The sequence below is a fragment of the Lithobates pipiens genome, unplaced genomic scaffold (genome assembly GCF_037356315.1).
Source record: "Lithobates pipiens isolate NorthernLeopardFrog02 unplaced genomic scaffold, aLitPip1_a1.2 Scaffold_10, whole genome shotgun sequence".
Lineage (NCBI taxonomy): Eukaryota > Metazoa > Chordata > Amphibia > Anura > Ranidae > Lithobates > Lithobates pipiens.
This window is the reverse complement of record NW_027507686.1, coordinates 32,000,817-32,289,174: the sequence shown is the minus strand read 5'-3', so window position 1 is coordinate 32,289,174 and position 288,358 is coordinate 32,000,817. Positions and strand designations below refer to the sequence as shown.

At 45.8% G+C, this 288,358-nt stretch overlaps 5 protein-coding genes across 7 annotated transcripts in view; 1 reads left to right on the top strand and 4 right to left on the bottom strand.

The window, feature by feature from the left end:
- Positions 1 to 9,410: 9,410 nt before the first annotated feature.
- Positions 9,411 to 48,300, bottom strand: LOC143929104 (fatty acyl-CoA hydrolase precursor, medium chain-like). 2 transcript variants are annotated; one of them, XM_077453393.1, is made up of 13 exons: positions 48,138 to 48,300; positions 44,229 to 44,427; positions 43,261 to 43,399; positions 42,986 to 43,119; positions 24,791 to 24,947; positions 15,295 to 15,408; positions 14,522 to 14,617; positions 14,147 to 14,287; positions 13,291 to 13,365; positions 11,330 to 11,477; positions 10,714 to 10,866; positions 10,568 to 10,640; positions 9,411 to 9,690 (listed from the first exon to the last, which is right to left on the bottom strand). In XM_077453393.1, exons 1-13 carry the CDS (start codon positions 48,196 to 48,198, stop codon positions 9,504 to 9,506), a joined length of 1,677 nt encoding a protein of 558 aa, XP_077309519.1. In that variant the 5' UTR covers positions 48,199 to 48,300; the 3' UTR covers positions 9,411 to 9,503. The 2 variants fall into 2 exon arrangements, with proteins under 2 accessions (XP_077309519.1, XP_077309518.1); XM_077453392.1 differs by having other exon boundaries at positions 44,229 to 44,430; positions 48,138 to 48,299.
- A 10,929-nt stretch (positions 48,301 to 59,229) lies between these two features.
- Positions 59,230 to 149,994, bottom strand: LOC143941452 (uncharacterized). The gene is made up of 26 exons (XM_077463338.1): positions 149,883 to 149,994; positions 146,928 to 147,129; positions 145,112 to 145,250; positions 144,644 to 144,777; positions 137,364 to 137,520; positions 134,528 to 134,641; positions 130,806 to 130,901; positions 130,482 to 130,622; positions 126,409 to 126,483; positions 123,008 to 123,155; positions 122,660 to 122,812; positions 121,374 to 121,446; positions 120,376 to 120,558; positions 110,057 to 110,190; positions 89,261 to 89,459; positions 85,896 to 86,034; positions 84,461 to 84,594; positions 83,996 to 84,161; positions 81,696 to 81,809; positions 81,146 to 81,241; positions 80,819 to 80,959; positions 77,110 to 77,184; positions 74,491 to 74,638; positions 72,597 to 72,749; positions 69,795 to 69,867; positions 59,230 to 59,657 (listed from the first exon to the last, which is right to left on the bottom strand). Exons 1-26 carry the CDS (start codon positions 149,941 to 149,943, stop codon positions 59,471 to 59,473), a joined length of 3,435 nt encoding a protein of 1,144 aa, XP_077319464.1. The 5' UTR covers positions 149,944 to 149,994; the 3' UTR covers positions 59,230 to 59,470.
- An 8,161-nt stretch (positions 149,995 to 158,155) lies between these two features.
- LOC143929061 (uncharacterized) lies at positions 158,156 to 229,379 on the bottom strand. Of its 2 annotated transcripts, none has more exons than XM_077453389.1 (25): positions 229,221 to 229,379; positions 221,271 to 221,478; positions 214,021 to 214,159; positions 212,820 to 212,953; positions 210,495 to 210,648; positions 209,866 to 209,979; positions 206,865 to 206,960; positions 202,401 to 202,541; positions 200,114 to 200,191; positions 198,755 to 198,902; positions 193,468 to 193,617; positions 193,220 to 193,292; positions 191,319 to 191,500; positions 186,544 to 186,748; positions 173,804 to 173,942; positions 173,532 to 173,665; positions 172,274 to 172,427; positions 171,707 to 171,820; positions 171,089 to 171,184; positions 168,127 to 168,267; positions 163,836 to 163,913; positions 162,764 to 162,911; positions 161,289 to 161,438; positions 161,064 to 161,136; positions 158,156 to 158,820 (listed from the first exon to the last, which is right to left on the bottom strand). In XM_077453389.1, the coding sequence occupies exons 1-25, from the start codon at positions 229,273 to 229,275 to the stop codon at positions 158,628 to 158,630; spliced, it is 3,297 nt and encodes a 1,098-aa protein (XP_077309515.1). In that variant the 5' UTR covers positions 229,276 to 229,379; the 3' UTR covers positions 158,156 to 158,627. The 2 variants fall into 2 exon arrangements, with proteins under 2 accessions (XP_077309515.1, XP_077309516.1); XM_077453390.1 differs by having other exon boundaries at positions 221,271 to 221,475; positions 229,221 to 229,363.
- An 8,067-nt stretch (positions 229,380 to 237,446) lies between these two features.
- LOC143929088 (cocaine esterase-like) lies at positions 237,447 to 279,622 on the bottom strand. Its single transcript, XM_077453391.1, has 13 exons — positions 279,471 to 279,622; positions 276,763 to 276,967; positions 270,012 to 270,150; positions 266,422 to 266,555; positions 255,662 to 255,815; positions 254,814 to 254,927; positions 245,179 to 245,274; positions 244,401 to 244,541; positions 243,395 to 243,472; positions 240,722 to 240,869; positions 240,042 to 240,191; positions 238,682 to 238,754; positions 237,447 to 238,116 (listed from the first exon to the last, which is right to left on the bottom strand). Exons 1-13 carry the CDS (start codon positions 279,523 to 279,525, stop codon positions 237,924 to 237,926), a joined length of 1,680 nt encoding a protein of 559 aa, XP_077309517.1. The 5' UTR covers positions 279,526 to 279,622; the 3' UTR covers positions 237,447 to 237,923.
- Positions 279,623 to 286,602: 6,980 nt separating this feature from the next.
- The window catches only part of UBA2 (ubiquitin like modifier activating enzyme 2), a 17,963-nt gene continuing 16,207 nt past the window's right edge, over positions 286,603 to 288,358 (top strand). The window contains exon 1 of the mRNA XM_077453388.1: positions 286,603 to 286,769. Coding sequence (XP_077309514.1) covers positions 286,632 to 286,769 — 138 coding nt within the window. The 5' untranslated portion in view covers positions 286,603 to 286,631. The remainder of the gene's footprint in view (positions 286,770 to 288,358) is intronic.

Here is a 288,358-nt window from a genome sequence, read left to right as displayed (position 1 = left end):
TGTAGTTACAGCCATGAGTAATCCATCTTTCGTGTAACTCATAAGGACGTTTTTGTGCTTATGTCACGTACCTGGGGATTGAGCCCACTTATGCAGGGAGCAGCTTCTCGTATTCCTCTGGCTCAAGAACACCTGATAGAGCAGACAGGGGCTCAGGAGTGCAAAGGGGCACAAGATGAAAGGGCTGGTCCGGACTCCAGGGAGCTGAAGGAGACCCAGATGCGGACTGGAACTGGAACAAGCGGAGAGCAGGAACACTCAGACCAGATCAGAGAGGGAGGTGCACCTTAGTCCAGGAGTGGAAGCTGGAAGCCGAAGACTGCAGACAGCAGGATGGTGTGGCCGTGTAGCAGGAACAACAGGAACAACCAGACTGGAAGTTGGAGGCAGAGGCAGTGGGAAGGTGTCTTGTAGATCAGGACACAAGCGGATCTCTGGCAGGCCGGGTCGAACACTGGCCGGCAGGAACAGTACCAAGGTGGCAGGCAAGGTGTAGTCGAGAAGTAAGCCAGGTCATACACAGGCGGGCAGGTTCGGTACCAAAGCAGCAGGCAGGAGAATCGTCAAGACAAGCCAGGGTCGGAGGCAGGCAGCAAACAGAGAAGGGTCAGAGACAGGCCGGGTAACAGGTATCAGATCAACAGATAAAGTAACAGCAGGAGAACTCAGGAACGCTGTAGACCGGACAGCAGGGAGGCAAGGTGACAGGTTCCTTTAAATAGCCCCTTTGGCGCTAAGTTCAGTCACACTGCACGTTCGTTAGTGTTACCGCACACCCGCTAGTGCCCTCGCGCACCTGCATGCGCCCGTTAGTGCCCTCGCGCACGCCCGTTAGCGCGCACCTGCGTGCGCCCGTTAGTGAGCACCCGCATGCGCCCGTTTGTGCCCTCGTGCACCCGTTTACAATAACCCGCACCTATGTGCACCGGCTGGCTCCTCTGCTAGGGATTCTGCAGGTAGGTCTTCCAGAAACAGCTGGGGGGCCAGAATGTCCTTCTTGACAGCTAAGGAGTTAATACCTCTAGCAGAGTCAAGATAAGAAAGGCCAGGTAAGTCTCCTTCTGCTTTAGAAACTTGTAACTCCATATACAGGTCACTGAATTCTCTGTGTCTTTGGTAACCTTTGCTAGGTATTTTTGGGAAGTGTTCTATCCTTTTAAACAGTGTACGCTCTATAGCCTCTGGTGAGCCATTACATCTATCCAGCCTGTTCCAGATGTTTGCAAGGCCTATCTCAGGGTGGTTTATATTAATGTCTCTGATCCTTTTGGCATGTTCAACAGAATTATTGCCAAGCCACTTTACGAGGAGGTCTATCTGGTCCCTGCAGGATAGATCTAGACCATGAATGACACTCTGGAAAGAGGATCGCCACGCTCTGTAATGTTGGGAGCGATCACTGAATTTGACAAGTCCTTGGATAACTCACTCTCTTTTGGCCAGGAGCTTGGCAAAGTCTACAGTAGCTTGATTGGCATTGGGGTAGGCTGCTGGTGTATTGTGGTGCGGTGTAAAGGCATACCTGGTACAAGTCTCTTCTTTAGGTGCGCTGGGTTCAGTAGACAGCTGCTTCTAAAGCTTCTGCTTCAGCAATGGCGGCGGCAGCGTCTCCGTCCATTGCTAGTTTCTCCATGTTAGCTTCTAAGATAGCTTGCCGCAATTTCAGAGATGCCTCCTGCTGAGCTAGCTTGACCTCCAGGCGTATTCTTTGTTGTTCTCTTTCTTGTTCCATGAGTACTCTTTCTTGCTCTCTCTCTTGTTCCATGCGTACTTTTTCTTGCTCTCTTTCTTGTTCCATGGGTACTCTCTTTCTATGCGTACTCTTTCTTTCTCTCTCTTTTGTTCCATGCGTACTCTTTTTTTCTCTCTCTCTTGTTCCACGCGTACTCTTTCATTCTCTCTATCTTGTTCCATGCGTACTCTTTCTTTCTCTCTCTTGTTCCACGCGTACTCTTTCTTTCTCTCTCTCTTGTTCCACGCGTACTCTTTCTTTCTCTCTCTCTTGTTCCATGCGTACTCTTTCTTTCTCTCTCTCTTGTTCCATGCGTACTCTTTCTTTCTCTCTCTCTTGTTCTATGCGTACCTTTTCTGCTTCAAGGTGGGCCTTTTCTTTTTTCATCTGCAGTTCTTGGTCTGCGAATGCTGCCCTGGCTCTTGCTGCTTAAGCTTTTGAACGGGCGATAGCTGCTGCATTTGCGACAGATTAGATAGATGAGCTTGCTCGAGATCGTGTTTTGTAAGATGTGCCACTGTGAGACATGGCTGCGGGGAAGAAGCTGTCTTGCTGTATAGAGACCGCTCAGTGTCGATGCTGCTTGACAGAGCGCGTCTCTTTGTAACGTGGCTGCTTGCTCCGCCTGCTGCAGGCCTGTAACTTTAAGGCTTCTGACTTTATGGATACTGCGCTCGGGCTATACAGACTTCCGAAGTCAGCTTATCTTCCTGCAGAGGTCAGCTTAAAAATGTCACTGTTCTGTCTCAAGGACATATAGCTAACCTTCTTGTCCCAATAACTTCAGATACCATATTTCTTTGGTTTATTCGAACAAGCCAGGTGAAACTACAAAATAACAGAAATAGACCTCAATAAGTACAATATTGCATACAATACAGCATACATTGCAGAAACAACGATATACAATATAGGATCAGATAGTAAAAACATACTTTTTAAGTTCTCTAAGGGGAGATGGTGAAGGATTGAGAAAGACATATTTTCCTTCCTGCAATGTCTTGTAAAAAGTGCGCATGCGCGGGATTGACGTCATCACTGCTCCGGCCGGAGCAGCGATACCCGGAAGAAGATGGACACTTCGTGCTACAGGGGACAGCGGTGACATCGCTGGCTCCTGTGTCAGATAAGTGACACATAACGGGCTACTATTCGATGCATAGTAGCCCATTATGCTTTACCTTTGCAGGGAGACAAAGAGGAAGTAAACCCATCCGGGTTTACTTCCTCTTTACAGAACAACTGCAGCAATACCAAAAAGGAAAGCTAGATGGAGCCTGCACACCACTTAATGTCCCATGCAAATTACACGCTATTCATGTCAACTTAGCACAGGTTCAAATAGTCAGTGTAGCACTTACCCCCGAACGAATGGATGGTTTTGTTGGGCTTAACGTTTACCATATGCACCTCTTTTTTGTCTAGGGGTTCCCGAGGTTGATGGCCCAATAACTGCAGAGACTGACACTTGAATCCCTTTTTGAGGAATTTTTATTTGCATAAACCGTTGAACAAAACAGTCTCTCAGTTGGGAATAGAGGGTATGGGTAGTAAACCTCGGGTACTTTTGGAAACTGCTGACACTTGAAATGTCTCAGTCTAGATAATCCAGGGAATAGCCATTCGCAACTGGATACTTCAACTACTGGATAAATCCCTGTTTGTGGATTTAGCAGCCGACAGGTGATTTAAGCTTAACAAAGCCTCTGCCACAGACTTGATTGTAGAACTTTAAGTTAGCACAGAAACCTAAGTGTAACCAAAGGATGAAATTATGAACTTTCTTACAGTACCAATATCTTGCAGCCGGTCCAGCAATACCGTAAGAATGTGGATTTACTTGGTGTCTTTTCAGCTCAGCTTCCAGGCTCTTACCGAGCAACCAGCCCTGTGCGTGGCCCTCTTCTGAAGAGTCCTCCCCCGGTTGCGTTTTGAGTTGCTGGGCCTCTCCAAACCCGAGACGGCACCGGACCACCTTGAAATCCTCCTTCCAAGTACTGCGCCTCGGACTAGCCAGTCCCGAGACTTGGAAATGGATGGATCTGCACCCCAGGCCATGAGGGCCTCTGGGGGCTGGTCAGGAGGACCAGAACCCTGGAGTCAGAACATACTTCTGGGCTGGAACCCAGAACCAAGTGACCTCAGCACCTTAAGTACCCTCTCCTGGAATACACAGCGAGACAACGCACTCAATGATTGGCTCCGAGAGAGAGATTGGTACATGCACTTATGACCAGGCAGAACATAATACAGTCCAGCCAAACTGATGCCAGAATCACAATTTACATCATTTTAACCCTAAGACCCAACTATGGTCTTAGAAAAACTAAATTTACAAAACAGGACCCCGGCGCTACACAAGTATAAACCTCTGATGGACAGAACACACATAGATTGGACTTGATGGACTTGTGTCTTTTTTCAACCTAGCCTACTATGTAACTATTTGTACCGCAATCTACATTTTCATGTGTAGGCGCCCCAAAACGCATATATGTGGGGGCCTCAAGATTTTTTTTGGGGGGGGGGGTTATGTGCTTTGGTGTAACTTTTTTTTTTACAATTACAATTTGTTTGTATTCACTTAACTTTTTGTTTCATCACATAGGGGACAAAAAGTCATCATGTGATGATATTTTTATGACAGGTTCTCTTTAATGAGACATGCAGACAGGTCTAAAAGTCCCTGCATGTCTCCCCTGTGCCCTGCAGAATGTAATGCAATGCACATCGCACTACATTACATTCTTTGCCGGTGTTCTGCCTAATAGAGTCCGCCCATCAAATGGTGTCCGCTCCGTACTGCACATGCGCAGCACGGAGCAGACGAAGCTTCGGAAAATCTCCGAAGCTGAACGGCGCCTGCGCCGTGAGTGGAGGTGGTAGTCCCACCATCCAAGCGGACATAAGGTTAAGAATTTTAGAGGGCCCCTCGCGGGCGAGCTTCGCTCGCCACGCTTCGGGCTCGGCCTCGCTCCGCTCGGCTCTTTTTTATTCTAACTCTATGTCCACTTGGATAGTGGGGATAGAACCTGGACTCACGGCGCAGGCGCCGTTCATCCTCAGCAATTTTCGGAATCTGTGTTCCTGTGTACTGCACATGCGCAGTACGCAGGGGACACTATCTGATGGAGGACGCTATTTGACAAGACACCGGCCGGGGAAACTGTCAACAGGGACACAGACGTGACGTCATACACATCGCTTCCAGGTCAGGAGCAAGATGGGGAGGAGAGCGAGCATGTCCTCTCCTCCCTCCTCTCTATCCTAGCTAGTGGGGGGCACATGGGGGGGCACTTTACCCGCATGTTTTCTGTTAACTTTTTTGTCTGAGTAATGTATAAAAACATAAATATATTATATAAAGAAAGAGATACATATAAAATATATAAGAAACATAAGGTACCTTATTTAAGAAAGAAATATATAAGAAATGTAATATAAAACAAACATAAATATATAAAGAAATCAATATATAGGAAATATAATATAAAATAAACATAAATATACAAAGAAAAAATATTTATATATACAGTATATAATAAATCAAAGAAGACATCATAGACTGCTGACATGTATCAGCAAAAATGAAAGAAGAACAAATATAAAACCGAATGCACTCCATTTTTCAAAATGACCACACTCGCCATTTCCCTGGAAGTTTCACCTAGATTGAGGAAGGAAATCTGATTTCACAAAAAAAGGTTATCACTTCCTTATTCTTTCCCACGCAACAAACCATTGTCTGAGGGAAACTGTCCTTTTGCTTTGCCAGAAGTCATCTGTTTACGTTGTATAGCGTTGGCAAAGATAAGAACCCCCCGTTTTTTTATCTTAATACATTTCTATATTTTTATTGAAGATTTGAAACATTGGGGCAGAGCGGAACAGAACCATGATGCAAAATTCACAGCCTCTGACACTGAGAATTGTGACAGTCACAGAACCCCCTTTTTTTTCATTTGTCCAATGGGGTCGATTTACTAAAAAAAAATTGCATTTTGCAAGAGGTTTTTTTCTCAGATCTTATCTTAGTGAATGAGGTGAAATTTCACTTCGCAAAGAATGCCCAATAGTGAGCAAAAAAAATTAAAATCTGTTCTTGCTTGCACATGATTGGATGATGGAAGTAAGCAGAGTGTCTAAGCCAGGGGTCCTCAAACGACGGCCCATAGGCCACATGCGGCCCACCGAGGACATTTATCCGGCCCACCCTACCCAGGGCCGGATTCCCGACAGGCCAGGCCTCTGAGCTAGGGTGACCTGACATCCCACTGTCTCCGGACCAAGTCTGTCCCTGGTTTTGTCCCCGGATTGGATTTGAACAGGGGCTGGGGCAATTTCAAAGACAGTCAGTGCATAATAAAAAATAAAAAATCTGAATTACACACCTCCGCTCTGCCACTCCTACTAGCTTAGGGGGGTGTACTTTTTTCCATTATCTGTGCCCCTTTCTGATGATCATGTGCTGGTCGGAGTGGAGGGAATATGTCTTCAGTTTCTGGCGCATGCCCATTCAGCTCCGCTCGCATGTTGTTCTGTCTTGGCTCAAGTCTCTGCCAGCTGCCTGCCTGCTTATCTCCTTGCCTTAACTGGCGGAGTGATCTTCCTCTGCTCCCCACCCAGTAGTAGCCGGGGCCTGGAGAGTAAGACTTCATAGGCTGTGAGGCGGGCGGCGATGGGCAGAGAGTCACCGATTGGCGCCATTACCAGTAAAAAAAAAAAAATGTCCCCGGATTTCATTTTAAAAATCTGGTCACCTTACTCTGGGCGGGCCGGTAGTAACACAGTGGGAGACTGCTGTGTCACGGAACTCACTGTTAAAACTTTGGGCGCGCTGTGATAAAAGTTCCGCCCTCCTCCTAGACCAGCTCGTGTGATAGAGGCAGTGTTCTGTCTATCACACAAGCTGGTCTCGGAGGAGGGCGGGACTTTTATCACAGGGCGCCCAAACTTTTCACAGTGAGCCGCGACACAGCAGCAGGAGATGCCCAATGTGCACACACACTGACTGGTGAGACATTGTTTGGCACAGTAAGGCTGTGAGGGGGGCTTGCAATGATGGTGAGGGGGGGGCTTGCAATGATGGTGAGGGGAGGCTTGCAATGATGGTGAGGGGGGGGCTTGCAATGATGGTGAGGGGGGGCTTGCAATGATGGTGAGGGGGGCTTGCAATGATGGTGAGGCGGGCACTGATTGGGCTGCGACATTGACCATCTCATTAGCCAAAAGCAGGCCCATAGTTCCCATTGAAATACTGGTAAGTTTGTTCATTTAACTTCACTTGTTCTTCATTTTAAATATTGTATTTGTTCCCGAGAGAACAGCCTGTAGTAAATTACCCCATAACGGATCTCATCTTGGATTTCTCATCACTTTCTGTCTGTGTGTGTGATTTCTGGTAACATGCGCATTTTTAGGATTCTCAGAAAAAAAAAAGAATGTCTCAGTTGCATTATGAGTAGGCATGTCATCAACCATCTATCTTTGATCATGTCATTTAAGGTCATTGTCAAGTTTCATCCAATATCATTGTCAGGTATCATCCAATATCATCATCAGGTGTCATCCCATATCATCATCAGATGTCATCCAATATCATCATCAGATGACATCCAATATCATTGTCAGACATTATCCAATATAATTTTCAGGTGTCATCTAATACCATTGTCAGATGTCATCTGATAATATCACCATCAGGTGTCATCTGATATCATCATCAGGTGTCATCTGATATCATCATCAGGTGTCATCTGATATCATTGTCAGGTCTCATCCAGTATCCTTATCAGGTGTCATCCCATATCATTGTTAGGTGTTATACCATGTGATAGTCAGGTGTTATCCCATATCATTATCAGGTGTCATCCTATGTCATCATCAGGCGTCATCCAGTATCATTGTCAGGTGTCATCTGATATCATTGTCAGGTGTCATCCAATATCCTCATCAGTTGTCATCCAATATCGTTGTCAGGTGTCTTCCCATATAATCGTCAGGTGTCATCTGATATCATCATCAATTCCCCCCCTAAACTTTTCCTCTTTTCCTCTCCTACCTTAAATTAATGTTTGGATTTTCAGACCCGGAAGAATTCTCCTCTCATACAAGTATTTTTTCTGGTAGAGCGGCAATGGGGTTGAATTACTAAAGGCAAATATGCTGCTCACTATGCAAGGGAAGTTGCACACTGCAAGGGAATTTTCCAAAGGGCTTGATGACTTCCATCATCAAATCACATGCAAGCAAAAAATGATGTTTTTTTTTTATTTTCCTTGCACGTGATTGGGTATTCTTTCCAAAGTGAAAATTCAACACATTGGCTAAGCTCTGGGGAAAATTCCCCAGCAAAGTGCAACTTTCCTTGCAAAGTGAACAGGATAGTGGCCTACTACTGATCTCTGAACTCTTACTCTGAACATTATTTTCTACTGACCCCTAAATGCTATGTCACTTACTGACCTCTGAGCTCTGTGTTACTCACTACTTATCCCTGCACTCTGCATTACTTACTTCTGACCCCGGAATTCTGCATTAATTGATATTGAAATCTACACTGTGTTACTTACTCCTGATCCCTGCACTCTGTGTTACCTACTATTGACTCCTACACTCTGTAAAACTCCTGGCCTGTGAACTTTAGATTACATACTACAAACTTCTGAATTCTGCATTACTTACTGCTGACTTTTGAACTCTTCAAGCTTTTCCTACTTTTTAATATGGCCTTGCTAAGCTACTGCCTGCACCCTGGTGATTTTTGATTGCTTCCATGTTGTTCAGGTAGGTCTCCACCTCTTCAGAATTGCCTATCCCTGATATAATCCAACCTTATAGAACAGATTAGAGCAACTGTTGGATTATTAGGGTGGGAGTTAGTGCTTCGGCTTTGCAGCAGTGTTTCTCAGTTCAAATCCTGGCAAGACACTGTCTGCAAGGAGCTTGCATGTTCTCTTTGGGCTTGCATGGGGTTTCTCCCACACGCCAAAGACAGTGGTATGGTAATTGGCTCCTTCCCAAACTGGTCCTAGTATATGCATGTAAGATAGGACCTTAGATTGCACATCTTTTGGACCAGGATGACAAATGTTCAAGTAAAGGCTTTCTCTTTCAGGACTCTTCCTTCTCCTAACCTCTCTTGGGAACCTTGCCTGGTAACAGGCTTGTGTCAGCATGAGCTTCCATGGGACTTGTTATTTGGCCTGTAGTGGGTGGGGAATGACACCTGGAGAATACTGGGTAGCCAGGCTGGGTGTCTCTAAATGGATGAGCTCATGTGGAGGGGTCAGCTTTAAGAGCCACCAGAGTTCCTGGATACACTGAGGAGCCCCATGGCTAAAGTGTGTGCTTAGGGGGACCTATTTCCAGGCATGAATCGGGTAAAGAGTACAAGTGATGACCGAGCAGCTCAGCAGGTCACACCCTCACACTTGCACCACACTAGTATAAATCCAGCCATGGCCTGAAGGTAGCCAGTAAACCCAGTGCATGTAAGTAGCCATGTTGGTCATGGAAGACTCAAGACTGTTGGGCACTTTGTAATGCTGCTGTTGGGGCAGAAGGCAGTTTCTTGGCCTGATGCCCTCTCCTATTGACCTGTGCCCCATGACTTGAAATTTGGCTACATGGGTCGTTATACCTACACAGGACATCACATAGAAGAAGCACAAATAAATAATTGACACATTCTGCATATTTTATTGTTCTTCACACACAGCAAATGTCTGACTGCACCCTTAGCGCTCCTCCACATGATCTTCCGAGGACTCTACAGCTCGATGTGCTCTTTGGCCTCCTCCGACATCTTCCGGATCTTGTCAGGGAGAACTTTGGTCCAGAAGTTGAATTCTCCATCTTTCAGTCTCCGAGCAACTTTCTGCTGTAAATCAATCTGCAGATAGTTTTCATCCTGGTCGTATTGCAGCCACCGAGCCAGGCCAGGTCCATTTGGGTCACTGCGGAGAAATCAAATATTTATTAAAGTAGATGGAATCCCAATCACTGAATCTCATTAAAGTTTTATCATGTTAATGTAATTTACAACATTTTCAGAGAGTACTAAAGACTCTTTTTTTTTATCATTAGACAGATATTTCCAGAAATGTCCCAAAGCACGTACAATAGGATCATTGTTCAGCTGCAGCCTCCAGCTACCTCTGCCCCACTTCCCCGAACTTCCGGCCAGGGAGTGCGCACTCAGATCATCTTCCAAAATCACCTGATCCCCCACCTTAGGACAATATACTCTATCATGCCAAGCACCATTGTTCTTGTGTGCCCTACCGCCAATATATTCTTTTCCTGTGAGGGTAAATAGAACAGTGGCTTTGGTAACCTGCATAAAACCCTACTAGGCATCGTAGCCACCTGAAAACCAGATAGCCTGGCAGCCATTATTGGGCAAGCTGTACTGTCAAGAAATTAAATGTTTTAAAATTAAAGAAGCAGCAGGCAAGGTAAGGCTATATATACACTTGCAGTTAAGGGGGTGGTAAAAGCACATAGGTAAACTGTGCAATGGCAGAGGATGGGAGGTACACTTTGCATCACAGAGTGGCAAAAATGATCCCCCCGTTGAGTTCAGTGGGCAGTACCACCCACCAACCCAACCCACTTAACTGAATGTAACTGTGTCCAACCAACCCACACCCATGTGAAACACTTTTGTTTTAATTTTGGATGGAATAGGGAAGGGTTAGATCTATATTGGGATTTTATTGCTGTCTTCCCATAGAGAAGGTTTTCTGCTACTTCCTATCTTGGTGAGATAAAAATTATCTGTGTTAGTAAAGCTGAACCAATCACATTTTGGGGAGAGTCACCGTGCCTTACCCTGTTCGAGCAAAGTTGGCCCAGTATCTCATGACAGTTTTGCTGAGTGTCTTCTCCTCCTCTGGGTAATTGTCTGGAAATTAAAAGGGAACATATTAATTCTGTTTGCTGCAAAATACGAACTTACAGCCCCACCGCCTGCATACATGATTTATAGAAAGCGCCATCTCTCAGGAAAGGACCTCCGAACACGAACACCAGATCATCACCGTGATCGACCTTCACCCACTGCGGTCTACTGTGCTGAAACAAGGATGGACGGTGCTGGAATTCATAAAAGTAGACGGGGGATCCAGAATCTGAAGAGAAACAAGACAATGGGAACAAACATTCCTCAGAAATTGAACTTTAGTTAAAGGTCCACCCCGATCTGATATTTTAGTCTATTTCACCTCCCAGGAATTTATTTGTGAGACTTCTGCACTGGGGTCTGGCTTTGTACACTTCCTGAGCCCATTACGAGAGGTTCCCACCATCCCTTTGCTGAGTTCCGGGGGCTGAACACCTGCTATGCCCATTATGAGTAGTTCCAACATGCAGGAAAAGTGGAAACACCTCAAGGTGGATGGGAACACTCAAACCACAAGGGATAGGGAACAGAGATAGGAGCAATGATAAGGGAATATCATTGAGATAGAAGACACCAAACCATGACACCGTTCAGCAGGCTCCACCTGTAACTGACACTTTAGGTGTAAACAGTGCTCAGCTGAGTCTTTCCTTAACAATTTGACTGAAGACGAGGTATCTGATGTCTCACACCTCTGTGAAGCTTTGCTATCTTTAGTGCTGGCACGACAAACATGAAATCGCCCTGCAGGTCTAGAAAGTGATCTCGGTTTTCCAGAGGGTCATCCGTGTTTCCAATGTATTTGTCCAGCAATGTGTAATCCAGACTGGAGACTGCACCCTGCACACACAACAAAGACCATATTAATAATTTATCAATTTCAAAGGTCCCCCAAGAGAGGAGCTATACCAAAAAAGTCCTAGCATTCTCTGCTTTCCTTGCATGTGTGCTTTAAAGATGACCTGTCAGAATCTGTCACTTGTCTGAACTGAGGTCGCTATTGCCCCTAGAGCATCGGACAAATGCCTGAACATTTACGCATTTGACTGGAGCCAAATGGCATGTATCATAGCAATAGTATTACTTCTGCATTTCTACATAGCAGTTTCTTGCTGCCAATGGTTGTTAAGGATGTTGGCAGGTGCAGGCATTGCGGAGTCCTTAAAGTGGTTGTAAACCCTCCCTAGTGACTTTTACGTATAGGTAAGCCTAGAACAAGGCTTACCTATAGGTAGTGGAAATATTTGCTAAGTGTTGTAGTGATGTAATTGGCGCATGCGATGTGAAGAAACGGACCTCTGTGCCATTTCTTCCCCAGCATGTGCCGTTACTGATGGCTTCCATGCGTATGTGCGGGAGTGACGTCACGCGGATCCGGCCAGTCACAGAGCCGGAGTCCGCAGCCCCCAAGAAGGAAGAGGGGCGAAGATGGACGCAGCCTGCACAGGGGACAGCGATGGATTAGTTTGTAGGCAAGTGTCACATAATAGGCATAGTATGAGATGGATACTAGCCTATTAATTTGCAGGCTTTGCAGGGAGCAAAAGAGGAAGTAAAACCCATCAGGCTTTACTTCTTCTTTAACAACCAATGATGTTACCAACCCCATTCATCTACATGGCTGGAAATCCCTGGACATCCCTGGACATTAAAGCAATTGAGGTGGAATAGTTAAAAAAAAATGTGGGGGTTCCCCCCAAAGTCCATACCAGACTCTTCACACCAGGCCATATGCCCTCGATATGGGGGGGGGGGGGATACCTCACCAGAGAGGACCCCTTTGGCAAAGCACCCTTTTCCCATGTTAATGAGGACAAGGGCCTCCTCCCCACAACCCTGGCCCAGTGTTGTAGAGGTCTGCGGATTGGGGGCTTATTGAAATCTGGAAGCCACCTTTAACAAAAGGAAAGCCCCTAAATACTGACTTTATTTGTGAGTGAGTAAGGGGTACATAGTACCTCTACTCATTTACAAAAAAAATGTATACAGTAAAAAAAGTCCTTTTTTCAAAGTAAAATAAACAAAAAATGTCCCAAAATGTACATCCCCTGTCATTACATTGACCAGCACTGTATATCCACGTCATAAAGCCCCAACGCCATGCTAACACCCATCCGCTTCTGTCGCTTTACTCCTATTGAATGCTCCATATAGTGAATGAGCTGATATATACAAAGGGGCGGGGATCTCCCAGGTGAGATCATTGAACATATATGGACATAACCATTTATGGTCAATGATGTTACTTGAATCCCAACACTAACCTTAAAAAGTATTCTTTTACAGAAGAGTAGTGGGTGGTTGGAGCAGACTTCCAGCAGAGGTAGTGAGTCAAAACAACAGTAAGTGATGCTTCATGTTTGGGACAAGCATACTGTAGATATACAGTATAATCAGACAAAAAATGTTGAAGAAAAGGGGAGGGGGGCAGACTGGATTTAGCACTTTGTCCTTTTTATTGGCACTCTACTTTGTTTTTGTTTGAACCCATCTCCCACCTTTCTTGCAATATCAGGCTGTCACCAATGCTATTTGGGTCTATGAAAGTATGAATGCTGGAGGGACACAAGACTCCATGATTGTGTGCCTGGTGGGGACATATTCATAGACTCTGAAACAGGTAAGATCTAATGTGAGTCGGGTGAACTCTTACCATGAACATGGAATGGCCCAGCTCTGATTGAATGGATTCCTTTGGCAGCCCGTCCATGTACTTCAAGTCAAAACTCTGTCCACAAACACAAACATATCCACCATTACCACCACCACAAAACACCCCACAGAGACTCTTCTGTTCCTCACCGTCCCTCCTTGCGGTGAGCAAAATCCACACCTCTGACCCCTCATAATGATAGGCCATCTTACTTATGTTCACATTTTTAATTTCTTCCCTTGTAAATGAAGACAGAAATGAAGCAAAGGCTGTTTGCATAGATATATTTTATAAAAGCAGGCTTTTCATTTATGCTGGATATCCTCTACTAATGTCAGTTTATATTTTAGATCAGTGGTCTTCAAACCTCGACCACGGGCCAGGTGCCCCCCTTTGCTTTATCTGACGCTTGGCTTCACCTGGCCCTTGGGACTCTATTCCTGCCATTGATACAAGACACTATATCTCCCACTGAAACCAACAATGAGGCATAATTCATAACACGGACACCAATAATGGGGCACTAATTCTCCCCCTAATATCTGTTTACTCCCATTGACACCAGGACAATTTTTACCCCCCACTGGCCACAGTCTGCCCCCCCTACAATCTGAAGGACAGTAAGCTGGCCCTTTGTTTATAAAGTTTGGAGACCCCTGCTCTAGATGCTGGGGCAGATCTGCAGACTCAGAAAACAGAGTCTTGGTCTACACAGTGAAAGGTCGCCCTAATCATGAAGAATGGAGGCAGGAATTGGCTTCAGAAGAAGGAAAGAGATTTTAAATGACAGCCATTCGATGCAGGTTATCATGCTGTGGTAGAATTTGACATTAAAATCTTTTGGGAGATTTCTTACCTTTGGGATGAGCCAACCAAATTCCTGTACGTTAACGCCGATGATAAATGGCACTTTGTTGTTTTCTTTGGCGTTCAATATCTCCTCTGCGGGTTTTGGCAGGAAAACTCCATCCACACAGACTGGTATCGGTAAGAATGCCTGCAGAGGTGCAATAAAGGTGAGCATGAATGAGAACCTGTCATATAAAAACCAAGCTCCGCATTGCATGCCTGGTGTCCTCTGAAGTCCACATGGGGCAGGCTGGGAAGAAGCCCCCTAATTGCGGGCCATAAATTCAGGCATAATATTATAAAAAGTGGAGAAGTTTGATTTAAAAAAAAATACCGAGGTGGAAATGGTGGAGGGGATCAAGTTTAATGTAAAAATACATACTGAGGTGGAGATGATGGAGGAGATCTCTTGCTCAGACTTCATCCGTAGACAGTCCACCAAAGAGGATGGCTCACATCCCGACTCCTTAGCCACAAACTAGAAAGGAAACCAGGAGAAATCATTACTCATCCATCCTTCATCTTTTATTATATCTGCTGCCTCTTTATCCTGGTTCTCCTAAATATAAAACAGTACCCAAAGTTGTCTGCACAGGATAAGACTTATGACCTGTACACGCAGTCGGACAATCCATCAGATTTTTTCAGACAGATTTTGGGCCCAAACTTGTCTTGCATACACACTGTCGCACAAAGTTGTCCAGTCATTCAGAATGAGGTAACGTACAACACGTACGACAGGACTATAAAGAGGCCAGTAGCCAATAGCGTTCATCACATAATTTATTCTGAGCATGCGTGGCACTTTGTCCATCGGATGTGTCTTCACACAATCGGAATTTTAGATCCAGCTCTCAAACTTTGTGTTGAAAATTCCAACGGAAAAAGTCAGACGGAGCCCATACATGATCGGATTTTCCGACAACATGATCCGATCGCACATTTTCCGTTGGGAAATCCGACAGGGTGTACAGGGCATTAAGGACAAGGATTAGCATGGCAACATTTTAGCAATGTGACTTTTCACATCGATCTTTAATAAATACAAGAAAATCTGTGGAAATGTTACAGGAACAAGTGCAGAGACATTGAAGCAGTCATTTTGTCCCCCTTATTGATGGTAGTGGTGATTTAGTCAGGAAAAAATTCACTTACATCCCTGTAAAAAATGAGCTCCTCTGTTGAGCTGACCATGAACCCCGGCATTATGGCCACTCCACTCTGTGCGATGGCGCGATGGAACAAACCTTTGCCCAGTGGGGAGAGAACCTGAAATTATACAAACAGATGTTCATTTATGTAGTTCTATGTTTTGAGTGTTTTCAATCCATACCCACATTCACTGATTGTACCATAACCAGGCCTGGACAGCCTTCAGCCTAAACAAACCATCCAGTCCTACCAGTCAGGACTTCCTCAAAAAATGTGATTGGTAGTGATGGAGAAATGACAATAGTGATAGTGAGGTCCCCAAAGTGTGTGGGGAAAATGGAGGAAAATGGAGGCTTCATATTGACCATTATTGTCTCCACAATTTACAGGTTGGTAACAAAAATGGTCAGATATAAATCTAATCTCTGTGCTAGGCATTTATGAGAGGTTACACCCTTGGTTGAACACAGTCCAGCTTAAAGTGTTACTAAAACCACAACAGTAAAATCTGTCTGTATATGCAAAATAGCATTCTTGTTATACTCACTGTGGAACTAAGGGGCTCCCCCTCCCGCAGGGTCTCTCTTGGCAAGGCCAGATTAGACACAGTCAGAGTAGTAAAGCTGCACATGCTCAATTTGGTTTCCTTTTTTAGCTGAGCTTTTCACGTCACATAATATTGACATCACACTTTTGGGCATGTATACAGATCCTAAATGACAGCCCAGTCCATCCCTCCTCCTCCAGAAACTAAAAAACAACACAGTGGGTGGGATGTCACATCTTCATTATTAGGTGATCCACCTCCCTTAACAGCATGAGGACACAGGCTATAGTGGAAATCTCCTCCTACCTGAACACTCAGCACAAAAATATGTAGAAAAGGGAAGAACTCTGGGCATCCTGAACAAAAAAGAGTCTAGGTACTTGGTACAGAAGGCAGCTAAAACACCTATTATGTATTATGTCCCCAAAATTCACAAGAACCAAAGTAATCCACCAGGGCGACCAATTATAAGTGGGATCGATTCCTTGTTCTCCAGACTAGGGGCCTATATTGATGGTTTTCTACAAACATTGGTAACTAAAGGTAAATCTTATTTACGTGATAGCAAACAATTGATGGGAGAATTAGGAGGATTGACCATTGAAGAGAGTGACATATTGGTCACTATTGACGTGGAATCATTGTATACCAATATTGAACAAGAAGATGGGCTCAGCAGCGTTGAGTGGGCATTGCAACGGCAATCTGACCTGAAACAAGAACAGATAAAATACCTAATGGAAGGTCTAAAAATGGCAATGAACCATAACTACTTTTGGTACAAAGGGACATACTATAACCAGACCAAAGGCGTAGCCATGGGGGCAAAATATGCCCCAAGTGTAGCAAATCTGTTTCTCAACAGGTGGGAAGATGTGCAAATATATGGAGTATATAGGAAGAACCTCAAACTGTACCGCCGATATATAGATGACATCGTTATCGTGTGGGGGGGCACAGTGGAACAGCTACAAGGCTTCTTCAATGAAATTAACAGTAATATTTACAACACAAAATTTACTGGCAATTACAATAACCATAGTGTGAACTATTTGGATCTACAGATCTATAAAGAAGAGATCAGGCTGGGTACACGTACCTTTTTCAAGCCCACTGATCGCAATGGCTACATCCCCACAAACAGCTGCCACCATCCGAAGTGGCTGGGGAACATACCAAAGGGCCAACTGATGCGATTATACAGAAATTGCAGCAAAAGCATAGATTATGAACAACAGGCGGAAACAATCATAGAGAGATTTAAAAATAAGGGATATGAAGAAAAAGGTCTACACAAGTTGAAAAATTAAGTAAAACAAATGGAACAGAACAAACTATTAGAAGACAAAAAACGAGAGAAAAAAGCTAACAACTTACAAATTGCCTTCCTCACTGGTTATAACAGACAACACAGAGATGTAGAATCCATCATCAAAAAACACTGGCCTATCTTGAAAGCGGACAGTTTACTCAAGGATATCCTTCCAAAAAAACCTCTGTTCATTTACAGAAGGGCACCCACACTGAGGAACAAATTGGTTAAAAATACAGTCGACCCACCAAAGCAAATAAAAATTGCGGGAAATTTAAAAGGCTTTCACAAATGCGGTAAATGCCTCCCCTGTAGAAACAGCAAAAAAACAGAAAAAAGGAGAACCACCTTCAAGTCAACCTCAAACGAAAGAGAATATAAAATAAATGAGCTCATCACTTGTAACAGCACTTACGTCACCTAAATTATTGAGTGTCCTTGCTCCAAGCAATATGTAGGGAGAACCACAAGAGAACTTCAAACCAGAATAGGGGAACATATCAGGAATATCAAAAAAGGGTACCCTAAACACAGTGTCTCTAGACACTTCAGAGACTTCCATAATCGTGACCCAGGGCAAATGGTGTTTTATGGAATTGATAAAATAAGAGTCCACTGGAGAGGGGAGGATAAAACAATTAAAATATCCAAAAATGAGACCAAATGGATATATAACTTAGATACCCTCCAGCCACGGGGAATGAATGTGGACTTGGACCTCAACTGTTTTCTAACTAATTTTCGAGAACTTATTTTTAATAACTCCAATTTCCCTCTTCTATACTGAAGGCTGTTCACCTGTTATAAGATTCAGGATCGAATGTAATGTAGAGCTTGTACCTATAAAATGAATGAGACTATATTTAGTGCAACATTCGACTCAGGGGTTACGTGAACACGATTCTGGTTTTCACGAATGAATTAAACCAGCCTTCCCACTTGGCTGGATCGAATGTTGCATCAGAAAAAAGTAAGAAATAATATCAATCACCATCCAATTCTCTATTTTTACAGGGGCAATATAAAGGTTGGGCCTTAAAGCGGAGGTCCACCCTAAAGTGGACCTCCGCTCATCGGAACCCCCCCCCCCCCTCCGGCGCCACAATTGGCACCTTTCAGGGGGGAGGGGGGTGCATGTACCTGTACAGTACAGGTATCTGCACCCACTTCCGGGATAGCTCTCTGCAGAAAGGGGCATCGATTACGCCCCTTACCGAAAGTCCCCCGCTGCCTGCTGGGAAACACACAGATCCCAGAGGCAGCGGGGACCGTCCTTATTGCGCAGCGCGACTCGCGCATGCGCAGTAGGGAACCGTGAAATGAAGCCGAAAGGCTCCACTTCCTGATTCCCATACCCAAGATGGCGGCAGCAGCACCCGAGAGACGATCGAGAGATCAGCTTCGGGTGCCGACATCGCGGGCGCGCTGGACAGGTAAGTGTCACTATTTTAAAAGTCAGCAGCTGCAGTATTTGTAGCTGCTGGCTTTAAAAAAAAAAAAAAAAAACGCGGAATCCCGGCGGACTCCCGCTTTAACTGAAAATGTATACCCTGCACATGGGTTTTACAAGAGCAAATGAAATGAAAACTTTCGGCCTGACCCCGCAAAACTATAGGAAAGATTTCTCATGTTATTAGATCTAAAAAGGACTAAATAGTAAGACTCCTCTTCCCCCTATTTCCAATAAGTATACCATTCTCCCCATTCTAACTATTATGTAATTTCAATCTTAATATTATATTGTATTATTTTATATAACATTTCTTATTTTTAGATTTAATTTCATTTTTATTTTTATTTTATTTCATTTTATTTTTATTTATTTCAGTAGATTAAACAGTTGTATCCATTCTCATTAAATTTTCTTCATCAAATTCATTTATGTTACTTTTTAATCCCCCTTTCCAAGTGCCCATCTCTATGGGAGGGCATACCATTTACAGTAGTATTAAGGGTATTTTATATAAGATCACCTATGGAGACCATTAAGGAGTAAATTTTGCATTTAATTTTGTATTATAAAGTATTTAATTTTGTATTATAAAGTATTTGAATATTTCCAGACTATATATATATATAAAAAAACTTTTACAGTTTATTATATTTTTTAATACTGTTTGCTTGGTTCTAAACATTTGTAAAAACAGTAGGCTGCAGAGCTCCACAGTAGCAGGACTTAAAACAAGGGATGTGCTGATGAGGAAATAACATAAAAATACGGAACTCCTCAGCAGAAATGACATGTGCCCTTGGTGCATGTATAGCATTATACGGAATTCAAGCGCGGTCATAGTTAGGTCAGGCAATTCCCCTATGTGGAAGCGGTGCTTGTGACCTGCGCCCGTGCAGAGTGTATGCCGCACGTAACCAACATAACATCGCTGTACATAAGCCAGGGCATTCCCACATCTAAAATGGCGCGGATTCGTTGCGCAAGTGCAGTGGAGCGCTGCACCCTACATAAGCGTCAAGGTGCAACAACATGGCCGCTCCAGGTGACGTCGCTCTGACAAAACGCGTAGGGCGTGGCCAAATACATGCACCTTCATACTGTTAACAACAGCAGCGGCCAGCGAAGCTGTCAAACACGCGATTTGTTTTTAAAGACTTTGTGAGTAATTTTCTTCTATATTAAATAAAAAGGTTAAAATACAGTTTTGCACTATGGATATACTTTTGTTTCCTCCTCCATGCATTTAATAATGGAACACACGTGGAAGTAAAGGGTGAATACTCCCCCAGTACAACAGGAGCAGAGTCTAAAAAAGCAGCACAGTGGCTTATACTGTGAAGGCTCGGCTAACCCTTCTGAGGGTACTTTCTCTGGTGAGCGCAATTATATCTCTTCAACACTGAGTGGCGCACCGGAGAGGAATGTCCCTAATCTTCCTGCACTAGTCACCTTACCTTACTATTTGCTTTAAAGACTTAGCAGCATGCGATTTTTTTAGCAATTTACAGATGCGATTTTGGAAATTTTCTTGGATATTGAAGGACTTTTTTCTTGTCATTTGCATGATAGTTTTTGCACCATCACTTTCTGAACTAGTAGTTGCAGAATACTGGGTTTAGATCACCAACCAGCAATTTTTTGCACATTGTAAAATAATTTTTGTTGTTTACTTTCATTTTTTTGGTTGTTCACTTTGGGTAATTTATTAATGAATATATACAAATTATCACGGAGTTGTATACACGGCAAATCAGTACTCATACTGATATTTGGCAAATATTTTTCACATTGGATATAGAAGCAACACCTTTTCTTTTTTTCTTTTTTTTACACACGCACATAAACAATACGCAATAAGCTAATTAACAGCAACACTGAATAGAATTGACTAACAACACATAGATATTTTTTAAAATACACCCATTTCTTTGCACTCAGATGCACGATAATAAGGGTTTTAGCGCCAAAGCTTAATCTTAACTCTATATTTCTGGCCCACTCCTTTATGTAAAGGAGGAGGATCTAGGCACCAGTGGCGTAACTAGAACCTTCAGGGCCCCGATGCAAGAAACCATGAAGGGCCCCCCTGAACCCCAGCCAGGGCCCTTCCCTCTGAGTCTGGCGGTGGAACTCCAGGGCGTGGTCACAGGTATGACCTTTGTGAGCCCTGTAGTTCCACCACTGGCATCAGTAGTTTTTTTTTATTATTTTATTTTTAGGTGCCCCATTGGGGGACTGTCCCTAGGCAGAATGGGGTCCCTGTCCCCAGAAGAGATGAGGCCCTTTTCTCCAGGGCAGATGAAGTTACTGCCCCCAGGTGAGAAGGGGTCCCTGTCCCCACGGGAGAAGGGGCCCCTGTCCCCAGGGGAGATGGAGGGGGTAAGTAATGGTGTGTGGGGGATGGGGTCCTCTCACTCACCATGACCAAGCTGCAGGTCGCGCACTCATCCATGTTGGCCTGGGTTCCATCCAGTGTGCTAGACGGGTGATCAGCATATCTCCCAGAAAGACCTTTCATCATCTGTGTATGATGGGGGAGGAGGGGGGCTGGCAGACAAGCCTGCAGTGTCCTCCGGGGAGCCGGCTCTCATAGGGCTGCACTACATCTGTGTGCTTAAAGTTTGTTTACCCGGGAGAAGTATGCAGTGCAGTGTGGGCCGAACTGGGGGGGGGGGGGGTGGGACTCTGGCTGGGGAGAACAGACATCGGACTGAGCGGCAATGCATGGAGCAGGAGAGGGGTACTCTGAGGAGCCAGCCGAGGACACGGGTCATGTGGGGAATGCACAACTAAAGAGCAGCCAGTGCGATAGTTAGCTCTGCTAGTCACCCTCCACCTCCAGCCACCCGTGTGCATGGTGCACTGGTACCCCTAGCTGCCTATGCTGCTGCCAGCCATATGTAGAGGGGGCTGCATGGGCCCCCTGTAGCACAGGGCCCAGTTGCGGTCGTGACTGCTGCACCCCCTATAGTTACGCCCCTGCTAGGCACAGGCAGCTTTAACCCCTTGAGACTTAGTTAGACTTTTCTTCTTTATCTTTTCAGTTTGTAATTCTTATAGAATCTGTCCTTAGCGCAATCTTAACGACTTATCCTGGTTCTGGAGACTTTGGAAGAAACAAATGTTTTGAGTTGAACCATGAAGAATCCATCTTGATTCTAACTCCATCATAGGAAGTAAAATAACTGTTTAGTTTACTTATTGCATACATATTACATACATACATAGACATATTTTGCAACTATGAATTGTGTTTTGTTCAGTTGTATGTGTGGCTTTTCTGTTTAGCAAAAGCATAATAATATACCACAGAGGTCTAAGCTTTCTTGGCTATTAATGCAAGAACCTTAAATAGATACCAAGCAAAACAAGTGTAAACTCTGTTACATTCCCGTCTGGGTGTAACGTTAAGTTATACAGACATTTTCTTTAAAGGTGAGAATTACAACAGTGCATGCTGTGAGGTGTGTTTTTTTCTGTTAAAACACATTTGTGGCCACCCTGTGCAGGTGTAAAGGGTTATTTTCTCAACTTTCCCCAGTGACGATCACTGTCATTCTGCTAGTGCTTATATTGTTGGCTCAGAGCTGGAAAGTCTTTGCACAGGGTGAAGCTGAGTGTGTAACAAATCACATTATTGTGGTGGGATCTGAGAGTGTAATTGTCACAGTGCTTCGCTGCCTAAATGCATAGTCCGCCTTCTGCTTCTTATGACATTAGACATAATGACAAAACACGTAGGGTGGGGCTTTCGATAGACGTCACTTTTGCTTGTTGGAATGCACGTGGAACACATATCAGCGTTCTTAGTTAATACTATCTGCCTTATATCTACTATGTACCATATAAGTGCAGTTTTAGCTTCTGGGTCAACAAATAAATAATACTATACTATGAGGGGCTTCACTGTCTTTTTATTAATTTATTAATGGATTGCCATGGAGGTTCTTAAGGCACATAGGCACTTTAAAGGCATAGAGGCAATATCTGTAACAGGACCCACATACTATGCAAGGAGAAGAGGCTAACCATTGTGTTAAGCGTTTTTTGACTTCTTGTAACCAAGAAGTCAACAATTTCTGGTGAGTGCACTATTGGTAAGGAGGAGGATCCCTTACCGTCTTTGTTGTCACTTCACAAGACCGCATGTGGATTTAATTGCATTCCAAAGTGATTGTAAAGGATCGTTTTTTTGTTTTTTTAAAATAGCAAACATATCACACAGGATTCATTAACCACTTAGGCCCCTTTCACATGGATGATCCGTTCAGGTTCGCCTGTCAGTTTTTCAGGCGGACCTGAACGGATGCTCCATAGAGCTCTATGGAGCGTCGGATGTCAGCGGTGACATGTCCGCTGACATCCGAGCCGCTCCGATCCGAAAAAGTGCGACGGAGGAAAAAGCTATTTTTCCATTCGTCATCAGATTGGATCGGGTGACGACAGACACTGCGGTCCGACATCACCTGATCTCCCATAGGGAAGAGCAGCGCTGTGTGCAGAGACCGACCTGTCATCTTCCTGCTCACCGGAGATCGCTCCGGCGATCCCTGCTGAGCAAGCGGATATCCACGGGGCGGATCAGCACTGATCCCCCCCGTGTCAAAGGACCCTTAAGGACCGGGCCTCTTTCTGAGATTTGTTGTTTACAAGTTAAAAACAGGTTTTCTGCTAGAAAATTACTTAGAACCCCCAAACATTATACATTTTTTTTTCTAACACCCTAGAGAATAAAATTCTGGTCGATGCAATATTTTCTGTCACACCGTATTTGAGCAGCGGCCTTACAAGCGCACCTTTTTTGGAAAAAATACACTTTTTTTAATTAAAAAACAAGACAACAGTAAAGTTAGTCCAATTTTTTCATACTGTGAAAGATAATGTTACGCCGAGAAAATTGATACCCAACATGTCACGCTTCAAAATTGCGCCTGCTTGTGGAATAGCGACAAACTTTCACCCTTAAAAATCTCCATAGGTGACGTTTAAAAAATTGTACAGGATGCATGTTTTAAGCTACAGAGGAGGAGAGGTCTAGGGCTGGAATTATTGCTCTTGCTCTACCGATTGTAGCGATACCTCACATGTGTGGTTTGAACACAGTTTTCATACGCCGGCGCTACTCGCGTATGCCTTCGCTTCTGCACGCGAGCTTGTTGCGTTAAAAAAAAATCTTATTTATTTACCTTTTATTTTTTCATTGTTTTTAAAAAAAATATTTTAATGTAAACATCCCTTGTAATAGAAAAAAAGAATGACAGGACCTCTTAAATATGAGATGTCAAAAAGACCTCAGATCTCATATATAGACTAAAATGCAATAGAAAAATTTTTTTTGTCATTTAAAATGTTTTTTTTTTTTTAAATGGCTCTTTAAGAGCTGTGGGTGTAAGTGACGTTTTGATGTCGCTTCCGCCTAGCAATTGTATGGAGACGGGTGGGGGCCATCTTCCCCTCACTCATCTCCATACTGAGCCAGCAAGAGGACGAGATCGCCTCGGCCGCTGCTGGTGGCTCTGGTAAGCGAATCCGCTGCAGAGACCACTTTTATCTTGTAGCGGACTGCCCACTGAAAAGGAGGATACCAGGGTTATGGCAGCTAGCCATAACAACGATATCCTTAGTTCAAACAGCTGATGTAAAACTGCAGCGGGCGGTCCGTAAGTGGTTAAAGGCCACTTCGTCCCAAAGAAAAAGAACTTGGACCTGCAGCAGTTCAATAATTCCATATTGTAACATATTTTCATCAAATTTAATGCTATAATGTTATACTATTCTATGTGAAAGTATTACAAAACAACCTTTTCAAGTAATCAAACTCCAAATTTGCAAAACATACCGGTAACCATTATCATAGTTTTAAACTATTCTGGACTTTACTCAAATGAAGGATTTTTTTTTCTATTTGAATAGTTTAAATATGTATTTTTATAATATGAAATGAGGCAATGCTTATTTCCCACCAGCAGGTGGCGAGCCCCATCAGAAAAGCCTGTGCAGGCATGAATATGGTTCCAATCTCCATCCCAGCTCTCAGCGCCAACTGATTACACACGGCTCTATAATGAGCGGTATTAGCATCCAGAAACGATATTTAGGAAAAGTCAGGAGGGGTCAGTTTTTAAGGGTTGAGGCTGAGCTTCTAATTAATGCTTGCTTTATTTCAGTAGCTGATGGGAAAACTTACCAGTGCAGAGACGCTGACACCACCTGCTGACTCTCCAAATATAGTGACAGATCCGGGGTCACCTCCAAAATCCTGAATGTTCTCCTGAATCCACCGCAAAGCCGCCACTTGGTCCAAAAGGCCGTAGTTTCCGGAGGCCGCCTGCCCATCTCCGGTGCTGGGATACAGATTGGGATTTTTTTACAGAAAATAAAAAAAACAACATGGATTCAATACTTTCAAAATCAAAGAGAGTTGTAACTACAAGGAGGGGGGAGGGGTTCAAAGAAATAACAAATAACTGATTTTTAATATATACAATTTGGCTTAAGAATCCAGAAAATCGACAAGGAGCACTAGCCAAATGAAGAAACAGAAAAAACTCTGGATAGCCGCACTGAATGTTGACGCGTTTCACGCTGAAATTAGTGAAACGCGTCAGAAATTCCCTGTTCTACATTCCCTCTGCTGCTGTGATTCGTATGATGTGAAAGTTTTTATTTTTTTGGTGGAAACAATAAAGGCACAACTTATTTTACCTGATCTGGAGTGCGGCTATCCAGAGTTTTTTCGGTTTCTTCATAAAATTTGGCTTCACGGCAGTGATGTTGGGGGGGGGGAAGGAGCTGGAGCCCTGAGTGGGCCCCCATAAAGCCCTGGGTCTCAGCCATTCATAACAGCATTATTAGCCCCGAGCCCGGAATGGCTGCATACAAAGAGAGTGCGGCCTGAGCGGGGATCAATCCGAGCACAAAGTCCGGTGGGCGGTGCCCAGGGCAGGACTTACCATTGGGCTTGACTGGGCTCAAGCCCATGGGCCCGCCCAATAGGGGGCCCCGCCGAGATACATAGCTGAGTGTACTCTGCTCAGCTCCGCTCACAGTCACACCCAGTCTCGACCTATGATGGACATAACACAGGGACTGGGAGCGACTGTGAGCCGAGCCGAGTACACTACTTTCGGCTCCTCTCGGGACTGTGAGAGGACCCGAGAGCCGCTGAGAGGACCCGAGAGCTGACGAGAGGACCCGAGACCCGTCGAGATACACATGACTCTGTATCTCGGCGGCGCCATTTTTAAACTTCAAGACTGCAATGACAAGGCTGCAAATGACACTGGGGCAAGGCTGTAAATGACAAGGCTACACTGACAAGGCTGAAAATGACACTGCCAGGCTGCATTGATGGGCATTTAAATGTAAGTTTTTTTCCTTAAAACTCCCTCCTAAACTTGGGGTGCGTGTTATATACCGGCGCAAGTTATATGTCGATAAATACGATAATGTATAGAAGGTAGGGCCCGAAAGTGACTCAAGCCCAGGGGCCCCCACCACCCTAAGTCCTGCCCTGGGTGCGTGTTATATACCGGTGCGAGTTATATGTCGATAAATACGATAATGTATAGAAGGTAGGGCCCGAAAGTGACTCAAGCCCAGGGGCCCCCACCACCCTAAGTCCTGCCCTGGCGGTGCCTATAGGTCTACTGGACGTCACTCATCCCACAGTCCCAGCATTGGACCAGTGTGATGTCCGTCATAGGCGCTGCCATGTCCAGGAGGTGCCAGTCCATAAGGCGGGAGTGGCTCTGTGGTCTTGTCAGGTGGAAAAGCCACCCAAGCACTTGAGGACCAGTCCAGAAGGTGAGAATGGCACTGCGGTCTTGTCGGGTGGAAAAGCCACCCAAGCACTTGAGGACCAGTCCAGAAGGTGAGAATGGCACTGCGGTCTTGTCGGGTGGAAAAGCCACCCACACACTAGAGGACCAGTCCAGAAGGCGGGAGTGGCACTGCGGCTTTGTCGGGTGGAAAAGCCGCCCATGCAGTTGAGGTGAGGACCAGAAGGCGGGAGTGGCACTGCAGCCTTGTCGGATGGAAAAGCCAGGCACTTGATCTGTGTAGGTGACGGCGGGCATACTGGCTCGGGCTCTCATATCCTGTGGCTACCTGTCTGGTCACTGCTTGCTGGTCATGCTGCATGAGATGGGCGCACTGCAGGTAACTATGATGCACGTAGTTGGGGAAATGCACAATTCAGGTATTATTAATTATTGCCTTTTCATGCAATCACTAATTGATCACATTTATAGCCTAAATTTTAATCCCAGACTGTTTATAGCAAGAATTGATTGAAATTGAATTGTTTGTTTGCTTGCAATATCCTGCCATGTGTTCTCATCTGGTCACATGGGATCGGGAGCAGCAGCCAGATGGCCATTAAAGGGGCTGTATGGGTTTGTTTTTTAAATAACAAACATGTTATACTTACTTCTACTGTGCAGTTCATTTTGCACAGTGGCCCCGATCCTCCTGTTCTTGCAGGCACACTCCCTGTCATACACGCAGTGTCCATAGACACAGCGTGTATGACTCGGTCCCGCCCCCGGCGGGCAGCGTCATTGGATGTGATTGACAGCAGAGCGAGCCAATGTCTGCGCTGCTATCAATCTCTCCTATCTATCCAATCAATGGCCAGACTCCGTGGAGAAGAGGATGCCGGGCTACGCACACAGCAGGTAAAGTAAATGGGGGGCTGGGGGGTCCATAGGATGCATTAAGGTGAAAAAACACGAAACTTTACAACCCCTTTAACCTATCTTAATCCTTCTCATTCACCAGATTGGACACTTCCCATGTGCTTTTGTTGGTGTTTTTAGCGTGTTCACGCTATGTCTGGTGGAAACCCAACACATCACATCACCCAAAGAACACCATCCCCACTGTGAAACATGGTGGTGGCATCATCATGCTGTGGGGATGTTTTTTAGCAGTCGGGACTGGGAAACTGGTCAGAGTTGAGGAAAAGATGGATGGTGCTAAATACAGGGATATTCTTGAGCAAAACCTGAACTACTCTGTGTGTGATTTGAGGCTAGGACGGAGGTTCACCTTCCAGCAGGACAATGACCCCAAACACACTGCTAAAGCAGCACTTGAGTGGTTTAAGGGGAAACCTGTAAATGTGTTGAAATGGACTAGTCAAAGCCTAGACCTCAATCCAATAGAAAATCTGTGGCCAGACTTAAAGATTGCTGTTCACAAGCGCAAACCATCCAACTTGAAGGAGTTGGAGTGGTTTTGTAAGGAGGAATGGGTAAAAATCCCAGTGGTAAGATGTGAAAAGCTCATAGAGACTTATCCAAAGTGACTTAGAGCTGTGATAGCCACAAAAGGTGGCTCTAAAAAGTATTGATTTAAGGGGGTGAATAGTTTTGCACATTGACTTTTTCTGTTATTTTGTCCTATTTGTTGTTTGCTTCACAATAAATAAAATAAAATAAATGTGAAAGTTGTGGGCATGTGTAAATTAAATGATCCAAATCCTCAAACAATCCATGTTAATTCCAGGTTGTGAGGCAACAAAACATGGAAAATGCCAAGGGGGGTGAATACTTTTGCAAGGCACTGTATACAATCTGGAAAGGTATACTGTAGGCACCAAAATAACTTTAGCTTATGAAGCAGTTTTGGTGTATTAATCACGCTCTGCAGTCTCATTGCTCAATTCTCTGCCATTTAGCAGTTAAATCACTGTGTTTTGGGGGGTTTTTTTTGTTGTTTTTCTCAGCCTAGTCATGCCCCTGCCTTGTGACTCTCACAGCCTTCCCAAACATTTGCTGTCAAGAGACATTTCATGCCGCGTACGCACGACTGGACTTTCTGGCAGAAAAGGTGCGAAAGAATCATTCCGTCGGATATTCCGATCGTTTGTGGGCTTCATCTGACTTTTTTCAAAAAAAATTCAGATGGACCTAGAAATAGAACATGTTTCAAATCTTTCAGACGGAATCAATTCATATTGGGAAAACCGTTCGTCTGTATGGTGTGATCGTGTGTGGGCAAGTCCGTTTGGTCGGAAGTCCGTCAGAGCTCCGTCGGGAAGACTGTCGGACCTTTTCTGCCGGAAAGTCCGGTCGTGTGTATGCGGCATAATGCTTAGACTTCCTTTATTGCACATTGAGGATGATTTACTAAAACTGGAGATGACAACATCTGGTGCAGCTCTGCATAGAAACCAATCAGCTTCCAGGTATTATTGTCAAAGCTTAATTGAACAAGCTGAAGTTAGAAGCTGATTGGCTACCATGCACAGCTGCGCCAAATTTTGCACTCTACTGTTTTTCGTAAATTAACTCCATTGTCTTTACAATTTCTCTGATGCACATAAACACACAGAGCCACGTCCTGTCAGGGGAGAGGAGACAGATCGTGTGCTCCCAGTACAGAGGAACAACGGACGTTCTCCTCCCCTTGTGAGTCCCCTCCAGTGATGTAAGTAACTGAGTTAAAGTAAACGGCGTTACTTAACGTCCTTACTTTAGAGGGTAACGAGTAATCAAACTGATTCGTTGGGCGGCGTTACCGCAATTACATCTACCGCCACTAGATGGCAGTAGTGTAATTCCGGCTGACGTCACTGATTCCACACACTACTAGTATCTCCGGGCAGCACGGCGGCTGCACGCTGTGACGCCTGCCCTCCTCTCCTCTCCAGACTTCAGCTGGCGCCCCAATTTGGGAGAGGTGCAGGGGAGGTGTCCTGGTGTCCACCGCCGGCCTGTGCCCAGGGTGAGGTGTGTGTGGGGGGAGTATGTTGCCATGGTACCCACACGCCACCAAAGAGCTGGTGTGGGAGGACTCTGTGTATGGCGCCCTGGCTGACCTGTGCTGTGCAAGCATGATAAGGAAGGGGGGGGTGGTGCAAGGTGGTCTGCTATACACAGCTATAGAATATATATATATATATATCAGACAGATTATATTAGCTGACTGAGCCACCCCCACCCTGAGCTGGTCTGATGATGATGATGATAGGGGGGGGGGGTTGCTGCTGGAGGACGCAGATATATTATATTACAGTGGTCATCAGGGCCCACTAACAGGCCAGGTTTTATGTATTACCTTGGGGAGATGCAGACTAGAATACGGCAATCACTGAGCAGCAAATGATATCACCTGTGATGTATTTCAGTTACCTTGCAAACCTGGCCTGTTAGTGGGCCCTGAGGACAGGGTTGATGACCACTGTTATATTAGATATAATAGGCACAGTAGCTGAGGGACACACCCACCCAACCTGAGCGAGCTGGTCTCATGGGGGGGGGGGGGGGTGCTGTGTTCACAGTCACCAGGTAGCTGAGCCCAGCGCCACCAGAAAGAGAACCACGCTGCCCAGTGCCACCAGAGAGAGCGCCACACTGCCCAGCTCCACCAGAAAGAGAACCACACTGCCCAGCGCCACCAGAGAGAACTCCACGCTGCCCAGCGCCACCAGAGAGAACTCCACGCTGCCCAGCACCACCGGAGAGAACTCCACACTGCCCAGCGCCACCAGAGAGAACTCCACCCTGCCCAGCACCACCAGAGAAAGTGCCACACTGCCCAGCACCACCAGAGAAAGCTCCACACTGCCCAGCACCACCAGAGAGAACTCCACGCTGCCCGGCGCCACCAGAGAGAGAACCACAATGCCACACGCCACCAGAAAGAGAACCACACTGCCACGTGCCACCAGAAAGAGAATCATGCTGCCAAGTGCCACAAGAGAGAGCGCCATACTGCCCAGCGCCACCATAAAAAGAACCACCCTGCCCAGCACCACCAGAGAAAGCACCACACTGCCCAGCGCCACCAGAGAAAGCGCCACACTGCTCAGCACCACCAGAAAGAGAACCACGCTGCCCAGCACCACCAGGGAGAGAACCACCCTGCCCAGCGCCACCAGAGAGGGAAAGACTAAGCCAGGGTACAGACGTGCTACACTTCTGACCAGATTCGCCCTGGGCAATCCAGAGAGAGCAATTGTTCAGCCGGAGGGATCACTGCGCTGTTTCGCTGGTAAGTGGGCCTGTCGGCCATTATCCATTACTGATCCTAGTGACTGAGTCATTAGGAACTGCCTAACCTGCTATCCTCTAGCCCTAATACTGCCTGTAGGCCTTATTGACCGATCCAATGCGCACCAATGATCTCCAACGCTGGGCTGCCAGCTCGAAAAATAGGGGGGGTATGGGGGTGTGACACCATGTTTTACCGCACCAGGTGACACCAACTCTAGTGACGCCACTGCTCCTGCCCAAGTGGGCATGTTGTGTGAGAAAGGTAAGAGCAGGTGCCAGGTATATCTGCTGCCGTTTATATTAGGAGAATGCAATAATGATTGGATAAGGTTTTCTCACTTGTTTTATTCCTATGTCATTTACAGTATTTTGAGTATTGTTTGCTGTGGTCAGCATGTCTGCTGCTCTGGAACCAGAGGACCGAGGGGACAAATGCGCCCTGTTCAATAGAACCGGTGCCAACATCAACAATGCACATACTAGGTCCATACATCAGTGTGCAGCCACTGTACAAAGCACCAATGTAGCTATTTACATGACATCTAAATCCGCCATGTGCAAAACTAAAGCAGAAAGCAGCCACAGCCTGAGCAGAAAAACCGTAATTGCATTATAGAATATAAAAAAAAGTCAGTTACTTTGCAGAGTAACTAATTACTTTTCCAATGTAGTAACTGAGTTACTAACGCAATTACATTTTGGGAGAAGTAATTTGTAACTTAACTAATTACTTTTTTAACCACTTCCCAACCGGCGCACGGCGATGTACGTCGGCAGAATGGCACGGGCAGGCATATTTGCGTACAGGTACGTCCATCTTTATATGCCGCCCTGCCATCGCGTGCGCGCTGCCGGCGGCTCGCTCGCGTGCCAGTCGGGACCCCCGTGAGTCCGGTTGCGGGTCCCGTGGACTCGATCGCCGCGGGGATATCTGCGATCGTCTCACGGGGCGGCTGAATGGGGAGATGCCGTTGTAAACAACATCTCCCCGTTCTGCCTAGCAACAAGTGACGCTGATCTCTGCTCCATGTGATTGGGGCAGAGATCAGTGTTCACTAACAAAAAGCCTAGCCCCCCACAGTTAGTAACACGCCCCTAGGAACCCCTGCACTACCACCCCCTTGGTTAACCCCTTCACTGCCAGTGTCATTTACACAGGAATCAATGCATTTGTATAGCATTGATTGCTTTATAAATGACAATGGTAGGAAAAATGTGTCAAAAATGTCCGATGTGTCCGTAATCCGATCGCTTATTGCAATTTTTTTACCAAAAATATGTAGAATACATATCGGCCTAAACTGAGGGAAAAAAAATTTTTAGTATATATTTTTGGGGGATATTTACTATAACAAAAAGTAAAAAATAATGTGTTTTTTTTTCAAAATTGTCGTTCCATTTTTGTTTATAGCGCAAAAAATAAAAACCGCACCAAAAGAAAGCTCTATTTGTGAGAAAAAAAGGACGTCAATTTTGTTTGGGAGCCACGTCGCAGGACTGTGCAATTGTCAGTTAAAGTGACGCAGTGCCGAATAGCAAATAGTGGTCTGGTGTTAAGCCAGTAAAATGGTCCGGTCTGAAAGTGGTTAAAGTAAGATGACCAACACTGATCCCCTCCCCCTACGGTTAGAATCACTCCCTAGGTAACACAGTTAACCCCTTGATCAACCCTTGATTGTGAATGGTCCCAAAATAGTGTCAAACGTGTCCGATATGTCCGCTGCAATGTCACAGTCATGATAAAAATCGCAGATCGCTGCCATTACTAGTAAAAAAAATTTTTTATAAAAATGACATAAATCTATCCCCTATTTTGGAGACGTTATAACTTTTGTGCAAACCAATCAACATACGCTTATTGCAATTTTTAAAAAAAAATATGTAGAAGAATATCTGCCTAAACTGAGGAAAAATGTATTTCTTTTTTTTAAATTGGGATATTTATTATAGCAAAAAGTAAGAAATATTGTGTTTTTTCAAACTTGTCACTCTTTTGTTTATAGTACAAGAAATAAAAACCGCAGATGTGATCAAATACCACCAAAAGAAAGCTCTATTTGTGGGGGAAAAATGATAAAAATGTCATATGTGTACAGTGTTGTATGACCGCGCAATTGTCATTCAAAGTGCGACAGTGCTGAAAACTGAAAATGAGCCTGTGTTGAAGTGGTTCATTTGCTTTAGTTTGATGTTTATTGAATAAACCTCTGTTATGTGTTAAACAAGTGTTATAACAAGTGTCTTAAATATTGCCTAAAGAAACCCATGTTTAGGGTATTCTCTCCTTCCAGTTTTCCTCTATGACCCTAATGCCCCGTACACACGATCGGATTGTTGGCCTACAAAACCGTGGACTTTTGTCCGAAGGGTGTTGGCTCAAACTTTTCTTGCATACACACGGTCACACAAATGTTGGCCAACAATTACGAACGTAGTGACGTACTACGTTTTTCAGCTCTTTAGCGCCACCCTTTGGGCTCCTTCTGCTAATTTCCTGTTAGTAAAAGTTTGGTGAGTGTTGATTCTCGCTTTTCTTTTCACGTTTTTCATTTAGTGCTTTTCAGTTCATTTCTGAACGGCCGTTCGTCAACCAGACATATTTCGGAATCGGAGGAGATAACGTGTTATTTAATATTGGCCTTGGAGTTATTGCTTTGACATTTTTTGGGTTGAATAATGATTTGATATGGTATATTTTCTATATTTTTGGATGCATAGAATGTACTTTTTGGTTAAGTTCTATTAGCAGATGTCTAATTTTTTTCTTTTTTTATGCACAATAAAAAAAATTGTGTAGAATAATACTTGGCTATGTGTTTTACTTCAAATGACAGTTTGGTAGTAGGCAGTTACATTTTATAAAATACAATGTAAAATTAACAAGGGACACCAACATATTTGTATCTTTGATCTTAAAAACTACGGGATAATGGTGTTGTGGTAATTTGCCAATTTAAAAAAAAAAAAAAAAAGAATAATATTATTCTTGATATCACTAGAAAAAAAAAAGCCTTTGAAACTTTGTTTGCAATAACTCCATCAGTATCACCAGCAAAGCAGCTTCATTATTATCCCATTAAAGAAGAAGAGGATTTCGAGATTTCATAATTTGCCAAGTCATGAATGTTAATTCTCCATTACGAATGCTAGTTTACAAGACCGACCGCTTCTGCTTCCGAGCATACAGTGCCTTGCGAAAGTATTCGGCCCCCTTGAACTTTTCAACCTTTTGCCACATTTCAGGCTTTAAACATAAAGATATAAAATTTTAATTTTTTGTGAAGAATCACCAACAAGTGGGACACAATTGTGAAGTGGAACGAAATCTATTGGATATTTTAAACTTTTTTAGCAAATAAAAAACTGAAAAGTGGTGCGTGCAAAATTATTCGGCCCCTTTACTTTCAGTGCAGCAAATTCACTCCAGAAGTTCAGCGAGGATCTCTGAATGATCCAATGTTGTCCTAAATGACTGATGGTGATAAATAGAATCCACCTGTGTGTAATCAAGTCTCTGAATAAATGCACCTGCTCTGTGATAGTCTCAGGGTTCTGTTGAAAGCGCAGAGAGCATCATGAAGACCAAGGAACACACCAGGCAGGTCCGTAATACTGTTGTGGAGAAGTTTAAAGCCGGATTTGGATACAAAAAGATTTCCCAAGCTTTAAACATCCCAAGGAGCACTGTGCAAGCGATCATTTTGAAATGGAAGGAGTATCAGACCACTGCAAATCTACCAAGACCTGGCCGTCCCTCTAAACTTTCAGCTCAGACAAGGAGAAGACTGATCAGAGATGCAGCCAAGAGGCCCATGATCACTCTGGATGAACTGCAGAGAACTACAGCTGAGGTGGGAGAGTCTGTCCATAGGACAACAATCAGTCGTACACTGCACAAATCTGGCCTTTATGGAAGAGTGGGAAGAAGAAAGCCATTTCTCAAAGATATCCATAAAAAGTCTTGTCTAAAGTTTGCCACAAGCCACCTGGGAGACACACCAAACATGTGGAAGAAGGTGCTCTGGTCAGATGAAACCAAAATCAAACTTTTTGCCCACAATGCAAAACGATATGTTTGGCGTAAAAGCAACACAGCTCATCACCCTCAACACACCATCCCCACTGTCAAACATGGTGGTGGCAGCATCATGGTTTGGGCCTGCTTTTCTTCAGCAGGGACAGGGAAGGTGGTTAAAATTGAGGGGAAGATGGATGCAGCCAAATACAGGACCATTCTGGATGAAAACCTGTTGGAGTCTGCAAAAGACCTGAAACTGGGACGGAGATTTATCTTCCAACAAGACAATGATCCCAAACATACAGCAAAATCTACAAAGGAATGGTTCACAAATAAACGTATCCAGGTGTTAGAATGGCCAAGTCAAAGTCCAGACCTGAATCCAATCGAGAATCTGTGGAAAGAGCTGAAAACTGCTGTTCACAAATGCTCTCCATCCAACCTCACTGAGCTCGAGCTGTTTTGCAAGGAAGAATGGACAAGAATTTCAGTCTCTCGATGTGCAAAACTGATAGAGACATACCCCAAGCGACTTGCAGCTGTAATCGCAGCAAAAGGTGGCTCTACAAAGTATTAACGCAAGGGGGCCGAATAATTTTACACGCCCCACTTTTCATTTTTTTATTAGTTAAAAAAGTTTCAAAAATCCAATAGATTTCGTTCCACTTCACAATTGTGTCCCACTTGTTGGTGATTCTTCACAAAAATAAACATTTTATATCTTTATGTTTGAAGCCTGAAATGTGGCAAAAGGTTGAAAAGTTCAAGGGGGGCGAATACTTTCGCAAGGCACTGTATGTGTTGGTACTTTGGACTTTTGTGCAACGGACTTGTGTACACACTATCGGACAATCCGACAACACACATTTGTTGGCGGAAAATATGAGAACATGCTAACCAACATTTGTTGGCAGAAAGTCTGACAACAAATGTCCGATGGAGCGTACACACAGTCGGACTTTCCGCCAACAAACTCACATCCAACATTTCCCATCGGAGAGTTAAGTGTGACTTCCTGAAAATAGTTATGCAATCTTTAAAAGTATACTGTAGGCACCAACATAACTTTAGCTTATGAAGCAGTTTTGGTGTATTAATCACGCTCTGCAGTCTCATTGCTCAATTCTCTGCCATTTAGCAGTTAAATCACTTTTTTTTCAGCCTAGCCATGCCCCTGCCTTGTGACTCACACAGCCTTCCTAAACATTTATAATATAAAAAATATAAAAAAAGTATGTAGTGCTACCTTTTTAAAATAAAATGCCTAACAAGTGACATAAATGACTAACTATAATCAATACATAAATAAATATGCAAATAACAAAATACTGTGCTTCCATACACATGCAAAACACAATTGTGTATAATATCTGAGAAGTGCAAAATCACCTATATCCAAAGTGATACATAAAAATCGCACAGAATGTGCAAAAATCGCAAAATACTGTGTGACTAAATCACAATAAAAAATATCTAAAAATTATCTAAAAAAGAAGAAACCAACTAAAACAAAGAAAAAAATGTCCATATACAAATATAGATATATGTATGGAAGCACAGTATTTTGTTATTTGCACATTTATTTATGTATTGATTATAGTTAGTCATTTATGTCAATTGTTAGGCATTTTATTTTAAAAAGGTAGCGCTACATACTTTTTTTATATTTGATTTGATAGTGTGGAGAGCATTATTTATGTTAGCAGCTTCCTTTAATATTGATTATTAGAGTAGGTAGTTTTAGGATTTATTTTGGGGTTGTGCGCATTAGTACCTTATTTGTGTTATACTGCCTAAACATTTGCTGTCAAGAGACATCTAATGCAGGGCCAGGGCTAGACTATTTTGTGCCCATTCAAAACCAGCTACTTGTGCCCCCCCCCCAAAAAAAAACAGTGTTCCTCCATGTCATGCTGTCATTCCCAATGTTCCTTGTCACACCAGGTGACCCTGCTGTTCCTCCATGTCACACCAGGTGACCCTGCTGTTCCTCCATGTCACATCAGGTGACCCTGCTGTTCCTCCATGTCACACCAGTTGGCCCTGCTGTTCCTCCATGTCACACCAGGTGACCCTGCTGTTCCTCCATGTCACACCAGGGGGCCCTGCTGTTCCTCCATGTCACACCAGGTGGCCCTGCTGTTCCTCCATGTCACACCAGGTGGCCCTGCTGTTCCTCCATGTCACACCAGGTGGCCCTGCTGTTCCTCCATGTCACACCAGGTGACCTTGCTGTTCCTCCATGTCACACCAGGGGGCCCTGCTGTTCCTCCATGTCACACCAGGTGGCCCTGCTGTTCCTCCATGTCACACCAGTTGGCCCTGCTGTTCCTCCATGTCACACCAGGTGACCCTGCTGTTCCTCCATGTCACACCAAGGGGCCCTGCTGTTCCTCCATGTCACACCAGGGGGCCCTGCTATTCCTCCATGTCACACCAGTTGGCCCTGCTGTTCCTCCATGTCACACCAGGTGGCCCTGCTGTTCCTCCATGTCACACCAGGTGACCCTGCTGTTCCTCCATGTCACACCAGGTGACCCTGCTGTTCCTCCATATCACACCAGGTGACCCAGATTCCCTTTCACACCAGGGATCCTCCATGTCACAACCATGGAACCTGATCCCCTGTTCTGGGGACATTCACTGGACAGTGTGAAGAGTGGGCCACTCTCTTCCCTCCTCCATGATCCTGCTGATTCCTTCTCTCAGCCAGGCCGCTCCTCTCCCAGACCACAGTGCTTAGCATGGCTCCGGGTGGCTCCTGGTGGAGGGAGAAGTGGCAGTCGGAGAGCTCTGCATGTCCTTCATCACCATCCTCCTCTGACCATTCAGGGTCCTCCTTGCTTCTGCTTCAGTAAAGGTACCACCCTCCGGTGCCGAGTTCTGGCTCAGGTTCAGCTTGCTGCTTGATGCTCACCCAGGAAATGAACGGCTGCTTACCAGCTCAGTGCAGAGAGTCACTTCCTGCCAGGGGATCAGGCTGCTCAGCTCCAATCAAAGAGGATCACATGCAGGCAGTGCTCCAATGGGCTCCCTTCCTGCCTCTTGGGGGGGGCAACAGTGGCGGAACGCCAGGGCCTGCTAGTTCTGCCACAGACACCTGGCATCTTCCTCTGTCCCTTCTTCCTCAGCTCACAAGGGTCTTTCATCACTGAGTGCTGGCCCCTAGGTGGCAGTGCGCCCTAGGCAGCTGCCTACTTTGCCTAGTGGAAGCACCCACCTTGATCTAATGTTTAGACTTCTTTATTGTGCATTGGGGTTGATTTACTAAAACTGGAGAGTGCAAAATCTGGTACATCTGTGCAGGGGCGGACTGACAACTCATGGGGCCCCCGGGCAATAGACGATCATGGGGCCCCCTTGGTCTCCACACTCAAGCCAAGCCTGCACAGGGAGACACTGGAGAGAGAGAACATACACACAGGGGGACACACACGGGGGGGGGACACTGGAGGGAGAACACACACACACGGGGGGGGACACTGGAGGGAGTACACACACACACGGGGGGGGGACACTGGAGGGAGTACACACACACACGGGGGGGGGGGACACTGGAGGGAGAACACACACACACAGGGGGGACACTGGAGGGAGAACGCGCGCACACACACAGGGGGGGGGGACACTGGAGGGAGAACACACACACACGGGGGGGGACACTGGAGGGAGAACACACACACACACAGGGGGGACACTGGAGGGAGAACGCGCGCACACACACAGGGGGGGGACACTGGAGGGTGAACGCGCACACCCACGGGGGGGACACTGGAGGGAGAACGCACACACACACACACACACACACATGGGGACACTGGAGGGAGAAGGCACACACACAGGGGGATACTGGAGGGAGAAGGCACACACACAGGGGGACACTGGAGGGAGAATGCGCACACAGGAGGACACGCACACAGGGGGACATGCACACAGGACACACACTTACACAGCACAGGACATGCACACAGGACACTTCCACAGCACACAGGGGGACACTAACACAGCACAGGAGGACACGCACATGGGAGGACATGCACACGGGAGGACATGCACACAGGACACATACTTACACAGCACAGGACATGCACACAGGACACTTACACAGCACACAGGGGGACATGCACACGGGAGGACATGCACACGGGAGGACATGCACACGGGGGGACATGCACACGGGGGGACATGCACACGGGGGGACATGCACACAGGACACATACTTACACAGCACATGACATGCACACAGGACACTTACACAGCACACCGGGGGACATGCACACAGGGGGACATGCACACGGGACATGCACACAGGACATGCACACAGCACAGGGAGACATGCACACAGGAGGACATGCACACAGGGGGACATGCACACAGGGGGACATGCACACAGGACACACACTTACACAGCACAGGACATGCACACAGGACACTTACACAGCACACCGGGGGACATGCACACAGCACACAGGGGGACATGCACACAGGAGGACATGCACACAGGGGGACATGCACACAGGACACACACTTACACAGCACAGGACATGCACACAGGACACTTACACAGCACACAGGGGGACACGCACACAGCACGGGAGGACACGCACACGGGAGGACACGCACATGGGAGGACATGTACACAGGACAAATACTTACACAGCACAGGACATGCACACAGGACATGCACACAGCACAGGGGGACATGCACATAGGACACACACTTGCACAGGACATGCACACAGGACACTTACACAGCACACAGGGGGACACGCACACAGCACACGAGGACATGCACACGGGAGAACATGCACACGGGAGAACATGCACACAGGGGGACATACTTACACAGCACAGGACATGCACACAGGACACTTACACAGCACACAGGGGGACACTTACACAGGGCGACATGCACACGGGACATGCACACAGCACAGGGGGACATGCACACAGCACAGGGGGACATGCACACAGGGGGACATGCACACAGCACAGGGGGACATGCACACAGGGGGACATGCACACAGCACACAGAGGGACATGCACACAGGACATGCACACAGCAGGACATGCACATAGGACACTTACACAGCACACAGGGGGACACGCACACAGCACACGAGGACATGCACACGGGAGAACATACTTACACAGCACACAGAGGGACATGCACACAGGACATACACACAGCACACAGGGGGACATGCACACAGGACATACACACAGCACAGGAGGACACTGTGGGATGGAGGGACCCGGGGCCCATGCATCTGCCTGTACTGCGCCGCCCCCCCCCCCCATCGCGTGTGGCGGCCCTGGTGTCTCGGCTTCACTCACCGAGTCACTGGATGCTGAGCCTGAGACACTTCTAACAGCGCGCTGCTCCCCGCCGGCCCCTCCACTCTTCTCGTCTGTCCCAGGTCAGGTGATGTCACGATGCATACAGTACAAGCACCTGGCCTGGGATGGACAGGGGAAGGAGGGGCCGGCGGGGAGCAGCGCACAGTTAACAGTGTTATTATCTGCATCGCGGGCGCGGCATGTAATTCAGCCGCTGCAAGTGGCCTCTCATATGGCCGAGTCCGGGCCCCTAACGTCCGCGGGCCCTCGGGCGGCGCCCGAGTGACCGACTGGTCAGTCCGCCCCTGCATCTGTGCATAGTTACCAATCAGCTTCCAGGTATTCTTGTCAAAGCTTGATTGAACAAGCTGAAGTTAGAAGCTGATTGGCTACCATGCACAGCTGCAGCAGATTTTGCAACTCCATTGTGTCTATAATTTAGAATCTCCTGCACTAATTAGTAATTAGCCTGCAGTAGCCTTCTGTATGTGATTAAGTTTCAATTTACAGAGGAGATAAACAAAACTCTACAGTGAGCAAAATCTGAAAACCGAAAATTAAACCCTTTTTCATGATAGCTGTCAGTCACATCCAGGGGAGGTGTAACTAGGGCTGCATGGACAAACAAAAGTGATTCAAAGTCTAAATGGCAGAGAAACTAAAGGTTTATACACAAACTGATCAAGCTACAGTTGTTTTGTTGCCTATTACCTGCTGTAGTATCCCTTTTAGTAATGAATTGATCTGTGTAAGCTGCATCTTATGGGTAGATTTGGCATTTAATATTTTAATCACTTCAGCCCTGGAAAATTTGGCCGCTCAATGACCATTTTTTGCAATACGGCACTGCATCGCTTTAACTTACAATTGCGTGATTATGCAAACAAACAAAATTGATGTCCTTTTTTTCCCCACAAATAGAGCTTTCTTTTGGTGGTATTTGATCATCTCTGCAGCTTTTATGTTTTGCGCCATAAACAAAAAAACATTTTTTTTTATACTAGTAATGGTGGCAATCTGAGATTTTTATCAGGACTGCGACATTATGGCGGACACATCAGACACTTTTACACATTTTTGAGACGATTGACAATTATACAGCGATCAGTGCTATTAAAATGCACTGATTACTATATAAATGTCACTGTCAGGGAAGGGGTTAACATTAGGGGGTGATCAAGGGGTTAACTGTGTTCCCTAGTGCCAGTCATCGCGACTGCCGGCCACAAGCATCAACACCCCTGCTGGCAGCGGGGGGGGGGGGGGGGGGGGGTGCACCTGCTATCCCGCTTAAAGGAGCGTACAGCTACGACGGCTCCCGGGATCGTGCTGACCTGTTGCTGTATAATGACGGAGGCTGGTCGGCAAACGGTTAAACTGTGTATTTCACATCAGTGAGTACCTTGCACTTTTAAGTAGTGAATTGATGTGTGTAAGCTGCATCTGTTTGTATTGGCTGTTGATTACTTTGCCTTAAGTATAATAAACATCAACTGTTTAAAAATTTGTGTATGCATATTTTTTTTGAGTATGACTTTTCTCTTCTGCCAATGTGTTTTGATGTGTGCACAAAGGGGTGTGTGTGCAAGTATATATTCTATTTTGCTCCCTGCATGAGATTACTACTGTCTTAACCTCCGTGACGGTATGATTATTTCATATTTTTGGTGCTAAAAGCGGTACAATTATTTTGCATGGTAATTTGGCGTTTTATATTGTAGGCCTGTAATTCTTAGGAATAACTCAGTTAAATCTGCCAAAACCAGTAGCAGGTATGATAAAGTTTGAAAAATGAATCATAAATTATAATATAATAAATAACTATAAATAATAATATAATAATAATAAAAATTATTCAATAATGTAATCAAATCAAAAACACTGAAATTTGCTGAGTTGCAGAATTGTCACTGTCATTAGATTTAGTGTTTGATGACGAATTTCCCCACAAATCTCTATCGCTCAATTCTGCAAGTGATTCTAATTTATTATCGCTGTTTTCTAGCTGGTCTAAAGCCACTTTTGGCATAAAGGGACACTTTTTGGTTGCTATGAACAATCTCCGAATTCCATGCAGAAAAAACAGTATTTATAATATAAAAGTGCATGCAGGACACTGGACAGACCACTAGGGACAAAGGGGATGTGTAATTTTTTTATACAGTACTGTAATCTGTTAGATTACAGTGTACTCTATATGTTCTGTGTTTTTACTTTTTTGAATTTGGCGCTGTTCTCCGTCCCCAGGCGTCGCAACGCTCGCAGGGAATGGAGCTCGGCGGAACTCGGCACTGTGTGAATCGAGCGAGGATACGGCTCGCACACACAGCAGGGAGACATCGCAGGATCCAGGGGACAAGGTAAGTAATTTTCCCTGTATCCTGCAATGCGATCCCGAGTCTGGCTCGGGGTTACCGCTAATGGTACTGAAATTCCACCCCAAGCCAGACTCATACCGCCAGGGAGGTTAAATATAGGTTTATCAAATACTCAATTGCCAATTAACAACCATTCCAAGATTTGGTGTCATAATGGGTTCATTTTATGGTGGGGCATTCGGCAAGGGTGAGGGCACATTAGGTGGACCTTGGGCTGGACGTACTTTAAAATGTGGGAGGGGTTATAAAATTTACCCTCGGGCTGAAGCCCCTGGTCTTTTTCACACCTAGCAACACCCCTGCTTTACGGCCTACTTTACTGCCTGCAATGATATAATTTAACAGGAGGAAGAAGGGAGGAGGGGCAACAGCTCAGTACTAGCAGTGACAGATCGGTCAGCCAATAGTGTGAGGGGGAGGTGAAGTTTTTATTCTCAGGTTTCATGCTCTTTGTTCATTCTGTGTTTGGCTCTCCTAGATTCATATCAGTGACATTCTGATTATAGAAGTAATAAAAATGTAAATAAGTCCAAAGTTATTTGGAATCTGCAACTCCTACATATGCTAGCTGAATTTTACAAGTTGTTGTTTTAGTAAAGGACTGTCACTTCATGGAAAGTGACATCAGACCTACTGAGACCTACCTCAGGAATCCCAGAATTCCCAGTCTGTACTGGATCGCCACGTACACCAAGTTTTCATGGGCACTCAGTGCAGAGCCATCATACAGGGAGGCGGACTCCAATGCCAGCCCCCCGCCGTGTATGTACACCATGACCTGGGGGAAGGAGAGAGCAGATTATTGGGGGCCCGTGTCTGAGATGAGAGCATTAGAGTCTTATTGTTTGCAGTTAACCCAGTATGCCAGTATAAGAGCGCTCAGCATTTGGGGGCACACAGGGAACACCAGGGCACTTACCGGTAACCTATCGTTGTCCCCTCGGTCAGATGGAGTGAAGATGTTTAGGTACAGACAGTCTTCAGACACCGGAGGATAAGTGACCTCTACTTCTATTATCTTCATAATTTTTTTGGTCATTTCTATTGGCTGGAGACACCTGGAAAAAGAGATAGTGATTAATGTATATCTGAAGGGTTGCAGAGTGTGTGACTGTGTTTGGGCCCATCAGGTTAGGGGGCCCTTTATACGTCTCTGATACCCTTGGAGGAGTGAGAGTGCCACATTGGAGGAATGAAAGGGCCACTTTAGGGGATAAGAAGGACCACACTGGTGGAGTGAGAGGGTCATACTGAAGAAGTGGGAGGACTACTTTGCAGCAGTGGAAGGACCACATTGGAGAAGTAAAAGGGCTATTTCAAGGGATTAAGAGAACCACACTGGAGGAATGAAAGGGTCACACTGGAGGATTGGGAGGATCACATTGCAGCAGTTGAAGGACCTCATTGGAGAAGCGAAAGGGCCATTTGGGAGGACCACACTGGAGTACTGAGAAGACATCATTGGAGTAGTAAGAAGGCCACACTGGAAGAGTGAGAGGACCACACTGGAAGAGTGAGAGGACCACACTGGAAGAATAAGGGGGCTACACTGGAAGAGTAAGAGCACTACACTAGTGGACCACATTGCAGGAGTAGAAGACCCAATTACAGAAGTGAGATGACCACTTTAACAAATTGAGATGGCCACTTAACAAATTGAGAGGACAACATTGGAGGAGTGAGATGGACACTTTGGAAGATTGAGAAGACCATACTAGAGGAGTGAGAGGGCCACACTAAAGGAGTGGGAAGGACACATGTGGCCAAAGAAACAGTAGTGTGATGTGCTTCTTCTAGAAGGGTTCTGGTTTGACTATGGTAACTCTCCATCTGGAATATTCTATTGAACCAATAAGATGTCAGGTCAGTTCACATCCCAGTGCTTACATGGGTGGATATTCTGAAGCTTCTCTAACTGACTTCCAGGGTTCAGGTGGTTCTGGTGCTGCAAATCGTAGTGGCCCCACTGGCGGTTTGGCGAAGGGAATTCCATAGAAAGCGTGCACAGTTCTGTCCACCTCTTTTACGGTTAGCGTTGTTCCTCTGATGTTTCCATAAGTTGTTTCCACCAGGGGTGTACCACCATCTGCTTGGTAATAAGAAGGACATGGAATTATCATTTCAGGAAATTATGTGATGTATTATAATGTAGATAGTCCCAGCAATGTGTTCTCATTGTCCAAAAACCTCTGCTGTTGTGTGTAATGTGGAAGTTATGTTTCCTTAATTTGTACTTTTACATACCTTGGGGAGTCCGTGGTGACAAAGGTGACACCTTCAGCCCAGGCACCGCTGAGTACTAGGACACACTTGCAGTGGAGTGGTACAAACATTTGTGATGTGTCATACTTGCCAGAGTCAGCAACAGACAGGACGGTACCAAATCAGCCATAGATGAAGTGCCATAGATGATCCAGAGCTGGTCAAAGTGGACAATGTAGTGCAAAGCAGTAACATAGTGAAAGGACTGGGGTGGGGTCAGAAACAGAGCAGAAATACAGACCAAGCCAGGAGTGGGAAATCTAAGGGAAGGTCATACATCAAGTCATGGGAGACAGGATCAGGTAACAGGAAGGGGGTCATAGAGCTCAAGTCAGACAAAGCTTAGTTTAAATGTCTTGTTTGGCACCAACACTAGCTCCAGGCATACAACTGTTATTGTACTCACAGAATCCCTCCCAGGACTTATAGAACTCAAAGTCTCAGATTCCCTGCCAGGACTTCCAGAACGCCTACTCTATGAATCTAGAGCCCTTACTCTCTGAATCCCTGCCAGGTCTTCCAGTGGCACTCACAGAATTCATGCCTTCCAATGGTACTCTAGCAGGTCTTGACTGGCCATAGGGCTCACCAAGCATTTGCCCGGTGGGCCGGGGCCACCGGGCCACATGACCAGGCAGGAGTTGCCTGTTGGTGACCGGGCTGCATGGCAGGAGTTGGATGGTGGAAATTGTCCAGATGGCGCTGACGTGGGCCACGTTTGACGCTGTGCACCCATGCCTGTGTCTGCTCTCCCAGCTCTCACACCCCAATGGTGGTGTCATCCTGTCATCATGGCGAGGGGGTGGGAGGATCTGTAGGTCTGCATGGAAAACGGGACACGCAGGCTGCCTTGCCAGAGGGAGTCTGCGGGGGGCACTATGGTGGGAAACTGTGATTGCTGGGGGTGGTGTATTTTGGGGGGCACTGTGTGGGAATCTGTGATTTCTGGGGGTGGAGTGGTGTGGGGGGCACTGTGGTGGGAAGTTGTGATTGCTGCGGGTGTTGTGGTGTGGGGAACACTGTGGTGGGAAGCTGTAATTGCTGGGGGTGGTGTGGTGTGGGGGGCACTGTGATGCAAAGCTGGTGGTGATGTGGTGTGGGGGGCATTGTGGGGGAAAGCTGTGATTGCTGGGGGTGGTGTGGTGTAGCGGGCACTGTGAAGGGAAGCTGGGGGTGGTGTGGTGTGGGGGCACTGTGGTGGAAAGCTGTGATTGCTGGGGGTGGTGTGGTGTGGGGGGCACTGTGGCATAGGGGGGCTGCATTGTGGGGGGGCACTTTAATCATTGTGGTGCCCCTTTGGAATGTTGTCCCCTTTATGTCACAGTGCCCCTTTGCGTTGCAGTGCGGGGGACCAGCTCCGTTGGTGTCTCATCACCAGCTGCTCCCCCTCCCCCCAGTCCCTGGAGGAATTTGCTGCTTGGTCTGGAATGCCCGGGTCTGTTTTTTGTCCCAGTCCAGGCCTATACAGCAGTGACTGGTACTGTGTCTTTTGCCAGTAATCGTTTGTTCAAGCGCTAATATAGCTCCTGATTGCCTTGTTTGTTGTTGACCTAGATTGACCTGAATACTCTTGCATGCCTCCTGCCCACAAACTTTGCCCAGACCTCATTTGTTTTCTGCCTTGCATTTCATTTACAGTCTCCATGCCATAGCCGTATTGTTCCAGCTACCACCTTGTTGGGGCAATTCTAAAAGACGTGACCTGGTGACAGGATGCATCTATAAAGACCAGGACCACTAGGCTTTCAGTTCATCTCCACCATCAGGAGCTCTGGTGAAGACAAACTGTCAGTTAGACTAGTATGCACCTTGGGTGTGCCCGCATCACCTGCAAGAGGGCACCATATTAATAATGCCCCTCCCCCATGCGCACATGCTGTGATTGTATAGGCAGTCACACGACCAGCAATGGTTCGGTTGTCTAGTTCAGGGTTTGTTTACCAGGGTTCCATGGAACTCTAGGGTTCCTCCAGAGATTGCTGAGGGTTCCTTGAGCAAGGAGCAATTTCTGCCTCTCAGATAAGTTCCCACTGATACCATTGATCTTTTAAGCTATCTGTAAGGGGGTAATTCTTCCCATTGATGACAAGGCCGCTCTTGGTAGCAACTTATGTTGTGCACATTCAGTGGCATGTGATTCTATACCAATGATGGAGAACCTTGGCACCCCAGATGTTTTGGACCTACATTTCCTATGATGCTCAGTTACACTGCAGAGTGCATGAGCATCATAGGAAATGTAGTTACAAAACATCTGGGATGCCAAGGTTCATCATCACTGTTCTATACAGAGGAAACTACAAAATTAACCAATCACAGAAATGTAGTAGAACAAGTGCATAAAATGATAAAAATCATATCCAAATTTACTTTTGGGCAAATGTGAAGAGGAACTTAATTTGTGTTTAAAAAATGAAAAGTGAGCAGCTACACATGTTGTAAAGAAACAGATACTTACCAATCAATGGAGCCCAGGACTGGGTCTCCAGTGCCGCCATTTGGGAGCTGGCGGTGACTACTTGATGTCTCACAGCCGTCTCTCGCCATACTGCACATATGCAAGACATGGCTATACAGGGGCAGCCCAAGTGCTCTTCATTCTCACCTAGGCAAGAATTGAGGAAACAGGGGCAGATGCCTATATAATAAAAGGCCCCATTCCCACCAAAAAATTGCAAATGTGTTAGGGGCTGGGAGGGGGGGGGGGGAGAGTAATGGCAACTTTCCATTTTGGGTGAAGGTCTGCTTCAAAAGGGTGTTTAAGAAAAAAAAAAACAGAGCTATCCGTCCTGTGAAACTCTATTGTTCTCTGTGAAGAGTAGTTCAGGAAAATATCCCATTATTGCCACCAGATGGAGCTGACAAACATAATAAATAACTATTTATTTCTTATGAGCGTCAGCAGGGATCCAGTGATATTAATTGGGTGTTTACTATTCTGTATGAATCATTAAAATTCGACCTGGAGAGGAAATAGCCTAGTAACATTATATTTTTGCCCCCAATCGCACAGAGTTTATCTATGTTGCAGTCTCACAGTATAAATAGCTCTGCATTTAAAAATAAAAAAAAATACACCAAAGTGTATCTAAAGCCAGGACACAAACTCTACAAGGAATGCAGTGTATTTTGTGACTATTATGGTGATGAGTGGCACCAAAAACGTTCCACATTTTCACTATATAAAAGATATATATATATACAAATTAACCGCACGGTCCTACAATTACAAATCAGGGTAATAAAGTAAAGTGACAGTCCAGAAAGAAGTCTGGCGTAGGTTTTGCTTGCAGTCTGCAGTAGTGAGATCTCTAAATAGTTCTAGGATTTGATCCCAGACAACGCGTTCCTGTTACACTGTGTATATTTGTATTCATAATGTAAATAACAAAAAGTACGGTAATCATGATGGGGGCAATGAAGGTGAAGAGCCGAGAACTCGGCACAGGGATCTCACTAATACAGACAAAAAAGACAGTCAGATGATTTAATAAAACCGTCACTTCTTGGTGGAATGGCCCTGTGTGGTCTCACCTGTCCCATGACTCCCCTGGACGGCACAGCACACAAGAAGGATCCGCAGGAGCGCTCCCATGTTTGTCTATCTTTTTGGATTCCAATAATGTTTAATCTGCCAGAGATCTGACGAATCCGAATCATGCGCTCCCTCCCGTGGATGCGAAAGGACACAGATCTAATTGTTGTCACTAGGAATAGCAAAGTACAGATTAATGATTGCCAAGAATCTGGCTGTCTACTTCTTGGCTCTTTCTACCCGACAACAGCTTTATATAATAAAACTATTGAACAGTTGCTATTAAATTAGTTGAGTAAATATTAACCACTTGCCTGCCGGAAGTTTACCCCCCTTCCTTACCAGGCCATTTTTTTCGATACGGATCTGCATTACTTTAACTGACAATTGCGCGGTTGTGCGACACTGTAACAGATAAAACGTATGTCCCTTTTTCCCTACAAATAGAGCTTTCTTTTGGTGATATTTAATCACCTCTGCCATTTTTATTGTTTTGCACTATAAACAAAAAAAGACCGACAATTTTGAAAAGGAAAACAATATTTTTTTTTACTTTCTGGTTCAGGAGCGCCCCCCTCCTGAGCCATACCAGGCCACATGCCCTCAACTTGGGGGGGAGGTCCCCATGTTTATGGGGTCAAGGGCCTCTTCCCTACAACCTTGGCTGGTGGTTGTGGGGGTCTGTGGGCAGGGGGCTTATCAGAATACCAGATCCTGCCATATCCACCCCGTACATTGTACCCCTACTCATTCACCAAAAAAAAGTAGTGTAGTGTGTCAAAAGACAAGAGACAGTTTTTGACAAGTTTTTGACTTAATTAAAAATGCCTTTTTCCTCTGTCTTCTTCTTCTTCCTCCTCCACTTCTCCCTCCGGTATTCTTCTTCTTCTTCCTCTGGTGTTCTTCTTTTTCTGCTTCTTCCTCCAGTGTTATTCTCCCTCTGGTGTTATTTTTCTTCCTCCGGTGTTCTTCCCCTTCCTTCGGTGTTCTTCGTTCTCGCGCTGCCGACCAACTGAAAATAAAAACAGCGATCCTCCTCTAACGTTGTGTCCCGCCCATCTGTCCACTCCGATGTCGGACATTTTTTATATAACTATGGGGTGTGGCCATTGGATGGCGTCATCCAGAGACCACGCCCCCTTGTGTCATCATGCCCTGGGCAGTGACGTCACAAGGGGACAGAATCTTGGGATGACTCCACCCGATGGCCACAGCCTATAGTTATATAAGAATTGCCTGACATTGGAGATCGGCGAGACCCAGCATGATCGCTTTTTTTTCTTTTCAGTGGGTCGGCGGCAGCACCAGAGAAAGAACACCGGGGGAAGAAGAAGACCAGAGGCAGAAAAACACCTGAGGAAGAAGAATACGGAGGAAGAAGAAATTTTTAATAAAGGACTCGTCAAAAACTCTCTTGTCTTTTGTCACACTACACTCATTTTTTTGGTGAATGGGTAGGGGTACTATGTACCCCATACTCATTCACATGGGGGGCAGAATCTGTCTTTCCGGCCTGCTATTTAGCAACCAGCTATATACAGTAAATGTAAAGGAACAAAACAAAAAAACATGCAAAATGCAATTTGCTGCAGAAATGCAGTAAAAAAACACAGAAAGCACAACAAAAAGCACTGCAGAAACACTCAAAATAAGCATGCATAGATGTGAATCGAGCCTTCAGCCAATATATATTATGCTACATGTTTTTGGTAAAAAAAATCCCAATAAGCGTATATTGATTGGTTTGCACAAAAGTTATAGTGTCTACAAACTATGGGTTATTTTTATTTACTTAATAGTAATGATGGCAATCGCCAACTTTTGACACTTCTGACACTTTTTGGGGATCAGTGACATTAGTACAATGATCAGTGCTAAAAAAACATGCACGGTCACTGTACTAATGGCACTGGCTGGGAAGGGGTTAAAGGGATTGTAAAGTAAAAATTTTAATTTTTTTAAAATAACAAACATGTTATACTTACCTCCACTGTGCAGCTCGTTTTGCACAGAGTGGCCCCGAACCTGCTCTTCTGGGATCCCTCGGCGGCTGTCTCTGCTTCCTCCCGCAGGTACTTCTCACGTTCATGCGAGCTCCCTCGCATGGTGAGAAGCATCTGCGGGCGCGCTCCCGTGATACAGCCGGCGGCTATAGCCGCTCGCTGTATCACACGGCCCCGCCCCCCGGCGCTCCGCATCAGTGGATGTGATTGACAGCAGCGCGAGCCAATGGCTGCGCTGATTTCCATCCATCCACTCCAGCCAATCAGCGGCCAGGCTGAGTGGTGAAGAAGAATGCGGGATTGCGGGATTTTCGAGGGGTCAGGTAAGTAAAACGGGGGGGCTCGGGGCGCAGACACTGTCAGATGTTTTTTCACCTTAATGCATAGAATGCATTAAGGTGAAAAAACATTTAACTTTACAACCCCTTTAACATCAGGGGTTAACTGTGTTTCTAGCTGGTGTTTTCTTACTGTGTGGGAGGTGCTTGTACTAGTGGAAGGCATGGATCAGTGTTTCTGCTTTACAGGAACACAGGATCCATGCCTTCTGTACTGACAGAAAGGCAATCTGCCTTGTTTACAGCTGATCAGCTCCCACTGTGTATAATCGCCGCGGCGACGGGCTGGCGGCACACATGTGTGCCCCACACCCAGAAGTGTCGGATCACATACTAGGACTGGTGCATGCTGGGTCGGTGATGTCACAAGGGGCAAGGCTCCAAACCACCCCATGTTAAGGGCATGTGGCCTGGCATGGTTCAGGAGGGGGGGCTTGCTCACCTACCCTTTTCCTGACCTGCCAGGCTGCAGACTCGGATAAGAGTCTGGTATGGATTTTGGGGGGGATCCCATGCCATTTTTTAAAAAAAATTGCGTGTGATTCACCTTAAAATCAATACCGGACCTGAAGGGCCTGGTATGCACTGGGGGGCTGTTTTTTTTTCTTTATTTTTAATTGTCTGCTTTTATTTTTTTACATTCAGCTGTCAACGGGCCCTCTATATGGTGAGATCTGGGGTCAAAAAGACCCCCAAATTTCTTCTTTACCTTTAAAAAAAAAGATTAAAAAAAAAACGATTTGTTTCCAGTCTGGACTGAAAGTGATGTCATAATATCGCTCCAGTCCTCCAAGGCCATAGAGGCAATCAAAGATTATCTACTCTTTAATTGCCTGTAGGAGAAGCCGGATGCACCAATGGATCATTTCTTGGGTGAACCGGCAGAAACAGTAAGCCCAAAAAACACTGGGCTTATTCATGAGCCGCTGGAACACTTTCTGAAGCAGCGGGAGGGGATGTCCCCTCCCCCAGTGTTTTTTGGGCTTACTATTTCTGCCGGTTCACCCAAGAAATGATCCATTGGTTCATCCGGCTTCTCCTACAGGCAATCAAAGAGTAGATACTCTTTGATTGCCTCTATGGCCTTGGAGGACTGAAGCGATATTATGACATCACTTTCAGTCCAGACTGGAAGCAAATCGTTTTTTTTTTTTTTAATCTTTTTTTTTTAAAGGTAAAGAAGAAATTTGGGGGTCTTTTTGACCCCAGATCACACCATATAGAGGACTCGTCATCCTTATTTTTATTATATATTATATTATATATTATATTATTATATTATAGGATATTTATATTCCTTGTAATAGGAATAAAAGTGAAAAAATAAAGGGACAGTGTAAAAATAAAAAGTAAAATAAATAAGAAAAAAAAATGAAAGTGCACAGTCCCTCCATGCTCACAGGCAGAAGCGAACGCATACTTAAGTGCCGTGTGTACATGTAATCGGTATTCGCACCACACATGTGAGGTATCGCCGCAAACGTTAGAATGAGATGAATAATTCTAGCCATAGACCTCCTCTGTAACTCTAAGCAGGTAAACTGTAAAAGCATTTAAGTTGTCACCTATGGAGATTTTTATGTTCCGTTTGTCACCATTCCAGGAGCGTGCGCAATTTTAAAGCGAGACATGTTAGGTATCTGTTTACTCGGCTTAACATAATCTTTCACATTATACAAAAAAAATTTATTCCCTAGGATCTCTGCTAAAAAATGAATGATATTTGGGGGGGGGGGGGGGGAGAATTTTCTAGCAAAAATACTGATTTAAACTTGTAAACTAAAAGTGCCAGACAAAAGCCTAGCCTTCAAATAGTTTTAAAGTGACTGTAAAGGCTGAACGTTTTTTATTCTACGCATTAAGGTAAAAAACCTTCTGTGTTCTCACCTGAGCCCCCGCTCGATCCAGCGATGTGCACGAGAGCCTCGGCTGCCCCGGGACTCCCTCTCCTCATTGGCTGAGGGGGGTGGGGCCAACCTATGGCTTTATGTGTCTTACTGGCTCATCGAGCGAGGCTCGGGAGTAAACATGCACCAGGGCCCCCATAGCAAGTGGCTTGCTATTGGGGGCACTGCTCAAGGGGAACGAGCCAGCAGGGGCTAATCGGGGCTGCTCTGTGTAAAACCACTGCAGAGATTATAACGTGTTCGTTTTTTTTGTCTTTTTTTTTTTATTTTATTGAACCTTTTAATACCACTTTAAAGCTACAATTTTTGGGGTAGAGTGAATGACTGCGTGTTAGGCGGAAAGTTAATGTAAAACTCCAACCAAACATTTCTACCGTTGTTTAAAATAGAGAAAGATCAGAACATCTGTCAGGTTCGTAGGTGTGCACAGCCTATTGCATTAGGTGTGCACCCCAAAGATACCCCAAAGACCAGACACACATGCCTTTCTCTGCAGCCTCAGCTGTACTGGACAGTGAATGAAGGGGAAGTGCTGAGCGGCTTTCTGTTCATTCACAAAATGATATGGAGGCATCATGAGTGATGCTGGCTTATGTTGGGGAAATGTTAACCTTCTTTATATATATATTTTTTGTTGTAATCTCATTAAATGCCTTTTTCTAAGGCATGTGTTTGTCTACAGTTAGCTATTTGTAGGGATAGGTAATGGGTATTAATGGATCCCTGTACTCATACCTCTGGTTGAGGGCAGATAGTGGGGGTCCCCATATAATAAAGGGGGCTTCCATATTCCACTATACAGTCTGTCCCTTATATCCCTCACCTCCTTCATGGGGCAAACAGGAAGAAGTTCTTCTCTCTCAAAATTGGCTAAAGGGCCAAATATTGGGAGTGGTTTGAACCCCTTGAAATTTCATTATCGGGAGTTCATAATGTATCTCCGGTTACTCTACAGAATGTGATAGAGGACTTTAGTGCGGTTTTTGAAGAAGGCCTTGGCATGTATAAAAGCCCTCCTGTTTCTTTCAAATTAGACCCTACAATAACCCCAATTTGTATGAAACCGTGCAAAGTTACATTAGCTCCCAGACCAAAAATTGATGCTGAGATGACACGTTTTGTGGAGCAAGGTATATCTGAACCTGTAACACACCCGAAGTGGTGTACCCCAATAGTTCCAGTATTGAAGCCAAATGGTGACTTTAGAATTTGTACCGACTATAAATGTACAATCAACAAAGCACTGCAGGAACATCCATATCAAATTCCAGCTGTACATAAAATTCTGATTAGCAAAAGGAAAGGTATTTACCAAACTGGAAATGACACAAGCTTACCAACAATTACCTGTGGATGACGACGCTGCAGATGCACAAACAATAATAACACACAAAGGAGCTTTCCGAGCAAAATGTTTGCAGTTTGGCGTTTCCACTGCTCCTGGCATATTCCAGAAATAAGTAGAAGACCTCTTATCTGATCTTCCAGGTGTAGTACCTTATTTTGATGATGTTCTTATTGGAGCCGATTGCATTCAGTCTTTGGCTTCATAACTACAACTTGGTTTGAAACGTTTTCTTGATACTGGTCTCACACTTAAAAAAGAAAAGTGTGTTTTTGGGGTAAACAGCGTGGATTTCCTTGGACACAGAATTGATGAACATGGAATCCATCCAACTAATTCTAAGATTGAAGTTATCCGGTGGTGGCTGGTGGGCTTTTCTTCTGGAGGGAGACAAACAACAAGCACTAACCCCCCGGGCTGTGCGGGGTGGTTGTGCAACACTGATGCACCCCTCCCAGCACCAGGGGTGGCCACAGGACTCGCGGCACTGTCTGTGTCTAGCTGTGGCTGTGTCCCCTGAACAGTGGCGGGTCTGGCTCCAGTGTCTCCTCTTCTACAATGCTAGGCATCCAATAGGATCGCCTGGTAATTTGGAAAATCGGGAAACAGGTCTCACTAACCTGCCTCCTGATCGGCAGGGAGGCACTGTAGTGTGAAAACAGCAAAAATGTATTTGCTTTGGTCACACAATTGGGTAGGATTGGGGCGCACTCTCTGTGCCCTAAACCCACACTATTTTGAAGCTTATTAGAGCCTCTGGCTCTAATCGGGTGCTTCAAAAAACACTCCCCCACCCACCTCCATCATAGGAATCCATGTGTCCGGCATCCACAATGCACGGGCCACCGCTGAAGCTATCCATAAAGCTCCAGTCCCAACAAACAAACAAGAGCTGTAAGCTTTTCTAGGGTTACTTAATTCTTACCATTCTTTTCCGCCTGACAAAGCCACTGTTGCGAAACTTCTGCATTGTTTACTAAATAAAGATGTTCCATGGAAGTGGACTGATGTTCATTCCACAGCTTTCATTGCTGCAAAAAATCTGTTATCTTCTGACAGTGTACTTGTACACCATGATTTTAAAAAAGCCACTCACTTTTACCTGCGATGCTTCTCCATATGGCATTGGAGCTGTATTGAGTCGTGTTTTTTTTAGAAACTGGTGTTGAGGCTCCTATTTATTCAAGGACCTTGTCTATGACAGAGAGGAATTATGCTAAAATTGGCAATGAGGCTTTAGCTATTGTGTACGGGATAAATAAAAAGTTTCATGAATATTTGTATGGGCGGAGGTTTACCATTGTAACAGACCATAAGCCTTTGCTGGGGTCAGGGGCGTAACTATAGGGGGTGCAGCAGTCGCGACCGCAACTGGGCCCTGTGATGCAGGGGGCCCATGCAGCCCCCTCTACATATGGCCGGCAGCATCATAGGCAGCTAGGGGTGCCAGTGCACCATGCACACCTGTGTCCTCGGCCGGCTCCTCAGAGTACCCCTCTCCTGCTCCATGCATTGCCACTCAGTCCGATGTCTGTTCTCCCCAACCAGAGTCCCACGCCCCCCCCCCCCCCCGAGTCCGGCCCACACTGCACTGCATACTTCTCCCGGGTAAACAAACTTTAAGCACACAGATGCAGTGCAGCCCTATGAGAGCCCCCCGGAGGACATTGCAGGCTTGTCTGCCAGCCCCCCTCCTCCCCCATCATACATAGATGATGAAAGGTCTTTCTGGGAGATATGCTGATCGCCCGTCCAGCACACTGAATGGAGCCTACAGCTTGGTCAGGGTGAGTGAGAGGACCCGATCCCCCACACACCATTACATATCGCCTCCATCTCCCCCTGGGGACAGGGACCCCTTCTCACATGGGGACCCCATCTCCCCTGGGGACAGGGACCCCTTCTCACCTGGGGGCAGTAACTTCAGCTGCCCTGGAGAAAAGGACCTCATCTCTTCTGGGGACGGGGACCTCATACTGCCTAAGGACAGTCCCCCAATGGGGCACCTAAAAATAAAAAATAAAAATAATTAAAAAAAACTACTGATACCAGTGGTGGAACTACAGGGCTCACAAAGGTCATACCTGTGACCATGCCCTGGAGTTCCACCGCTGAACTCTGAGGGAAGAGCCCTGGCTGGGGTTCAGGGGGCCCTTCATGGTTTCTTGCATCGGGGCCCTGAAGGTTTTAGTTACGCCACTGGCTGGGGTTGTTCACCAGAAGTACTCTCACTCCTCAAATTATTTACCCACAAATGCTCAGATAGTCACTCATGCTGAATGCCTATGACTGTGATTTTGAATATCGTCCTGCCAAGAATATTAACTCATGCTGATGGTTTGAGCCGGTTGCCTTTGTTTTCTCCTGATTTCCTTGTCCCTCCTGTGACTGAGGTTCTTGTGTTGGAAACCATTCCAAACCCTCCATTACATGCTAGAAACATTGCTAATATGACTGCTAAAGATCCCTTGCTGGCCCGTGTGCTCAATTGGGTGTGGAGAGGATGGCCCAAAAGTTGAAGACATATTCAAACCATGTTTAGTGCACCAACATTTGCTGTGTGCCTATGAAGGTTGCCTATTATGGGGGAACAGAGTGGTAATTCCAAAGGCAGGACAAGCTCAAGTACTGCATGCTCTCCACAAAGGACATCCTGGAATAGTCCACATGAAAGCGTTAGCCAGAAGTTATGTTTGGTGGCCTATAATGGATGTTTTTGAGAAGTAGATAAATAACTGTGTACCATGTCAATCCACCCGTCATGCTCCACCTAAAGCCTCATTCCATCCCGGGAAGTCACTAGGTCACCTTGGTCACAGTTGCATATAGATTTTGTGGCGTCTTTTCAAGGACAGATGTTTTTTTTAGTTGTTGATTCCTTCTCAAAATGACTGAATTTCACTGAAAGTTGTTCCAGTTACATCCCCCACCTCAGCCACTGTCATAAGAGTTTTAAAGGAGGCGGTTTGTGACACATGGGTTGCCAAATACAATCGTGTCTCATAATGGAACGCAATTTACCTCTTCTGAATTCAAAACCTTTATGGCACACAATCTTATTTGACAGGTTACGATTGCACCATTTTACCGTCATCAAATGGTCAAGCTTCAGACCACCAAAGACTCAATGAAGAGAATTTTTCAAAGAGATTGGAATCAGAGACTTGCAAATTTCCTTCTGCAACAACATGTGACGCCATGCTCAAGCATTGGTTGTAGCCCAGCAGAGCTCCTAATGAACCGTCGTCCAAAAACATGTTTGGATCGTTTACACCCCGATCTGACATCAGAGTTACAAGAAAAGCAAGAACTGCATTGTAAAAAGGATGCTAATGTTTCTGCGAGGGTGTTTGAGCCTGACAGTGCTGTCTATGTCAGAAACTATGCTGCTGGACCTCGTTGGATACCGGCAAAGGTGCTTGTTGCTATAGGACTTTTGTCATACAAAGTACAAATTACTGATGGTTGAATATTATGATGGCACTTTGATCAAATCTGAGACAGCAGTGATGAAATTGTACCTGCTGCTGGTTCTAGTGGTACTATGATTCCAGTGATGCCAGATCATGGTGAACCATTGGTTGATGCAGGTGCTATTTCACCAGGAAATGTTGTTGCAGAGCCTGTTTATCTCAGCACCTCTGACACAGCACAAGAAGAAGAATTGAACCCAATAGAGTGTATCAGTGAACTGTCTCAAACAGTGGTCCTTAAGCATCTAAGGAGAAATATTCACCCTCCCAGTTATCGCAAAGACTCTACGTCTAGAGGGAAGGAGTGTTACGTATTAATGTGTTATACTGCTCTCCATCCAGTAGGGGGAAGCATTGTAAATATGTTCACTTGTTTATTGTTCTGGTAGAGCTATGTATCTTTAGCATCTATGGTTCCTGTATGCTGTGTTGGATATAAGTAAAAGAAATCCTGTTGAATGTCTGTCCATGTCGATAGTTCAAATACATTTTAAAATATACAACATCCCAGTTCTCCAGGGATCTCAGATGGCAGAGCCGGGCGTAATATCCCTGCTCTATCCCTTCTCAACCGGAACCTCTCCAAAGCGCTAAATGCACTATTCATAGCCAGTGAGGATCCTGTCCCTACACAATCCACTTTGCAAATGCACGCCAACTGAAGAGGGCATTGCTATTGATAAGCATTGTCCTAGCTAAAAATAGCCACAGAGGTCATTCAGTGCAGCAGCATCCAATTGGATTGCTGCTCCCCTGATGACACCTAGGAAGGCCTCAGAAGAAAAATCATTCTGGGGTCATTACCTAGCAGATATATAATAAACAAGAGATTGGTAAGTTCATTGCACTCACTGCCTTATCAACTAAGTGTCTGCCAACAATAAACATCTGGCAAGGTTATCAGTTTCCACTGGGGGAATTGGGATTGACTCCTCTAAAACTATAATCCCTTGTACACACGGTCGGAGATTCCGACAACCAAATCCGGCGGATTTTGTCCGACGGATTTTGTCCGAAACTGTTGCATACACACGGTCGGACAAAGTTGTCGGAAAATCCGACGTGATTACGTTATTTCATTACGACGGGACTATGTTCACGCTAGTAGCCAATAGCTTTGGTGTAGGAATTTGATCTTAGCATGCGTGGCACTTTGTCCGATCGGAATTCTCTACACATGATCGGAGTATATCCGATCGGAGCATTTTGTCGGAAAATATTTCCGGCAAGTTGGAAAAGTTGGTCCGATGGATATTCTGACGGAAACAGTCCGATGCAGACCACACACAGTCGGAATATTCGACAAAACGCTCCGATCGGACACATTCCGTCGGAATCTCCGACCGTGTGTACAAGGGCTAACACAATCTTTAAATTTTGTCACACATGGCTTGCAGGGTAATAAAACCCATTAGGCGTACACAGTGCCACAAAATGTCTTACCCAGGGATAAGTGATTTCGTAAATGCAATGAGGCCTGATCTTTGGCTAATGCGCATTCCTGTCTGGCTTTTTATTAGCAAAGAACCCAAAAGTATATTTCATAACATTTGTAATAATAATAGTAGTTAATTAGTAGCATATTGATCATAAAACCTGCTGTCCTAGGAAGTACCGGGAGAGGAATCGGTTCAATTCCTCACCTACATGGAGCAGACATCCGACATTTCTCATATTTATATTCATTCAAAAGGTAGTTTCATGCTGAACAATAATAGGCAAGTTAACAGACTGTAACCTGTAGGTATCCCTGCATGCAAGGGTGCCTCCATAGGATGTTGCAAGAGAAAGAATTCATCCTGAAACAGAAAACCTGGGGCAGTGATCATGGCACCAGCTTAAACTGAAACATAGGCAAGGATTAAAAGATAAAGATGCTGCATACTCAATATGTGATTAAATCAGCTGCTGAAAGTTCTGAAAAAAATAAATGAAGATGAGGGTGTAATACAATGTTTTCAGATGAGAAAACCCGAAATTTTGCAACCTCTAGAATTGGGAGCTTTAATTATTGATCTAAGAGTCTTACAGAGTTGAGAGAATATTTTATTTGACATTTGTAATGTGTGAAATCATCACAGCTGCGATCATCATTAAAGAGAAAAAAATTGAACATTTGTCAACCTTCCATCCTCCACCCAGAACTCAATTATCAGTCTTTAGTGTCATTAAAATTAAAGTTATTTCCTGTGAAAGCTTTGGGAATGGTGATTTCTGTTTTCCTATGATGATACGGAAGGTTATACAGCTTAGTGTGCCCTCATGCCTACTCTGATGTCTTCTGTGTCTTCTCTGGAAGTATCTTCTGGATCTTCTCGGGAAGAACTTTAGTCAAGAAGACAAATTTTTTGTCTTTCAGTTTCTGAGAAGCTTTCTGCTGAATATCAATCTGCAGATAATTTTCATCTTTATCATACTGTGGCCACTGAGTCATGTCGGGTCCATTTGGGTCACTGTGGAGACAAAGAGGAAATTAAATTTTTACTAAGAATTAGAAACATAGAAGCATGGGTGTCGGGAGGGGGTGGCTAGGGGGGGCTGAATGCAGCTAGGGGGGGCAGCATGCAGCTCTCCATTGTTAGGCCCGAGTGCCGCGGCGAGCGCCGGGACCGATCTGGTCCCGAGTGCCGCAGAGTGTGGCCGAGCACTGAGGACTGACTGACTGCCTGGCTGTGGTGACACCGCACATCATGGCTGAGCTGAGGTAGGTCAGACAGTGTATGTAAATATCAGTGTATGTGGGTCAGGCAGATCAGTGTAGGTAGGTCAGTTTAGGTAGGTCACTACCGTCAGTGTATGTAGGTCAGTGTATGTAAATGTCAGTGTATGTAGATCAGTCAGGGTATGTAGATCACTACCGTCAGTGTATGTAGATCAGTGTAGGTAGGTCAGTGTATGTAGGTCACTACCGTCAGTGTATGTAGGTCAGGTAGGTTAGTGTATGTAGGTAGGTCATTACCGCCAGTGTAGGTAGGTAGGTCAGTGTAGGTAGGTCACTACGTCAGTGTATGTAGGGCAGGTAGGTTAGTGTATGTAGGTCAGGTAGGTCACAGCCCAGCTAAAAAAAAAGCCTGCGTCACGTACTGATTAGCAGAAAAAAGTGAATGATCACTGATATAGATAATGTATCTGAGTAATAGAACTTAATTTTGTATTTTTTTATTATAAAAGTAAAAGCGAGCAATATAAAACTAGTGCAATATTTCATACTGATTTGATGAACTAACGCATCAATATCTGGTACGATGGATGTGGTAACAATTGTCAATGAATTCTCAAGGTGCTCATTAGTAGTGATGGACGAACTTCCGACGGGACGTTTCGCGAACGCGAAATGCGAACGGACCCAAACGTTCGCGAAACCGACCGTTCGCCGCGGGCCCCATTGACTTCAATGGGAGGCGAACTTTGCAAACCTTCATGTCGAATTTGCGGCCACGTGGTAATTATTAGGGGGTAAAACGTAGTCCCACCATCTGGACAATGACATAATACATGTATGAGGTGAATTTGGGATCGATAACTACAAGCATTTTTATTTTATTTGGGAAATTGTTCTAACAATTCAGGACTATGGAGCTAATGAAGGCAATGGAGGAGAGGGAAGGTCAGGGACCAGGGTAGGCAAAGAAGAGGGTGCAGGAGATGATCACCAGCAGCGTGACATACCGGAATGACACATGCACCGTGATAGAGGCATCTGACAGCAGCACCGTAATACAGAGCACTGACAGCAGCACCGTGACATACAGCGCTGACAGCAGCACCGTGACATACAGCGCTGACAGCAGCACCGTGACATACAGCGCTGACAGCAGCACCGTGACATACAGCGCTGACAGCAGCACCGTGACATACAGCGCTGACAGCAGCACCGTGACATACAGCGCTGACAGCAGCACCGTGACATACAGCGCTGACAGCAGCACCGTGACATACAGCGCTGACAGCAGCACCGTGACATACAGCGCTGACAGCAGCACCGTGACATACAGCGCTGACAGCAGCACCGTGACATACAGCGCTGACAGCAGCACCGTGACATACAGCACTGACAGCAGCACCGTAAGCAGCCCCAGGAGGAAGTCAGCACAGCACAGGGATGGTGTGATCCCCTCATAATAAGAACCCCCAGGAGGAAGTCAGCACAGCACAGGGATAGTGTGATCCCTTCATAATAAGAACCCCCAGGAGGAAGTCAGCACAGCACAGGGATATCATAAGCAGCCCCAGTAGAAATATGACACCGCTCAACCTCTTCAAAGAGGAGGGTAGGGGCATATAGTACGGTGTGCTTTTTTGGGTCAAGGAAGTGAGCCAAATGAATTAAGAAGGTCTGTGTGCTTGATTAAAAAAATAGTTTATAGACATATACATGGTCTACTGGTCACATGTGTTGAATTCCTCCGAGATCCATGCCTCATTCATTTTTAGAAATGTGAGGTAGTTAACACTGTGGTGAGCTAGGCGAGTACGCTTATCGGTCACAATCCCCCCTGCTGCGCTGAACGTCCTTTCGGACAGGACACTGGATGAGGGGCAAGCCAACAGTTCGATTGCAAATTGGGCAAGCTCTGGCCAGAGGTCAAGCCTGCCCACCCAGTAGTCTAGGGGTTCATCACTCCTCAGAGCGTCCACATCGGCCGTTAACCCAATGTAGTCGGACACCTGACGGTCTAGGCGTTCCCTGATGCTGGATCCGGATGACACCTGTCGATGGGTCGGCTGAAAGAATGACCTCATATCCGAAGTCACCAACACATCTTCAAACCGGCCTCTTCTTGCAGGCGCTGTTGGATTGGTACCCGCAAATCCTTCTCTGGGAGTGGGAATTGCTCCTCTGCCAGCGCACGCAAAAGCAGAATGCAGCATTTCTCGAAGCAAGGCCTGGAAGTGCTGCATTCTGACAGCCCTCTGCGACGGCGGTAACATTTCCGCCATTTTGTGTTTGTACCGGGGGTCTAAGTACGTTGCCACCCAGTACTGGTCCTTGACCCTCATGCTTTTTATACGGGGGTCCCTATTAAAACACTGGAGCATGAAGGCCCCCATTTGCACTAAAGTGGAAGCGGTGTGGTGGCCTGGCTCCTGCTCATCATCCAGGATAATGTCGTCCTCTTCATTCTCCTCTCCCCATCCTCGCACAACAGGGATCCCAGAAAGGTTTAAAGCATGCTCTTCTTGCTCCTGCTCATCCGCCCCGGCACCATCCTCCTCTGACTCCTCATCAGACTCCTGTTGTTGACTTGTCTCAGATAGAGTAGCCCCCCCTGGGAATTCATCCAGCATTGCGACTTCCTCATCTTCCCGCTCCTGCTCCTCCACAGCCTGATCAATGACACGACGCAATGCACGCTCCAGAAAGAAGGCATAAGGTACCATGTCACTGATGGCGCCATGGCTGCGACTGACCAGTTTGGTGATCTCCTCAAATGGCCGCAGAAGTCTGCATGTGTCGCGCATGAGCAGCCACTGGCGCGGTGAAAAAAAACCCAGCTCCCCAGAACCGTTTCTTTCGCAGAGTTCATACAGGTAGACGTTAACTGCACGTTTCTGCTGGAGCAGCCTATCAAGCATATAGAAGGTTGAGTTCCATCGCGTCGGGCAATCGCAAATAAGACGTCTGACCGGCAGATGGTGTCGCCGCTGAATGTCAGCAAGGCGAGCCATGGCCGTGTAAGATCTTCTGAAATGGGCCGAGATTTTCCTTGCCTGCCGCAAGATGTCCTGGACCCCAGGGTATTTGACAAGGAATCGCTGCACGACCAAGTTTAAGACGTGTGCCATGCACGGCACGTGCGTGATTTTGCCCTGTTTCAATGCGCTAAGCAGATTGGCACCGTTGTCACACACCACTTTACCAACTGTCAAATTGAGCGGTGTTAGCCACTCATCTGCCTGTGAACGCAAAGCTGAAAGGAGTGCCGGGCCAGTGTGGCTCTTTGCTTCCAGGCACAACAGACGCAGCACGGCATGGCAACGTCTCACCTGGCATGTGGAATAGGTTCTGGGGAGCTTGGGCGGTGCAGTGGAAGAGACGCTAGCAGCGGAAAAGGAGGAGGCAGCTGAGGAGGAGAGGGAGGAGGATGGAGTAGGAGGAGGAGAAGAAGAGTCAGGCCTGCATGCAATCCGTGGCGGTAAAACCAAATCTACACGGGTGCCACGGGTTACATGCTTGACGGCCGTCAGAAGGTTCACCCAGTGGGCAGTAAAACTGATATACCTTCCCTGCCCGTGTTTGCTAGACCACGTGTCTGTGGTCAGATGTATCTTGGCACCGACACTGTGTGCCAGAGATACATTCACTTGCCGCTGAACATGGCCATATAGCTCTGGGATGCCCTTCTCTGAGAAATACTTCCTTCCTGGGACCTTCCATTGTGGTGTTCCAATGGCCACAAATTTGCGAAAGGCCTCCGAGTCCACCAGTTTATATGGCAGTAGTTGGCGGGCTATGAGTTCTGACAAGCCAGCCGCCAACCGTTGGGCAAGAGGGTTATCCGGCATCATCATTTTTTTACGCTCAAACATTAGGCCCACGGAAGCCTGCCTTTTTGCAGAAAAATGTGAGCTTGGCGTGATGGAAGGTGGAGTGGAGGACAATTGTGAGGAGAGAGGAGAAGGAGAAGTAGAAGACGAGGCTGGACGGTGAGAGCCTGCAGTGTGGCTTTGTGTGTTCCGTTGCTCCCACTGGGCTCGGTGATGGCTGCTCATGTGCCTTCTTAAGGCGGTCGTCCCTAGGTGAGTATTGGGCTTACCGCGACTAACGCGTTGACTGCAAAGATTGCAGATGGCAACGCTATTGTCAGCAGCGGACACGTTAAAAAAAGCCCACACTGCGGAGCCATGTGCCGGTGTCCTGGGAGCGCCAGATGTGACCGTACATGGTCGATGACTCGCTCCTGATACATTTGCAGTCTGCTTTGTCCCTGCTGTGCAATGTAAGTCATTGCTGCTTCTCCTCCCTATCTGCTGGTCCATATCTCCCTCTGAACTCCCCTCCTCTTCCTCTCTTGTGGGCACCCACGTGACATCACTAGACACGTCATCATCAACGTCACCTTCCCCACCGCTATAAGTAGAGATCTCGGAGTAGGCAGCAACACCGGGGACCAACCTCCTCCTTGGGCTGATCTGGGTACTGGCGTCAGACTGCTGAGTAGCGCTTGTTGCTACCTCCTCTTCCTGATCCAATACCAAGAGTGGCTGCGCATCAGAAATGTCCTCTTGATATGGATCGGAAAATAATTCCAGTGACTCAAGCGGAAGGTATGTGGTGGTGGTGGTGGTGGTCGTGTTGTTGGTGGTAGTGTCTTTGGGGGTGCACATAGCAGAGAGTGAAGAAGAGGGTGCAGATCGAGAGGATGAGGAGGGTGCAGAAGAGTAAGGCTGAGCGAGCCACTCAACCAAGTCTGGTGCATCCTTTAAAGTAATTGAACGCACCTTCTGCAACTTCCCACTTTGGCTCAAGCCTGTTGCTCCTGCCCTACCCCTACCACCCCTGCGGAAGGGCCTGCCTCTTCCTCTGCATGTCATTTTTTAAATGACCCTGTGACAAAACTCTTAGTCCCTATACCGCTGAAGGACTGCTGCAGTATAGGTGAGCGGTCAGCAGTGGTGCACGTCAACCCTATCTATTGTGGACCTATAGCGGTCCTTACAGAACAGCAGACTGTACCGCACTCAAGCCTATGTACCGTAGCACCCTATACCAAGTTACCAGTCCTTATAAGAACTTTTGTGGACCAAGCAGGTTGTGTATTAGTGTTTAGCAGACTGTACGTCAGTCCCTATACCGCTGAAGGACTGCTGCAGTATAGGGCAGCGGTCAGCAGTGGTGCACGTCAACCCTATCTATTGTGGACCGATAGCGGTCCTTACAGAACAGCAGACTGTACCGCACTCAAGCCTATGTACCGTAGCACCCTATACCAAGTTACCAGTCCTTATAAGAACTTTTGTGGACCAAGCAGGTTGTGTATTAGTGTTTAGCAGACTGTACGTCAGTCCCTATACCGCTGAAGGACTGCTGCAGTATAGGGCAGCGGTCAGCAGTGGTGCACGTCAACCCTATCTATTGTGGACCGATAGCGGTCCTTACAGAACAGCAGACTGTACCGCACTCAAGCCTATGTACCGTAGCACCCTATACCAAGTTACCAGTCCTTATAAGAACTTTTGTGGACCAAGCAGGTTGTGTATTAGTGTTTAGCAGACTGTACGTCAGTCCCTATACCGCTGAAGGACTGCTGCAGTATAGGGCAGCGGTCAGCAGTGGTGCACGTCAACCCTATCTATTGTGGACCGATAGCGGTCCTTACAGAACAGCAGACTGTACCGCACTCAAGCCTATGTACCGTAGCACCCTATACCAAGTTACCAGTCCTTATAAGAACTTTTGTGGAACAAGCAGGTTGTGTGTTAGTGATTAGCAGACTGTACGTCAGTCCCTATACCGCTGAAGGACTGCTGCAGTATAGGTGAGCGGTCAGCAGTGGTGCACGTCAACCCTATCTATTGTGGACCGATAGCGGTCCTTACAGAACAGCAGACTGTACCGCACTCAAGCCTATGTACCGTAGCACCCTATACCAAGTTACCAGTCCTTATAAGAACTTTTGTGGACCAAGCAGGTTGTGTATTAGTGTTTAGCAGACTGTACGTCAGTCCCTATACCGCTGAAGGACTGCTGCAGTATAGGGCAGCGGTCAGCAGTGGTGCACGTCAACCCTATCTATTGTGGACCGATAGCGGTCCTTACAGAACAGCAGACTGTACCGCACTCAAGCCTATGTACCGTAGCACCCTATACCAAGTTACCAGTCCTTATAAGAACTTTTGTGGAACAAGCAGGTTGTGTATTAGTGTTTAGCAGACTGTACGTCAGTCCCTATACCGCTGAAGGACTGCTGCAGTATAGGTGAGCGGTCAGCAGTGGTGCACGTCAACCCTATCTATTGTGGACCGATAGCGGTCCTTACAGAACAGCAGACTGTACCGCACTCAAGCCTATGTACCGTAGCACCCTATACCAAGTTACCAGTCCTTATAAGAACTTTTGTGGAACAAGCAGGTTGTGTGTTAGTGATTAGCAGACTGTACGTCAGTCCCTATACCGCTGAAGGACTGCTGCAGTATAGGTGAGCGGTCAGCAGTGGTGCACGTCAACCCTATCTATTGTGGACCGATAGCGGTCCTTACAGAACAGCAGACTGTACCGCACTCAAGCCTATGTACCGTAGCACCCTATACCAAGTTACCAGTCCTTATAAGAACTTTTGTGGAACAAGCAGGTTGTGTATTAGTGTTTAGCAGACTGTACGTCAGTCCCTATACCGCTGAAGGACTGCTGCAGTATAGGTGAGCGGTCAGCAGTGGTGCACGTCAACCCTATCTATTGTGGACCGATAGCGGTCCTTACAGAACAGCAGACTGTACCGCACTCAAGCCTATGTACCGTAGCACCCTATACCAAGTTACCAGTCCTTATAAGAACTTTTGTGGAACAAGCAGGTTGTGTGTTAGTGATTAGCAGACTGTACGTCAGTCCCTATACCGCTGAAGGACTGCTGCAGTATAGGTGAGCGGTCAGCAGTGGTGCACGTCAACCCTATCTATTGTGGACCGATAGCGGTCCTTACAGAACAGCAGACTGTACCGCACTCAAGCCTATGTACCGTAGCACCCTATACCAAGTTACCAGTCCTTATAAGAACTTTTGTGGAACAAGCAGGTTGTGTATTAGTGTTTAGCAGACTGTACGTCAGTCCCTATACCGCTGAAGGACTGCTGCAGTATAGGTGAGCGGTCAGCAGTGGTGCACGTCAACCCTATCTATTGTGGACCGATAGCGGTCCTTACAGAACAGCAGACTGTACCGCACTCAAGCCTATGTACCGTAGCACCCTATACCAAGTTACCAGTCCTTATAAGAACTTTTGTGGACCAAGCAGGTTGTGTATTAGTTTTTAGCAGACTGTACGTCAGTCCCTATACCGCTGAAGGACTGCTGCAGTATAGGTGAGCGGTCAGCAGTGGTGCACGTCAACCCTATCTATTGTGGACCGATAGCGGTCCTTACAGAACAGCAGACTGTACCGCACTCAAGCCTATGTACCGTAGCACCCTATACCAAGTTACCAGTCCTTATAAGAACTTTTGTGGAACAAGCAGGTTGTGTATTAGTGTTTAGCAGACTGTACGTCAGTCCCTATACCGCTGAAGGACTGCTGCAGTATAGGTGAGCGGTCAGCAGTGGTGCACGTCAACCCTATCTATTGTGGACCGATAGCGGTCCTTACAGAACAGCAGACTGTACCGCACTCAAGCCTATGTACCGTAGCACCCTATACCAAGTTACCAGTCCTTATAAGAACTTTTGTGGAACAAGCAGGTTGTGTGTTAGTGATTAGCAGACTGTACGTCAGTCCCTATACCGCTGAAGGACTGCTGCAGTATAGGTGAGCGGTCAGCAGTGGTGCACGTCAACCCTATCTATTGTGGACCGATAGCGGTCCTTACAGAACAGCAGACTGTACCGCACTCAAGCCTATGTACCGTAGCACCCTATACCAAGTTACCAGTCCTTATAAGAACTTTTGTGGAACAAGCAGGTTGTGTATTAGTGTTTAGCAGACTGTACGTCAGTCCCTATACCGCTGAAGGACTGCTGCAGTATAGGTGAGCGGTCAGCAGTGGTGCACGTCAACCCTATCTATTGTGGACCGATAGCGGTCCTTACAGAACAGCAGACTGTACCGCACTCAAGCCTATGTACCGTAGCACCCTATACCAAGTTACCAGTCCTTATAAGAACTTTTGTGGACCAAGCAGGTTGTGTATTAGTTTTTAGCAGACTGTACGTCAGTCCCTATACCGCTGAAGGACTGCTGCAGTATAGGGCAGCGGTCAGCAGTGGTGCACGTCAACCCTATCTATTGTGGACCGATAGCGGTCCTTACAGAACAGCAGACTGTACCGCACTCAAGCCTATGTACCGTAGCACCCTATACCAAGTTACCAGTCCTTATAAGAACTTTTGTGGAACAAGCAGGTTGTGTGTTAGTGATTAGCAGACTGTACGTCAGTCCCTATACCGCTGAAGGACTGCTGCAGTATAGGGCAGCGGTCAGCAGTGGTGCACGTCAACCCTATCTATTGTGGACCGATAGCGGTCCTTACAGAACAGCAGACTGTACCGCACTCAAGCCTATGTACCGTAGCACCCTATACCAAGTTACCAGTCCTTATAAGAACTTTTGTGGAACAAGTGAGTTGTGAATGTTTAGCAGACTGCAGCAGAAGGGCAGCAGTCAAGTATAATATCCTTTCTATATTTGGAAGAAAGAATATTATACATGTACAAGCCTATTACTGTACCACTGATACCAGTCCTGAAAAGAACCTTTGTGGAACTAATAATAACAGCAAGTCTTTAAAATTACCCTCACTGCCTGACAACACTGCTTCCTTCCTGTCCCTATACAAATTGGCAAAAAAAGAGAACGATTAGTGGTTACTGGAACAGCTCTTTTGTGGACCTTGATAGTAACAGCTAATGATGATGATGATGATGATGATGATGAAAGACTAATCTGGCTGTCCCTGTAGCATACACCGTCCTTTCCCTTTCTCTAAACTAACAAAAGACACTCAGGCTGCTGCAAGAATCAGCAGCACAGCAAACCTATCAACACCTAACACCTATACCAGTCCTGAAAAGAACTTTTGTGTACCAAATAGCTAGTGGTTTATCTCTCCCTACTCCACACAGGAACCTGTCCCTATCTTAACAGAAGAAAGAATGTAAAATGGCCACCGGATCGGGTGTATTTATAGGTTAGGGGGAATGTACAAGTGTCCATGTGCTGTCATGTCTCAATTGGCTGTCCTGTATCACATGATAAACGTGTCACCAAAGGTTAAAGTTCTTGTATACATTAAACACGTAAGTCCGCCGCGGCGAACGACGGAAAAAGGCGTTCGAACGTGCGGACCGCGAATGTCGGAAATTCGCCGCGAAACGACCGCCGGGCGAACCGTTCGGCCATCACTACTCATTAGATATTTTGGTTCTAATTTTGCCCTTCCTGTGCTTCGTCATTGAAAATAATTGCTCACAAATATAGGCGCTGCTGAAAACTGTTGACATGAATAAGGCGTGATTGTAAAGAGTGGGAGATTTTTCTTTGGGACGATAAAAACGCATAAAAGTCCAATAAAAAGACGTTGTAAATTTTTGCTTTGGCCGCATGTGATTTAAGTGTAAATGCATTTTTACAAAAAAATCCAAAAAACCCCAAGATTTTTTAAGTACATTTATGATTTTGTGTCGGGCCGCAGTCGTAGCCATCTTGGGCCACATGCAGCCTATGGGCCACGAGTTAGACACTCCAGGTATAGAGCAATTAAAACCTCCATCCCCTTGCTGGTGATCCCACTAGAGATAACATTGAAGCTCAGCTTCAGACAAACTTTAATTTTGCATGGAGTAGCGTAGGGTTGGATCCTCTGTTGGAATTGTATTGTTGAATTCACATTGGGCAGATTTCACTTCTTGTCACATGGGGAGAGGAGTCACCATGGCTTACCCTGTTCTAGCAAAGTTGGCCCAGTATTTCATCATGGTTTTGCTGAGTTTCTTCTCTCCCTCTGAATATTTATCTGGAAAAGAAAAGAGAACAATTTTATTTAATTTCAGCAAGAACAAGCTGGCTCTCCATCAGTCGTTCACATGCTTGTCAAATGTCATGGATTTGCCAGTACTGTCCAAGATCTTGGTCCTCTGTCCCACCAATGATATTACAAATACAGATGTCACAAATGCGACCAAATTCAAGGTCATATCTCAGAGGTATATGGTATTTTAATTCAGTGGCGGCTGGAGGTCAAAATTTCAGGGGGCGGCACAAACTAACATGCCCAACCCCCCCACCTCCACTGCAGAGACAAATGGCAGCTATCACCCGCCACCCTCCACTGTGGGAAATAAATGAACAGCAGTGATCACTCGGCACCCGCCCCCCCCCCCGCAGGACATTATTCCTACCGGCCACACAGGTACAGGAAGTGTGTCCTGAGACGCGATTGGCCAGGGAGTTTTTAGACTCTCTGGCCAATAGGGGCTTTCTGATTGGCTGGGAGGAGGATCAGTGTGGTAATAGTGAATATTTATTCGCTATTGTCACACAAGTGTGTGTGCTCCAAAAAAAAAAAAAGACCACCCTTTTTGAAGCCTATTAGAGCCTCTGGCTCTAATCATGTGCTTAAAAAAAATACCCCTTCCATTGGAATCCATGCATCTGGTGCCCTGCATGTAGATTAGGGGGCCAGACGCATGAATGGGGGGGGGGGGCAATGCCTCTGCGCCCCTTGGAGCGGCTGTTTTAATTTATACTAAATTAGGGTACATGAAAAATGGGAGTAGGATCTCAACAAGACCCTTGAACTTGATGAATGGCATTTGTTGGCTCAAGTAGCTTCAAAGTCTCTCGTTAACACTTACATTATTAAGGCAAACAACAAAGTGTTACTACGATTGTACATGGTATCGGTTAGGCTGGGCACCGGCCCTGGTCGGCAGCCATATCTTTTTGATCAACTCAAACACAAGCTCTCTTGGATTATCATAAATGAATGTTCATCAGCAATAATAAATTATATAATTAAGGTGTTTGAGAAGGTGTGGAACCCATGGATCAAATATTTGACTACTGACCCCAAGACTCTGCCCGCTTAGATAGTTTCATAATCAGTGAAGGTTGGGGCTCAGAGTCTCCCATCCCTCCTTCCCCCTTCTCCTCCTTATCCCCCTTTCTTCTCTTCTATTTTGGCCTTCTGGCATCTCTTCTTCTTTTGTAACTATGCATTCTTCTATTGACAACTCAGGGGACAGGCTTGTTGCAGGGGTTCATTTAATGTGATTTTCTCCCCATGAAGCATATTAAATATTATGAAGTGTACTCCATGGTTGAATCAGAGAACACATTTTCTACTACATTTATCCATGATCTTGTGTAACATATTGGGGGGTGACTGCCTTCAGTCTGGGAACAGAATGCAATATGGTACAACAAATATGAAAACATATAATACCTTATGCCTAATCGAAATATTGGCACTCTCATCTTGCTTTTGGAATTACCAGTACTTAGGTACTATTCTCTATGTTTTAAATTTTATCCCATGTGTTCTCCCTATGCATACACGTTTTCCAATAGAGATTTCGCTTACATGTTAATCCTTCTGTCTTCAGATAACAGTTTGTGACATGTTTACTACCTTTTTGTCAAAATCTTTAATAAAAAGATTGAAACAGTAAGGAGGTTCTGTAACCATCAAGAGCCATTTGAAGCCAATTAAAAAAACAAAACTCCAAAAATGACTTTCCTTTTAAATTCTACATTGACTCCAACGCATTTCTGTTCAAAGACAGAGCTACAGAAATGTAGTGTACGGTGACAAAATGTGTCAGATATTTGATATTTTGTAGCTACGTTTAATACAAAGTATCTGCTTCTCACATTCTCTCTACTGCTTAAAACGGAATTGATAAATCATTGCCAGAAGGGAGGAATTTTTGGCACAAGGGACAATGGTGTCGTCTGCAAAAAAATCCTCCTCCTCATTCCTCTGGCAGTTTCCTACTTGCTGTGTACATTGTGCGGCATTCGCACCCTGCACTGCACACTCTGGGCTCATAAGACAAGGGAACCCCTGTAGGCATGCACAGGACTTACGTTATCATCAGCCATCCAATGGTTGAAGATCATCACTGCGTAACCTGGAATATTTGGCAGTGGTGGTTGTTGAAGGCTGGGAATGTGGTGTAACAGAAGGAGGTAGGTGTGCATGCTGTGCATACTTATAGATCAGCCTTTCTCAACCTTTTTAACCCCAGGGGAACCCTTAAAATAATTTTCAGGTGTCGGGGAACCCCCGATAAAACCCATTCATTGGGGGTCATTGGGAACAATGCCCCTTACTTTGGTGTTCAGTGAGAAGAATGCCCTTTTTTACAGTGGTGGTAAGAATAGCCCCCTTACCGAGAGTTATAAAGATCAGTGACTGGCTCCTCCAAGTGACATTTGCTCAGATCTATGTAGGCACCATCAAACAGGAGGTAAATCAGCCACAGCAAGGAACCCCTAGCCACCTCTGAACCCTGGTTGAGAATGGCTGTTATAGATTATGGCAAAATTTGCCTGCCCCCAACCAACCAATAAACACATTTATAAAAGTCTGCCAGGTTGTCTCTCTATAGTATTATCAGACAGGAAGTTAGCTGTGCGTTGAAGTTTGTTTCCCCCTCCAAGCCAACCTAAATAAAGCCAAAGTCCGAAGGTCCTGATGGGGGACCACTGAAACAAAAAATCATTTCCAGCCCGACGTACGTGATATATTTAGCTCGCCATATGTCATGAAGGGAACTCCGAACACAAACAACATCTCATCACCGTGATCGGCCTTCACCCACTTTGGTCTACTGTTCTCAAAAAAGGACGGACGATGCCGAAATTCATAGAAGAAGACGGGGGATCCGGAATCTGCCAAGGAACAAGAAATGTGTTTTGTATAAATCTCAGCTATGGGTAACAGGTTAAATATTATATACATACCTCCCAACCATCCCAGATTCTGCAGGGCAATTCCAAGAGTTCAACTAAATCCTGGCATCCCACAAGTCTGAGCTGGAATCCCAGGACTGGACTAATGTAGCTGGCAGGGGAATGCTAATGCTGGACACCCAAGGCACCTGCCTCACATCTCCTGCCCTGGGAGCCAGATGCAGTGATCGCCCACTCTATTACTGTGACAGGCAGCCGGTGGGGAAGAAATTCTGGCTGCTCGTCTCAATAATACACTTCAGAGCCAAGGGAAGCTTCCCCTAGGCTCCTCTTCTGCTTTGACACAAATCATGACACAACAGAAGGAGCCTATGAGGAGGGATGCCCCCCTGGAGTGAGCCATGCTTATCTGAGATCTGAAGGTTGCACTGGTGGAAGGGGGGTTGGGGGGGGGGGCAAGGACATTTTTTTGCTGGAAGGGAGAATTTAGGGGGGAATTGTGCAGGAAATGGATGAAGATTTATGCTGGGGGTATTTAGTCACCTCTAAACACAGCAAAATGTTCACAGATATACACCTTTTTGAATGGAGCCTTAAACTATTTATCACTCTCCGCTATCTCTCCATAACTGTATTGATGAGATCCCTTCACTGAAACCCAGAGTCCAATTTGAGGGGTTGCCACCAAATGCACCGAATTCCTAAGTCTGCACACCTGCTGTGCCATTATGAGGAGTTCCCACCAACCCTGTGCTTTTTTCCTGGATTTGCTATGCCCATATTATGCCCCCTTAAGCTTCCAGCTGTCAGTCATAAACACTTTGCTTGGTGGTTGGCGAACTACATGGAAAGTTGTTTCCTAACTCTTCTGTTACTGAGGATCTGGGTGGACATTCCACCGCTATCCATAGTGGAATGCATACAGTGGGTGATGACATGGCCACCTGCAGAATGTGAACAATTCTGAATATTTTAGGGACTCTGTTGCTGACAGAGCTAATCCATCACAGCTTACTCAGGGTAGGACAGAGGACACCCTAAGCCCTTGTACACACGGTCGGAGATTCCGTCGGAATGTGTCAGATCGGAGCATTTTGTCAGATAATCCGACTGTGTGTGGTCTGCATCGGACTGTTTCCGTCGGAATATCCGTCGGACCAACTTTTCCAACTTGCCGGAAATATTTTCCGACAAAATGCTCCGATCGGACATGCTCCGATCATGTGTAGAGAATTCCGATCGGACAAAGTGCCACGCATGCTCAGATCAAATTCCTACACCAAAGCTATTGGCTACTAGCGTGAACATAGTCCCGTCGTAACGAAATAACGTCATCATGTCAGATTTTCCGACAACTTTGTCCGACCGTGTGTATACAACAGTTTCGGACAAAATCCGCCAGACAAAATCCAACGGACAAAATCCGACGGATTTGGTTGTTGGAATCTCCGACCGTGTGTACAAGGGCTAAGAGCTCAGCGTTTTTTACCTGGTTCTAACCAACACACCTATGGAATACTGAAGGGGAGTGGCTACATACAGGTCCCAATATTTTGACTTTTTCATACGTGCCTGACCGTTAGAGAAATGGGAACAGGATGGCTGATTTTCTGAAACATCACTGGATTGATATCACATGAACTGATTAAAACAATGCTCAGGTGAGTTCTTCCATAACAATTGAAATGAGGGCAATGAAGGGGCATCTGGAGCCACACACCTCTGTGAAGTTTTGCCATCTTTAGTGATGGAACGACAAACATGACATCGCCCTGCAGGTCTAGAAAATGATCTCGGTTTTCTAGAGGGTCATCCGCGTTCCCGAAGTATTCGTCCAGCAATGTGTAATTCAGACTGGAGATCACACCCTGCACACACAGCAAACACCAAGTCATATTCAGATTTGCAAATTCCACCCTCCCTGGCTCCCAACTACATGGCTAATGCTCATCCTACACATTATAATCTGACGTTGCAATGAGGGTGATTTACTAAAACTAGTGCACACCCGAACTGGTGGAGATGTGCATAATAACCAATCAGCTTTTAAGTTCAGCTTGATAAGTTAAGCATTGACAATAAAACCTGGAAGCTGATTGGTTACTTTGCACGGCTGCACCAGATTTTGTGTGCAAATGTTTTAGCAAGTCTCCCCCAATCTCTATACCATCTTTTTAGATCTGTGAAGGTTCTTATTTATCCAGATCATAGTGTAGCTTGAATTAGCGTCTCCAAAACACCTCTTCCACTCTAATGAGTATCAGAAAGATAACACAATGGTTATATCCACATGGGAAGTGCCGACACCTTCATCCAACCACCATAGAATGTGTCAAGAACATGAGGTGGTCTGTGAAAGTTGTGGATCCTGTCCTGTTCTAGTTTAATCATCCCTTGGGCTGGATTCACACCTATGCAGTTTTAGTGCATTTTTCAGATTTGTACTACAGTCCATTTAACATTGTTTTCTATGGAACACGTTCTGTAGTGCAAATCTGCAAAATGCAAAAAGCACTAAAAATGCATAGGTGTGAATCCAGCCTTAGTGTCAGTGAGACTGCATGGGTGTTAATCTTTTAATTAACATGGCTGAAGATGCCAACTGTTGTCTGAATGCCAGGGAGGAGATGTTATGCATGGAAGACAGATGATGTAGATTAGGGGTTCTCAACCTTTTTGAGAACAGGACCCAAGAAATCCTTCCAAAACCTTCCATGCACAACATTAAATAATACATTCTTTAACCACACAATAAATCTATGACAATGCAAAACATATATATATTGAAAAGCATGAAGGCTCTGAATTGTGGAGTGTGTTAGGGGTCTCAGTAGCTAACTGGAGGTTGAGGGGCACTGTGGGACACTTTTGGAGGTGGGGGACACTATAGAGGGGGAAGCTCTGCAGCAGGCGGAGGACACTTTTGGAGGCTGGGTGGCACTGTTGTGGCTGATGGCTCTAAGGAGGGCTGGGGGCACTGTGGGTCACTAAGAGAGATTGGTAGGCACTATGGTATTTGAGAGGTAATGTGGGGGGGGGGGGTGGTTGAGAGCCACTGGTGTAGAAGCCCCCCCCCCATTCAGGGATAGTTTTTCTAGTTTGCTTTCTTCCATGCCTCTTGCAAACCACCCCTCTCTGTTAAAAAATCGTTGGCGCCTCACTGTCCACAAAAGAATGTCCCCTTTCCCTAAGATGTAGGAAAACTGTTCAGCCCTAAACCGTAGGATTTGCCCACCTATCATGGGTTATTGGTCTGTGAAAAGGTTATTTCATTACCCCAATGGACATGTCTTAGCAATTAGTCACTACACAGCACCAAATATACCAAGTTACTATCCTTGTGTTTGGGTGTTGGGTATTTAGGATGCCCAAGCTTCTGTATTGCAGGGTTTGAAGGACACAAGGATGAGTTTTTCCAACACTCCAGCTACATTCATAATTACTTTATTTCTCTGTGTCTTCTTCTTCTCCCCTTTGTTTGATGGTCTTCTGTTTTTGCCTGATGTTGTTGATATTTTAAAGTAGAACTCCATTTAATTTTTTTCTTTCTATTGGTCCCGGGTCCAAAAAAAATATTACAAAAGTTTAGTCCCCAACTTCCTCTTTGGTCCAGTGCAAAATGATTAGCGAGTCAATTCTGGAGTTCCACTTTAATAGAAGTCCAGTCTGGAGATCCACAAACCTCACCAAACACCCTCAAGATGTAGGTGTTCTTTGTCTTTAGACTCTGGGCTTGTCATTACCATCTCAGTCTGATGACCCCCAGTTTGTACTCCAGAGGGTGGTGAGAGTAAAAAAGTATATACTGGTCTGTGTGGATATAAATACTGGGGTATGTTCCTGACACTCATTAGAGTGGCTTGGTAAGTTATGAAAGGTCTTAGTAAGCTACAAAACATTCCAGAACAAGTTGAATGTTACCAACTACTACCAACCAATTTTCTTTAATTTACCAAAATTATATAATATGAGGACCACCATGAATGATCCAATTTTACTACACTATTGTATACTTGCATCATTATGGCCCCGGATCATGGGACACTACATTCCATCCACTTTTTGGGTGGACGCACTCAAATCATGGCCACTTTGGGGGCTGGTCCTGCTCAGATCTTCTAAATATGTTGGAATTGCCTACTCGTGGCCAGGGCTCAAGTCCTGCGGGAACGCATGGGAACGGAGGTCCTGTACTTTTCTTTTTCCACAACAGGAACTCAGTTCCCATTAGCAGCCACGTCCTGCAAGACTTTGAAGTATGCGAGCTGTGTGGCGGGGGGGGCAATCCTTCAGTACTCTGTTAACATCCAGCAGACTTCCAAAGTCCCAGAGGCCTTACCAGAATCGGAGAACGTCTCAGCTCTGTTTGGATTGACTCCTTCGGCAGTCCGTCCAAATAAGTTGCTCCCAGACTCTGTCCAAAAAACACATAGATTACCAAAGATGCTCTTCACCTCAGAAAGTCTCTTCTGCTCCTCTCCAGTCGCCCAAATAACTGCCACCCTCATAAGGAGCAAACTACATAATTCTGAATTCTACTGACAATGCCCCTCATATGGTTCCATCATCTTACGTCTTGTTTCTTATCTCTAGGGCCCTGTGCACTTCAGTATACAAGCAACCTGACAACCTTCCTCATCAATACCTCTCACATCTCAGACTTTCAGTAAACAGTTTGTGCTGCACCTGTAAGCACAGTCTAAATTGTGTTAAATAATAGTTGAACAGGAACCATCCTAAAAGGGAGAGGGGGGTATAAGGGGGAAAAAAACAGGAGATAATGAGGGCAAGGAGTGAGGTTGTTATGTTATGTTTACAAGCCCCTTCCTAAATGAACACAGGGAGTGATTGGTAATGATCACTCTGGTGTTAATTTATCACTGAAGCATAGTAAACTGTAAAATACTATGCTTTATTTTGTGACTGAATAGAAAGCCTCTATACAGAAGCTGCAGAGAAAGGCAATGAAGAGAAAGGGAATTAGAAGTTATTTTCTCGGTCTCATAAAGGAGGCACCAGGGATCTGTTTTTTTACTCCTGATTTCTCACTAAAGCTGGTAACATGTGATTACTGTGACCAATGAATGACTTCCTTTCATGCCATTCATTGTATACAATTGTGTTGCTAGCTGTGATTGATCACATGGTACAGACAGAGCTAATCACAGCCCATCTGTACCATGTGATTAGCTGTGGCCAATCGTAGCAAATCACAACAATACACAGTGTCTACACACTGTCATTCAGTAACAATATTTGTTATAGCAGTGAAAGTCACTGCTATAAGCAAGCATAGTATGTAAAAAATAAAATAAAAAAAAAACCTGATCAACTCCCCAGAGTGGTACAGTGATACTATGGTAACACTGTATTGCTCTGGTCACAGTATAAAAAAAAAAATATATATATATATATATATATATATATATATATTATATATATATATTGAAAACAATTATTACATTTGCATACTTTCACCAATCAGTGCCTCTTTTATTTTAAAATACTGTACTGCACTGGTGACAGTGTGTAAAAAAATAAAATCAAAATGTGAATTTTTTTTTTCTTAATTTTCCAAAAAACTGTGAAAAAAAAAAGTACAACTTAAAAAAAACGTGCCATGCCTCTTACATAATACCTCAGACTGTTTGCTTTCCAAAAAGGTCATTTGGGGGATATTTGTACTGTCCTGGTGTTGTCAGGTCTCAGGAAATGAGATAGGATGTCAGTACATCAGGATTGATTGTTTTTCAGATATATACCTTCTTCATAACTTTCCTATAGACTAAATAATATACACTGATTCGGGGTATTTTCACCAAAGAAATGTGGCAGAATATATTTTGGCCTAAATTTATGAAAAAAAGATCATTTATTTAAAAAAAAAATAATGTTATAATACACAAAGGAAAATGCAGGTTTTTAAAAACATTTTTTTGCCTTTTTTAAAGCGGGAGTCCGCCGTTTTTTTTTTTTTAAAAAAGCCAGCAGCTACAAATACTGCAGCTGCTGACTTTTAAAATAACGACACTTACCTGCCCAGCGCGCCCGCGATGTCGGCACCCGAAGCCAATCTCTCGATCGTCTCTCGGGTGCTGCCGCCACCATCTTGGGTATGGGAATCAGGAAGTGGAGCCTTGCGGCTTCATTTCCCGGTTCCCTACTGCGCATGCGCGAGTCGCGCTGCGCAATAAGGATGGTCCCCGCTGTCTCTGGGATCCGTGTGTTTCCCAGCAGACAGCGGGGGACCTTCGGAAAGGGCCGTAGATTCTGCGGAAAGGGGCGTAGCTTCTGCAGAATCTACGCCGGAAGTGGGTGCAGATACCTGTACTGTACAGGTACCTGCACCCCCTCCCCCCCTGAAAGGTGCCAATTGTGGCGCCGGAGGGGGGGAGGGTTCCAATGAGCGGAAGCTCCACTTTAGGGTGGACCTCTGCTTTAATTTAGTTTAAAAAAAAAAGCCAGTAGTGATTAAATACCACCAAAAGCAAGCTCTGGTTGTGTGAAATAATCTAAAAATGTCATATAGGTACGGTGTTGCACACTGCAATGGCACAATTGTCATTCATTGATGCGACAGCGATGAAAGCTGAAAATCGGCCTGGGCAGGAAGGGGGTAAAAGTGCCCGGTATTGACGTAGTTAAACCGGTATCAACTAGTTTTTGGGCTGAGATATATATGGCTGGAAGAGAAAGGGCCATCTGAGTTTCATTCAGAACTAAAGAAGAAGAATCTGATTTAAGCAGACTGTCGCCTCCAGGAATTTCAAATGAAATTGTGAACTCTCCTGGATTGAATAATGCTGCATTTATCTATTTTTATCATCTGTATTACATCTTTAAATCAAGCTAAGTAAATTCCTTTTATTGTTATACTTTTGAGATGTATGAAATTATTATACTGTATCCACATATCTGAAAGGTTAAACATAGGAACTTGGAAGTAATAAAGTTTAGCCCTTTATTACTTATTTTTAGACTTATTTTTAACCTCAGTTCACACTGTTGTGACTTATTATGTGACTTGATGCCGTTTGTGGCTCATAAAGTCACAACCAATTCAGTTTAAAGTGACACAAGTCGCAACAACTTAAATAGAGGTTCCTGCACTGCTTTTCTGCATCTTTAGTGTAACTTCATAGACTGCACTGTAAAAATCACAGATGCCTCTTGGGGGATCAGGAAGGAATCTTTTTCCCCTGCTGGAGAAAATTGGATCATGCTTCATTTGCGGTTTTTGCTTTCCTCTGGATCAATGATGGGTAAAGGATTGTGTATATAGGATTGTATAAAAAAAAAAAATTCCCTTCTTTTGGTTAAACTGGATGGATTTGTGTCGTTTGTCAACCAGACTAACTATTTAACAGAAGTCACAAGGATTGTCTTAATATATGATACTTTGATGCAACAGTATCAGACTTCAGAGCTTTTAACCAAAGCCAAAGTTGCATGAAAGTTGCATTGAAGTTGCAAGCAAGTCACACTGGAAGTCGCATAACTTTCAAGTCGCAGGAGTGTGAACCAAGCCTTATGCCCCGTACACACGTTCCGATTATCGGACCACAAAAGTCGCTTTCGGACAGATCGTTCGATAATCTGATCGTTAGTACGCAGCTTTCGATAGCCGATCACGACAGTCCGTCCAACCAAATCCGAAGGGACAAACAGGAAAACTTCGGTCGCATGACAGCCCATCGTACGACAATTGTGTAGTCAGTACAGTATGCGTCCGATAAAAGACGTTCGACAAACACCACGCATGATCGGAAACACGAAAATAAACCAGAAGGACACACAGGTCACACGTGTTTGACATCATTTAAAAAAACGTAGCTACGCACAATGGAAGATTTTCCAGAATTGTATGACAAAAATCTTACACACATTTTGCACTGTTGTATTCAATCTTAGTTGTATGCAACAAAATGTGAACGATCTGTCTTGCGATAATCTGAACGTGTGTACGGGGCATTAGAGGTCACAAAGTGAATGGAGGGTGGAGGCAGAAACTGGCTGTGAACTAAGAGATTTAGATATATTTTTCCTACCTTTAGGATAAGCCATCCAATTTCCTGCTCCGATATGCCAATGATAAATGGCACTTTGTTGTTTTCTTTGGCAGCCAATATTTCCTCTGGGGGTTTAGGCAGGAAAACTCCATCCACACAGACTGGTAATGGCGAGAACTTCTGCAGAGGTGCAACAAATGTGAACACAGAGAACATGTCATGTAAAAAATGGATCTCAGCTGGACATGGTGCTCTAAGGTCTGCACAGAAACTTGGAAGTTTGCACCCCCCAACCCTCAATTACCCAGCAGACCAAACATTCAGTTATGATATAATGGGAGGAGAAGTTTGGCAAACATAGCATACTTTGTTTGACATAATAGATAAGATCTCTTGTTCAGACTTCATCCGTAGACAGTCTATCAGAGAGGACGGCTCACAGCCGGACAAATTAGCCACCATCTGCAAACGAAACATAGAGATTAGGAGGAATCATTACATTTCTGTCTTCCATGTTTTATTATTACTGATGCCATTTTGTCCTAGTGCCCTGCAAAAACTTCACAAGTACTCAGTATCCTCTGAGCAGGAGCGGACCAGCCATGAGGTCAGGGATTAGGGTGGTATATATTGTACACTTAGTAAATGTGTATTGCATCTAGAAGTGATATTTAGTTTAGGTGGAGCCTGGTAGAGTGAGCCCCATTCAAACCTAGGATCAATTCAATCCTAGCTCATCCACTTTGACTGGACCTTTTTCAAGCCTCAATGCATGAAAAACATACCTGCATTATTTTTAAACCAACACAGGTGTACTACAATGGACAGAGGTTTTAAAATTTGTATTTTGGGTGTGCCGATGGGCAGTTGTTTCTCTGCATTGTTTCAGTTCAATACAAAGTGGGAAATTACTTACATCTCTGTAAAAAATTAACTCCTTTGGTGAGCTGGCGATTACTCCCTGTATTGTGGCCACTCCACTCTGTGCAATAGCGCGATGAAACAAACCCCGGCCCAACGGGGAGAGGACCTGAAATCACATGGAAAGATGTCCATTTCAACTCTTCACATTGTGGCTGTTTTCACTCTGCTACCACATTCACCCTGGAATAGCTACAAGACCAAACAAGACTTACCTGACAGAGCTTATAGTCACTAAATATACTACATGGCCAAAAACATGGACATCTGACCATTATACCTATATGAGCTTGTTGGTCATTCAATTCCAACACCATGGCCATAAATATGGAGGCCCCCACCATGACCATAAATATGGAGTTGACATGGGCATAAATATGAAGTTGCCCTCCCTCCATAGCTATTAGTATGGCGTTGCTCCTTCCCTCTTCACCATGGCCATTAATATGGAGTTGTGACTATAACATCCTCCACTTTTCTGAGAAGCCTTTCCACAAGACTTTGGGGTGTCTCTAGGACTTTGTGCCCATTTGTGAGGTCCATTGTTGGATGAGAAGACCTGGCTCACAATTGCTGTTACAATTCACCCCAAAGATGTTCAGTAGAGCTGAGGTCAGGTCTCTGTGCAGGATACTTAAGTTCCTCCACACCAAACTGTTCAAACCCCTTTGCAGTCATAGCAGGCTGCTCTTTTCTGGGAAGGCTTTCCACAAGATTTTGGAGTGTCTGTGAAATAGGTGCTTCCCAGACAGAAGGGTTGGGGTTAATGTTATTTCTTAATGTTATTTTCTTTGGCGGCATTCTTGCTTCCAACCCACTGGTCCTGTGCCGATAAAAAGGGACAGTGGTCTGGAGACCCAATGGGGTATCTGAGTCCTACGCTGTGAATGATCTGGATTTCGGAGTTCCTGGACCATGAGCTGAATGTCACCACTGATGCCAGAGTCTGAAGTTGCTCACCTTCTGAAGCCTTCCACTATGTAGGGGGACTACTAGTCCACCCTAAAGATGCCAGCTGCTGGATTCTTCCACCCATGGACTATGCCACAAAAGGACTCTACCAATGCAGGTATGCCAGGGCAGCACACAAGCTGAGATAGGGAGCAAGGCGTAGGGTAAGAACTGTATTGTACTTTGAACTTTGTTATGTTCAGAACCTTTCAGTAAAACCTTTGAACCTTGCCTTTTGCTTGGTCTGAAATCACCTAAAGGGGTGTATGCAAGTAACCAGCACATTCTGCACTACAACAATGAGGTAAAGCACACTGGGGTATGATGACAGCAAGTGATTACCAAGGGTAACAGAAGGCGTTAGTCAGTCAAGCAGCCTGTCATGAAGTAAGCACCTGTGACAGGTGAGACATCGTCCTGTAGAGAGTGAGTGCATAAATGGAGTCTACACTAGGTGCGCGGTGGGGCTCCATTCCATTACTGGGAGTGAGGTAGTGGAGATACGCTGGACAGGCAGAGTGGGTATAGGCTCTGCATGTCCCTCCTAAATGCAACAAGTTACAGTGAAGGTGCACATTGACATGGGAATGAGAGAGTTAACTGGAGAACTATTTAGAGGTTCAAGTGTACCCAGTGTACAACACACAGCAAAGGTTCCCCATGTGGGCCTAGCGTAGCCTAGAAGAACCCACCCCAGGATAGGCCCCTCAGAGAGTGTCACCTGTCTGCCCTACAAAGTATTGATGTTGGATGGGAAGATCTGGATCACCCTTGGTGTTCCAATTCATCCCAAAGGTGTTCATTAGGGTTGAGGTCATGTAGAAAAAAAATTTAATTCTTGAATTCTTGCAATTTAAAAGCCACAAGATAACATTTTCTCAATTAGCAAGCGGGCCATACACGGAGTGAGTTTTGTCCGGCTCATCATGGGTAGCCCTGTCGCCCATCGCCAACCCAACATCCCTCAAGTAAAAAAATTGAAGAAACCAGGTGGAAAATTGTCATACAATCAGGTGTAGGCATCGTTCAGGTATTTTGGCCACTGGCAGTGCCACCTGTCAGAATATAATAGCTGCAATGGAAGTTTGTCAGTCCGCACCATTTTTGTAAGGATAAAGAAATGTGTTCAATTTTTCCCTATGTATTTGGCTAGTTTTATTGAAGCACTTTTACTTCATTTGGACTTCTGAAAATTCATATTTCTTTTCTGTGGACATGTATATATGAAATATTTATATGCTTTTTCCTCCACAGAAATTTGGGCACAATGGGTTACACTTATAGAACTGGACTACAGAAACTGGGAATGTTTGATAAATTCCAGCAATGGCCAGAAGAACTTACCAGGGCAGAGACGCTGATTCCACCCGCCGACTCCCCGAATATAGTGACAGATCCGGGGTCACCCCCAAAATCCTTAATGTTCTGCTGAATCCACCGCAGAGCCGCGACCTGGTCCAAAAGTCCATAGTTTCCAGAGGCTGTCTGAGCATTTGTGTCATTTGTGGTGCTGGGATAATTATAAAAAGATTAAAATCATAATATGTATCAACATTATAGCCTCCTTTTCAATTAGCTAAGCTACAATATAACACATGGAAGAAGAGGAGAGACCACAGCTCAGGACTAGAAGCTGAGAAAGAAGTGACATACAGTTCAGTCAATATAGTGCCAGGTGGAGAAGAAACCTTTGCTCTCGGGTTACATGCTGTTGGTTCGCTCTGTGTTTCACTCCCTTACAATGTAGATCAGTGCAATGCACTCTATACAAGTAAATAAGTCATTGATGTCCCATGTACTGTCACATACCTAAGGAATCCCAGAATTCCCAGTCTGTACTGGATCGTCACATGCACTACGTTTTCATGAGCGCTGATTGCAGAGCCATCATGCATAGCGGCGGTCCCCATTACCAGCCCCCCACCGTGTATGAACACCATGACCTGGGAAAAAGAGAGGTTACAGTCTGTATTTTATTCATTTACTATCCCAGGAAAGTATTAAACTGCAGGAATCTGACTCTGGGGTACTTCTTAGTTCTTATCATTGAGAGAGAACTAAAAGGGATTGAATTCAAGTAATTTTAATATAAGCAGATCTGTAGATCTTTCATTTATTAGTGAGCTAATGATAAAATGACTCGTGGTTACATTTGCCAGCACCCCGCTATTGGAAAAAATAAAGGCCTGCCCCCCACCTTCAGGTCTGGTGTGGATTTTAAGGGAAACCCCACAACCAAAAAAAAAAAAAACCCGGGGTCCAACCCATAATCTATACCAGACCCTTATCCGAGCACGCAGCCCAGCAGGTCAGGAAAGGGGAGGGGGGTGAGCAAGATCTGAATCCCCCACACCAAAGCACCTTGTGTCCATGTTGTTGAGGACATGGTCCTCTTCCCTACAACCCCCCAGATCCCACCCCCCCCCCCCCCCATGTGAATGGGTATCGAGTACCCCTACCCATTCACCAAAAATTGTACAAAAGTAATAACCACAAGAAGCTGTTTTTGACAAGTCCTTTATTAAAAAATAAAAAAATTGTGTCCCACAATGTAAATCCATTGTCAATCACACCGCCCACCGGACCCCAAAAAAAAATATGAAAACCGCTCTGCCTCCTGGGAGGCCTTCTGTCGTATGCTGGCTCTGCAATTTGACATTTCTTATATAGGCAAGGGAAGGGGCCACCTGGCCATGTCACTCAGTGGTACCTCTCCCTTCTGGTGTCACGTTGTCACATTGAGGGACACTATTTTTTTTAATAAAGGACTGTTTCTTATGGTTATTACTTTTGTACACTTTTTTGGTGAATAGGCAGGGGTACGATGTACCAGATACCCATTCACATGGGGGGGGGGTTGGATCTTGGGGTGCCATGATGGATGGACATCGCAGGACACTTTTTTTCCTTTTTTCTATTTTAATAAAGGACTTGTCAAAAACTGTGTATTGTGGTTTTTACTTTTTGACACTTTTTTGGGGTAAATGGGTAGGGGTATAATACACATTCACATAGGGAGCTTCCAGATTCCAACAAGCCCCCCCCCCCCCCCGTCCGCAGATTACAATAAGCCCCCGACTGCAGACTCCGACAACTACAGCCCAGGGTTGTCAGGAAGAGGCCCTTGTAACCCTGCAAATTTAAGTGTTAAGCAAACCGCGGAACTAGCAACCTCTCATGCTCAGGCCGAAACCATTCACCCATACTTGGTAAAGAGCACACAGTGAACACCAGTGACACTTACAGGTAGTTTGGCGTTGTCACCTCGGTCAGATGGAGTGAAGACATTCAGGTACAGACAGTCCTCGGATGTGGGAGGAAGAGTCACGTCTATATTGACTAATTTCAACATTTTTTGGAATTGTTCTGCATTCTGGGTGCACCTGAAAAAGAGATGTGCAACAGGAAGAGGTGTAGAGGGTCTGACTGAACCTGGACTGATCAACTTGGGGGGGGGGTTGTCCCTTAGGCCGCGTACACACGCGGGGACTGTTCGCTGAAACTTTGTTCGTCAAACAGTTGCCGCAACAGTCCGCTCAAAATTTGCATGAGCGGACTTGCCCACACACGGCACTTTTTGAGCGGACTGTTTCAGCGAACTGTTTGCCAAACAGTTCGCTCAACTTTTGAAATGAACGGACTCACCCACGTAAGGCGGAGGCAAGTCCGCCCATTTCGAGCACGTGTACAGGTAGGCGGGGCCCGCGAAGGAGACGTCGCGGGCACCGCCACCTGGAATGGACTTAAAGGGACACCCAACGCCGAAAAAAATCGGCGTGGGGGTTCCCCCAAAGTCCACAACAGACCCTTGTCCGAGCGCGCTACCCGGCCGGCCAGGAAAGGGGGGGCGAGCGAGCGCGCCCCCCCCCTGAGCCGTACCAGGCCGCGTGCCCTCAACATGGGGGGTGCCTTGGGGAAGGGGGGGCCGCGCGGCCCCCCCACCCCAAAGCACCTTGTCCCCATATTGATGAGGACAAGGGCCTCTTCCCGACAACCCTGGCCGTTGGTTGTCGGGGTCTGCGGGCGGGGGGCTTATCGGAATCCGGGAGCCCCCTTTAAGAAGGGGGCCCCCGGATACCGGCCCCCCACCCTATGTGAATGAGTATGGGGTACAATGTACCCCTACCCATTCACCTGTAAAATAAAAGTACCCAAAAAAAAAACACAACACACGAGAAAAAATATTTTATTGCACAGCTCCGGGGGTCTTCCGTCTTCGGGGGTCTTCTCGCCGGACTCCTCCGCTATCTTCGTGTAGCTCTTTTGCTAGCGGAGGAGTCCGGCTTTCTTCCTCCCCGCCGCCGGCCTCTTCTCCCGACTTCGGGGGTCTTGTCCCCCTCTTCGGTTCTTCTGCCGGGCCACCGCGCCTTCTTATAGCTCTTTTGCAGGCGGTGGCCCGGTCTTCTGTCGCCGCTGTCGCCGTCGCCGCCTTCCGTTCTTCTTCTTCTTCTTGTTCTTCTTCTTCTTCTCCTCCAGGAGATGTTGACACGACGCTCTCTCCGGCCGGAATGCCAGAGCCGCCCTGCGCTGCCACTTATATAGTGACAATGGGGCGGTGTCACATGGTATATGTCACATGGGTTGGTCACATGGGTTGATGTCACATGGTGACCCCGCCCCCTTACGATGTCATAGTCCCCATGTGACATCAACCCATGTGACCAACCCATGTGACATATACCATGTGACACCGCCCCATTGTCACTATATAAGTGGCAGCGCAGGGCGGCTCTGGCATTCCGGCCGGAGAGAGCGTCGTGTCAACATCTCCTGGAGAAGAAGAAGAAGAACAAGAAGAAGAAGAAGAACGGAAGGCGGCGACGGCGACAGCGGCGACAGAAGACCGGGCCACCGCCTGCAAAAGAGCTATAAGAAGGCGCGGTGGCCCGGCAGAAGAACGGAAGGCGGCGGCGACAGAAGACCGGGCCACCGCCTGCAAAAGAGCTACAAGAAGGCGCGGTGGCCCGGCAGAAGAACCGAAGAGGGGGACAAGACCCCCGAAGTCGGGAGAAGAGGCCGGCGGCGGGGAGGAAGAAAGCCGGACTCCTCCGCTAGCAAAAGAGCTACACGAAGATAGCGGAGGAGTCCGGCGAGAAGACCCCCGAAGACGGAAGACCCCCGGAGCTGTGCAATAAAATATTTTTTCTCGTGTGTTGTGTTTTTTTTTTGGGTACTTTTATTTTACAGGTGAATGGGTAGGGGTACATTGTACCCCATACTCATTCACATAGGGTGGGGGGCCGGTATCCGGGGGCCCCCTTCTTAAAGGGGGCTCCCGGATTCCGATAAGCCCCCCGCCCGCAGACCCCGACAACCAACGGCCAGGGTTGTCGGGAAGAGGCCCTTGCCCTCATCAACATGGGGACAAGGTGCTTTGGGGTGGGGGGGCCGCGCGGCCCCCCCTTCCCCAAGGCACCCCCCATGTTGAGGGCACACGGCCTGGTACGGCTCAGGAGGGGGGGCGCGCTCGCTCGCCCCCCTTTCCTGGCCGGCCGGGTAGCGTGCTCGGACAAGGGTCTGTTGTGGACTTTGGGGGGACCCCCCACGCCTATTTTTTTCGGCGTTGGGGTTCCCCTTTAAGTCCATTCCAGGCGGCGGAGCCCGCGACGTCTCCGTCGCGGGCCCCACCTACCTTCACACGCGCTCGAAATGAGCAGACTTTCCTCCGAGCGGGAACAGTTTGCTCATTTCGAAAGTAGCCTACACACGGGCGGACTGTTCACTCAAACAAAGTTTCAGCGGACAGTTTTTCGGAATTTCCAAAAGACTTTGTCCGTCAAACTGTCCGCTGAAACTGTCCGCTGAAAGCCCACACACGGGCGGACTGTCCGCTGAAACACTGTTCAGCGGACAAAGTTGAGCGAACAGTCCGCCCGTGTGTACGCGGCCTTACTGTATATAGCTGCAGCTACCAGTATTTCTCAACTGAGTGCCAACAGATGAAGAGTTTCTGCATAATGGGCAAAGCAGGTGTATGGACCTGGGAACTTAGTGTAGGAATGGTGAGGACCCCTCAAAATGGGACCTGAGAACTCTGCTCAGGGATGATGGAAGCCCCTAATAATGGGCACATCAAGTGTAAAGATCTGGAAACCCATTGCAGGGATGATGGGAATCCCTAAAAATGGTCATAGCAGGTGTATAGCCCCAGGAACTCAGCACAGAGGTAGTGGGGGCCCCTTATAATGGGCACAGCAGGTGTACAGATCCAGGAACTCAACACAGGGATGATGGAAGCAGCTCATAATGGGCACAGCAGATGTACAGACCCAAGAACTCAGTATAGGATTAGTGGGAACCCCCTCATTTTTGGCCACAGCAGGTGTACAGACTCAGGAACTCAGCACAGGGATAACGAGAATCCCTCATAATGAGCACAGCAGGTGTACAGACCCATGAACTTTGCGCAGATGGTAGGAACTTTTTAATGGGTTCTAAGGTGCAGAGATCTTACCAGTAGAGTCCCCGGAGATAGAAGAGTCTGTTAGTTTTTATTTATGAGTTTTTATTTATCCAGCATCCTCCAAATATTGAACTATCAGTTCTGTTTTATGAAATCAAGAGATTCTATTGAGTGAATGAGATGACAGCTCACATCCTGGGACTCACATGGGTGGGTTTTCTGTGGCTTCTTTCACTGACTCCCAGGGTTCGGGCGGTTCCGGAGCTTCAAACCGTAGTGGTCCTACTGGTGGTTTTGCAAATGGGATTCTATAGAAAGCATCCACGGTTCTGTCCGTTTCTTTTACTGTTTGCGTCCTCCCTTGGAGTTTTCCATACCTTGTGTCCACCACGGGTCTACCGCCATCTGCTGGGCATGAGAACAAAACACATTGACTATAGTTTATAGCAGCCCTTCTCAACCTTTTTACTCTTGAGGAACCCTTGAAATAATATTTAATTCTCTGGGAACTCCTGCAATAAGCAATGCATTGCAGGTCAATGGGAAAAATGCCCCTTACAGTGGTGTTCAAAATTCGAAAAAATGATTGGTGTCATGCAAATGACCGTTAAAGTGGCGTTGGCTCCGTATATTCCGACCGCCGGTAGGCCCCATCGGACTTTTTACATTGAAAATTCAGACGGACTTAGATAGAGAACATGTTCTATATTTTTCTGATGGAAAAAATTCCAATCTGAAAAAACGCTCGTCTGTATGCTGTTCCGAGGTACCAAAAATGACGCATGCTCTAAAGCAAGAACGAGACGGAAGCGCTCGGTCTGGTAAAACTAGCATTCGTAATGGAGATAGCACATTCTTCAAGCTGCAAATTCTGTGATCTTTTAATGCAGCGCTTTCTTTTGCACTTTATAATGCTAGAATAATGAAGTTCTGACAAACTTCTTTATTATTTCTCGTGATCTCATGAATAATCTTTTATTTTTTAAAAGCCCGATCTCCATCATAATGTTTAGAATTATTTTTTATAGTCATCTTTTTTTTATTTCATCATGATCTAATTTTTTGGGGATTATTGAAAAATTATCACAAACAGCAGTAAAACGATCTAAAAAGCACAAGTCTGAAAATCGCAAATCGTCTCTCACCAAACTTCTACTAACATGAGATAAACACAAGATTACTTAGCAGAAGGAGCCCAAAGGGTGGCGCAGTGGCTATTGAACTTCCTTTTTATAGTGCTGTGTGACCGTGTGTATGCAAGACAGCTTGAGCGGAATTCCGTCGGAAAACCCTTCCAACGGGAAAAACGGTCGTGTGTACACCCTATGACAATGTTTTACCCACAGAGGCAAATTTTACTACTGGCAATTTAAAGTCAGGAAATGCGCTTTATTTGGTAAGTAGACAACTCGTGCCTATCCTTTGAACAACCACATCGGGCAAACTGCTGACAGACTTTTTTTGTGCTGACTCTTCTTACCAAACAGAGAGAAATTACACTTAGTGCTCTGGATTGAGACAAGTACACACTATAGAGGAATATGCTTTGTTCATATTTCATGTCTGAGGTTTACAACCATTATAAACACATACAATAACCTGGGGTGCCAAGGTTTGCCATCACTGGGCTAGGGCATAGGGAGAGTGAGCATACAAGTGTTAACAAAGACACTTAGAAAGGATGGGATTCTACATGTTGAGCCATGTCAAGCATAGGGAAATGAGCAGGTGGTTTATACAGGTAAAACATTACATTAATCCAAAATCACTATATATATATATATATATATATATATATATATATATATATATATATATATATATATATATATATACATATACATATACATATACATATACACACACACACTTGTAACATTCATGGCAATCACAACTTTTGAAGGAACATCACTACATTGAATCGGGCTCTACACACACACACACACACACACATACACACACACACACACACACACACACACACACGTGCATCTCAAAAAAAATAGAATAGCAAAAAGTTTATTTGTTTTAGCAATTCAATTCAAAAAGGGAAACTCGTATAGTATATAGATTCATTACACACAGAGTGATATATTTCAATGATTTCTCTTTTAATTTTGATGATTATGCCTTACAGCTAGTGAAAACCCAAAATTCAGTATCTCAGAAAATGAGAATATTGTGAAAAAGTTTAATATTGTAGACGCATGTGTCACCTTCTAATCAGCTAATTAACTCAAAACACCTGTAAAGGTTTCCTGAGCCTTTAAATGGTCCCAGTCTGGTTCAGTAAGTTACACAATCATGGGGAAAACTGCAGACTTGACAGTTGTCCAGAAGACAGTCATTGACACCCATCATAAGGCGGGTAAGTCACAAAGGGTCACTGCTAAATAAAGAAGCTGACTGTTCACAGAGTGCTATATCCAAGCATATTAATAGAAAGTTGAATGGAAGAAAAAAAGTGTGGTAGAAAAAAGGTACACATGCATCAGGGATAATCACAGCCTTAAAGTGGTTGTAAACCCTTACAAACCACTTTGACCTACAGGTAAGCCTAGGTTAAGGCTTACCTGTAGGTCCAAGAAATACCTCCTAAACCTACACGGTTTAGGAGATATTTACTAAAAGACAGTCACCGCTGTCTACGGCGCATGCGCCATAGACAGCGGCGGGCAGGCGCACTATTGCCATTATAAGCATGCCGCTGCTAACGGCGATATGCCATTAGTGCCAGCTCCCACGCGCATGCACGGGAGTGAGGTCATCGCTGCTCTGGCGCTGTGAGTGGCCGGAGCAGCGATACCCGGAAGAAGATGGACGCTCCATACTACAGGGGACAGCGGTGACATCGCTGGCTCCTGTGTCAGGTAAGTGACACATAAATGGGCTACTATGTGATGCATAGTAGCCTATTATGCTTTACAGTTGCAGGGAGACAAAGAAGAAGTAAACCCATCAGGGTTTACTTCCTCTTTAAGGGGATTGTGAAGCAAAGGCCATTCAAGAATTTGGGACAGATTCACAAGGAGTGAACTACAGCTGGTGTCAGTGCTTCAAGAGCCACCACACACACACTTATCCAGGACATGGGCTACAACTGGCGCATTACTTGTGTCAAGCCACTTCTAAACCAGAGACATCAGAAGCAGAGGTGGCCGGTGGACATCAGAAGCAGAGGTGGCCGGTGGGAATTTTTTTGGGGGGGCAAACAGTATAACCCTCCCCCCGTTGGATGGTTGCTCTAGGTCAGTGGGCGGGTCTGGTGCACTTACCCCATCTATGCAGCGCTGGGCTTCACTGGTGGCTTCCCTTGCTCGGTGGTGGCAACAGCTTTCCCTTCCCCTGCTCTCCACAAGCATCAACAGCTTCCCTTTCCTCCCTCCTCCTTGGCGGCCAATTGGGACTCTTCCCTTTTGGGCCAATTGAAAAATGGGTCTCGGACCTGCTTCTGATTGGCCGGATTGAGGATCAGTGTTACAGCAGTGAATATGCATTCCCTGTTGTAACACCTAGGTGGGCTCATGGCACAATGCTCTGCACCACAAGCCGGAGGAGAAGCGATCCTATTGACCACCGAGGAGGATGAGGGAGGAGACACAGGGGAAGCTGCCATGAAACACCAGGAGGAGGAGACGCCACCCACCACTTAGATGGGGCAAGTGCGGGGCTGGTGGTGGAGCATTTACAGCAAACTTTTTTTTTTTTTTGAGGATAAAAGGTTTTCCATAAATAAATACCATTGTATGCACTCCTATCAGTGGCAAGTGCTTTTTCTCAACCCTCTGAATGCTACATCTGCAGGACAGGTCTATTTAAAAACAAACTTACTGACAGGAAAAAAATAAAAGAAAGAAAGCCTTAAAAAAGAAAACTAAAGCAGCCACCACATCTTGATAAGCTGCAATATCATAAATGTCTGCTTTTGGGTTCAATTTAGCAGAATGGGAAACAAAAAAAGTCATTGACAGAGGGGGGGTGGGCAGCTTTTGGAAGCAGAGGGATGATAAATAAACTGAATGGTAGACACGTAAAAAATGTGTTTTTGTTTCATTCTTTTTTTCAGAAATTCGAAATTTCGGAAATCCGAAAATTATGAATTTTGGAAATCTTCGGATTTTCAAATTTCCGAATTTAGATTTTTCGGATTTCCAAATTTTCAAACTTCAAATTTCACATTTTTTTAAATTGACAAATTTTTAATTTACAAACTTCTGATTTTTCAAATTTTCAGAATTCGAAAATTTGAAAACTCAAAAATCTGAAAATTCGAAAATCTGAGATAAAGAAAATCAATAAAATTCGAAATAACTAAATAATAATAATAATAATAATAACTAGCTATTAAATTATAGGTATTTGGATCTACAAAATGTATCTGAAGTTACGAATTATCCGAAATAACAAATGCCACATCTAAACAAATGGAATGGAATAAATGAATAATAATAAGGTTTTATTATTATTATAGTAATTATTATAAATTTGTTATGTTCCATTCGTTTAGATATGGTTATTTCAGATAATTCATAACTTCGGATAAATTTGTACTTGTTACGTTCACTAACAGCCAAATTTGAAAGGAAATTCCAATACCTATAATTTACAATTTATTATTAGTTAGTTATTATTTCAGATTTTTGGTTTTTTGAATTTTCAGATTTTCATTCTTTTGAATTTTCAGATTTACATTCTTATTTTTGAATTTTCAAATTTATGAAAATTTCAAATTTCCTACTTTCCGAAATTTCGAATTCAGATTTTTGAATTTCTGAAATTTAGAATTTTCCAATCCCCAAAATTTCAAATTTTCGAATTCTGAATTTCCAAAATTTAGGAAATGTAGACTTTTCTGAAATTCGAAAATTTGTAAATTCCACATTTCTGAAATTCAGAAGTTTGGAGTTTCGGAAATTGAAAAATTTGGACATTTGGGAATTTCAGAATTAACAAATTTTTCACAATTTGTTAAGAAACGAATTCGGAACTAAACAAATTGCACATGTCTACTGAGTGGATTACTGCTTTTGCATCAAATAGATTCCAGTATCAATTAAGTTGTTATATAAAAACCAGACATCATTTTTATACAACATTATAACAAACATAAACAGAATTTTCTACTACAAAATGCCATCTCATTTCTCTCCTACTAGAGGAAGCGCCAGTGCTGCACATTTCAAATGGAAAAAGGATTTAGTTCTGTTTCTCTGTTCTCCCCATCCACCCATGTATGGTACCCATCTGTAGGATCTATATTATTGGAATGCTTATAGATCTATAAATTTAGAGGTCAATATTTAGGTGGGCAGGTACAGTGCATTCTGGAAAGTATTCACAGCGCTTCACTTTTTCCACATTTTGTTATGTTACAGCCTTATTCCAAAATAGATTAAATTAATTATTTTCTTAAAAATTCTACAAACCATACCCCATAATGACAATGTGAAAGGCGTTTGTTTGAAATCTCTGCAAACTTATTAAAAACTAAAAAAAAAACTCCCATGTATATAAGTATTCAGAGCCTTTGCTCAATACTTTGTTGTAGCACCTTTGGCACCAATTACAGCCACAAGTCTTTTTGAGTATGATGCTACAAGCTTGGCACACCTATTTGTGGGCAGTTTCTCCCGTTTTTCTTTGCAGGACCTCTCAAACTCCATCAGGTTGGATGGGGTGCGTCGGTGCACAGCCATTTTCCAATCTCTCCAGAGAAGTTCAGTTGGGTACAAGTTTGGACTCTGGCTGGGCCACTCAAGGACGTTTACAGAGTTGTCCCGTAGCCACTTCTTTGTTATCTTGGCTGTGTGCTTAGGATCATTGCCCTGTTGGAAAATGAACCTTCGCTCCAGTCTGAGGTCCAGAGTGCTCTGGAGCAGGTTTTCATCAAGGATGTCTCAGTACATTGTTGCATTCATCTGTCCCTCCATCCTGACTTGTCTTCCAGTACCTGCTGCTGAAAAAACATCCACACAGCATGATGCAGCCACCACCATGCTTCACTGTAGGGATGGTATTGCACCAGACATGACGCTTGCCATTCAGGCTAAAGAGATCAATTGTTTTATCAGACCAGAGAATTTTGTTTCTCATGGTCTGAGAGTCCTTCGGGTGCCCTTTGGCAAACTTCCGATGGGCTGTTATGTGCCTTTTACTGAGGAGTGGCTTCCGTCTGGCCCCTCTACCATACAGCCCTGATTGGTGGAGTGCTGCAGAGATGGTTGTTCTTCTGGAAGATTCTCCTCTCTCCACAGAGAAACACTGGAGCTCTATCAGAGTGACCATCAGGTTCTTTCTCCCGCAACCACTCAGTTTGGCCAGGTGGCCGGCTCTAAGAAGAGTCCTGGTGATTTCAAACTTCTTCCATTTACTGGATGATGGAGACCACTGTGTTCATTGAGACCTTCAAAGCTGAAGACATTTTTCTGTAACCATCCCCAGATCTGTGCCTCCATACAATTCTGTCTTGGTGGTCTACAGTCAAGTCCTTGGACTTCATGGCTTGGTTTGTGCTCTGACATGCACTGTTAAAGAGGAGGGCCGGTTATACAAAAAAAAAAAAAAAGTCGGCAGCTGCAAACACTGAAGCTGCTGACTTAATCAACACACTCACCTGTCCAGGGTGCCCGCGATGTCGGCCGCCCGAGGCCGACCCGTCCCTCGGCTCTCGGGTCCCGGTGCTGCCATTCCTTGTAAGGGAAACAGAGAGTGGAGTCTTACGGCTTCACTGCCCGTTTCCTACTGCGCATGCGCGAGTCCCGCAGCTACTGCGCATGCGCGAGTCCCGCAGCGCTTTCTGAATGGGACGCGCTGTGTTCTGGAACACACAGTTCCCAGAACACAGCGCGACTCATTACCCAGAAGACGCCGCGACGAAGACAGAAGACAGAAGATCTCCGCGGAGGAGGAAGAGGAAGATTAGGAGAAAGTGCCTAGCAACAGGCATTTCTGGTAAGTAAAAAAAAAAATTTTTTTCATTTTTTTTTTTTTTTATATTTTTTTGTAATTTTTAATATTTTTTTTGTTTTCAGGGTGGCCCTCCACTTTAACCTGTGGATCCTTATATAGACAGATGTGTGCCTTTCCAAATCATGTCCAATCAACTGAATTTACCACAGGTGGACTCCAATCAAGTTGTAGAAACATCTCAAGGATGGTCAGTGGAAACGGGATGCACCTGAGCTCAATTTTGAGTGTCAAGGCAAAGGCTGTGAATATTTATGTACATGGGATTTTTTCAGTTTTTATTTTTAATAAATTTGCAAAGATTTCAAACAAACTTCTTTCACGTTGTCATTATGGGGCATTGCTTGTAGAATTTCAAGGAAAATAATAAATTGAATCCATTTTGGAATAAGGCTGTAACATAACAAAATGTGGAAAAAGTGAAGCGCTGGGAATACTTTCAGAATGCATTGTATAAAAGAAAGCACAGTCTGATGGTGATACAATTTGGAGAAGGGTTTTCTGCACCAAGTGTGGATTTGAACAGGAGCGGTAAATGGATTTGATGAATACATTTTTTATTGTTTCTTTTTTTGTGTGGTTTCACTGAAATTAATTGAACCAAAGATTTGAATGTTTTGCACTTTGAGACTTTGGAATTATTTCAGTATAATATTTCATCAATACTTTATATTGCATATTATCTTTCACAAATTCATGATAAAAAAGATAGAAGACACTGTTAGGTGAATTAACAAAAAATATCACTTTTGATTGGAATGACCCTGCTGTAAAAATAAAAAACAATAAGTGAATTATGGTAGAATCTTACCTGTCCCAAAAGTTGCTTGGATGGAGCAGCACAGAAGGATCAGGACAAGAGCCCCCATGGTTGTGTGAGTAACGGGAGGAAGAGGTGTATTATGTACATGCAATACCTGCCTGAGGTTTGCACAATACGTGTTACTGACTGTTGACTATCTAGGCTCGCTACTGATTTCTATGAGGACATGAAAACCTGGAGCGTACCCAGAATCCTCACCCTACTGTGACTGCCTCTGAGGACAAAGTGCCCATCAGGTGAGCGGGGAGGGGGTCATGTTCCCAGAAGTCCAGCAATAAGGTCAATCCTGCAACTGGACCCGCCATCTTCTATTTGGTCTTTGGCTGCAACTTTTTGTGATTTTCCTTTTCGGAACATCAGAACCTGGACTCGCTCAATCAAAAACTTGTACAGAAATGATGAAATGTTCAGGGCTACGAAAATATTTTGAATGTATTTTTTATAGTTCTTATAAAACAATGGATAGACCATAATTAGAATATTTAGACCAGGGCGTACCCGGAAGTGACCCAGGACGGACGTGTTCCCAGAGAGCTCCTGAGTGCCCAGTGCAATCCCCAGCAATCCGGGTGCATACACGGACGTTTTTCCCCAATCCTTCGGCCTATGCACCCTACCACTTGCCCTGCCTCAGCCTGGAGGAAAATTGGGACGAGATTGGCCTGGGATCCGCGGAGAGAGACGCCGGCCTTGTCCGTCCGCGGCCGCCGCCGCCGTCTTCCCCGCCCTTCATCCTCCTCCACCACTTCAACGGGGGACCTGGCAGTGGATCTCCCCATCATCTGGACTGCCTTACTCCACGCCCGGTAAGGTCCAGAGGCCCGCGGGGCCGCCGGGATTGTCTGCCGCGGATGCGGCCTAGTGCGGCCTAGTACAGCCAGCCAGTCCCCGCACTTTCCTATGCCAGCGCCCGGTGGGAAGACGCCGCGGCCGGCCTCCACCCTCCTCAACCACGCTACCGGAGGCCCTCCTGGTGGGCTGCTCGGCTCCCCTTGCCACCTGGTCTGCCCTAGTCATTAACTGGGGACCTCTGGAGATCTGTGGGGCCCCCGGGACTGTCTGCCGCGGATGCGGCCTAGTGAGGCCTAGCGAGGCCCAGTGAAGCCTGCCAGTTCCCACACCTTCCTGCCCCAGCGCCTGGCAGGGGGCCTGCGCACTGGAACCTGGACACTACAGCTGTCTTCTCATCCCCCCCACACTCCAGGATCCCAGGACAGCTGAAGGAGAGGAGGTGACAGTGGGCTCCACGGACTGCAGGTGAGGCACTGTCTTAGCCCAAGGGGCCCTTGCTCTCCCCAGACCTTTCCCTGCTGTGTACTGGACACTCTCCCCATCCCCAAAGCTCCACGGCCCTCTCTCTGGCCCGGCCTCCTCCTGGGTTCAGGCTCTTAACAGCCTGACTACCGCCCTAGTGGGTTAGAGCTCCAAATAAAAAAAAAAAAAAAAAAAACTCTTCTTACTACAGCCTGCTGACGTGAGGGGAGAATGTAATTACTTGGCATCAGAAATCACTATATACCAAGGGCGCTTGTGAGCTAAGAGCCAGGATGGCCGCAAGCTAATGGCGCTTCTCCACCACCGACCACACCAGCTGTGATATAACCGCTCCTGCACATTAATCTGGGCTCGCTATATCCCGGCATTGAGACTGACATTATGGGACGCAAATCAGGCACAGCGCGGAGCACCACAAAGAGACAGGCTGTGCGAGCTAGCCTTGAGGCCTTTCCACCGGACGGCCTGCTGGACTCACAGGCCTCGGACATGGACTTTACCCCTCCGTTGCTCACTGGTGAGCCCGAGGCCTGCTCGGATACAGAAAGCATACCAGGAGTCCAGCAACCCTATGTAGTGCCTTCCTTGCGGGATGCCGACCTGCTGTCTCGCTTTAAAACCATGCTGCAGGGGGAACTGTCAGCAGCCACTTCCAAACTGGCCACGCATCTCACAAAGGAAATCCGTGAGCTGGGTAACCGTACAAATGCGCTGGAAGATAGAATGGAGGCTGCGGCCACGGTCATTGATCACCATGAGCAGGACTTGCAGGACGTCCGCAGGGAGCTGGATGCAGCCCTCCTAAAATTAGAGGACTATGAGAACAGGTCTAGACGTGGGAACCTCCGGCTTAGGGGACTCCCTGAAACTTAACCTTAACCTCCACCGCCACGGCCCTATTCCAGGAACTGGTCCCAGGCATCGCCATTGATCGCATGGAATTTGACCGGATCCATCGGGCCCTGGGGCCGAAGAAGGAGGGGGGCCCCCTCGGGACATTATCATCAAGTTCACGTACTACCGCACTAAGGAAACGCTCCTTGAGGCAGCACGGGGCAAGCCTGAACACCGTTTCCAAGGCCACAGTGCAAAAGAGACGACAACTGAAACCTTATACTTCAGCTCTGATGGAACGCAACATCAAATACACATGGGGCTTTCCTTTTCGCCTCGCTTTCACCTACCAAGGCCGGGGCTACACTGTACGCACCGTCGAGGAAGCCCAGACGACTTTTGCAGCACTACATTTGCTCCCCTCTTTGGATGACCCCAGCCTTCGTGAGAGAGCTTCAGGTCCTAGGCCCCCCTCTGGGCGCCTGGGCCATGTGTGGGAACCAGTCAGCAACCGGAAACGGCCCTCCCCTGATGTCCAGCCGCATGCCCGATCCCCCTATTCAGATCCGGGATGACGACCACACGGGTGTGCCTGTCCATGATCCCTTGCTTTCTGCCCGGTTGTTTACCCCGGACCTTTGAAGCACTGTTTGTTTCTGCCTGTGCTGGTTCTTGACTCATACCAGACGATGTGACCATGCTCTCCTGGCCCATGCCTCCCCCCCTTCCCTGTTTTATTTTATAAATTTATAGTTACTTTCAGTTTTTACTTATTATAAAGGCCTTATGCGCCTTCACTTTAGACTTTAGGCTTTTGTCAGTGAACAAGCTCTACTAAGAATGCCTAGTTTTGCCCAAACCTCCCAGCTAACCTGGGGGCCTTCTCTTGGGACATAAAATTTTTTTATTATTATTATTTTATTTTAACTTTTATTTTTTAGGGAGGAGAGGAAAGTGGGCCCATGCTCCTGATGGGATAGGGGCAGTCTGGGGGGCCGATTCCGGGGCTTAATGTATATAAAGTCTGATTTTCGCTCGGGTCAAGCCATGGTTTACTTCAGGTCCACACCCCCTTAAGGGGGCGGATCTTAATCAGCACTGGTGGTTTTTTGCCTGGGCCTTACGGGGTCCCCTCTTAGTGGTGGACTCCTTGAGGCCTGACGGCGCTTTGGCGCGGGGGTCACGTTCGGGGACCGAGGTTCTGTTCTCCCCTCGGGCGCTTCCTGTGGGGCGGCGCCGGCTGGGGAGAACCTTTAATCCCATTGTTAGTTTTATCCACTGCTACCCGGTAGCAGTACTACGAGATGGGCTTGGCTCGTCTCGCCTGTTTTTTTTAATTCTAGTTATAATTGCCCTGTGCAGGGGCGGTAATAATGTAGTAATATTCTAGTAATATTGTAGTATTATTGCTGTTATTGCTGTTATGTTTTGCTATTTGCTAGCTTTGTGGTTGGTGGTAGAGCCACACCTTTTAGTGTCCTGTAGCAGGATGCAATGCCCACCAATTGTGGTGTTTATGTGTTTCACTTGTCTACTCTGTGTTTCCTTTTCTCTCTCTTTCTCTTTCTCCCTGTGTTTCCCTCCCTCTCACTCCCCTATTTGGGTTCGGATTGCCTCGCCATGGGACCAGGGTAAGTACGTTCCTTGTTGGCCGCTCTATAATGATATAGTCCTTACTTTACCCTCCTGATGGCTCAGAATGTGCTGAAAATATTCTCGCAGAACATCCATGGGTTTAATTCCCCCATTAAGAGGTCAAAGGTTTTCCGTCATCTAAAATCTCAATCTATTGATGTGGTGTGTCTGCAGGAAACCAGGTTCTCCCTGTCCTCATCCCCCAAATATTTGTCCTCCCATTATCCAGTGTTTTATACGGCTTCCGCCTCTGAGAAGCAAAGAGGGGTGCTGATGGCCTTTAGGCGTAACCTCCAATTCACCTGTTCTAAGGAAATCGCGGACCCTACGGGTAGATATTTGATCTTGCAGGGCACCCTGTGGGACCAGGAGGTCACTTTGGTTGGATACTATGCTCCTAACTCATTTCAACAGAGGTTTTTCTCCCATTTGCTTCAGGTGATCATCAGGCACCAAAAAGGCCTCCTGATTATGATGGGAGACTCCAACTCTGTTTTTAACTCCGATTTGGACAGGCATAGTCTCCGGGAAGTGCCTCCGTCCCGTGATGCCTCCCAAGAGCAAATATTGCGTGATCTCTTCCAGTCATATGGCATGGTGGACGTGTGGCGCGAGCAACATCCGTTGTCACAGGAATTTACCTTTTTCTCTAACCCCCACCAGAGTTTTTGTAGGATAGATCACGTGTTTCTGCAACTTAATTCCCTGCCGTTGGTACATAAGATCATTATCGCCACTTCTCCGTGGTCTGATCATGACCCCCTGATCCTCGTAATCTCCTTGGCGGGATTCGCCCGCCCAGGCCTTTCTCTGGCGGATTAATGAATCCCTCCTGAGTACGCAAGCAACATCATCTCAAATAGAAACCCATATCCAAACCTATTTCACAGAAAATGTAGGCTCAGTTGATTCTCCAGTGGCCTTGTGGGAAGCTCACAAGGCGACGGTCAGGGGACATCTAATCCAGATCGCTTCCCGTATGAAGCGGGCCAGGGAGCAGCGGATACGAGAGTTGACTTCCTTGTTGGAAGCGGCAGATGCGACGTGGAAGGCGCGTCCTACGGTAGCCCATAGGCGGACACGTGACAACTTGGCCACTGAGTTGGACCTGCTCGCCTCTGCTCAGGCGGAGAAAGCCCTGCGCTGGTCCAAGTATAAATTCTACAGTTGCTCGAACAAACCTGGTCCTATGTTAGCTAGGAAACTTAATTCAGCGGGACGTTCGGGCAGGCCAATTCGATTACAGGTGACAGGTGGGGGACTCACGTCAAATCCATCCAAGGTAGCGGCTGGCTTTGCCTCCTTCCTCTCCTCCCTCTATAGTGGGCCAGATGCCTTCGACCGGGACAAGGCCGAGAGATTCTTCCAATCGATTTGCCTCCCCTCATTGTCCTCGGCGGCACAGGCCAATTTGAATGCTCCTATAACGGAAATGGAGGTCGCCCAAGCCCTAAAGTCCCTTAAGCCATCCAAAGCCCCGGGCCCGGACGGCTTTACCGGTCTGTACTATAGGACATTTGCGTCCCTGCTCACGCCCCATCTAACGTCTTATTTCAATGCCTGGCGGGAGGGTGCAAGGCCCGCGCCAGACTCGCTGAAAGCCTATATCTCTATGATTCCTAAGTCACACGAGGAAGCCACAGACCCGCAGTCCTTTCGTCCCATATCCCTGTTGAATGTTGACCTGAAGGTTCTGGGAAAGGTCCTGAACACAAGGATCAACAGATACAGTGGTGTGAAAAAGTGTTTGCCCCCTTCCTCATTTCCTGTTCCTTTGCATGTTTGTCACACTTAAGTGTTTCGGAACATCAAACCAATTTAAACAATAGTCAAGGACAACACAAGTAAACACAAAATGCAATTTGTAAATGAAGGTGTTTATTATTAAAGGTGAAATAAAATCCAAACCATCATGGCCCTGTGTGAAAAAGTGATTGCCCCCCTTGTTAAAACATACTATAACTGTGGTTGTCCACACCTGAGTTCAATTTCTCTAGCCACACCCAGGCCTGATTATTGCCACACCTGTTCACAATCAAGGCATCACTTAAATAGGAGCTGCTTGACACAGTAAGGTCCACCAGAAGATCCTTAAAAGCTACACATCATGCCGAGACCCAAAGAAATTCAGGAACAATTGAGAAAGAAAGTAATTGAGATCTATCAGTCTGGAAAGGGTTATAAAGCCATTTCCAAAGCTTTGGGAATCCAGTGAACCACAGTGAGAGCCATTATCCACAAATGGCGAAGACATGGAACAGTGGTGAACCTTCCCAGGAGTGGCCGGCCGCCCAAAATTACCCCAAGAGCACAGCGACGACTCATCCAAGAGGTCACAAAAGACCCCACAACAACGTCCAAGGAACTGCAGGCCTCACTTGCCTCAGCTAAGGTCAGCGTTCATGCCTCCACCATCAGGAAAAGACTGGGCAAAAATGGCCTGCATGGCAGAGTTCCAAGGAGAAAACCACTGCTGAGCAAAAAGAACATCAAAGCTCGTCTCAATTTCTCCACAACACATCTTGATGATCCCCAAGACTTTTGGGACAACATTCTGTGGACCGATGAGACAAAAGTGGAACTCTTTGGAAGGTGTGTGTCCAAGTATATCTGGCGTAGAAGGAACACTGCATTTCATAAAAAGAACATTATACCAACAGTAAAATATGGTGGTGGTAGTGTGATGGTCTGGGGCTGTTTTTCTGCTTCAGGACCTGGAAGACTTGCCGTGATAAAAGGAACTATGAATTCTGCTGTCTACCAAGAGATCCTGAAGGAGAATGTCCGACCATCTGTTCGTGTACTCAAGCTGAAACGAACTTGGGTTCTGCAGCAGGACAATGATCCTAAACACACCAGCAAGTGCACCACCGAATGGCTGAAGAAAAACAAAATGAAGACTTTGGAGTGGCCTAGCCAAAGTCCTGACCTGAATCCTATTGAGATGTTGTGGTATGACCTTAAAAAGGCCGTTCATGCTCGAAAACCCTCTAATGTAACTGAATTAAGACAATTCTGCAAAGATGAGTGGGCCAAAATTCCTCCAGGACGCTGTAAAAGCCTCATTGCACGTTATCGCAAACGCTTGGTTGCAGTTGTTGCTGCTAAGGGTGGCCCAACCAGTTATTAGGTTTAGGGGGCAATCACTTTTTCACACAGGGCCATGATGGTTTGGATTTTTTTTCACCTTTAATAATAAACACCTTCATTTACAAATTGCATTTTGTGTTTACTTGTGTTGTCCTTGACTATTGTTTAAATTGGTTTGATGTTCCTAAACACTTAAGTGTGACAAACATGCAAAGGAACAGGAAATGAGGAAGGGGGCAAACACTTTTTCACACCACTGTATCTTCAGGCCCTCATTCACAGGGATCAAGTGGGCTTTGTGCCCGGTCGCCAGGCGGGGGACAATGTCCGCAAGGTGGTCCATCTCCTTCATATACTTCATCAGCGTAAAATACCTGGACTTTTGCTCTCCCTAGATATTTATAAAGCGTTTGATTCGCTCTCCTGGGACTACCTTTATTTTGTTCTAACCAAATGGGGATTTGGACCACATTTTCTTCAATGGATCCAGGCCCTCTATTCCGCACCGTCTGCGTCGGTTAAATATGCGGGTTTCCTTTCTGACCCTTTCCCGATACTCCGGGGGACTAGACAGGGATGCCCCCTGTTCCCGGCACTATTTATCCTAGCATTGGAGCCGCTGGCGGCGGCGATTAGGGCCAATAGCGATGTCTCGGGAATCCCTTACGCGGGCACTCAATACAAAGTGAACCTCTTTGCGGACGACGCCCTTTTGACCATATCAAACCCGCTTATCTCCCTGCCCAACCTGCAACTGATATTAGACCAATTTTCAGCCTTCTCGGGCCTTCAAATTAACCCCGCCAAGACCACAGCGCTGAACGTTACTCTCCCTCTGGAACTGGTGCAGCGTCTCCAGGACCATTTTCCATACCGTTGGGCATCCCACTCGATTGATTATTTGGGTGTCAAATTAACACCATCTTATTCTTCCCTTTTCTCGACCAATTACTATCCCCTGTTGCGAACGGTGTCCACCCTTATGCAAGCCTGGCAATTCTCCACTCTCTCATGGGTAGGCAAGATCTCGGCGGTGAAGATGACGATTCTTCCCAAAGTCCTTTATTATTTTCGCACTTTGCCTGTCCGGGTACCCACTTTTTTCCTTAGACTCTTGCAGAATAAAATCTCCAATTTATATGGGCGCGCAAACGCCCCAGGGTACCTAGAGCGACCCTTTATACCCATAGGCTCCGGGGAGGCTTGGGGGTCCCCAATATCTCTAAATATTACACAGCAGCCCAGATCTCCCCGTTGACTATGCTCCATGCAACCGCGGATGTTCCTCTGTGGGTACTCCTGGAGGTGCCTGGCTGTGACCCTTGTGCACTTCAGGCACTCCTCTGGCTCCCCAGGAATCTGCGCCCTCCCTCCCTAAGCCCCATGCTGCTCCATGGTCTGCAGGTGTGGGACTCAGTTCGCTATTCCAGTAATCTGATGTCCCCCTTTCTACCCCTACTTCCCATCACTCATAACCCTCTTTTCCCCCCGGGTCTGGAGGAGCCCCAGGCATTCTCCTGGTGGTCCTCACATGGCTACCCACGAGTCCAAAATTTTCTTTCCTCACGCTTATTCCCCTCCTGGGAAAGTATCCGGGAAACGAATGAGGCGCCGGCTAATGAGCATTATCACTTTATCCAATTAAAGCACTGGATTGCAACGTTGCGCCGCATGTCCACCTACCCCTTCCAAAAAACTTTTTTGTAACATTCATGCCAGCACGCCCCAGGGTCCCCAGGTCTTATTTCGGCCATTTATGCCTCTCTGAATGGTCGCCCGCCATCAGCACCCCTCTCTTATATGACTCAATGGGAAAAGGACCTTCAGGCCCCAGTAGACCCAGAGGACTGGAGCAGGGCCTGGAAAACGGTCGCCAAATGCTCGTTCAACACAAATACCCTAGAGGCTGCATATAAAGTAATGTTCCGATGGTATTGGGTACCTGCCCGCACAGCCCGGGCTTTCCCTGGGAGTACTGACAGATGCTTCCGCAACTGTGGACAGCGAGGTGATGTTCTGCACACATGGTGGGCTTGCCCAAGGCTGGTGGGATTCTGGTCTAGGATTTTCGGTTTGCTGCAGACACTCTTCCACCTTACGATCTGAAGGGACGCTAAGCTAGCTCTTCTACATTGCCCGGTACCTGGTTTGCGAGGCCCTCAACAAAAGCTGGCTACTTATTTATTTATAGCGGCCAAGCGGACCATTGCCCAAGCCTGGAAGTCCCAGCGGGTAGATTTTCAAGGGGTTAAAACCCGCATGACTGCTATGTTACTTCAGGAACGTATGTCCAGTATTGTCCATAATTCTCATACTAAGTTTCTAAAAATCTGGGAGCCGTGGATCTCCTATGAGTTCCCCGGGCTCCTAGCTGCAGGCCTGGGCTTGGTCTAACTCCTCTTGGCGAGGCGTCCACACCCGAACTTTCCCCCTCCTTTCTTCCCCCTCTTTTCTCCCAACCTTTCCTTCTTCTGTTCCCTATCTCTTTTCACTCTTCTTTGCAATCTCTCTCATTGCTAACAAATACTGCTTCCCCCAGTAGGAGGGAGTAGTGGGAGAAGGGCTTGCCCTCCGGAAACGATAAAGGAACGAGTTGCTTGGTACTGGAGCCAGTCTCGATACCATTCCCTACACTTTTTCCTTCCCTTCTTGTGTTTTGATAAGTATACTGCGATGGTTTGCACTTCGGTTTCATATTCACGTTTTGTAGCCCCTGCGAGGGCGCACAAGGAGCAGATTGTAGTCTTGTTTATTCCTGTTTATTAAAAATTTTCAATAAACATATTGAAACAGAATATTTAGACCAAAGATCCAAAGACGGAAAGTGCAGTTTTCATGATCCTCCATAGGGATCCTTTGTAGAATGATAGACCATTGTCCTCCCTGCTCTTCTCAAGACCTTCTCCTCTCAAGCTCTTTCGTCTCCCCCTCCCATGCTCATCTCCAGGATTTCTCCAGAGCCTCTCCCATCCTCTGGAACTCGCTACCTCCACCTTTCCGGCTATCCCCTACTCTTGCTAACTTTCGGCCGAACCCTGAAAACTCATCTCTTAAGGGAAGCCTAGCACGTCTCCAACTAATCTGTTACCACTTCCATCAGTTCATTCCCCACAGTTACAACCTTTTGTACCACCTGCCCCACCCTATTAGATTGTAAGCTCTTCTGAGCAGGGCCCTCTTAATCCTCTTGTATTTTATTGTATTATAACTGTATTGTCTCCCTTTTATATTGTAAAGCAATGCGCTATATAAACCCTGTATTATAATAATAATAATAATAATATCAATAATTAACAGCTTAGGTCCACGTTAGACTTATCCAATGATAGGACACCGCTTACTCATGGCCAGCGAACTTGTTGGGAAAAAAAAAAAAAACCCATACACGTCTCTCGGTAGAAACCAACACGTTCCTGGAAAGTACCAAAGTCTTCAATAGGTTAGTGTTCATTTGTTTTCATGTGTTTGATACTTTGTGGCACGGGGGGGGGGGGGGGGGGGTGTTAGAAATCATTTTTTATAACTCAAACAGTTTTTGTTTACTAACAAAAAAATGATTTGTCTACTCTGAGCTCGGTTATGAAGTACTACATTATGAAGTACTGGCCATATTACTTTATATTTACTGTACCAGCCAGCAGGTATCACTGTGACAGGAAGTGATAGGAAATCCAAACATTTTGAGCGGCCCCTGTAGTGTCATATTTTGCTCCCCATCATAGAATGCTCCGGAAGTGACGTTGCGGCCAGAAATTTTGCACTGCACATGCGCGATGTGTTCCAAATGCTTGCACCATGCGTTCCAGAGGATTTCCGACAATGTAGTTCAGTGAAACCGTCAGATAATGTCACGGGAGTGAGGGGAGGTAATCGTGACATTAACTTTAGACAGAGCGGAGAGCGGCGGAGAGAGAGAGGGTAACTGTGGCTCAGGGAGGGGATTACCTCCCCTCACTTCTCTGACATTATCTGACGGTTTCACTGGTCTGCATTGTCGCAAATCATTTGGAACGCATGGCGCAAGTGTTTGGAACGCATCGCGCATGCGCAGTGCTAAATTTCTGGCCGCAACGTCACTTCCGGAGCATTCTATGATGGGGAGCAAAATATGACACTACACCACCACAACAAGAATAGAGGGAAAAATCTTTCAGTGAAGACACCTGGGGATTTCACTCACTTTGTAGAGATTTTCTTTTATTCTCGGTTGTGTCCCCAGAACAGGAAGTAAAGGGAAATCTCCCCTGGTAAACAAAATTAAACCTTTCACATGCTCTCCCCATTCACTACTCTATCCAATTAAAATTAAATACATGCACCTTATTACTTAAGTACCAGTGGTTGCAGGTGGTATTTTTTGGGGGGGGGGGGGAACAGTCCGGTGCCCTGCATGCAGGTTAGGGGGCCGGACACATGGATGGGGGGGGGGGGGTTAAGTACACTATACATTTTCAAAACAGGTAGTGGCTGCAAAGAAGCTGCAGGAGATCAGCAGCACTGATTTGTAACAAAGGGTGAAAATAGGTAAATAGGAAAATAGGTTAATGACAGTGCCCAGAGCAAACACAATTTCCTCCAGTTAAGGTTTGCATCTACACTATATTGCCAAAATTATTAGATGACTGCCTTTACACACACATGAACTTTAATGGCATCCCAGTCTTAGTCCTTAGGGCTCAATATTGAGTTGGCCCACCCTTTGTAGCTATAACAGCTTCAACTCTTCTGTAAAGGCTGTACAATCCAAATGTGTCCTATCGGGTTGAGGTCAGTCCTCTGTGCAGGTCAGTCAAGTTCCTCCACCACAAACCTGCTCATCCACACTATATTGCCCAAGAATATTGGGCCACCACTCCAAATCATTTGTTGTAGGGGGGATTATGGTGTGGGGTTGTTTTTCAGGGGTTAGGCCTGGCCCCTTAGTTCCAGTGATGGGAACTCTAAGCCCTTGTACACACGGTCGGATTTTGTCCGAAACTGTTGCATACATACAGTCGGACAAAGTTGTCAGAAAATCCGATCGTACTTAATGTGATGACGTTATTTCGTTAGGATGGGACTACGTTCAGGCTAGTAGCCAATAGCTTTGGTCTAGGAATTTGATCTGAGCATGCGTGGCACTTTGTCCGATCGGAATTCTCTACACATGATCGGACAAAGTCCGATCGGATCATGTTGTCGGAAAATTTTATAGCCCAGCTGGAAAACTTAGTCCGTCGGATACTCTGTCGGAAACAGTCCGATGGAGCCCACACACTTTCGGATTATCCAACAACACAGTCCTATCGGACATTGTCCATCGGAATGTCCGACCGTGTGTACAAGGGCTTAGGCTGGGTTAACACCTATGCGAATAGGATGCGGGTTTCCGTGCATCCAATTTGCATAGCAGGAGAATGTGACTGGCTCTCTATGGAGCCGGTTCACATATCTCCGTTGCGGCTGTGGAGCGCACTGCACAGATACGCTGTGCGTCTTTGGCTCCGTTTCAGTGCCAAATTCAGGCATAGAATCAGCCCTGATTCGTCCCTGAAATGGGGAACAGGGATGCACAGCGTGCTGTGCAATTCGCAGCAGGTTACAGTGTGAATCTGGCCTCAAGGCGTTAGCATACCAAGATATTTTGGACAATTTCATGCTCCCAACTTTGTGGGAACAGTTTGGGGATGGCTCCTTCCTGTTCCAACATGACTGCGCACCAGTGCACAAAGCAAGGTCCATAAAGACATGGATGAGTGAGTTTGGGGTGGAAGAACTTGATTGGCCTGCACAGAGTCCTAATCTCAGTCCGATAAAACACCTTTGGGATGAATTAAAGTGGAGACTGCAAGCCAGGCCTTCTCGCCCAACATCAGTGCCTGACCTCACAAATGTGCTTCTGGAGGAATGGTCATACATTCCCATAGACACACTCCTAAACCTTGTGGAGTTTAGGCAATATAGTGTAGATGTAATCCTTAACTGGAGGAAATTTTGCTTGCTCTGGGCACTGTCGATCTTTAGCAATTGACATTCAAAAATAAAATCCTCGTTTTCACCTATTTTCATCATTTGTTACATAGCAGTGCTGCTGATCTCCTGCAGCTTCTTTGCAACCACTACCTGTTGTGAAATTGTGGGATCCAGATCACTAGCCAGCCTTATCTTTGTAAAAACAGTTTTTATTTCTACAAAAAGTGCAAACAAAGCAGCTTTTCTTCAGCATAAAACAAACACAACAGTCATTAAACTCTGGTACAAAGCAAAACGTTGGCTCACCACCAGCATACACTTGTCCTCCTACAAGGTACAAAGAACTCGCCTGCCCCAGGAGTCCTTAAAAAGGGTCAAAAGCAGCCCAGCAACATTGAAGCAGACAAACAGCCCACAGTTCTATTACCACTGTGTTCTGCTCCATACAACATCTCATTGACACCTGCTGGCTGCCTTCTGACCTTTATAGACCCCTCCAGGGGTTTATCCTTTAAGGTCCAAGGTCTTTCCCCAAAGTCTAACTGCTTCTTTTGTCGCCCCCTTAACAGGGAATACAATTGAAACAATGGTTACACATATTTACCATCCAGAGTCCATCCCTGGCACCCTGTACATATCTCTCTGCCTCAAGGTGGAGAAGCATGAGGCAATGTGGGACACTTTTTAGCATACTCTAGTGAGGGCATCGGCATTCTGCTGTTGTTTCCCAGGTCTGTGTTCTACTGCAATTTTTAATTCTTGTGGGGCCAAGAGACACCTGTTACTCTAGCATTCATCTGCTTGACAGGGGCGGACTGACCATTGGGCCACCCGGGCACTGCCCGAGGGCCCCATGCCACTAGGGGGCCCCATCAGGGTTGCCAGCCTCAGTAAAACCAGGGACAGTATGTGGTTTTTTTTTACATCTGTCTTTGAAATGTCCCTTACCGACATCCTTTTGGTTTAAAAATCCTGAGATTATAGCTGCGCCACCTCTCCAGTACCTTCTCAGCCAATAGAAACATGTCTGTGTATACTGTGTGATTGTATACTGTGTGTGTGTGTTTGTGTCTACTGTGTGGCCCCATAATCTCTGATTGCCTGGGGGCCCCATAATCTCTTATTGCCCGGGGCCCCAGGAGTTGTCAGTCCGCCCCTGCTGCTTGATCTGTCTCTTCCAGGTCAGAGGAGCATGATCTTATACCAAACAGCACCCCCTGCTGAAGAGAAAATAACACAGGAAATCCAAAGGCCAGGCACTCCAGCTACACTATGAAGATGTTTTTCTTGGTGGCCCCCAACTTCTTGCTGAGAAAGACCATAGGGTGTTCCACCCCATTGACTTCTTGGGACAGAACAGCTCCTAAACCTTCACTGGAGGCATCTGTTTGGACAATACATCCCCTAGAAAAATCTGAAGCAACCAGCACTGGATATTGGCACAAGGATATTTTAAGCTCCAAAAAAGCCTCCTCATCTTGGTCGTTCCACTTATACATGTGTATTTTAGGCTGGGTTTACACTATTGCGAATTGTTGTGCATCCAATTTGCAATAGCAGGAGATTTTGACCAGCTCTCTATGGAGCCGGTTCACATATCTCCGCTGCGGTGCCAGTGCAAATTTGCACCGGAGTCCTGTGCATCTTTTGGTCCTTTTCAGGTCCGAATCCAGCCAAAAATTCAGGCTGAAATCGGACCTGAAATGGTGAATGAGGACGCACCAGACTCCTGCTGTGAGCTGCATGCAAAGATAGTGTGAACCCAACCTAAAAAAAACTTTAAGGAGAGTGCAAAAAGTCCTGGGATGTAGGATAAAAAGGAGCCAAGGATGCTCCAATGCCCTTACTAGGGCTGTCACACTGTGTCTCCAAATGAGCATTGAAAATCCAACCCTCATGTCAATTGTCCTTTATAGGCCCCTGAACAAATAAACAAACCACATGATCAACCATGATCCAAAAGATTTCAATAGGCAATCCTGGTAGATATTTTCCAATAAAAAAATCCTCCAGAATAAATTAATGTGTCCATTTTAATAGAAAAACAATGGTAGGCATGAAAGCTCCACTCACATATAAAAGTAAAGAAGACTCTCCAACATATCCACCAGGTGGCGCTGTGATGTTGTGTTGAGCCATAAACTCCCCCAAAAACTTGTGGCCTATCAAGGTGGGGGCTGCCACTATGCTAACAGCAAGGGTGAGGAATAGACCAATAAGACAACTGCCGACCAGGTTCCAATACAGTCAGCACCAATGCGTTCTCACAGGCTGTGTGTCCTGTGATGTGCCCTACTGTGTGCCCTGTGATGTGCTCAGTGCTGTCCTGTGTGCCCCATGATGTGCCCTCCTATGTGCCCTGTGATGTGCCCTACTGTGTGCTCCATGCCCTGTGCCCCATGATGTGCCCTGTTGTGCGCCCCATGCCCTGTGATGTGCCCTGTGCTCTGCTGTGTGCCTTGTGATGTGCCCCATGATTTATGTAGGTGGGGCTTTGTGTAGGTGTGGCTTGCATATGGGTGGGGACACAGGGGCCCCCATGATCTTCTATTGCCTGGGGGCGCCATGAATTGTCAGTCCGCCCTGCCTTGGTGATGTTTGGTTCATCCCTACTGTGTTCCTGTTGAAGACTTGCCTGGCTGATGTCCCTTCTGGTTCCTGATCCTGTCTACTGCCTCTGGCTACGCTGATCTCTAGCTTCCTGATTTCCTGGCCTGTTCTGACTACCTGATTTGCCTACCGAACCCTGGCTATGTTTTGACTATGTTTACCACTTGTACCATTTTTACTATTTTATTAAAAGGTGTCATTTTTACAGCATTTTTTGTCTCCATCTGTTTCGTGGTTCCTGACAGAATGTGTTTTGGGATTGTAGTTCCACATATACCCATGGCATGTGTGAGAAATATCTCATTAAAGTGACAACTTTGTGTAAATGAAATGAATTTTTTTTTGTGACTTTCCAAAAACTTGTGACAAAAAAATGGGATTTTTATATACAGCTTACCTGTAAAATCCTTTTCTTGAGAGTACATCACGGGACACAGGAGCTTCATTACATAGTGGGTTATATAGGCACCTCTGGTGATTGGACACTGGTTGACCCTAATTAAAGAGAATTCCTCCCCTATATAACCCCTCCCATTTGGGAGGCACCTCAGTTTTGTAGCAAAGCAATAAGAAACCACGTAAAACCCAAGAGGGGCAGGAGCCCTGTGTCCCGTGATGTACTCTCAAGAAAAGGATTTTACAGGTAAGCTTTATATAAAAATCCCATTTTCTTGATCATACATCATGGGACACAGGAGCTTCATTACATAGTGGGATGTCCCATAGCAATGCTCAGGTTGAGGGGAGGGAGACACAGATCATAAATATAGACCGCCAGGGACCTGAGGACCTAAACTGCAGCCTGCAGTACACTGCGCCCGAAGGCGATATCCTCTTGCCCTCTGACATCCACCTGATAGAATCTGGTGAATGTGTGGACTGATGACCAAGTCGCAGCCTTACAGATCTGAGCCAGGGAGGCCTGGTGATGCACTGCCCAAGAAGCACTGACAGCCCTAGTAGAGTGCGCTTTCACCTGAAAAGGAGGAATCTTCCCCTTTAAGTTATAGGCCTGAGAAATAACCTGTCTGATCCACCTTGAGAGAGTGGACTTTGACGCTGCCTGACCCCTTCTAGGGCCTTCTGGCAGAATAAATAAACAGTCAGTTTTTCTTATCTGAGCAGTTGCTTGAAGATAAAGACTGATTGCTCTAACCACATCTAAAGTGTGTAAGGACTCTTCCTCTATGGACTGAGGATTTGGAAAAAAGGATGGTAGGATTATATCCTGATTCAGATGGAAACCTGAAACCACCTTAGGTAGAAAGGACCCGTTGGGACGCATAACCACCCGGTCCTTATGGATAATTAAATAGGGCTCTTTACAGGAAAGAGCTGCCAATTTTGATACCCTTCTAGCCGTGGATATGGCTACTAGGAAGACCAGCTTCTTTGTCAAGAGAGCTAAAGAAGCCAGATGCAGAGGTTCAAATGGTTGGGCCTCTAAGGCCGAGAGAACCAAATTCAGATCCCATGGGCATACCGGAGGTTTGACTGGCGGTTTTATCCGCATAGCCCCCTGGATAAAAGCCCGTACTAGGGAGTGTGATGCAAGAGGTCTTTGAAAAAAGACCGATAGGGCCGAAATCTGCACCTTGATGGTGCTTATGGCCAAATTCATTTCTAGGCCTGATTGGAGAAAGGCCAAGATTCTGCTAATGACATACCTTCTAGGATGCCATCTCCTGGGTTCACACCAGGAAACATATGTCCTCCAGATCTTGTAATAGATACGCCTGGAGGCCGGCTTTCTGGCATTGACCAGAGTGGAAAGGACTGGCCCCGAAAGACCACGGTCTCTCAAAATGTGGGTCTCAGCAGCCAGACCGTCAAATTCAGACTGCGTAAAGCAGGATGGTAAATTGGACCCTGTGAGAGCAGATCTGGCCGGAGAGGGAGGGTCCATGGCCTGCCCACTGCCAACTTCATGATTTCTGCAAACCATGGTCGCCTGGGCCAAGCCGAGGCCACTAAAAGGACCGACTTCGACTCCCTCTTGACCCTTCCCAGGAACCGCGATAGCAGCGGGCTCGGGGGGAAGGCATAGATCAGATTGTACTGATCCCAGGGAACCGTCAGAGCATCTGACCCCTGAGCAAGTGCATCTCTTGTCCTTGACACAAAGCTGTCCAGTTTCCTGTTGAATCTGGACGCAAACAGATCCACGTCTGGAGTGCCCCACCTGTAACATATGTCTCGAAACACATCAGGGTGCAGAGCCCATTCTCCTGGGCACAACTGCTGGCGGCTGAGAAAATCCGCCTGCCAATTCTCCACTCCTGGGATGAAGACTGCAGAGAGGCATGGAACATGCTCCTCTGCCCAGACAAGTATGCGATTCACCTCCTTTTGGGCCACCAGACTTCTGGTACCGCCCTGGTGATTGATATAAGCCACTGCGGTGGCATTGTCGGACTGAATCCGAACTGGGAAACCTCGCAGTCTGTGAGACCACTCTATGAGTGCCATGTAAACTGCCCGAATCTCCAAGATATTTATGGGCAGCAGACTTTCGGTCGCAGACCATTTTCCCTGTGAGCACGTTCCCTCCAATACGGCTCCCCCGGCTGTCAGGCTGGCGTCCGTTGTGACAATCTTCCATGAGAGGGGAAGAAAAGTTTTGCCTTTCAGCAAATTCCTGGTTTGTAACCACCAGACAAGACTTTTGCGTGCCCGGGGGGATAAACGCATAGGAAGATCCAGGGATTGGGGCTTCCTGTTCCAAATCGCAAGGATGCATCTTTGCAGGGGCGTTGAGTGGAACTGGGCGAATGGGACGGCCTCGAATGAGGCGACCATCTTTCCCAATAGACTCATACATAAGCGAATGGAGGAAGATCTTCTGCCCAGAATCAGGCGCACCAGATCTCCAATGGCCAAGGCCTTTGGCCCTGGAAGGAACACCCTGCCCTGAGCGGTATCGATAATCAGACCCAGGTAATCCAACCTGGTGGTTGGTTGCAAGGACGACTTTTCTAGGTTTATAATCCAACCTAGGCGCCCTAGATGTTCTAGCGTTCTGGTGACGCTGCGACTTAGGCACGTTGTAGTTCTCTCTACGAGAAGCAAGTCGTCTAGGTAAGCCATGACGGCTATGCCCTGAACTCTTAAGATTGCTAAGAGAGGGTCTAGAATCTTCGTGAAGACTCGGGGGGCCGTAGCTAGACCGAACGGCAGGGCCACAAATTGAAAATGGTGCTGCTCTACCGCGAACCTTAGAAACTTCTGGTGTGCGGGAAATATTGGCACAGAGATATGCATCTTTGATATCTATTGATGCCATGAATTCTCCTCCTTGCAGGGAGGAGACCACAGTGTGTATTGACTGCATCCGGAAGGTCTGGATGTGTAAAAACCGGTTTAAGTCTTTCAGATCCAAGATAGGTCTGACACTTCCGTTTGGTTTTGGAACGGTGAAGAGATTCGGATAAAAACCTGAACCCTGATCTTTCGGGCTCACTTCTACTATCACACCCTGGGATAGTAACTGATCTAAGGCCAGTAATAGCGGTTTCTGCTTTATCGGATCCTTGGGGATCCTTGACCTTAGAAAACGAGAAGGTGGAATCTTCTGAAACTCTAGCCTGTAGCCCAGAGATACTGAAGAGATCACCCATTTGTCCTGAATCTCCTCCCGCCAGGCGCCTGCAAACTGCAGGTGCCTTCCCCCCACTCGGCCGAGCGGGGGCGCCCCTTCACAAGGAGGTCTTGGGGGTCTGCTTGGCAGGCTTTCGCCCCCAAGTCTTTTTCTGTCCCTGGGCTCGGCCCTGAGGCTTTCTAGCAGCGGAGGGCTGGGAAGGCCGTCGCCACTGTTTAGAGCTTGATGCTTCGGGAGAAAGAATACGCCTGAATGAAGGACGTTTACTCTTTTTGACTGGAAGGAGTGTAGACTTACCTCCCGAAATATTTTGGACGAATTTATCTAATTCTTCCCCAAACAAACGCTCCCCTTTAAACGGGAACCCAGCCAAATGCTTCTTGCATGACATCTCAGCAGCCCAATTCTTTAGCCATAGAGCCCTACGCATGTGTACCAACATGAGGGATAAACGTGATGCTTGTTGGACAGAATCCAAAATCGCATCAATTATGAAACATAAGATGTGAGGCATCTCTGCATATTTCTCTACTTCCTCACTGGGGAGGAGTCCAAACATTTGTTTAACCTGTTCCTTAAGGAACTGACACAACCCCACGGCTGCGACTGTAGGTTGCACCACAGCGCCAGCCATGGAAAAGGAGGCTTTTAACAAGGTTTCCAGCCTTTTGTCAGCTGGATCCTTAAATACCTGCGCATTATCCAAAGGACAAGTTAGGTTTTTATTCACACAAGAGACAGCCGCATCGACAGATGGGGCCCCCCATTTCTTGGTGAAACTTTCCTCCATAGGATAATGCATAGAAAACCTCTTGGGAGGAGTAAACAGTTTATCGGGATGTCCCCAGTCCTCATACATCAAGTCACCCATTAAAGGATGAATTGGGAAGGAACAAGCAGTCTGTGGGGCTTTCCTGACTCCCAGGGAAGAGACAGAGGATGTAGCGACTTCAGCAGCCGGCATTCTGAACGTGGTACGCACCAATTCAGTATAATACTGCACCTGCTTTCTGAGTGCCTGGGAGGAGGGGACTAACTCCTCTTCCTCTGACTCATCCGACTGCTCATGATCCCTATCCAAAGATAGGGATCCCTCCTCATTTTCAGAACAACTGTCTGAGAGAGGGATTTCAGCAGAGGGAGGGGATCTACCCCTTTTCCTGCTATCTTTTAGGGAAGCAGAAATAAAATTCATGATCCTCCCTTCAAAACCCTCCAATGTAGCCCTAAGGGAGTCCTCAGTGACATAGACCGGGGCTGCGACATTAGGAGAGGCTGCAAAGCCTGAAAGGGGCACTGACTCGTCTTGAGATGCAGGCTCCAGTCTTGCAGAGGGGGATGGTAATTTGCATGCACTTTTGGAACCCCTGGACCTAGGCGGTGACTTGCCAGTGCTTTTATTACCTGCCCCTGAAACCCTCTTACGAGGAGACATAGTACTAAGCTACAAAGCAGAGGTACTAGTACAAATGCAATCACTGTTGCGCTTAAAGTCTCACAATAAATCAATATATGCTTAACTGCACAACCTGATGCTGAGTAGGTGTCTTAAGGTTTGCCTGGATCCAATCCCCACGGATGCTTACAGCCCACAGCTCCTGTGTCTCCAGTTACAGTCCCCTGACGCTCTGGGCTTTTTAAAACTGCCGCTTGGCGCCTGCACTACAGCGTTGTGCACACTAATCATGCACAGCTGGCAACCACCACCCCCCCCCCCCTCCTCCATTAGACCGGGAGCGCGCCCGGCGCGCGTGCACGCGCCCGCGCGTGTGCACGAGGACCGCGGAATCCGGGGGGGGAAGGAGAACCCAAAGGGAGCAACGTGGGACCCCTGGACCTGCATGGGACCCCTTTTTACCTTAACTGTGGCAGGAACTGTAAGGGAGACGTGAGTAGCTGGAGAACCAGGCTTTCACTGAGCGTGTTTGTATTGAAAGGCATGTAAGTATGCATCAGGCTGCTCTTACTCCCTCTAGTGGTGGAAACCAGGTAAGACATACAACTACTCACAATGAAGAAATCCATTCATATATTTAAAATATATAGGATGACTTCCCTTACCTGTTCCCCGCTGCAGGAATTGCTGATCTCAGACCAATTCCAGCCTTCACCCATCACGGCGGGTATTGTTAGCCAACCTTCAGGCGTATCTGGGGTTCTTACGAAAAGATCCTCCTACCTGGGCCATGTAAAAAGCTCTGCCAGAAACTTACGGGCGCCCTGAGTCAACAGTACCCCAAGTCTGGTTGTCCCAGAGCCCAGTCTTCCAATGGAGAGGACTTACAGGCAAAACCTCGTTTCTTCGGCAGACGAGGCCCGGGTACCATACCATCTTGGGAGTCAAATATCGGCCCGAGGTATGGATCCGGTTTGTTGTAGCCCTTCGGCCCTCGCCGGGACCCGCATAGAGCTAAGTTTTACGTGACCATCGACCAGACACTGGCAAAAAAACTGAGGTGCCTCCCAAATGGGAGGGGTTATATAGGGGAGGAATTCTCTTTAATTAGGGTCAACCAGTGTCCAATCACCAGAGGTGCCTATATAACCCACTATGTAATGAAGCTCCTGTGTCCTGTGATGTATGATCAAGAAAAAGCTTTCATGTATTCGTCATGCCCTTTAGCAAATACCTTGGGGTGTCTACTTTCCAAAAAGAGGTCATTTTGGGTGTCTTTATATTATCCCGGCATTTTAGGTCCTCTGAAAATGTGGCAGGTAGTCAGGAAATCAAATGCATAATTAACGCCCCTTGAAAGGCTGAAGGTGCTCATTGGATTTTGGGTCCTTGTGCATAACTAGGCTGCCAAGAAGTGTGGTATTCCCATACTCGGTAGAAGTGGCATAAAATGTTTGTAATGTATTTCCACATATACCCATAGCATGTGTGAAGAATATCTCATTAAATTGACAACTCACAAATAGTTTGCACAATCCGTTTGGGGGATTTAGAAAACTGCATGTTGCAAAAAATTGTTATTAATATCTGGGGAGATATTGTGTGTTCATCAGTGCAAGGGACCAGGGGTTAAGCCACAAGCGCAAGTTTGATTATTATATGTTTTTATTGCTGTTTGTGCTCCCATTAGTGAGATTGACCCTCTGTATGTGTCCTGTTTGCCATCATCATGGAAAGTGAAAGTAAGAGAAAATCCCAAATTTTGGGTTGTCTCTAGAACAGCAACATAGAAGTGCAACTGCATTTTGCAAAGTGCGAAGTTTATTTGCCTTTAGTATATAAACCTCAAAATGTCCAGTATGTCAGCCAGCCAACCTCCACACAGAACTGAATTATCAGTCTTTAGTCACATTAACCACTTGCCACCCGCCAATAGGCAAATGACGGCTGAAAAGTGGTTTCAAAATCCTGACCGGACGTCATATGACGTCCTCAGGATTCTGAGCCTCTGCGCGCCCCCGGGGGAGTACATTGCGGCGATCGTTGTTGCGCTGTGTCAGTCTGACACCCTGCAACTACGATCTCGTAAAGAGTCTCCGACAGAGACTCTTTACCATGTGATCAGCCGTGTCCAATCACGGCTGATCACAGTGTAAATAGGAAGAGCCGTTGATCGGCTTTTCCTCACTTGCGTCTGTCAGACGCGAGTAGAGGAGAGCCGATTGGCTGCTCCTCTGACGGGGGGTCTGTGCTGATCGATTATCAGCACAGCCCCCCCGAGGATGCCCACACTGGACCACCAGGGATGCCACCAGACCACCAGGGATGTCCCGCACCAGGTATGCCACCCTAGACCACCAGGGATGCCAGTCAGTGCCCACAATGGATGCCAATCAGTGCCCACAATTGGCATCACTGATTGGCATGCATTATTGTTTGGCATCCATCAGTACAAAACAACGCAATACAATGTCGATTATCAGTGTCCATCTGTGCCACCTATCAGTGCCCATCCATGCCAACTATCAGTGCCCATCCATCCCAACTATCAGTGCCCATCCATGCCCATCTGTGCCACCTATCCATGCCCATCTGTGCCACCTATCCATGCCCATTCATGCCACCTATCCATGCCAATCCGTGCCAGCTATCAGTGCCAATTTGTGCCACCTATCAGTGTCCATCCGTGTCGCCCATCAGTGCCACCTATCAGTGCCCATCAGTGCCTCCTGTCAGTGCCACATAGTGCCCATCAATGCCACCTCATCAGTGCCACTTCATTGGTGCCAGCTCATCAGTGCCGCCTTATCAGTGCCCGTCAGTGCAGTCCCATCAGCGTCCATCAGTGAAGGAGAAAACATAATTATTTACAAAGTTTTGAAACTGAAACAAAAAAAAACATATTTTGTTTAGCAAAAAATAAAAACCGTAGAGGTGATCACCAAAAGAAAGCTTTATTTGGGTACAGTGTAGCATGACTGCGCAATTGTCATTCAAAGTGCGACAGCGATGAAAGCTCAAAACTGGTCTAGGCAGGAAGGTGTTTAAGTGCCCTGTATTTAAGTGGTTAAACTTGGCATTTTCCTCTGAAGAGTGTGGAGTGATGATTTCTGTTTTTCTGGAAAGGTCTGTTAAGTTCTACAGCTCGACATGCTCTTTGACCTCCTTCAACATCTTATGGATCTTCTCGGGGAGAACTTTGGTCCAGAAATTGAATTTTCTGTCTTTCAGTCTCTGCGCTGGTTTCTGCTGAATATCAATCTGAAGATAGTTTTCATCCTGGCTGTATTGTGGCCAATGAGCAAGGCCAGGCCCATTTGGGTCACTGCGGAGAGAGGGAGGAGATTATATTTTTACTAAACTTAGAAACACAGATGAGTGAGGGCAAGAAATTACCAAAGATTCATCCAGTGTGCCACTTGCTGGTGTTCCCTTTAGGGATACAAAGATTTATATAGAGGAACAAGACCTCCTTTCTTCTGCTGACAATCCATCTAGTGATATAAAAGTCTATATAGAAGAATCGGGATCTCCTTCCTGCTGCTGGTGATCCCTCTAGTGATAATTTGGAAGCTCAGCTCAGCCAAAACTTTAATGTTTACTTTGCATGGAGTGGAGTAGTGTTGGGTCCTCCATTAATTGTGTTATGCCGCGTACACACGAGCGGACTTTTCAACATCCAAAGTCCGAAGGACTGAGTCCGTCAGACTATCCGATCGTGTGTGGGCTGCAACGGACTTTTGACTCGCCAAAGTCCGAAGGACTTTAGAATATGGAACATGATTCAAATTTTTCCGAAGGAACTCCGTCGGACCCGGTCCCTTCGAAAAATCCGCTCGTGTGTATGCTACTCCGACGGACTAAAACCGACGCTAGGGCAGCTATTGGCTACTGGCTATGAACTTCCTTATTCGAATCCAGTCGTACGTCATCACGTTCGAATCCGTCGGAGTTTAGTGTGATCGTGTGTGGCCCAGTCCGCTCAGCCGAAAAGTCTGTCAGAACTCCGTCGGAATTCCAGCAGAACTCCTTCGGAAGTCTGTCGGACATAAGTCCTCTCGTGTGTACGGGGCTTTAGACTATTATCAATGAGCAGAATTAGCTTCTTGTGTTATGGGGAGAGAAGTGGTTGCACCTTACCCTGTTCGAGCAAAGTTGGCCCAGTATTTCATCATGATTTTGCTGAGTTTCTTCTCCTCCTCTGGATAATTGTCTGAGAAATAAAAAAAAACAATTTAGTTGTGAGAGTACAAGCGTTCTCCATCAACTATTCAATCACATACATATCAACTGTTCTGAATTCATAAATGTAGTGCCAGATCTTGGCCCTCTGTCCAGCCAATGATGCCTCCGGGCCATGTCCTGGGATTACAGCATAAAACTTATGTGAGTTATTGCACATGTACAGTAACTCAAAGGGGCATTTATGGGGGTCAGGGCTGTGAGTGGGAACAGGTCTAGGATAGATGAAAGGAGCTTCTGTAAATCTCAGACGCTATTTAAAGCCAACGTAACAATAAAACCTTCAAAAATTACCTTCCTTTCACCTTCCAATGTATTTCAGAAAAAACGGCAAAATTTTACCAAAACTTTCAGATTTATGTTGAAATTTGGGGATTTGAACACTCCCTATTTTGCTCCACCCTAATGGTTCTTTTATTTCTCCATTCATAGACAGGGCTTCAGAAAGGTAGAGGACGATCACCCTATCAGATATTTAAATTTTGGAGTTACATTTAATATGAAGTGCCTGGTACACACATTTGGACATGTGCAATTTGTTTTGTTACTGAGGCTGGGTTCACACTTATGCAAATTGGATGTGGGTTCTCATGCATTCAATTTGCATGACAGAAGATTGTGACCGGCTCTCAATGGAACCGGTTCACGCACCTCCAGGGCAACCATGGTCCGCACGGAAACGGAAGCCGATGCCTTCATGATGACCCGTGGAGAGCAGGAGAACGGGAGGCCACCGCCGCTGCCGAACAGCGAAGGCCGTCAGTGATGGGGTAAGTGCTACCGACCGACCAAGGGGGGGAGGGGGCTGGCATACTGTTTGCCAACCCCCCCCCCCCAAAAAAAATTCCACCACCCACCACTAGCTCCTATGTGCATGCGCATCATCATTGGCCATCCATTGGCTATAGAGCTCAACCCAAAAGACTTTCCAGCGCAGATGGCATCATGAGGTGCAGTGGAGACAGATGCCTGGACCTGTCAGCAATGGAGGACAGCACAGAAAAGGCTGACTGAAGGCTGCCTGGGGTGTCCATCTCTTGAATTACTGGGCAGGAATTCAGCTGTGCGTTGGAGTATGTTTCCTCCTCCACATTTTTTTTTTATTAAAGCAAAAGTCTGAAGGTCCTGACATGGGACTACTGTTATGTTTTAGGAATAAAAAAGTAATTATCAGTCCGATATACATGATTTATAGAGAATGCCATCTCTCACGAAGGGAGCTCCCAACACGAACACCATTTCATCTGCGTGTTCGGCCTTCACCCACTCCGGTCTACTGTCCCCATACAAGGATGGACGGTGCTGGAATTCATAGAAGTAGACTGGGGCTCCAGAATCTGAGAAGGACCAAAAAATATGTTTTATATAAATCACAGGTTAAATAAAGTGTGATATTTCTTAAAGTTTATGGGTATCAGATACATTCAAGTTATTGAACAGATTGATATTACATTCTCAGTTTAAATATAAAACAGTGCTCAGCGTAGTTCCTCTATATCAATCAATATGAAGAGGTATCTGGAGCCACACACCTCTGTGAAGTTTTGCTATCTTTAGTGAAGGCATGACAAACATGACATCGCCCTGTAGATCTAGAAAGTGATCTCGGTTTTCCAGAGGGTCGTCTGTGTTCCCAAAGTATTCGTCCAGCAATGTGTAATCCAGATCGGAGATTGCACCCTGAACAAACAGCAAAAACCAAATCATATTCAGATTTATCACTCCCACCATCCCTGACTCTGGACTGCATAACTAAGGCTGGCCATAGATGGAGCAAATTTCTTTCCTGCAACCCTGCCATCCCCAGGAATTTCTTGACCAGTGTAGCCCACATAGCCCACACTTTTCTGTTACAGACCCTTTATACTCCCTTCCCCTTTTTACCTTAAATGAAAGACCACACCGTTCTTAAGGAGTATAATGGCCATAACAGCCTTTATTAAACAATCTGAAGTAAAAACTCCAAATAACCTTAAATATATAAACGACATATATGAACCACAGAGAAACAACATGTTTCAACCCCAATTTATTGGTCAGTGACGGAGCTACCTCTTTTTTCCACCGTATATATCACCAGTACACTGCGGGACCTTTCACCAAACATCATAGGCCTCCAGCTGTACCGCTCGGAGACAACCCCCTTTGCCGCAGTGCAACCAAATCAGTATTCATCAACCTTTTGATTTAATACACTGGAGGGGCCATACTACCAATGAGCCCCCCACACCCCTTTTACCACATCCGTTACTGCTACCATCACTGACCAACAAACAAACAGTGCCAACCCCCCAGCTGTCATGATGACCATCTTCTCACGATCCTGTAATGACAACATATAATAATAACACCGTCCGAACCACAAAACTTAAGGGAGGGTGGGTGGGAAAAACTGCCTACTCACGTGTACCCTCCTCTGGACTGCTCGCGCTCAGCCCCGCCCCCTTTTTATATGGCTGCTCCTCTTGCTCCCGCCCCGCCCCTTACTCCGCCTACCTACGCCCCTTTTTCAAAGTGTGTCACTAGACACACTGTCAGGTCTGAACCTACTCTACGTTCCCCTTCAGTACACTCTCGCTCCGGTCCTCTCTTTTCCACTATGCCTGCTGAAAGAAGACAGTGATTGCAAGTATCTATACCAGCAACCATCAATAATCACATGTGAAATCCATCAAGCTGGTTGTACCCAAGTTAATGATACAATGATACATACGTCATTATGGTCACGGATCCTGGGACACTGTTAACCCTATGGTCTGGCTTTCATCCATCTGCTTTCCAGGTGGGTACACTCAAATCACAGTCATTATATGGGTTAGTCCTTGCCAGATCTCCTTCTAGTTAGATGGTGACCACCTATCGTGCCCACTTTATGGTTTAGCCTCACCAAGATTCCACTTCTAAATATGTTGGAATTGCCAACTCATGGCTCCAATCACCACGATTGATGCTTATTTGTTACTGTGCCTGTGTAGTACCTCAAGGCTGATGCTGTGATCCCAGGACGTGGCTCAAGACAATCTAAATTGTAAATCTAAATTGACAATCAGATTGTAATGTGTGTGCTGAGTATTTTCCAGACTGTAACAATCTATCTATGAGGCATGTTATGAGCTCCATGTAAGGATTAGGCATAGTTCCCAACTGTCCCTGATTTGTCCCTCTTTTTTGTCTGATCTATATAGTTGTATATAAAATTCACTTTTTATCTTTCAAAAGGTGTTTCCCAGTACTAAACCTTTCATCCAATTTCTAAATTGCTGCATCTGTGGCAGGGGGTATTCCCTATCCCTACATATTATTAGGTGTCATAGCTAGTCTGGTTGAAAAAAGACACATCCATTTCAACCAATAAAAAAAAATGATACAATCCTATACCTATAGTTAGTAAGGTTGAATAAAGACACCAGTCCAACCTGAGTGAGTGTCTACAATTGTCCTTATCCCTGTACATTGCACACTCACATTGGTCCCTACCCTCAAGGATCCAACAATACAACGTCCCCATTCATATACTAGGGCCAATTTGGGACATAGGCCAATTGGCCTATGTCTTTGGAGTGTGTGTGTGTGGGGGGGGGGGGGGGGGGCAGGATGCATGGAGGAGGCTCATGCGGGCACAGGGAGAACATGCAAGCTCCAGGCAGGTAGTGTTGTGGTTGGGATTCAAACCAGCGACCCTTTTTACTGCTAGGTGAGAGTGCTACTCACTACACCACTGTGCTGCCACAGTTGATCCAGAGGAGGATCAACTTTACCTATAAATGTTAGTATCCAGTCATATTATGTACTTTTAAGAAAGAATTAGATTTTTTTTTTTTTTTTTAAAAGCAATCTACTGAGCTGGCCAGAACCACCTCTGGAGTCTATTCTACATTTTCACAACCCTTATGCCGCATACACACGGTCAGATTCTCCGATGGGAAATGTTGGATGGGAGCTTGTTGTCGGAAATTCCGACCGTGTGTAGGCCCCATCGAACATTTTCTGTCAGAATTTCTGACAAAATTTGAGATCTGGATCTCAAATTATCTGACAACAAAATTCGTTGTCGGAAATTCCGATCATGTGTGCACAATTCCGATGCACAAAGTTCCACACATGCTTGGAATCAAGCAGAAGAGCCGCACTGACTATTGAAGTTCAATTTTCCTGTCGTACATCACCACGTTCTTGACGTTCGGAAATTTCTGTCAAGATTCATGTGACCGCGTGTATGCAAGACAAGTTTGAGCCAACATCCGTCTGGAAAAAAAACATGGATTTTGTTGTCGGAATGTGCGATCGTGTGTACGCAGCATTACTGTGAAGAAACCTTTCCGTAATTGGAGATTAAATCTCTTTTCCTCTAAATGTAAAGAGTGCCCCATTGTCCTCTGTGCTAACCTTAAAGTGAATAACTAAACACCAAGTTCACTATAGGGACCACTTATGTATTTATATATGGTGATCACATCCCCCTTAATCTCCTCTTCACAAGAGAGAATACATTCAGTTCCTCTAATCTTTCCTCATAGCTGAGCTCCTCCATGCCTTTTATCAGTTTAGTTGCTCTTCTCTGCACTTTCTCCAGTTCCCCGATATCCTTTTTGTGAATTAGTGCCTGAAACTGAACTGCATATTCCCTTGTTTCAAAAAGTTGTGAGGTATGGGATTAGGAGAGATTTACATTAAAGCATCATTCCACATAAACTAAAGGTGGAGCCTGGTGGGCTTTTAATATCTTATATTGACTATGGTGAAGAGATTTTATGGCAATAGTCACTAGCACTGACCCTCCCTACGAATACCCTTCCCACTGCCACCACCTTGGGTTTCTTGCAGTCCAGACACTGGTGGGATAAAAGGATTCATGTATGTATATCTGGTGGAGAGAAATCCTTTTGCACTCAATTACCATCCATTAGACATATAAAAATCTCAGAGGCCTTACCAGAAATGGAGAACGTCTTATCTCCGATTGGATTGATTCCTTTGGCAGCCCGTTCAAGTAATCAGCTCCCAGACCCTGGTCCACAAACACATAGATTAGCAAAGCTGTTTTTTCACATCAAGAAATCTATTCTGCTCCTCTCCAGTGACCCCACTAACTGCCAGCTTCATAGAGAGAAAACTAAAAAATCCTGAATCCTACTGACAACGCCCAGCATAGGGTTCTGCCATCTTACTTCTCATGTCTTATCTCCAGCCACCTGCGCTCTTCAGTATTATTATTATACAGGATGTACAGTATATAGAGTCAATAGTTTAAGCAGCCCTTTGCAACGCAAGGGCATACCGTCCAGTTACAATACAATTGAATACAGGCGGATCAAGAGGGTCCTGCACGCTAGAGCTTACAATCTAAAAGGGAGGGTCAAGTGATATAAAAGGTAATAACTGTGGGGGATGAGCTGATAGAGAAAATAAAAGTGCAATTGTTAGGTGAGAGCAGGATAGGCTTCTCTGGAGGAAAAAGTTTTCAGGGATTGCCTAAAAGTGGATAGAGTAGAAGATATTCAGACAGATTGGGGTAGGGAATTCATAAGGATAGGAGAGGCTTGGGAGGAGTCCTGGAGGTGAGCATGGGAGGAGGTGGCAGGGGATCTAGAGTGCAGGAGGTCTTGGGAGGAACAAAAAGAACGATTTGGTCGGTATTTTGAGACTAGGTTAGTGACGTAGCTGGGGGAGTTGTGGATGGTTTTGTAAGTTATTGTTAGTATTTTGAATTTAATTCATTGGATGAGTGGCAGCCATTGGAGGGATTTGCAGAGAGGGGTAGCAGAGGGGTAGTAAGGTGGATTAGTCTGGCAGCAGCATTTATGATGAATTGAAGGGGGGATAGCCTATTTAAAAAGGTAAACCAATGAGGAGGGAATTGCATTAGATGAGGCGAGAGATAACCAGGGAGTGAATTAGGAGCTTTCTGTTGGTTAGAAAGGGTGTATTATGGAGATGTTGGGGTAGCAAGCTTTGTAAAGTGATTGGATGTGGGCCCGAAAGGAAAGTTCAGAGTCCAGGACTACACCTAGGACCTTGGCATGCAGGAAAGGGTTGATGGTTGGGGGACCCAGATGGAGAAAGGTGGAGGACTGGAGGAAGTAGAATTATAAGAGACAATGAAGGTGCGGTGGGATAGGTAGGATGAGAGCCAGCAAAGAGTAGTCTCTGGGACCAAATGAGTGGAGTTTTTTGAGGAAGAGGGGGTGGTCAACCGTATCAAAGGTAGCTGAAAGGTCCAGAAGTAGGGGTAAAGAATACTGTCCATTGGTTTTAGTAAATTCTTATTGAGTTTTAGTAGAGCAGTTTCTGTGGAGTGTTGAGGGCAAAATCCAGATTGATGGGGATCAAAAAGGTTATTCTCAATAAAAGGTGGTTGTAGACCAGGCGTGGAAGGAGTTTGGAAGAAAAGGGGAGCAAAGAGATAGGACCTGGGCTTGAACCTGGGACCTCTGGTGTGTCTGGCAGTGACTCTGCTTGCTGAGCCACCTGGGATACTGGACAGCTCCTTGGACAGCTCCTTGGACAATTCCTTGAATGATCTTGTCTTGAATCTTGTTTGCCTTGAACCTTGAACCCTTTGCTCCTCCCATGAACTTCCTGATTTAAGCCATGTCTCTGCACTTCCTGGTTTCCAGAATATTGTGCCTTCACCAGCCAATATCTTGCTCTTGTCTATCCTGCTGCTGACCGTATCTTCGTTACCAACATTTGGCTTGTTCTTCGACTACGCTTCTGCTGAATCCCAGCCTGCAACTATTTGTTACCGACCTTTGGCTTGTTTCTCAACTACGCTTCTGCTTGATCCCTACCTGCTATATCTGCTATCGGACCCCGGCTTGTTCACCTCCTGATGGGGCTATCCTGAGGACCGTGACCTGGCACTAACACGCAGCAAAGCCCATCTCCACCATCAGGAGCTCTGGTGAATACCGGTTAGTACTTAGACCCCTCACCTCAGGTGAACCTGTGTCATCAGCCAGGGTGACCTGTATGAATACCTGCTCTGCTGCTATAGCTACTGGCCTCTGAGCCTGACTCCAGACCGTGACACATAGGTTGTTAAGATTGGTGGGGTCAAAGGAAGGCTTTTTAAATAAGGGGGTGATCAGAGAATGTTTTAGAGAGTTGAGGAAGATGCCAGAAGAGAGGGAGAGATTGACGATGTGGGTTAGAGAGTATAGAATATAGTCAGAGGGTAACCACAGTATTTGACAGGGAACAGGTGGTTAGGTGAGTGTAAGAAAAAAGTTGAGTGACCTGGTCTATAGTAGCAGGGTTGAATAAGGGACGTGTTGATTGCACCTGTGGACATGGGGTGTTAAGTGGGGGGGGGGGGGGGGGTATCTGTAGAGTAGAGATGTCATCACAAATTGAATCAACCTTATTTTTTAAGTAATTGCCGATCTTCTGGGAAGTGAGTGAGTTAGTGGGTGGAGGGAGCGGAGGACGAAGTAGAGAGTTAAAGCGGTGTTCCGCCCAAACAAAAAGAATTTAAAGCCAACAGCTACACATACTGCAGCTGCTGGCTTTTAACAATAGGACACTTACCTGTCTTGGAGTCCACCGAAGTCCCCACTGCAGCTGAAGCTTCCATCAGCTGTCAGGTGCTACCGCCGCCATTACAGATAAGGGTACCCGGCAGTATAGCCTTACGGCTTTATGCCGGGAACCCTACTACACATGTGCAAGGCCCTGCTCCTCTCTCCTACTGGCCCAGGGACAGGGAGAGGAAGAGGTAGGGAGTCAAAGACAGGTATCCTGCCCCTCCTCCCCCCCGAAAGGTGCCAATTGTGGCACCAGAGGGGGGGGAGGAGACAAATGAGCGGAAGTTCCACTTTTGGGTGGAACTCCACTTTAAAGGTAGAGAAGAGTTAACGGGACTGGATGAGAAGGTGGTAATGAGAGTGATAAAATAGGTCTGCTTGGCAGTGTGGAGGCTAGAATTTTATTTTTGGCGGGCAGATTTGTATTGGTTAAAGTCTTTGTGAGACTTAAACCCCATACACACTATACAACTTTTGTTGTCTGATTTCCTTTAGATTTACCAAAACCATGTAATACAAAGGCCTGCCTGATTGCATACAAATTGAAACTGTTAAGGTTTGACCTCATATTATATGGTTTTGGGAAATCTGAAGGAAAAAATCTACATAAAATTGTATAGTGTGTATCCAGGTTTAGCCTTACATCACACATGCTTAAGAGTACGTTTTTTGAAGCTTCTGGTGTCATCTGTTTGCCAGGGTTGTAGGGGCCCAGGGCCTGATTCTGTGTGCAGTGAGGGGGGAAAGCTCATCCAGGGTGGTCAGGGATCTATTGTAGACAAAATTGGCTTGATTGGGGCAGGAAAGGAGTAAGATTTTTTCACAGAGGTGATCAGTAACAGAATAAAGAAGAGAAGTGATGAAGGTTTCTGTGGTCCTTTGTTAGGTGTTTGGAGGGAGAGGTGGTGGAAGACAGGGAGAGAGCAAAACTAATAAGGTGGTGATCAGAGAGAGGAAAATGATTGGAGACTTGGAGAGGTTGCATGGAGTGCACAGGTAGAGGAATACAAGGTTGAGGGTGTTGCTATCAGTGTTTGTAGGAGCATGTACCCTTTGCTTCAGGTCAATACCAACAACCCGACATCTTTCCTCAACGCTACCTCCTGTATCTACTAGACTCTCAATAAACAAAGCCTGTGCTGCACCTATTCTTCGGAACTCACAGCCTTCCTTGATGATCTCCAGGATTTCTCCAGTACTGCACCTATTCTATGGAACTCACCACTTAGTTCCACCATCATCTCCAAGATTTCTACTTGGCTTCACCTATTCTATGGAGCTCATTATTCCCCTCTAATATCTGCAGCATTCCAATGCTGCACCAGTGCTAATGAACTCTCTACCTTCCTCCATAATCTTTAGGGTTTCTCCTGTGCTGCACCTATTCTGTTAAACTTTATTCCATATCACCTGGATTTCTCCTGTGTTGTTTCTCCTGTTGAGATTGTTCCCTGCCAGCTCACCTTGATGGATTTCTTACCTTTGAGGCAACCCAGCCAAATTCCTGCTCCGTAACGCCAATAATAAATGGCACTTTGCTGTTTTCTTTGGCAGCCAATATCTCTTCTGCTGGTTTAGGCAGGAAAATTCCATCCACACAAGCTGGTATTGGCAAGAAATTCTGCAGAGGTGCAACAAATGTGAACATGGAGAACATCTTACATAAAAGCTAACCTCAGCAGTACTCGGTGTTCTATGAAGTCTGTACAGGACATGCTGGGAAGGTTCGATCCCCTACTTGCCCTGAAGAGCAGAAATTCAGTTATAACAGACAAAACTGAGAAGTTTGGAGAACATAACATACCGGGTTGGACATAATGGAGGAGATCTCTTGCTCAGACTTCAACCGTAGACAGTCCACCAGAGAGGACGGCTCACATCCCGACAAATTAGCCACAAACTACAAAGGAAGCCCAGAGAATAGAAGGCATCATTACATTTCTGTCCTCCATCTTTTATTTTTACTACTGCTGCCATCTTGTCCTAGTTTCCTGCAAAAACTTCATCAGTACCCAGTATCTTCTGAGCAGGACTGAAGCAACCAACAGGCGAGGGATAAGGGTGTTGTATGTACTGTACACTTCCTAAAAAATGGGCAAACACCCAGAAGCAATATTTAGTTGTAAGCGGAGCCTGATAGACTGAGCCCCCAACGTTAGATGAACGTTAATGCACATATCCACTTCCAGACCAGGCCTTTTCTGGTACTTTTTGTTTACACAAACAAACAATCAGTATATCTTGTTAGAAAATTACTTGGAGCCCCCAAACATTGTGTATTTTTTTGGTGGGTTTTATCATTTTTTTTTTTATGTCACACCATATTTGTGCATTGTTTTTTTTTTAAACACAACCGTTTTGGAAAAAATACACTTTTTTTGAATTTTAATGCAAAAAAACATAATATATAACCCAATTTGTGGTAAGTATAAAAGATGAGTAAAAAGATATCAAACATGATATGCTTTAAAATAGTGCATGCTCGTGCAATGGCGACAAACAACGTAAATTTTACTATCCATAGGTGAAGCTTTAAAAGCCTTTAAAGGTCACCACTTTAAATTTACAGATCTGGCATTCAGTCATACCGCAGATGTGTTAGACAATCGGTGTTTGCGTGCGTAAGTGACTGGCGCATGCGTCACCTTTGCGCGCGAGCATGGGGGGATTGGGGCACTTAATTTTTTTTTTTTTGCACTGTTGCTTAAAAAAAAAAAAATGGTATTACTTTTATTGCTGTCAGGTGGAATGTAAACATAACAGCAAAAGGGATTTGACAGGTACTCTTTATGGAAAAATCTGGGATCTAAAGGACCTCAAATCCCTCTTCAGCCCTTAAAGCATTCGATCACACCAAGATCAGTGATTTTTTTTAATGCTTTTTATCTTTGAAAATGGTGCCGTTGGCGTCAGAGTAAACCGTGCAGTGAAGTCAGGTCATTGCTTCTGGGTTAACGTAGCCAAGAGCCATTCAAAGCCGGGCTTTGTTAGGCTCTCTGATCAGTCGGCGAATGCGCTGAATGGTCGCTCAGGTCTACCAGTGGCACGGGAGAGCGCGAGAAAGCCGCGAAAGGTGGCAGGAGGGGACAAACATTTAGTTAGTGCTAGTTATGCCGCATACACACGAACAGACTATCCGGCGGACTTAGTCCGTTGGACAACCCGCCAGACTTTGCAGCAGAGGTCCGCCGGCCTTTCCGAACGAGCGGACCTGCCCACACATGACCAGACTTTTCCGGCGGACTATGGCAGGGGGGTTCGCCGGACTTTTGAAATGAACGGACTTGCCCACACATGGTGTAAAGTCCGTTCATTCTTAACGTGGCTCCAGGTAGACGGAACTAGCGAAGGAAGTGAATGTTGCCGCCTCCATCGGCGAGATTGACACCTCGCTAGCCCCATCACCTGTTATGGATTTAAAGGGAACCCCTATGCTGAAAAAACAGCATGGGGTCCCCCCAAAGTCCATAGCAGACCCTTATCCAAGCACGCAGCCTGGCTGGTCAGGAAAAGGGGTGGGGATGAGTGAGCACCCCCCCGAGCCATACCAAGCCGCGTGCCCTCAACATGTCCCCCCCACCCCAAAGGACCTTGTCCCCATGTTGATGAGGACAAGGGCCTCTTCCCGACAACCCTGGCCATTGGTTTTCGGGGTCTGCGGGCAGGGGGCTTATCAGAATCTGGGAGCCCCCTTTAATAAGGGGTCCCTCATGTACCCCTACCCATTCACCTGCGGAAAAAAGTGTACATAAAAAAACTGTTTTTTAAAATACTTTATTAGACAGCTCCGGGGGTCTTCTTCTGTCTTCGAGGGTCCTCCTCCTGGACTTCTCCGCTATCTTCTGCTCTTTTGCTAGCGGAGGAGCCCAGCTTTCTCCTTCGTCGCCACCGCTGTCCGGGGGTCTTCTTCCGACTTCGGGGGTCTTCTTCCGACTTCGGGGATCTTATCCCACTCTTCGGTTCTTCTTGCCGGGCCTCCGCTTTCTTTTCCAGCTCTTTTACTAGCGTTGACCTGGTCTTCTGTCACTGTTGCTGCCTTCTTCTCTTCTTCCGATGTTGACACAAAGCTCTCTCTGGCCGTAATGGCAGGGAAGTGTTGTGCGGCGACTTATATAGGGACAAGGGGCGGGTTCACCGAGTGATGTCACATGGTGACCCCGCCCCTTATAAAGTCACAGCCCCGGGGGTGCTGGGGCTGTGACATCATACGGGGCGGGTTGCCATGTGACATCACTCTGTGACCCCGCCCTATATACGTCACCGCAAAACACGTCCCTGCCATTACGGCCAGAGAGAGCTTTCTGCCATTATGGCCAGAGAGAGCGTTGTGTCAACATCGGAAAAAGAGAAGAAGAAGAAACAGGAATAAGAAGTAGAAGGCGGCGATAGCGACAGTAGACCGGGCCAACGCCAGTAAAAGAGCTGGAAGAAGAAAGTGGAGGCCCGGCAAGAAGAACCGAAGAGCGGGACAAGACCCCGAAGTCAGAAGAAGACCCCCGGATGGCGGCGACGAAGGAGAAATCTAGGTTCCTCTGCTAGTAAAAGAGCTAGCAAAAGAGCAGAAGATAGCGGAGGAGTCTGGCGAGAAGACCCCTGAAGACAGAAGAAGACCCCCCGGAGCTGTCTAATAAAGTATTTTAAAAACCTGTGTTGTGTTTTTTTTTATGTACACTTTTTTCTGCAGGTGAATGGGGTAGGGGGCCGGAATTTGGGGGCCCCCTTATTAAAGGGGGCTCCCGGATCCTGATAACTCCCCTACCCGCAGACCCCAACAACCAACAGCCAGGGTTGTCGGGAAGAGGCCCTTGTCCTCGTCAACATGGGGACAAGGTGCTTTGGGGTGGGGGGGGCACAGGGCCCCCCCTTCCCCAAAGCACCCCCCATGTTGAGGGCACGCGGCCTGGTACGGCTCAGGAAGGGGGGCGCTCGCTTGCCCCCACCCCCTTGCCTGACCGGCTGGGCTGCATGCTCAGCTAAGGGTCTGCTATGGACTTTTTTTCGGCGTAGGGGTTCCCCTTTAAATCCATATCAGGTAGCGGGGCTAGCGAGGTGTAAGTCTGGCCGATGGAGGCGGCGACATTGACTTCCTTTGCTTGACCCGTCTAACTGGAGCCACATTCAAAATGAACAGACTTTGCTCCGTGTGTGGGCAAGTCCATTCATTTCAAAAGTCCGGCGGACTAGCACACAGACAGGCAGATTGACCACCGGACTGCTGTGTCTGGTGGACAATTTTGAGTGAAGACTTCTTTCTAAGTCCGCCGGACTTTTGGAAAGAAAAAGTCCACCGGAGCCCACACACAGGAGGATTGTCCGCCGGGTAATCCGTTCGTGTGTACGCGGCATTAGCCGCTAGCTCCAGAAAATGGTACCAGGGTGATGTCTACGGATACGTTGCTAGTCAGCAAGTGGATATTCTGCATTGACATACATGGCATTCAAGCAGCTCATTCGGTTTGAATGGGCCTTAATCGTGTTTCTTTATATTGTATACAGTAAGTTCAGCACAAAGGGGGAATGACTTACATCTCTATAGAAAATGACCTCCTTTAGTGAGCTGGCCATGAACCCCTGTATTATGGCCACTCCGCTTTGTGCGATAGCGCGATGAAACAAACCCCGGGCCAACGGGGAGAGGACCTGAAATCATAAAAGTGGACAGGTGTTCATTTCTTCACATTTTTGCTTCTTTTACTCCACTGCTGCATTCATCCTGGATAACTAGAAGAAACAGCAAAACCATGACCATTAATTATTACTATCATTATTATTATAATAATACAGGATTGACAGTACAGTATATAGCACCAACAATGTGGAGTTTCCCCCCCTCCCATTGGCAATTAATATGGAGCTGTCCACTATGGACATTATTATTAATTTGCTCATTTATTGCTATAAGATCCTCCACTCTTCTAGGAAGGCTTTCCTCGAGATTTTGGAGTGTGTCTATGGGAATTTGTGTCCATTTGTGAGGCCCACAATGTGAAGACCTGGCTCACAATGGACATTCCAATTCATCCCAAAGATGTTCAGTAGAGTAAAGGACAGGACATTCCAGTTTCTTCACACCAAACTGGTCACACCATGACTTTATGGAGCTGGCAATTGGCATTCCAATTCATCCAAAAGGTGTTCAATAGGACTGAGGTCGGGGCTCTGTGCAGGACACTCAAGTTCCTCCACACCAAGCTGGTCAAACCCTTTTGTGGTCATAGTAGCCTATAACTCTTCTTGGAAGACTTTTTTTACAAGATTTTGGAGGGTGTCTGTAGGATTTTGTGTCCATTTGTAAGGTCGGGTACTTATGTCGGAGAATGAGCAGACCTGGCTTACATTCTGTGTTCCAAAACTTCCACACCAAACTTGTCATACCATGTCTTTATCGAGCTGGTGGTTGACATTCCAATTCATCTCAAAAGGTGTTCAAAAGGGTTGAGACTCTGTGCAGGACACTCCTATTCCTCCGTATATCACACTCATATGAGCTTGTTGGATGTCACATTCCAAAACCATGGCCAACAATATGGAGTTGATGCCTTTGCAGCTATGACAGTCTTCCCTCTTCTGGGAAAGCTTTCCACAAAATTTTGGAGTGTGTTTGTGAGAATTTGTCCATTTGTGAGGACAGATAATGATGTTGGATGAGCAGACCTGGCTCACAATTGATTTATAATCTAATGGTGTTGAAGGTGTTCAGTAAGGTTGAATTCAGGGCTGTATGCAAGACACTTGAGTTCCTTCTCACAAACTGGTCAAACCATGTTTTCCCTTAAAGTAGATGTAAACCCTCTCCTATACCCAATGAAGTGAACAGCCTCAAATGATACACAGGGATGAAACAAATCTCACTACATAAGTTTTACATGTATATCTGCTGTCTTCAGCTTGCTATATTCTTTAGAATGTGCACATCCTGTTAGAATTTGTTTTTCCTGTTCCAGCAGTGGGAGGGGAGTCTTGGCATACACTGTGTGACAGCTGATTGGAGGAAAGGAACACACACCCCTCCACATAGGCAGAGGAATAAAGATACTTACAGAGCTGTGCTGTGAATAGGACAGCTCTCTGCTAATCTATTTATAGCAGTGTTTTTCAACCTCAGTCCTCAAGTACACCCAACGGGCCATGTTTTTGAACTTCCCTTAGATAAAATTGCTCTCATCAATGCCATGTCATTGATATTGATTTAAAGTGGAAGTAAACCCATGGATTTAAACAGTTAAAAAAAAAGGCATGCCGGGAATGCTAACTGCACATTGGCTGTGCTCTCAGCCAAACTATCAAACCATCCAATGGCTGGTGTCATAATGAATCACATGTGCAGCACCATAGCAGTTGAAGATTAAACAGAGGCAAAGATGGCAGCTTCCTTGGCTGAAAACGATAGGGGAGTTTACTTCCACTTTAAAGCAGCTGTGCAAAGTAAATGAAAATCTGAAAACATGGCCTGTTGGGGTACTTGAGGACTGAGGTTGAGAACCACTGATTTATAGCACCCACCCCGACACAAATTTTCAGCTGCTGTCATCTCCTGTGTCGGAGAGATGGTCAGACGTTATCATGCTGATAAAAGAAGAACGGAGCAGCAGAAAATCACAGGATTTAGTGCTTTGGAGAGAGGTAAGTAAACACTACAGATATATGTGCCAAGGTCAAATTTCATAAATCGGGTTTACATCCACTTTAAATTGTTGCAACCTTACAACTACAAGATAAAATGTTCTCAAATGGCCAACTGCAAGGAAACAAAGCTCAATGTTAATAACTTGAGCTGCCCATACAGGGAGTACATTGTGTCCATTTCCTGATGAACTGGCCAAAATCTGCTCAGTGGGTGGCTCTGTTGTCAATCTCTTACCCAATATCACTTAATTAAATACTCAAGGCAGTTGGGTGTAAATTTGTCAGCCAAATAGCATCTGCATCCAATAAGATGCTGGTATTATTGAGGTTTTTTTGACAGCTGGCAGTGCCCGATGTCAGAATACAATAGCCAGAGATGGAGATTAGTCCATCCACGTGTGGAGTGGATAGAGGAATCTCTTGATATTTTTCTCTTATCAGCGTGATAATGTCTGACAAACTCTCCGACACAGAAGAAAACAGCTGCTGAAAATTTGTGTCGGGGTGGGTGTTATAAATGGTGGGTGCTATAAATCTGTGGTTCTCAACCTCTATGTATTTGATTAGTTTTATGGAAGCATTTGGGACCAAAGAGGTTTTTAGTTTATTTGGACATCTGAAATACGTATGTATGTATCTGTTTTCCTACACAGGAATTCTGGAGTGATTCCTATAGAACTGGTCTACAGGAATTATGAGTGTTTGATAAATTCCAGCAGTTACCAGGAGAACTTACCAGTGCAGAGACGCTGATTCCACCAGCTGACTCCCCGAATATAGTGACAGATCCGGGGTCACCTCCAAAATCCTGAATATTCCGCTGAATCCACCGCATCGCTGCCACTTGGTCTAATAGTCCATAGTTTCCAGAGGCCGCCTGCTCATCTCCGGTGCTGGGATACAGATGGAAATGAAATCCTAATATGTATCATTGTATTTTCTCTGCAATATTTATAGCCTCCTGTTCTGCTCTCAGATACAGATACAGTCAGGTCCATAAATATTGGGACATCGACACAATTCTAATCTTTTTGGCTCTATACACCACCACAATGGATTTGAAATGAAACGAACAAGATGTGCTTTAACTGCAGACTTTCAACTTTAACTAGTTGCCGACCGCCGGCCGTCAAATGACGGCCAGGCGGCGCAGCTATTGTGGCGGGAGGCCGTCATATGACGGCCTCCCGTTTAAACAGGGAATGCGCGCGATCGTGCGCGCGCATCCCTGTTTCTTCGGTGGCGGCGTGTCACGTAGACACCGCTCGTCACCGAAGGGGGTGAACAGCCATTCGTTATGGCTGTTTACCACGTGATCGGCCGTGATGAAGTCACGGCCGATCACAGATGGTAACACCCCGAACGTGCACGGCGCATGCGCGCTATCGCGAGCGCGCTGCGCGTGCACGTCGGTGGCGGCGTGTTCCCCGGGAACACTGCTCGTCACCGACGCTGGTAAACAGCCATTGGCCGGCTGTTTACCCACGTGATAGGCTGTGATCCTTTCACAGCCGATCACTCAAATGTAAACAAACCGCAGTAACGGGATGTTACCGGGTTCTCCTCCTCACACACCGATCGTGTGTGAGGAGGAGATTGCGGTAACATCTCGTTACCGCATACAGTGTACACCAAACATACTGATTGCCCCCCCCCCCAATAAAGAGGACCTGTCACCACCCCTCATTGTACCTGTCAATCACAGTCCATCAGAGTATCTATCACAGCCCATCAGAGTATTTGAGTACCTGTCACAGCCCATCAGAATACCCAAGTACCTGTCACAGCCCATCAGAGTACCCGAGTACCTGTCCCGGGCCATCAGGGTACCCGAGTACCTGTCCCGGCCCATCAGAGTACCCGAGTACCTGTCCCGGGCCATCAGAGTACCCGAGAACCTGTCATGGCACATCAGAGTACCCGAGTACCTGTCACTGCACATCAGAGTACCCGAGTACCTGTCACGGCACATCAGGGTACCCGAGTACCTGTCACGGCACATCAGGGTACCCGAGTACCTGTCACGGCACATCAGGGTACCCGAGTACCTGTCCCGGCTCATCAGAGTACCCGAGTACCTGTCCCGGCCCATCTGGGTACCCGAGTACCTGTCCCGGCCCATCAGAGTACCCGAGTACCTGTCCCGGCCCATCAGAGTACCCGAGTACCTGTCATGGCACATCAGGGTACCCGAGTACCTGTCCCGGCCCATCAGAGTACCCGAGTACCTGTCATGGCACATCAGGGTACCCGAGTACCTGTCACAGTCCATCTGAGTACCCGAGTACCTGTCACAGTCCATTTGAGTACCCGAGTACCTGTCACAGTCCATATGAGTACCTGTCACCGCCCTTCAGAGTACCCAAATACCAGTCACCAAACCATCAGAGTACTTGTCACCAGGCCATCAGAGTACCTGAGTACCTGTCACCAGGCCATCAGAGTACGCGAGTACCTGTCACCAGGCCATCAGAGTACCTGAGTACTTGTCACCAGGCCATCAGAGTACCTGAGTACTTGTCACCAGGCCATCAGAGTACCCGAGTACCTGTCACCAGGCCATCAGAGTACCCGAGTACCTGTCACCAGGCCATCAGAGTACCCGAGTACCTGTCACCAGGCCATCAGAGTACCCGAGTACCTGTCACCAGGCCATCAGAGTACCCGAGTACTTGTCACCAGGCCATCAGAGTACCCGAGTACCTGTCACCAGGCCATCAGAGTACCTGAGTACCTATCACCAGGCCATCAGAGTACCCGAGTACCTGTCACCACCCCTCATTGTACCTGTCAATCACAGTCCATCAGAGTATCTATCACAGCCCATCAGAGTATTTGAGTACCTGTCACAGCCCATCAGAATACCCAAGTACCTGTCACAGCCCATCAGAGTACCCGAGTACCTGTCCCGGCCCATCAGGGTACCCGAGTACCTGTCCCGGCCCATCAGAGTACCCGAGTACCTGTCCCGGGCCATCAGAGTACCCGAGAACCTGTCATGGCACATCAGAGTACCCGAGTACCTGTCACTGCACATCAGAGTACCCGAGTACCTGTCACGGCACATCAGGGTACCCGAGTACCTGTCACGGCACATCAGGGTACCCGAGTACCTGTCACGGCACATCAGGGTACCCGAGTACCTGTCCCGGCTCATCAGAGTACCCGAGTACCTGTCCCGGCCCATCTGGGTACCCGAGTACCTGTCCCGGCCCATCAGAGTACCCGAGTACCTGTCCCGGCCCATCAGAGTACCCGAGTACCTGTCATGGCACATCAGGGTACCCGAGTACCTGTCCCGGCCCATCAGAGTACCCGAGTACCTGTCATGGCACATCAGGGTACCCGAGTACCTGTCACAGTCCATCTGAGTACCCGAGTACCTGTCACAGTCCATTTGAGTACCCGAGTACCTGTCACAGTCCATATGAGTACCTGTCACCGCCCTTCAGAGTACCCAAATACCAGTCACCAAACCATCAGAGTACTTGTCACCAGGCCATCAGAGTACCTGAGTACTTGTCACCAGGCCATCAGAGTACCTGAGTACTTGTCACCAGGCCATCAGAGTACCTGAGTACTTGTCACCAGGCCATCAGAGTACCTGAGTACTTGTCACCAGGCCATCAGAGTACCCGAGTACCTGTCACCAGGCCATCAGAGTACCCGAGTACCTGTCACCAGGCCATCAGAGTACCCGAGTACCTGTCACCAGGCCATCAGAGTACCAGAGTACCTGTCACCAGGCCATCAGAGTATGCGAGTACCTGTCACCAGGCCATCAGAGTACCTGAGTACTTGTCACCAGGCCATCAGAGTACCTGAGTACTTGTCACCAGGCCATCAGAGTACCCGAGTACCTGTCACCAGGCCATCAGAGTACCCGAGTACCTGTCACCAGGCCATCAGAGTACCCGAGTACCTGTCACCAGGCCATCAGAGTACCCGAGTACCTGTCACCAGGCCATCAGAGTACCCGAGTACCTGTCACCAGGCCATCAGAGTACCCGAGTACTTGTCACCAGGCCATCAGAGTACCCGAGTACCTGTCACCAGGCCATCAGAGTACCTGAGTACCTATCACTAGGCCATCAGAGTACCCGAGTACCTGTCACCAGGCCATCAGAGTACCCGAGTACCTGTCACCAGGCCATCAGAGTACCCGAGTACCTATCTCCAGCCCATCAGAGTACCCGAGTACCTATTTGCAGCCCATGTCTCATAGAATATACGTTGGGGTGTTTGCTTTCCAAAATGGGGTCATTTTGTGGGTAATTTCACTGTCCTGGTGGTCCAGGTCCTTCAAAAGTGTGATGGGTAGGAATGAAATAAGATGTGTCATTTATGCTCCTAGAACGCCTGAACGTACTACTTCAATGTTCGGCCTCTCTATGTGGCCAGGCTGTGTAAAAGTCACACACATGTGGTATTGCCATACTCGGGAGGAGTAGCAGAATGTATTTTGGGGTGTAATTTTTGCTATATACATGCTATGTGTTAGAAATATCTTATAAATTGACAATTTTGTGTAAAAAAAAAATGCGTTTTAATTTTTTTCCACATATTCCAAAAACTTCTGGAAAATAAATAACCATTCAAAAGACTCATTATGCCTCACAGATTATACGTTGGGGTGTTTGCTTTCCAAAATGGGGTCATTTTATGGGAAATTCCATTGTCCTGGTACTCCAGGGCCTTCAAAAGTGTAATAGGTGGTTGAGAAACGAGATGCGTAATTTTTGCTCGTAGAACGTCTGAAGGTACTACATCAATGTTAGTGCTCTGTATGTGGCCAGGCTGTGTAAAAGTCTCACACATGTGGTATTGCCGTACTCGGGAAGAGTAGCAGAATGTATTTTGGGATGTAATTTTTGCTATATATATGCTATGTGTTAGAAATATCTTATAAATTGACAATTTTGTGTAAAAAAAAATGCGTTTTAATTTTTTTCCACATATTCCAAAAACTTCTGGAAAAAAATTAACCATTCAAAAGACTCATTATGCCTCACAGATTATACGTTGGGGTGTTTGCTTTCCAAAATGGGGTGATTTTATGGGAAATTCCATTGTCCTGGTACTCCAGGGACTTCAAAGTGTAATAGGTGGTTGAGAAATGAGATGCGTCATTTTTGCTCGTAGAACGTCTGAAGGTACTACATCAATGTTGGGCCTCTGTATGTGGCCAGGCTGTGTAAAAGTCTCACACATGTGGTATCGCCGTACTCGGGAAGAGTAGCGGAATGTATTTTGGGGTGTAATTTGTTGTATGCATATGCTGTGTGTGAGAAATAACCTGATAATATGACAATTTAGTAAAAAAAAAAAAAAAAAAAAATCTTCATTTTGCAAAGAATTGTGGGAAAAAATGACAACTTAAAAAAACTCACCATGCTACTTACTTAATACCTTGGGATGTCTACTTTGTAAAAAGGGGTCATTTGGGGGGTATTTGTACTTTCCTGACTTGTTAGTGTCTCAAGAAATGAGATACACCTGATGTACTGAAGGCCTGATCAGAAGTGATCAATTTTCAGTGATTGGCACCATAGTTTGTAGACTCTATAACTTTCACAAAGACCAAATAATATACACTAATGTGGGTTATTTTTACCAAAGATATGTAGCAGTATAAATTTTGGCCAAAATTTATGAAGAAAAATTACTAATTAGCAATAATTTATGACAGAAACTAAGAAAAAGGCATTTTTTTCACAAAATTTAAGTTTTATTTTATTTATAGCAAAAAAAATAAAAAACCCACTAGTGATTAAATACCACTAAAAGAAATCTCTATTTGTGTGGAAAAAAGGACGCAAGTTTCATATGGATACAGTGTTGGATGACTGAGTAATTGTCATTCAAACTGTGAGAGCGCTGAAAGCTGAAAATTGGTCTGGTCAGGAAGGGGGTGTAACTGCACTGTACTGAGGTGGTTAATTGAGGGTATTTCCATCCAAATCAGATGAACGTTGTAGGAATTACAGCAGTTTGTATACGTGTAAAGCGCCACCCCCGCAAGGGCCACTGTAATATACGGGTCTTCTGTCCCACACCAGTGATGACTCACCCTCCCCAGGATCTCAGTAACACCAAAACACTGTTTAAACTTTTAGCTGGGCTTTATTAGAACTAGCAAAAAGCCCTGAAAAGAGATAAACTGATTAACAGAATACAAATATTAACCACTTAAGGACCGCCGCATGCCAATGTACGTCATCACAATGGCATGTACAGGCACAAGCACGTACATGTACGCGCTTGCCTTCCAGCGGGGGGGGTCTGATCGGACCCCCTCCCGCTGGATGCGGCGGTCCGTTTCGCTTCAGGCTTACCATTGGGCTTGACTGGGCTCAAGCCCATGGGCCCCTCCCAATAGGGGGCCCCGCAGGCCCCCCGAGATACACAGCCGAGTGTACTCGGCTTAGATCTGCTCACAGTCACGCCCTATGATGGACATAACACAGGGACTGAGCGTGACTGTGAGCCAAGTCGAGTAGACTCGGGACTGTGAGAGGACCCGAAAGCCGCTGAGAGGACCTGAGAGCTGAGTATCTTGGTGGCACCATTTTTAAACTTCAAGGCTGCAAATGGATGGGCAAGGCTGCAGATGGACACTGATTGGGCTGCATTGATGGGCATTTAAATGTAAGTTTTTTTCCTTAAACTTCCCTCCTAAAAGTTTTTTTCCTTAAAATTCCCTCCTAAATTTGGGGTGCGTGTTATACGTCGATAAATACGGTAATGTATAGAAGGTAGGGCCCAAAAGTGACTCAAGCCCAGGGGCCCCCACCACCCTAAGTCCTGCCCTGTATGTGTGTCAAAGTCAACAATCAAGAGAAAACTTCACCAGGGTGAATACAGAGGGTACACCACAAGATGTAAACCATTGGTGAGACGCAAAAACAGGAAGGCCAGATTAGAGTTTGCCAAAAAACATCTAAAAAAGCCTTCACAGTTCTGGAACAACATCCTATGGACAGATGAGACCAAGATCAACTTGTGCCAGAGTGATGGAAAGAGAAGAGTATGGAGAAGCAAAGTAACTGCTCATGATCCAAAGCATACCACCTCAGCAGTGAAGCATGGTGGTGGTAGTGTCATGGCGTGGGCATGTATGGCTGCCAATGGAACCGGTTCTCTTGTGTTTATTGATGATGTGACTGCTGACAAAAGCAGCAGGATGAATTCTGACGTGTTTCGGGCAATTTTATCTGCTCATATTCAGCAAAATGCTTCAGAACTCATTGGACGGCGCTTCATAGTGCAGATGGACAATGACCCGAAGCATACTGTGAAAGCAACCAAATAGTTTTTTAAGGGAAAGAAGTGGAATGTTATGCAATGGCCAAGTCAATCACCTGACCTGAATTTGATTGAGCATGCATTTCACTCGCTGAAGACCAAATTGAAGGGAAAATGCCCCAAGAACAAACAGGAACTGAAGACAGAGCATCACCAGGGATGAAACCCAGCGTCTGGTGATGTCTATGCGTTCCAGACTTCAGGTTGTAATTGACTGCAAAGGATTTGCAACCATGTATTAAAAGGTGAAAGTTTGATGGATGATTGTTAATCTGTCCCATTACCTTTGGTGCCTTAAAAAGTGGGAGGCACATATACAAACTGTTGTAATTCCTACACTGTTCTCCTGATTTGGATGTAAATACCCTCAAATTAAAGCTGAAAGTCTGCAGTTAAAGCACATCTTGTTTGTTTTCATTTCAAATCCATTGTGGTGGTGTATAGAGCCAAAAAAATTCAAATTGTGTCAATGTCCCAATTTTTATGGACCTGACTGTACAACATGAAAAAAAAGGAGGAGGGACTACAGCTCAGTACTAGGGGCTGATAAGTGAATGATATTGAGGCCAGCCAATATGGTGTGAGGAGAAAAATATTTGTTCTTGGGTTACATACTGTTTGTTCACTCTGTGTTTTACTCCCCTACAGTACAGATCAACATAATCTATACAAATAAGTACATTGATTGATGTCCCATGTACTGTGACCTACCTGAGGAACCCAAGAATTCCCAATCTGTACTGGATCGCCACAGACACCACGTTTTCTTGAGCGCTAATTGCGGAGCCATCGTACATAGCGGCGGTCCCCATTACCAGCCCCCCACCGTGTATGAACACCATGACCTGGGAGAAGGAGAGAGGAGATTGTCTTTTATCAATTTACCATTCCAGGACACTATGAGACTGTGGGAAACTGACCTCCGGGTACTTCCTTAATCCTTAAGATTGAGGAGGAATTAAAGGGAATCACTTAACGTTACTGTAATAAAAACAGATCTGTAATTCTGTAGATCCTCTACCTATTGACGACCTTTTCATATTGTATAACTATACACTAAAGAGCCAATATTTGCACTACTCACCATCACCTGTATATCTTCACCCCAAATAAAGGCAGTGTGACTGTATGCAGGGGCTGGGCAATAAGAAGCACACAGGGAACACAAGTGATACTTACAGGTAGCTTGGCATTGACACCTCGGTCTGATGGAGTGAAGACGTTCAGGTACAGACAGTCCTCAGATGTGGGAGGAAGAGTCCCCACCATATCGATTAATTTCAGCATTTTTCCAAAATGTTCTGCATTCTGGGGACACCTAAAAGGAGACGTACCTGTCATCAGAAGAGGTAGACAGGATGCAACTGTCCCCAGGGCCTTCTTTAAGGCAGGGCAAAAGGGGCAGCTGCCCTGGGCCCTGTCATTGTTGTGGGGCCCAAAGCAGCTGCCTCATACTTGCCAACTATCCCAGTTTAAATTTCCTTGTCCCTTGAAGTTTTAGCCCTGTTGTTTTGTACAGATGACTCACCCGCAGACCCTGTGTTTACATGTAAATAACTGGCATTCATATGTAAATAGCAGTGGCATTACTAAGCAAAGAGCTGTGGCCATCTGCATTGATATGTAAATAAAGGTGGCATTCATATGTATATCATGCTTCCCTGCAGTGAGAAGATGATGTGCTGTAACCTCTAGCAATCAGTGAGCAGTATTACTGTACAGTAATCTCTAGCAACTAATTAACAAGCAGAAATCCTTTGCTGTAACCTCTAGCGACTAATCAGTGAGCCGTAATGTGTGCTGTAACTTCTAGCAACCAGTCAGTAAAGCAGTAATGATATGCTGTAACCTCTGGCAACCAATCACAATTGCTGCCTGATCTGATACACTAAACTGATCTTAAGTCCAGCTTCTATTTATTGTATGTCTCAGAGCAGGTGGAGAGTGAAATTGCATGGGAGGGGGCCCCCAAAAAATTTTTTGCCCGGGGTCCAATCAATATTAAAGACGGCCCTGACTGTCCCTGACCCTAAACCCATCATCTCAGTGAGCCCCATATAAATATGCCAACAGATACAGACCTTCTCTCTGTATCAGCACAAGAATGGTGGGATCCCCCCCATAATGGGTGCAGCAGGTGTACAGACCCAGGAACTTTTGCGCAGGGATGGTGGGAACTCCTCATACCTGCAACAGCAGGCATACACACCTGGGATCTCAGTGCAATGATGGTGGGAACTCCACAAAATGGGCACAGCAGGTGTACAGATCTGGGAACTTTCGCGCAGTGATGGTGGGAACCCCTCATGCTTGCAACAGCAGGTGTACAGACCCAGGAGCTGAGTAGAGAATCTCTTTGGCTGGGTTCACACTAGTGCAAATTGGATGCAGGTTTCTCCGCAACCAATTCGCACAACAGGAGATTGTGACTGGCTCTCTATGGAGCCGTTCACATATCTCCATTGTGGCTGAGGAAAAATCCGATCTTTCAGAACGTGATGACGTAATTTCGTTACGATGGGACTACATTCAGGCTAGTAGCCAATACCTTTGATGTAGGAATTTGATCTGAGCATGCGTGGCACTTGGTCCGATCAAAATTCTCTACACATGATCGGAGTATGTCTGATCAGCCCAGTTGGTCGGGAAATATTTCCAACATGTTGGAAAATTGGATCCGACGGAATCAGTCCGATGCATACCACACACAGTCGGATAATCCGACAACACGGTCCGATAGGACACATTCCGAACGGATTCTCCGACCGTGTGTACAAGGGCTAACACTTGTCAAAGCAGGTGTACAGACAAGGGAATTTAGCACATTGATAATGGGAGTTCCCCTGATGTGCACAAATAGAGTCCCCAGAGATAGAAGAGACTTTCAGAGGATTTCTCACTCTAGAATCCACCAAACACTCAAATATCAATTCTGCTTTATAATTTCAGGATAATCAACTGCACCAGAGATGACAGCTCACATCCTTGTATTTACATGGGTGGGTTTTCTGTGGCTTCTCTCACTGACTTCCAGGGTTCGGGCGGTTCTGGTGCTGCAAATCGTAGCGGCCCCACTGGTGGTTTTGCAAAGGGGATTCCATAGAAAACATCCACAGTTCTGTCCGCCTCCTTAACCATGAGCGTTGTCCCCTTAAGTTTTCCATAACTTGTGTCCACCATAAGTCTACCGCCATCTGCTGGGAGAGTAAAACATATCAATGTATCCTTCTTATTTAACAGATACATTTGCAGCTTACATTCACCAAAAATGGTTATATACTGTACATTTGTAACTTTCACAGAACTGGCTACTTATGAGGGAATAGCACTACAGTGTATCAGTGCTCCAATCACATAAGACATTTCAAACACAGATTGCTCTTCAGAGGGCACTGCAGGGCACAGTAAATCTGAACAAGCCTTTAGAAAAATCCAGTTTACTGGTAAAGTGTTAGAGAGACAAAAGAAAAAAGGAAATAAAGCACCTGGACCAGGTTGCTTACACCCAAGGGTCCTCAAAGAGCTGTGCTCTGTTATATCTAAGCCATTGTTTCTAATTTTTAGGAATTTTTTAATGACTGGTACCACTCATTGTACCACAGAATTGGCGTGATGGCGGCCTTTAACGCAGGGCTTCATGGTCGCTGCTTCCCCTATCCATGCGTCCGGCCCCCTAGTTTACATGTGGGCACTGGATGCATGGATTCCAATGGGGTTTTTTTTTTTAGAAGCACGTGATTAGAGCCAGAGGCTCTAGTAGGCTTCAAAAAAGGGTGGACTCAGTTGTTTGACAATAGAGAATTAATATTCGCTATTATCTTCCTGATTCTCCTCCCAGCCAATCAGAAAGCAGATCCCGAGACCATCACCCGATTGGCTGAGAGGAGACGTGATCCTATTGGCCACCGAGGAGGAAGAGGGAGGGGAAGCTTGAGGCACCAGGAGGAGGAGACGCCCGCCACCCGGAAGAAGCGCTGCCCAAGACCTGATCTGAGTCCAAGGATGATAGGGTGTGGTTGGAGGATAAAAGGAGGAGGGGCAAAAGAAAGAAAAAAAATAAGAGGTACAGTTACTTTAAGTCCTAAGGTTTTGCCTTCAGAAAATAAGTTTGAGGTCCTGTCAGATGATGTTGATGAATGGGACTCATTGAGAAAACATCCTCTATGGATAATGAGTACCAGGGTGCAATGAAGCGCGCTGGTTGTCCAGGAAGAGGGAGTAGTCAGGCTAAGAAACGGCTGACTCAAATTACCCTAATGGCAGTTCCCACTCCATTAAAAGTGGCAACCAATGCCAATGTTGCCAGCTTAAGATCAGTAAGTGCTCATCATATGGTCTTATTTTTTGCTCAGCAAGTTTGATGCTGACATTTTGTTTTTGCAAGAGACCCATCTGAGTAGTGTGGCCGATATACATCTGGCAAAGAAGGAGTGAAGATGTGGTCTCACATTTTGGTCTCTTGCAGCCGAGCCTTACAGCGGGGTTACGGTCCGTTTTTCTGGTATGGTAATGTGCTGGCGGGTGATTCGGGTAGAGATTGGGAGATGCATGGTCTTGGACGTCTCTGTGAGGGGGCAGCACCTGTGCCTGATTAACATCTATGGTCCCCAGACGAAGTGGGACAGGAAATACCTCTTTACAAAGATTAAGCCTTTTCTTTTTACGGCCCAGCAGGTTATATTTGGAGGTGGTTTCAACATCATTATTAGGTCTAAAGACAGGAGAGGTTTCAGAGATAAGCTGGACAATGACAGTCTTTTTCAAAATGCGATAGTTAGGGAAGCAGATCTGGTAGATGCGCACATTAAGCGCTGCCCAGACAGCACGGGGTTCACTTTTCAGAAAGGTAGTAGTCAGAGGAGGATACATAGGTTTTCTTTAAAGGGAGACTCTGCTTTTTCAGCACCTGTGTGTCAGGCAGTGGAGTTTTCTGACTCTTCGGGATTATTATTTGGAAACACTTTTTCTAGTTAGTCTAGTAGTCTGTTATGTCGCATGGAGTGTCAGATATCCTTATGGAGTAAAATCCTCCCTGGCGAAGTGGTGATGCAGGGCATTCTGGGTGAGGTTGGGAAGATTCAGGGTCTTGAGAAAGACAGGTGTCAGCAGGAGGCCTGGATAAGGGCATGGAGGAATATCAGGATTCTGTAGCTGCTGCCTGTTGATCTCGGGGTGTGCAGCTTTTCTTTGTATTCTTGTTTTACCCCCCTAGATTTTTAGATCAAATATATTATTGATAAAAGGCTACATGCATGGTGACGGTGATGTTCCTTAGTCTGGCTCTCTCGTTGGGATTATGTTGTGTGCAATTTGGTTTGCACCAATTATTTTGTAAATATGTTTATATATTACTTATGGTTTTATTGTATATAAGTTGTTGTTTGTAAGATTTTTCAATAAACAAAATTAACCCTGATAATGGGCACAGCAGATGTACAGACACGGGAACTCAGCACATGGATGCTGGGAATCCCTCATAATGGGCACAGCAGGTGTAGAGACCTGGGAAATCAGCACAGGGATGGAGGGAACCCCTCATAATGGGCACAGCAGGTGTAGAGACCGGGGAAATCAGCACAGAGATGGAGGGAACCCCTCATAATGGGCACAGCAGGTGTACAGACTCAGGAACTCATCACAGGGAAGGTGGGAACCCCTCATAATGGGCACACCAGGTGTACAGACTCAGGAACTCATCACAGGGAAGGTGGGAACCCCTCATAATGGGCACAGCAGGTGTACAGACTCAGGAACTCCTCACAGGGAAGGTGGGAACCCCTCATAATGGGCACTGCAGGGGTACAGACCTGGGAACTCAGTATAGGGATAGTGGGAACCCCTCATAATGGGCACAGCAGATATTAAGAAATTCAGCACAGAGATCTCACCAATAAAGTCTCAGTGAGATAGAAGACACTGCTGTAAATTACTTGTTATGGTAGAATCTTACCTGTTCCACAAGTCACCTGGATGGAACCGTACAGAAGAAGGATGGGGATCAGAGCTCTCATGGTTGTGTAAATGTTCAGAGAAAGAGGCACATTATATACATGTAATACTGACAGAGGTCTGCACAACAAATATTACTGGCTGGCAGCTGTCCAGGATTTTTGCTGATCTCTGTGAGAACATGAAAACTTGGACTTTACCCAGCATCCTCCCTGATAATACCTACCGTGGCTGCCTCTGAGGATAAAGTACTTGTCGAGTCAGGCAAAGTGAGGAATACAAGTACCAAATTAACATGACTATTGGCAGGAATCAGTATTGATAAGGATAAGGACATTAATAAGGAATAAGCATTGATAAGGATGAGCAAAATAATAATAATTGTGTCTCTTAGTATGGCACAACATAATATTCATATACTCCATGGTGGTGGGGGGATGGGTCACGTTTCCAATCCTGCCATCGGATGCTGCGATCTTCTATTTGGCCTTTGCTTTGGCTGCAGCTTTTCCTGATATTCTTCAGGGGCAACCTGAACCGGCTCCAACAAAAACTTGTACAGAGCTTATGAAATGTTTTCCTTTATTATATTGAGTGCAACAAAAATATTTACATTGTTTTCTTTAGGCAGGGTTTCCAGTGCGGTTTCCATTCAGCGATTCAGGTGCAAATTTGACAATGAAATCGCGCCTGAACCGGACTGAACCCCTTTTTTTCACTTTGCACCGCAACCAGCCTGGACATATGTGAACCGACTCCATTGAAAGCCAGTCTAGTTCATATATTTCATCTTAGCCCTTGTATACACGGTCGGACATTCCGACAACCAGATTCATCGGATTTTGTCCGAAAGATTTTGTCCGAAACTGGCGTTGCATACATACAGTCGAACAAAGCTGTCGGAAAAGCCGATCGTTGAGAACGTGATGACGTCCATTACGATGGGACTACGTTCAGGCTAGTAGCCAATAGCTTTGGTCTAGGAATTTGATTTGAGCATGCGTGGTACTTTGTCTGATCGGAATTCTCAACAAACGATCAGACAAAGTACGATCAGATCATGTTGTCGGAAAAGTTTACAGCCCAGCTCTAAAACTTTGTCGGTCAGATATTCCGACGGAAACAGTCCGATGGAGCCCACACACGGTCAGATTATCCGACAACACGGTCCGATCTGACATTTTCCGTGACCGTGTGTACAAGGGCTAAGACAAATCGAATTTGGTTCAAAATGCATTTGATTTGCATATGTGAACTGAGCCTTATAGTCGTTCTAAAACAACAGACAGAAGATAATCAGAATATTCACATCCAAGATCCACAAAGGATCCACAGTGATCACTGACAGGGAAAAGCATGGCATTCATGACCGTCCACCCGAATCCCATCTTAAATAATAAAAGTTCATTAACAGCGCGGGTCCACATTAGGATGTATCAGGTGATAGGATGTAGGATGTTGCTGACTGTTATATTCTTAATATCTAAATTTTATTTGGCTTTATTATACTTTTCTTTAGAATATGAATTCTCCATATTGTGTGAAAGAAACTTTGAGACAATAAATTCTATGTTATGACTTGCGATAATTGAAGAAGTAAACATTTAAAACCTGTCAGGATTTTGATAAATGTTGTTTATGGTAAATTCTCCAGTTCATTATATATATGTTTTTAGAAAGTAATTTTCTATGTAAGTGAGAAGGCCAATGTAAATGAAAGTTTGCATAGAGTCTGAAATTCACCCTTCCCCCTACATCCTGTCATTTTAGGCTGTGGAGCTATGTTTTAAGTGTTAAAGTGGTAGCAGATGTTACTTTGCTATAGTAACCACTCATTAGCCCACACTTTTGTAAAGAAGGAGCTATCTTTCGGCGCCAAAATTGAGAATGGTTGATATAGTCATAAGTCTGGGAGTGAGACTTTCTGTTGATTCCTACTCACACAACTAGGCAGATGTCTCTTGAAGACCCAGTAGGCTAGCAGACACATCTCTTATACACAGCATACAAAGGGTTATTCCGCCATTTTAGCCACATGGCATAACCTCATATTTTTCATAAGACAATTTTTAAAGATATTATTGTACTATTTTTTGTAAGTATTCTTTTCTATTTAAATGTGTACAAATAAATACACATTTTTGAATTACGCTGACTCAGAACTAACTAAGGAAATTCGTCTCACAAGATTAATCGATCTCAACATATATACTTAAGACTTTGAAATATTTATTCATTACAAGTATATTTTTACACTGACTCAGCAGCAGCAAATTTGCAGGTCAAGAAGAGAAACTACGAGACATGTTTTTGGCTCTCAATTCTTAATCTTGAACCAAATGACCTAGAACTACTAAAGCCGCGTGCACACATAGCGGTATGTCTTAGTCTGGCGGACTTCCCGCCAGACTGTCCGTCGGACTTTCCGAACGGGCTACTTGCCCACACACGGCACTTTTTGAGCGGACTAATACGGCGTACTAAGTCCGCCGTACTATCCGCCCTACTTTTGAAATGAACGGACCCGCCCACACACGCAGAGGAAAGTCCGCTCATTTCGAGCGCGTCTCCAGGTAGGCGGGGCCCGCGAAGGAGACGTCGCTGGCCCCGCCGCCTGGTATGGACTTAAAGTGGAACCCCAACGCCGGAAAAAATCGGCGTGGGGGTCTCCCCCAAGTCCACAACAGACCCTTGTCCGAGCACGCTACCCGGCCGGCCAGGAAAGGGGGGGCGAGCGAGCGCCCCACCCTCCTGAGCCGTACCAGGCCGCGTGCCCTCAACATGGGGGGTGCCTTGGGGAAGGGGGGCCGCGCGGCCCCCCCACCCCAAAGCACCTTGTCCCCATGTTGATGAGGACAAGGGCCTCTTCCCGACAACCCTGGTCGTTGGTTGTCGGGGTCTGCGGGCGGGGGGCTTATCGGAATCCGGGAGCCCCCTTTAATAAGGGGGCCCCCGGATACCGGCCCCCCACCCTATGTGAATGAGTATGGGGTACAATGTACCCCTACCCATTCACCTGTAAAATAAAAGTACAAAAAAAACACAACACACGAGATAAAATACTTTATTGCACAGCTCCGGGGGTCTTCCGTCTTCGGGGGTCTTCTCCCCGGACTCCTCCGCTATCTTCTTGTAGCTCTTTTACTAGCGGAGGAGTCCGGCTTTCTTCCTCGCCGCCGGCCTCTTCTTCCGACTTCGGGAGTCTTGTCCCCCTCTTCGGTTCTTCTGCCGGGCCACCGCTCCTTCTTATAGCTCTTTTACAGGCGGTGGCCCGGTCTTCTGTCGCCGCCACCGCCGCCGCCTTCCGTTCTTCTTCTTCTTCTTCTTCTTCTCCAGGAGATGTTGACTCGACGATCTCTCCGGCCGCAATGCCAGGGACGCGCTGCGCTGCCACTTATATAGGGACAAGGGGCGGTGTCACATGGGTTTATGTCATATGGGTTGGTGTCACATGGTGACCCCGCCCCCTTACGATGTCACAGTCCCGGAGGATGCTGGGACTGTTTCCTGTGACATCAACCCATGTGACCAACCCATGTGACACCGCCCCTTGTCCCTATATAAGTGGCAGCGCAGTGCGTCCCTGGTATTGCGGCCGGAGAGATCGTTGAGTCAACATCTCCAGGAGAAGAAGAAGAAGAAGAACGGAAGGCGGCGGCGGCGACAGAAGACCGGGCCACTGCCTGTAAAAGAGCTATAAGAAGGCGCGGTGGCCCGGCAGAAGAACCGAAGAGGGGGACAAGATCCCCGAAGTCGGAAGAAGAGGCCGGCGGCGAGGAAGAAAGCCGGACTCCTCCGCTAGTAAAAGAGCTACAAGAAGATAGCGGAGGAGTCCGGCGAGAAGACCCCCGAAGACGGAAGACCCCCGGAGCTGTGCAATAAAGTATTTTATCTCGTGTGTTGTGTTTTTTTTGTACTTTTATTTTACAGGTGAATGGGTAGGGGTACATTGTACCCCATACTCATTCACATATGGTGGGGGGGCGGTATCCGGGGGCCCCCTTATTAAAGGGGGCTCCCGGATTCCGATAAGCCCCCCGCCCGCAGACCCCGACAACCAACGGCCAGGGTTGTCGGGAAGAGGCCCTTGTCCTCATCAACATGGGGACAAGGTGCTTTGGGGTGGGGGGGCCGCGCGGCCCCCCCTTCCCCAAGGCACCCCCCATGTTGAGGGCACGCGGCCTGGTACGGCTCAGGAGGGGGTGCGCTCGCTCGCCCCCCCTTTCCTGGCCGGCCGGGTAGCGTGCTTGGACAAGGGTCTGTTGTGGACTTGGGGGTGACCCCCACACCGATTTTTTTGGGCGTTGGGGTCCCCTTTAAGTCCATACCAGGCGGCGGGGCCAGCGACGTCTCCTTCGCAGGCCCCGCCTACCTGGAGACGCGCTCGAAATGAGTGGACTTTCCTCTGCGTGTGTGGGCGAGTCCGTTCATTTCAAAAGTACGGCGGATAGTACGGCGGACTTAGTACGGCGTATTAGTCCGCTCAAAAAGTGCCGTGTGTGGACAAGTAGCCAGTTCGGAAAGTCCGACGGACAGTCTGGCGGGAAGTCCGCCAGACTAAGTACGTCGGACTTACCGCTACGTGTGTACACGGCTTAACACGCAGTGACTCACTTTCCAAACCAATATCCATTTTATACAAGGACCTCTTTTCGAAAACGCCTCGATTGATGAAGGGTTCTGGTTTAGACCAAGACGATTGGGGTGACATCTGGGAGGCCCCGTTTAAGTGCCTAGTGTCCACCAAGGACTGCTTAATCCATTACAAATTTTTACATAGAATATACCTTACCCTTGCTAGGCTAGCCAGGATATTTAAAGGCCAGCTCTCTCTATGCTGGAGATTTTCTGCACCCCTCGCAAATTTTATGCACATCTTTTGGGAATGTCGTAATATTAAACCCTTTTGGCAAGAAGTTGTGACATATATCCAGTTGGTCACCTCCATTTCGATTCCCCTTTCGGTTAAAGTATGCCTGTTGAGCATAGTTGAACCTGTGGCTACCACTAGGGCCATACACACTCTTCTTACCCTCTTATTGTTCTCTGCCAGGAAACTGATTATTATGTCCTGGAAGAAATCTTTTGCACCAACGCTGGTATTTTGGAAATCACTGGTCAATAAAGCTGTCCTTTTGTACAAAGCTACATAGAGGGGCCCTGACTAAGTTTGATAAGTTTGGGGGGGTCGAATGGCATTTACAGATAGTTTCTAATTACCTCCTCGTATATATGTGGTCTGCTCCTTGGTTATGCTTAAAAAGCTGAGGGGAGTCTATTTCTGGGGTGGGTAATTTTAATGGCTTATCCCATTACAAATGTTATAATATGGTGAGTGTTTTTAAAGTACTTTAATTTTCCTGATTGGGAGGGATGAGGGAAGTTTGGAATTATGATGACGGTATTGTCCCCTATGGTTGCGGAGACGTCATCATGCCAGCATAGCTACATATGGCCCTCCGGCTGGAGGTCCATGAAATGTGCAGGTATTGCTTGGACAAATGTGTTGTATAGTATACACACACACACACACACACACACACACACACATATATATATATATATATATATATATATATATACTGTGAGGGGGTTCGCTCGGTAGCGGGTGTGTGTGACCCCCTGGATGGGTTCACAACACAAAGTCAGGCACAGCAGACAGCGGTGTAGGTGCAAAAAACAAAAGGTCCGGTTTATTTAGGCTACATGCAGTGATACATATAACAGCCAAACAAAATAAAACAAGAAAATAAATCCTGGTCAGCTTGACCTCTAACTACACACGTAGACTCCCTGTCTAACAACTGGGTGCAGCCTTGTGCTGCCCCAGTCCCTGTCTCTATTGTAGGGGTTTGCCACACAGGTGTTAACTCACTGCACAGAACAGATCTCAGACTCCCCAGTCTATACACACAAAACTGGTTCCAGGATGGAGCCTCTCCCTATGCATGCTGGGGTTTTTTGTAGAGGTCTTAATGAGCCCACTTACTTCAGCTGGGCTCATTAACTCTTCCCCTCTAATTGTAAAAGTCCGCATAAAGCCTGAATCTAGGACACACATATTTCCATCCTGAATACAACCAGGTGATTTTACCTGCGTGCTGCCACAATATATATATATATATATATATATATATATATATATATATATATATATATATATATATATATATACATACATACATACACACAGTATCTCACGAAAGTGAATACACCCCTCACATTTTTGTAAATATTTTATTATATCTTTTTATGTGACAGCACTGAAGAAATTACACTTTGCCACAATGTAAAGTAGTGAGTGTACAGTGTAAATTTGCTGTCCCCTCAAAATAACTCAACACACAGCTATTAATGACTAAACTGCTGGCAACAAAAGTGTGTACACTATTAAGCCAGAGACCCAACCCATGAAGCTGACGCTTGCAGAGCAGCCTTGTGTGCCATGCCAGCAGGCCAGCGGGGTGAAGCTTGAGAAGTATCTTGAGTGCCAACCTAGGGACCCAGCAAAGAGGCAGAAGTGACGCTTGATGAAGATATTGCGGTGAAGATTGGAGGAGCTCAAGGGATTCAGTGATAGTAAATCAACTAGTCTACTAAGACTGGGAGCTCAGTGGGCTAAAGAACTACAAGAAGTCATTGTAGTGGAAGTGAAGGAACTGTTACACTTTGTGTTAGGAACTGTTAAAAATTGTTGCCATAGGAGACAACATTCCCGCACATGCAGATGTAGCATCTTGCTGGATGCCTTTTCCTGCATGGCTGTCCTCCCGTTGAAGTCTTGGAGTCTGCCAATTAATATTTCAACTACCTAAGGGTGTCCTGGCCCTAACCCTCTCTCCCAAAGTTATGTTAAGAGAAATAAAATCTCTTTTGCATTAAAGAAGTGTCTGGTGCCCGATGAATCTAACTGCCTTGCACCCACTATGCCTCACAACCCACCATATACAGAAGGATGTCAGCTATCTCTAGCCCTGGAGGTTCTCATTAGACTGAAGGAAGCCTGGGATCTTGCTACATAAGTGATCACATTCCCTCTGTTCTTAGCTGCATAAGAGATGGGGGAGGAGAAGTAGCACTACACTGAGCTTCCCAGTAAATTGATGTGCAGCAGAGGCATGAAAGGACAAGTCTGATCATTGGAGGAGAACACTGAGCTCCCAGCATAGCTAGAGAACTGACCACGGTGTGTTTTCCTGCTTAGTGTGGTCAGTTCTTAGTTGGAAAGCAGAGGGACTGGCAGGAACACCAGGGATTTCTCATAAAGGAAGCAATACAAAGAGATCAGGATATTTTCTCATACAAGTATGTTACTGCAGGAACATATCAGGATCATGAAATGTTGGGGTAACAAATGCTTTAATGCAAATAGACTGTCCACTTTGCAAAGTGCAGTTGCCCTCTGCAAATGCAGTTGCTTCAGAGCTTAAAGTGGGGTTCCACCCTAAAGTGGAACTTCCGCTCATCGGAACCCTCCCCCCCTCCGGTGTCACAGTTGGCACCTTTCAGGGGGAGGGGGATGCAGATACCTGTCTAAGACAGGTATTTGCACCCACTTCCGGGCATAGACTCCCACAGGAGTCTATGCCTCTTCCTATCCCGCCGTCTGCTGGGACACACACGGGTCATACCAACAGACATGCGGACCATTCCAATTGCGCTGCTCGACTCACACATGTGCATTAGGGAACTGGGAAGTGAAACCGCAGCGCTTCACTTCCTGATTCCCTCACCTAGAATGGCGGCGACAGCAGCCGAGAGCTGAGCAATCGGTCGGTCTCGGCTGCCAACATCGCTGGACCCTGGGACAGGTGAGTGTCCATTTATTAAAAGTCAGCAGCTGCAGTATTTATTGCTGCTGGCTTTTAATATTTTTGTTTCCAGGGAAATCCCTCTTTAATAAATTAGGTAATGCTTCACTTTGCAAGAAAAACAATAAAAAACAGCATTTTTTTGCTTGCACATGATTGGATGATGGAAGTCAGCAGAGCTTCTGCTCATTTACTAGGCTCTGGAACAACTGCACTTTGCAAAGTGCATAGTCTTTTCACTTTAGTAAGTCAACCCCTAAGTATGTCCTTTCTGCCCAATATCCCACCCTGCCAGCAATTTTTATTTTTAGAGTTTCATTCTGGTTTAATTTCAGCTCAAAAACCGACAATGATATTTAAAGTGTCGTAACTTCCAGACCCGTGAGCCGCCATTGTTGCAAAATTCATAAAAATGCTTCTCAGAGCAGAGGGATCAAGTCAGGAAATAATCAGACAAAATATATTTATGGTAAAAAACTAAAACATTTATTTCAGTTTTTTTCACAGTATTTGGAGAATGGAATGTTACCCCGCTGGTTCACAGCGTCTCAGATTCTCAGTGCTAATAAAGAGTGAGTTAAGGCGGAACTCCCCCTTTTTACAGGGCCAATCCGCACAAAACTGATATTTGAATTATGGGTCAGAGCTGGCTGGATAAAAAAGTGATCTGGAACTTGATATGTCCCTGTGTTCAGTGATCTCTCACTGTCGGAGGACACTACTCACTGATTGGAATAAGACAATTCTGCAGCAGGAGAAAGACTCTGTGGTGATGGCGGAGCTGGGAAAACCATTACAGAGTCCCCAAGATAGAGAAGAAAATACAAACAGCCAGTCTCCACCCACAACTGAATTATCAGTTTTTAGTCACTTTAATCGTCTTGCTGGAAAATGCTTTGGAATGGTGATTTATTTACTATACAATCCAGAGGGATCTATAACTCGCTGTGCTCTGCATTCTCCTCCGATATCTTTTGGATTTTCTCAGGGAGTATTTTGGTCCAAAATTCATATTTTGCGTCTTTAAGTCCCTGAGCGGCCCTCTGCTTTGGCTGAATATCAATCTGCAGATAATCTTCATCCTGGTCATACCGCGGCCACTCAGGCAGGCCGGGTCCATTGGGGTCACTAAAATAAGACGAATAGAAATAATAATCAGCATAAAAGATTGAAGGGGAAAACTCTGCACTAGAGGAGCGCACACTCTAAAATCCACACACTATTATTCATTTATATAGCTCTGACATATACCACAGTGCTGTACAGAGAACACTGAGCCAGACACATCAGTTTCTGCACCAGAAGAACTTACACTCTAATGCCCCCTCCCTTCCCTCACAGTATTATTATACATTTATATAGTTCTGACACAGGAAAGACATGCAATATATACTCCATGTAATGGAAAAGAAAATACCGGCGCTCAAATAATTATCTATTTATACACTGGTGCGCTGCAATCCAATGAACCTCTTCTATGAAGTGAGGAAAAAAAAATGTGTCAAATTGTCTACCTTTTAGTTAAATAACAAAAAAATATATTTATATATTATATTCATATATTTTTTTGTTATTTCACTAAAAGGTAGACAGGGGGCGCAATCCACAATTTGACACATAATATATACTCCATATTGATAAAACTAGGAATTGAAACCAAGGCCTTAACATTGCAAGAAAAAGAAAATTACCCACCAAGGCACTATCCCCATGATTAAGCTCTGAGGGGCGGGGTGAAAGGTGTTAGGAGTGTAGCCTGGCGCGAGTCCAGGCTGAGGTTGTCATTTCACTTCTGAATACCTACGTGGATGTGCGGCATTAGGATTTTCCTCCTCTCTCTCCAGCCACCAAGGCACTATGAAGGACATTTTCCCCCAACTCTTGAGTGTGCACAACATTAAGAAAGAACAGAGCTGTGTATTTCTTTGCAAGGCCATGGAGAAGCCTGCACCATTTATAATAATTTATGACTGTGTATTCACATTCTTGTATAAGCCCAACCATGACTGGTCCTCTTTATTACTGGTCCATTGAGGTCAAGCCCAGCAGTGCAGCTTTCAGTACTTAATGTACCCCCTCCCCCGAGACCCCTTAGCCGCCCGTATCATTTTTTTTCATTAATTCTCCCCATAAGCCCAGGAGGTGTACCACCTGGACAATCTTCTTTTTCTCAATTGTAATGACCATCATTGTATTCCTGCTCTCACTCCTTGGGTGTTGGATAAGTTCTTCATGCGGGGTGGGAGAGGATGTTCTAAAAGTGAAGGCCAGGGCTGTATTCATGGGAACGAGCCATATTTATCCATGCTGAGCGATCAAGGGGAGGCAAAGGTCTCTCATGATCAAAGGAGGGGTTGTAAGGAAATGTAGAGTTACTCTTTAGATATTGTAAGGAAAGGTAGAGTTACTCCTAATGCCGCGTACACACGGGCGGACTGCATGGCGTACTTAGTCCGTCGAAACACATTTCAGCGGACAGTTCGCTCGTGTGTGGGCTTCAGCAGACTTTTTCAGCGTGCAGTCCGGCGTACTAAGAATTTTGGATTTTTCGAAATTCTGTCCGTCATACTTTGGTTTCAGCGGACAATCCGCTCGTCAGTATGCTAGTTCGACGGACTAAGAATGGCGCATGCCCAGAAAGGATTTACACGGCGGAAGGGTGCTTTGCTGTGTATTGGACTTGCTATTTCTAGTCCCGTCGTACGTGCTGTACACGTCATCGCGCAAGCTTTCGACGGACTGTTTGGGTATCCGTGTGTGGTCAAGTCCGTTCAGTGGAAAGTATGACGGACTGTCCGTCGGATTGTATGACGGACTAAGTACGCCATACAGTCCGCTCGTGTGTACGCGCCATTAGGTCTGTTTTAGAAGATAATGTTTTAGAAAATGTTTCATCTCATACTAAGCTTGTGCTAAATTTTACCAGAAGTGCTAAGGCGAAGTGTGAAGCAGGATGCGTCTGCGGTTAGTTGCTGGACGTTAAGAACATATATTGTGTGTTGAGAACATTGGCCTCAAGCCAAGGTGATAAGGTCAAACATTGTGACATTGAGTCTGTCTCTAGGCAGAATTACTATGAATATCTTCTAGGTTAATATTAATTGTATATTGTATTAACATAATGCTTGAATGTGATTGGTTGTTTATGGGGCCTTCCCCCTATACGACCCCTTTTTGTTTATTGCATATTATTCTGTGAAGCCGGAATAAACGTAAGTATTCTTGATCATCCACATACTGTGTATGGTGTCTTGACTACCCGACCAGTCAGAGAGTTTTTCCATTGACCACCAGAGTCCAGCTCGAGCACAGGAAAGAGGGGCTGAGATAGGAACAACCTTTCACTTAAGGCCCAATTATTTGAATCTTACCCGGTCCGAGCAAAGTTGGCCCAGTATTTCATTACGTTTTTACTAAGGACCTTTTCATCTTCCTCTGTTTGGCCTGGTGGAGAAAAGAGAAGTGACAATCTGGAAAGTTCTACAGATGCCGAGATACAACAAAGTGATAACCAGATATCAGATGGTTCACAGATGACCTAGCGAAGTCTTCTGGGCGCATGGTAGAAGGAGCAGTAGTTGGGAAAGTGGATTTACCTGAAAATAGAATATCGTCACTGAGGAAGGGTCCTCCAATCACAAAGAAAATCTCATCTCCATGGTCGGCCTTCACAAAATCAGGCTTTGTGTCTTTAAAAATAGATGGACGACGGCGGAACTGGTAGAAGTAGACGGGATATCCAGAATCTGCGAGAAGAAAATAGATTACTATTAGAACTAGAATGCATAGTTGAAAGGCATTTAAATGAGGAATTAACCCAGATCTAGGAAGAAGCAACTTCCCGTTTCTGCTACCCCATCAATTCATCCAATAGGTAGGAGTTTCTGTTACATACCTAGCAGCATCCCTGGGCTCCCTTCAACTGCTAGTATCCCCGGTCTCCCTTCAACCGCCAGGATACCTTAACCTCTTTTAGGTAACAGCATCCCTGGGTTTTTCAGCTTTCAGCATCCCCAAGCTCCCTTCAGGTGCCAGTGTCTCCAGGTTTTTCATTAACTGCCATCATTTCCAAACACCCTTCAGGTTCCAGCATTTCCAGGCTCCTATTAGCTATTACCAGAATTTCTTGGTTTTATTCAACTGGCATCATTCATAGGCTCCTTTTAACTGCCATCACCCCCAGGTTCTCCTCAGTTTCCAGATTTCCTTGGCACCCTTCAATTGACTCAATCCCCGGGCTCCCTCCAGATGCCAGCACTCCCAGGTTCCCTCCAGCTATCAGAGTTCTTGTGTTTCCATCAGTTGCCAGAATCCCTAGGCTCCTCCAGCTGCTATCACCATGGGCTCCCTTCGACTGCCATCATCCTTGGGCCCCTTCGGCTTTCAGCATCCCCAGGCTCCCTTCATCTGCCAGTATCCCTATGACCTCTTCAGCTGCCACTGTCCCTGGAATGCTATCAATTGCCATCATCCCTGAGCTCCCTTCAACTGCTAGCATCCCCAGGCCCCCATCAGCTACCAAAGCAATGTAATGGGGGCAAGAAACATAGCTATGTCAAGGAGTGAGACTATGTTCAAGCAGGCCACCATTTGTCTGGAATTATGTATACATCACCCTTTATCAAAGCACATTCCACCCACCACTGGTGATGGCAGGAAGGTATTGGGTGATTTGGTGACACAGCAGTGGACAATGATCATGATATGGTACTTTAGGGTATATACCAGATTTCCCATATACACAACGTTAACATCCAAATCGAGTTGCAGTTATGTAGGTAACTATGTAACAATGTTTCTTTAGATGTAATAACATTCAAATTATTGGCAGACAATGAACATTAACTATGGAACCAGTGGCGTCATGTCCTATTATAGGTTCAGAAACTTGACAACCAGATGGAAAGCCAGCTGTATGCAGGTAAATGTGTCTCCCCAGGGCTAGGAATGCTTTTCATGGATTCTCGGGACCAATGATCTCATAAAATGTTTAGCTACTGCAATGCAAGGGTTGGCCAGATTTGTTTGGGTATTTTATACAAATAGGGAATCAGGAATGTCCCGTACTCACCTCTGTGATATTTTACAGTTTTCAGGGCAGGCATTACAAAAAGAAGGTCTCCACAAAGGTCCAGGAAACGGTTGCGAACTTCAGTGGGAGCCACCTCATCCCCAATATATTCTTCGACCAACAGCGGGACGGCGGCTCCTAATGATCCCTGCAATGACGGAGATTAGAATACAATGGTCATCACCAGCAATAAGACCGCCATCCATAAAACCAATTCAGAGAGCAACACATTGAGAGATTTGTAGCAGCTTCATTTTTATTTAGCTATAAATTTGTCAGCAACCAATTGGAACCCAGAAAGTCAGATTGGTTAAAAGACATTGTCCCCACTCTTCCCTGACAGTCCTACCCCACTATCTACTGACACTCTGCAAAACTGGACGATGTACACGGACTATCCGGCCTACGCTTAGTAACTCACTAGGAAGCAGTCATATCAAAAGGCATGAGGCATTCCATAGCTCATGGAGCAGTGATGTCACTAGGTTTTTGGGGTCAGCCTGCAGTGAACATGAAACTTATTGTAGCTCAATTATGTATCGTTTCATAAATTAATAATTTTTATATTCTGCCAAAATAATCACCTGGAATAAATCTTTACAGTGAATGAATATACACTAGCTGTAAATCAGGTCAGGCTTACGGTGGGTGTGGTTGTTCTGCAAGTTGAATAGGGAAGGAGTCTTTACAGGTGGACATCACCAGTGTGGGTGTCATGAGTAGTCAGAGAGTAGGCAGGAGACAGGTTCAGTGGCACAAAGTCTGCAGAAGTGCAGGATCTGATAAGTATCAACACCAGTAGTCTTATGCTATGTGAGGAGTCACAATAGTAAGTGTGTTATATTACACATTGTCTGGCAGGTAAAACAGCTCCTATATACAGTATGTGTTCTGCCTGTGAATCTTGCGGACTGTCCCTTTAAGCCTCAGTTGTATTCAGCCAAGCTCACTTGTCAGAGGATTCAAATTTTGCCTGCACAGATGTAAACTGAAGCCATAAAACAAGCTAAGCAATGATAATTCACACAGTGTACATTGTGACACACGTGGACACACACAGAGATGATACTACCATGATGGGATGGTTCTGTAGCCAAGAAGATATGGTTTCTCTATCCATTCCTTCCACCAAACCGCTCACATTCATTGTCTGCAAGTGATGAGGAAATCGAGAATTATTATACAGGATTTATATAGCACCAACAGTTTGCACAGTGCTTTACAATGTAGGGAAATACTACACCAAACAGTGAAATTCAAAACAAGAGTGTTAGAGGATGATCAATAACTTCAATTACAAAAGAAACCTCAGATGCTTTGGGGGTCACCTTGATTATTTTTAAGGTTGAATGGTTTTTAAAATAGCTGATTTAGATATTGTTTTGTTAGCAAATTATATAAAAATGTTGTTCCAATAAAAAAAAATGTTACATCTTCTGCACTTCCTCATATATCATTCACAATGTGACAAACTCCATCACACCTTCTACACGTCAATGCTCCAGTCCTCCTGATACATTTAATTAGAAAACAATGTAGCGCTTCTATATACATGTACCACCCTGGTGTTTATCAAGGGTTGCTTATAAATTTAGTTTGCCAGGTGGTAATTTTCCTGGCTAATTGTTAGAAGATCAATTGATTCCCCTCTAATTCTGGAATTGCTGCAGCCTTTCTTTTCTGTCACTAGGTGGCACTGTGGCTGGTGACATTAGAATGACAGAGGGCTTCGCAAGGTCAGGGGTATGAATGGATGGGATGTCTCAGCCAATTGGCAGGGGTTTTAGTCCCTTGGCCTGCTGGGAGAGCCTATTTATTTGGGTGGACTCAGATGATCAGGGTTCTGTGCCACCTGGACGGCTGTCTAGGTGGACATGTGTTATGTCGGCCCAAGCTGCTAGGCTGAAAGCCTGAGGCCTATTGCAGGGACACCTGGCTGCCTGAGGCCTATCCAGGAGAAGCAGTGTAGGGTTGGGACTGCAGGATTGGAGTCCAACCAAGTTAAGGTTCAGCCGGACAGGGAATTAGTTGTGGTCGGAGTTTGAAGGGAAGCTGTCGACACCAAGGGACCATCCAATAGATCAATAAATGTCTTGTTTGCATTAAAAAAAGTGGCTGCCGCCCAGCATTTCTTATTGCATCTCACACACCATGCCTGATAACCCCTTCTACAAAGGAGGAGGTCAGCTCTTCCTGACTCTGAAAGTCATCATTAGGCCTCTAGGGGTCGGGCCCTTGCTACATTTGGTGCCCAACGTGGGGAAAAGGCATTAGTCCTGCAACAGTTGCCCCTAGCAACCGGCTACAGCTACATTGGGATTTCGCCTGGCTTTGTGGGAAGCAGGGTCCGATCGGCGGGGGGGCAATGAGAATGCGGGTGAGTGAGTGGGCGGGCTGCTTTGTGGGTGAGAGATCGGGCGGCTCCGCAGGTGGGCAAGCTGTCGGCCTGCTCGGTTGGTGAGCAAGCGAGAGGCTCGGCGGGCGGGTGAGAGAACGGGCGAACAGCTGGGAGGCTCGGTGGGTGAGCAGATGGCTGTCCAATCAGTGAGCCGGCAGGCAGGGGAGCAAAGAGATGACATCTCTCACCACCCGACGCCCTCCCTGCATCCCTGCAGTGCAGTTCCGCTCTCACTGTGCAGGCAGCCGTGGGAAGCAGAGAGATGACATCATCTCTCTGCTGCCTCACTGGTAACCTGCTGTCTGACTCTGGGACACAGCAAGAGACCACCTTAGCAGGAAAGTGACACAGCAAGAGACAATCCGCAACGTGTGGCAGGTGACGTGGCAAATGTCAATCATTTTCAAAGTTGGACAAGTTAAGATGACTCCCATAGGGAAACTGATTTTCACATGTCTCATGACATAAGCTCCCAATGTCGGAGTCTTCTATTTATATGCCATTGTGTGAACTGCCATTTGCCTATGTACATATACAATGTATACTTACTTCATGTGGTACGCCACATGTACGATTATCTTGTTTATCCTTCCTTGTTACCCTACCTATCCCAATTTTTGCCAGGACATTCACTCAGGATTGAGAGCTCCATTTTTTTCTTTGTAAGATATAGTTTCCTAGACAGGGGGAGGGTGTAGCACCCTGGTGTTTAGGCAGGGTTGATAGTAAAATTGAGTTAGTCAGGTGGTAATTTTCCTGGCTAATCATTAGAAGATCAATTGATTCTCCTCTAATTCTGGAATTGCTGCACCCTTTCTCTTCTGTCACTGTGGCTGATAACATTAGAATGACAGGGGTCTTCGCAAGGTCAGTATGAATGGATGGGATGTCTCAGCCAATTGTCAGGTTTCTTTAGCCCCTTGACCTGCTGGGAGAGCCTATTTATTTGGGTGGAGCCAGGTGATTGGGGGTTCTGTGCCACTTGGGCAGCTGTCTAGGTGGACATATTTTATGTTGCCCCAGGATGCTAGAACGGAAGCCTGAGGCCTATCCCGGGGACACCTGGCTGATACGCTGCCTGCGGCCTATCCAGGAGCAGGAGAAGCAGCCTAGGGTTGGGACTGCAGGATTGGAGTCCAATCCAACTAAGTTGAGAAGGTTCAGCTGAATAGGGAACCAGTTGTGGTCGGAGGTAGAATGGAAGCTATTGCCACTAAGGGACCATCCATCTTCCTACCGGAGACTACAGTGAGTAAGCTTGAGCAAGTACCAGAGCAGTCTTCTCACCAGCCGGGGACAGAGAAGAAGTGGGAAAGTTCAGCAAGTGCCAAGCCAGGGACCCAGCAGGATAGGGGTGATGCTTGAGGAGTATACAGCAGGATAGCTGTGGAAGAGCTCAGGGGGGTTCAGTGGAGACTGGGAGCTCAGTGAGTGAAGATTTACAGTGAGATACTGAGAGATAAAAAACAGACTGTCCTGTGTTACCAAGAGTTATGTACAACTACCTTTTATTGACTGTTGCTAGATTAGTTGCCATAGGAGACATCAGTCCTACCTATACAGAAGTGTTATCCGACTTGGGCCTTCCACTGTAAAGCTGTCTACCTATAGAAGTCTCAGAGTCTGCCAATTAGCATTGCATCTACTCAAGGGTGTCCTGGACCTAACCCTCTCCCACAGTTCTGTTAAGAGTCAATAAATCTCTTGTTCGCATTCAAAACGTGACTGGCTCCCAGCATTTCTTCTTGCATCTCACCCACCATGCCTGGTAACCCACTCTACAAAGAAGGATGTCAGTTCTCCTTGACTCTGAAGGTCACCATTAGGTCTCTAGTGGGGTCGGGGCCCTTGCTACATACAAAATATATAACAGAACCAATCCCAATGTAAAAACCCCAAAAAAAGAAATAAGGGGTGTATTTATAAAAAAATAAATACATAGCTGTTTGTCCATCAAAATTAATGTAAATTCATTCTATGCAAGTGGACAAAATTACTATGCAGATAGATGATGTGTGAATGGGGATAATACCACATTACAGCCACTAGATGTCACTCACTATCATAGGAAATTAGCATGAGCCTCCCCTCCATCTAGTAGCCATATTGTAGTATTTTCCCCATTCATTTGTTTTTCTCAATAAATAACATTCGGTCTGTGGAGACTATAGGCTGAGAATATTCGATTTAGCACCCATTTGCACAGAACTAATTTACATTTACATAACTTTTTTAATAAACAAACCCCCTAAGTGATATCACAGCATTTAATATGCGATTGTAACACAATAAATAAATATAATAGAACTAAGTGCATTCAAAATCTAACAAAAAGACATTCTGATTTCAATCACTCTTCATATACCAGCAATCTTCATATAATTTCCAACCCAAAGTGAATTCACCCCTCACCACCTTAGACTGAAAACGCACTCATGAGATATTTTCCTTCTATGTTATGGAAAGGCAAATACTTATGTTAGATCCCATGGCTAAACTCCTTCAGCTGGACATGCTCCTCTCTGTTGCATAATCCCTCCATCATGGTCTCACAGGGGCCATACAGCGTGCAGAGCTACCGTCACGTACAGCTGCCCATCAAGATGAATAGGAAGAAACATTGTATGCAGTTGGGCACTGGTGTTTGGGTACAGCATCCACATGTGCACTGACATATTCTCCAGACTCAAATTATCTGCGATCTCACCATATGCCTGTGAGTGCTTTGCGTAAATACCAGCATACAACCACGTGCAGCTGCCTCTGCCCAGTCATCTCAAGGGGCGGCTGTATAAGGTGGCAGAGGGTAGGCTCTGCATATTGCTTGGCCATGTGCATGAAGCCATAGGAGGCATCCAAGACACCGGACATGAAAAGCATTAAGTGGCAGAGTTCCCTTTTACGTAGTCCTGGAGCCATCTGCAATCTATGATATCAGTGGAGCCGTATGGAGCAAGTCTCTTACCGAGGGGAGAACCCAGCCGCATTCCTGCTCCACCACACCGGTCATGAACTCAACCGGATTGTGCTCTTTTTCTGCCAAGATTTGCTCTGCGGGTTTTGGGAGGAAAATGCCATCGACAGTTACTAAGGGAGTAAGAATATCCTGCAAAAACAGAAAATGGAAGCATTATTCACGATGACACTCCAATGCTTGAGCATGCTGAAACTATCACTATCATCACAGCTGATGACTGGAGTCAGTGGTAGAGGTCCACATACCAACAGTTTGTGGTTGTAAACCCTTACAAACCACTTTGACCTACAGGCAAGCCTAGATTAAGGCTTACCTATAGGTCCAATAAATATCTCCTAAACCTACACGGTTTAGGAGATTTTTACAAAAAGATAGTGACAGCTTTCTACTGCGCAGGCGCACTGAGCAGGCCACAGATCACGGCGATATGTCGCTTGTGTCGGCTCCCGTGCTCATGAGCGGGAGTGACGTCATCGCGGCTATGGCGAATCACAGCGCAGGAGTAGCGAGACTCGGAAGTCACTCCGGTGAAGATGAAGAAGGAGAACCACTTCGGGGGCTTCGTTCTCAGGTAAGTTATTCATAATGAGCTAGTATGCTATGCATACTAACTCATTATGCCTTTTCCTTGCAGGTTGCATTTAAAAAAAAAAAAATAGAAAGTGCCTTTACTTCCTCTTTAAATGCCTTGAAGTCAATATGGAAGACCAATGGTTTTTAAAGCGGGAGTCCGCCGGGACTCCGCGTTTTTCTTTTTTTTAAAAGCCAGCAGCTACAAATACTGCAGCTGCTGACTTTTAAAATTTTGACACTTACCTGTCCAGCGCGCCCGCGATGTCGGCACCCGAAGCCGATCTCTAGATCGTCTCTCGGGTGCTGCCGCCGCCATCTTGGGTATGGGAATCAGGAAATGGAGCCTTTCAGCTTCATTTCCCGGTTCCCTACTGCGCATGTGCGAGTCGCGCTGTGCAATAAGGACGGTCCCGCTGCCTCTGGGATCTGTGTGTTTCCCAGCAGGCAGCGGGGCACTTGCGGAAAGGGGCGGGCACTTGCAGAAAGGGGTGTAATCTATGCCCCTTTCCGCAGAGAGCTATCCCGGAAGTGGGTGCAGATACCTGTACTGTACAGGTATCTGCACCCCCCTCCCCCCCTGAAAGGTGCCAATTGTGGCGCCAGAGGGGGGGGAGGGTTCCGATGAGCGGAAGGTCCACTTTAGGGTGGACTTCCGCTTTAAAGGCGAAATGGACTTTAAATGTTTCCTAGGAATTTTGGGAACTTCTCCTAGACCAGTCATGTCCAAAGTCTGGCCCGCGGGCCATTTGCGGCCCGCGGTCCGGTTTTGTATGGCCCCCACCTTGCCCCCAGCCTCTCCTGCATTATGGCCCGCCTGGCTCCACACACCCCAAGCGCCTCTCTAACAAGCTGAGGCGTGTGCGGCAGGTCCGGAGCCTGTGATTCCGGCGGGGATTGGTGGCGATGATTGGCTGCTAGTGCCTCTCACCCCGCCTCTCATCCCCGCCTCCCACTGACGGTCAGATGCTGGGGGCGGTCCAAGGCCTCCGGGAAGCTGACAGCACACGCCGCCAATAGCAGACACTGAGCTGTCCCTGCAGCAGCTGCAGATCTCTCAGTGCCTGTGATTGGCGGCGCGGATTGGCGGCGCAGATTGTTTGCGGCGCCGCGCGCTGTCAGCTGCCTGAAAGCCAGAACAGAGGAGAAAAAAGGTAAAGATAATTACCGATAAAGAGAATTAAAGAGAATTAAAGAGGGAGAATATTAAAGAGAGAGAATATTAAAGAGAGAGAATATTAAAGAGGGAAAATATTAAAGAGGGAAAATATTAAAGAGAGAGAATATTAAAGAGGGAAAATATTAAAGAGAGAGAATATTAAAGAGGGAAAATATTAAAGAGAGAGAATATTAAAGAGAGAGAGGAATAAAGAGAATTAAAGAGAATTAGAGAGAGAAAGAAAGAGAGAGAGAAAGAGAGAGAGAAATAAAGAGAGAGAGAAATAAAGAGAGAGAGAATTAAAGCGAGAGAGAATTAAAGAGAGAGAGAATAAGGCTGGGTTCACACTGCTGCGCAAATCACATCCGATCTCCGTAGCGATGCGAGTTCAGCCATACAGATAGTATGGCTGAATTCGCATCGCTCCCGCAGCAAACTCGCACGGGACCCTTTTTTTTGGTCCGCAGCAGAATCGGATCGCATGGGTGTTCATACCATGCGATCCGATTCCTGTGTGAGTGTGCAGATCGCACTGCGATATGTGGACGGATCTGGGGGTGTCATATATGAAAGGCAGAGTGATTTAACACCTGTGTAGATTTGTCATCCATGTGACGAAATGAAAAGTATGCCGTTTGCAATAAACTTTGGTTAAAAATTTAATTTGCATTTCATTTTAACGGTTCAAAAAAAGTCAGGCAAAATGGTCGGCCCTCATGCATGTTCACTTCATGAAATCCGGCCCTCTTTGAAAAAAGTTTGGACACCCCTGTCCTAGACCCATTCTTGTGCCAAAAAAATGGCCCCTCATTAGCTGTGGACGTGATAATAAATACTGAGGAACATAGGAACCTCAATCCTTTACGAAAATAGTCATGTAATCACCAAGTCATGTTAGATCTGAAATTGTTATCACATGGCTTTGTTAGAAAACTATACTATGCCATTATTTTTTTGTTCAAGCTAATTTTACCATGGTGAAATTTTAGGTTCATTTCAACATACTTTCAGCAAAAAGATCAGTTTGTATGAAAACAGCACCGGATCCAACTCAATATACAAACTTTGCTTTACATATCTGCCAAATGTATTTCTTCTGAAATGAATGACCACCTACACTAAATGACACAATGGCCGATCCTCTGAATGAGATCCATTGGGTTTGATGACATTTGTGGTAATCAGCTATAAAGGGGCATTATATAGGTGAATATACAATACCATAGCAGCATTTATGGAAAACATTTCCTCTTCAGATTTTGCTTTCAGACAATCCACCAATGACACCACATCACAGCCAGAAATGTTGGCGATTATCTGCAACAAGATGGCGTCTGATTACAGAACAGTGGAAACTCAGTCAGCTGTGATGTCATTTCTCAATCGATAGAAAATCTCATCCTAATGTGAAACAGTTTGTGCACCTTGACAGAACCTCTCTGTCTTTTCTGGACCCCCCCCCCCCCCCATCTCTTCATCTGTCTTCTCTCTCCAGTCTCCTCATCTCTGTCCCCTCTCCCCATCTTCTCATCTCTATACTATTCTCTCATCTACTCATCTTTATCCTCATCCTTCTCTGTTCCATCCTCTTATTCCTCCACCTCAGCTCTATCCGCTCTTCCTCTCTCTCTATCCTCTTCCATCCTTCTCATTTCTATCCTCTCTCTTTCTCTGTCCTCTTCCAACCTTCTCTTTGATTCCAATCAATCATTCTGGCACATACAGCAACCTGCTGCAAGCTTGGACATTTGACCTTCTGACCTCCCCTAGTTATTTTTTCAGTAACAGACAGGTTGTGTGTATGGATTTCGCATATCCGCCATCAGCGCCAGGACTTACATTCCGCCCAAAGGTGGTCTCCTCGGCAGACTTGGTGAACAGCCCTGGAACAAGGGCCACGCCACTCTCAGCGATGGCTCGGTGGAACAAGCCCTTGGCTAGTGGAGACAAGACCTGAAAAAAGAGAGGAAGAGATTAGCTACAATGTATCGCATTTATGCGACTTGCCTGTAGTGCAGGCTCCAGGGCTGTCATCCTCATCCATGCTCTATTATGTTGAGGAAACTAGTACTGAGAGAAATATGGAGGTTGGTAATGCTGACCTCCTTAGGATGCCAGCTTCTTGGTTCTTTGTGGTTTTGTTTCTTTGAGATGCTGCCCGGGACCAGTAAGCAGATCATAAAATTGATAGAACTCTTTATTTGTTCCAAGTCAAAGCCTTAGAAAGTACTGGAGCCACTGGATCAGCATGACCGCAGTCAGACATAGTGTTCTCATTAGAAGGCAACAGCTTGGTGACTCACTAGGTACTGAAGGGAGGATGATGGTTTTGGAGTCAGTACTTTGGAAAACAAGTCAAATTTCACGTTTTTTTATCCTATAGAAAAAAGTTTCTTCTATAGTTACCAATGCAGAGACACTCATCCCACCAGCGGACTCTCCAAATATGGTGACGGAGTCTGGGTCGCCCCCGAAATCCACAATGTTCTCTTGCACCCAGCGCAGTGCTTCCACCTGATCCAGGAATCCATAATTTCCTGGAGCCTGGCTGTCCCCGGAGCTGAAAAACAAAATGTTATAGAGATCATGCGACAGTAAAAAAAATGGTTTTCAAGAATAAAGACACGCCTCCTAATGGCGCCATTCACAGTCTCCTCTTCTGCTTCCAGTAGTCTGGCAGGTCGTATTCAAATGAGGAGAAATGGCTACGTTAGTTCTTTTCCAGGGCCACGTACCTCCTGAAGTTGTTAGAGAATGAATGTTGTCAAGAGATACAGGCATCTGAATTTATAGGAAAATCAAGAAAAAGAGAAATGGAAGGCGCGCACACCTAGTGCATTACCACAGATAATTTAATAATAAAAATGTTTTATATAAAAGTGGGTAGCCACAAAAGCTAGCCTAGCTCTGAGGAAGGGGGATACGTCCCCGAAACCCGTTAGCTGTACCCCGTGTTCTGTGCGTGTCCATGCATTGTTTTTATGGCCTTTTGTCAGCTGCATTTTGTGAGTACCCACTTTTATATAAAACATTTTTTCACATCTTATTCTGTTAGTTAACTCATTTAAAAACGAAAAAAAAAAAAAAAACTCTATGGGCAGTGTAAAAAAATAAATAAAAAAATACTATTATGAATGAAAAAAGTCGAATGCTCTGTACAGACGGTCCGATTATATTGTCGGAAAATCCAATCGTGTGTGGGCTCTATCAGACTTTTTTCATCAGAAATTCCACACACAGTCGGAAAGTGGTGACGTTCGTTGCTCTATCCATCGAAAATTCCGACAGAAAAAATTTGAGAGCAGGATCTAAAATTTTCTGACAAAAAAAAACGATTTGACTTTTTCCGACCGTTTGTAGAGAATTCCGATTGGACAAAGTGGCACGCATGCTTAGATCAAATTACGAGACCAAAGCTATTGGCTACTGGCTTTTACGTAGTCCTGTCGTACGCAACGAACGTCACCGCTTTCTGAACGATCGGATTTTCTGACAACTTTGTCTGACCGTGTGTATGCAACACCAGTTTCGGACAAAATCCATCAGAAAAAATCAGACGGATTTTGTGGTCAGAATTTCTGACCGTGTGTACAAGGCATAGAACTTCAGCTGCCAGAATCTCTGGACCAACTGATTGTTCAGAGAGAGGTGTATGGTGCGTTACCTGAAGAATCCTGGAATCCCCAGGCGGTACTGGATGGAAACAACAATGACATTTTCGTGGGCGCTCAGCGCAGCACCCTCAAACATAAAGGATCCTCCTATAGTGAATGCACCACCGTGAATGAACACCATCACCTGGAGAGAATCAATAAAAGATTTACATATATATATCTATATAGATATATATAGATCTACATATCTATGTATATATAAATATATGTATTTCCCGACTACAATCCAGCAATATCTCCCATAATCTGCAGCCAGACTCACCGGTAGTTTGGCGTCCTGTCCGCGGTCGGCCGGAGTGAAGATATTGAGGTACAGGCAGTCCTCGGATGTGGCTGGGAGAGTAGCTTTGGCTTTGAACATTTCTAGCATAATTTTTACGATGTCCGTGTTCTGCAGACACCTGAAAGAGAGAAAATATGGAAATCGGATCAGAATGCAGCCATGAGGGACTGGGCCGAGGCAAGAGAGGCACCCCCCTAAGCTGCAACATCATCATTTTTTTAATTAAAGCCAATAGTAAACATTATATTGCAGCTTACAAACTCCTAGACGCAGTGGCTTCATTCGTTTTCTTTAGGCTTTCTATCTTTTATTTTCACATGATGATCTAGCCAGGAAGTCTGTTTTTCAACAGAACGAGCTGTCCTGCTGTTGGAATCAGACAGGAATTATTATTATACATCTACACAGCTGTTTGTACAGCCGAACTCAGCCATATTGATGCCAGGCAGTCTCACATGTTTAAAAGCAAGGAATGTGACACAATTTGAATAGCAGAATGAGTTCTATTCAGCCCACCTGGAATGTACTGAACTTCAAAGATAATATGGCGCCGGCTTGTCTGCAAGAACAAAGGACAGCTGGTGGGGCGACCGAGATCAAGCCACAAGATGGCAATCCAGTCGGAGCAGTTGCAATTCATGGGCAAACACTGCCCCCCAGAGGCCAAGTATGGCAGGACTGTTAGCCTGGGGGAGGAAACGCCCCAGAGACGCTGATTGGTCTACGGGAAAGAGTAGGATGGGCTATGGGGTGTGGTTTGGCTGAGGTATGTTTAACAAAAAAGGGTTGCAACCATGAGTTCGCTTTTTTTATTCCATCATGAGGCGTAGCTGCGAAGGTCGGATAAGTATGGCTTATATTATACTTTGATTGTATGCTATGTATTATTGTAACTTCTATTGATACCTTATGCACGCTGTATTATTTCCTTGGGAAATAAATGAGATTTGATTGATCTTAGACCGTGTATTGATTTCATAGACAAGGGTGGTAGTATTGTGATATTAACAATAACATGTGCTTGGCGTAATTGATAGATTAGCTGAACTATAGGGACTAGACAAAGGAATACATAACTGATAATAATAAGAATAGAGTGAATTGATCAGTTACTTCATTTGGCACCCCAGAAGGCGTGTAAAACGTATTTTTACACAGAATCCACAAAAATCTAAGGTATTTTTATTTGAGTCCCTGTAAGCACAGATGCTCAGACACCCAGAACTGAAAGTCATCTCTAGTGTGGACAATATTGGCGCTGGCTCGCGAATTCTGAAACCACGCTTGGATGAGCAGGAAAATTCTGTGAGATATTTCACTGGTATAAACGCACGCGTAAAACCTGGTGAGAACTGTGACTGATATATATATATATATATATGTACGTATTGTTGTGTTTGCTGCAGAAACTTGTAACCAGAGGGCAAATTGGCACACTGGCGAGATAGGGGGACTGATCATCCCTGGTTTTGTGATATAACCGCAGATTGACAGGATAAATCATACAATTTTGAGGGAAAGTGGAAATATCCACGTGATTGTGAAAAAGCTTTCTGTCCCAAAAGAAATTCCCTATGACCTGCTATCGGATAGAAGGACATTGAATAAGAGTGTGTTCTCCTAAAGAAGTTCGTGAGTAAACGGATTTGTATTTGTTTTTTGTTTTTTGTTTTTTTTTTGGCTTTTTGCATTTTTTTATTTTTTTATTTTTTTTTTCCCCGCAGTTTTTTTTTTGTCTGTATTTGGAGTGGGACTACAGGTCAAAGCTAGCTTCTAAACAGCTTCATCTGTGTCTTTGGGTGTTTGGTATCTGTTTGTTTAGTGTATTGCTAATGCAGTGTTGGTTAGAGAGCGGCAGGAATTACCATACATCTTTGAGGAAAAAGGAAAAGTGGGGGAAGTATAGGTTTTTATTTCTACACACGTGAGAGTGAAATAGCTCTGGTCCAATAAAACCAAGGCATTGATTAAGAGTGTGCCTTGTGTCTTGTATGCTGTAGAACCACAAGTCACTGTAGATTTAAACGTTCGTATCTGTTTTTTTTTTTTGTTGTTTTTTTTTTGGTAAGACTAGGGGGGGTTGTCCATTTGTTGTCTGTTTTCTATTGTCTAAGCAACTGTAGTGTGGATAGGCTAATTAGCATGTCAATGGATATCCTTGAAGAGTTTCTTGGGAAAAATGCTTGTATTCAATTCAACAGTATAAGAAAGGATGCTTTAACACACCAATTCAATGATCTATTGAAACAATGCAATACTCATAATGATGCCATAAAGTATAAAAAATCTTCAAAAAAGGGCAAGAAAAAGAGAATAGCCAATTCTGTATGCATGTTGCTGAGAATGAAAGAAATTGCGGAACAAAAAGAATTAGAATGGTTTGCTGATAGAGAAAAAGTGATGGAACAGGTAAGTGATGTAGCAATGAGGATTGAAAAGGCTGATGCAGATACTAGTAGTCGGATTAAACAATTAGTGACTGAGAAATGTGTATTGCAACAGAGATTAGATGAATTAGAACAAACGTGTAAATTAAGAGAAAGTTGCATTGCCTCTTTGAATCAAAGGGAGGCTGAGAATTTGCAGGTTATCACAAGGCTTAAGGCACAAGCAGCCATAATGGAGTTATCCTCCAAGTGTGCAATAGTGGAGGTACCCTCCACACATGCTCAGTGTATAGAAAAGCTAGAAGTGAAATATGAAGAAAACCCGTATGCTATTATCACTGCAAATGATAGTACTGTGATGGGAATCGATGTGAAAGAAGCAAATAAAGGTGGGATAACTGCACTTGAAATTGACTCAGGAGTTGACACTTCGGATGACTCCTCAGACAACGAAAGTGTAAAGTCTGTGCATTCCAATCGCAGTAATATTATCCAGCAATGTGGGTTTCCAGCGCCATATGCTAAAAAAAATGGCCTATGCAGGGAAACCAGAACTAAAATGTTTTTTGTGTAAAAGGGGGGGTCACACTTCAAAATATTGTCGGGCGGGGAATAATGATATCGAAAGGAAATTATACCCGAAAACGACCCCAAGGCTTCATGTGTGTTATTCAGCCAGGTGGGGTAGCCATCCACAGTACGGAGCCCATAGTAATCAAACCCATTTCCCGTGTAAAACGCAAATGCGGGGTCTAGAAACTAAAAAGCAATATGTAGGACAGTTGCTTAGAGTCAAAATGGAGATAGACGCATGGTTACTCAAATATAGCACTGGGGGAAACAATGTTAGCAGAACTTAGTGAGCTGCAAGCATGGTAAGAATATTCTGGTCAATGTTTCCCGGCTATGAAAAAGGTTTGATGCAAGTTTCAAGTTCAGAATATGATAGAGGACCTGGATATAGATATACATTTTTTTTGTTTTGTACTTTTAGGGATAAACCCCTGAATTGGTATTGTGGTTTTTCTTTTGTGTGGTTAAAAGATGTTTCTGTTATGAGTTTTTTTTTTATCTTGTGTTTCTTTACTCTTCTCTTATTGTCAGTCTTTGTAAACTTTTCCTGAGTAATATCCAATACTGCTGATTAACATAAGAATTGTGTGTAATCACTTGTGTGTTCCTTTTTCCAGAGACCAGGAAGAAGTTAAACTGGTTCGTATACGGACATTTGCATTTGTTTGCAGGTCTCTCAAAGTGAGAACAGTGGGAAAAATGTAACAGAACAGGGGTTAGGTTATTGTAAATGCATAATCGATTATCACATGGTACCATGAGCTCATTAGTTAGTAATTGTTTGCAAACAATGAAAAATAATAGTACTAAAAAGAGTTACAAATGAAGCTAAAATGTTGTGATGATACATATGCTTTGTTGTGTTTTTCGTTTTCCCCATTAACTAATTGTATTTCAGATTGGAATAAGCACTCTTTGCAGGAGAAAAGTCCATGGATGTTGTCAACTAAAAGTTGAGTGTTTGTCATTGTTGTATGATTGTTGTCTTGTCGTATGATGGTTGTCTTGTCATGGTATTTGTGTGATCATGGCCAGATTTTTAAGTTTTTTACATTTTTTTTTTTAGTTAATTTTGTTTTTTTTTCTCAAATTTTTTGTTTTTGATATTGGTTTAGTCCTCTATTTTAGTTATATTTTTATTCAGGTGGAAAAGTAGTAGGTCTAATCCACCTGAAAGGGGGGGAATTGACAATGCCCTCAGTTAGAACCAGTCACCTGAAAAGGGGTAGTGCATACATCGTAAAGATACAGATAGATGCATTGTTTTTTTTAGTTTGTAAAATTTGAAGTTTTTGAGAAGCAACACTGACGTTCAGTTTTAAACATTTTTTGATCATACCATGGGGATCCATTTTACAGTGGGTTCAGCCTAAAGAGGTCATGGTTGTTTGGATAGTTTGGTCAGAGTTGCAGAAGCCAAGAATACTGAGGTCCTGGGCTCCAAGGAGGGAACTATAAGTAAACATGGTAAGCGAGCAGATATTGTGGATAAGAATTTGATACTGCTCTTGTTTTTCACTTCCAGAATCCAAGTGGAGCGAGAATTGGAGAGGCTTCTGGAACATGGATGACAGATGATCATCTGGTTGGCAGTTTGTCTGTGCCACACCATACCACAAATTAGTTCCGATAAACATCAGGAGAGAAGGAAAACTGAAAGATCCAGATTAATACCTGTTTTTTCGTATGGACAATTTGGTGCTAATGCTGAATCTGAAAGACTGTGCCTAGCAAGAGAACTTGTGAAATATTTTTGCAGAAGTCTCTCCTGATGAATGCAAACATGTTATTTATACATGTGCAATGGGTTGGAGGTTGGGGAAGAATTATGACACATCCAATCCGTCAAAACATGAAAATGTAAAATATGTGTTTTTTTTTGTTGGAAGGAGGAATTGAAAGAAGAAAGGTTTTAATGTATTACATGTATTGATGTAACGGAGACAATATGGTGCAGGTACCCAGGAGGTATACTGGCGCTTATGCATAATAAGGTGGCTGTTGGTCAGACTAAAGGGTGCCAGGTGATACATCAATGGGGTGAAAACTTCCTCGTAGGGGTGGTGTCTCAATCCTAGCGGTCCTAGAGAGAAGCTTTCGGTTACAGGACATGCGGGACACCAGAACTAGACACGAAGATACGCCCGGTTGGTGTCTCACCTGAGAAGTTGAAACCCTGCACAGATAATGCCAGTAAATACACACAGGAGCATGCTCCGTTAAAATAAAGGGAACAAACGCTGGCTACCAGGGTACCGTAAGACTTCACCACATGGTGCTGCAACATCTCATGGTGGTTGACAAAAACCTATCACCCTATATGTGCTGAGTATACACTGAATCAGGTGCGGTTATTGTACCAGTGACTTACTCCCAGAGATGAGAATGAGGTCCATGCAGGATGCTTATTTCTGAGGAGTAACCCGAAAGAGGAGGGATGTATTCAGCACTATATTGGGGGGGAACAATAGCTGGGATGGGTGTTGTTAATGGAGGGGACATCAGCCTCCTGAGGAACAAACTCACAGCCATAGCTTCAGAGAAGGAGCGTGACTTTGTTACCCCGGGAGATTGGTGATATCCTTGATAACATTCAATGAAGTCACAGAAACACTCAGGTTAGAGTGGCTCCGGATTTTGTCAACCATGTTGAGAGGTTGGTAGGGAGGACAGAAACCTGTCATTGGCTCTGGCGCGCACTCTGTGGCAGGTGGAAATATCAGCCAACATCAAGCTGATTGTACCCTCTCTGTATGAGGGGCAGTGGCCTGATGAGTTAGCATCACCGCTCAGTAAGATTTTGCCAAAACACGTTGCTTATACTAATCCAAAGTAGTGGTCGAATGCCTGTATGGGTGGTACTAAGTTGGATTGTGAAAGGTGTTATGCTGTATGTTCCCATATACAGAAGTGCAGACTCGGTCTGTATATTTGGTGGCATCAATGGGCTTACTGACTGGGGATTCTATCTTGTTGCATTTGAGGCTATATCACACATGTGATCAGAGAAGATGAACGCTGGAGGCAGGTGGATATTTCCCTTTGTTGGAAGCATGACCACGATGTCCGTTGTATGCCAGATCAATACGTGGGGATGAACGAGTAATGTTGGGAAGTTATTTCTCTCTGTATTCTGGATGGAGAGATCATTGCTGGGAAGAAGGCACCCGGGTATTATTTAGGACATAGGCGAGTTTGTTTCTTTGTCCTAAAGAATACCAGTGTAGAGTTAGTCATGGAACTAGAGGGTTCCTTGAACCTAACCGTAGGTAGAGGTGCATGGTATACAATGGGCATGATCTCTGAAATCCAGGCACAGGGGTGGAATTGTGTGGGTTTGGTAATTGTTGTAAACTTATATGTGTAGTTAAGCGATATTTATCTATGCAAGTTGAGGGACGATTTGACGGTGAGCTCTCTGTGTACAAATTGGAGACGTTGCTGCCAAGTCAGAGCCCTGCAATGCCGCTGCGAGCAAGCCTGCCTAATCCCGACCCGTATTTACAGTAAAAGGTTATAGGAGGTGGGGAGCGGGGTGCGTAATACATATATAGGTATATATATTTATGGTAATAAGTTGATTTATGTTTGTGGTAGAGTGTGACCTATGGGTATTGTAGGCTAGTAATATGGGCAAGAAAGGCCCTCCTCAAGACTCTGGGTCTGAAAGCTGGGTGATATGTTGCTCTGAATGGGTTCTGGTGAATGGTGAATGAATGGGCACCCCTTGCCTGTACTGCCGTCCTGAAGATACCCAAGATGCAGAATGGTGACATGGAAGCTGTCGCTGAAGAATGGTGGGGATGTGGCCAAGCGCCACGTGTTGGGAAACATCACATGGTAAAACAATTATGGACTGCTCCATAGGACCTGTTTCTGCACACGTTGAAAACACAGCGTGGTAAGACACTTGTGTACTGTTCCATAAGAGATGTCTCTGGAGCGCTCGTTGGAAACAACCACGCGTTACACAAGCTAAGGACTGTGCCACAGGTACTGGTTCGGAAGCACATGTTGGGGAACCACACACGTTAAGACAGTTATGGACTGTTCAAAAGGAGCCGTGTCTGAAGAAGGGTGGTATGCGCCTTTTAGGCGCAAAGCGGCTTATGTTGGAATCAGACAGGAATTATTATTATACATCTACACAGCTGTTTGTACAGCCGAACTCAGCCATATTGATGCCAGGCAGTCTCACATTTAAAACGTTTAAAAGCAAGGAATGTGACACAATTTGAATAGCAGAATGAGTTCTATTCAGCCCACCTGGAATGTACTGAACTTCAAAGATAATATGGCGCCGGCTTGTCTGCAAGAACAAAGGACAGCTGGTGGGGCGTCCGAGATCAAGCCACAAGATGGCAATCCAGTCGGAGCAGTTGCAATTCATGGGCAAACACTGCCCCCCAGAGGCCAAGTATGGCAGGACTGTTAGCCTGGGGGAGGAAACGCCCCAGAGACGCTGATTGGTCTACGGGAAAGAGTAGGATGGGCTATGGGGTGTGGTATGGCTGAGGTATGTTTAACAAAAAAGGGTTGCAACCATGAGTTCGCTTTTTTTATTCCATCATGAGGCGTAGCTGCGAAGGTCGGATAAGTATGGCTTATATTATACTTTGATTGTATGCTATGTATTATTGTAACTTCTATTGATACCTTATGCACGCTGTATTATTTCCTTGGGAAATAAATGAGATTTGATTGATCTTAGACCGTGTATTGATTTCATAGACAAGGGTGGTAGTATTGTGATATTAACAATAACATGTGCTTGGCGTAATTGATAGATTAGCTGAACTATAGGGACTAGACAAAGGAATACATAACTGATAATAATAAGAATAGAGTGAATTGATCAGTTACTTCACCTGCAGATGCAGCAGTTAGAGGGCTGAGACAAACCATTTATTACTGACAGGGTGCTTACAATGATTTGTTTTTATTATGTAAAACTTTTATCCCAAAAGGAACAAAACAGTTTGCTGTAACTGCTTATAAAGTGTCAGCTGGAGTTTGGCTTCCATTTGTTAGTGTATTTAAATCTGCAAGTCCATCTAAAAGTCCCCTCCCCGCCCCCCCAGACTAACAATACTGCTGTCCAAAGGTGTCTCTGTTCCTTCATCCAGAGTGGGGGCATTCTAATACAGGAGGTGTGTTACTGGCCAGATCACCCAGTGAGAACAAAAAGGGAAAAAAACGTCTAAATAAGAAAACAAATGCAGCCACAACATCTAAAATGATTGGTAAATTGCAATATACTACATTTTTGGTTTTGGTTTTAACACTGCTTTAAAGGATTAGACAACTGCTGTATTGTAAAATAGAACAGAATAGAAGGGAGATCAGGGCAAAGAAATTGGTTGGTATGTAGGTGCCAAAGCTGTTGCTCATGCTGACCCTGTGCACCTACATCCAAAGAAAATATTGGTTGGACTATCAAGACTGCTGAGCGCTCTAGTGAAGGTGAAATCTGGTTTAGACAGTTTAACCACTTCAGCCCCAGAAGGTTTTACCCTCTTTATGACTAGGCCATTTTTTTGAGATACGGCACTGCCATTACTTTAACTGACAATTGCACAGTTGTGTGACGCTGTACCCAAACAAAATGTTTTTTTTTTTTATTTTGGTGGTATTGATCACCTCTGCAGTTTTTATTTTTTGCGCTATAAACAAAAAAAAATCTACAATTTAAAAAAATATCAAATTTCTTCATCAATTTAGGGCAATATGTATCCCAATAAGCACAAAAGTTATTGCATCCCAAAACTATGGGATATTTTTATGCCATTTTTATTTATTTACATTTTTTTACTAGTAGTAATGGCGGCGATCAGCGACTTTTAGCGGTACTGCAACATTGCGGAGGATAAATCGGACACTTAAGTGACATGTTTGACACTTTTTTGGGAAATAGCGTAACTAATAGGGTGATCAGTGCTAAAAATACGCACCATCACTGTACGCCCCCGTACACACGGTCGGACATTCTGCCAACCAAATCCGTCGGATTTTGTCCGTCGGATTGTGTCCGAAACTGTTGCATACACACGGTCGGACAAAGTTGTCGAAAAATCCGATCTTTCAGAACGTGATGACGTAATTTCGTTACGATGGGACTACATTCAGGCTAGTAGCCAATAGCTTTGATGTAGGAATTTGATCTGAGCATGCGTGGCACTTTGTCCGATCAAAATTCTCTACACATGATCGGAGTATGTCCTATCGGACCAGTTTGTCGGAAAATATTTCCAACAAGTTGGAAAATTTGGTCCGACGGATATTCCAACGGAAACAGTCCGATGCATACCACACACAGTCGGATTATCCGACAACACGGTCCGATAGGACACATTCCGACGGATTCTCCGATCGTGTGTACGGGGACTACTAATGACACTGGCAGGGAAGGGGTTAACACGAGGGTCGATCAAAGGGTTAAGTGGGTCCCTAGAAGATGCTTTCTAACTGTGTGGGGAATGGACTGACTGGAAGAACACAGATGTCAGTGTTCCTGCCTAGCGGGAACACAAGATCACTGTGTAAGTCCCTGTCAGAACGGCAATCTGCCTTGTTTGCATAGACAGATCATCGTTCTGCCTCTCTGGAGAACAATCGGCGGGTCCAAGCTGGTGTGCTCCCGCTATCTGTGGCACGAAACAATGTAAGTCATTTTGCGCAATAGAGCCCCTACTGCAGTATATCTGCGGTGGACAGTCTTTTAGTAGTTAAAGAGAACGTCAAAACGCAAATTGCAATAAATTTGTTTTTGTTTTTTTATAAAACAAATACACACAACATTACTACAAAATAAAACATGTTTGTTTATAAACATAAAAAGTAGACGTAAAAAGGACCTAAAATCTGTTATATATATATAATATCTATCTATCTATATAATATCTATTTATCTATCTATCTATCTATCTATTTAATATCTAATATCTATCTATCTATTTAATATCTATCTATCTATTATCTAATATCTATCTATCATCTAATATATATCTATCTATAAAATATCTAATATTTATCTATACAATATCTAATATTTATATTTATCTATATATCTATCTATCTATATCTCTATATATATCTATATATCATATATATATGAGCTGCACAATATTCTAATATTATGTGACAGTTCAGGGATGATGATGATACATAAATGGTAGAAAACGATTCCGGTGTCTGGGCCAGCCGGTGTCACACTGAAGAGGTCGACCGCCCGATCTATTCCTGATAATACAATGTAGACATGCGCAATTTTTTTCATTTCAAATTCGTTTAACGAATTTAAAAAAAAAATTGTTAATTCGGAAATATCCAAATGAACAAAGACCCCTTTCATTTATTTTTCAGAAAATTCTGTAATTTGCAAATTCAAAATCCCCAAAATTACGAATTATCTGAAATAAAGAATGCCGCACCTAAACGAATGGAACGCAACTAATTAACAATCAAAACCATTATTATTTTTATTTTAATTATTATTAATTCATTCCGTTCCATTCGTTTAGATACCACATTCGTTATTTCAGATAATTCATAACTTCGGATAAATTCGCATTCATTATGTTCAATAACAGACAAATTTGAAAGGAATTTCCAATACCTATAATTTATTGGTTATTATTAGTTAGTTTACCTCTATTGGTGCATCTCAAAATTAGAATATCAAAAAGTTAATTTCAGTAATTCAATTCAAAATGTGAAACTCATATAGATTCATTACACGCAGAGTGATATATTTAAAGCATTTTTTTCTTTTAATTGTGATGATTATGGCTTACAGGTAGTGAAAACCCAACATTCAGTATCTTAGAAAGTTAGTGTAGCCAGACTTCCAGATCCCAGTCGTCACCAGATCTCCTGAGCTCTTCAACAGCTAAAACCGCTGTATACTCCTCGAGCGTCACCCCTGCTAACCCGCTGGGTCCCTTGGCTTGGCACTCACTGAAGCTTTCCTACTTCTTCACCATCCCTGGCCGGTGAGAAGCCTACTCCGGTACTTGCTCAAACTTACAGTAGTCTCTGGTAATAAGGTGGATGGTCCCTTAGTGGCAACTGCTTCCCCTTTACCTCCGACCACAACTGATTCCCCATCTGGCTGAGCCTTCACAACGCGGTTGGACTCCTGCAGTCCCAACCCTATTCTGCTTCTCCTGCTTCTGGATAGGCCTCAGGCAGCCAGGTATCCCCAGGATCTTCCTCTGGCTTCTGGCCTAGCAACCCAGGGCAACATAACACCTAGAAAGCCATCCAGGTGGCACAGAACCTCGATCACCTGACACCACACAAAGAAATAAGCTCTCCTAGCAGGCCAAGGGACTAAAGAAACCCCTGCCAATTGGCTGAGACGCCCATCCATGCTCTGACTTTGCTAAGCCTCTGTCAATCTAATGTCACCAGGCACAGTGCCACCTAGAGACAGAAGAGAAAAGGTGCAGCGATTCCAGAATTAGAGAGGAATCAGTGGATCTTCTAACAATTATCCAGGACAATTACTACCTGGCAAACTAAATTTGTTAGCAAACCTGCCTACTAAACACCAAGGTGCTAAATCAGAATATTAGACAAGATCAATAAAAGCTGACCAGCTTTATGGAGATGCTGATTTCATTTTCCAGCAGGACTTGGCACCTTCCCACATTGCCAAAAGTACCAATACCTGGTTTAATGATCATGGTATCACTGTGCTTGATGGGCCAGCAAACTCGCCTGACCTAAACCCCAGAGATTCTCTGGGTTATTGTCAAGAAGAAGATGAGACACCAGACCCAACAATGCAGACAAGCTGAAGGTCATGATCAACGCAATCTGGGCTTCCATAACACTTCAGCAGTGCCACAGGCTAATCACCTCCATGCCACGCCACATTGATGCAGTAATTCATGCAAAAGGAGCCCTGACCAAGTATTGAGTACATACTATACTGTACATGGACAGACTTTTCAGTAAGCCAACATTTCTGTATTCAAAATCCTTTTTTTTATTGGTCTTATGTAATAGTCTAATTTTCTGAGATACTGAATTTGGAGTTTTCACTAGCTGTAAGCCATAATCAAAATTAAAAGAAAGAAATACTTGAAATATATCAAGTAAGGTATCTAGAAAAAAATATATAGAAGTTTCACCTTTTGAAGTACTCAAATAAATTAAAGAGGAGGGCCGGTTTTGAAAAAATAAAATTAAAAGTCAGCAGCTGCAAACACTGTAGCTGCTGACTTTTAATAAGCACACTTACCTGTCCAGGGCGCATGCGATGCCCTCGGTCTCGGGTCCTGGCGCCGCCATTTTGGGTAAGGGAAACAGGCAGTGGAGCCTTGCGGCTTCACTGCCCGTTTCCTACTGCGCATGCGCGAGTCGTGCAGCGCTTTGTGAATGGGACGCGCTGTGTTCTGGGACACACAGTTCCCAGAACACAGCGCGACCCATTACCCAGAAGACGCCGCACGGAGGAGAGAAGAAAGAAGATCTCCGCGGAGGAGGAAGAGGCAGATTAGGATGATGTGCCTAGCAACAGGCATTTCTGGTAAGTAAAAAAAAAAAGTTTTTCTTTTTTTTTATGATTTTTTTCTAATTTTTAATGTATTTTCTTTTTTCAGGGTGGCCCTCCACTTTAACTTTTTGATGATATTCTAATTTTATGAGATGCACCTGTACTTAAATATCATTTTTACTATCTTTAGGTAGAGAATCTGTAACCATGAGCAGCACCTGGACAATTACCTCTTCTCTCCCCCCTGGCCTACTTACATGGCAGACTGTTTGGTGGCCTCTCTAACCCCATTCCAGGCTTTTGGGGGTCCTGACGCTGCAAAACGTAGCGGTCCCACTGGAGGCTCAGCGAAGGGGATCCCATAGAAGGCATGCACCGCTCTGTCTGTGTCTTTGGCCTTCACCGTTTTGCCGAGCAGTTTGCCATACCGTGTACCCACCAGAGGCCTTCCATCCCTGCCTCCTGCCATCAAAGCAAAGACACAATTAACTGAGTAATATCACTGTGCAAGGAAGGGAGCAGGAAAATGGCGAGAGGAAAAATTCTCAGATTTACACATTCAAAGGGAGAAGAACGTTGTCTGATTAAAGAAGCAGCACATGAATTCCAAATAATGAGTCCTCAGTTTTCTGCTTTCCATTAGCACTAAATAATGGCTAATGCCGGGTACACACGACTGGACTTTGACGGACTAGGTCCGACGGTCTTCCTGATAGACTTTTGGCAGAGTTCCGACAGACTTTCCGAATGAACGGACTTGGCCACACACAATCACACGAAAGTCTGACGGATGTGGACGTGATAACGTACGACCAGACTAGAATAAGGAAGTTTACAGCCAGTAGCCAATAGCTGCCCTAGTGTCGGTCTTTGTCCGTCGGACTAGCATACAGACGAACGGATTTCTCGATAGGAACTGGGTCCAGCAGAGTTCCGGCCGAAAAATTTGAAACATGTTCTATTTCTAAAGTCCGTCAGATTTTTGGACAGCAAAGGTCCGATGGAGTCCACACACGATGGAATTGTCCGCCAGATTCGTTCCGTCGGACCTTTGCTGTGTGTACGCGGCATAAGAGATTGTGAGACACGGCCAGTGGCTGTTGCATGATGGGAGCAGAGTTCTTTTTTCCTGGTTTAGACCTGTGACATGCTGACATGGCAGATGAACAAAACATTTGTAACTTTTGCACACGTACCTGGCGGTTGGAGGAGGACTTGAATGTTACAAATAGGATTTTTGTTTTTCTACACACAGAGCACATATCCTCTGCACCGATCTCACCAATTGTTTCAGAGGTCTGCAGTGCCATAAACCCACATTTATAGATCTGTAGATAGAAGATGTGTATGCAGGGGCCAGAAAAATAGAAACCCGCTACCAGGGCAACATCTGGCTCCAGTGAGGACTGACAAGCATGTGAAGAGATTGCAGAATGTGTTGAGGATTGTACACGTTGGCTGTGTATGGGGGACAGTGAGGACTGTGGAGTGTTGCAAATGATGTTGAGTCGCAGTCGGTCAGATCCCTCTCACCCAGTACCCCCCGTCCTCTCACATACCCCATGGCTGCTACAAAACAGTCTCAGAGAACCTGACACACACTATGCAGGTCAGTTTGCAGCTCACCAGGACTTTCACATATCTCCCAACTGTCCCTATTTTGGAGGGACTGTCCCTGATTCGGAACAATGTCCCTCATTTTTGTCTGATCTATATAGATGTATATAAAATGCACTTTTTATCTTTCAAAAAGTGTTTCCCAGTGCTAAACCTTTCATCCAAGTTCTAAATTTCTGCATTTGTAAATTTTAAAAGCCAATATAAAGAAATAGTGGTGGTTAAAAAAAAGCCCTTGTGGATTTAATTACCTTTTTTTTTTTGGTTAATTCACCTTTAAGGGGGTGTGGCAGGGGGCATGTCCTATGCCTACATACATTTGCCAGTAGGTGTCCCTCATTCCCATCTCAAAATGCTGGGAGGCATGCTATTATAGATAAACAATACAGAGGAGTCCCCAGTACAATTTCAAGCCACAGCAGTCAGTGTGCCCATCTGTACATAGTGGCAGTCAGCGTGCCCCTCTGTACATAATGGAAGTCAGCGTGCCCCTCTGTACATAGTGGCGGTCAGCGTGCCCCTCTGTACATAGTGGCGGTCAGCGTGCCCCTCTGTACATAGTGGCGGTCAGCGTGCCCCTCTGTACATAGTGGCGGTCAGCGTGCCCCTCTGTACATAGTGGCGGTCAGCGTGCCCCTCTGTACATAGTGGCGGTCAACGTGCCCCTCTGTACATAGTGGCGGTCAGCGTGCCCCTCTGTACATAGTGGCGGTCAGCGTGCCCCTCTGTACATAGTGGCGGTCAGCGTGCCCCTCTGTACATAGTGGCGGTCAGCGTGCCCCTCTGTACATAGTGGCGGTCAGCGTGCCCCTCTGTACATAGTGGCGGTCAGCGTGCCCCTCTGTACATAGTGGCGGTCAGCGTGCCCCTCTGTACATAGTGGCGGTCAGCGTGCCCCTCTGTACATAGTGGCGGTCAGCGTGCCCCTCTGTACATAGTGGCGGTCAGCGTGCCCCTCTGTACATAGTGGCGGTCAGCGTGCCCCTCCGTACATAGTGGCGGTCAGCGTGCCCCTCCGTACATAGTGGCGGTCAGCGTGCCCCTCCGTACATAGTGGCGGTCAGCGTGCCCCTCCGTACATAGTGGCGGTCAGCGTGCCCCTCCGTACATAGTGGCGGTCAGCGTGCCCCTCCGTACATAGTGGCGGTCAGCGTGCCCCTCCGTACATAGTGGCGGTCAGCGTGCCCCTCCGTACATAGTGGCGGTCAGCGTGCCCCTCCGTACATAGTGGCGGTCAGCGTGCCCCTCCGTACATAGTGGCGGTCAGCGTGCCCCTCCGTACAGAGTGGCGGTCAGCGTGCCCCTCCGTACAGAGTGGCGGTCAGCGTGCCCCTCCGTACATAGTGGCGGTCAGCGTGCCCCTCTGTACATAGTGGCGGTCAGCGTGCCCCTCTGTACAGAGTGACAGTCAGCGTGCCCCTCCCCTATGTAGTGCTCTCAGCTGCATGTAGGCCGGCCATCATCAGGCAGCACAGCTCCTTCACTCCTCATCTCATCTTTAGGGTAAATGGTGGGGTGGGGGGGGGGGGGTTGGTACTAGCTGCAGAGGCTGTCACTAACTGACTGAGAAGGATTCTTTGTCTATATGAGGAAACAATGGGAAGTTTTTTCCTATAAAAAAGGTCTGTATATTGCCCAGGCTGACCCGCTGAACAATGACATCCCCCTCTCCCATAAAAGTCTGCACAGGGTTGGCAGCCCAGGTATGAGGAGATACTGGAGGTGTGAAGATGCAATACTGTATACACAGGAACAACATATGGAATGAAGAGTGCCCTCGACAGGCACAGAACTGTACTGCAACTATGACCTATGCTCTGTCAATGGGGCTGAGTGTCCACTAAATTCAGAAGGGGCTCGTAGGTTGCAGAACACAAAATCGTGCAACTTAAATTGTGAGACCCAAGTTCCCCGGCCATCCCTGCACAGCTCTGTACACCTCCTGTGCCCATTATAAGGGGTTCCCACCATTCCCAAGCCAAGTTTCCTGCTCTGTATACCTACTGTGCCCATTATGAGGGGTTCCCAGCATCCCTGTGCTGACTTTCTGGATCTGTCCACCTGCTGTGCTCATTATGAAAGGTTCCCACCATCCTTGTGCTAAATTCCTGGGTCTGTACATCTGCTGTGCCCATTGAGGGGTTGCCACCATCCCTGTGCTGATTTCCTGGGTCTTTCCACCCAGGGCCGTTTTTAAGGCAGGGCAAAAGGGGCAGCTGCCCTGGGCCCTGTCATTGTTGTGGGGCCCAAAGCAGCTGCCTCATACTTGCCAACTATCCTGGTTTAAATTTACTCATCCCTTGAGGTTTTAGTCCTGTGCTTTGTCCCAATATCTTAGTGTGACGTGCTGCTACTAATGCTGCCCAGCTCTGCCCTATTGTTGTGTAAAGATGACTCACCTGCAGACCCTGTGTTTACATGTGAATTACGGGCATTCATATGTAAATAGAGGCACCATTCATATGTAAATAGGGGCATTCAGCGGCATTGATAGGTATATCAGGCCCCCCTGAGGTCATATCCACAATTATCTCTGTTAACCAATCAACAAGCAGAAATCATGTACTGTAACCTCTAGCAACTAATCAGTGAGCCGTAATGTGTGCTGTAACCTCTAGCAACCAGGCAGTAAGCGGTAATGATACACTGTAACCTCTGGCAACTAATCGCAATCGCTGCCTGATCTGATTCAGTAAATAGATTTTGAGTCTAGCTGCTATTTATTGTATGTCTCGGAGCAGGTGGAGAGCAAAACTGCATGGGGGGGGGGGGGGCCCAAGAAAAGTTTTGCCCAGGGTCCAATCAATATTAAAGATGGCCCTGTGTCCACCTACTGTGCCCATTATGAGGGTTCCCACCATCCCTGTTCTGAGTTCCCAGGTCTGTCCACCTGCTGTGTACATTAAGAGGGGTTCCCACCATCCCTGTCACGAGTTCCTGGGTCTGTACACCTGCTGTGCCCATTGTGAAAAAAAGGAAAACAAGGGGGCACCAACCTTGTGAATTATCCTTGGGTATATTTTATTAGAAATAAGATAAGAAACTACTCACAAACAGAGAAGAAAACTCGTGATACAAATAGTTTCCAGATGATAACAATCGGTCAAAGTGACAACAGACTCCAGATGGTAACAAGGCCTGAAGCATTATCCATTACGAAATCTTGTCTATCTGGTATCTCACTTGTGCGAAGGAGTATTTGTTTTCTGTTTTGTGCCCATTATGAGGCTGTGGTGGGGATGGAGCTGAGATCACTATTACAGAATCTCCAAGAGAGATAAGAAATACAAACCAGCCCATCTCCACCCACAACTGAAGTATCAGCCTTTAGTCCCATTGGATTTACTCATCTTGCAAATGCTTCAGAATGGTGATTTGCTTATATACTGCGGGATCCAAGGGTTCTAAAGCTCACCATGCTCCGCTGCCTCCTGTGCCATCTTCTGGATTTTCTCTGGGAGAATTTTGGTCCAAAATTCATATTTTGTGTCTTTCAGTCTCTGAGCGGCTTTCTGTTTCGGGTAAATATCAATCTGCAGATAATCTTCATCCTGGTCATACCGTGGCCACTCATCCAGGCCGGGTCCATTCGGGTCACTATAATACGGATGATGAACAGAAATTATAATCAGTATATAAGGGAGAGGAAAACTCTGCACCAGAGGAGCTTACACTCTAAAATCCACAAAACAGTCATACACTATTATTAGTATAAATGTATATAGCTCTGACAAAGTATATCGTAGTGCTGTACAGAAAACACTGAGCCAGTCACATCAGTCTCTGCAGCAGAAAAGCTTACACTCTAGTAGTACAGACTGGCAGATGTCCCATTGGCGTTTGTGGATTATGGGAGGAATAATCGTCACAGGCAAGGCATCAGGGCCGTTTTTAAAGCGGAGGTCCATCCTAAAGTGGACCTCCGCTCATCGGAACCCTCCCCCCCTCCGGCGCCACAATTGGCACCTTTCAGGGGGGAGGGGGTGCAGATACCTGTACAGTACAGGTATTCTGCACCCACTTCCGGGATAGCTCTCTGCGGAAAGGGGCGTATATTACGCCCCTTTCCGCAAGTGCCCACCCCTTTCCGCAAGTGCCCCGCTGCCTGCTGGGAAACACACAGATCCCAGAGGCAGCGGGGACCGTCCTTATTGCGCAGCGCGATTCGCGCATGCGCAGTAGGGAACCGGGAAATGAAGCCGAAAGGCTCCATTTCCTGATTCCCATACCCAAGATGGCGGCGGCAGCACCCGACATACGATCTACAGATCGGCTTCGGGTGCCGACATCGCGGGCGCGCTGGACAGGTAAGTGTCACTATTTTAAAAGTCAGCAGCTGCAGTATTTGTAGCTGCTGGCTTTAAAAAAAAAAAAAAAAAAAACGCGGAGTCCCGGTGGACTCCCGCTTTAAGGCAGGGCAAAAGGGGCAGCTGCCCTGGGCCCTGTCATAGTTGTGGGGCCCAAAGCAGCTGCCTCATACTTGCCAACTATCCTGGTTTAAATTTACTCATCCCTTGAGGTTTTAGTCATGTGCTGTGTCCCAATATCTCAGTGTGAAGTGCTGCACTAATGCTGCCCAGCTCTGCCCTATTGTTGTGTAAAGATGACTCACCTGCAGACCCGGTGTTTACATGTGAATTACGAGCATTCATATGTAAATAGCGACACCATTCATATGTAAATAAGGGGCATTGGGCGGCATTGATAGGTATATCAGCCCCCCCTGTGGTCATATCCACAATTATCTCTGTTAACCAATCAACAAGCAGAAATCATGTACTGTAACCTCTAGCAACCAGGCAGTGAGTGGTAATGATACACTGTAACCTCTAGCAACTAATCGCAATAGTGCCTGATCTGATTCAGTAAATAGATTTTGAGTCTAGCTGCTATTTATTGTATGTCTCGGAGCAGGTGGAGAGCAAAACTGCATGGGGGGGGGGGGGGCAAGAAAAGTTTTGCCCAGGGTCCAATCAATATTAAAGACGGCCCTGCAAGGCATACATACACTATATGGATAATATTAGGAAAGGAAACAAAGACCCCAACATTGCAAACCAAGAACGTTAACCACCAAGGCACTATGCAGGGCTCTCTCCCCCAGCTGCTGAGTGTGCACAACATTATGAAATAACAGCACTGCGTATTTCTTTACATGGTCATAAATAAGCCTTCACCATTTATAATCATTTTTGACTGGATACTCAGGTTCTTGTATAAGCCCAACCATGACAGGTTCTCTTTAATTCTGGTCCAAGGAGGTCAGGCCCTACATTAGCATTTCCAATACTGCAGCCCCAATTATTGGAGTCTTACCCAGTCCGAGCAAAGTTGGCCCAGTATTTCATGACGTTCTTACTGAGAACCTTTTCGTCTTCATCCGTTAGGCCTGGCGGAGAGAAGAGAAGAGAAACGTGATAAAATCTGGAAGCTTCTACAGACACCGAGATACAACAAAGTGATAACCAGATATCAGATGGTTCATAGATGACCAATCTCTGAATTAGCCTAGAATTCTGTGGGGTGAAAGGTGGAAGGGGCAGTTCCTGGGAAGTGCGATTTACCTGAAAAGAGTGTATCGTCAGAGAGGAAGGGTCCTCCAATCACAAAGAAAAGCTCATCGCCATGGTCGGCCTTCACATAATCTGGCTTAATATCTTTAAAGATAGATGGACGACGGTGTAATTCGTAGAAGTAGACGGGATATCCAGAATCTGTGAGAAGAAGATGGTTTATGGTCCTGATACCACATGTGAAATTAGGGTGTAGACCCCTTTCTTGTGAACATGAAATTCAAGCAGCAGTTGTGTATGTAACAATGTTTATTTCCTTCAGTGTTGTCACATGAAAAGCTATAAAAAAAAATCTTTACAAAAATGCACAAGGCAAGGTCCCTAAAGAAATGGATGAGCAAATTTGGGGTGCAGGAACTTGACATCAACTCAATATAACACCTTTGAGATGAATTAGAGCGTTAGAGCGGAGACAGCGAGCCAGGCCTTCTCGTCCAACATGAACACCTGAGCTCACAAATTTTCTTCTGGAAGAATGGTCAAACATTCCCATAGACACACTCCTAAACCTTGTGGACAGACTTCCCAGAAGAGTCGAAGCTGTTATAGCTACAAAGGGTGGGCCAACTCAATATTTAACAATACGGACTAAGCCCTTGTACACACGGTCGGAGATTCCGACAACCAAATCCGTCGGATTTTGTCCGTCAGATCTTGTCCGAAACTGTTGCATACACACGGTCGGACAAAGTTGTCGGAAAATCCGATCTTTCAGAACGTGATGACGTAATTTCGTTACGATGGGACTACATTCAGGCTAGTAGCCAATAGCTTTGATGTAGGAATTTGATCTGAGCATGCGTGGCACTTTGTCCGATCGGAATTCTCTACACATGATCGGAGTATATCCGATCGGAGCAGTTTGTCGGAAAATATTTCCAGCAAGTTGGAAAATTTGGTCCGACGGATATTTTGACGGAAACAGTCCGATGCATATCACACACAGTCGGAATATACGACAAAACGGTCCGATAGGACACATTCCGACGGAATCTCCGACCGTGTGTACAAGGGTTAAGACTGGGATGACATTAAAGTTCATGTGCGTGTAAAGGCAAGCATCGCAATACTTTTGGTAATATAGTGTGTGTGTATATATATATATAGCAAAGCAGTGCCGCTGCACCTTTCAGTGAAAATAACACTGTCCACAATTAACAAAAATAATAAAATAGAGGACGCCATGGCGAAACATGTAAACATGTCGAACTATGTCAGTCATTTCCAGGAACATTGTGATGTCAAGCCTGGTTCCCGGGCTTTGGTACACATGCCAACTCCAGGGAAGGAATGGTGGTGTTTTTAAATGACAGGCTATTGGTACCGAGGAAATGGGCACTGTATATGGTTTATATAGTGATAAACTTTTGATTTTATATATATATACATTTATTCCCTTTGAACTAATAAATACTGTACTATGAGTATATATATCTGTTGGGACTGAATGATTGCAAGTTGGTGAAGGACCATTAAAGTGGAAGGCAACCTGGGACCAAGCCATTAGAGGGAACATCTATTCAGAAAGAGTTGTATGACCTGCTGATATGCATTTGCCACAAATATGTGACCATTTATATGTGTGGAGCACATTTTTGAGCCAAAAAAAAAAAAAAAGTATCCGGTTATCAGGTCTGATGACTTCATAAAATGTTCAGATATCACAATGTAAGCCCTTGTACACACGGTCGGAGATTCTGACAACCAAATCCGTCGGATTTTGTCCGAAACTGTTGCATACACACGGTAGGACAAAGTTGACAGAAAATCCGACGTGATGACGTTATTTCGTTACGACGGGACTACGTTCAGGCTAGTAGCCAATAGCTTTGGTGTAGGAATTTGATCTGAGCATGCGTGGCACTTTGTCCGATCGGAATTCTCTACACATGATCGGAATATGTCCGATCGGAGCATTTTGTCGGAAAATTTTACCGGCAAGTTGGAAAACTTGGTCCGTCGGATACTCCAACGGAAACAGTCCGATGCAGACCACACACAGTCGGAATATCCGAAAAAACGGTCCGATAGGACACATTCCGTCGGAATCTCCGACCGCGTGTACAAGGGCTAAGAGTTTGTTGAATTTTGGTGTATTAAAATGATGACTGTCCCTTAGATTTGAAGAGTGGCACTCAATTGCACAGCTGCAAGGTCACTCATCAACACTTTAATTATTGAAGAAAACTATAATGTACTGCTAAGATGGTATTTGGTGCCGGATTGGCTACTTATGTCCCGGAAGCATAGGTGTGTGCAGCCTATTGCATTATTTACATACACACACACACACACAATATATTGTCAAAAGTATTGGAACACCTGCCTTTACACGCACATGAACTTCAATGGCATCCCAGTCCATAGGGTTCCAAATTGAGTTGGCCCACCGTAGAACAGCTTCAACTCTTCTGGGAAGGCTGTCCACAAGGTTTAGGAGTGCATCTATGGAAATGTTTGACCATTCTTCCAGAAGCGCATTTGAGAGGTCAGGCACCGATGTTGGACAAGAAGGCCTGGCCCGCAGTCTCCGCTCAAATTCATCCCAAAGGTGTTTTATCGGGTTGAGGTCAAGACTCTGTGCAGGCCAGTCAAGGAGCCTTCACCCTAAACTTGCTCATCCATGTCTTTATGGACCTTGCTTTGTGCACTGGTCCAAATCATTTGGTGGAGGGAGGATTATGGTGTGGGGTTGTTTTTCAGGGGTCAGGTTGGCGTTTGCCCCTTAGTTCCAGCGAAGGGAACTCTTAAGGCATCAGCATACCAAGACTTTTTGGACAATTTTATGCTCCCTTTGTGGGAACAGTTTGGGGATGACCCCTTCTTGTTCCAACATGACTGCGCACCAGTGCACAAAGCAAGGTCCACAAAGACATGGACTTAGCAGGGGTGGTGGAAAATGAACTTCAAGTGCAAAAAATTACATTATAATTGCAACATATAAAATGAAATGCAAAAATCTAAAAAAATAAAAATTCCAAAGTGCTATAATGGTGTAAACCTCCCAACTAAAAAGTTGTTGCACTTAAAGTTAATTTGTATTACAATTATCTGTATAGGGGTTTCCACCACTGTGGTAATATTGAAGTTTATTGAGATTTCCATACATTGGAGGGTTCCACCATTATTGTTAAGTTATTGATCAGTAAGTTAGCGCTGCACTTTTTTTTTTTTCGTGGTGTGGGAACACATAACAGTGCTTAGCAGCAGGCCTTTTACTGACACTTTATTTTACTTCCCGTAGTTTATTGCAAATAGTAGTGTGGTGATAACCTAATATACTAAAGATTGGCAGGTGGCATTAATAAACATCAACAGATTTCAGTTGTGCCTCACCAGGCCGGCTCCCCCATGGACAGTGTGCCTGGCTGCTGAGTTTATCTCCCCATCCCTGCACTCAGTGCACTGACAGGCAGCACTGATAGGCAGCGTTGATGGGCACTGACAGGTGGCAATGACTGAGGGAGAGTTCACATTGAACAGATAATGAGTCATGTAAGACCCATTCAAAGTTTGAAACTGTCAAGTAATGTAACTGCATGCAGGGAGAGAGAAGAGCTGTCACAACTCAGCTGTGATGTCGGGGATGGGCGGGACCAAACAGCTATTTAAACACCAGCCAATGATTGGGCTGCTTAAGAAAGAAGGGCAGAGCCACATACATGAAGCGGCCCTCCAAGACCCAATCCCATTGGCTGTTTGATAGCTGTTTGGAAAACCATCAGAGCTTTTTCAGACGGGAATTACGATCGTGTGTACGTGGCCTTAGTTGTGGCATGCTTAGAAATTGTTATATGGACTACAGTGTTTTGCCGGCTTAATCCATCCATTTCATAAATTGAAGGTGTTTGAAAAGATATGGGGCCTGTGGATTAGATACTTAACTAAAGATCCCCGGACCATACCTGACTAGGGTACCTTATGGTGGATGCGGACCAGAGTGTGAAGCCCTCCCCCACCCCCTTTTTTTTTCTTCATCCTTTTTCTTACTTTTTTTTTTCTTCCTCTGTGATTGACGGATTCGGACTGCGTAATTCTGCGTTTTTTCGGAGATAGAGCATCCTCCTCTACATGGTGGAGAGGATTGGCACTTCCTAATGTGAAGGGCGTACTCTGAACCCCATCAAATCACATTGTCACCATGAAATAGTAAGACATACTGAGACTTCTATGTTATACTGCCTCTTTGCAAACTATAAAACTAGACAGGGAAGAGTGCGTTGCCAACGCGAGGATTGTTGTAATATGTCTTTCGCTCTTTGTGTATTTACAACGCATTACTTTTTGTCTTTGTTTCATATATGGTAATACCTCAGATTGTGAGTAAAGCCCCGTACACACGAGAGGACTTATGTCCGACAGACTTCCAAAGGAGTTCCGCCGGAGTTCCGCCGAAGTTCCGACGGAGTTCTGACAGACTTTTCGGCCACACACGATCACACTAAACTCCGACGGATTCGAACGTGATGACGTACGACCCGACTCGAATAAGGAAGTTCATAGCCAGTAGCCAATAGCTGCCCTAGCGTCGGTTTTAGTCCGTCGGAGTAGCATACACACGAGCGGATTTTTCGAAGGGGACCGGGTCCGGCGGAGTTCCGTCGGGAAAATTTGAAGCATGCTTCATTTCTAAAGTCCGCCAGACTTTTGCGAAGCTAAAGTCCGTTGCAGCCCACACACGATCGGATAGTCTGACGGACTCGGTCTGACGGACTTTGGATGTTGAAAAGTCCGCTCGTGTGTACGGGGCTTTACTTGGTTTACGAACCTTTCGCAATAAGAGATATTATTTTTTTTAAATCCTGACTGTGAGTGTCGTCCTCGCAATACGAGCCGGATTCAAGCATCTGCGGAGTGCAGTTCCACATTTGGCCAGAGGTGCAGGGTAGCCAGTGATGATTGGAGCCCCTCGGAAACACTCTGTTTCTGAGTATCTCAGAATGTCTCCGAGTGCATCTGAGCAGTCTGCGAGTGTCTCTGGTGCCCCCCCACCTCTGGCCACATGCAGTACTGCATACAATAGCAGTCAATATGGAATTAATTATCTGAGTTTCCATTGACTCCTGTGAGGAAACTCGCTTTGATATACGAGTGCTTTGGATTACAAGCATTCTTCTGGAACTAATTATGCTCATAATCCAAGGTACCAAGGTATAATCCATTTTGTGGATATTGCGTATTGTTCAAAGTCAATGCTAGAATCTCTTTATCTTTTATTAGTGGAAACCTTTAATAAAAAAAATATTGAAACAGAAAACTATGACTGCCCTGGACTCACCTCTGTGATATTTTGCAGTTTTTAGGGCCGGCATTACAAATACGAAGTCTCCACACAAGTCCAAGAAGCGGTCGCGGACCTCAATGGGATCTGTCTCATCGCCCAAATATTCCTCAATCAGCAGTGGGACGACAGCACCTAATGATCCCTGCAATGGCGGAGATACGATGATCATTGCCAACAGTAAGACTGGCATGCATACAACCAATTGAGAGAAAAATAATTTCAGTCTATTAGCAGTTTCAGTTTATTTTTATCCATAAATTGGTCAGAAATCAATCAGAACCCAGTAAGACAATCTGATTGGCTAAAAGATTATCTCTGATTGTCTGCTATGGTTTACTGAGCTTTCACCTTGTGCCCGCTCTTCCCTGCTGGTCCTCCCTCACTATCAGCTTACAAGTTGCAAGAATTGGATGGAAGATGACCAGGGCTTTTTTTCTCAGGGAATAGGTGCAGGAACTCCCCCCATCGGAGTCACCTCTTGTCTCCGCCCCCTACCCACCTCTGACCACCGTCCTTTGATTCCACCCCCTACCCACCTACCAGTACTGCCTTGTTTAGAGAATACAGAACCAAGTATCATTTTGTGGTGCTAAATCATTTGTATGGAACATGTTGATGATAAAAAGAAAAGGAGTAAAATAGATCCCCTGCAGCCAGCAACAAAGGAATCCCAGCAATAGATCCCCACACAACAATAGGCTCCCCCAGCAACAATTGACTCCACCCCAACAACAATAGTTTCCCTGCAGCAACAGTGAACTGGCCACAACAAAATATCACACACAGTAACAAAATATCCACCCAAGCAACACTAGACCCCCCCCCCCCTACAGCAGCAACAACAGATCTCCCAGCAGCCAGCCTCAATAGATCCTTTAGCAGCCTTGCTTCCATTCATTCGGGAGTCAGGACACAGACACAGTCCTCCGCCACCGCTGCGCCCTGTGCGAATGGAGTGGCGGCTGCCTGCTGATGCTGAAACTTAGTTGCTTGCTGCAGAGAGAAGAGAGTAGGAACACCAGTGGCCGGGCGCCCTAGGCGGCTGCCTAGTTTGCTCAGTGATGGCACCAGCCCTGCTTGAGACCAATAATTGGACTGACTGGCCAGCTCATTTGGGGGGGCTGTTATTACATTGTTTGCCCCCCCCAAAAAAAATTAAAATAAAACAGCCGCCACTGGTTCTGCTGACTGCCCCTTTAAGCAATAAGAAAAGGGACTTCATTATCAGTAATTAAGCTCTTATTTCAGGGGATTCAAATTTCGCAGCACAGATTTAGAGTGAGACAATAAAACAAACTAAGCAATGATGATTTACACAATGTGCATTGTGGACGCACACGGAGACAATCTTACCGTGAGGGGGTTGCTTAAAAGTGCAGTGGTTACTGTTTCTCTATCCATTCCTTCCACCAACCCACTCACATTCATGGCCTGCAAGTGACAAAGGAAAAAATAAACAAAAAGAAAGAATCAACACGAAGGTGATTATAATGAACAATAACTATGATTGAAGAAGAACTTTTGACTAATATTCCCAGGCTTCATTCTTTGCAGGTTCAGAATATGTGACTGTGAAAAATACTCTATTACAGACACTAGATGGCACTGTACTATTGTAAAAAATAAGTGAGATTCTCAGCTCCATCTAGTAGCCATAATGCAGTATTTTCCCCATTCACACTTTTTTAAATTTAATTTCTAAAGCGGAGTTCCACCCAAAACTCAGTTTTCCCGGTTACGGACTTCTGTTGGCCTTTAGACATAATTAGATTTATTGTATATATATATATATAGAATTTAAGTGACTTTGAAGGTGGCATGGTTGTTGGAGCCAGACGGCTAGTATTTCAAAAGCACCTGATCTCCTGGGATTTTCACGCACAACCATCTCTCGGGTTTACAGAGACTGGTCCAAAAAAGAGAAAATATCAAGTGAGTGGAAGTTGTGTGGAGGAAAATGCCTTGTTGATGTCAGAGGAGAATGGGCAGAGGTTTGAGATGATAGAAAGGCAACAGTAACTCAAATAACCACTTGTTACAACCAAGTTATGCAGAATACCATCTCTGAACACACTACACATCAAACCTTGAAGCAGATGGGCTACAGCAGCAGAAGACCACACCAGGTGCCGCTCACGTCAGCTAAGAACAGCAAACTGAGGCTACAATTCGCACAGGCTCACAATTGGACAATAGAAGATTGGAAAAACATTGCCTGGTCTCACGAGTCTCTCATCTGCGACATTCAGATGGTGGGGTCAGAATTTGGTGTAAACATGAAAGCATGGATCCATCCTGTCTTGTATCAACGGTTCAGGTGGTGTAATGGTGTGAGGGTTATTTTCTTGGCACACTTTGGGCCCCTTAGTACCAGTTGAGCATCATTTAAACACCACGGCCTACCTGAGTATTGTTGCTGACCATATCCATCTATTTCCGCGTACACACGGGCGGACTGTATGGCGTACTTAGTCCGTCGAAACACATTTCAGCGGACAGTCCGTTCGTGTGTGGGCTTCAGCGGACTTTTTCAGCGTGCAGTCTGGCGTACTAAGAATTTCAGATTTTTCAAAATTCTGTCCGTCGTACTTTGGTTTCAGCGGACAATCCGCTCGTCAGTATGCTAGTTCGACGGACTAAGAATGGCGCATGCCCAGAAAGGATTTACACGGCGGAAGGGTGCTTTGCTGTGTATTGGACTTCCTATTTCTAGTCCCGTCGTACGTGCTGTACACGTCATCGCGCAAGCTTTCGACGGACTGTTTGGGTATCCGTGTGTGGTCAAGTCCGTTCAGTGGAAAGTACGACGGACTGTCAGTCGGATTGTATGACGAACTAAGTACGCCATACAGTCCGCTCGTGTGTACGCGGCATATGACTACAGTGTCCCCATCTTCTGATGGCTCCTTCCAGCAGGATAATGCCCCATGTCACAAAGCTCCAATCATCTCACCACTGGACAGTGAGGTCACTGTACACCAATGGTCTCCACACTCACCAGATCTCATCCAATAGAGAACCTTTGGGATGTGGTGGAAAGGGAGATTTGCATCACTGATGTGCAGCCAACAAATCTGTAGCAACTGGGTGATTCTATCATGTCACTATAGACCAAAATCTGAGGAATGTTTCCAACACCTTGTTGAATCTATGCCATGAAGAATGAAGGCAAAAGGGGGTCCAACCCGGTACCTAATAGTGGCTGGTGAGTGTATATTATAGGGTGGTCATAAAATTATGGCAGACTGGTACATATATATTTATTCTGTCAAAGTTACACGTTATATACCGCGCCCCTCTATTATTTTGCTATCACAGTGGGTGGTGGTTTTAATAAATATAAAAAAAATATATATAAATTATATATATATATATATATATATATATATATATATATATATATATATATATATATATATATATACACATACACACACATATATACAGTACATATATATAGAGCTATTAGCACTACATGTTTTCGTATGATGTTACATAGCATTATTATTTAACAAACATTTAATATGGTGCACCCAGGACACTGGATTTGAAAAGCATTAAATGGTAGAGTTCCCCTTTACACACTCCTGGAGCTGCCCGCAATCTATATCAGTGAAGCCGTACGGAGCGCGCCTCTTACCATGAGGAGAATCCAGCCAAATTCCTGCTCCGCCACGCCTGTTATGAATGGAACCGGATTGTTTTCTTTTTCTGCCAAGATCTGCTCTGCAGGCTTTGGGAAGAAGACGCCATCGACAGTGGCTGGGGGAGCCACAAATTTCTGCAGGGATGGAAAACTGAAGTGTTATTCACGGGGAACCTCCAATCCCAGAGCATGAAACAGGTCACTTACTATTGTTTTTTGGTGGTTTTTAATGGTTTAAAAAAAAAAATCGCCCTTCATTATAGATATTGTGGCACCCCAACTCTTTGTTTACCAAAAAAGTAATGTAATTGTGTCAGTGCCAGGATGGTGTTCACATGACTATTCGAAAACTATACTATGTCATTTTTATTTTTTTTCCAAAGAAAACTTTCCCCAGTTGGTACACATGGTGAAATATCTGACTAATTTCAACAAATTCAGCAATAATGTCAGTTTGAATGAAACAACACCACCAGATCCAGCTCAATATACAAACTTTGCTTTCCATATCTGCCAAACATGCCTCAGTGGAACAGGAAGACCCCCTAAAAATTGGTAAACCTCAGAGTGATAACCATTCAGTGTTGTATTTTGTTTTTTGTGCTGCTCTAGGCAAGACTAAAATTGCCCCCCATCCAAATTTGCCCCTCCCCATCCATTGACATCCACTGCCATTCAATCCGATCCTGTCTGTCGCAAACAGAAGGATGGGGGATCTATTCCCTATCTGTCTTGCAGATCAGATGGGATGGCAGTCTGATGGAAATGGAAAGGCGGTCATGGCCTTTTACATAGATAGAAGAGAGCAGACTGTCTGCTCTGCACAGTGGACAGATCCCCCCCCCCCCCACTGAGCAGACAGATCTGCTTTACAGAGTCTGCTTATGTGAAATGTTATTATTTTAAATTTCCATTGTTCATTTAAAAGAAAAAAAAAATACACTTTTTTTTTTTGGGGGGGGGGGGGGGTGGCTTTGGAGAGACATCAGGGGTCTAAATAGACCTCTAATGTCTTTGAGACAGAAAGGAACTGAAGACAGTCCCTTTCTCGGCAGCCTGAGCGTCGCTGGATAATGAAATAGGAGTCTAGATAGAGACTCCTATAAATTCATAAAATAAAATACAGTAAAGCCTTGGATTGCGAGCATAATTTGTTCCAGAAACCTGCTGGTAAACCAAAGCACTTGTGTATCAAAGAGAATTTCCCCATAAAAAATAATGGAAACTCAGCTCGTTCTGCAACCATTTATTCATAAGTCCTTCAGTTCATAGTCCATATAAAAAGATAGCAATGGAAGCCTTCACAAGGGGATTCAAAGCAAAATCCAGCAGGAGCTCCAGAGTATAAAAGAGAAGAGAGGTGCCTCTAAAGCCGCGTACACACGGGCGGACTGTCTGGCCTACTTAGTCCGCCGAAACACATTTCAGCGGACAGTCCGCTCGTGTGTGGGCTTCAGCGGACTTTTTCAGTGTGCAGTCTGGCGGACTAAGTATTTCGGAATGTTGGAAATACTGTCCGCTGGACTCGCATTTCGGCGGACAATCTGCCCGTGTGTGTGCCAGTCCGCCGTACTTTTGAAATGAGCGGACTTTTCCCGCCCGGAGAAAAGTCTGCTCATTTCGAGCGGGTCTCCGGGTAGGCGGGGCCCGCGAAGGAGACGTCGCTGGCCCCGCCGCCTGGTATGGACTTAAAGGGGAACCCCAACGCCGAAAAAAATCGGCGTGGGGGTCCCCCCCAAGTCCACAACAGACCCTTGTCCGAGCACGCTACCTGGCCGGCCAGGAAAGGGGGGGCGAGCGAGCCGTACCAGCCGTACCAGGCCGCGTGCCCTCAACATGGGGGGGTGCCTCGGGGAAGGGGGGTCCGCGCGGCCCCCCCACCCCAAAGCACCTTGTCCCCATGTTGATGAGGACAAGGGCCTCTTCCCGACAACCCTGGCCATTGGTTGTCGGGGTCTGCGGGCGGGGGGTTTATCGGAATCCGGGAGCCCCCTTTAATAAGGGGGCCTCCGGATACCAGCCCCCCACCCTATGTGAATGAGTATGGGGTACAATGTACCCCTACCCATTCACCTGTGAAAAAAAGTACAAAAAAAACACAACACAGGGTTAAAATATTTTATTGCACAGCTCCGGGGGTCTTCTGTCTTCGGGGGTCTTCTCGCCGGACTCCTCCGCTATCTTCTTGTAGCTCTTTTGCTAGCGGGGGAGTCCGGCTTTCTTCCTCGCCGCCGGAAGAAGAAGAAGAAGAACGGAAGGCGGCGGCGATGGCGGCGACAGAAGACCGGGCCACCGCCTGTAAAAGAGCTATAAGAAGGCGCGGTGGCCCGGCAGAAGAACCGAAGAGGGGGACAAGACCCCCGAAGTCGGGAGAAGAGGCCGGCGGCGAGGAAGAAAGCCGGACTCCTCCGCTAGCAAAAGAGCTACAAGAAGATAGCGGAGGAGTCCGACGAGAAGACCCCCAAAGACGGAAGACCCCCGGAGCTGTGCTATAAAATATTTTAACCCTGTGTTGTGTTTTTTTTGTACTTTTTTTCACAGGTGAATGGGTAGGGGTACATTGTACCCCATACTCATTCACATAGGGTGGGGGGCCGGTATCCGGAGGCCCCCTTGTTAAAGGGGGCTCCCGGATTCCGATAAGCCCCCCGCCCGCAGACCCCGACAACCAACGGCCAGGGTTGTCGGGAAGAGGTCCTTGTCCTCATCAACATGGGGACAAGGTGCTTTGGGGTGGGGGGGCCGCGCGGCCCCCCTTCCCCGAGGCACCCCCCCATGTTGAGGGCACGCTCGCCCCCCCTTTCCTGGCCGGCCAGGTAGCGTGCTCGGACAAGGGTCTGTTGTGGACTTGGGGGGGACCCCCACGCCGATTTTTTTCGGCGTTGGGGTTCCCCTTTAAGTCCATACCAGGCGGCGGGGTCAGCGACGTCTCCTTCGCGGGCCCCGCCTACCTGGAGACGCGTTTGAAATGAGCGGACTTTCCTCCGTGTGTGTGGGCGAGTCCGTTCATTTCAAAAGTAGGGTGGATAGTATGGCGGACTTAGTCCGACTTATTAGTCCGCTCAAAAAGTGCCGTGTGTGGGCAAGTCCGTTCATTCGAAAGTATGACGGACTGTCCGTCGGATTGTCTGACGGACTAAGTTGGCCAGACAGTCCGCCACGTGTGTACGCGGCTTAAGTGTAGCAATATGGTTACATTTAATGAAGATACAACATTTAGCAACTCACATGCTTGATGATTAAAAGAGGCACTTCTAAGTATGCAGGCATCTGGGGTAAAGCTGTCCACATCCCCCACACCGCCGGCTCTCACCGATGTCAGTCTGCAATCATGACTGGGAAGACTACCCTGCAGTAGGCTTGAAGCACTTGTTAAATGCAGCGTGGAAGAGATGATGGTGATGGCGGTGCGGGGCATGGTCTAGTTGGACAGCTTTACCCTGGATACCTGCATACTTAGATGTACCCGTTTTAATCATAAACACTGTGACCATGTGAGTTGCTAAATGATCAGTGCAGTGGGGTGAAGTGGCAGGGAGAGGGAGCCCGGGGGGGGGGGGGGGGGAGGGGTGTCAATATAAAGTTCATGACACCCCAAATGCAGGTCGCAAACGCAGTGTGGTTGCCTACATGGTACAAAAGTACCATGCAATGGGGTTGCAGTGAGTTTGCAAAAGTAGTAGATGGACCACTTTTGCTGCGGTGTGGTACGATTTCAGGCAATTCGAAATGAATAGGCTGAACTTGGAGCGCATAGAACTGCATGTGAATCCCACAGCACTGCATGTGAATCGCACAGCACATACCTGTGTGAGTCCCGGTGTGAAACGGCCCTTAACCACCTCTGAAAGCAGCAAACTGTCCACCCCGGCATGCCCATTGTGAATATAGAGTGAGCTGTAGAAGATGCAGACTGTATCAGAGCCAAGAGCATTCAAATTGATTATTAGCAGTCAGTGAGAGGACTCCTGTTATGTGATGTAGTTGGTATGTTGTTCCCATGCCCTCTTCGCATAGACCATGCTCTCTCCCTTTCCTGCCATGAATTTAGGTTTTGCAATTTCTGCCCTGCTTTTGCCAACTTTCAAACACAGCCTGTTGCTGTGAGGCTCATCTTTGTTCTCCTTGTCACAAAGACAGAGAACCAGTAGCAGGCAAGAGACACTGAGCATGGTGGGGAGATGTAATCTGAAACAGCCTGAAAGAAGGAGGGAGAAGGGGGAACTGCAGAATGACACAGATTGCCCGTTCTCCCAGCCTGGCTGATAACAGACCTGCACCTTGCACACTGCATAAAGGGCTGGGTTGAAACTGTGCATCCTGTTTTTTTTTTTACAAACTGTCCCTATGGGGGATGGTTGGCAACTCTGCTCAGTTCAGACCCCCCTGACCCCCTACCCTACCTACGCCCCTAGTGTCCACCTATGAAGGGACATTATATAGGTGAATATACAATACCATAGCAGCACTTATAGAAAGGATTTCCTCTTCAGATTTTTCCTTCATACAATCCACCAATGACGCCAGATCACAGCCAGAAATGTTGGCGATTAGCTACAACAACAAGATAGTATCTGATCACAGGACAGCAGAAACTCAGTCAGGTGTGATGTCATTTCTGAATAGATGAAAATTCCTATTTAAATGTAGAACTGTTTGGGGACACGGACAGCATAATATTCACCATCTGCCTTCCTGCAGCGAGCTTCCCTTCCCAGATCCTCATCTCTATCCTCTCTCCCCCATCTCTATCATCTATCACCATTTCTATCTGCAATCCTCATCTCATCATCTCTATCCTCTCTTCTTCATCTCTATCCTCTCTCCCCAGCTCCTCATCTCTATCCTCTTTCCATGATCTTTTCCCTATACTCGCTCTCTCTTATCTCTCCTTCAATCATCTATTTTTTTTATTCCATTCTCCTCATCTCTATCCTTTCTTCTCCTCCTCATCTCTGGACTTTCTTCTCTCATTTTCATCTGTCCTCTCTCCCAATCTCCTCCTCCCTATCCTCTCTCTCCATCTCCTTATCTTCATCCTCTCTCACCATCTCTATTCTCTACCCAGGGCTGCCTTAATAGCATCATGGGCCCCTGGGCAAAGTAAACACAAAGAAAAAGGGGCGCCTCTGTGTGCAGATTTTCTTAAAAGATTGTAGATTTATTGTTAAACAGTTAGATTTATGCCGCGTATACACGATCAAAATATCTGGTGGAAAACTTGAGTGCGCCGGACAATCCGCCCGTGTGTAGGCTCCGGCTGACTTTTTTTACCCAAAAGTCCGGCGGACTAAGAAAGTAGTTTTGCACACCAATCTGTCCGCCGGACTCGAAAAGTCCGCTCATTTTGAGCGCGGCTCCAGGTAGCCGGGGCCAGCGAAGGAGGCGTCACCTGGTATGGACTTAAAGGGGAATCCCTACGCTGAAAAATCGGCGTGGGGGTCCCCCCCAGGTCCATATCAGACCCTTATCCGAGCACGCTACCCGGCCGGCCAGGAAAGGGGGTGGGGATGAGCGAGCGCCCCCCTCCTGATCCGTACCAGGCCACATGCCCTTAACATGGGGGGTGCCTTGGGGAAAGGGTGCAGCCCCCCCACCACACCTTGTCCCCATGTTGATGAGGACAAGGGCCTCTTCCCGACAACCCTGGCCGTTGGTTGTCGGGATCTGCGGGTGGGGGGCTTATCGGAATCCGTGAACCCCATTTAATAAGCGGGCCCCCGGATCCTGGCCCCCCACCCTATGTGACTGAGTATGGGGTACAATGTACCCCTACCCATTCACCGGTGAAAAAAAGTAAAAAAAAAAAAACACAACACACAAGGGTTAAAATAGTTTATTGCACAACTCCGGGAGTCTTCTTCTGTCTTCGGGGGTCTTCTTGCCGGACTCCTCCGCTATCTTCTGCTAGCTCTTTTACTAGCGGAGGAGCACGGCTTTCTTCTTCGCCGCCACCGCCCTCTTCTTATGACTTTGGGGGTCTTGTCCCCCTCTTCGGTTCTTCTTGCTGGGCCACCACGCCTTTTTCTAGCTCTTCTGTCACCGCTGCCGCTGTCGCCGTCTTCTGTTCTTCTGTTCTCTTCTTCTCTTCTGGAGATGATGGCTCGTCGCTGTCTCCAGTCACTATGACAGGACACGCGGCGTGCAGCGACTTATATAGGGACATCACCGGATGATGTCCCCGCCCATTATGATGTCACATACCCAGCATCCTCTGGGACTGTGACATCAGCCAGACTAAGTCCGCTGGATAGTCGGCTGCGTGTGTACGTGGCATTACACTCACATATTCCACGAAAAATATGGGCATTAAAATCGGATCATATGATTCGTTCCGTCATTCTGTAATCCAGTCCCTGGGCAAAGTAATGTTCTGGGGTCCCTACCAGCCTGGCCCAATTTACACACTTACTTTCACAGTACAGGGGGAGTCAGGAGGGCACAATACTCTGATCAGGAGGGTCCTGGGACATATCCATCCGGGAAAGCTTAGTAAAAAGCATGACTATCCCACAAAATCCGGGACAGGTCACAAGTATGATGTAATGAAAGATCATCATGAGGCCCCCATGCACCTGGGGCCCCTGGGCAGTGCCCCAGGGTTCCCATGCATTAAGATAGCCCTGTCTCTATCCTGTTTTTCTTCTCCTCATCCCTATCCTCTTTTCCCATACCCTCATCGCTATCCTCTTCATTCCTTTCCTTAATATATATACTACACACATACATGCACATGTCTGGTAACATTTCATGCCTTTCTGAGATTATCCAGGCATGCACTCCTCCACTTGTGAAAATCTGACTCTTTGTAGGTGGTGCTGCATGTGACAGTTCTGTAATGCCTTGTACACACGGAAATTCCAACGGAAAAGCTCTGATCAGATTATATTGTCGGAAAATCCGATTCTGTGTAGGCTCTATTGGACTTTTTCCATCGGAAATTCCGACAGAAAAAAATTTGAGAGCAGGATCTCAAATTTTCCAACAACAAAATCTGAACTGACTTTTTCCAATCATTTGTAAAGTGCAAAGTGCCATGCATGCTCAGATCAAATTACGAGACCAAAGCTATTGGCTAGTAGCCTCAATGTAGTCCCGTCATAACGAACAAACGTAATCACGTTCCGAACGATTGGATTTTCCGACAACTTTGTCCGACCGTGTGTATGCAACACAAGTTTAGGACAAAATCCGATGGATTTTGTTGTCGGAATGTCTGACCATGTGTACAAGGCATAAGAGTTGCAACAGATTCCAATCCATCATTCTGAGGTGTAGACTAATCTATTGCACACTTAGACATTTGTCACACTGCCCAGAAAAAGATGTCTGCAGAGTATCTATGAAGCGCTTTAGGACTTCCCATAGTTGTCTTTCAGTAACAACCAACCAGGTGATTTCACAGCTAAGAAACATTCTGTACAAATATTGTGTATTCTCCATCAACAGTGGGACTTACATTCCGCACAAAGCTGGTCTCCTGAGCCGACTTGGCGACCAGCCCTGGAATAACGGCCACACCGCTCTCAGCAATGGCTCGGTGGAACAAGCCCTTGGCTAGTGGGGACAAGACCTGTCAGGGAAAGACAAGAAAATATTAGTTAAAATGTATCACACTCAGGAAACCGTACAATCAAGAGAACCTGTTAAAATAGAAATATGGGAGCCAACATTGGTGACCTATCCGTGGCTCCAGGGCTGTCATCCTCATCCATGCTCCATTATGAGGAAACTAGTACTTAAAAAATATGGAGGCTGTTGCTGACCTACTTGCAAGAAAATGCTAGTTTGTTTGTTTGTGCTCCTGATAATTTGAGAAGCTGCCCTGGACCAGTATGAAGATCAGAACATTGACATCACAACTCCTCATCTGCTTGTTCCAGGTCAAAGACTTAGAAAGTACTAAAGCCATTGGATGAGCATGACTGCAGCCAAGGATCATATTTTCAGAAAAGGTCACTGGCTTTTTCCAGCTTGGTGACTCACCAGATAGTGAAGGGAGGATGAAGATGATAGTTTTGGAGCCGGTAATTTTTAAAAGCAAGTCAGAATTGGAGGTGCCTACAAATTTAGTTCTTCTATACTTACCAATGCAGAGACACTGACCCCACCAGCCGACTCTCCAAATATGGTGACGGAGTCTGGGTCACCCCCGAAATCAGCGATATTCTCTTGCACCCAGCGCAGCGCCTCCACCTGATCCAGGAATCCATAATTTCCAGGAGCTTGGCTGTCCCCAGAGCTAAGAGATGACAGAGGTCATGTGACAAGTATATAGAAAATGATTCAATCAAGCAGTTTGTACTCAAATGTGGAGTTAGCGCTACTCACCTATCAGAGCGCTCAAGGAATGAACATTACAATTTATTAGTTGGGGACGAGATGAAAAATATGCAAAAAATTGAACCTTTATCAAAAGCAGCAAGTCAAGGTATTCAGCTTTTCTAGAGATACAGGCACCTGAATTGTAAAAAGTCAAGCCAGGTCCTGCCCCATATGATCTCCCGAGTCTCACTATTGGTGCGGATAATGACAGAACTCTGGATGGCCGCACTCCAATGCTACTCCAATGCTGGCAACCAGCTATGAGTAAGCACAAGCCTTAGTGCGAAACGCGTCAGTTGTTAGCATCTTTCGCTGTGATGTCATTTGCTGTGTCCTAAATATTATTTGAATAAAGCATCGTTTTAGTATTGGAGTGCGGCCGTCCAGAGTTCTGTCATTATCCACATTATCTGCATGCTGTGGCTCGCACCCGGATCCCTTCACCTGGAGTAATTATCTCTGAGTTCCCAGGACCTGCCTTTGAGCGGTGGTGTATATCTCTCTCACTATTGGTGCTTTTATGGCTTGGTATCTTTAATCCAGATTAATATTGTCAGGCACAGCTACCCATGCCATGAGTAAATTAATCTGTGATCTAGAAGCTTGTAAAAAGTTTAAACAAGTCCAACCAGTGTCCAGGCAGGTCACAGCATTTTCTACCTCCACAACATTTGGATCAAGCCGCAGCACTGAGAGTCCAATCGGCATTTTCCATATAAGCGTACTTGACTCTTGGAATGAGAGTCACTACCTTTTGGTGAGTAGGCGGTGTGACTGGTGTTGGTGGTGGAAGATTAACCCTTGTGAAGATTGTTAAATATTAGGAAGACATTATCCAGAAATCATTCAGATTTTGTCTGTCAAGCTTGAACAATATTTTATTTGAGCACATCAATATATATATGCGCATCGCGGCGATCGTTGTTGCGGGGTGTCAGTCTGACACCCCGCAACTACGATCTCGGTATAGAGTCTCAGACGGAGACTCTTTACCATGTGATCAGCCGTGTCCAATCACGACTGATCACAGTGTAAATAGGAAGAGCCGGTGATCGGCTTTTCCTCACTCGCGTCTGTCAGACGTGAGTAGAGGAGAGCCGATCGGCTGCTCCTCTGACGGGGGGGGTCTGTGCTGATCGATTATCAGCACAGTCCCCTCTGAGGATGCTGACACTGGACCACCAGGGATGCCACCAAACCACCAGGGATGCCCAGCACCAGGTATGCCACCCTAGACCACCAGGGATGCCAGTCAGTGCCCACAATGGATGCCAATCAGTGGCCACAATGGGCATCACTGATTGGCATGCATTATTGTTTGGCACTGATTGGCATCCATCAATACAAAACAATACAATGTTGCCTATCAGTGCCCATCCATGCCAACTATCAGTGCCCATTCATGCCCATCTGTGCCGCCTATCCACGCCCATCTGTGCCGCCTACCCATGCCCATTCATGCTGCCTATCCATGCCAATCCGTGCCACCTATCAGTGTCCATCTGTGTCGCCCATGAGTGCCACCTATCAGTGCCACATATCAGTGCCCATCAATGCCACCTCATCAGTGCCACTTCATTGGTGCCACCTCATCAGTGCCCATCAGTGCCGCCTTATCGGTGCCCATCAGTGAAGGAGAAAACTTACTTATTTACAAAGTTTTGAAACTGAAACAAAAAAAAAAACATTTTTCTTTCAAAATTTTCGGTCTTTTTTTATTTGTTTAGCAAAAAATAAAAACCGTAGAGGTGATCAAATACCACCAAAATAAAGCTCTATTTGTGGCAAAAAAATTATAAAAATTTAATTTGTGTACAGTGTAGCATGACCGCGCAATTGTCATTCAAAGTGCGACAGCGCTGAAAGCTCAAAATTGGTCTGGGCAGGAAGGTGTTTAAGTGCCTGGTATTGCGGTGGTTAAGCACGTCACGGTGTTTGCAATTTTTTATTAGTTCTGTCGTGTTAACCATTTTGATGTTTATGCACTTTGTAAGAGAGCGCGGTTTAACTAACTTGTTAGTTTTTTCTTTTTTTTGCCTAAATCTATGTACCCAACAATTGTTTTGAGAGATGTGTATGGTGCATTACCTCAAGAATCCCAGAATCCCCAGGCGGTACTGGATGGATAGGACGATGACATTTTCATGGGCACTCAGCGCAGAACCCTCAAACATCATGGCTCCTCCCATAATTAATCCACCTCCATGAATAAACACCATCACCTGGAGATAATCAATAAAGGGTCAATAACCTTCGGACCTTAATGCATGTCACCGTCCTTTATACCAGTAAAGGATGGATTCCCACACATCCGTACTGAGAGTCATAACCATGATCTGCAAATATGGTGACATTAGTGGGAACCAACAGTGAGCTGGGCCCTAAAAATCAAGTGCACTGCCACAGTGACCGGTCTGTGCCATCATAGCACGATCTACTCAGCTGGTAATGGAAGCCATTTTTAGAAATATAAAAAAAAAAATGTAAAAATACATTTGAATGGAGTGGAGTTTTTTTATTACTGTCTGTCATCCTATTTGTCCTGTTCACCATTATCATCGAAAATATAAGAAAATCCCTAATTTTGGGTTGTCCCCCACAACAGGAATAGGGGGATATATTAAATAGGGACACTAGTTCTAGTGACAACCAGGAAATTACTTACTTTGAAGATCTTTCCTCTCACTTCCCGTTTTGACTACGGAACAGGAAGTGAGAGGAAATCTCCCCAATGGGTCAAAGATGGCAAAAAAAAAGACTGACAGGGGTTATAACCCTCCCTTACTCTATCCAAAATGATAAAAAAAAAAATAGCACTCAAAATACTTACTTATGGCATCATATGACTTCCTGGCAGCTTGCATTTTCAGAGGGAGAACTAATCAATAGCAACCTCGCTGTCTTTTATGACAGGTTCCCTTTAAACTGCAACTACTCTTTTCACAACAGCTAAACTTTCATATCAGCCTGACAGCAAAAACTGTGCTTATGCCGATTCCTGAAATATCAGAAGGAAAAGGTACAGACCTTTGTTTGCAACCTCTAGGGGCTGTCTGTAAACTGCAGCTTTGACAGTTTCACATTTCAGGTAGGTAGGCTCAGGGAGGGGGACATGTGACCACACAAAGAAATGCCTGCTGGATTCTACAAGCCGTCAGAGTCATGAACAAAGGAAATATTGTACAGATATTCTGTACATTGGCCATCACAACAGATCGATAAAATGTTTTCTGACGACTTCTACAATCCGGCAATACCTCCCATAATCTGAAGCACTTCTGGAACTCACGGGTAGTTTGGCGTTTTGTCCGCGGTCAGCCGGAGTGAAGACATTGAGGTACAGGCAGTCCTCAGATGTGGGTGGGAGCTTGAGTTTAGCTTTGATCAGATCTATAAGGATTTGCATCCCTTCCGTGCTCTGCAGACACCTGAAAGAGAAAATATGGATATCAGCTCAGAGCAAATGGAGGATCTCAGGGAGAGGAGAGCCCACACACACTTTATGGAGGTTGTTTACATATGTACCATCCTAGAGGTGGCACCACACCAGGACCAAGACAAGACAGGCAGACACCTAAACTGCAATACGATCAAAAAAGGTTTTTCTTGGATTTAGATGAGCTTTAAGGATTTGACACTCGCCATTCAGGCCAAAGAGTTCAATCCTTGTTTCATCAGACCATAGAATTTGGTTTCTCGTGGTCGAAAAATCCTTCAGGTGCCTTTTGGCGAACTCCAGGCTGCTGTCATGTGCCTTTTACTGAGGAGAGGCTTCCGTCTGGTCACTCCACCATACACTCCTGATTGGTGGAGTGCCGCAGAGATGGTTGTTCCTCTGGAAGGTTCTCCTCTCTCCACAGAGAAACACTGGAGCTCTGTTAGCCCTTGTACACACGGTCAGACATTCTGCCAACCAAATCCGTCGGATTTTGTCCGTCAGATGTTGTCTGAAACTGTTGCATACACACGGTCGGACTCAGTTGTTGAAAAATCCGATCATTCAGAACGTGATGACGTTATTTCGTTACGATTGGACTACATTCAGGCTAGTAGCCAATAGCTTTGATGTAGGAATTTGATCTGAGCATGCGTGGCACTTGGTCCGATCAAAATTCTCTACACACGATCGGAGTATGTCCGATCGGACCAGTTGGTCGGAAAATATTTCCAACAAGTTGGAAAATTGGGTCTGACGGATATTCCGGCGGAATCAGTCCGATGCATACCACACACGGATTATCCGACAACACGGTCCGATAGGACACATTCCAACGGATTTTCCGACCGTGTGTACAAGGGCTTAGAGTGACCATCTGGTTCTTGGTCACCTCCCTAAGAGTCTTCTCCCCCAATCACTGTTTGGCACTAGGAAGAGTCCCTGATTGGTTCCAAACCTCTAAGCCCCCGTACACAGGGTCGGACATTCTGCCAACCAAATCCGTCGGATTTTGTCCGTCGGATTGTGTCTGAAACTGTTGCATACACACGGTCGGACAAAGTTGTCGAAAAATCCGATCATTCAGAACGTGATGACGTAATTTCGTTACGATGGGACTACGTTCAGGCTAGTAGCCAATAGCTTTGATGTAGGAATTTGATCTGAGCATGCGTGGCACTTTGTCCGATCAGAATTCTCTACACATGATCGGAGTATGTCCGGAGTATTTCCAACAAGTTGGAAAATTTGGTCCGACGGATATTCCGACGGAAACAGTCCGATGCATACCACACACAGTCGGATTATCCAACAACACGGTCCGATAGGACACATTCCGACGGATTCTCCGACCGTGTGTACGGGGGCTTACATTTATAGATGATGAAGGCCACTGTGTTCTGTACCCTTCCCCAGATCTGTGCCTCCATACAATCCTGTCTTGGAGGTCTACAGACAATTCCTTGGACTTCATGGCTTGGGTTTGTGCTCTGACATGCACTGTTAATTTGTGGGACCTTATATAGACAGGTGTGTGCCTTTCCAAATCATGTCCAATCAACTGAATTACCATAGGTGGACTCCAATCAAGTTGTAGAAACATCTCAAGGATGATCAGTGGGAACAGGATGCATCTGAGCTCAAGTGTGAGTGTCACGACGAAGGCTGTGAATACTTATGGACATGGGATTTTTTTTTTTTTCGTTTTTTTTTTTTAAAGAAACTTGCAAAGATTTCAAACAAACTTTTTATGCATTATCATTATGAAGTATGGTTTATAGAATTTTGAGGAAAATAATGAATTCAATCAATTTTGGAATAGGGTTGTAGCATAACAAAATGTGGAAAAAGTGAAGCAATGTGAATATAATTTTTTTTTATAAACATTAAAAAGGAAAACTGGTTATTTCTATAAGTAAATATCTATGTGGGTGGATAATGTCCCTTGGTTCAATGACAGTTGAAAAGTAAATAAAGTGAATGTAAACTGGACCTAAAACATTCAGCACCCCCTCCCGAGAGCTGTAACTATAGAAGAAAAGTAGAAGCGTGACGGATTTTTTTCTTTGTCTGAATATACAGTATAGTTAATATTTATGTGGGTGGAAAAGGTCAGTGACGGTTGTCAGCACAAAGTTGACAGAAAAGTTGCCCCAATGTAACAAACCAATGGCTGGCTGTGGCAGGAAGTGTAACTATGTATCTGTACATTTTAATATATTATCCTATTAACACCACTTGAAGACCAGATTTTTTCTGACACTTAGAACCCCCAAACATTATATATATATATATATATATATATATATATATAACATTTTTCTTTTTTTTTTGGGCGATCGTTGCAATTTTTTATGTCACACGGTATTTACACAGCGGTTTTTCAAACTCAGTTTTAGGGGAAAAAATTAAAGAACAACAAAAAACATTATATACACCCCAATTTTTTTTTATGTGAAAGATGTTACGTTAAGTAAATAGTTACACTTTAAAACTGCACATGCGTGTGGAATGGTGAGAAACGATGGTACTTAAAGTGTTACGACACCCACAACAGTAATTTCAGTCTGTATATGCAGTAAAGCGTGCTCGTTATACTCACTGTGGAACCTAAGGGGTTAATCCTCTGCATTGTGTAAAAATGCTGTTTGATCCTGTCTTCTCTGATCTTCCCCCTTCTTCCACTATCCCCTGATAATTTCCTTATAACACAGAGCCTATGGAGTCAGGCTGCACATGGTCAGTTTGGTGTGTATTGCTAGAGAAGTTTATATTTTTCTTGGGAGAGTTCATGTGATCAGCACAGGGCCAGTAAGCACTGTCCAGACAGAGGGTCAGGGGCCCTGCAGTCTGATAGGACAGTTAAAAACTCCTCCTCCAAGCTTTAACCAGTGCTTGGCTGAACACTGATAGAAGTCACAAGACTGCTACATACTGCTGATGAGAAACGGTATTTAGCAGTTCATAGTTACTAAAATAACTGTATTTCCGTGTTCTGTGTACTGTGTGAGACCAGATATAGTGAATGCAGGGTCCTGGGTTTAGTAGCACTTTTACAGGTTACCTTTTTAGTGTTACAGAGGAGATCTAGTGCTAGAATTATTGCTCTCGCTCTAATTTTTGCGGTGAGCTCCCTCTCCCTTCGCTAGACATGTTCTATTCAAATCAAAATTCGGACGAATTCTTCATTATTAAGATGTATCCCAATTACCGAATGACAATAGGAATGAATTTAAACGAATCCAAAATAATGAAAAAAAATTTTGGGATGAAATTCAAATTCAAATAGTTTTTGAACAGGATTAGAATTGTTTTCAAATCACATTCAAAGAGAATAAAACAGAAAAGAAAAGAAAAGAATAGAAAATAAAAGGGATAGGATATAAGGAATAGAATAAAACAGGAAAAAAATTAATAAAATAGAAAATAAGGGAATAAAAAAATAGAATAAAATAAATTAGAAAGAATACAACCATCTTCTGAAACTTAAATTGGGATAGAATAGAAAAAAAACAAAACAATATAAAGAAGACTGCTCTACTTATTTCATACCCTCCATATTGACATTCCAGACTCCTTATCAAGCAAGTAAACAGAATGCAGAGTGCCTTTCTCTGGGCAAAAAAGAAACCTCGCATAAGTCTCAACTTTTTACAAAGACCCAAATCAAAAGGGGTATAGGTTTACCTGATTTTAAAAAGTACTATTTCGCATCACAACTTGCCAGAATCATTGATTGGCACTGCCACGGAAACTGCAAAGATTGGGTGAGACTTGAAAGAGCGAGTTCAGATCTTAATGTCCCATTCTTGCCCTGGACAAGGTACTCTTCTATTCTGCTCAACATCAAAGGGAACCCAGTCATTAACACCACATTAAAGATTTTCCACAAGACTGCATCAAAACACATGATCTCATCAACCCCCGGTCCTCTCACCTCCCTGGTTAACAACCCTTATTGTGAAAAAAAAAAAAAAAAAAGAATATAATCTTCTTCTGAAATTCCAATTTCTAATATAATACATTTGGATCCATATAGAAAAGAATAGAATAGAAGAGAAACGAAAAGAAAATAGAAAAAAATAGAATATAAAGAATCTATTAAAATAGAATAAATTTGAATAGAATAGAAAATAAAATAGTAGAATTCAAAAGAATAGAATAGAATAGGATAGAAAAAAAACAGACTAGAAAGAATCTAACAATATAACCATCTTCTGAAAATCTAATAGAATAAATTTGAAATTGAATAGAAAAGAATATAACAGTACAATATAACAAACAATAGAATATAATGAAATAGAAAGAATATAATCATCTTCCAAAATTTGAATTTCAAATAGAATAAATTCAATATCAAATGGAATTCGAATATATGAAACAAATTCTGAACACGAATTAATGGGGTTGTAAAGGTTCAGTTAAACAAAAAAAAAAAAAAACACATGTCCTACTTACCTCCTCTGTGAAGTTGGTTATGCACAGAGTAGCCCCAATCCTCCTCTTCTGGGGTCCATCTGCGGTGCTCCTGGCTCCTCTTCTCAAGGGTCCCGTCGGAGAAGCGCTCTCCTATGGAACACCCATGTGGGCGTGCTCCCGTGTCCTGACATAGCAGGACTCGGCTTTGCCCCCTGCACCTGCTTCATTGGATTTGATTGACAGGAGCCGGAGCCAATGGCTGCGTTGCTATCAACCTATCCAATCAGGACACGAGACACCGGCCGGAGCTGGTGTGCTGGTTTCTGTTGCGGGAATTACGGGGCTACAGGATCTGGGGGGGGTGGTGTTCAGCACAGAAGGTTTTTCACCATAATGCATGCATAATGAATGGGATGAGTGGCAGTACTGGTGTGGGGGGGGGGGGGGGGGTGAATGGGATGAGTGGCAGTACTGGTGTGGGAGGGGGGGGTGAATGGGATGAGTGGCAGTTCTGGGGGAAGTTCTGATCAGCCAACTTGGGTGCTCTTGATCAAGGTCATCTGCTGATCTGAGAACTGTAGTGGGGACTTTTAATGGCAACTATAATCATAGGTAATGTTACTCACTCAGTGTCTCCGGCTTCACATTGTCTCTGACTTTGTGGTGTCTCGTAGCAGTGACACCTATGTCTAAATGAAGAGATGGGGTCTCCTCCAGCCCCTCCCACTTCACATTCCTCACCAGTCAGCGGACCTCTAGTCTCTGCCCCCCAGCCATGCCGTGAACTGAATGGGTGGCTGCGAAGAGGCTGAGTGGGTGGTTGTGGGCTCCAGGAACAGCCCAGGATTCGATGACCCCTGGCAAATCATCATTCAACCCCCAGGCTGAGGACCACTGTTATAGAGATACTTATTCCAAACTGCAGAGAGGTTTGAGGGCGTCAGTGCAGTATATGGAAACCATGTCTTCTATGGCAGTGATCATCAACTCCTGTCCTCAGGGCCCACTAACAGGCCAGGTTCGCAAGATAACTGAAATACATCACAGGTGATATAATTTTCTGCTCAGTGATTGCAGTATTCTAGTCTGCATCTCCCCCAAGGTAATATATAAAACCCGGCCTGTTAGTGGGCCCTGAGGACGGGGTTGATGACCACTGCTCTATGGGGTTAGGCTTGGGACCAAACAAGAGAGTATAACCATACAGATAATGGCATGAAAAGAGTAAAACAATCAAAAAGGCCTCTGACTGAATCAGTAAAGCCTTCCTACAACAGAAGGTATTTTCATGTCTTACTGATTTGTTTGGAGGGACTTTTGATTGCTTTAGTCCCCTCTGACCATAAGATGTATGGCTAAACTTGCTGGACTCCTGATGGTGACAGTGGATTCTTGTTGGTGAGCTGCTTGTAGTCTCCACTAGGGGTGCTTGTAACAGTGAGATAAATAGACAGTTGTCACCTTATAAACAGAAAGTGGCTGAGCAAGGATTTTCATGGCAGGATCACCAGGGATTATTTTAATGAACGCTGCAGATTTAAATCGATTGATTATTACCATAACCTATCAGTGATTGAGTTCACATCTACTTTAATATTATTTTTAACCACTTCCCACCGGGAGGACGTCCATGGTATGTATGTTTTAAGCCAGCGATTCCCTTTTAGGCAGAAGTGATCCGAGTGGCCAATTAGCCACATGATCACGCCTGCAGGTGGCGGAAAGGGGTCCCAACCCCCCTCCCGCAGCCACCTTTCATGGGTTCTTTTGTCCCATCGAGGAGTCTGGGAGCGATGCGGCCGGCGGTGACTACTGCCCTGAACAGAGAGTGAGGAACTGACCTTGTTCCTCACTCTAACCCTGGAAACCAGGAGCGATGAGTAGTTTGTCACTTCTGGTTCTGCGTCTTTGTTTACCTGGCCACCAGTGGTCAGGAAAGCAGCCGATCAGACTGATCTGTGTCTGATTGGCTGCATGGGAGGCTAGACAAGAGATTTGGGGTCTAATAGACCCCAGATCTCTTCATAAAGAGGACCTGTCACGACCCATGCTGTCACAAGAGATGTTGTTCATCCCTTGTGATAGCAATAAAGTTCATCCAAAAAAAGTATACATTTTATTTATTTATTTATTTTTTATACAAAAAAATTTAAAGCACCCCTATCCTATCATGCTTACGCACAAACCACACATGTGAGGTATTGTCACGAACGTCAGGCATTTAAAGCATCACATGTGGAGAATTTTAAGCACCGTAGTTTTCCACCATTCCATGGGCAGATGAATTTTAAAATGTGACATGTTAGGTATCTATTTACTCAGCATAGCATCTTTTACATTTCACAACAAAAAAATTTAACTAGCTTTAGGGTTTTTTTTTTTTAATTCATGAATGTGTTTTTTCCCCAAAAAATTGCATTTGAAAAACCACTGTGCAAACATTGTGCGACATAAAAAATTGCAACACCCACCATTCTATTCTATAGGGCCTGTGCTAAAAATATATATATATATATATATATATATATATATATATATATATATATATAATGTTTGTGGGTTCTGAGTAGTTTTCTAGCAAAAGAAAGTAGATTTTTACATGTTGGAGCGAAGTTTCAGAATTGGCCTGTGGGGAAAGTGTCTGGCCAATCAGCTCCCATCTCCTCTACCCCCGGTGTACTTACATGGGAGGCTGTTCGGTGGCCTCTCTCACCCCATTCCAGCTTTCAGGGGGTCCTGATGCTGCAAAACGTAGTGGCCCCACTGGAGGCTTAGCGAAAGGGACCCCATAGAAGGCATGAACCTGTCTGTCCGTTTCTTTGACCGTCACCGTTTTGCCGAGCAGTTTGCCGTACCGTGTACCCACCAGAGGTCTTCCATCCTCGCCTCCTGCTATCAAAGAAAAGACAATTCACTGATTGATATCACTGTGCAAAGAAGGAAGCAGGGAAATGGTGTGTAGGTGGGGTGCAGTGAGTGCGGCGACAATAATTCACATGTCACATGCCAGGTGCAACAAAAAATTTGTATTGAAGTGATGCAGCAACAATTTACAACCAGCCTGGTGGGGCCGCTATCCAGTTGGATACATGTGGCCTGGCAGTCTAGTGCCCAATCAGGAAAGTATCCAGAAGAGATGCAACCTACACTTTCCCTCCTCGTCAGGAACCTTTCCCTAGCACTATTACTGACAGGGTACCTGTCCCTACTCTACCAACTCACCAGAAGCGTACCATTCCTGGGAGTCAGGACCCTAAAAAGACTCTGCCTGACCCAAGATGGTCGCTACAGCCACATGGTGTGGCAACATCCAATCTGATGGCTTACCCAGTGAACCAGGAAGCCATAGAAGAACCATGTTCCTCTTGACTTATTCTCCAACTGCAGTACCACTGCAGATAGTGTCACCTGCAGTGGAGAAAGTAGACCACACCTGCCTACAGTTGGCTTAGCATGAGCAAGAGGGATCATGCTCAGACAACTACATTAGCCAGTAGAACTTCTGCTTCCTATCGCCTAGGTGGTTGGAGCAGAAGTGGGAACCTCTTTAAGATACCGCCGCAGAGGAAAGAAGACAGCGGCTGCTTTTTAAATGTCAGCGGGTACAGATTTTACCCAGCCCCCCTCCCCACACCTCTGCGCACTCAGCCCTTCCCATACCTGTGCGCACTCAGCTCCCCCTCACACCTGTGCGCACTCAGCCCCCCTCACAGCTGTAGGCACTCAGCCCCCCATACCTGTACGCACTCAACCCCCCTCACACCTGTGCGCACTCAGTCCTCCTCCCCACACTTGTGCGCACTCAGCCCCCCTCACAGCTGTATGCACTTAGACCCCCCATACCTGTATGCACTCAGCCCCCCCATACCTGAACGCACTCAGCCCCCCACATACCTGTATGCACTCAGCCCCCCACATACCTGTATGCACTCAACCCCCCCATACCTGTACACACTCAGCCCCCCACATACCTGTACGCATTCAGCCCCCCCATACCTGTACACACTCAGCCCCCCACATACCTGTACGCATTCAGCACCCCCCATACCTGTATGCACTTAGCCTCAGCCCCCCATACCTGTACTCACTCAGCCCCCCATACCTGCACACACTTGGCCCCCCTCCATACCTGTACGCACTCAGCCCCCTCATACCTGTACACACTCAGCTCCCGCATACCTGTACGCACTCAGCCCCCCATACCTGTATGCACTCAGCCCCCCCATACCTGTACACACTCTATCCCCCTCCATACCTGTACACACTCAGCCCCCTCCATACCTGTACGCACTCAACCCCCCCATACCTGTACACACTCAGCCCCCCACATACTTGTACGCATTCAGCCCCCCATACCTGTACACACTCAGCCCCCCACATACCTGAATGCATTCAGCCCCCCCATACCTGTAAGCACTCAGCCTCAGCCCCCCATACCTGTACACACTCAGCCCCCCATACCTGCACACACTCAGCCCCCCTCCATATCTGTACGCACTCAGCCCCCTCATACCTGTACACACTCAGCCCCCCACATACTTGTACGCATTCAGCCCCCCATACCTGTACACACTCAGCCCCCCACATACCTGAATGCATTCAGCCCCCCCATACCTGTAAGCACTCAGCCTCAGCCCCCCATACCTGTACACACTCAGCCCCCCATACCTGCACACACTCAGCCCCCCTCCATATCTGTACGCACTCAGCCCCCTCATACCTGTACACACTCAGCTCCCCCATACCTGTATGCACTCAGCCCCCCCCATACCTGTATGCACTCAGCCACCCCATACCTGTACGCACTCAGCCCCCCTCCATACCCGTACACACTCAGCCCCCTCCATACCTGTACGCACTCAGTCCCCCCATACCTGTACGCACTCAGCCCCCCTCCATACCCATACACACTCAGCCCCCTCCATACCTGTACGCACTCAGCCCCCTCCATACCTGTACGGACTCAGCCCCCTCCATACCTGTACGGACTCAGCCCCCTCCATACCTGTACGCACTCAGCCCCCCCATACATGTACGCACTCATTCCCCCCCCCATACCTGTACGCACTCAGTCCCCCCATACCTGTACGCACTCAGCCCCCCTCCATACCCATACACACTCAGCCCCCTCCATACCTGTACGCACTCAGCCCCCTCCATACCTGTACGGACTCAGCCCCCTCCATACCTGTACGGACTCAGCCCCCTCCATACCTGTACGCACTCAGCCCCCCCATACATGTACGCACTCATTCCCCCCCCCATACCTGTACGCACTCAGCCCCCTCCATACCTGTACGGACTCAGCCCCCTCCATACCTGTACGGACTCAGCCCCCTCCATACCTGTACGCACTCAGCCCCCCCCATACATGTACGCACTCATTCCCCCCCCCATACCTGTACGCACTCAGCCCCCTCACAGTAATTTTTTCACAGGAGACTGGGCAACCCCTTTAAACAGCAAAGTCCATGTGGACTGTGCACTGCCTGTTCTGTAAGACTATATACAGAATTTCTAGCAATGTCAAATGAAAATTCTTATAAAAATCTTTGGAAAATGTATACAAAAATTCTCAAAAAAAACATTCAAATGTCGCTTGAAAGATTTCATTTGCTTTTAACATTCGATTTTCGAGTGAATGGATTTTACCCAGCAAAATCCACATACACGGTTAGAAATGTGTTTTTTCAAGAAAACTTTTCCATCCCGATCCTTTTCTTATCACTGCGGTTGAAAACAAACTTCAATTTGACCCGACTAATGATAAGAAAAATAAACAAACTTTCTTAGCACACGTAGTTGGCAGTTGGAGGATTTGAATTTTAAATAGAATATATATTTTTTTTTCTATATGCACAAAGTACTCAAAGTGTGATTCCTGCGGTGATCTGTGTACACTCAGTGTACCTACTTTGCTCACATGGCGTGTATGAGATCTCAGTGTTTGCACTCAGATATTGCCCATCCTGGCCTCGCCTTTGGCCCGCTGCCTGGCTACATGTACATGTAGATAGATCTCTTCAAATGTTCCAAAGGTCTGCAGTGCCATATAGGGGATAAAAAACTAGAAGCCCTTTACCAGGGCAAAGTTTGGCTCTGCTGACATTTGGCATGCATGTGAAGCTTGCAAACACTTGCAAATGATGCTGAGTCACCAACGATCAGATTTCTCTGACCCAATACCCCCAGGTCACATGACCAGCGGGCATTGTGCAAGACCATACAGTCGCTGTTTATCCCTGGAAAACAATGAAATATCGCATACCCCATGGGGACCTGTCACCCCTCACTGTGCAGAGCAATGACCGCTATCCAGTTGGATACACTCACAGTAACAAGTATGTGACGTAGTAATGACCGTGTCTATTGAGAGGGGATACAATGTGCCCAATCAGGAAAGTATCCAGAAGAGATACGACCCTACACTTTCCCTCCTTGTCAGGAACTCTACCAACTCACCAGAAGCGCGCCATCCCTGGGAGTCAGGACCCTAAAAAGGCTCTGCTTGACCCAAAATGGTCGCTACAGCCACATGGTGTGGCAGCATCTGAAGGCTTACCCAGTGAACCAGGAAGCCATAGAAGAACCATGTTCCTCTTGATTTTTTCTCCAACTGCAGTACCCCTGCAGATAGTGCCACCCGCAGTGGAGAAAGTAGACTGCACCTGCCTACAGTGTGCTTAGTGTGAGCAAGAGGCATCATGCTCAGACAACTACATTAGCCAGCAGAACCTCTGCCTCCTATCGCCAAGGTGGTCGGAGAGGAATTGGGAACCTCTTTAAGATGCCGGCACAGAGGAAAGAAGACAACGGGTGAAACCGGCTGGGGTGAGGACTGCGCTGTATCGTGGGAAAGGCGAGTGGCTGCTTTTTAAATGTCAGCAGCTACAGTTTTTACCTGTGCGCTCTTAGCCCCCTTCCCCACACCTGTGCGCAATCAGCCCCCCTCCCCACACCTGTGCGTACACAGCCCCCTCCCCACACCTGTGCGCACTCAGCCCCCCTCCCCACACCTGTGCGCACTCAGCCCCCTTCCCCACACCTGTGCGCACTCAGCCCCCCTCCCCACACCTGTGCGTACACAGCCCCCTCCCCACACCTGTGCGCACTCAGCCCCCCTCCCCACACCTGTGCGCACTCAGCCCCCTTCCCCACACCTGTGCGCACTCAGCCCCCCCCCCACACCTGTGCGCACTCAATCCCCTTCCCCACACCTGTGCACACTCAACCCCCCTCCCCAAACCTGTGCACACTCAGCCCCCTTCCCCACACCTGTGCGCACTCAGCCCCCCTCCCCACACCTGTGCAACTCAAACCCTTTCCCCACACTTCTGCGCACTCAGCCTCCCTCCCCACACCTGTGCGCACTCAACCCCCCTCCTCACACTTGTGCACACTCAGCCCCCTTCCCCACACTTGTGCGCACTCAGCCCCACACCTGTGCACACTCAGCCCCACCCATACCTGTACGCACTCAGCCCTCCTCATAACTGTACACACTCAGTCCCCTCATACCTGTACACACTCAGTCCCCTCATACCTGTACACACTCAGCCCCCTCTCCACACTTGTGCGCACTCAGCCCCCTTCCCCACACCCGTGCACACTCAGCCCCCCTCCCCACACCTGTGCACACTCAGCCCCCCTCCCCACACCTGTGCGCACTCAGCTCCCTTCCCCACACCTGTGAGCACTCAGCCCCCTCCCCACACCTGTGTGCACTCAGCCCCTTCCCCACACCTGTGCGCACTCAGCCCCCTTCTCCACACCTGTATGCACTCAGCCCCCTCCCCACACCTGTGCACACTCAACCCCCCCTCCCCACACTTGTGCGCACTCAGCCCCCCTCCCCACACCTGTGCGCACTCAGCCCCCTTCCCCACACCTGTGTGCACTCAGCCCCACACCTGTGCACACTCAACCCCCCTCCCCACACCTGTGCACACTCAGCCCCCCATACCTGTACGCACTCAGTCCTCCTCATACCTGTACACACTCAGCCCCTCTCTCCACACTTGTGCGCACTCAGCCCCCCTCCCCACACCTGTGCACACTCAACCCCCCCTCCCCACACCTGTGCACACTCAGCCCCCCCATACCTGTAGGCACTCAGCCCTCCTCATACCTGTACACACTCAGTCCCCTCATACCTGTACACACTCAGTCCCCTCATACCTGTACACACTCAGTCCCCTCATACCTGTCACACTCAGTCCCCTCATACCTGTACACACTCAGCCACCCTCTCCATACTTGTGCGTACTCAGCCCCCTTCCCCACACCCGTGCGCACTCAGCCCCCCTCCCTACACCTGTTCGCACTCAGCCCCCCTCCCCACACCTGTGCGCACTCAGCCCCCCACCTCCCACCTGTTCACACTCAGCCCCCTTCCTCACACCTGTACGCACTGAGCCCCCCCCACACCTGTGCGCACTCAGCCCCCTCACAACTGTGCGCACCCAGCCACCCTCTCAAACCTGTACGCACTCAGCCCCCCCCCATACCTGTGTGCACTCAGCCCCCCTCTATACCTGTACACACACTCAGCCCCCTCAGAGTAATTTTTTCACAGGAGACTGGGCAACCCCTTTAAACAGCAAAGTCCATGTGGACTGTGCACTGCCTGTTCTGTAAGACTATATACAGAATTTCTAGCAATGTCAAATCAAAATTCTTATAAAAATCTTTGGAAAATGTAGAAAAAAAATCTTAAGAAAAATGAACAAACTTTCTTAGCACACGTAGTTGGCAGTTGGAGGATTTGAATGTTTTAAATAGAATTTTTTTTTTTTTATGCACATAGTACTCATAGTACTCAAAGTGTCATTCCTGCGGAGATCTGTGTACACTCAGTGTACCTCCTTTGCTCACATGGCGTGTATGAGATCTCAGTGTTTGCACTCAGATATCGCCCATCCTGGCCTCACCTTTGGCGCGCTGCCTGACTACATGTACATGTAGATGTAGATAGATCTCTTCAAATGTTCCAAAGGTCTGCAGTGCCATATAGGGGATAAAAAAATTAGAAGCCCTTTACCAGGGCAAAGTTTGGCTCTGCTGAGCTTTGGCATACATGTGAAGCTTGCAAACACTTGCAAATGATGCTGAGTCACCAACGATCAGATTTCTCTGACCCAATACCCGCAGGTCACATGACCAGCGGGCATTGTGCAAGACAATGTGGTCGCTGTTTATCCCTGGAAAACAATGAAATATCGCATACCCCATGGGGACCTGTCACCCCTCGCTGTGCAGAACAATGACCACTTTGCAGCACATCAGCTCTGCAGGAGAATGGGACATTAACTTTATAATAATAATTATTTGCTGGCTTTAAACATGTTTTACATGTTTTACATAAAGAATACAGGAGGGGTTCTCAGCACAATTTCATAATAGCTAGAAACAAAACGAATCTGGTTCACCTACTTAGATAAAAGGAGAAGTTTTAATTTCAAACAATTTGCAAATACATTGCAATACAGAGAACTAACTCTATAGAATTCATAAGAAGTCGTGTATATAATGTCAGTCCACTCTGTATATAGTACCACTCAGGGTACCCATCTGTATATAGTGCCAGCCTCCAGAAGTCAGTGTGCTCCTCTGTATATAGTGCCAGTCTATAGTAGTCAGGGTGCCCCTCTGTATGAGATACTAGCCTACTACAGCAGTCAGTGTGCCCATCTGTATATAGTGTCAGTCTGCAAGTAGTCAGTGTGCCCCTCTGTATATAGTAACAGTCAGCGTGCCCCTCTGTATGTGGTGACAGTCAGCGTGCCCCTCTGTATGTAGTAACAGTCAGCGTGCCCCTCTGTATGTAGTGACAGTCAGCGTGCCCCTCTGTATGTAGCAACAGTCAGCGTGCCCCTCTGTATGTAGTAACAGTCAGCGTGCCCCTCTGTATGTAGCAACAGTCAGCGTGCCCCTCTGTATGTATTAACAGTCAGCGCGCCCCTCTATATGTATTAACAGTCAGCGTGCCCCTCTGTATGTAGCAACAGTCAGTGTGCCCCTCTGTATGTAGTAACAGTCAGTGTGCCCCTCTGTATGTAGTAACAGTCAGTGTGCCCCTCTGTATGTAGTAGCAGTCAGCATGCCCCTCTGTATGTAGTAACAGTCAGCGTGCCCCTCTGTATGTGGTGACAGTCAGCGTGCCCCTCTGTATGTGGTGACAGTCAGCGTGCCCCTCTGTATGTAGTAGCAGTCAACATGCCCCTCTGTATGTAGTGGCAGTCAGTGTGCCCCTCTGTATGTAGTAGTAGTCAGCGTGCCCCTCTCTATGTGATGACAGTCAGCGTGCCCCTCTGTATGTAGTAGCAGTCAGCATGCCCCTCTGTATGTAGTGGCAGTCAGCGTGCCCCTCTGTATGTAGTAGCAGTCAGCGTGCCCCTCTGTATGTGATGACAGTCAGCGTGCCCCTCTGTATGTAGTAGCAGTCAGCATGCCCCTCTGTATGTAGTGGCAGTCAGTGTGCCCCTCTGTATGTAGTGGCAGTCAGTGTGCCCCTCTGTATGTAGTAGCTGTCAGTGTGCCCCTCTGTATGTAGTGGCAGTCAGTGTGCCCCTCTGTATGTAGTGGCAGTCAGTGTGCCCCTCTGTATGTAGTAGCCCCCTATGTAGTGCTCTCACCTGCACACAGGCCGGCCAGCAGCAGGCAGCACAGCACAACTCCTTCACTCCTCATCCTATCTCTGGAGTAAATGACAGCTTCGGGTGCAGAGAGTTACACAGGGCAGGGGCTGGGCTGGTCCTGGCTGCTGATTGATTGCAGAGGCTTTTATTGTAGGATTTCATGTCTATATGAGGAAATAAAGAAACATTTGTCCATGGCTCAGGCTGGAGGAGGATCGGTCACTATCGGTGAGATCTCACTGCTGACCTGTTGAAATTCCTCTTCCATATAACATCCCTCTTCCATATAAGTCTGCACAGGATGTGGGTTTAATTTATCCCAGGTACACTGGAGGTGTGAAAATGCAATACTGTACATGCAAGAACCAAATATGGAATGAAGAATACCCTCATCAGACACAGAGCTGTGCTGCAAATAAGGACTGTCTTAATGCAAGGGCACCCCTGGGCATTGCCCAGGGCCCCTGGAGCATGGGGGGCCCCATGATAATCTTGCATTACATCATACTTGCCAACTGTTCTGGATTTTCTTGGATAGTCATGTTTTTACTAAGCTGTCCCAGAATGGCAGTGTCCAGGGCAGCGTCCCTGAACCTGTACTGTGCCCTCCTGACCCCCCCCCCCCCCCCCCACTGTGCCTTTCTGCCTCCCCCTGTACTGTTCCCTTTGTGTTGATTAGTCTTTGATTCATGACATATTTTCTTATTGTTAAAAATTTTAAAAATGAGAATTGAAAGTACTAATATATGTTTAAATCTATCAATTATTTATACTTTAATTCTTGAGAGTAGGTGCGTAAATTGGGGTAGGCAGTGGCATTGCTAGAGGGTGGCTTATGGGGCTATAGCCCCGAGATTGGGACACTTAGCCCAGAGTCTCTTACCGGGTGCAGCCAGGGGCATATCTACCCAGGGGCAGATCCAGGGGGGCAACAGGGCAATTGCCTCCTCCGAGAATGCGGGTGGCTCCGCGGGTGACAGCGCAGGCCGGCGGTTCCGCGGACCGGCGGTTCCGCGGGTGTCATTCCGCGTGTGACAGCGCGGGTGAGCGGTTCCGCGGGTGACAGCGTGGTTAGGCGGTTCCGCGTTTGGGTTCCGTGGGTGATAGCGCGGGCGGTCCGTGGGTGACAGCGTGGGTGGGCAGTTCAGCGGGTGACAGCACGGGCGGGTGGGGGGGGCAGCTGGGCGGCTCAGTGTGTGAGCAGGCTGCGGGCCAATCAGGAAGCTGGTGTGCAGGGGAGCAGGGAGATGACATCATCTCTCACTGCCCTGCATCTCTGCAGTTCTGCACTGTGTGGGAAGCAGTGGGCAGCAGAGAGATTACATTATCTCTCTGCTGCCTAACTTCACTCTGGGACACAACAAAAGACCAGTGACACAGCATGTGACAATTAGCAACGTATGGCAGGCGACGTGGCAAGTGACAATCCACAATGTGTGGCAGGCTACGTGGCAAGTGACAGTCTGCAACGTGTGGCAGGCTATGTGGCAAGTGACAATCCGCAACCTGTGGCAGGCTACATGGCAAGTGACAATCTGCAATGTGTGGCAGGCTACATGGCAAGTGACAATGCGCAATGTGTGGCAGGCTACGTGGCAAGTGACAGTCTGCAACGTGTGGCAGGCTATGTGGCAAGTGACAATCCGCAACCTGTGACAGGCTACGTGGCAAGTGACAATCTGCAATGTGTGGCAGGCTACGTGGCAAGTGACAATGCGCAATGTGTGGCAGGCTACATGGCAAGTGACAATCTGCAATGTATGGCAGGCTACGTGGTAAGTGACAATCTGCAATGTGTGGCAGGCTACGTGGCAAGTGACAATCCATAATGTGTGGCAGGCTGCGTGGCAAGTGACAATCCGTAATGTGTGGCAGGCTACGTGGCAAGTGACAATCCGCAATGTGTGGCAGGCTACATGACAAGTGACAATCCGCAATGTGTGTCAGGCGAAGGGGCAAGTGACAATCTGCAAAGTGTGGCAAGTGACAATCCGTAATGTGTGGCAGGTCATGTGGCAAGTGACAATCCACAATGTGTGGCAGGCAAAGGGGCAAGTGACAATCTTCAAAGTGTGGCAAGTGACAATCCGTAATGTGTGGCAGGTCATGTGGCAAGTGACAATCCACATTTGGTTACATGTGACATTGCAAGTGACAATGTGCAGTGTGTGGCAAGTGACAATGCGCAGTGTGTGGCAAGTGACAATCCGCAGTGTGTGGCAAGTGACAATCCGCATTTGGTGGCAGGCGACGTGGCAAGTGACACCCTCAGGGGTCCCACTGATTCTGCATTATGGTGAGTTGAACCATTTATTTTTGTGTTACAATGTAATAATAGAAATAATGTGCTTCAATCATCCTGACACCATAACAACTATGGTGCCATGATGAAGTGCCAATACCAGCCATTTAACATATAAATTGCCCCCAAAAAAAACATTTTCTAGCAGTGCCCCTCCCGAGACTAGACTCTGGATCCACCCCTGTATCTACCTCAAGGCCTCTGCGGCATTTTTAAAGGTGGAGCTGCCGCCCCCAGGCAGAAGGGAAGCTTGTTGTGGACAGCATGGAAGGGGATTCCCTGTCATCTCCCCAGCACACTGACATCCCGAGGCAGCCACTGGTATAGCGCAGGGGGGGGGGGGGTGCAGAAATTAGCCTCAATCCGGACTAGTCCCAAGTCCCAGCTAGACTCTGGACTGTGCAGCGAGGTGTCAGCACTGTCTGGGAAACACGACTCCCAGCCCCACCACCGCTGCCTCTCCATCAGCCTATGAGCACCACTCCAAATAGATGTGAGCGATCTGACGGAAAGGCACACACGGGGGGGGGGGGAGTGGAAGGAGGAGCCTGACTGCTGTCAGCACCAAGCCCGGGAAAAGTTTTCAAATTCCGCCAGAGCTGCTCCAGGGGAGAGAAGAGAGCGGGCTCTGATCTTCCTCTTCTTTCCTCGGCAGCTCTGCCCGGCCCTGGACACCTCTTCCTGCTGTTATCCATCATCGTATCTGGGTCAGTGGACTACCATGTCCTAGGAGGAGATCACCGTCACCCTTCTCCTTAGACTGGGCTCTCCACTACATCTACCTTCACCTGAAGGGTTAACTGTCATTCATGCCTTCCCCATGCAGAGTGTGTAACCTACCTGTATGTGTGGCAGTGGCGGCTGGCGTTTAACATTTTGGGGGGGGGGGGGGGGGCGCAAACAAGTTCAGAAACATTTTTTTTCCAAGTTCAAGGTAACATTTAGCTCGTTTATGGTCCATTCACTGGGTTTGCTTGGTACTTTCTTATATCCACACCCCTCATGGTTTGGGTATGTGGGTTCTATTATCTAGTACCTTTACTTTTCACCTGGTCTCTTGACACTCCTCCTTCATGCCTCTTTAGGCTGTAGTCTTTTAATCTGCCCTTGTACAGCTTTACATATATATATTTATACAATGTTCATATTCACAGGAAATCATTGGCACTTTTACATAGTCTGCACCAATACTTAATTGTCAGTTGGGGACTAAACTATCACCGATGCCTCTTGTATCACTCCTTTGTGCTCAGTGCGGCCGTGGAATTGCAGCACCAGCTCCCTGGGGATGTTTGTTACCCATGGTACCTTCAGCCATCAAATACTACATCCTGTATATCCAATTCATTTGTAGGTAAGAGTGCTTGGAAAACATTACATCCCTCCTCTGCCCTTCTTCCCCCTTGTGTCAATCAACTACTCACTCTGCATTATTTGTCCCAATATAGATCTATCCATTTTGGTATTGCTCCTGATGAGTGGATATCTCCACGAAATGCGTAGAACCCCAGCCTTATGCTACATCATTGCAATCATGTGATTTTGAGATTGATCATTATGAATCTTATTATCACCATTAACAAAATTACAGTGCCGTAACTAGGGTTGGTGTCATTTCGTGCGATAAAATTTGGTGTCACCACCAACCCCCCCCCCCCCCCAGTCATTGAGCAATCCAGGGCACTGAGCAGGTTAGCGCATCAGCATAGCTCCCCCCCCGTGTAATCTCCCTAATGTAACCGCCTCTCCTGTGCAATCCCCCCTAATGTAACCTCCCCCCTCCTGTGCAATCCCCCTAATGTAACCTTCCCCTCCCGTGCAATCCCCCTAATGTAGCCCCCCATGAAATCCCCCCCTGTGTAATCTCCCTAATGTAACCGCCCCTCCTGTGCAATCCCCCCTAATGTAACCTCCTCCCTCCTGTGCAATCCCCCTAATGTAACCCTCCCCTCCCGTGCAATCCCACTAATGTAACCCCCCATGCAATCCCCCCTCCTGTGCAATCCCTCTAATGTAACCCCCCCTGTGCAATCCACCTAATTTAACCCCCCGTGCACCCCTGTGCAATGCCCTAATGTAACATTCCCTCTAATGTAACCCCCCTCCTGTGCAATCCCACTAATGAAAACCCCCTCCTGTAAATCCCACTAATGTAACCCCCCTGTACAATCCCACTAATGTAACCCCCCTGCCTGTCACAATAATAGATGATTGCGCTTCCTGGAGGACACGCGAGCACTGGGCTATGGGACGCCTAAGCTGTCTGCCTCACAATATTTTCTCCTCCTCCCTCCCCGAACATCACGGGGAGCTAAGGAGACACAGCAGAGATACCAGAGTGTGCAAAGGAGGAAGAGGAGAGAGCTGAGAGAGCCTCTCTCAATCCAGTGCCGTGTCAGGTGTCACCCTCTTGTGGGTGTCACCCGGGTGCGGCCCGCACCTCCCTAGCGATGCTAATGCATGATTATATGAATTGGAACAATTTTACTATATTTATGCAATTATGACCAGTATACTGTGAATCATGTTGTCACTATAGACAAGAAATTGTTAAAGTGTTACCTTTGTTTATCATGTTATCCTAACTATTCTATGCATATTTATCTCAAATCCATTAACATGTGTGTAGCACTGACCCCCAAAGGAGCTGCTGGTTTTATTGGGCTTACCGTTACCTTCTTAAGTGCTTCTCCGGCTAGGGTTTCTCGTGATAGATGGCCCAAAGAACTGTGGAAACTGACACTTAATCTTCTTTTGGGTTATTTGAAGCAGACACAGAGTCTCACAGTTCAGGTTAGAGGGTTAGGAGTACATTCAGGTACTTTGGACTGCAAAAATAGAAAGTCTCTTATAGAAAAAATCCAGAGAATAGCAACCATTTCAAAGCTGGATTTTACAACCCCCGGATAGACCTCCTCTCACTAGGTGCTAAGAAAAGTCTCTGCCACAGACTTGAGCGTAACTGAGGAACATAGACAAATTTAAAGAGCTATCATACAGTACCAGTATCTCTCAGCCAATCCGGCGATACCGTATGAGTGTAGATCTATGAAGTGTCCTTCAACTGAGCCTCCAGGCTCCTTCAGAAAAGCCGGCCTTGCGCACGGCCTTCTCCTGAAGAGTCCTTCCCTGGGGTTTCTCCAGTTGCTGGGCCTCTCCCTTAGATGAGACGGCACCGGACCACCTTTGAATCAGTAGGCCCCGAGATCCATTCAGGCCTGTCCCTGCAGTTGCGCTGCCTAGCCCGAGACTTGGAAATGCATGGTTCCGCACCCCAGGCCAGGAGGGCCATGGGGCTGGTCAGGAGGACCAGAACCAAACAGACTGAAAATATTCTCTGGAACAGAGCCCCGAACACGTGATGTCAGTACCTTAAATACCACCTCCCAGAATGCACAGCAGGAGACCACTCCCACTGGGCTGGTTCTGGAAAAAAAACGTGGCATTCAATACACCCAGCTAGACTGCGTTCTTACTCTTGTCGGCGGTGACAGCGACACCTGCAGCCAAGGAGAACCCAGTGCAACCAAACGGGACTGGTACTGAATCCAGAAATTTAGAAAATTAGCCCCAAAACCCAACTGTGGCTTCAGGAAGTTTAACTTTGAAAAACAGGCCCTACTCTGAACAGCAGTATATAGGCGATCCCCGGGTTACAAACAAGATAGGGACTGTAGGTTTGTTCTTAAGTTGAATCTGTTTCTAATTTGCAACAGATACATTTTGAAAGTGTAGCTCCAGCAACAAAATCTATTTTTAAGCTTTTTGGATAACATAGGGAAGGGTTATCACCTCTGTAACATTTGTTTTGCAGTCTGTGCCTCTGTCCAGAAAGAATCAGAAGATTTCACCTCACTTTCTGTCCCAATGACAAGTGGATTTTGAAATTATATATACATAAATATAAACTGCAATATATCTGATGGATAAATTATTTCATCAGTAGTCAAAAATCAAAAGTCAATTGTTTTTAGAAGTTTCTCTCTTATTAGAGATCTTGATGCTTTTTTTTCTTCTTATTCTTCTTCTTGCACTCTGTAAAGTTGGAAAAATGTTATTGAACAATAAAAGACAACAATAACTATAACAAATGAATCTCTTCTGTCAATTCTTCTCCCACAACTGATATTCTTAAGCTTCAAGGTTTTGTTTTCATATGGAAGGTCTAGAAATATTACATTTCTCTTCTTTAGTTGACTTACAAGTCAGATACTGAAATAGAATGCAGTATCATTTTGAATTTAACTAATGCAAAATATAACTTCATTTACTTATTCATTTTACATACCACAATCCTAATATTTTATTATGACATGACAGACATATTTTAATAATAACATTTTCAATTACCCTACTTTGCTCTATTTCTCTTAAACTGACCTATACTCCTTAATCTATTATTCTGTGTAGTTATACTATAACAGGACGCAATTTCTCTTTTTATGTCATGATTCAAAACCTAATTTTCACAAACAAAGAAAGGTTTCAAATCAACCCAGAAGACTGAAGCAAACTGTATCCATTCACTTCTCCTCTTTAAGATTTAAAGTAATGCGTGCTGTATTGTCATTTTAGGCATCTTACAATTCAGCATTTTCTGTAGAATTTTTGCTGAATAGCATAACCATTCTTTGGGTAAAACATAGAAAGACCTGCTAAATGACTCTTAATATTATTAACAAATACTAGCTCAAAGCCTCTCTCAGCGCTTGTTCTAAAAATACCATTTACAGGTTTTCTGAAAACATTTGTACAAACATCATTTTGTGAATATAGCTGAGAATGTTCTGTTACCAAATCTACCTGTATAGATTTAAATTGTACATTTTTAAAAAATGGACAGTATTTGTCATATAATTCTCCTGAATTAATGCTCTTTAAAATAATTTTTAATGATAGATCAGGTGTCTGTAGTATAATCCTACTAGATCTCACAATTTTTTCTGTTACCTTGACTGCAAAATAAACACTTAACAATTGCTTCTTATGTGTGTCAAAAGTCTTTTCCATATTTGTCAAACCTCTGAAGAAAAAAAAATTATTTCCTGTTCACCTTCTTTTAATTGAGACATCAGTTTGCAAAACAACAGGCATTGACACACCAACTTAGATTGTATTCAATGAAGGAGCTTTCTGCAAATCCCTTTTCAACATTTTATAGGCATCTGTCTGGGTTTGATCCCGTTTAGCAAAACACAATGTCTTTTTGTCTCAAGAAATCAAATAATGGTTTAACTTTATCATATTTCTGTAAAAACTATTTGCAACAATTTACTTCACTCAAAAATTTACCGTATATAATGCCTTGTAAGATGTTGGATTTGGAATAGCAGAAACGTTTCTAACTTTTTTCTGTGATAACCGTCTCTGTCAATGACTAATTTTCATATGAAGGAATGTTATCTGACTTCCCATTAACTGAACTGACTCTGTGTTCAATTTCAGCCCAACTGTAACAGAGTAAATAATTCAGACAAAAGAGTGACATGTTCCTCTATACTTTGTGTAGACAGCAAAAACTTGTCCACATGCTGGAAAATACATTCTGGTCTAGAGAATTTTCATAATACTTTCTCCAAACACTTGTGCACTAAATCGTCACTAATATCCAATCCTGGAATTATTCTTGTAAATGCATAGGTTTCTTTAATAAAGCTGAAGGCAAGTTTATATTGACAGCTTTTCATTAATGGTACTGAAAAATGACTATTGGCAATTTTCAAAACTGAAAATACTATGGCCTTGGCATCCATGTGTGACATTAAATTTGAATTAGGAACAATAGGTTTGTTATTTGTAATGCATATATTCAGTGATCTTAAATCAACTGATAAAATACGAATCATCAGCATTCTTGATAGTCTGAATATAGATATCAGATAATCCAACCGCTAACAACAAACACAACAAGACAATACTCATTTGGTTGCTGAACATGGACAGTTTATTGAAAACACAGGTACACAGGTAATACTCTGGACGATCCTCCCACCTTTGCATTCCGGATGGGGTAGACTGTCCAATCTGTTGGAGGAATTCGACCGCACCGATCTCACAGCTAATCTACATACACATCCCATAATATCCAAGGCAGACAGACACAATAGAACATTGGAATACAGCCACACCCCAAACGACCCTGCAAAGAGTACACAACAAAATAAGACAATATACCAACCACCCCAAGCTGGCAGAGACCATCATGGCCTCCTTAATAATGTCCTTTTGCATTACATAACAGAATATCTTCCTAAATGCTTGGGGCTTATCGAGTGCCAGGGCCCATAGTCAGTATGCAAAAGGCTAGCATTCTGTCCTCTCCAAAATTCTCTGTCCTGGGTGAGTCTGTCACACTTTGGAATAGAGATTTGCTAATTCACTGTTTAATCCAGAGGTATCTAAAGCTCGCTGTGCTCTTTGGCCTCCTCCAATATCTTCTGGATTTTCTGAGGGAGAATTTTGGTCCAAAAGTCATACTTTGTTTCTTTCAGTCTCTGAGCAGCCCTCTGTTTTGGCTGAATATCAATCTGCAGATAATCTTCATCCTGGTCATACTGCGGCCACTCAGGCAGGCCGGGTCCATTGGGGTCACTAAGATAAGATGGACAGAATTTACGATCAGGAAGAGTGAACTCTGCACCAAAGGAGCTTACACTGTAAAATCAACACAGCAGTCACACACTATTATTAAATATTTATAGGGCTGAAGTTCTGTACAGAAAGCACTGAGCCAGTCACATCAGTCTTTACAGCAGCTGAGCATACACTCTAATATTACAGACAGATGTCTAGATGGCGTTTGTACATTATGGGAGAAAACCTATTTTATCACAACAAGACCTACATAGAGATGTGGATAATATTAGGAACGGAAACCAGGACCCCCAACATTGCAAGTCAAGAAGATTAACCTCCAAGGCACTATGAAGGGCTCTCTCCCCCAGCTCCTGAGTGTGCACAAAATTATGATATAACAGAGCTTTGTTTTTCTTTACAAGTTCATAGATAAGCCTGCACCATTTATAATCATTTATGACTGAATATTCACATTCTGATATAAGCCCAACCATGACTGGTTCTTTTTAATACTGGTCCAATGAGGTCAGGCCCAGCAGTGCAGACTCCAGTACAGGAGACCTAATAATTTGAGTCTTACCCAGTCCGAGCAAAGTTGGCCCAATATTTCATCATGTTCTTACTAAGGATCTTTTCATCTTCCTCCGTCTCGCCTGGTGAAGAGAAGAGAAGTGACACAATCTCAAAGCTTCTACAGTGGCTTGAAAAAACTGTTAGACCTGGTTCCCACAGGGGTCGCCTGAGAAGTAGAGCTCCTTTCTGTACAATGAAACCATTCTAATAGGAGCGACTCAAGTCGCTCTAACGTAGAAAAAAGTTCCTGTACTACTTTGGGGTGACTTCAGAGCGGCTTGCATTTACTTCTATGCAGAAGAAGTTGTTTTGCAAACCACGCTGAAGTCGCACTGTACGGGGCATGGGTGTAAACCGACTCTTAATGTGCGCACAAATGACAGTTTCACAGTCTGATAGTGAGGCTTGGAATGCAATGTTTAAAGTGGTTCTGCACCTAAAAAAAAATATTAAAAGCCAGCAGCTACTAATATTGCAGCTGCTGACTTTTAATAAAATCACACTTACCTGTCCCAGGGTCCAGCGATGTCGGTGGCAGATGACGAGCGATCGCTCATCTCGCTGCTGCCCCCGCCGCCATCCTCTGTCAGGGAATCGGGAAGTGAAGCATCGCGGCTTCACTGCCCGGTTCCCTACTGCGCATGCGCAAGTCGCGCTGCGCGTCTCTTCTGGTCCCCCGCTGTGTCCTGGGAACTGTGTGTTTCCCAGAACACAACGGGGGGGGGGGGGGGGGGGCGTCTGCAGGGGTCTGTGGCAGTCTGCCCGGAAGTGGGTGCAGATACCTGGATTATGCAGGTAACTGGATAAGAAGAGGCTCTTGTCCTCATCAACATGGGGACAAGGTGCTTTGGGGTGGGGGGGACACGTGGCCTGGTATGGGTCAGTAGGGGGGGTGCTCGCTCGTCCCCACCCCCTTTCCTGACCAGCTGGGCTGCATGCTCGGATAAGGGTCTGCTATGGACTTTGGGGGGACCCCTACGCCGTTTTTTCGGCGTAGGGGTTCCCCTTTAAATCCATACCAGGTGACGGGGCTTGCGAGGTGTCAATCTCGCCGATGGAGGCGGCAACATTGACTTCCTTCGCTAGCTCCTTGTACCTGGAGCCACGTTCAAAATGAACGGACTTTACTCCGTGTGTGGACAAGTCCGTTCATTTCAAAAGTCCGTCAGACTAGCACACAGACGGGCGGATTGTCCGCCGGACTGCAGAGTCAGGCAGACACTTTTGAGTCAAGACTTCTTTCTAAGTCTGCCAGACTTTTGGGAACACACGTCCACCGGATAATCGGTTTGTGTGTATGCGGCATAACAGTAGAGGTCTGTGGGGTGAAAGGTGGAAGAGGTAGTTCCTGAGGAATTTTAATTTACCTGAAAAGAGAATATAGTCATCGAGGAAGGGTCCTCCAATCACAAAGAAAACCTCATCGGCATGGTCGGCCTTCACATAATCCGGCTTAATATCTTTAAAGAGAGATGGACGACGGTGGAACTCATAGAAGTAGACGGGATATCCAGAATCTGTGAGAGGAGAATGGTTTAAGCCAGGTTCATACTGGTGCGATTTCAGAGGCACCTTTGCATGACAACGGAAATCACATTGATTTCAATGGTGCCTGTTCACATCAGTGAAACGCGACTTTGAGGAAGGGTCCTGTGTTACTTTGTTGTGATGCAGCGTGATTTTGTCCCCCATAGACTTCATGGAAATACATCAACGCATCCATGTGCATTTTTTATGCGATTCCGGTGTATTTTTCCCCTCCAACTATCCTCCTCCAGAAATCACAGTAGTATTAAAATTGTGTCAAAAACAAAATTAAAGTCATACCGCAGTTCCACTACATAAGTTCATTGGAAAGTGGATGAAATCGCAGTTGCACTGGTGTGAACCAGGCCTTACAATCAAGATGAGAATGCAGATGGGGCTCCCTCCAACTGCCTTCATCCCGGGGCTCCCTTCAACTGCCTTCAACCCGGGGCTGTCAAAAACACCCCAAAAAATCTGAGTTTTTTTGGGGGTATTAAAATTATGACTGCCCTTGTCTCACCTCTGTGATATTTTGCTGTTTTCAGGGCCGGCATTACAAATACAAAGTCTCCACACAGGTCCAGGAAGCGGTTGCGGAGTTCAGCAGGATCCGTCTCATTTCCCAAATATTCCTCAATCAGCAGCGGGAAAACAGCGCTTAAAGATACCTGCAATGACAGATACGACGTTCATCGCAAATAGAAAGACTGGCATGCATACAACCAATTCAAACATAACTAATGTCAAGCTATTTTTAGCAAGTTCAGTTTATTTTTAGCCATAAATTTAATTTGGAATTAACCAATCAGAACCCAGTAAGCCCCTGTACACACGGTCGGAGATTTCCACAGCCAAATCCGTCGGATTTTGCCCCTCGGATTTTGTCTGTCGGATCTTGTCCGAAACTGTTGCATACACACGGTCGGACAAAGTTAGCGAAAAATCCGATCTTTCAGAACGTCATGACGTAATTTCGTTACGATGGGACTACATTCAGGCTAGTAGCCAATAGCTTTGATGTAGGAATTTGATCTGAGCATGCGTGGCACTTGGTCTGATCAAAATTCTCTACACATGATCGGAATATGTCCGATCAAACCAGTTGGTCGGGACATGTTGGAAAATTGGGTCCTACGGATATTCCGACGGAATCAGTCCGATGCATACCACACAGGTCGGATTATCTGACGACATGGGACGATAGGACACATTCCAACGGATTCTCCGACCGTGTGTACAAGGGCTAAGATGGTCTCTGATTGGCTAAAAGATGATCTCTGATTGCCTGCTTTGGTTTACTGAGCTTTCACCTTGTCCCCGCTCTTCCCTGCTGGTCCCCCCCCCCCCCCCCCCCACTGTCAACTGACAACTTGCAAAAACTGGATAATGTATGGTGACTATCCAGCCTAACTACCCAGGAACGTCACTTCAGTGGCATGAGGCATATCGTACCTCATGGAGCAGTGATACCACTATGTTTTTGCGGTCAGCCTGCCGCAAACATGAAACCTCTTTTGAGTCACTTATGTGTGTCTTCAATAATTAATAATTTTTGAGGTCAGGCTCTGATGTGGGATGAGAAGGCCTAGCTCGCAGTCTCTGCTCTTATTCATCTCAAAGGTGTTCTATGGGGTTGAGGTCAGAACTCTGTGCAGGCCAATGAAGTGCCTCCACCTCAAACTCACTTATCCAAATTCAGGGGCAGCCCGGACGCTGCCTCCTCTCTCCACGCTCCCCCCTTTATGCAAATGGATAGAATCATGAATAGCATGAATCTTTCCACAGGGCACTGGGTGCCTGAAAAACAGCAGCCCTCTCAGGTGTGTTACAACAGCGAAGGAAAATTTGCTGTTGAAACACTGATCCTTAATCCGGCCAATCAGATGCGGGTGTGAGACACGGTTGGCCAAACAGAGAAGACTTCCATTTGGCCGCTGAGGAGGAGGGAGGAAATGGGAGGAAACACTGCCCTGATGACCCGTGAAGAGCAGGAGGCTGCCGCCAAGCAGGGGAAGCCGTCGATGATGGGGTAAGTGGGGGTAATATAATTTTTTTCTATTATTGCCAAAAGGCATTTGGTGGAGGGGGGATTATGGTGGGGGATTATGGTGTGGGGTTGTTTTTCAGGGGTTGGGTTTGGCCCCTTAGTTCCAGTGAAGGGGACTCTTAAGGTGTCAGCATACCAAGACATTTTGAACAATTTCATGCTCCCAACTTCCATAAAGACATGGATGAGTGAGTTTGGGATGGAGAAACTTGACTGGCCTGCACAGAGTCCTGAACGCAACCCGATAGAACACCTTTGGGATGAATTAGAGGGGAGACTGCGAGCCAGGCCTTCTTGTTCAACATCAGTACCTGACCTCGTAAATGCACTTCTGAAAGACACACTCTGAGCCCTTGTACACACGTTCGGAGAATCTGTCGGAATGAGTCTTATCGGACCGTGTCGTCAGATAATCCGACTGTGTGTGGTATGCATCGGACTGATTCCGTCCGAATCTCCGTCCGACCCAATTTTCCAACATGTTGGAAATATTTCCCGACCAACTGGGCCGGACGGACCTAATCCGATCATGTGTAGAGCATTTTCATCGGACCAAGTGCCACGCATGCTCAGATCAAATTCCTACATCAAAGCTATTGGCTACTAGCCTGAATGTAGTCCCATCGTAACAAAATTACGTCATCACGTTCTGAAAGATCGGATTTTTCACCAACTTTACCCGACCGTGTGTATGCAACAGTTTCGGACACAATCTGTGAGACTAAATCCGACTGGCAAAATCCGACGGATTTGGTTGGCAAAATCTCCGAAAGGTGTGTACAGGGGCTTAAACCTTGTGAACGGCCTTCCCAGAAGAGTTGAAGCTGTTATAGCTGCAAATGGTGGGCCAACTCAATATTGAACCCTACGGACTAAGACTGGGATGCCATTAAATTTCATGTGCATGTAAAAGCAGGTGCCCCAATACTTTTGGAAATATAATGTATGTTCTGCCTGTGTGTTCTGCTGACTGTCCATTTAAGTACCATGAGAAAATGACAGCCCAGTGTTTCATTGTGTAAGTAGTCAAGCTCTCATTTCAGAGCATTTGGATTTTGTGGCACAGATTTAAAGTTAAACAATAACAAACTAAGCAACAATGATTTACACAATGTGCATTGTGGACGCACACGGAGACGATCGTACCAGCATGGGGTTGCTCTGTAGCATGGTGATTACTGTTTCTCTATCCATTCCTTCCTCCATTCCGCTAAAATTCATGGCCTGCAGGGAATGAGAAAAAAATAATTAAAGAGGAAGTAAAGTCAAAACGAATAAAAAATAAAAAAATAGACCCTGCAAGGCAAAAGCATAATGAGCTAGTATGCATATCATACTAGCTCATTATGAATAACTTACCTGAGATGGAAGTCCAAAGGAATCAGAACCTAGAAATAGAACATGTTTCAAATCTGTCCGACGGACTCAATTCCTATCGGGAAAACCATTCGTCTGTATGCTGGTCCGACGGACCAAATATGACGTAAGGGAAGCTATTGGTTACTGGCTATTGAGCTTCCTTTTCTAGTCCCGTCTTATGCCATCATGTTCATAAGATGAACGTGGCCAAGTCCGTTTGTTCGGAAGTCCGTCGGAACTCCGCTGAAAAGTCAGTCGGGAAGACCGTCGGACCTAGTCTGCCAGAAAGTCCGGTCGTGTTTACGCAGCATTAGTGTCCGATTGGCCGCTGCAATATCGCAGTCCTGTTATAAGTCGCTGATAGCCGCCATTACTAGTATAAGAAATAAAAATATCAAAAACCTGTAGCAGAATACATATTGGCCTAAACTTATGATGCAATTTTATTTTTTATTGGATACGTTTTTAAAAAAAGGACATGGATTTTATTTGGGTACAGCGTAGCATGACCGTGCAATTGTCAGTTAAATTAACGCGGTGCCGTAAAATTGGCCTGGTCATGAAGGGGGTAGATTTCCGGAGGTCAAGTGGTTGTATGTATTTTTATTTTTTTTGCTTGTGTCATAGTTACACATTATATACTGTGATAGTCCTTCTTTTTTATTTGGCACAGTGGGTGGTGGTTTTACCATATATAGAAGCACTACGCGAATGGCAGAGTTCCCCTTTACACATTCCTGGAGCCACCCACAGTCTATGATATCAGTTTAGCCATACAGAGAACGCCTCTTACCGAGGGGAGAATCCAGCCGAATTCCTGCTCCGCCACACCGGTTATAAACGGAACCGGATTGTTTTCTTTATCCGCCAAGATCTGCTCTGCAGGTTTTGGGAAGAAGACGCCATCGACGGTGGCTGGGGGAGTCAGAAATTTCTGCAGGGACAGAAAATAGAGGAGCTATTCATGGGGGAACCCCAACCCCAGAGCATGCTGAAACATGTTGCTATCGTTTTTTGGTGGTTTTTAAGGGTGTAAGGAGCTTTAAATGTCTAATAAGGGTTACGGAATCTCCTCTCACCCAAAAATGGCCCCTCGTTATCTGAGGACATGACAATAGATATTGAGGAAAGGAGGAACCTCAATCCTTCGTTTTTTCCAAAATAGTCATGTGATCACCATGTCATGTCAGTGCTGGAATGGTGATTACATGGCTGTATTAGAAAACTATACTATGTTGTTATTTATTTATTTTTTCTAGAAAACATTAGCTAATTGGTACACAGGGTGAAATATTAGGCCAATTTCAACAAACAGGTCCGTTTGTCAATACAAAAAAAAATAAAAAATGGGAGAAGAGAAGAAAGGTAATTTTGAATGAAACAGCAATGCCAGATCTGGCTCAACATACAAACTTTGCTCTCCAAATCTGCCAAAAGTACTTCAGCGGAACAGGAAGACCACCTACACTAGATGAAAAAAATGGCCAAACCTCACAGTGATATCCATTGGGTTTGGTGTCATGGGCAGTGTCCATCTATGAAAGGACATTGTATAGGTGAATATACCATACCATCGCAGTACTTATGGAAAGGATTTCCTCTTCAGATTTTGCCTTCATACAATCCACCAATGATGCCAGATCACAGCCAGAAATGTTGGCGATTATCTGCAATAACAAGATTGCAGATAATTCTCATCTTAATGTAAAACAGTTTGGGCACACGGATAAAAAAAATAGGATTTTTAAATACAGCTTACCTGTAAAATCCTTTTCTTGAGTACATCGGAGGACACAGAGCCTTCATTACATAGAGGGTTAGATAGGTACCTTTGGTGATTGGGCACTGGTTAACCCCAATTAAGGGGGATTCCTCCCCTATATAACCCCTCCCTCATGGGGAGCACCTCAGTTTTGTAGCAAAGCAATAGGTAACCACGTAAAACCCATAGAAGGGCGGGAGCTCTGTGTCCGGTGATCAGTGGCGTAGCGTGGGTTGTCAGCACCCGGGACAAGGCAAGTAATCTAACCTGCAGACTTTTAGCACCCCCCGAGTCCCTTCAAATACAATAGTACTGACCTACCTGATTCCTATACTGACCACTACACTATCCTACTTGATTTCAACACTGACCAACCTGATTCCTTTACCAACCATTACACACACTACACTACACTGTCCACTACACCGGGGGCCAGTAACAAATTCTCTCACTTCTCACAAGGGAGTCTCACTCACCTTCTTGTCCTGGCCTGCATCGGTCCGGAGGAGAAGACAGCGACGGCTCCGATTTTTGCTTCTCTCAAACCTACGCCTCATATGACCACCATACGCCCAATCTCAGGGCGCTGGACACTTAACATGGCGGCCGGAGCACGGGGGACACAGGAAATTTAAATTAGGAGGAGGCAGCCAGTAGTGACACATACTGGCACCCCCCCTAAATGTTGCGCCTGGGGCCACGGCACCCCCTGCACCCCCCACGCTACGCCACTGCCCGTGATGTATTCTCAAGAAAAGGATTTTACAGATAAGCTGTGTTTAAAAATCCTATTTTCTTGATCATACATCATGGGACACAGAGCCTTCATTACATAGTGGGATGTCCCAGAGCAATGCTCAATTTGAGGGGAGGGAGATGCAGATCATAAATATAGACCGCAAACAGACCAGAGGAACTAAACTGCAGCCTGCAGTACACTGCGCCCAAAGGCGGCATCCTCTTGCCCACTTACATCCACCTGATCGAATCTGGTGAATGTATGGACTGAATACCAAGTCGCAGCCTTACAGATCTGATACATGGCGGCCTGATGATGAACTGCCCAAGAAGCACTAACAGCCCTAGTTGAATGTGCTTTCACTTGAAAAGGAGGAATCTTCCTCATTATACCATAAGCCTGAAAAATAACTTGTCTAATCCATCTAGAAAGAGTGGATTTCAATGCTGCCTGGCCTTTTTTAGGGCCCTCTGGCAGGATGAATAAACAATCAGTTTTCCGTATCTGAGCGGTTGCCTGCAGATAGATACTGATTGCTCTTACCACATCAAGAGTGTGCAAAGATTCTTCTGTGGACTGCGGATCTGGAAAAAAGGATGGTAGGATCACATCTTGATTCAAATGGAATCCTGAAACCACCTTAGGTAGAAAGGACCGATGAGGAGGCATCACTACTCTGTCCTTGTGAATAATCAAGTACGGCTCTTTGCAAGAAAGAGCTGCCAACTCTGATACTCTCCTAGCAGAGGATATGGCTATCAAGAAGACTAATTTTTTTGTCAAAAGTGCCAAAGGAGCATGGTGCAATGGTTCAAAGGGTTGTCCCTGTAATGCAGACAACACCAAATTCAGATCCCATGGGCATACTGGAGGTTTGACTGGTGGATTCAATCACACTGCCCCTGAACAATGGCCCGGACTAGGGAATGTGAAGCAAGTGGCTTCTGAAAAATACTGATAAAGCTGAAATTTGGACTTTGATAGTGCGCAAGGCCAATTTCATTTTTAGGCCTGATTGGAGAAAGGCCAATATACTGCTAATGACATACTTTCTAGGATGCTATCCCCTGGGTTCACACCAGGAAACATATGCCTTCCAGATTTTGTAGTAAATAAGCCTGGAGGCCGGATTTCTGGCATTGACCAGAGTAGAGAGGACTGACTTTGAGAGTCCATGGTCTTTCAGAATGTGGGCCTCAGCAGCCAAACTTAGGCCGCGTACACACGAGAGGATTGTCCGTCCAACTTAGTCCGCTGAAACGTGTTTCAGCGGACAGTCCGCTCGTGTGTGGGCTTCAGCGGACTTTTTCAGCGGACAGTCTGGCGGACTAAGTCTTTCGGAATTTCCGTAATACAGTCCGTCCAACTTTGGTTTCAGCGGACAGTCCGCTCGTGAGTAGGCTAGTTGGACGGACTAAGTATGGCGCATGCTCAGAAAGGATTTACACGGCCGAAGGTTGCATTGCAGTGTATTGGACGTCGTATTTCTAGTCCCGTCGTACGTGCTGTACACGTCATCGCGCAAGCTTTCAGCGGACTGTCTGTTCATCGTGTGTGGTCAAGTCCGTTCATTCAAAAGTAGGACAGACTGTCTGTCGGATTGTCTGACGGACTTAGTTGGACGGACAATCCTCTTGTGTGTACGCGGCCTTAGACTTTACAACGTCTACCAATTTAGACTTTGTAAAGCAGGATGGTAAATCAGACACTGTGAGAGTAGATCTGGCCGGAGTGGGAGGACCCAAGGCCTGCCCACTGCCATCTTTATGATCTCTGCATACCAAGGTCGTCTGGGCCAAGCTGGGGCCACTAAAAGGACCGACTTTGCTTCCCTTTTGACTCTCCCCAGGAACCGCGGAAGAAGCGAATTTGGAGGGAAGGCATAGATTAGATTGTACTGATCCCATGGAATTGTCAGAGCATCTGACCCCTGAGCAAGTACATCCTTTGTTCTTGACACAAATTTGTGCAGTTTCTTGTTGAATCTGGACACGAACAGATCCACATCCGGTATACCCCACTTGTGACATAGGATCTGAAATACGTCAGGTGTAGAGACCATTCTCCTGAACATAGTTGCTGGCGGCTTAAAAAATCCGCTTGCCAATTTTCCACCCCTGGGATGAAGACTGCAGATAGGCAGGGAACATGGCTTTCTGCCCATGTAAGTGTGCAATTCACCTCCTTTTGGGCATCTAGACTTCTGGTACCACCTTGGTGATTGATGTAAGCCACAGCTGTGGCATTGTCAGACTGTATCTGAATAGGATGACCTTGTAGTCTGTATAAGCAGTCCACGAGGCCAAGTAAATTGCCTGAATTTCCAGAATATTGATGGGCAAGAGCCTTTTAGTCGCGCACTATCTTCCCTGCGTGCATGCTTCTTCCAGAACTGCTCCCCAGCCTGTTAGACTGCCATCCATGGTTACGATCTTCTGTGGTGGAAGAAAGCCCTTGCCTTTCAAAAGATTTCTGGTTGGTAACCACCAATTGAGGCTTTTGCGTATCCTTGGGGATAGGTACATAGGAAGATCCAAGGCATGAGGCTTCTTGTTCCAAGCCGCGAGGATGCTTCTCTGCAGAGGCCTTAAGTGAAACTGGGCAAATGGACCATCTTAACTAACAGTCTCATGCATAGCCGAATGGAGGGAGTCCTTTTGCTTAACACCAGGTGGACTAGAGCCTTTATGGCTTTGATCTTTGGCTCTGGTAGAAACACTCTGCCTTGAGCGGTGTCTATGATCATGCCCAGATATTCCAACCTTGTTGAAGGTTGCAAGGAAGACTTTATCCAACCTAGGCTTTCCAAATGTTTTATTGTCTTGAAACCAGCGAGTTTCAGATGCGCCATTGATTGCTCTATGAGTAGCAAATCGTCTAGATAAGCTACTATGGTTATGCCCTGAGCGTTTAGATTCGCCAAGAGAGGGTTTAGAAACTCGAGGAGCTGTAGCGAGACAGAAAGGAAGGGACACAAATTGAAAATGGTGCTGATCTACCGCGAACCTTAGATATTTTTGGTGAGTGGGAAATATCGGCACATGTAGATATGCATCCTTGATATCTACCTTGATATCTATTGATGCCATAAATTCTCCCCCCCCCCCCCCCCCCCCCCGAAGGGTGGAGACCACAGACCGGATTGACTGCATTTGGTAGGATCGAATGTACAGAAACCGATTCAGATCTTTTAGATCTTTTTTTTTGTTTAATATGTGTTTATTAAAAAGAAAGAAAAAGAATACAGGACAAAGAAATACAAACAATGAGCTTGGCATACATATGGCATAACGTTAGGAGACACTAGAATTATAAACATCACAGGGCAGAGCTATTGACCTGGTATAATACATTACACCAGCCATCAACCAAATAAAAAGCGTCCAACCACATTTCCATAAAACCAAGCTAATGATAAGAGGTAGTCTCCAACCACAGTTTGTATATGCCAGTGCAATGACTAGGAACATATAGCGTCGCATTCCACTTGCGGTAAACCCAAGCATGGAAATAGTAACAAGTGAAGAACAGAAAAAAGAAAGAAAAAAGAATATAGGTAGAAGAAAGTGAGAGAGGGGGAGAAGGCATAGGATAGAGAAAAGAGGGAGAAAAAGAGAAAAAGAGAAAGAAAGAAAACTGCCTCGGTCGTATCCCAAACTTCAAGATCGCAAACATACAATACATCATATATATGGGATGCAATATAAAGTACAGTAAAATCCCCTATGTTCAGTTAGTTTGCGCCATAACTTCTGCGTATGCAGCTGTATACTTAAAGGCTACCCAGCAGGACCAAATCCGTTTCCCCATCTCAGATTTATTTCGGAGAGAGTAAGTAAGATCTTCCAGGTGGTAAGTGCGATCAACTTCCGCAAACCATTCCTGTAGGGAAGGTACCGAACGTTGTTTCCACCGACGTGGTATAAGCGCCTTTGCCGCATTGAGCAAAGTCACAGACTTTGTATAAGATCCTGCTGGGGAGTCTGTACAGTGAAACAACATAACCCAAGGATCATTTGGTATCTCATAACCCAGAATTATTTGCAACCAATGCAGGACGGTTATCCAATAGGGTCTAATAAGGGGACAAAACCACCAAATATGTGCATGTGAGGCAGCTTCACCACAGCCCCTCCAGCATAAGGGAGAGATATGCGAAAAGAGTTTATGTAGGACAACAGGTGTATAGTGCCACCTCGACAATAGTTTATAGTTCACTTCTGCAGATCTAGAAGCCGAGGATGATACATGTGCCATGGACAATACAATAGATTTCTGTGTGTCCGTAATCTTATATTGCAAATCTTTTTCCCAATTAGACAAAAAGGCGGGGTAACCTTTAACTCTTCTAAGGAGCGAAGTGGTTTCAGGAGAGTGCGTACAAAGTCCGCCAGTTGACGATAAGTCCAGTGATCCATGGGTGTGGCGTGAGAAGGGGGTATTATGCGAGAAAGTGGAAGAATGCCATCTCGATTGGCTACTTGATGTAATAACGGTGGAGCGCCCAGATTCCATGCGTAAATTCTAGGGTCAATGTTCCCCGGGGGGAAGTAGTTATGTCCGGTCAATGGCATAATAGGAGAGTGGGGTAACCACTTCTGTTGTTTGCAAATCGAGTCCCATACTTGTAGAGTGGAAAAGGTGATGGGAGAGGTAGTGGGTGCAAGCGAACGGTATTTGCTAGGAATCCAAATTTGGGAATATAAATCCGAACCACTAAGTGCCCTATCGATAGCAACAGATCTTTTAGATCTACGATGGGTCTGACATCCCCATTCGGTTTTAGAACGGTGAAGAGATTCAAATAGAACCCTGATCTTTTGGGTCTACTTCTACTATCACCCCCTGGGATAGTAAGCAATCTAAGGCCAGAAGTAGTGGTTTTCACTTTACTGGATCTTTGGAGACCCTTGACCTTAGAAAACCAGCTGGTGGAAGCTCCTGGAACTCTATTTTGTATCCCAGAGATACTCAAGAGACTACCCACTTGTCTTGAACCTCTTCCTACCAGGCTCCTGCAAACTGTAGGAGCATTCCCCCCACTCAGCCGAGTGGGGGCGCCCCTTTATAGGGATGCTTTGGGGCTCTGTTTGGCAGACTTTAGTCCCCAAGTCTTCTTCTGCCCTTGGGTGTGACCTTGGGCCTTTCCTCTGGAAGTAGATTGGGAATGCCGTCACCACTGCTTAGAGCCTGAAGCTCTAGGGGATGGAGAAAGAGAACGTTTGAATGCTGGACGTTTACTCTTTTTGATTGGTAGAAGTGTAGATTTACCACCTGTAATTCTTTGGATGAATTTATCTAGGTCATCCCCAAATAGGCATTCCCCTTTGAATGGGAAGCCAGTTAAATATTTTTTGCATGAAAGCTCCGCTGCCCAATGTTTAAGCCAAAGGGACCTGCGCATGTGCACCAACAGAAGAGACAAACGAGATGCCTGCTGAACGGAATCCAGAATGGCATCAATCATAAAACAGAGCACCTGCAGAAGGTCTGCATAATTCTCCACTTCCTCACTGGGAAGGTGACTAAGCATCTGCTTAACCTGTTCCTTGAGGAATTGACACAAACCAACAGTTGCGACTGTAGGTTGGACTACAGCACCAGCCATGGAAAAGGAGGCTTTTAATAAAGTTTCCAGCTTCTTATCAGTTGGATCCTTAAACACCTGGGCATTGTCCAGAGGACAGGTCAGGTTTTTGTTCACGCAAGGGACAGCCGCATCCACGGATGGGACCTCCCACTTCTCGGTGAAGCTTTCCTCCAGAGGATAAAGCATAGGAAACCTTTTAGGAGGAAAAAACAGTTTATCAGGATGTCCCCAGTCCTCATAGAACAATTTATCCATTAAAGGATGAATTGTAAAGGAAAAGGCAGTTCTTGGGATCTTTCTGACCCCTAAGGAAGAAACAGAGGATGTGGCGGCTTCAGCAGAGGGCATTCTGAATGTGGAACGCACCAGCTCAGTATAATACTGGACCTGCCTCTTGAGTGCCTGAGAGGAGGAAACTCTCTCCTCTTCCTCTGAATCTTCTGACTGCTCTTGATCCCTATCCCTGGATAGGGATCTCTCCTCATTGTCAGAAGAATCACCTGAAAGAGAAAGTGCAGCAGAGGGAGGGGATCTACTCCTTTTTCTGCTATCTTTTAAGAAAGCTGAAATAAAATTCACAATTCTTCCCTCAAAACCCTTCAATGTAGCCTTATGGGAATACTCTGTGACATACGCTGGGGCTGCAACATTGGGAGAGGCTGCAAAACCTGACAGGGGCACTGACTCATCCTGTGAGGCTGGCTCCAGTCTTGCAGGGGGGGGGGTGGCAATCTACAGGCGTCTTTAGGACCCCTAGAGGCAGGCGGTGACTTCTTTGTGCCTTTGTTACCTCCCCCTGAGACCCTCTTATGAGGAGACATAGTCCTAAGCTACAAAGCAGAGGTACTAGTACATATGCAGTCACTGTTGTTCTAAAAGTCTCACAATATACATATATGCTTAATACTGCACAACTTGATGCCGAGTAGGTGTCTTAGGTTAACCTGGATCCGACCACTTAGGATGCTTACTGCCCACACTGTGCCCACCTGCTTACAGAGCTCTGATGCTCTGGGCTTTTAAAATATCCGCCTGGCGCCTGCATACTGGAGCACAGTGCACGCCGCAAGTGCATGGCACCACAATCACGCCCCCCTGTTCTCTGCCTGAAGCTTGTAAAGCGCGCCCCCTGCTCTCGCACATGCATGTAGGGTTGTAATAGCGGTGGCTGAGGATGAGGGGGTAGAGGATCTACATAGTGAGCCTCGCTGGACCCACACTACGTGGGACCCCCTTGTAATTCATCACCTGTGGCAGAGCCTGCAGCGGAGGAGTTGAGCAGTCTGAAGACTGGCTTCACTGAGTGTGTATCCTGAAAAGGCATGAAAATTGCTCTTTATTCCCTCTAATGGCGGCAACCAGGTAAGACATACAACTACTTTTATGAAGAAATCCACAATATGTAATATATAAAGGATTAACTTCTCTTACCTGTCCCGCCGCAGGAACTGCTGATAACAGACAGTTTTCAACCTTCACCCATCACGGCGGGTAGCATTGTGCCAACTTTCAGGGTTTTTTGGGTTCCTACTCAGAAGAACCTCTTACCTGGACCTGTAAAAGTCACTGCCAGAACTTTCGTGCCACTGTCTTAATAGTACACCAAGCCTGGTTTTCCCAGAGCCCAGTCCTCCAAGGTGAGACTTACAGGCAAAACCTTCTTTCTTCGGATGATGAGGCCTGGGTACCATACCATCTTGGGAGTCAAAATATCAGCCCAAGATATGGATCTGGTCAGCATAGTCCTTTAAGCCCCCGCAGGGACCTGACTAGAGCTTTCTTTACAGCACATTTTTTACATGACTAACCACCTTAGACACTGGCAAAAAAACAGAGGTTCTCCCCATGTGGGAGGGGTTATATAGGGCAGGAATTCTCCTTAATTGAGGTTAACCAGTGTCCAATCACCGAAGGTACCTATCTAACCCTCTATGTAATGAAGGCTCTGTGTCCCATGATGTATGAGCAAGAAAAAAATATTCACCACCTTACCAACAGCCATCTGCTGTGAGCTTCCCTTTCCATCTCCTCATCTCCATCCTCTCTTCCCATTTCCACACAAACATCCTCTCTTTCCATCACCTCATTTCTAACCTCTCTTTTTTTCTTCTCATCATCTGTATCCATTGCATTCATCTCCTCGTCCCTATCCTCTCTTCCCTCCTTTTCCTCATCTTTATCTCCTCATCTCTATCCTCTCTTCCCATCACCTCATCTCTATCCTCTCTTCCCATTTTCTCATCTCTTTCCTCTCTTGCCATTTTCTCATCTCTATCCTCTCTTCCCATCTTCTCATCTCTATCCTCTCTTCCCATCTTCTCATCTCTGTCCTCTCTTCCCATCTCATCTCTGTCCTCTCTTCCCATCTCCTCATCTCTGTCCTCTCTTCCCATCTCCTCATCTCTGTCCTCTCTTCCCATCTCATCATCTCTGTCCTCTCTTCCCATCTCATCTCTGTCCTCTCTTCCCATCTCCTCATCTCTATCCTCTCTTCAAATATCCTCATCTCTGTCCTCTCTTCCCATCTCCTCAGAAACATCCTCTCTTTACATCACCTCATCTTAATCCTCTTTTTTTCTACTCTTCATCTGTATCCATTGCATTCATCTCCTCATCCCTATCCTCTCATTCCTCATTTTCCTCATCTCCATCCTCTCTTCCCATCTCCATCCTCTCTCCCACTCTCCTCATCTCTATCCTCTCTTCTCATTTCTATCCTCTCTTCCGCTCTTCTCATCTCTATCCTCTCTTCCCTCCTTCTTTTAATATATACACTAGACACATACATATATGTGTCTGAGAACATTCCATGCCTTTTTGAGATTATTCAGGCATGCACTCCACTTGTGAAAATATGAATTTCTGTAGGTGGTGCTGTGTATGACAGTTCTGTAAAAGCTCTGCCAGATTTTAATCCATCGTTCCGAGGTTTACACTAATCTGTCGCACACTTAGACATTTGTTGCACTGTTGAGGGACGGATGTCTGCAGAGTATCTATGACGTGCCTTATGATCTCCACTAATTGTCTTTCAGTAACAACCAACCAGGTGATTTCACAGCTAAGAAACTTTCTTTACAGATATTGTGTATTCACCATCAACATTGGGACTTACATTCCGCACAAAGCTGGTCTCCTCAGCAGACTTGGTGATCAGCCCCGGAACAAGGGCCACACCGCTCTCTGCAATGGCTCTGTGGAACAAGCCCTTGGCTAGTGGGGACAAGACCTGTCAGGGAAAGAAAAGACAAGATTAGTTACAATGTATCACACTGAGGAAACCGTATATATTCAAGAGAACCTGTCAGAACAGAAGAATGAGAGCCAACATTGGTACATTGTCTGTAGCGCTGAGTCCAGGGCTGTCATTCTCCTTGTGCCATTATTTTAGGGAAACTAGTACTGAGAGAAATATGTAGGCTGTTAATACTGACCTCTTTAGCAAAATGCTAACTTCTTGATTGTTTGTGCACCTGATACTTTGAGAAGCTGCCCTGAACCAGCATGAAGATCAGAACATTGATGTGAGAACTCCTCATCTGCTTGCTCTAGGTCAGTGGTCATCAACCCTGTCCTCAGGGCCCACTAACAGGCCAGGTTTGCAAGATAACTGAAATGCATCACGGGTGATATCAATTGCTGCTCAGTGATTGCAGTATTCTAGTCTGCATCTCCCCAAGGTAATACATAAAACCTGGCCTGTTAGTGGGCCCTGAGGACAGGGTTGATGACCACTGCTCTAGGTCAATGGCTTAGAAAGTACTAAAGCCATATGATCAGCATACCTGCATGCTGGGATCATGTTTTTAGAAGAGGTCATTGGCTTGTTCCAGCTTGGTGACTCACCAGAATGAAGATGATGGTTTTCGAGCCGGTATTTTTTAAAACAAGTGAGAATTGGAGGCGCCCACAAATATATTTCACTTCTTTGATCCTAAAGAAAAATGTTTCTTGTATACTTGCCAATGCAGAGACACTGATCCCACCAGCGGACTCTCCAAATATGGTGACGGAGTCTGGGTCACCCCCAAAATCTGCAATGTTCTCTTGCACCCAGTGCAGCGCCTCCACCTGATCCAAGAATCCGTAATTTCCTGGAGCCCGGCTGTCCCCGGAGCTAAGAGATGACAGACAGAGGTTATATGACAAATCAATAGAAAATGGTCTTTTAGAGAAAAGCCCCGCCCTTAATGGTACCATTTACAAACTCCTCCTCTACTTCCAGGAGTCATTATGTTATTTTTTACAGCAGATACATTGATAACATCATTGTCATATAGGATGGCCCTCCATCTATTATCAAGTTGTCCAACACTGCAACGGTAACAACCTAGGTTTATCCTTCACACATCTCAAGCCTCACCACATTGGTTTTCTTAGTTCTTGAATTGGGTCTTATGGATGAAAAGATTATTTCCAAAATGCACTTCAGGCCTTCCTCTGGTAATTCTTATCTACATTTTCAAAACGGTCATCATCCGAAATGGGATAATAACATCCCAAAAGAAAAGTTTTGTAGACTTTGCACCTTAGATGAGGACTCTCTAACACAGGGTAAAATACTAAAAAAAAAAAAAGTTCTTGGATAAGAGTTTTAATCTGGAGCTTATAGATCAAACCTTTCAAGAATGCCGGTCAGTCCACCCTCAAGGTCCCAGGGTTAACGTTATAGCTCTCACTGACATCATGTTTATTACTCAATTCCATAATAAAAACAAACAAATGGGGAGAATTATTGCACTCCAAAAGGGGCATCCTCCTCAAGGATTCAAAACTAGGGCCCATTATCCCAAAGAGGCCTAGATTTGTATACAAGAGGACACCAAATATTAAAAAACAACAGCTCCAAATAAGTTTTCCATCCATCCGCTGGCATCATTTTGTAACTTTTTAGGGATATTTCAATGTAAAAAACTGAAAAGCAAAATGTGTAAGTTTGTACAACATCGTCAAAAGACCTTTCAGGACACCTTGGGTAGGACCTACCAAATTACTTCCTTATCCACTTGTGCACCGAATATGTGGTATCCACTTGTGCACCGAATATGTGGTATATTGCCCTGGGCCCCAGCATATGCCTGTCTCCATATGGGCATTTGGGAGCTGGAGGTGGTGTATAAGTTGTCTGTACCTCAGACACGCAGCCTCCTGACTTAGGTACTTTGAAGATGTGTTTGTTACCTTGACGGGTTGGATGGAAGAGCAGATTATTTCTGGCAGAGCTCAACAATAACAAATGTAATATTAGATTGACCCATGTGGTAAACGCATTTGGGGCTTTCTCTAGGTTACGAATCCATTGGCACAAGTCCATCTCGTTTCCTGTTGGTTGTTGGTCTGCTCCACCTTTCACTAATGCCCCATTGCAATGGGTTACAGAGTTTAAATATTTGGGGATTCATGTTCATCTTCAATCTTACGTGGATTCTAATGTATTGCCCCTGCTTCGGTCCCTGTCTCAGAAATGCACCACAAACCATACTCTTCCACTGTCTCCGGTGGGTAGAATCAACCTGTATTTCCAAAGTTTCTGTATTTTTTCAGAAATACGCCTGTTTATATTCCCGGAATCTAAAACAAATTGGACTGTGTTATTGGTTTACTCATTTGGGCTGGCAAAACTCCTCATTTGGGCAAATCCAGAAGGTGGCCTTTCCCTTCCAGACTTTTGTCTCTACTATTGGTCTGCAGTATTGGTCATGGTCTGATGGTGGTTCTCACAGCCAAGAGATAATCCTACAGTTACACTGGAGGAGGCCATCATTGGCTCCTATGCCCCCCTCTGTGACCTGGTTTTCCATGATCTATGGGCCCACCCTGCACATGGTGTGGTAACAGGCAAGGGTGCAGTATCATAAGCCTCATATGGTTTGCCCCCATCTTTCCTTATGAGCCAACCCCACCTTGCCTCACGTGGCTATGTTACCTGATCCCCAACTGTGGGCTGCTTGAGAAATAGTAGGGCTTAAACATATTTTATTTTTATTTTATTTATTTCAGGTACTTATATAGCGCCGTCATTTTACGCAGCGCGTTAACATATACATATCATATCTAATGGTAGGCCGCGGAGCTTTGTGGACCTTCAGGCTGAAATTCACCTGCCAACCAGATGTTTTGTTATCTGAAACTCAGACAGGTGGTACCACGCAATTCTCTGATGTTCTTACCCTTGAATCTGATCCCTTAGAGCGTCTCCTGATCTCCAGGACCTTGGGGAAGCCTTTGCCCTCGATCTACCTTCGTCTCTCCGTGGCTCACTTAGTAAAAGTGACTAAATTGTTTTCCAAATGGCAGGCAAACCTGCCTGATTTAACTGAGGAAGATTGGGACATACTGTATGTACGAATAACTGTTACTAGCATGGTTTTGGCCAAGGATAGGTTTATTCAGGTTAAAGTGGTTCTAAAAGGCAGAAGTTTTTTTTATCTTGAGTGTTACTAAACCCACAACAGTAAAATCAGTCTGTATATGCAGTACAGCATGCTTGTTATACTCACTGTGGAACCTAAGGGGTTAATCCTCCGCATTGTGTAAAAAAAGGGCTGTTTGATCCTGTCTTCTCTGATCTTCACCTTCTTCCATGTCTCAAAGGGCCATTTTAATATTGATTGGACCCTGGGCAAACATTTTCTTTGCCTCCCCCCCATTCAATTTCACACTCTACACCTGCTCTAAGACATACAATAAATAGCAGCTAGACTCAAAATCAGTTTACTGAATCAGATCAGGCAGCGATTGCAATTGGTTGCCGGAAATTACAGTGTATCATTACCACTTACTGACTGTTGGCTGGAGGTTACAGCACACATTACTGCTCACTGGTTAGTTGCTAGAGGTTACAGCACATGATTTATACTTGTTGATTCATTGCTAGAGATTACTGTACATCAATACTGCTCTCTGATTGGTTGCTAGAGGTTACAGCAGATCATCTCCTCACTGCTTGCACACCATGGACTGGGGAGGTGAGGGACCCATCAATAGACAGAAAACTCCTAGGGATCCTAGAACTCCTGGGGTCAGTGGCAGTGATGGGGGGAGGGGAGGGTGTGATCAATGGCAATGCTGATTTTTTTTACCGACTCCCAATATAAAGAGGAGTTTCAACACTGACCACCAATGTAATAGGGGTTTACACTGAATATTAATGTAATAGAAGCATTCACAGCAACCACTAATGTAAGGAGGGATTTACACTGACCACCACTGTAAGGGGGACCTTCACACTGGCCACTAGTGTGAATGAAAGGATTCTACACCAAGCACCAATGTAATGAGAAGATTTACACTGACCACCAATGTAACTGAGACATTTAGCCTGCATTCACATTTATGAGTCGGAAATGCATGCAAAATCGCTTTCCTGATACCACAGAAACATGCTGCCCTTTAGCAGATACACAGCAATGCCATTAATTGTTACCGACACCCTCACACATCTGCTGTGCAACTGTGTGATTTTGAAAAAGCATAAGGGACTTTCTTCCGCATAGACCAGCCCATTTAATTTAATGGGCTGCCCTACACACTACCTACATCTTTATCCACCCTGTCAGTACCCCTTTGTATCCTAAAACCCCTGCTAATCTCTGCACCCCAAACCTCCCCCATCCTCTCCACTCCACCCATTTAACTCTACCTGCCTCCTCTGCTCATCATTACACCCACCTTCCTTACCTCCATACATCCCCTCCTTGCTCACCTGTGCACCCCAAACTGTAATTCCTTCCCTGCCTACCTCTGCACACCCCAAAATAACCTCCCCTCACCAAATTTGCTTACCTGTGCAGAACAGGCTGGTGTTTAGGCCTAATGACCACAGTTGCAGGCAGGACTATCAAGCATGCCTCTTTACCTCCCCAATGGGCAGCATTCAGCAGAAGTGATGGTGGATATGACCTCAGGGGGGCATGATATACATATGAATGCTGCCTTTATTTACATCTTAATGCTGCCGCTCCAAGGCTATTTAATGTACATATGAATGCCACCACTATTTACAACATCAATGCCAGTTATTTACATGTAAACACAGGGTCTGCAGGTGAGTCATCTGTACAGGGCAATAGGGCATAGCTGGGCAGCATTAGTAGCAGCACTTCACACTGAGATATCGGGACACAGCACAGGACTAAAACTTTAAGGGACAAGAGAATTTAAACTGGGATAGTTGGCAAGTATGAGGCAGCTGCTTTGGGACTCACAACAATGATGGGTTCCAGGGCAGCTGCCCCTTTTGCCCTGCCTTAAAGACGGCCCTGATGTTCCGCAATTCCTGATAGTAAAGAGAGTTTTTTTTTCTTCGGAGAGTACATGTGATCAGCACAGGGCCAATCAGCACTGTCCAGAGAGGATCAGAGGTCCTGCATCCTTATAGGAAATTAATGGGAGAATTAAAACTCCTCCCACAAGCTTTACTCAGACACTGACAGAAGTCACAAGACTGCTATATACTGCTGATGAGAAAGGTATTCAGCAGTTTATATTTACTAAAATAATTGCATTTCTGTGTACTGTGGGAGACCAGATATAGTGAATGTAGGGTCCTGGGTTTAGTAACACTTTAATACATTCTATGCATTAAGATAAAAGAACTTCTGTGTGTAGCGGCCCACCTTCAGCCCCTCTAATACTTACCTGAGTGATGTTGCACGAGAGACTCAGCTGTCTGGGACTCTCCCTCCTCATTGAGACAGCAGTGGTGCCACTGGCTCCCGCTGCTGTCAAAGTCAGAGAGCCAATAAGGATAGAGAGAGGGGGTGGGGCTGAGCCACAGCTCCGTGTCTGAATGGACACATGGAGCAGCGGCTCGGGTGCCCCCTTAGCAAACAACTTGCTAAGGGGGTACTCGGCTAGAGGAAGGAGCCAAGAGTGCTGGCGGGGGAACCGTGAAGAGGAGGATATGGGCTGCTCTGTGCTAAATCACTGCAACAGAGCAGATAAATTTGTTATTTTTAAACATCACCTATGATTTGGCATTACCTTGGGACCCATAGGTGCTACTCTTGGGAGTGCTGGATGGTGCAGAACTCAGCCGTTATACTAAACTTTCTTTTTTTTTTTTTTTGCTTTTTAAGCTCGAAGGGAAATCCTTATTAAGTGGAAGTCGTCTCTACCCCCAACTGTAATGTCCTGGCATGCTGCCATCAATGCAGTGTCGCCTTTGTACAAACCTACTTAAGCTAGCCGTAACGGCCTATAGAAATATAAGACTTGGATGGACTCCTGGGGAAGTAATCTAAATTCTAAGCAGACTTGCTTGTTGCCTCTCCCATCCTGCTCTGACCCCCTACCCTTTTTACCCTCCCCTTCCCCCCTCCATTCCCTCTGTGTTCCCTTCCCCCTCTTTTGTTCTGCCCCTTGCCTCCCCCCCCCCCCCCCCATTTTTTTTCCCATGGTTTCTGAGTTGGAAATCTAAAGAAATACTTGTTGCTCTCTTTGCTGGATCCCACGGTTTTCTATGAGAGTTAGCTGCCTGCATTCACATGCTTCCTTATTGATAACTCCAGCTTGTGTACTACTGTCTCGGATGTACAGAGCCTTGAAAAAGTATTCATACCCCTTTACATTTTCCACATTTTGTCATGTTACAACCAAAAACATGAATGTATTTAATTGGGATTCTATGTGATAGATCAACACAAAGTGGCACGTAATTGTGAAGTGGAAGGAAAATGATAAATGGTTTTCAAAATTCTTTACAAATAAATATGTGAAAAGTGTGGGGGACATTTGTATGGCGCCCCCCGGAATCAATACTTTGTAGATCCCCTTTCACTGTAATTACAGCTGCAAGCCATTTTGGGGATGTCTCTACCAGTTTTGCACATCTAGAGAGGGACATTTTTGCCCATTCTTCTTTGCAAAATATCTCAAGCTCTGTCAGATTGGATGGGGAGCGTCTGTGAACAGCAATTTTCAAGTCTTGCCACAGATTCTCAATTGGATTTAGGTCTGGACTTTGACTGTGCCATTCTAACACATGAATATGCTTTGATCTGAACCATTCCATTGTAGCTCTGGCTGTATGTTTAGGGTCGTTGTCCTGCTGGAAGGTGAACTTCCTCCCCAGTCTCAAGTCTTTTGTAGATTCTAAGCCCTTGTACACACGGTCGGAAATTCCGACCACAAAATCCGTCTGATTTTTTCCAACGGATTTTGTCCGAAACTGGTGTTGCATACACACGGTCGAACAAAGTTGTTGGAAAATCCGATCGCTCGGAACGTGATGACGTTCGTTGATTACGACGGGACTACGTTCAGGCTAGTAGCCAATAGCTTTGGTCTTGTAATTTGATCTGAGCATGTGTGGCACTTTGTCCAATCAAAATTCTCTACAAACTTTGTCCGATTGGATCATGTTGTCGGAAAATTTTATATGCAGCTCTAAAACTTTGCCGGTCGGATATTCCGACGGAAACAGTCCAATGGAGCCCACACACAGTCGGATTATCCGACAACACAGTCGATCATGTTGTCGGAAAATTTTATATGCAGCTCTAAAACTTTGTCGGTCGGATATTCCGACAGAAACAGTCCAATGGAGCCCACACACAGTCGGATTATCCGACAACACGGTCCGATCGGACATTTTCCTTTGGAATTTCCGACCGTCTGTACAAGGGCTAAGATTGCCCTGTATTTGGCTCCATCCTTCTTCCCATCAACTCTGACCAGCTTCCCTGTCCCTGCTGAAGAAAAGCATCCTCACAATAGACATGTGCGATTAGTTTAGTAAGAAACGAAAATTCATACGAATCTGAAATACAAATTTTTATGCATACAAATTCTGTACGAAATTTTGTTTACAAATTTCGGATCCAAATGCATAACGAAAATTCATAATTAACGCAAAGTTAACGAACCTATAAGTTAAAAACCCCAGGAAGTCAGCACAGCACAGGGATGGTGGGAACCCCCTCATAATGATAAATTCATCATAACGAAAATTCGTAATTGTTACGAAAAGTTAATGAACCTAAAAGTTAAAAACCCAGGAAGTCAGCACAGAGTTGGTGGGAACCCTATGGGAATTTCTATACTTACGAATTTCATACGAAATTTCGTTAACGAATTTCAGAATTTCGAATCCAAATTAACAAAAACATGACTGGTGTTTTGTTCACCAATCAGAGGAAGTCAGCACAGCACAGGGATGGTGGGAACCCCTCATAATGATAAATTCATCATAACAAACTTTTGGTATTCTTATGAAAAGTTAACAAAACTAAAGGTTAAAAAGCCAGGAAGTCCACACAGCACAGGGACGGTGGGAGCCCCTCACAATGATAAATTCATCATAATGAACTTTCGTTATTTTAACAAAAAGTTTACGAATCTAACAAAAATTCGTATTCCGTAGGAATCCGAATTTCATTTCATACACAAATTAAGATTTTTTTTTCGTATGGAACAAAACAAAATTAATTTTTTGACGGCGCCCATGTCTACCCCACAAAATGATGCTGCCACCACCATGTTTCACAGTGGGGATGGTGCGTTCAGGGTGATGTGCAGTGTTCATTGTCCGCCACACATAGTGCTTTGTTTTTAGGTTAAAAAGTTTCATTTTGGCCTCATCTGACCAGAGCACCTGTTTTCTCTGTCCCCCACGTGGCTTCTCGCAAACTGCAAACAGAAATTCTTATGGCTTTCTTTCAACAATGATTTTCTTCTTGCCACTATTCCATAAAGGCCAGATTTGTGGAGTATAGTTGTCCTGTGGACAGATTCTCCCACATGAGCTGTGGATCTCTGCAGCTCCTCCAGAATTACCATGGGCCTCTTGGTTGCTTCACTGATTAATGCTCTCCTTGCCCGGCCGGTCAGTTTAGGTGGACGGCCATGTCTTGGTAGGTTTGCGGTTGTGCCATACTCTTTCCATTTTCGGATGATGGATTGAACAGAGCTCTGTGAGATGTTCAAAGCTTGAGATATTTTTTTATAACCTAACCCTGCTTTAAACATCTCCACAACTTGATCCCTGACCTGTCTGGTGTGTTCCTTGACCTTCATGATGCTTTTTTTCACTAATGTTCTCTAACAAACCTCTGAGGGCTTCACAAAACAGCTGTATTTATACTGAGATTCAATTACACACAGGTGGACTCTATTTACTAATTAAGTGACTTCTGAAGGCAATTGGTTCCAGAAGATTTTAGTTAGTGGTATCAGAGTAAGCCCTGTTAAAATCAGCATGATATGACATGTCATATCACATGCCAAATCACGGCCTATTGCCAGCAACTGCACTGTCCCAATTGGTGCCGCGCTGTCTTTGCGGTGCCGCACAGATTTTCAAAAGTATTGACTTTGGGGCCGATTTCAATAGACATATGTCCATGAATGAACCTGCACAGATGTCATTCAAATCACTCCCGCACTGAAATGTGGGTTTGAAATCGTGCGAGTTCAGTTCAGTGTGAACATACCCTAAGGCTGCTTTCACACTGGGGCGAGAGCAGCGTCGGCGGTAAAGCGCCGCTATTTTTAGCGGCGCTTTACCGTCGTTTTAGCGGCGGTGTGCGGGCGCTAGCGGGGTGGTTTTAACCCCCGCTAGCGGCCGAAAAGGGGTTAAACCCGCCCACAAAGCGCCGCTGCAGCGGCGCTTTGCCGGCGGTATTGCCGCGGTGTCCCATTGATTTCAATGGGTAGCAGCGGTATAGGAGCGGTGAATACACCGCTCCTTCACCGCTGCAAAGATGCGGCTGGCAGGACTTTTTTCACCGTCCTGCCAGCGCATCGCTCCAGTGTGAAAGCCCTCCGGCTTTCACACTGGAGTTAAAGGGGCCGGTTTTTTTCAGGCGTTACACAGGCGCTATTTATAGCGCTGTAACGCCTGAATACCGCCCCAGTGTGAAAGCAGCCTAAGGGGGGCTGAATACAAATGCACGCCACACTTTTCAGATATTTATTTGTAAAAAAATGTTATCATTTTCCTTCCACTTCACAATTATGTGCCACTTTGTGTTGGTCTATCATATAAAATCCTAATAAAATACATTTATGTTTTTGGTTGTAACATGACAAAATGTGGAAAATTTCAAGGGGTATGAATACTTTTTAAAGGCACTGTATTCACCGAGCGCACACTACTGATTGACAAAAGAATTTAAACTCAGCGCTGCATCTATGAACTACTAATATGGATGTATACAAACATCAACATGTGTAACATAATATCATGTATGACAAAATAAAGTGCTCAGTGACAATATAGTACAGATAAAGTGCAATCAATGAAGTTCATCAGATTAGTAACACATTGGAATACATTTCTGGTGACTTCCTGTGCCAATATAGTGCAGATAAAGTGCAAATAATAAAGTTCATCAGATGTGAGATACAGGGTTGGTGACACGTTGGAGTATATTTCTGGTGACTTCCTGTGCTCCCCTCTTGGGTCCCCACTCACCAGATGAAGATGATATATAGGCCTGTGTATCAAGATGGTCCACCGAGTAGGTTGGTGTATCGTGCCTTCAGAGAATAGAATCTTCTCCACCACGTGGTCAGGGTCCTGCAGGCACGTTATAGACCACATGGTCAGGGTCCCTGAAGGCACCATATAGAATCTTCTTCACCACATGGTCAGGGTCCTACAGGCACGATATAGACCACATGGTCAGGGTTTCTGAAGGCACCATATAGAATCTTCTCCATCACATGGTCAGGGTCCTACACAAGTGTGTAGGACCCTGACCATGTGGTGGAGGAAAGGACATTCTATTCCCTGAAGGCACGATACACCAACCTACTCGGTGGACGGGAGACACCATCTTGATACACAGGGTTGGTGACAAGTTGGAGTATATTTCTGGTGACTTCCTGTGCGCCCCTCCTGGGCCCCCACTCACCAGATGAAGATGATATATAGGCCTGTGTATCAAGATGGTGTCTCCCGTCCACTGAGTAGGTTGGTGTATTGTGACTTCAGAGAATAGAATCTTCTTTCCTCCACCACATGGTCAGGGTCCTACACAAGTGTGTAGGACCCTGACCATGTGGTGGAGAAGATTCTATTCCCTGAAGGCACAATACACCAACCTACTCAGTGGACGGGAGACGCCATCTTGATACACAGGCCTATATATCATCTTCATCTGGTGAGTGGGGACCCAGGAGGGGAGCACAGGAAGTCACCAGACATATACTCCAACTTGTCACCAACCCTGTATCTCACATCTGATGAACTTTATTAATTGCACTTTATCTGCACTATATTGGCACAGGAAGTCACCAGAAATATATTCCAATGTGTTACTAATCTGATGAATTTCATTGATTGCACTTTATTTGTACTATATTGTCACTGAGCACTTTATTTTGTCATACATGATATTATGTTACACATGTTGATGTTTGTATTGGTAGTTCATAGGTGCAGTGCTGAGTTTAAATTCTTTGGTCACTTTTTTGGGGTACTTACCTCGTACTATAGCAGCAGCCCTATCACACACCTTTCATATCCACAGCACGGGTTATACATTTTTTATGCACAGTACTGATGGTTTCATTTTTTGGCTACTGATTCTTGCTTGTCAACTGCACACATATATTTACTTTTTTGTTCAATAAACTCATTCTGTTAAAAAAAAAAAATAATAATAATAAATTAAAACTTAAAAAGGAAAAAGTTGAGATCTACCTATACATTAACTTCAGCTGCCTAAATATCTGAACTGACCAATTGTTTAGAAAAGGTGTGTATAGTGCGTTACCTGAAGAATCCCAGAATCCCCAGGCGGTACTGGATGGAAACAGTGATGACATTTTCGTAGGCACTCAGCGCAGAACCCTCAAACATCATGGCTCCTCCCATAGCTAATCCGCCTCCATGAATACCCACCAACACCTGTAGAGAATCAATAAAGGATCAATAACCTTCGGTCCTCCATGCAGGTCCCCCATCTTTTCTACCAGTGCAGGGAAGATTCCCACACATCCGTACACCCGTACTGAGCGCCATAGCTGTGATCTGCAAATATGGTGACATTAGCGGGAACCAACAGTAAGCTGGGCCCTAAAAATCCGGTGCACCACTGCAGTGACCTGTCTGTGCCATCATATCATGATATGATTAGTTGGAAATACATTCCATTTTTAGAAATGTATAAGCTTATATTTAAAGTGGTGTTGCCACCAAAAAATAAAAAGTTGCTTAAAATTCTTTAAAAAAAAATAAATAATAATAATTGGCAAAAAAAAATATTTTTACTCACCTCTAAATACCTGTTGCTAGGGGGTCCCTCGTAGTCTGCCTTCTTCCTTGCCCGGGCTGGTGACATCACTTCCTCTCGCGCCGCACATTCACCTGGGACCTGTCACGTGTCCCAGGTGTCTGTACGGCGTATCACGGCGGCCTGCGCCGCTCGCGCATGCGCAGTGGGTGCCGGCTGTGAAGCCACAGCTGGGTGCCCACAGTAGGCATGACGGCGCCGCGAGCGGAGCGGGGAACAAGGGGGGACTTCGATCCCCCCGCATTGCTGGACCCTGGGACAGGTAAGTGTGCGATTATTAAAAGTCAGCAGCGTCAGTATTTGTGGCTGCTGACTTTTAATTTTTTTTTTTTTAGGGGACACCCCACTTTAAAGTATAACAAAATCCAAAACTTTTGGATAAAGTGTAGAGGGATTAGAACCCCTGTCAGTTTTTATACCTGTCTGGGCCCCTGTTAGGTAGATTCATCCCCTCAATTTGTCCAGTTTACCATTAACATCAAAGGTGAAAGTAAAAGAAATGCCCCAATTTCGGGTTGTCCCTAGAACAGTAATGCAGCCTACACACAATCGGAAATCCCGCCAGCAAACGCCCAATGTGAGGTTTTGGTCGGAAAATGTGACCGTGTGTATGCTCCATTGGACTTTTGCTGGCGGGAATTCCGAAGATTGAGAGCAGGTTCTCTATTTTTCGGTTGAAAAAAGTTTCGATCGGAAATTCTGATCGTCTGTAGCAATTCCGATGCGCAAAATTCCTACGCATGCTCGGAAACAATTTGACGCATGCTCGGAAGCATTGAACTTTATTTTCCTGGCTCGTCGTAGTGTTGTACGTCACTGCGTTCTTGACGGTCGGAAGTTCCGAGAACTTGTGTTACCGCGTGTATGCAAGCCAAGCTTGAGCGGAATTCCGTCAGAAAAACCATCCAAGATTTTTGATTTCTCCGATGGAAATTCCGCACGTGTGTACGGGGGCATAAGAGAAGAAATACTCCCATGGAGACGCTAGATCTGGGGACAACCAGGGATTTACTCACTTTGGAGAGACTTCCTCTTACCTTCCATTTTGGCTATGGGACAGGAAGTGAAGGTAAATCTCCACAATGGGACACAAAGGGCGAAAATAAAATCTGACAGGGATTATAACCCTCCCTTACTCTATATAAAATGTTAAAAAAAAAAAAGTTTTGCTTTCAGTTCTACTTCAATCTTATTTTGCATTTAAGAGCACCTCTCACAAGAAAAATAGAAAGGCTGCTACTTTTAGTCTCCTTCTGAAAATGTGAGGTGCCTGGCTGTGTCTGTCATAGACCTGGAACAAGAATGCAGCAACAGAAAGTAAGAATTCCTTATCTCTATATTAAGACGGGAACCAATGAGACGGCTGTTCACATTACATGCGATGTCTGTGTGGTGCGATGTCAGCCATACAGATAGTATGGCTGATATCGCACCGCATTCGGAGCAAACACACACAGGACCCTTTTTTCAGTTCGGACCAGAATCGGACCACATGTGTGTTCACACATATGCGATCTGATTCATGTCCAAACTGTCAGTTCGCAGTGCGATATGTGAGCTGAAATGGGGGTATCGTTAACATATAATGAAACTCCCCAGCAGTTCGCATATGGCAGTGTGAACTGCTGTGCGTGCCGGGTGCGATGCGGGAACCCGCAGTTGATTCGCAGGGTTCTCGCATCGCACAAGTGTGAACCGGCCCTTATTGACAGCCTCCACTCTGTTCCTGTGTGCTGTGTGGAAGGGGGGGGGGGGGGGCATCCCTTCCCTTCAATCAGCTCTCAGGGTTCTCTTTACTGAGATTTCACAGTATAATTTCAGCTCTACACCCCCTTTTTTTCTGAAAGACAGGCTTTGTAAATTCTGTACTTTGACCAGATGTAGAAAAAAGAAGACTGAAGATAAACAGGTGCAACTTATGTAGGGGGATTTGTCTCATCTCTATATATCACCGGAGGCCAGTCACTTCAATGGGTGTATGTAAGGATTTACAAGCACTTTAACTATGACATCATGTGACAGCCAAGCAGCTGGCATCCTCAGAGGGACAACTAATCAATAACAACCTTCCTTTCTCTTTCATTAAAAGTTCCCTTTAAACTGACACCATTTTTATATCAGTCGGACAGCAAAAATTTGCCTATGTTGGTTCCAGAAATAGTAGAAGTAAAGGTATAGATCCTTGTTTGTGATCTCTAGGGGTGTCTGGTTTACTGCAGCTTTGATAGTTTCATGTTCCAGGCAGGTAGATTCAGGTAGGTACACCCAGTGAGGTGGACATGTGACCACATAAACAAATGCCTGCTGGATGCTACAAGCCATCGCCATGAACAAAGGAATTGTACAGATCTACATGGGTCGTCATCACCAGGGCTTTTTTTCTCAGAGAATAGGTTGCAGGAACTCCTCCTTTTCTCCGCCTCTACCCACCTCTGAGCATCCTCTACCTACCTCCCATTGCTGCCCTTTTAGAGAATACAGAACCAAGTATCAAGATAAGTAATTTGTATGGAATTTGTTAATGATAACAAGAAAAACAGTAAAAAAAAAAGCAGTAAAATAGATCCCCTGTAGCCAATAACAATAAAGCCCCCCCTAGCAACAATAGATCTCCCATTAACAATGGGCCACTCAAAGCAAAATCCCCAGCAGCAACAACAGATCTCCTCAAAGCCAGCACTAACTGACTCTCCAGCAGCCAGCAACAATAGTCCCCTCCCTCAACAGTAGATCTCTCCCAGCCATAACTGACCCCTGAGCAATATAAGACCCACCTCCAGCAACAATAGGTCCCCCACCAGTAAGAATAGACCCCCCTCCCCTGCAAAAATAGATCCCCTCAAGGTAGAATAGATCCCTCAGCAGCCAGCATCAATAGACCCTGCAGCACAGTCCAGCACCCCTTACCATTACATACAGTCGGTGTTGAAGGTGCCAGAACTGCGTTCCCCCGTGTTCCCGCTAAAAAAAGCCCTGATCATCACAATGGTTTGATAAAATGATTTCTGACTACTGACACCTTCTACAATCCAGCAATATCTCTCATAATCTGAAGCATCTCTGGGACTCACCGGGAGTTTGGCGTCCTGTCCACGGTCAGCCGGAGTGAAGATATTGAGGTACAGGCAGTCCTCAGATGTGGGTGGGAGCTTGGTTTTGGCTTTGATCAGATCTATAAAAAGTTTCATCCCTTCCGTGCTCTGCAGACACCTGAAAGAGAGGAAATAGGGATTAAATCAGAGCGGAGTGAGGATCTCAGGAAGGAGGGGACCCCGCACACGCTTCATGGAGGCTTTACCATCCTAGAGGTCCCACCACACCAGGATCGGGCCAAGGCAAGGGCAAGACAGGCAGCTGCCTAAACTGCAATACGATCAATTTATTTTTATTTCTTTGATTTATTGGATTTTGATACTGTTTAAATATTAACCACTTTCAGACCGGACCAATTTGCTGGTCAAAGACCAGACCACTTTTTGCGATTCGGCACTGCGTCGCTTTAACTGACAATTGCGCGGTCGTGCGACGTGGCTCTCAAACAAAATTAACGTCCTTTTTTTCCCACAAATAGAGCTTTCTTTTGGTGGTATTTGATCACCCCTGCGGTTTTTATTTTTTGCGCTATAAACAAAAATAGAGCGACAATTTTGAAAAAAACGCATTATTTTTTACTTTTTGTTATAATAAATATCCCCCAAAAATATATAAAAAAACATTTTTTTCCCTCAATTTAGGCCAATACGTATTCTTCTACATATTTTTGGTAAAAAAAATCGCAATAAGCGATTATTGATTGGTTTGCGCAAAATTTATAGCGTTTACAAAATAGGGATAGTTTTATAGCATTTTTATTAATAATTTTTTATTATTTTTTTTTTTACTAGTAATGGCGGCGATCTGCGATTTTTATTGTGACTGCGACATTGTCGGGGACCCATCGGACATTTTTGACACATTTTTGGGACCATTGTCATTTATACAGTAATCACTGCTATATAAATGCAGTGATTCCTGTGTAAATGACACTGGCAGTGAAAGGGTTAACCAGTGGGTGGCAGTGTAGGGGTTAAGTGTTCCTAGGGGAGTGTTACTAACTGTGGGGGGGTTGGGCTTTCATTTAGTGTACACTGATCTCTGCTCCAATCACATGGAGCAGAGATCAGCGTCACTAGTTGCTAGGCAGAATGAGAAAATGTTGTTTAAACAGCATTTCCTCACTTCCGCCGCTCCGTGAGACGATCGCGGGGATGCCCGCGGCGATCGAGTCCGCGGGTCCCGCGACCGGACTCACGGGGGTCCCGACCAGCACAGGATGGCACGGCAGCAACGAATATTGGACGTACATGTACGCCAATATGCCTGCCCGTGCCATGCTGTCGACGTACATCGTCGTGCGCTGGTCGGGAAGTGGTTAAACAGCTGTGCTGAAAACTGAATTTAATAGAAGGGAGATCAGACTGTGCAGACTGCTGACCTCTCAAGTGAAAATGGATCTACTGTATGTATGTCGTTTTAATAAACAAGGTTATTACAAGATAAAACACATTCGTTTATAAACATTAACTACTTCCCACCCAGCCAATGTACATATATGGTGAGGTGGGAGCTCTCTCCTTCTGAGTGGACCTTCAGCAACATCCTTCAGAAGGAGGGGGATCGCGCGTGTGCGTGCCCGCGCAGTGGCGCGATCCCGGTTGCGCTCGTGTCACCTGGACACGGCGCATCTCCGATCGGCAGGAGGGCTCTGTGATTGGCCCTCCTGATCACATGATGGCCGTGTCCAATCACAGCCGTCTTGTGATGTAAACAAACAGCCGGTTGCTAGGCAATCGGCTCTCCTCTCCTCAAACGGAAGTCATCGCTGAGGAGAGGAGAGCAGATCGCTGCAGCCGGCTGGTGATCAGTGAGTATGAGCTGTTTTTTTACAGCTTTTTACTCACTGATCATCAGTCTAGTGTAAACACAAATGTAAAAACACACATGTCCCGAAATAATAAAAACACCTGCCCCTCACATATGTCCCACTAAAATCACATGTCCCAATGATTATCTGCACACATATGTCCGTGATCACCTGCACACATATGTACATGATCATTTGCCTACATATGTCCGTGATCACACAAACCAATTATTATACACTTAACAGAATTTTTTTTTACCAAAAACATGTAGCAGAATACATTTTGGCTTAAATTTATGACAAAATTAGATTTTATTGGATTTCTTTTAAAATAGAAAGAAGAAAATATTGTTTTTTTTCGCTTATGCCGGTGTCATGAATAAATACCACCAAAATAAAGCTCTATTTGTGCGAACAAAATGATAAAAACTTCATTTGGGTACAGTGTAGCATGACCGCGCAATTGTCATTGAACGTGCGAGAGCGCTGAAAGCTGAAAAATGGTCTGGGAAGGAAGGGGGCGAAAGTGCCCGGTATTGGAGTGGTTAAAAAATACAGCTGTAAATATCGATGTGGGTGGAAAAGGTTGCAGGGTTCAGTGACAGTTGTCAGCACAAAGGTAAAGGAAAAGTTGCCACACTCAGAAATTCTCGATTTGAAGAGCATTCTGATCTTATGTGACAGTTCAGGGACGATGATAGATAATGACAGATGATTCTGGTGTCACATGGAAGAGGTTCACCACCCGATCTATTCCTGATAATACAATGTAACAAACCAATGGCTGGCTGAGACAGGAAATTTAACTTTGTATCTGCACGTTATATCCATTGTAATATATTATTGTATTTAAAGTGGGTTACCCCCTAAAAAAAAAAAAAAATTTAAAGTCAGCAGCTACGAATACTGCAGCTGCTGGCTTTTAATAATCGGACACTTACCTACCCCAGGGTCCAGCGATGCGGGGGAACGAAGCCCCCCCCCCCTCGTTCCCCACTCCGCTCACGGCGCCGTCATGCATACTGTGGGTACCCGGCTGTGGCTTCACAGTCGGGCGCCGTGATACGCCGTACAGTCACCTGGGACACGTGACAGGTCCCAGGTGAATGTGCGGCGTGAGGGGAATTGATATCACCAGCCCGGGCAATGAAGAAGGCAGACTACGAGGGACCCCCTAGCAACCGGTATTTAGAGGTGAGTAAAAAATTTTTTTTTTTGCCAATTATTTATTTATTTATTTTTTTACGAATTTTAAGCAGCTTTTAATTTTTTGGTGGCAACACCACTTTAAAGTAGATGGAAACCAGGACTGGATGACATTAAAGAGGAGCTCCAGTCCCCCCCCCAAAAAAATGTAAAAGTCAGCAGCTACAACTACTGCAGCTGCTGAATTTTATTATAAAGACACTTACCTGTCCCTGGATCCAGCGCTGTCCTCACCCCAGCCAATTCTTTAATCGGCTTCAGGTGCAGGGGCCGGCATCTTCCCTAGCTTCCATCTGCCCATGTATGAGCCGCGCTGCACTTTCGTGAATGATCTGCAGTCCTCTGGGAGCTGTAATGTTTTCCAAAAGGCTGCGGGCCGAAATTCCGCTCGGATAGGCAGGGCAATCCAGCTGGAAGTGAAGGAGCGGGTACCTGTCGAAATCAGGTACCCTCCCCCTCCCCCAACAAAAAGTGCCAAAATGTAATGGGGTGGGGGGTGGAGAGAAAGTTCCACTTTAAGGTCTCGTTTAGACTAGCAATTGGAGGATATAAAAAATGCGCAGTTGAGTTGCATTTTTAGCCCCTCCCCCACACAAAACAACCCCCAGTGGCAGTGGCAGCAGTTGGGGGTGTTTACATGCCAAAAAAACTATCTAACATGTTGCGATCAGTGAGCCCAGAACACAACTTATTCAAGCGAATAGGGAAGTGCTGCAAATGCCCTGCAACTGCTTGCAATGCACATGGTTGTGTCAGTCAAAATCCCCCTCCTACCTCATCGCTCGGCCGATTGGCAAACCACCCCCCTCCCCATCCGCCCACCAGCCCCGTACTTACCCCATCTAGGATCGCTGGCATCCCTCTGCATTCTCCTCCTTGACGGCTTCCCCTTGCCCTTCCTCCTCAGCGGCCAATATGGTTGCTTCTCCTCTCGGCCAATTGGGTCTTAATACCCGCTTTCTGATTGGCTGAGAGGACAATCAGGAAGACAATGGCGAATATTCATTCATAACAACTGGGTGGGCGCAGTGCTCTGCGCCCTGAGCCTACCCTTTTTTGAAGCAAATTAGAGCCTCAGGCTCTAATCATGTGCTTCAAAAGATTAAAAAAAACAAAAAAACTGTGAAATTCATGAATCTGTGCCCTGGATGTAGATTAGGGGCCAGGCACATAGATTAGGGGGGTGGCGCCCCTACGTCACTAATGGAGCGGCCGCCACTGCTGCACATCCTCATCATCATACCTCCCAACTTTTTAAGATGAGAACGAAGGACACCTATTAGCGAAAGCATGTAGGCATAGGACACACCCCCTGCCACACCCCCTTAAAGGAGAATTATACAAAAAAACAAAACAAAGAAGAAGGATTAGTTAAACCCACAAGTTTTTTTTTTTTTAAGGGCTTCCTTAAGGGGACCTTCACCTTCCTGACCCACATGATATCATAGTGCGCCCTCTTCCCCCCACCTTTTACAAGCAGAAGTTTTTAGGCACCTTTCACACAGGCAGATCGATCAGGTCCGCCTATCAGTTATTTAGGCGGATTCCATTGGACCATTCATTGCCCTCTATGGAACGGCGGATGTCAGTGGACATGTGTCCATTGACACTCACCAGCATCTGAGATCATTTTCTCATCTGTCTGGCAGATTGGATGACAGATGGAAACGGACTGCCTGTCTGGTTCTATCCGACTGTCATCCAATCCAATCCACCAGACAGATGGGGAAAGGATCTCCCATCTGTCTGTTTTTAGCATCGGATTGGATGACAGTCGGATGGAAACAGACAGGTGGTCCATTTCCATTTGACAGCCCATAGAGGAAAGTGGGCTGCGTCTGTGTTTGCTCTGCATAAGCAGACCGGACACGGTTCTGTCATCTGTCTACTCAGCGAGGATCAGCGGATAGATTCCCTGCTGAGCAGTCGGATCCGCTGGAGGAGTCTTCCCCATGTAAAAGGGGCCTTATTTATTTCTGTACCTTTCTCTGAGAACACATCCCCGCACTCCCACTTTTCTTGCCTAGGTAAGAATGATGTTTGCACCACCAGCAGCCTCCTGGGATACCCGCCCCTTGCACCCCAGGCAGGCGCAGGTGCCGCCCCGTGTCATTAGGCAGTCAGCTGTCTCTTATTGGTTTTTGTGACCAATCCTCCAATGACATGCACATCATCAGGAGGCCGGCTGCAAGAATCCAGAAAAGACAGGAAGCCTCCTGATGCAATCACCAAAGGAAATGGCAGCACAGGACCCATTGTACTTGCAGATGTGCCACTGATCCCTAAAGGACATGCTGGGTTGCTGGGCAAGTGAATATGATAAGCGTAAAGTCAGGGAGGAAATATGGGGGGTGGGGGGGGGCAGAGGCTGCTCTCTAATTAGGCAAATTAGGCGATCGCCTAAGGCCCCGCACTCACAAGGGCCTCGCGGCAGCCTAATTTGCCTGTGATCAAACATTGATGTCAAGGTCTCATCACGGAGCTTCCCAGTCCGGTGGTAGCAAGTGCAGGGAGCGGGACAGTAGAGGCCTCTAGGTGGCAGCAGCAGCAGGATGTCAGCACCCGGCTCCAAGGCATGCGGGCGGCATATCCATGTGGGACTCGCAGCTGAGCTACTCCTTCAGCCTGCGCCGTTCACCTGACCTCTCCGCACCTGCTTCCTATTTGGTTCAGCTGCAGTCGGGGCCAGGGGTCGCTGAAACTATCCAGCTGAGCTGCCCCATGAGTGCCAAGAGGAAGGAGCTCTTATGCTGCCTGGCCGATCGGAGAGAAGGTAAGTGCCCGTGCAGCCTCCCTGTGTGCCTGACTAGGAGGAGTGGTGGGAGACTGAATATAGTGAAATTGATTTTCCATATTCCTCATGCATTCCCCATTACGGGCGTGAGTGGGGCCTCATGTATAAGTTTCACCTAAGGCCTCACAAAGCCTAGAGCCGCCTCTGGGGGGGGGGGGTAAAGTTTCTCTTTAAAAAAAAAAAAAAAAAGGAGGAAAATATTCTCAGTACTCATTCCATCACATAATTTTTTTTTTTATATTTATTCCCTCATTTCAGGGCAGTGGCCGGAGGCCATGTAAATCATTGTTAAACACCCCATTGGCCAGATGCACCTCCAAAACCGCTGGCATACAGTCCAAATATAATAGTATGGAGCCCTTTATTCCAAACTGAAGACAGATGTTTCAGGCTTGTTGGGTGTCATCAGTGCAGTGAATGGAAACCATGGCTTCTATGGAGGGCTTGGGACCCAACAAGACACTAGGGAGTAAAACAGTCAAAAAGACCTCCAACCGAATCAGTGTGTAGCACAGTAAAGCCTTCCTACAACAGAAGGTATTGACAAGTCTCACTGATTTAGTTTTGATAGTTTTAGTCCCCTCTGACCATAACCTGTATGGCTAAACTTACTGGATTCCTGATGGTGACAGCGATGGCGGTGGACCATCCCTGTGGAATGTGTGTCGGTGGGATGCTTGTAGTCTCCACTAGGGGGTGCAAATACCAGGGTGACAAAGATCTTCATGGTAGGATCACCAGGGATTATTTTAATGAAAGCTGCACATTTAAATAGATTAATAACCTTTAAAATGACAATAACCAATCAGTGATTGGGTTCACATCTATTTTTATACAGTTTCTACTATCTTTAAATAGACAGTCGATGACCATAAGCAGCACCCAGCCAATCAGCTCTTCTCTCCCCTATCATACTTACATGGGAGGCTGTTCTGTGGCTTCTCTCACCCCATCCCAGCCTTCTGGGGGTTGTGATTCTGCAAAACGTAGCGCTCCCACTGGAGGCTTAGCGAAGGGCACCCTGTAGAAGACATGCACCTTTCTGTCTGTTTCTTTGACCCTCACCGTTTTGCCGAGCAGTTTGCCGTACTGCGTGCGCACCAGGGGCCTTCCATCCTCGCCTCCTGCCATCAAAGCAAAGACACAATTTACTGAGTGATATCACTGTGCAAGGAAAGGAGAAGGAAAATGGCGGCTTAGCGCGAGCGAGAGGGAACATTCTCAGCTTTACACATTGCAGGAAGAACTAAACAGCGAAGAGATAGGCAAACAAGGCCAGTGGCTGTTGCATCATGGGAGCAGAGTATTTTTTTTTTCCTGGTTCAGACCTGTGACATCCTAAAGTGGCAGATGGAAAAAAAAAACATTTTTTGCACACGTACCTGGCAGTTGGAGGACTTGAATGCTATATCATTTTTGCTTTTTCTTACACACAGAATTCCTGCAGTGATTTGTGTACACTGAGGCCGCGTACACACGCGGGGACTGTTCGCTCAACTTTGTCCGCTGAACAGTGTTTCGGCGGACAGTCCGCTCGTGTGTGGGCTTTCAGCGGACAGTTTCAGCGGACAGTCTGCTGAACAAAGTTTTTCGGAAATTCCGAAAAACTGTCCGCTGAAACTTTGTTTCAGCGAACAGTCCCCTCGTGTGTAGGCTTGTTCGTCAAACTAAGTTCCGCGCATGCTCAGAAAGGATTTACACGCCGAAGTTTGCATTGCAGTGTATAGGACGTCATTTTCTAGTCCCGTCGTACGTGCCGTTCACGTCATCGCGCACGGTTTCAGCGGACTGTTCGTTCGTCGTGTGTGGGCAAGTCCGTCCATGCTAATTTTGAGCGGACTGTCCGCTGAAACTGTTTGACGGACAAAGTTGAGCGAACAGTCCCCGCGTGTGTACGCGGCCTCAGAGTCCCGCCATCGCTCAGTGCCACATCTCAGTGTTTGCGCTCAGCTATGGCCCAGCTCAGCCTAACCTTTGTCCAATGCCCGGCTACACGTACATAGTTATCGTCTGCACAGATCTCACCAAACATTCCAAAGGTCTGCAGTGCCATAAACACAAATATATAGATCTGTAGATAGGAGATGTGCATATAGAGGACAGAAAAATAAAAACCCGCTACCAGGGCAACATTTGGCTCTGCTGAGCCTTGGTATGCATGCGAAGGCTGCAGAATGTTGAGGGTTGTACATGTACACACTTGCAAATGATGCTGATCCACAGATCTCTCTGACCCAACATCCCAGGTCACATGACCAGCGAACATTGTGCAAGACAATGCGGTCACTGTTTATCCCTGGAAAACAATAAAATATCGCATACCCCATGGGGGCTTGTCACCCCTCGCTGTGCAGAACAATGACCACTTTGCAGCACATCAGCTCTGCAGGAGGACATCAACTTTATAATAATAACAATTTGATGGCATTAAAAATGTTTTACATGAAGAGTACATTGCAATTCAAAGAACTAACATGCTCTATGGAATTCATAAGAAGTCAGTGTACATAGTGCCAGTCTTCGGGAGTCAGTGTGCCCCTCTCTATATAGTGCCAGTCTGTATGTAGTATTAGCCCGCAGCAGTCAGCGTTCTACTCTATATATAGTGTCAGTCTCCAGTTGTCAGTCTGCCTCTCTGCATTTAGTAGCAGTCAGTGTGCCCCTCTGTACAAAAGTGGCAGTCAGTGTGCCCCTCTGTATGTAGTGGCAGTCAGTGTGCCCCTCTGTGTGTAGTGCCAGTCAGTGTGCCCCTCTGTGTGTGGTGCCAGTCAGTGTGCCCCTCTGTGTGTGGTGCCAGTCAGTGTGCCCCTCTGTGTGTGGTGCTAGTCAGTGTGCCCCTCTGTATGTAGTAGCAGTCAGCATGCCCCTCTGTATGTAGTGGCAGTCAGTGTGCCCCTCTGTATGTAGTTGCAGTCAGTGTGCCCCTCTGTATGTAGTTGCAGTCAGTGTGCCTCTCTGTATGTAGTGGCATTCAGTGTGCCCCTCTGTATGCAGTTGCAGTCAGTGTGCCCCTCTGTATGTAGTTGCAGTCAGTGTGCCTCTCTGTATGTAGTGCCAGTCAGTTTGCCCCTCTGTATGTAGTGGCATTCAGTGTGCCCCTCTGTATGTAGTGCCAGTCAGTGTGCCCCTCTGTATGTAGTTGCAGTCAGTGTGGCTTTCTGTATGTAGTGGCAGTCAGTGTGCCTCTCTGTATGTAGTGCCAATCAGCGTGCCCCTCTGTATGTAGAAGCAGTCATTGTGACCCTCTGTATTTAGTGGCAGTCAGCTTGCCCCTCTGTATGTAGAAGCAGTCAGTGTGTCCCTCTGTATGTAGAAGCAGTCATCGTGACCCTCTGTATGTAGTGCCAATTAGCGTGCCCCTCTGTATGTAGTAGCAGTCAGCGTGATCCTCTGTATGTAGCAGCAGTCAGTGTGCCCCTCTGTATGTAGCGGCAGTCAGTGTGCCCCTCTGTATGTAGTAGCAGTCAGCATGCCCCTCTGTATGTAGTGGCAGTCAGTGTGCCCCTCTGTATGTAGCGGCAGTCAGTGTGCCCCTCTGTATGTAGTAGCAGTCAGCATGCCCCTCTGTATGTAGTGGCAGTCAGTGTGCCCCTCTGTATGTAGTAGCCCCCTATGTAGTGCTCTCACCTGCACACAGGCCGGCCAGCAGCAGGCAGCACAGCACAACTCCTTCACTCCTCATCCTATCTCTGGAGTAAATGACAGCTTCGTCTGCAGAGAGTTACACAGGGCAGGGGCTGGGCTGGTCCTGGAGTTTGCCTATTGCTCAGGCTGGAGGCGGACCGGTCACTATCTGCGAGATCTCACTGCTGACATGCTAAACACTGGCATTCCCCTCTCCTATATACAGTGCCTTGAAAAGGGTATTCATACCCCTTGAAATGTATTTTATTGGGATTTTATGTAATAGACCAACACAAAGTTTCAAATAATTGTGAAGTGGAAGGTAAATGATAAATGGTTTTCAATTTTTTTACGAATAAATATGTGAAAAGTGTGGGGTGCATTTGTATTCAGCCCCCTTTACTCTGATACCGTTAACTAAAATATATCGGAACCAATTGCCTTCAGAAGTCACCTAATTAGTAAATAGAGTCCAACTGTGTGTAATTTAATCTCAGTATAAATACAGCTGTTCAGTGAAGCCCTCAGAGGTTTGTTAGAGAACCTTAGTAAACAAACAGCAACGTGAAGGCCAAGGAACACACCAGACAGGTCAGGGATAAAGTTGTGGAGAAGTATAAAGCAGGGTTAGGTTATAAAAAAAATTCCCAAGCTTTGAACGTCTTTTGGAGCTCTGTTCAATCCATCATCCGACAATGGAAAGAGTATGACAACTGCAAACCTACCAAAACATGGCCGTCCACCTAAACTGACAGGCCGGTCAAGGAGAGCATTAATCAGAGATGCAGCCAAGAGGTCCATGGTAACTCTGGAGGAGCTGCAGAGATCCACAGATCAGGTAGGAGAATCTGTCCACAGGACAACTATTAGTGGTGCTCTCCACAAATCTGCCCTTTATGGAAGAGTGACAAGAAGAAAGACATTGGTTAAAGAAAGACATAAGAAGTCCAGTTTGCAGTTTGCAAGAAGCCATGTGGGGGACACAGCAAATATGTGGAAGAAGGTGCTCTGGTCAAATGAGACCAAAATTGAACTTTTTGGCCTTAAAGCAAAACACTATGTGTGGCGGAAAATTAACACTGCAAATCACCATGAACACACCATCCCCACCGTGAAACATGGTGGTGGAAGCATCATGTTGTGTGGATGCTTTTCTTCAGCAGGGACAGGGAAGCTGGTCAGAGCTGATGGGAAGATGGATGGAGCAAAATACAAGGACATCATGTCATTGATGACGCCCTGGAGGAGGGACGAAACACATTGACGTACTTCCGGTTCGTGTTAACCATTGACATAAATTTCCATCTCAGTGAAACGCACACCATTCAGCTGCAAACTCGGATGATATTTTTTTTACTGATGCCTGTTCTTGCCAAAAATCCTGCAAGTTCCACATTGCATGCGCTTGATAATTGATGACAAACGTTATTTCACTTCTCTCTCTGTTTCCCCATCTATGGAGTGTGGAATATCCTTCCTGCAAGATTTTACAGAGGAACCATCCAGCATATCTCCAGATCATTTGATCAATGCCTTTTTGAGACTGCGAAGTGGAGGATCCAATACATTTTGGTGAGTGGGGACACCAAAGAGGGAGCCGCTTCACCGATTCAAACGTTTTGGAGCACCGTTGCACTTTTCACTGAAGCGCCTGAGCACTTTTAGATTTTATGTTTTTAGTTTTCTCTTAACATTGATACATTAGGCACTGTTTATTAGGATGTACTGTATATTGTTTGATATAGGCTGCTAGCGCTGTTTAATATATTTTTCATTGCTTTAAGGTTGTAGCACCTTTGTGCATCAAGCTGTAGTCTTCCTATTCATTTTTGTTTATTCATATTTCACTATTTGAGTTAATTCTCCAGCGCTAGTTTTTGAATTAGATAGAATGTGTTAGAATGGCCCAGTCAAAGTCCAGACCTAAATCCATATGAGAATCTGTGGCAAATTTTGAAAATTGCTGTTCACAGACGCTCTCAATCAGATCTGACAGAGCTTGAGATATTTTGCAAAGAAAAATGGGCAAAAATGCCCCTCTCTAGATATGCAAAGCTGGTAGAGACATCCCCAAAAAGACCTGTAGCTGTAATTGCAATGAAAGGTGGTTTTACTAAGTATAGACTCCGGGGGGCGCTATACAAATGCACGTCACACTTTTCACATATTTATTTGTAGGAAATGTTGAAAACCATTTATCATTTTCCTTCCACTTCACAATTATGTGCCACTTTGTGTTGGTCTATCACATAATAATCCCCATTATGAGGGGTTCCCAATATCCCTGTGCTGAGTTTCTTGATCTGTATACCTTAAAGGGGTTGTAAAGGTAAATGTTTTTTCACCTTAATGCATTCTATGCATTAAGGTGAAAAAACATCTCACAGTGCCTGGCGCCCCCAGTCCTCCTGTTTTACTTACCTTACCCCTCAAAACTCCCATGCTTGCCTTCGATGTCCTCTTCGCCACTCAGCCTGGCCGCTGATTGGCTGGAGTGTATGGATTGAAAGCAGCACAGCCATTGGCTCACACTGCTGTCAATCACATCCAATGACGCGGCGCGCTGGGGGGCCGGGCCGTGTGATACAGCGAGCGGCTATACCACGGGAGCGTGCCCGCAAGTGCTTCTTACCATGCGAGGGAGCTCGCATGAACGTGAGAAGTACTTGCGGGAGAAGGCAGAGACAGCCGCCGAGGGACCCCAGAAGAGCAGGTTCGGGGGCCACTCTGTGCAAAACGAGCTGCACAGTGGAGGTAAGTATAACATGTTTGTTATTTAAAAAAACTTTAAAAAAACTTTACAATCCCTTTAATGTACATGCTGTGGGTGGCCACCGGCCTTTCTATTCTTAATAATTAAGTATCAGATGAGATTTGTAAAGAATTAATTGCTACGTTGGATTGTGAAATCTGATTGGATGATCTCCGGTGAACAATGGCCCGGAGGCAAGGGGTTGGATAGCAGCCAGATCCAGCATGTAAGATCACATCGCAGCTTCAGGTTGTATTTCATTACTAGACCAACCTTCTCCCTGTACTCCACACCCTGCAGACTTCCCACCATCGGGGTCCCTGCTGGTGATATTCAGTGACATGATCAGGTTTGGTGGTCTTCACGACTTCCAAGGGCCTGATGTTGACCCCCAGAGCGAGGGAGACCTGACGTTCCTCCTCAGGGTGCAGGTTACAAGGCATAGTGGGTGTAGTGACAAGTGGAAAGATAGGTCACCAGTCACTTTTTGGAAAAATTACCCAAAATTGTTTTATTTCTCTTAACAGGAACAGTGGGAGAGAGGGTTAGGGCACATGACACCCCTAGGCAAATGCAATAGCAATTAGGCAAAACTCTGCAGACAAAAATAGAACTAGGCAAACAGCAATACAGATAAAGGGCCTTTAAGCGGAATGCAGCAATCTGTATCTGGTAGCAACTGCTGTCTTCTATAGCAACAACTTCTCTCACAGTAATCCCACTGTAGATCTTCCAGCTTAACTCAGAGTATCCCACTGTAGATCCTCAAGCTCAGCCACCGGCTCTCACTAGACTTCTTGGAATCTCGGCTACTTGCTGGATCCCTCAAGCTTCACCCACAGCTAACCGCTGCACTTATCTTCAAGCTTTACGTACAGCTACCCGCTGTACTCCTGGATGAGTCTCCACTGAAGCCTTTTCACTTACGTCATCATCCCCGGCTAGTGAAGCGTCTGTTCTGGTACTTCTTCAGGACTTCATCCCTTCCAAACTTGCCTCCGGTAACAGGAGTGGTCGTCCCTCCGGCAACTGCTTCTGCTTTACCTCCGGCAACAAACAGGCTCCCCTCGGACTGAGCCTCTAACACACGTGGTTCCGCCCCAGGCTTTGGGCTTAACCTCTGCTGCTCCTCCTTTGTGGACCCTTGAATTACTGGATAGGCTTCACGTAGACCTAACAGCCAGTAGGACTCCTGGCTAGGCCTCAGGCTTCAGGCCCAGCAATAAAGAGCTGTTTGACACACACCCACCCAGGCCGCAGCACCAAACTTATTTATCCATCACCTGAATTCACTGTAATCCATCATCCTAATGCCAAAGGAAACAGTGCCACCTATTAACAAAGGAGAGAGTTCACAAACTGAACTAGGACATAATTCAGTGGATCAAAGACTAACAAATAGCCAGGCTAGTTACCAACTAGGAAATCCAGAGAAGAATAACGCTGCTCCAGGTAATATCAATCTGATAGATCAGGATGGGCTGGCTGCATACCACGGCTCGCCACCAAATAGTAGAAAGGAAGATTCGGCTGCACATTAACAAACAATACAACATGAATTTATTGGTACACAAAAGTCATAATGACTGCCACCAAGACAAGGACACGAGAGGTGACGCGTTTCACACTTGACCAGTGCCTCTTCAAAACCGTTTTTGGTACCGGTGGTACCCGCCCATTGTTCCCGTGGCAGACAGAACGGCAGTCTGTCCATGTAAACAAGGCAGGTCGCCTTTTTTTTTTTTTCCGGTCAGGGGACATGCATGCGCTCCCGCTGTGATTGGGGACAGTGGGAGCCAATCAGCAGGTCTGGGTCTGTGCTGCCCAGAGCACCACCTTGTGGTGACAATTCTAATAGCATCTTATTATTCAAGTGACTTTGCCAAGGCTGAGATGATGTCATCAGTCTGCTGCAGGCAGAAGGAAGCGTTTATTTATTACAAGTACTTATATAGCGCTGTCAATTTACACAGCACTTTACATATATGTTGTATATTCACATCAGTCCCTGCCCTCAAGGAGCTTACAATCTAAGGTCCCTAACTCACATTCATACACACATATACTAGGGCCAATTTAGACAGGAGTCATTTAATCTTCCAGCAATTTTTTGGAGTGCAGAAGGAAACCGGAGCACCCGGAGGAAACCCTTGCAGGCACAGGGAGAACATGCAAACTCCATGCAGGTAGTGCCGTGGTTGGGATTCGAACCGATGGACCTAGGGCTGCTGTTTCCTCAGTCTCCCCTTCCCCAGTGGTCAGACTGCAACACTACAACTGAAATGGTTTACTGATTTCAGTGCACACTGTGAGCTTCTCACAATGTGCATAAAAAGCTGCAGCAAGTCAGATAGAGCCCCGCCTAATTTGGTGGCTGGAGAGCATCAAACATCATCTAGCCCCCCCCCCCCCCCAGCCTGACTGTCCCTGCCCCATCTATATTGGCATAATTCCTCCCAAGAGACAGCCCACCGCTTGAATCAGGACTGAGGGCTCTTGAGAGGAGTACTGAGGCCGGGTGCTGGGATATTTTTGGGAAACTATGTACAGCATCCTGCAAGCCCCTCCCACCAGCCATGGTCTGCTTTCATAGCATAGAGGAGTGCAGAGACCCAGTGATGATCTGTCTGCTTTGCATAGAGAAGTGCAGAGACCCAGTGATAATATCACTGGGTCTAAAATAAGAGAAGTGTGCTTTTATTACAATAATTAATCAGTATGTTGGTGAGGGAGGAGGGAGAAACTCGCTCATGAATACAACATTTCCCAATTGAAAATGATATTTCACAATCTGAGACATGTCAGCTGTATTTTGTTTTATTTTTTTATTAACACATCTCCTTTTATTTCCTGAGCTCTGTACCAGGATCTTCAGCTCAGCTTTCCCATCTGACTGATTCCCGAGTTTCCTGGGAAGAGTCTCCATCCAGAATCCAAACTTCTGAGCTCTGAGTTTTCTTTCTGTGTGTTGCTGCAAAATTGATTTGAAGAAAATGTTCACCACGATCGTATTTCGGCCAGTGGGTGAGTTCGGGGCCATTGAGGCCACTGTGGGGGATAAGACTGTGTTAGAAAACAGGCAGGGAGAGTAGGAAGAGGTGCAGGGTGAGTAGAGACAGAGGTGTAAAAAGAGAGGTACATGCAGGGTGTAAGAAGAAGGGTAGGATGAGGTGTAAGAAGGGCAGGATGAGGTGTAAGAAGGGTAGGATGAGGTGTAAGAAGGGTAGGATGAGGTGTAGGAAGGGCAGGATGAGGTGTAAGAAGTGTCCTCCATGCTCCTATGGCTCTAATCAGGTGCTTCAAAATCACCCCCGCCGCTGTAATCCCCAAAAAGGTTCCGGGCACCTGAATAGGGGGTGGCAGCGGTGGCCATGGATAGATTCCTGCATTGCATGGATCTATGTATTGGTGATAGAGGGAGTGGCTGGAGAGAGGGGGCGGCGCCCTTATGGACACACCCACCACTGGTCAGCGCGGGATGTTCTTTTCTCATAACTAAAGTAGTTTACAGCATTTACTTTATAAAAAATCCTTTTTGGAATTGAGAGGGTGAAGTTGAATTTTTTGTATACAAAAATCTCACTTTCAATTTGTTTGGGCACATGTTGGGTACATGTTTGGACACATGTATGTTGGGCACATGTTTGGACACATGTATGTTGGGCACATGTATGTTGGGCACATGTTTGGGCACATGTATGTTGGACACATGTATGTTGGACACATGTATGTTGGGCACATGTTTGGGCACATTTATGTTGGACACATGTATGTTGGACACATGTATGTTGGACACATGTATGTTGGGCACATGTTTGGGCACATTTATGTTGGACACATGTATGTTGGACACATGTATGTTGGGCACTTTTTTGAACACACTGAGCTCCGAGGCTCGCCTTCCCTGCTGTAGTGTCTGTGTACGGAGTATACATTAGATGTAGTTCCTCTCTCGGCCGTTAGATGTCGCTGTGCGAACTCTAGATAAGCTGTGCAGAGTGTATATTGGCCGTAGTTATTCCACTGGTCTGTAAAGTGTCGCTATGGTAAATATACAATAGATGCAATCACCCCTTCCGGCCGGTAGGCGTCATCGTGCAAACGATAAATTAGGTCTACCTACGGCCGGCAGGTGTCGCTGTGCAAACTATAGCATTGAGTGTACTTCCTCCTCTAGCCGAAAGGTGACGCTGTGCAGCGTGTACAATATGTAGTTCTTCTTTCAGCCGGCAGGTGCCGCTGTGCAGAATAATAATATTAGTTGTACTTGTTCCTCCGGCCGAAAGGTGTCGCTGTGCAGTATGCACATTCATTATCTGTAGTCCCTCCACCGGCCAGCGAGTGTCGCTGTGTCCCGCTCTTGGCGCGCCTTCCGCCCGGTAACTCTCTGGTGTCTCCCGCGCGGTGTGAAGATGGCTGTGTCGGGCGCTCTGCGGGCGGATTTGGCTCGGGCGGTGGAGGGGAGTCAGGTGTTGGTGGTCGGGGCGGGAGGAATCGGCTGCGAACTGCTGAAGAACCTCGTGCTGACCGGATTCACCCAACTGCATGTGGTGAGCGGAGGGACACCAAGTTACTAATGCCCCCCATAACACAATGGAACATCCCGTCCCTCTATAGATTACTGCGGGGGGTGGACTGACCCAAGTGTCAGGAGAGGGACCCCAAAGTATCATCACCTCAATATCACAAAGGAACATACCATCCCCCATATAACTGTAGGAGGGTGGAATAACCCAACTATAGGGAAGGGGGATCCCAATATTATTATCCCATTACCCCATATATCCATGCAGGGGGGTGGACTGACCCAAGTGTTAAGAGGGGGACCACAAAGTATCACCTGAATATCAGAAAAGGAACATACCATCCCCCATATAGCTGTAGGGGGGTGAACTGACCCAGCTATAGGGAAGGGGACCCCAATATTATCATCCCATAACAGTGGAACATCCCATTACCCCATATATCCCTGCAGGGGGGTGGACTGACCCAAGTGTTAGGAGGGTGAACCCCAAAGTATCATCTCAATATCACAAAGGAACATACCATCCCCCATATAACTGTAGGAAGGTTGACCGATCCATCTGTAGGGACAGGGGGCCCCAATATTATCCCATAACAGTGGAACATCCCATTACCCCATATATACCTGCAGGGGGTGGACTGACCCAAGTGTTAGGAGGGGGCCCCCAAAGTTTCCTCCTCAATATCACAGGAACATACCATCCCCAGTATAACTGTGCGGGTTGGACTGACCCAATGTTGGACATGGGGAGACCCCAACATTATCACCCCCCATAACACAATGGGACATCCTATTACCACATGTTTCCTTGCAGGGGGTGGACTGACCCAAGTGCAAAGAGAGGGGGACCCAATATTACCATCACCCCCCAATTAATATGGGATGTCCCATCCCTTCATATATTAAGGGACTGGACAGACCCAGTTGTAATGATAGGGGACCTCGCTATTCTCTTCGGTTTATCCTTGCGCACCCCCCCCCCCCCCCCCCCAGTGTAAGAAGTGGGGAATCGCAAACCCAGAACAGTCCCTGTCATATATCCCTGTGTGGGGTGGACTGACCCAGGTGTAAGGAAGGGGGCCCCCAATATTACCCACCACAAACAAGATGGAGGCTTCTTTGCTCCATGTATTGCAACCCCAGTTCCAAAAAAGTTGGGACGCCGTGTACAAACCTACATCAAAGCAGCATGCAATGATCTGCAAATGTCAGACACGTTTTATTCACATTAGAAAACACATCCAGTGTGAGCTTTGCTTGGTCACTTGTACAAGCTCACCTGTAGGTACAATGAATGGCTCCTGGACCGTCTAGGACAGGGGCGTCCAAACTTTTTTTTTTCACGGAGGGCCAGATTTCAAGTGAACATGCACGAGGGCCGACCATTTTGCCCGACATTCTTTGAACCGTTAAAATTCGGTCTAAGTGTGTTCCTCCGAGCAGCAATACACTGCCCAATGAGAATTCTCCTGCTTTTGTGGCTGTGTGTGGTGAAGAGATGAGCTCGGGCGTGTTATTTGGATATACCGTGTTTACTGTCATATAACACGCACCTTCACTATAAGAGGGAAGTTTCAGGAAAAAAAACTTACATTTTAAATAAAGGACTCTGAA

Bases quoted from the DNA above. Each gene is read 5' to 3' on its own strand.
- LOC143929088 (XM_077453391.1), bottom strand. From the start codon at position 279,525: ATGAGGAGTGAAGGAGTTGTGCTGTGCTGCCTGCTGCTGGCCGGCCTG. The intron at 270,151-276,762 runs GTAAGTATGATA...CCTCTCTTTCAG, and splicing joins GCCACAGAACAGCCTCCCAT to GTGTCTGCAGAGCACGGAAG. The intron at 238,755-240,041 runs GTAAATTAAAAT...TCTCTTCACCAG, and splicing joins TGACTATATTCTCTTTTCAG to GCGAGACGGAGGAAGATGAA.
- LOC143929061 (XM_077453389.1), bottom strand. From the start codon at position 229,275: ATGAGGAGTGAAGGAGTTGTGCTGTGCTGCCTGCTGCTGGCCGGCCTG. The intron at 212,954-214,020 runs GTGAGTTCCAGA...GATTATCTCCAG, and splicing joins GACAAAACGCCAAACTACCC to GTGATGGTGTTTATTCATGG. The intron at 163,914-168,126 runs GTAAGAGACTTG...CATCACTTGCAG, and splicing joins GCGGCTGGGTTCTCCCCTCG to ACAATGAATGTGAGCGGTTT.
- LOC143941452 (XM_077463338.1), bottom strand. From the start codon at position 149,943: ATGAGAGCTCTGATCCCCATCCTTCTTCTGTACGGTTCCATCCAGGTG. The intron at 144,778-145,111 runs GTAAGTATCACT...TCCTTCTCCCAG, and splicing joins GTGTCAATGCCAAGCTACCT to GTCATGGTGTTCATACACGG. The intron at 137,521-144,643 runs GTAGGTCACAGT...TCTGTATCCCAG, and splicing joins GGAATTCTTGGGTTCCTCAG to CACCGGAGATGAGCAGGCGG.
- LOC143929104 (XM_077453392.1), bottom strand. From the start codon at position 48,198: ATGGGAGCGCTCCTGCGGATCCTTCTTGTGTGCTGTGCCGTCCAGGGG. The intron at 43,400-44,228 runs GTAAGCACTGGG...CTCTTTTTCCAG, and splicing joins GCTTCAGAATATCCACCCAT to GTGTCTCCAGCCAATAGAAA. The intron at 14,288-14,521 runs GTATGTATTTTT...GCACCTCTGCAG, and splicing joins CCTCCATCATCTCCACCTCA to GCATTCTTACCGATACCAGT.